Consider the following 278,251-nt stretch of genomic DNA (forward strand, 5'->3'; position numbering starts at 1 on the left):
AGGCAATACTTATAATAACTGTAAATGGAGTATAACCTTTAAAAATTGTGAATCACTATACTGTACACCTTTAAATACAATATTGTACATCAACTATACTTCAATTAAAAATTGTAATACAATTTTCATCCCTTTGAAGAAAGCATTTATATAAGTAATTTGTATTTAAAATAGAAAATACAGAAAAATAAAAAGATAGAAAAAAAGGAATAAATGTAACCTGTAACTCCACTTCCCAAAGATAATGATCAAAAGTTTTGGAGTATATTTTCATTTCTTTCAAGCACACATTCACATAAATATAAAGGTATTTGTAATAAAATTGAAATATGAGATATCTTTATTGCTGAATAAACAAGAGTCTGGTAAATGGACGCAGACGGAACCAAATTGAAGAAAAGTCCAAGGAGAGGCCAACTCAAAAGGCCTAAAGGATTTTAATTTCAAGTCATGGGCTTTGGGGGAAAAAGTAACTAATCAAATCCACCATAAGTCCTATTGCCGAACAAACAGAAATCTTCTTTAGTATAAACAGTCGGGAAAAAAGAAAATCACCAAGCACGTGAAAAGATTCAGTAGTCAAAAAAAGGGTCTATTCTGAAAGAAACATTTCCCAATGAAACAAACATATGACATGGGAGAAAACTTTTAAGCAAAGTTCCTAAGATACATTTTCAGTGGACTTGAGAGGTTACTGCATCTATGAAAAGATCGCATCATGGAAGATTGTGTTTTAATTTGAATTACAATTACAAAGCCCAAATTTAAAAAGGGAATGCCCCCTAATAAACTACTGGATCTGGGAATTGAGATTTCATGGCTGTAAACATCACAAAAGGAGAGACCACATGCTGCCTGATGGAAGGACACACAATCACTTATAAAGTAGCGCTTCCCCCACCCCAGGCAAAGGAATATGTTTGGGGGGAATGCACTCAGCACCTCCTGTAGGAAACTACAGGACAAATGAATTGCTCAACAAAATAAACTTCAAGGAAGGAAGAAAGAAAGAGTGAGAGAGCAAGAGAGATGTATCAATCAATACCAATGGCAACGTGTGGACATTATGTGGATCTTGTCTCTAGCATTTATGAGACAACTGGAAATTTGAACACTGACTAAAAATTTATCATATTAAATAAACACTGCTAATTTTTAAAGATAGTTGTTTGGTTTTTTAAAAACTATCTTTTAGGGACTTCCCTGGTGGTCCAGGGGTTAAGAATCTACCTTCTAATGCAGAGGACGCAGGTTCGATCCCTGGCTGGGGAATTAAGATCCCACATACCGTGGGGCAACTAAGCCTGCGTGCCACGAGAGGGCCCGCGTGCTGCAACTACAGAGCCCATGCGCTCTGGAGCCCACGCGCCACAACTAGAGAGAAGCCTGAGCACTGAAATGAAGAGCCTGCATACCACAACGAAGAACCTGCATGCTGCAACTAAGATCCGATGCAGCCAAAATAAACCAATAAATAAATAGGAAGGAAAAAATTTTAAAAACCTATCTTTTAGGGGTAACTACTGAAATGTTTATAAATGAAGTGAAATGTCTACAATTTGATCAAAACAATGGGGAAGGGAAAGTTGAGGGATGGAGATGAAACAAGAGTGGCCAGCAGTTGATACCCATTAAGCTGGATGATGGGCACATGGGGGGCTACTATGCTATTTTCTCTACTTTTGTGCATGTTTGAAAGTTACTAAAACAAATTGCTCAAAAATCGCGCTAGAAACATGAGCAAGAGGTTGGGTATTCCAGAAAATCAAGTCAGTGACTTAGATCATTGCACAGGAAATTCTCCCAGAACTTAGAGGAAATGGAAAAAGATAGTACGAGTGAAACTACATGAAACTTAAAGAGACGTGGGAGATGCAGTGTGAACATAAAATCAGAATTCCAGAAGAATGCACAAACAGAACCAACAGGGGACAAGCAATAAACTTCATTAAAGAACATGTCCATTATTGGTTTCTTCTCTAACAAGTTATTTAGCAATATTTTATACATCCAAATACACAGAGATTTTAAAATTTATTAACTTCTAACATTGTGTATAGTTATGGAACATGTTCCATATGATTTCTATTTTTGAAAAAATTTTGAGGCTTTAGTGCCTAGAACACGAACAGCTTTTAGAAACATCCTTGAGTGCTTGTGAGAAATGTGTACTCTCTAATTGTTGGATGTAGAATTCTAAACATGCCCTTTGGTCACTTAACCTTGCTTAGCTTTTGTCTGCCTGACTTATCAAAGGGAAGTATTGGAACCTCCCACTGGCACGAGGACTTACCAATTTCTTCCTGTAGTTCTGTCCATTTACACTGCATAAGTTTTGAGGCTATCTGATTAGGTGCATGTGCTTAATATTGACTCCTCTTTGTAAATTGAACCTTCCTATCCTTCCCCCCCACCCCTTTTGGTTATGCTGTGCAGCTTGCAGGATCTTACTTCCCCGACCAGGGCTTGAACCCAGGCACATGGCAGTGAAAGCACTGAGTCCTAACCACCAGGGAACTCCCAGAACCTCCCCCTATCCTTAACAATTTTTTTTTTGTCTTAGGATTTGTCTGAAAATAATATAATAGATGGTTAGTATTTGCCCCATGTGATTTCCCCCCATTCTTTTACTTGCAATTTTGCACATCCTTATGTAAACCAGTCTCGTGTAAACAGTGCTTCTAAACATATCTGTGGTGAAGGAGCAATTGGTTTTTGTTTTTCCCAATCCATTATAGGTTAAAACTTTTGTAAAATATACCAAAAAATAAATTTCTAGAATTAAAGACATGCAAACTACAAGCCAGATATTTTAGTATTGGATTCAACACACATAAAACTATAAAACTTTTATAGTTTCTAAGCCACTATCAACTTCTGAACATAAGTTGCTTCAGCCTTCAACAATCACAGCCACACTTTTGAGCCCAGTGTTGTAAACAGCATATTATCAGGATTTTGTTCTATTATCTGGCCTAACAAACTATCTTTTAATTGTCAAGCTTAGTCCATTTACAGTTAGGCTTGTTATAGTTGGTACATTTGGGCTTGTTTCTCTCATCTCTGTAAGTCTCCTCTCTTCTCCCATCACCAAGTTGATATGGCCTGGAATTATAATTTGAGCACATTATGGGTATTTTTTCTTTCCTTTGGCCTTCACTACATTTTAATGACCAGGTGTTATAGACTGTTTGTGTCCACCCAAATTCATCTGTTGAAACCTAATCCCCAGTGTGTTGGTATTAGGAGGTGGGGCCTTTGGGAGGTGATTAGGTCATGAGGTTGAAGCCCTCTCGAATGGGAGTAGTGCCCTCATAAAAGAGCCTCAAAGAGCTTAATCTTTTGCCCATTCCACCACGTAAAGACAGAGAGAAGATGGCTATCTCCAAATCAGGTCCTCACCAGATACCGAATCTGCCATGCCAATATTTCTAGCCTCCAAAACTGTGAGAAATTTTTTGTTTCTAAGCCACCCAGTCTATGGTTCCCTGAGAGCAGCCAAGACGCAAGTTTACCCAGATCTTTACTGCTCACCTTTCCCTCAGTTATCTCGTACAGTACTTCCTAGGTTTGTTTTTCCTCATATTTAAGTACTTCATCCAAAGTACTTAAATGGGGGCCTTTGAGTGGCTAGACATAAAATTCTAAGTTCAAAGTTCTTTTTCTTCAGTCCTTAAAAATGTAACTCCACAAACAGGGCTGCTGTTGGAAAATCTGGTGTCCATGGGTTCCCAGCTTTAAACGGCTTCGTTTTTGCTCATTCTCTCTGGAAGCTTTCAGAATTATTTTTGCCTGTCACTCTTAAGTTTTACTATCCAGCAGTGAAGATGAATGAACTACATCAGTTATGTACCAACATGAAAGAATCTCACAATGAGTAAAATGTGACAATACATACACCTTTTACATAATGTCCCAAAACACGCAAAACTAAACAGTAAATTTTTAGGGATGCATATATATGGCAAAATTGTGAAGAAAAGCAAGAAAAGGATAAACCCAAATGGGGATGTACCAGGAGAGAGGCCCATGGGGTTGGGGGTGGCAGGGCCTTTAGTACTGAAATGTGCTGTTGTCCCAACTGGGGGTGAGAACATGGGTATTCTTTTTTAAATACCTAACATATATTTTCCGCATGTATATAGTGTAAGGCAAGACATTATCACCTTGTAACTGGATGCCAGCAGTGGCTCATAGGTCAGGATACTGGGAACAGGAAGCAGCAGGTTGAACACCCTATGGGAGTGGCTGTGGTGGTCACTATGGCTGAAACTGCCAGAGACAAACCAGGGATAGAGATGGGGATGGAGGAGTTCTAAGTTTGTTCTAAATTAAGAAACACACCAATTAAACACTTCTGGACTTGTCTTCATACCCCACCAGGAGCCATGCCTCTGATTGAATGAGCTGTCACTCACTGCCCTCAGGCTTGGCTCTGAGCTTTTTCTGGCACCCACACTTCAGCATTTCCTGTCCCAGCCTAAATAGTTGGCCTGAAGGGGCCAAGACTGCTCTGGAGCCTTTGATTCCACTGTGTGGACATGACAGCCTTTCTGGTCCCTAAAAGGTCTCCAACCTCCAGATGTCACTAACTTACTAAGAGACTCATAATTTCACGCCAAAGTCCAGCATGAGTGCATCCTCTAACCAAGGTCTCCCTTCCCCCTTGGGCATCCTCCCAAGGATCCCACCGTGGTTCTCTAGCTGTGGGGGCCAATGATACTTCAACAACTGCTTTCCTCCTTTGAGTCTTAAATGTATCTAACAAAGGTGATTGTTGAACTAAACTTTTTACTAGTCGAGTTTCCTCCCCTAAGTGATGACTTTTAAATAATGACAGGTTTCTTTAAAGATCAGCCAAAGAAGGTATGTGAACAGCAGAACCGTGTCCAGGAGAGCTTTTATTTGTACGGAACAGTTTTAAAAATACAGAATAAAATAGCTTTATCTCTACTATTATTCACAACATCTGGTCCAAATATTACATATTTTTAAAATACTTAAACGTTTAATGAAGCCATGTTAGAAAAACAATATGAAAATTCTTTTTAAAAACTCCATAAAAGAATTAGACATCTCAAAAAACAACCCCACCCCAAATACCCTCAGTATGCAAAATAAAAAACAAACAAAATCCCAGAAAGGTATATAGCCAAAGTCAGTCACAAAAACTTAAGGAAAATATAGGCATCCCCACTGTTTTAAGAACAGTCAGAAATTTATTAACATGTCAAACAAAGGTTGTTACGAACGAACAAAAAGGGTATTAACTTGACTGTCAGTAAGACGGCACCACTGGGAAGGGTGTCCTAAGTGTTGGGAAACACACAGAGCAATTCTAAGGAGGCTGGATGTTACTAGTGTAGAGTGAAGACGAGGCACAGTCAAGAACAGACTAAAAGGACAGGAATGTGTGGAGGCTGCTGAAAAGGGATCCTCTGCGCTAACGTGCTTCACAGGTCCATGGGCAGATGCTGAACGCGGGCAAAAACGGGCAATCTTCTTGCACTACTCCAGTTGTGACTGCGGGAGGGGTGGAGGGTGGGGGAGATCCTATTCTCTGTGTCAAAATCATAAGGGGACAGAGCACAACACGCATGGCATGTGAGGCCCCAGGTGTTTCCCTAAAGCCAACAGTGGCTCCCTGGGCCCTGTGAGAGCTCAGGCTGCCACCGTGTCCAGGGGGCACAGCTGGGTGAGCACACCAGGGGGCAGCAACAGTCATGCCAGGCCTGCTGCCTGCAGCTGAGCATCCACCCCAAGCCGTGGGGGTGAGTGTGCAGGATGCTGCCTTTCTTTGCGCCAGACAGGTTCTGATGAGGCTTCCGCCACAGCTCCTTGTGCGTCTCCTATCTGGCCTGACCACTCTTGTGGCATCGATATTATGGAAGATTATAGTTGCCAACTTCAAGTCTAAGTTGCTAGTACCAATATTTCAGCAGAGACATGAATTAAAGAAATAACAACTTAGCTCATGGTCATAAAATATATGCATGGGTAAATAAAGTATACACACATACGAAAGATTCATCAATGGAGAAATTCTATCATCACATGACATTGTCATGAAAATTATCATTCCCTCCCTGGAAAACTGTGACTATTATCCTGGGTAGAAATGTTATTTTACTATATGGAAATACTGTAATATTCATGCATAAACCAGGTTGTCATCATGAAAGTCAGTATTCTACAGTATGAAGCAAATCCTGTGTGTGAATCTGTTACCATGAAAACGGGAAACCATCAGGACCCATGGTTAAGCCACTTCCCTTGCCTTGATCAATCACAAGAAACTTACTACAATCTAACATTTGAAATCATCTTAAGAAAGATTCTGTATCAATGAATCTATGTTTAATTCCCTAGTGAGAATGAGAACGAAAATCGCCTACAAAGACTGGAGCCACTTCCCATTGTGAACCATTTAGATATTTTATCAAAACCAGTGGTGGGTTCGCCCTTGCCGCCACAGTGATATTGCAGCATCTACTGTCCTATTTATAAGTTTCTACTTTCCACATCAGGATCACCAATGTAAATGTGAAAACGGTGGGTAGGTATTCATGTGGGAATTGGAGGGTGAATGCCCTGCCCAAGGACATTCACATCCAAAAGATCCTAAAACATTCTCTTGGCCAAAGCATAGTGGGTATGTGGCCCCAGAAATGCAAGTGGGAGGTGCACAGGCACAGACCATGCATGGCCACTGTGTCCCCCCAAACCTCCCCTTCAGGTGTGTACTTAAACACAAGAAGCAGATGAATATATTTTTCTTTCAACTACAGACTCATTCTGTAGCATATCTGCTAGCCAGAGGACAGACTTCCTAATCTCCTGTCCCCTTCCCCCACCTTGGACAGAGAATCTAAGTTGGCCCCAATGGAACAAGAAGGGCAAAAACCCTCTTTTTCCAATAGGAGGTGTGGGCACAGGGCTTCTTTGCACATTTGAAGGCTTATGGAAAATATCCCCCCAGACCAGCAGATCTGAAACCTCTCAATAAGCCCAGCCCAGGAGAGTTTTCAGAAGGGAGAGGATTCCTAGACATCTGAAGCACATGCCCTGAGTGTTACCCACTGGGAGGGAAGATTCCTGGGTCAAGTTAAGATGAAAGGAACTTGTTCCTGAATTACCAATGGTTCAGAGGCTTTCATTTGGATATTTGGTCCTTCTGCTCATCTAGAGAGCTGGAATACTGCAATCTCTGAGATATTTTACAATTTTCCCCATTGTTCAGAGGAGAGAAATTGGAGATGCTGAGCAAAATACAAATAGAAGGAACTAAGCAACTAAGGGGACAACTAGGGCTGTCAGCCTCGATGGCTTACCAAGTCAAACGGATGAAAATCATTTAACCAGTGTGCTTCTAAAGTAAATATGCACCAAATACACTTCAAAAAAACATACCATACAAATTTAAATTTAGAATCTAAGTTCTTTACTTAATCTGCAATAAGGTCTTGGCAAAACAATGCAGTGGCTCTGAAGTGTTCTTGCCAGAATAGGCCTTAAAGCCCCAAACTTTACAGGAATCAAGGAGGCTGTAGTGACACAATAATGCTGCCAAAGACATCGCAGTGTGGTGAGCTGAGCCAGTTGCGGGGGCAGGAAGTTCGCCATGTGCTCACTGCCTGGTAAACAACCAGGTAAATACTTAAGAAGCACTACCTCAAGAAACGAGGTCACTCAGGATTTTCCTTTGATTGCAAATTTCAAGCCAAATTCAATAAAAGTCATTTTTGTCAGAAACAATTTAATATTATTAATTAGAATTCAACAGAGGGGGCCTGCCAGCTGCTCTTCTTACTACCTTCAGCAATAACTTAAACAGGAAAGGCAGCATTTGGCCAGGGGATCTAATCTTCCCCTCTGCAAAATCAAAATCCAGTGGACATTCAACATGGCAACTCACAGAAAGTCTCCGTAAGCCTTAACTGCCAGATATGAATGGCAACACAACTGCACTGATTAATTTACCAGGAGGCCACACCATTCAATATGGTGGCTGTTTGTCACCTGCCCCAGCTTCCCTTCTTCACAAAACAAATTCACTATAACTTAACCCATCGTTTCTGGGCTCTGGTCCAGTAGTCAGTTTTGATAAATAGATTAAGCATTATGTATTTACACTTTCATGGTATCAAGCAATACAAAACACAACCTCAATAATGGTTACTGGCCTTTAAGAGCCAGGACAACAAGCTTCCCTGACAGTGTCTACAGCTTTACAAATGCTGGTTCCTTTCTTAATGGGGGATAGGAGGTGAGGGACAAGTAATAGGGATGTAAGGTAAGAGGGTCACATGGAAAAACACTGATTTCAAAAATCTATAGTCAATAACATTAAATAGGAATAAAATCTTGTAATAATAGATACACACAACAATAACTGACATCCACATGTCAGCAGAACCAAGACTCCCATAAACACCTGCTTGGTGCCCTCATGGGCACTCTATACTCGTCACACCAGCCAGGAGTGAGAAATGCCAGCTAGAGTGTCTCAGCTACTAGTAAACAAAAAGAGGCCAATATGAGATGTGCTGGCCCAGCTTGGGCCAGGGTGGCACCAAGAAAGTGTAGTTGAGAATCAGATACTGATTTCAAGGTACCTTCCCTTCCCGTCCAATCCCCCAATTTCCATTCTAATTATATCTGTACAGACTTTACCCATGCACAGATTTGGGGATAGGGTAAGCATGTCACTGTTTTCAACTGGCCAGCAGCCACCTCCTACAGGAGTATCAGGGAACACAGAATCTCATTTGACAATGCAAGGATACTGGTGTTCCTTGACCAGAGGAGGTCTTTGCAGGTGAAGGTCCTGGTGCTTCCAAGTACAGAAAGCCCCTGGACCCTGGAGGTGGCCTGTAAGAAAGCTAGCACAGGGTATTAGAAGGGGACTGAAAACAAGGAATCACTGTGGGCTTCAAGCATCCACTCCCACGGGAGGACAGGAACTTCAAATTCAGTGACCATGGCCAGCAATGGATGCTCTCAAGGGCAAAGGGTCAAGGGCTTAAATAAAAAGATAGGTGAGACACCATATTAGACAGGATCACAACCCACAACAAAAAAGCTACTTGTAATCTGTCTTAGCTCTGGGGTGGACAATGTAAATGCAGATCTACAAACATATATGTTACTGCTTGTTACTCAGCAAGGAACTACAGGTTCATGCCTCACTGCGGCTGGGCCACAGGGCGAGCTACGGCTATACTGTGGCCTGTGAGTCTTCATCTGAACTCCGGCTGTTAGTGCTCTTCCTGAGGCCTTTCCATGTGTAACCTGCAAAGGTTGGGCTGATGGGTAAGTAGCTGAAACATCTGTATTTTTTAATAATGTTCATGCCAAATGGCAAGTCGTAGGATTCCATGCCATCAAGAGACTTGCTCCCTTTGCCCACGCCCTTCTTCCATTTCCTGATTCCCCTTTCCTCTGGAGTACCTGTGGAACACACACACACAACAAAACAAAAACAGAACAATGGAATGTTTAGTTAAATAGTTCTACCAAGAATTGAGATTCTCCACTGCTGCTGTCTCATAGATTGAAAGGAATGGGATGACACAAAGAACACTTGAGGAGTAGCTGATGCCCAATCCAGAAATCTAAGAATCACTAATCCCTCAAAAGAACCACTTCTCTCTAAAACGCCGATCTGATCTTACAAAATGGGGCCCAGAGTCATTATTACATCTCACAATGCCTTCACCACTTGGTCATTGCACACCCACCCACCACTCATCCAGACATATCACTTTTTATACTGTTTTGCTCCATTTCAGTGGGTGGGGGATGCATTTGTCACATATTCCCCACTTGTTGTGCTCCTGTGAGGATGAATTGCCACTGGCATAACAGTCCTGGCAATTCTATACCCTGACAGATGAGTCAGGGAGAAAGATCTGGACCTACAGGGTTCAGCAACTCCTGGACTCCTTTTCAAAAATCTTTCCAGTGCAGAGAGGAGCACTGGCACCTGCTTTTAGCTACATGGGAGCCCTAACAATGTACTTCTCTGCCTGAGCCTGGGTGTTGAGCTTGACTCTATGGTGCAGGGGTTAGGAACCTCTCACATATAAGCTATGCCCTCCCATGGGCATTTCAGTAATAAAATTGACTTTAATTTCCATCTGCCTGACTCCTTTGTCTCTCTCTCACTTAGTGCTGACTTAGGAGAGAAAGAGGATGTTACTGGCCTCCCACAAATCTAACACCTTCCACCTATTCATGTGTGTGATTCCTTCTGCCAGATGTGTTCACCCCTTGCGCCCCTAGTAACCTCTTCTTGATTGAGGCTTTTTGGAGGTAGGTTATGGGCAAAATCTCAATAAAACCTTCAAGCTCCAGAATAAACATCATCCTTGCTTGACAGCGGATGAATCTACCAGTGCGTCCATGGCAGCACTTTACAACGATACAAAGCAGCCTCCTCTAGGAAGCTGGGAAGGCCACAAGGCAGGGCTGACATCACATCCTAGTCCATCACCCAGCACTTGGCATAGAACGCACCAGCTGTGAAACAAGGGCTATGGGTGTTGGAGAGAGAGCTGCCTCCATACATCTCTCAGGCACTGGTCCTGGCAGTGGCCTGCCTCTGCAATGACTAATTTAAAGGACAGGCTCCACAAGGAGAAGTGCTGCCCACTGGTAGCAGCTGGCTCAGGAGTGTGTGAACAAGTCAACGAAAGCCAAACTGCAGAGCTCCAGGCAAGGTTGAGCAGAAGGGCAGGCAGCTGGAGCATGCTTAAGGCATCCCGCTGCCACTTCACCATATGCAAGGAATTCACCTGCTTTTTCTTAAATGTAATTCAGCAAGAAGGAAAAAAAAAAACTAAGTTTATTAGCAAAACAGTGATTCATGAAAGGTGGCTGAAAGTGTCATCTTAACCACTTTAGAAAAGACAGTTTTAACCAGTGATTGCTTTGAACTGATTTACTCTTCCTGCTTCCCATATTTATTTGTCAAAAAAAAGTAAGTCACATATGTAATAAAGCATGTTGTTTGATATATACCACATACCTGGGATGGTGTTATCCAAAATAAAAGCCACACAGCCTCCTACAAACATAGCAGTTGTGAGAAGAACATTCAACACTTGATCGATTCCTGTTATCCCTGAAAATGACATAGCAACTGGTCACTGCCAGCCAGAACAGGCCTGCCCTTGACTTAGAAAGGAACACTGGGGTGGACACTAATTGCCAGTCCGTCAATACAGTGCATAAAAGTGTAAATTTCTGCTATGCATGGGTAGATAAATTTTTGCCAGTAACATGTTAAACTACTATGAATGCTTTCAACAATAATCAAGTTATCTCCATAAGGAAAATTCCTAACAATGGTTCACAGATGATAAATCTAATACAGTGAAGTTCAACCTGTAATGAACTATGAAGACTTTGGGGGTGGAGGGCGGTGTTGTTTGCAGATTAAAAAAAAATCAATATAAAAGATGGCTGTTGTAAGGCTGAAAATTTTACAAAGTGAATAACAAGACAACAAAAATATTTGTGGGGTCAGCAATCAAACGAAGGGCTTCAGAATTCTGGGTTACTAATTAGTGCTTAGCTTCTTTTAATTATTTCTAAAGATGTTATCACATGAATGAGATAAATTAAGACAGAAGTTCACACACTTTCTATATTTAAAAATATAATGATCCTCAACAGAAAAATAACATGTTTGGTGAGAATATGGAGAAATAGAAATCACTGTGTCCCACATACCTGGTGGGAATGTAAAATGGTTCACCTGCTATGGAAAACAGGTGGTTAGGAGTGCAAAGGGCTTCCAGATAAGCTTCAGCCAAGTGGGATTTAAATGAAAAACACAGATGAACATTCATCAAAATGATTCCTGAAGTTCTAAAGTACTCTCTAACTGGTGATGAGCTGTTTGTGAAGTGCTGGCTGTGGTTCCAACTTCCCCACAAGATTCAAGGCCTGTTTTCCCTACCTGTGACGAGAGGGTTCTGTCTGAGGTAACTTGGAAGGACAAGCCCAAAGAAGATTGAAAATCCAAGCACAAAGAGGTTCCGGGAAGAATTTAAATCGATGAACTGCAGGTTAGAGAGTCCAACAGCTGTGATCATTCCTGGAGAGAAAAACATTAGACCACAAGTTCCATTATCTCACCTATGGCATGGATGACAGATACACTGTTGAAGACAGACTCCCTACAATGTCCTTTCTCGGTCCCATCAGAAACAGGTTGGGAGACTGTGTAGTGACAGGACAGGGACGAAAATGTGACCACCTGGGTCTCTGATCCAAATGACCCTCGGCTTAGGCACTATTTGGGCCTAAATAAGGGGCATAAACATCACCCTATGCTTTTTTTAGACCAGACAAAAAACTAAGGACATTGGTTCTCCCTCAAAAACTTGATTCAAACAATTTCAATTACATTGGGAAATGCACCCAAATATCAAGTCCCTGATTACTATAGCTGAATGGCACGGAGATCAAATCGAGTCCCATCGTAAAAATGGTCAGTTTTAAATGGCCCAGAAGGGAAGATATCTGAGTTTAAATCAATTAGAAATGGCAACTAGAGGGAATAAAATTTAATTTGATTTTTCCTAGCTCAATTACTCTACCTTTAACATCAACTCAACTCAGAAAGTGATATATTGTGTTTATATGTTTTTAAGGTATATCCTTTTGTATTTTAAAAAAGAAATTTATCGTTACCTTCAATCTCACTGAAGGGATTCCTTAGCAAATGTGAAGAAAGAAAAGGAGCCTGAGAAGGAAGCCGGCTATCAAGGAAATGGAATTTTACCAAAGAGAGTACAGAAGAGGGCGCCAAGCACAGGATCCGGGAGCGAGGCGAAGAGGGCACTGAACTTTCCAATCATGCCTAACGCCAGCATGAGTGCTGCGCCGTACTGTATCACCCGACGACTGCCAACCTGTGGGACACACAGAGGGCAGAGACAGGCGTTAACCTTGAGGCCCTCCAGCAGCACACACAACTACTCAGGCCCCGCGGGAAAATGTGACAAAACCCACAGACAAAATCTGGATTACTCTTAAAACTTTTAGTTAAGAGGGTTCAGTCTCATTTCACAATGAGGATTGATCTCAGTACTCTAAACACATAAGTATTACTATAAACACAACTAGAGTAAAAAGATTACCACCACCTTTCCTTGTTCCCATCCCATCCGGTTCTTGCCAGAAGCTGACTGTTCTGCTCTCCTTGACTACGGGGATCCTGGGGCTCAGGCTTTGCGTCTCCGAGCCCTGGGCAATGTCACCTCAGTGTGCACCTGCTCCTGCACTCTGGTCCTGGGTTTCTAATGCCCACAGTCACTGGCCAGGATGATCTTCTAGTGTCTCAAATGCAAAAACTACACTTGGCCCCTGCTTCTCTTCTGGGTTCTGGCAAATCAGACAAAACCCCCAAACATTTCTGGAACTACTTTTCCTCCTGGTGTATTACTCATTAGAGGTGGCACAGCCTGGAGACCAAAGAGTGCAGGAGCTGCCTGGCTCCTGTCTCTGCTCCACCTCTAACTATGAGACAGGCATTAGCCTCTCTGGGTGGCAGGATCCTCATCTCTGTAACAATGAACGGTGTGCTTCTGCTTTGAGGATTAAATGAGATGCAATATAAAATAGTCTGAACAGCACCTGGGAAGTATTAGGTTATTTGACAGCCTCCCACCTGAAACTGCTGCCTCTGGCCTTTCCTCTGCCCACACGTCCTCTCCACTATGATGGAGTGACCTCTTTAACATCGTGACTTGGGAGGTCAGTCCCCTGCCTAAGTCTTCGGGTTCTCATCCCCCTTCTGGCCAGTTCTCAGACACATCCTTCAAAATACGACCCCAATGCTACCTCTTCTGTAAAGCCTTCTTTGATTCCAAGGCTTGGCTTCCCCAACTCTGGACTTCTGCAGCACCATGTAAAGCATTTCCCATGTGGTCCCAACTTTATTGGTTAAGCTTGATCTCTGCCTTCTAGAAGCGTTCACCTAGTCCACTGTCACGCAGGTAGCAAGAGATGGAGCTAGCACTGGGCTCAAGAATCCTACACTGTTGGCCCCTACTCTGTGCTGCCTCTCCCAGGAAAACATCCTGAGGACGTAAACTGGATAAAAGAGGTTCCAGAAATGGAATAGTGTCCACAGGGCTTTATGTACGACTTACAGTGAATAGAAGATGGCTACTTAAATTTTAAGTAACTAAAATGAAATGAAATGTATAAGTCAGTCCATCAGTTGTACTAGTCACATTTCAAGTGCTCAGTAGGCAATGTGTGGCTGGGGGCTCCCACAGGGGATAGTGCAGGTACAGAACACTTCCACTATTGCACTGTTCTACTGGATGATGCTGGGCTGGACCTTCCAACAGCTTCTCAATGTGCCCAAAGGTCAATTTCAGAATAAGAATTGAATCTTTTACTGAGCTGTCCAGCTAGAATCAGTCACAGCTGACACTGGAGCCTAGCGTCCATTACTCCAATTTATAGTTCCTCCCATTATACCACCACTGTGTGCAGGGGAGTGGTGAAAAGGTCATGCAAACTGGCAAATGGAGCAAAAGTGACTTACACGTGGCTGTAATACATGATTAGGAAGGCTTTAATTTACAAATAGCTTGTTTTTCAGCATTTTCAAGGACCTACTATGTGACGAGCACTTGGGAAACTGGGATGGAGGGCGGTGGTGGATACAAAGATGAGTAAGTCACAAGCTTATGATAAAATAATTGTACTGTTGCAATTGTTATGTTGTGTGGGAGTCCAGTGGGAAGACAAAACTCTGAAAAGTTGGGGAGGGTTCCCTGGAGATGGTCTTGAGGCATGAGTAAGAGAAAGAGCAACCAGACAGAGGGATCCACCTCCCAGCAAGGTCAGCCCATTTAGGTGTGCAGGGAGGAGGGCTGAGCTGACCCTAGGGATGCCTGAAACAATAAATCTTTTATGAAAACCATGCAAGGAAGGCTGATCTGCCTTAGATGCTGTCCAAAAAAAGCAGCAAGTTAGCCATTCTTCTGTTCAACAAACATTAAGTGAGTGCCTATTACACATTTCTGTTCCAGACACCAGAGACACAGCCCTAAAAATCCCTGCCCTGCTGGTGCTTACATGGAGCCTTCACATCTCCTTTCTCCACTCCCTGGAATCACCTCCCAGACTCCCTTCTGATCTCCTTCCTGAACTGTGGCTTTGCCTAGGGCCACTGAAAAATCGACACTGCATTTCTGACTTTCCAAAGTGTTCAACAGGGTGGTATGCTGCAGAGGAGAAATGACCTCCCTCTGGATACCATCAAAGAGATAGTTCAGCCAGGGAAGATGGTGTTTACTCTTCCTAGAAATAAACTTAGGGCTAAATATCATATAACAGTATCTCTATTTTGCTTATTTAACCCCATGCTAAGTGTTTTACATCAAGTTATTAATTCCAAAACCTTGCGAGTTATCTTTACAGACAAGGGTATAGAAACTCAGAGAGGTGACGTTTCTTGCCCGTGGTCACTTTAGGAGAATGTGATGGAGCCAAGGCTGGATCCAAAGCAGCCACCTCCCTACCATGTCATGCTGCCCTTCTCTGTGGGACAGACACTGGAACACACTCAGCAGAGAAGTCCTGCACATGGAATCCAACCCATTCAACCCTCAGAACTTCAGAACACACAATGGGGTAGGCAGCCTCAACTCTGATCAAATAGTTAGAATGTCCATGTCTGTACATGGAACGCCATAACTGGATAAAGGATAGCAAACAGTGGAGTTGCCAGGAAATGGAGGTAGATTCTCTGGAAGAGCCACATATCACCCTCTTTCTATTTGTTCTGGAAGTCTGATACAATGGTCCAGACAGTGGTGTCTGGAAGAATTTCATACAGTGATGGAAACGTTCTGTATCTGTGCTTTCCTGTGGCCACCAGCCACATGTGGCTACTGACTACCATATTAGATAACACAGATCTAGATCTAGAACTGTCAGATTTCAGATCTGAGTTCTAATCAGAAAATGACTGTCCCAAGTCCTTCAGCTGGAAAAGAGGCAGAATACTGCCTATAACCTTGTGCTTCCTTTTTCCTGGGCAGGAATCTTCCATCAGCCACATGGCTCTGGCCACAGAGAAGTTTCTGGTGCAAGTCCTACTTCCCCACCCCACGGCATCTGTGTAGATGGCTCAATTACACCCCCTTGTGAGTCAGGGCAATGGAAACCAATTCCAGGGCTGATATTGTTCTCAAATGGATAAGGCCTTTGCCTAGGGTAAATGGGTCCAAAGGGATTCCGAGGTAAGATCAATTGGCCCAATTAAAAAATGCGGGCAGGGTGCCTTTTCAGAATAAGCTAGCACTATAGAAATTATAATAAAGATAATTATTCCCCAAACCATCTCAGTCAAGTTTTAGAAGAAACCTTAATGACAGCACTACTTACTCCCTACAGTGACCTTGGTTAAATTAGGTGATGATGTGTTTTTAAAAGGTGCAGAAAGGGAGCTGGCTTGTTAAACTGTTTCCCCAAGAGTCCCTCCATCTATAATAATTTTACTACTCTGTTATTTTGGATTAGTTACATGTCTACAGGCTCATGGCAGCAAACTGGCTAAAGAGTGAGTGGCTTATGCCCCATTTGGTGCCCATTTGACCCTTCCCTTAGCTCTGTATGCTCAGCATCTGCTCTCACCATGGGCAGCAATAGGACCCAGGCATCCTGGAGGAAGTGCCCATCAGACAGCCCTCACATGTCATGTGCCAGGAGCAACAGGCATGGGGCCACCAGCACACCTGAGACTGAGCTCTGTGATGGCCTGGCCAACTTACAGGAAATCAACCAGCATGTCAGGCTTGCACAGTGCATGCCCTGCTCCCTTTCACTTGGATTTGCAGTTACAATTAACCAAACTAAGTATCTGATTTCTTTTCATCTGGTTATATAATCTTGCAGAGGGCTGGAGGAGGATTTCTAATTTTAAAGAGGTCAAACAGTTCTAGAAGGCTCCAGCCCACCTCCAGGTTCTCAAGTTCAGGAGGAAGACCTCTGACTCATGCAGGCCACCCTAGATGGTGAACCAGTTCTAACGGTGTCTAGCTGTGCAACATACAATGGCCAGGGCCGAGCTGCATTCCTCAACACCCTGGGCAAACAGCAAGCTCTGGCCCAAAGCAACTGGGATATAAAATTTATTTGCTAGTAAATTTGAAAGGCCAAGAAGTAGCCTCCTTTTTACTGAGGCTGGATTGTGGTGTCTGTGCTTCGAGTGGGGTGGGGAGGAGAGACAAGTGAGGAGGACTTCAGACCCAGGCACTGCTTCAATCTGAGTGACTCACTGTGGCTTGTGCTGCCACTTAACTCCACAACCGATTTCACCTGAAAGAGAATGATGCTGCTGCAGTTTGAAAACTGTGTTACTGTAAGATTGATTTATTTGTAATGAGTAATATAATTTCTCATCTAGAACTAGTGCCATCTCCTAACTGGTCTCTTGGTTCTACCCTCTCTCCCGCCCACCATGTTCTACTTTCATCATAGCAGCCATAGTGATTCTTAAAAAAAAAAAAAAAAATCAGATGGAGTCACACCCTGCGGCCCCCACTTCCACTCGGCCCCTGGCAGCCTGTAGGCCTGCAGGACCTGGCCCTCAGCTACCCCAAGAACCTTATCTGCTCTTACCAGGCCCACTCCCACTTCCCTCTCTGCTTCCTGCCCCACTAGCCTCCTTGCTGATCTGCAGAGTGCCAGCCTGCTCCTATGATAGGCTTTGCACTGGCGGTTGCCCTGCCGGAATGAATGCCCCTCCCCAGGTACCTGCACAGTTCCCTCCCTCAGCTCCATCAGGTCTTCGTTCAAAGTCATCTTCTCAACGAGGCTTAGCCTGACTACCCGATTTAACACTTACCCTCCTGATCCCCCACCCTGCCCCATATTTCTGTCATACTTATTATGCTTACTATTTATTGCTTGTCTTCCTCTGCTAGAATCTAAACTCCACAGACGATGGGGATATTTCTCTTTTTTATTCACTGATGTATCCCAAGTGCCTAGAACAGTAGCCTGGCAAAGGGTCAGTGCTTAATAAAAATTTGTGGAATGTATGAAGGAATAGCACCAGAGTGCCTGCCTACTCAGGTCAGTCAAGGCGAAAGAGACCTCTATCAGCATTCCATAAACCCATCAATGAAAAAATAAGAGATGGGGAAGAAGATGATCTCGGAATTGGAGGCCATCCTTTTGGAACTCACAGTGGCCAGACCAATCAATGAAATGGATCAACATTTAGAGGCCCAACCATTTAATTAGAAAAATATTTGTACCTTAGTAATTCCCAAAACTCCAATGTTGGGACTGGATGAAGTAGAGCCATTCCCAGTACCAAATATGCCATCGAGAACACAGGAGAGACCCTCCACGAAAATCCCCCTAAAACGTAAAGGAATGGGGGAAAGAAAAACATTCATTCCATGGGAGAAATACTCTGAAATACACTCTAAATGGTTGTGACCCAAAGGCAGGGTCCACAGACCTGAAGCCTCCACACTCCCCAGGAGGGGTTAGCAATGCAGACTCTCAGGCCCCATCCCAGATCTGAAGACCTGCATTTTAACAGTATTCTCCATGCTCATTCAACTTTTGAGAAGTACATCTCTGAACCACACATCAGACACAAATGTTTAAAAATTATTCCAAATTAGAAGATTTTAGCCAGAAATATAAAGTCATTTGTTGGAATCTAAGACAAACATGGGTCATCCATTGATTTGATTCCTTTCCTATTACTATATAGTTTTATCAGAAAGGAAATGCTTTGTAATTTTGTAAACATTAGAACTTTTAAAAGAATCAGTATATAAGTAATTTACTCATATGCAATAACTCCATTAGAGAAAAACAGAAAAACCAGGACTCTAAACCCCAACAGAACCAACGCAAGAGGTGCTAAGACACCAGTCCTTTGGATCTCATCACACACAATCCCTTTTGGGAGGGCGGCAGCTGGCTGGGAAAGGCGGAATGATCTGGGCTATTTTCTCTTCTCTGCAGCTTCCATAGGGCCCAATTTGCCCCCAGCATCCAGAAACTAAAGACCAGATGTGCTGAGAATATAAACCCCACAGCTCATAAACCTCTAGATTCTACAGGCTTCATTTATTCCTGCTCCTGTCTCTCTATATATGAATTGTAACTGTGAATAGAACAGCTGGGAAAACAAGAAATCAAAGGGGACAATACATCCATGACCCAAACCAAGCACAGAACAATGGCAGTATCTGGTACTTGTTTTGGTGAGTTTAAGGTCTGGAGTGATCTCACAGAGAATGTCTTATACAACTGTTACCATGAGGAAGAAAGGTGGGAATTCTGCTCCATATTATGGATGAGGAAAATCAGGGCAAAATGGGGGCAGTGACTTGTCCAAAACAAACAGCCAATAAAGAGCCCTGGTGCTTGGCTACTTCATGTTGAAACTCTTGGTTATCCAAACCAAAGAGCAAAGTATGAGGCGCTGGGCCCAATGAAGAGCTTGTTTTTTCTCAGGAACGCACCTGTTTATTGCATGGATGGGGGGCGGTGGGGCACAGGACAGCCTTGCACAGGCGTAGTAGTCCCCGATAGACTCGATAATACTGGCAACGACCGCACTGAGCATGCCGATGACACCAGCCGCAGAGATGGTGGGCAGTCCCCATTGAACTAAGGAAGGAAAACAAGCATGAAAGCCTCATGAACTTTCTTAGAGAGGCAGGCAAAAGTTTTCAGGACCTTGAGTCCTTCAGTATGTTAGAGGACTCTACAAGATCCACTCAGATTTTTGAAGCTCATGGAAACTATTTATTTTTACACCTAAGTCATCAGTGAACTATATGCCTGGGAATAGTTTCTGAGTTGGATGAAGACAACCATAACCAGGATTGATCTGCTTTATTTAAAAGAAGAAATTGTTTGGCTGGAAGAGGTGGGTGCTTCTCTTCCTGCTTCAAAGCCACACTCCGTGTCTGTTAAATTACAGTTCAACACAGCCTGCTTTGTTGGCATAGGAATTTGTAATGAAGAGGATTTTTAGCCCTGCTGTGCAAGCATGATACAAAATAGTGCTCCTGCCCAGGGGGTGGCGTCAAATGAAAAATCACCAGCTAAATTTAAATCCCAACAGTAAAGCATGGCACAAAGTATAGATAACCCTTCTCTAGTATAATTCCAGCACTTTTTTTTTTTTTTTAAGTAAACCATGTTATGGAAAATTAAAGAGTTTCCTTTAAGAAAGCAAAGCAAAGTCCCCAGGTAGCTTCATTTTGAGTATCCTATCCAGATTTAATTTTTAGAGGGTTTTTTTTCTTTAAAAGTATATCTATTTGGATACCAAAAACCATCGATCTTATTTAATAAAAATAGCATGAGGAACCTTCACTGTTAGAACGAATAGACTTCTTTGTAAAGTACCTAGACCTTCTTTCCCTGAACCATTAGTTATAATAGAGCTACTAAATAGAAAGGACAGTGAAAAAAGAAATGTATAAAATGTTCTCTTGTGCAGGGGCCAACAGTGTATTGAGGGATCAGAACACTAAAAGATCTTGGAACCAGTGCAATGATTAGACTTCAAATGAAGGCAATCCAAACCAGGTCACAATGAGTACCAGTTACGAAGTCAGGAAGTAGCACAGTCCCTATCCAAGAAGGGCCTGGAGAGCAGGAGACAGGTGGAGAGGGCGTTCTGGGTAGGCAGCAGCCTGAGCATCAGTGGATGGATGCAGCTGGGCAAGAATAGGCTAGTGCTCAGCAGAGGAGGGTGTGCAGCATGGGGCAGGTAGGTTTGGAAGGCCTTGACCAGCCCCCTGGAAGGGCTTGGTCTCTGTCTCATAGGTAATGGGAGCAACCACAAGTTTGGGAAGAAAAAGATGACATGTAAAGTAAGATGTGCAGAATATGCCTGGAGTATATGTGTAGACAGAACTTTCCCTGCCTGGAGCTCACTTTACCCTGTGGGAGCTGACCAGGGGGTACAGAGGCAGCCTGTAGTCAGGGGTTCAAGGTGCAGACCCACCAGCAACTGGCTTGGTCAACATCTCGTCTCTGGATTGGTTTGGAATGGATTCTTCTCATGAAGATGATTTCTTTATCAAGCAACATTTTGTGTTTTCTAGATAACATTTTATATGGCTACCTTTGCTGATGTAGCACTGTGGTTTCATTTTAGTATCTTGATTTTGGGGGTTGTATTTTTGTTTCATTTTGCCATTTATTATTTTTCAGAAATTGCCTTTTATTTTCTGTCTTTTTACTTTTTTACTGCTTTCTTATTTTTTTCCCCTTTGCCTGAAGTCCTTATTTTAAAAATATTTATTCCATTTACTTCAACATTTAAAATTTGTTATCTTAATTTTTGATCCCTTTTCCTTCAGATTATTTATTTAAATTTTAAACCTGCTGGCTTCCAGCCTTCTATTTAAGTCTGTTATTTCATCTTTCCTCTTATCTAGAAGCTTTAATTTATTTTGTTACTTTATAGCAGGTTTCTCAACTTGGCACTGTTGACATTTTGGACCAGAAATCTGTATTTTAACAACTAATCCAGGTAATTCTTAGCATATTAAAGACTAAGAACCACTGCTCTAGATATATGAAAACTTGTCTCTGGATTAAGCCAAATCATTAGCGAGTACATAAGACTACATCCTCTGGCTCTGGAAGTAGCTCTTTATCTAGGGAAGCTCTGGCAATAGAGAAGCTGGTGGCAGTCAAGGGCTGTTGTCAAGAGGAGCCAGACAGCACTCTCTGCAGTCATGACATTAAGGTCCTGTCCAACTCAGTTATGCCTCCTTGTGCATGGGCCCCATGGTACCTGAGCAAAATCTCTCTGGTCTTTCAACACACGCACAGCTGCTTCTCCTGGACACCCCACTCTGTGTTTCTATTTGTGCTCATCTTGGGAGCCACATGCACAGGCAGCGAGGACCACCCCGCATGTGCTGTGGGGGCTTCCTCCTACCTGTCCTCCCATGCCTCCCCTGACTCCCTCACCAATCGACTTTTAAACTCACTTTATCTCAGATTACATGTATGTTTATGAACCATGTACTGGGGGGGAATGGGGAGACGAATTTGTGTATACATAAATACATACTTATACCATATAATCTGATGAGAATGTTTTTTAGAAAGACTAAGCTTTTTACAGTGTTTGTAAATGTGTCAAGACCAGAAGGAACAACTGCCAGCATCCTTATCATTTAACATGCTTAGAACAGTTAACTTTTCTTTTTTTTCGGCCATGTCGTGGCATGTGGGATCTTAGTTCCCTGACCAGGAATTGAACCCGTGCCCCCTGCAATGGAAGCACAAGAGCCCCAGCCACTGGACCTCCAGGGAAATCCTTAGAACAGTTATCTCTAACCCAGTCTTAATATCCTTGGCTCTTCCTCCTTGTCATAAAATATGAAAATGTGACTGCTGGACAGGGGCATAAATTGGCACAACCCAACTAAGTTCAGGTTTCCATTCTAATAAAAACCTTAAATGCCAGGAACAGACTCGTCACAATACAACAACAAGCATGCAATCATCACTGGGTTCACACCAATCACTTTTGGGGCTGGGGTCTAGAAAACGCTACACATGAATCCAAGAGATACCTTGGATGGGGATTGTACATCCCTGCCACCTGGCCAAGAGTTACCCAACACTGAAATTATGACGTAAGATCCATCGTCCATCCATTTGTGAATGAATATTAGTTTACCTGACAGCTGTGACCAAATTAAAAAAAAATTATAGCTACCCATTAAAAGATTATACAAACTCCATCATGCTTGAGCCATCTGCTAATCTTCAGGCCCCTCCCACTCAAGTCTGTTCATTTCAGTGGCTTGGGTACTGTGCAGCTCTGTACTTGCCTTTCTAAGCAGCTGCCCTCAAATCCTGGCCACCAGAGATCAAATCTGGCAAGAGACCCCTTTATGTCTGGGATTTTGCCTTAGTGGAACCAAAAGAAACAACCAGTATACCTGAGAAGGGAGCTGGTTAGTCTCTGTGTGTTAATTATGGCCCTCTGGGGACAAAGCCTCCTGCCTCCCTTTTCTGCGGTCTAATCCTCTAAGGGCCAGAATGGTAAGATTTCCAGGGCATGCTCTGGGACAAAGAAGGCCTTTCGTGTTGGAGAGCCTCCTGCCAACTTCCAACTCCTCTAGGTTGGGCCCTTGTGGGCTCCTGACCCCTCTTGGCCACCAGAATACTTACATGGGTATGGGACCTTAAACCACGGGGCTACCAGAAGCACACCCTGCCTGGCATCAGTTCGAGCATAGAAGCCGTACTTCGTGCTATCAGGAGGGAAGACATCTGTTACTGTGAAGATGAAGCAGAGCAGCCAGGACACAAGGATGGCCAGGATGATCTGAAGTGGTCAAAGGAAAAAGCTCTGTCAGGCCAACAGAAGTGGTGGTTGTTGGCAAAAGACGCCTTCCTGCAGTCGGAGTATCATACCCCAGAGCCCATCATCATCAGTACTTCGCAGAAAAAATACATAAGGGATCTGCTTAGAAACTATTCCTTGAATGGAATCACATTTAGAGAGAGCAATTTTATGTAGTAAAGTGATTTAGCCCGAATCTGGCTAGTAAAATAAGAATAACGGACAATGGGCCTGAAAAGGCCACATGGAGTCAGACCTCCCTCAATTCCAAGGACAATCAATGTCCTCTCACATACTGCTAAAAGGACTCCAGCATTGGAAACTTCCACTGCTTTTAAATTTTAGGTCCATGGTGATTTGGGTGGTCATTAGTACCCTGATATCATCACACAGACATGGTCCCCCCAGGATGACCTGCTTAAAACCCCTCTTCTCATATAAACATTTTACATATGAACCAAAGGCAATATTGCCAAAAAAAAAAAAAGGTGACTACTCACAGGGAACATTTTGAAAAGCTGTAACTTGTATGCAGTCCATCCTTTCTTGGATTTGTAAATTGGGAGAGGAAATTTAACATTTCTGGCATATTGAGAAAACAGTAATACTAGGAAAATTGTCCTGAGGAGAGAAAGAAAATGATCTAGGTTAAAGGCTGTTATATCTGTGTTAAAAATAATACTCAAATCTTCAATGGCAAAATTGACCACATGTGTTCAACTCATTTCTCTACAAAGCTGCTCGTCCTCTATCATTTGGGAAATCATATTTTTTGGAAATGATTTTTAGATCTTAACATTTCTAGATATGGAAATGAAATTGTCATGTAAATGCTTTCGCTAAATATTCCTTAATAGAATAAGAAAACCCAAAGAATGTACACACTGATAGGAAAATCTCACACTATGTAAGGGAAAAAAACAAGATGACAGATAACAACATACTGCACAGTATAATTACAACTATAAATTAACTAAAAAGCAGCTACCACACAAGAGTGCATGTACACACACACATGCATGCATGCATGCAAACAGGTAAGAAGGACAGGACCCAAAATGCTCAGAAGGATTGGCTTCAGGTGGCAATGTGATTTGTGACCTTTTTTCCCCCACTTTTCTGTATTTTCTGATTTACTTGTAAGGAACATAAATTACTTTTAAAGAGCAAAAAGTAAAACTTCAATATTTAAGAAAGCTATATACAGTAGAATTCAATATTAATAATAATATTCCTGAGAGGTTTCTGTGTCAGACATTACACATAGGTCTTCCTGCCCATCATCCCAGCCTTCTACAGCGGCTTCTATAACCATCCACTTTACAGAGAAACAAAGCCAGCAGTCCAAGATCATGCAGCTACGTGGGCCAGAGGTCTAGCTCTACAGCCTGGGTTCTGAACTACCTTGCCGCACTGTTTGTGAAGGCAGGGTTGCCTGGGTTGACTCGACAGTTTCTCTCTACCGAGTCCCACACTCTTGACCCAGGTACACTGAATGCTGCAGGAGGCAGGTCGGCTGGTCGCCCCCCTGCAGCAGGACCCAACACAACCTCATCTGTCTGGTGCCCCATGTGTGGCAGGTGTGGGATGGCTTCCCACCGCTGAAATGATGAAGGAGTACAACAATATGTCTCATCACCCATAGGGACTCATTCTTTCCCTTACAACCTGAGGTAGAGTTGGCAGGAAGAGTTGATTCTCAGTCAAAGTTAAGCTTAATTGTTCCTGGGCACAATTCTAATTGCTGAGATGGAATTATCAGTTTCATTAAGAGCTGGTCAACTGCAGCTTCATGGTCACATTCCACCTGAGGTGTTGACTGCAGCCGGCCACCACTCTACCATCTCCCCACCTATGCAGGCACTTTGCTGACCTGGTACTACCACAAAGTCATCAGACCAGTACCAGTTCAAGGATGAAAACATAAATGGTGCCCAAGTTATTCCAACTCCCCCAGGAAGGTGAAGTTTAACAAAAACCAATATGATAATGAGGGATACTAAAACAGGTGTATTTTAAACTTAGACCAACGTAAAATTTTCATGTCTTAAAAAAGTTATTGGTTTCCTTCCAAAGTATATACTAAAATCCAAAAAAGCCTGGTATCTATTATTACTGTTATAATTATTGCAGGCAACATCCCACCTGACAGTTACACCTGCATTATGGTGTTCACTTTTCAAAGCACGTTTAAAAATGGAAAGGAAACACATAACAGAATACAAGGAAGGTCACCCAGATCTCAGGCTCAAATATGGCAACTGAAATTGAGTAAGTGAACTGGGCAGGTGAACACTACTCTTCTATTTTTATCCTCAAATACACTCGTGGGGCAGGTAGCGCAGGCAGCCCCACTGCAGAGAGGCAGAAGCAGAGGCTCAGCAGTGGGTGATGTGTCTGAGTTCATAAGACTTGGCCTAGCACATAAGGGACAGGATCTCAGCCTGGATCCTCAGGCCAGGGTTCTTGTCCACCACATCAGGTGTTTTCCATCTCATGTTACATTTTGCTTGTTTGTCTACCTTTGTTTTTTTTGTTTTTTTGTTTTTTTTAGGTGTGTGTGTGTGTGTGTGTGTGTGTGTGTGTATGTTGTGGTTAGGAGTGTATATGTGTATGTAGGGGTGTGTGTATATGGGTGTGTGTGCTGTGGTTAGGAGTGTGTGTGTGTGTGTGTGTGTAGGGTGTGTGTGTTTGTGTAGGGGTGTGTGTATATGGGTGTGTGTGTTGTGGTTAGGAGTGTGTGTGTGTAGGGATGTGTGTATATGTGTGTGTGTGTGTGTGTGTGTGTAGGCGTGTGTGTTATAGATGTCTGCCTTTGTTTTAACCTTACCTATATTATGCAAGCAATGCATACTAAGATGTAGAAAAATTATAAAAGGCTGATAAGTAAAAAGAGACAAAATCTCGAAGACTACTCATCATCTCACATTGGGCAATAAGCATGCAGCATTCTGGTCTATCAATTCCCAGGGCTTTTTAGAGCAGCGGTCCCCAACCTTTCTGGCACCAGGGACCGGTTTTGTGGAAGACAATTTTTCCACAGATGGGGGTAGGATGGGGGGTAGATGGTTCAGGTGGTCATGTGAGCAATGGGGAGCGGCAGGTGAAGCTTCGCTCACTCACCCGCCACTCACCTCCTGCTGTGCAGCCTGGTACCTAACAGACTGCGGACCCCGCAGCCTGGGAGTTGAGGACCCCTGTTTTAGAGCATGTCATCGGGTCCCAGGCACCGGGATTAGAGAGGGAGACAGGACTATCTGATGTCACCCTTGCCCCTAGAGCACAAACAGGTCATCATTTGGACCAAACTCGAATCATACTTTACATGCTGCTTCCCAACTAGCTTGCAGCCTCAGTTAACACCCTCACCTCAAGAGACGGCAACCTGCATCAGCACCTTAGTGGCTGCTTAGCAATCCATCTACTGGATGTACCACATCTTATTTAAACATGTCCCCTAAGGTACGACATTGGGAGCAACAGAAACAACTGCAATGAATCATCCTTCTCTGGCACCAGTCTGAATGTCTTCTTATGACAAGTTCCTAGGACTAGAACAGATCTGTCAAACAGTGAACACCTTATTAAAAAGTGCTTGAGGGCTTCCCTGGTGGCGCAGTGGTTGAGAGTCCGCCTGCCGATGCAGGGGACACGGGTTCGTGCCCCGGTCTGGGAAGATCCCACATGCCGCAGAGCTGCTGGGCCTGTGAGCCATGGCCGCTGAGCCTGCGCGTCCGGAGCCTGTGCTCCGCAACGGGAGAGGCCACAACAGTGAGAGGCCCGCGTACCGCAAAAAAAAAAAAAAAAAAAAAAAAAAAAAGTGCTTGATACAAACTGCTAAATATATACAGAAAGGTTGGGTGAATTTACAATCCCACAGAGACCAATGTCCATCTGCTAATGTGACCAACAAGGGCTTAATTTCCAAAATATACAAACAGCTCATACAACTCAATAACAAAAAACCAAACAACCCAACTGAAAAATGGGCAGAAGACCTAAATAGACATTTCTCCAAAGAAGACACACAGATGGCCAACAGGCACATGAAAAGATGCTCAACATCACTAATTATTAAAGAAATGCAAATCAAAACTACAATGAGGTATCACCTCACACTGGTCAGAATGGCCATCATTCGCAGTGGTTAAGAATCTGCCTGCCAATGCAGGGGACATGGGTTTGAGTCCTGGTCTGGGAAGATCCCACATGCCATGGAGCAACTAAGCCCATGTGCCACAACTACTGAGCCCATGTGCTGCAACTACTGAAGCCTGAGCGCCTAGACCCCATGCTCCACAACAAGAGAAGCCCCTGCTCACCACAACTAGAGAAAGCCCATGCGTAGCAACGAAGACCCAATGCAGACAAAAATAATTAATTAATTAATCTTTTAAAAAAAGAATGGCCATCATTAAAAAGTCTATACAAAACGAATGCTGGAGAGGGTGTGGAGAAAAGGGAGCCCTCCTGCACTGCTGGTGGGAATGCAAATTGGCGCAGCCACTATGGAGGTTCCTCAGAAAACTAAAAACAGAGTTGCCATATAATCCTGCAATCCCACTCTTGGGGATATATCTGGAGAAAATTCTAATTCAAAAAGATACATGCACCCCAATGTTCACTGCAGCACTATTTACAATAGCCAAGACATGGAAATAACTTAAGTGTCCATAGATAGATGAATGGATAAAGAAGATGTGGTACAGAAACTAACATGATATTGTAAATGAACTATACTTCAATTAAAAAAAAAACACATACACTTAAAAAAAAAAGACGTGGTACATATATGCAATGGAATACTACTTAGCCATAAAAAAGAATGAAATAATGCCATTCGCAGCAACATGGATGGACCTAGAGATTATCATACTAAGTGAAGTAAGTCAGAAGGAGAAAGACAAATACCATATGATATCACTTATATGTGGAATCTAAAATATGACACAAATGAATTTATCTATAAAATAGAACAGACTCACAGACGTAGAAAACAGACTTGTGGTTGCGAAGGGGGAAGGGGGAGGGGAGGGATGGACTGGGAGTTTGGGATTAGCAGATGCAAACTACTGTATATAGAATGGATAAACAAGAAGATCCTGGGACTTCCCTGGTGGTCCAGTGGTTAAGACTCCATGCTTCCACTGCAGGGGGCACGGGTTTGACCCCTGGTCGGGAAACTAAGATTCTGTATGCCGCGTGGCACAGCCAAAAAAACCCCAAAAACAAACAAACAAACAATAAAAAAACAAGGTCCTACTGTATAGCACAGGGAACTATATTCAATACCCTGTGATAAACCATAATGAAAAAGAATGTGTATATAAGAATCACTTTGCTGTACAGCAGAAATTAACACAACATTGTAAATCAACTATACTTCAATAAAATAAATTTTTTAAAAAAAGAGTGTCCATTTGCTACTCACTGCAACACAGGGTCTTATACTTTTAAATCCCTACCAACTTCATCAATTTATAAAACTGTATCATCATTTATTTTAATATTCATTCTTTACACATGAGAATAGGTATTTCAGCATTGTTTGCAACAGCAAATATTTTAAACAACGTGCTTGAGTATCAACTGGGGAATGGTTTAATATAGACTATTTCATACCACTTAACATTGTGCAGTTGTACAAAGAATGAAAAAGACCTAAACACATTGTCTTGGAAATGTGACCCCGACAAATTATTGGGATGAAAAACAAATTATAAAATAATGGTAAAGCTGTATATGTGCACATGTTTGTATTTATGCATCAATAATATAAAATATGGAAGGATAAATACTACATTTTTGTTAGTTATTCATGAGAAGATTTTTTAGAGGGATGGGGGTGTGTGGGAGGGACTATTATTTTACTTTAGATTTCTCTGTTTAATTATTATTAAACCTCAAAATCCTAGAATTTCAATGAATTTGGGGGTACAGACAAAATGAGACTTTTCTTGAGCATTTGGTGATGGTACATGGCAATTTATTACACTATCCTACTTTTGAATAGGTTCTAAGTTATCCACAAGAAAAGTAAACAGAAAATAAATATTCTCAGGAAAAACATGGGACTTATGCATCATGTTAGAAACGGCAGGTACTGGTTCACCACATTTCCTCTTCCCTGACAGTCTGTCTCTAAATGCCACATCTATTGGCTGACTCAGGAGCCCATGTTGACCCACCACCAATACCCCCACTGCTAAAGCATTCCATATGAATATGCAATTTGATAACCAGGGAGGGCAACCCTTTTTAAACACTAATTGGTTTATTTGTATTTCTTTTTTTCTGTTAAGTGGTTGTTCATACAATACCCTTCATTCACTACTCCACCAGGACTCTCTCCTTTAAATTAATTGGTGAAACTCTATGAATTGGGAACATTAGCCTTTCTTGTGGAGTTTGTTATATTTTCCCAGATTCATTTAAAATTTAGTTTCATTGGTTTTTGATATGAGTTTTAAATTCATCAGTAGTAAAATCAATCCTCCTCTTTCCATATCTGCTTTATCTAACCTGTTTTTTTATGATTAAACACTTATGTAGGTTTCCTTGTAGCATTTTCATGGTTTTATTTTCTATATGTAAGTAACTGAAATGTATTTCTGATATAAACCAGAAATCTAGCTTTTTTCCAAATAATTATCTTCCTACACAGTTCTCCCATCCCTCACTGATTTTGAATATGACCTGCCATCATATACTAAATATTAGTTTTTTTATTGGTTATGTTTCTAGCCTTCCTATTCTGCTCTACCAATGTCCACCCTGTCTCAGGTCACAGTGTTGTTATTAAATTCTGGAATGTGTTTTAATTATTGTTAAGGGCAAGTCATCATTTCCTTCTCCCTGACTTTCTCTGTATTGATCCATATTATTTTATTTTCTTGTCTTACGCATTGGCTACACATCCAGAACAACTCTAAATGATACTGATAATAAACATGCTTATCTCAGTTTCTGATTTCAATAGGCAGGCCTAATTTAAGTCTTTCACCATTAATGTATGGGGCATTTAAAAATCTTATTTATCACTGCTAACAGTTTGCAGTAGGGATACAGGTTGAACTTGATCAATTTTTTAAAATTTGTCACCATGATTTTTATTAATAAAACCCACCAGAGACCTATAATGAATTTTATTAATAAATTTTCTAATATTTAATCATCCTTGAGTTCCTGAAATGATAAATACATTGCCCTTTTATTATATTATCTATAGCGGCGTTTTCCCAAACCATGTTCCAAGGAATATTCTTTTCAGATTATGTTTATAGATGTAGCACTTCAAAAATTAAGTATGTGCAGAGCTGTCTACTAAGGCTCTTTTCTGAAAGTTTTCTATACACTTACATCTTAGAGATTGCATGGAGCCTTACAGTAGACAAAAATGCTGAGCTTTAGATGCTACTACCTGAATATATTTGCTCAGGGTTTTACACAACCCCAGGAAGGAAAAAGTTTGTCCAGGATCTCCCTTTTGCATTAGCTCTGTCAGGATTTGCCATTAGGATAGAACTGTGAAGTTTCCCTTCTTTTTCAAAGCTCCAGGAACAGTTTAAACAGTGCAGGAATTCTCTGTTCCTTGAAGATGTAATACACTCACTGTCTAATCAATGGAGCACATCCTTTAGGAATGAAAGTCCTTCCACAACATCTTGACTTTTCTTCCCATGGTCAAGGGTGTGCTCACACCTCCCGACCCTCCCCCTTCACTTATTCACAATGTTCTCACTGAACGCCTGCCCTGGGACAGATGGTGAACCAGGTGCTGTCGGTGCCATGGTGACTAGCATAGAGCTAAGGCCCTGCTCTCATACAGCTGATATCCCAAGCACAAAAGAAGAGCTCTGGAAACTAAAAAACAGGAGAGCAGAAATAAAAACCTCAATGGAAGGAGTCATAAAGCTGAGGAAAATTCCTATGAATAGAGAAAAAAGACGAAGAGATGGAAGACAGGAAAGTTAAGAGGACGACTTTGGGAGGACCAACATTCTAGAAGTTCCAGAAAGAGAGAGACAAGCAGGGATGGAGGGGAGGAGGGCATCTTTGAAGTAATTCAAGATCATTTCCCATGAACACCTGAGATTCCAAAGAGAAGAGGCCAAGAGTGCCAAGCCCGAGATGTAAACAGACCACCAAGGGGCAGCATGTGAGGTTTCAGACATCGTGATGACAAGACCTAAAAGCTTCTAGAATTCCAGCAAAAGGAGGAGACAGAAGAGGAGGCCTTGAAGAGATAATGGCCAAGCATTTTACAGGACTGAGAATGGACAGGAAGGGAACAAAAAAGGAGCTGGAGACCAGTTTGGAAGTGATGGCTGGGAGTGGTGGCAATGACAGTCCAGAGGATAGACTGGGGATTTGTTTGTTCTGGAGGTAGGACAGAATGATGGGCTGTACGTGGGGAATGAGGAAAAGTGAAGAAAGAAGGATGACTGCAGGGCTTCTGGCTTAAGCACCTGGGTGTGTGGCTGTGCCACTGAGAGGACGACAGAAGGAACCGGTTTGGGGGCAAGGAGGGAATGGAAAGTTTGGAGCTTTCTTCCTTTGAAGTTTGAAATGTCTTGTGTAACAGCAAATGGTGAGGGCAAGTCAGGGGTTCGATTTGTAAGTCTGAGTTCAGAGGCCTGGGCTTCAGGTTCCTGTGGAAGCCACCAGCATAATGCATGTCTGTTGATGCCACGAACTGGATGAGATGTCCCAGGGGAAGAGCATGTGGACAGGAGGAGGCCCAGGACCAAGTTCTGAGGAGCCCTAATATCCAGATGTCAGGGGGAGAAGGAGTCAATTTTGATTATTTATCAAATGAAACAGCTGGGAAGCCACCTATTTTATTATTTTTTTTTTTAAGTTTCGGGGCAGGAACACAGATTCAACACATCTTCCCTGGAGCTGCAGTTTTATTCCTCTCTTTGTGCGTGCATTCCTGTCTCGCCCTGCCAGAAGCCTATCTATAGTATATGTTTGCCATTCTCCAAAGAACCACCTTTGGGATGTATCACTTCTATCTGTTTCATGTTTTTTGTATCTTTATTAATTCTTTCCCCTGCTTTCACTGTGTTCATTTTTTATCATGTTTTTCTAGTTTCTGGAGATAAACTCTTCATGTACTTCACTTTTATTTGACTTTTCTTGAGAACAATTGACTGCTCTGTGTGACCAGTGCTGTTATCAACATCATTTGCTAAATTGTCAGCAATTGTGAAGTTTTGAGTTCCTCTCTGAGTTATTTACAATGGTGTTCTTTTGCTTCTAAGTCGTTTGGGGGTTTTGTTCACTCTTTTATTATTGGTTCCTAAAGTTTACTGCGTGATGGTAAATACAATTTCTCCTTTTTGGAACTTACTGCATTTCACTGAGTGAACATTCTTACGTGCCTTATACTCACCCATCCTGGTATGGAAATATTGACAACCTTTGGTGAAATGAGAAAATTAAGAGCAACACTGGATATTTTCCTATACCTTAATTTATAATGATACACGGATTACAATTATGCAAGGATTCACTTTATTTGTAAACCATGTTCTAACACAGAGAGGCAGAATTAAGTGTTATGGGTTAAGTTCTAGTCAGACTATTTGGGTTTTGAAAACCATCGTGGCCACTTACTAGCTGTGTGACCCTAGGCAACTAACTCTGCATCTTTGTCCCTCGATTTCTTTAGCTGTTAAACAGGGATAACACTGGTACCTATCTTAATTTATAATATATACAACCAGTGGTATATAACACTGATGCACAGGCTCAACAAGTACTGCTTGTTATTTAATAATTACAGAACATTTTACAAAGCAAAACAAAAACAATTAGAAATCCTCTTGTATTGTTATTAAATTTTTTAAGCAATTTTACTGATCGGTAAAATTCTAGTCTTGGAACCATTTCCCTATGATATGGTCAACTCTTACATATGCTCTACAGATACACACAGAGAATGTGGGTTCTATCTGTGGTATATAGAATTCTGTGGCTCTAATAATCTTATAAAGTCCTGGATGTCTTTACTGACATTACTTAAAAAGGGGTAAGTGACATCTTTAATTAACTTCAAGTACTGTGCAAAAGGACTAGCACTGACTAGCAGGACTCTGGAAGGAGTAACAGCTTCCTGACAGATGTGCAGAGCTATCTGACCGAGGAGCCAAATCACCTTTGATGCCAACACACCTCCTGCAGCATCTCTGTCTCCTGCCAGTCTGGAAGTATTTTTGAGTCTCATCTAAAGGATTCAGCTTCTTGGTATTCCAGCTCATGTGTATGAGACTTGGCATGACCACAAAAGCCAAGAGTTAATGGTGTCACCATCTTACTCCCATCCCAAAGTTTAAAACCTTACAACCCTCCCTCTACACATCACTGCCAAATCTGTCTTTGGAATACCTTGGCTGCATGTTACTTCAATAATTCCCTGGCATGAAGCAAATAAAGTTTAAACTACCAGACTAATCTTAATTTAAGTGTCTCCTGAAGTTCATATAAATGTTCAAAACATTCAAAGAGGCTGTCCCTCAGTGTTAGGAAGAGGGGAGATTTTTACTGTTCACTTTTGAGTGGTCTTGGAACACTTACAGCATGGCGATGCCCCAGTGCTTCCCTGCTCTCTCTCCTGCCGCCTGGAAACCAGACAGGCCAATGAGGGCCACCGTGGGTGTGATGGTCAGGGGTCCGATGTATTTCAGCAGAGCCCCAGGCAGGCCTAGGAGGCCGATAACCACTTCTATCAATGAGGACATGATGATGGCTCCCTGGATCTGAAGCAAGAGAGGACAGACATAAGAGCAAGCTGCTTATACATCACACACTCTAAATGTCACCTGCAATGACAACTGATAATTCTGTAAGACAACAAGTTATTATATAACAGGCATAACATAGCTGGAAAATTCCTGGCAAACCTCAAAAGAAACCAGTGGGGGTTACTGGGATCTAGCAAACTTAAGTATAACCTGACTAATGTAAGAGTATTACAGAAATGGGCACTGGACACAAAGTCAGCTTGCCTATTCTCACTGATTGAGACAGACATAATTTATAATTCTCATTTAAGACACAACATTCATAATCAGCCTCAGAGGAACAATGCAGTACAAAGATTCTTGACTTTAAAAAGTAAGTCGCTGCAGGACATTCAGAAGATAGTGTTATTGACAAAAATTCTAAAGGAATGTTTCTACTGTGCGGAATGGCCATATCTGTGTTAATTCTGAACTAATCGTGAATGATCTTATAGGTTTTGGAAAATCTGGATAAACTGTCAGCTGTTCTTCACACCTAAGGACTCCTACGCCCTGTTCTATTCAAGTACACTGAAGCAGACAAGTGTCTTTAATTCCTTCCACCAATACAGGCAAACACTGAGGCCAGAATAAATAGTTTTGCAACCTATCGACTCTGTGGCTCCTTCAAAAGGGAGCTGTTATGCCGGAGGGTGTAAGCAGATAGGTCTGTGGGTACACACGAGGAGAGGAGGAGAAAGGAGGATGGAAAAGAGGGTAAGAAACAATACTGTCTGGTCACACAAAGCATTTCTGCATGCTTTATTTTACAGTGATGCCATCTACATTTACTTTAACAACAGAAATGAACATGTCAGTACCTGAAACAGAAAAAGAGCAACTGCAATTTACTGGTCACGACCAACACTGAAAATAAGTAGAAACACAAAGAAGCCATAAGCAGACAATGTTTATCTTTTACCTCGCGTATCCGAGGATACCAGATGTGTTCTGTATGTAACAGCTCCATTGTTCCATTGGCAACCAAAACATCTTAAAAACAAAAACAAAGACAAAATTTTTCTTGGAGTGACACTAATGTTTCACGGGACATATTCATTTCACTCTTTTTAAGAAGAATTTCCTCCCTGTTCTAAGTATATTTGTATAAATACTCATCCCTAAAATTCAAGTTACAACACTATGGCATATCATACTGAAAGGTGGATTCCCCCATTGCTAATTTAACCAAATTTATTCATCAACAAGCGCTCCCAGCTTCTCAAAAGCTGACTGAACTAGTGATATACATTGCTAGTCCCAGCCTAATACAAAGACCAACCTTTGCAAGTAGCTCTTTGACATGCCCAATAGCAAGGTTGCCTGATTGAGGTTTTAAAAACCTAGATAAAACAGAGGCCCTTTTCCTGTTCCTAAATCAAATCAGTGGTCACAAAGCAACTCCTAGGAGCAAGAAAGGAAACGAGGGCTAGAAAACTTTGCTCCTATAACCTAAAAATTTAACAATATTTTGAGAGTACAACAGGTCTATGTGATTTCCTCAAATCCCCTATCTGATCTCTTCCTGACCTTACTGGGTTATTTAAGGATCTTTGCAATCACTATGAGGAGAATGGGAGGGGGAATGAAAGTCATTTGCAGAAAACCAAAGCAGCCAGATCCTTAAAAAGCAGAGATGTTTCAGAGAAGGGATGCTATTGCAGCAAAGAGAGTTGTTTAACTGGTAGTTCAAAAAAATCCACTGAAAGAAAGAGGCAGAAAAATAGCACAAATATTTTTCTATTCTTTCCCCATATTTATCAATTTCATTAGCACAGAGAAATGAGGTCCTTTTCTGGTCCTTACTTGCTTTGGGGTTAGGGATGAACAAGTGGATAGAGAGAGACAGAAACATGATCCACAGATTGGAGCGTTCTAAGCTGTTTGTTGGTTGTGTGTTCTGTGCCTGATTCCAGAAAGGATTTAACACTGCTGGGGGCAGCACGCCCAGGCCTCCCTTCTATCACCTGCATTAAAGGACCCCAATGACATATGTGGAAATAACTGCAATTACCTGTGGTGTTACATTTCCATTTATCTAAAGACAGGATGGCTCGAGCAGGGGCCAGAAATGCAAAAGCACTGGCCTGAAACAGGGGTAACCTAAAAGAAACGAGACCAAAACCATGATCACAGCATCAGGAACTACCGAGGTAGTTCACTATTTGACAGCTTAACAGTCTTTTCCATAGACAAACAGCACATGAGTAAATGCAGGCACACCTGGAAGAAAGAGCCCCAGTCTGCAAAGATGTCCTCGGCCACACAGCCAGGGATGCTGGCTTCTCCGTCCTCCCCTCCTGCTGCTCTCCACACAGATAGCCCCAGGGTGGGCCCTGGGGGAGCTCTGTGGTCAGTGCCAGCACCCCAACACCAGCCCCTGCCATCACCACCTTTCCCCTTGGGGGTGGGGGATGCGGGCATTTGGATGTTTCTGTCCTGCTGAGCTTGTGAGCTCCTTATTAATAAACATCAGTGTACATCTTCTATTTTACCATTCTCCTCCTCTTCTTCCTCCTCCTTTTCAAATTCTTATTGGTTATCATGGAAAAAAATCTATCTCCCCCTATCGTTCCATTTTGTAAGTCAAAAACTGCCCTGAATCACTGAGGGTAAGCATTAAAATCACGTGAGCTATCTATCTATTGAGGAAATGGAAAACTAAGTTACAAATCAACAGTAGATATAATATTCTTCTTAATCATAAAAAATACTCAAAAGTGCTTGAACTCTTATTTTTAAAGGACCCAGAAAGCTTGCAGACTCTGTTAAATTTCCTGCCTCCAATGTCAAACTAAATGCAGAGATCCTCAGATGCTATCATTCAATCACATTTTAGCTACTTCATATTGACTTTATGAGCACTGGTACTACTCAAATTCAAAAGATTTTGTCATTTATTATTAGAGATGTATAATGGGCTAACATGGGAACTCAATCACTATCTTTAACATTACTTTGGGGGTGAAATACGAAACTAGCCTTTGGTTAGCAAGGTTAGGAACTCCTAGATGTCCAGATCATTCTTAAATACTCCTAAGCAGCCTTGAATCAGTGTCCTGGCCAGCAGGATAGGAAGCCAGCATGCTCTCCTCTGAGCTGGGAGCATATTCTGCCCTGAGTGATACGGTAACTGGACTGAGAAACAGTGGCTCTGGCTGAAGGACATGTAGCCGCTTTACAAGTCCAGAGCTGGTATACACTATTCTGAGCTATATGAGGGTTAAGATTCTTTTGTTCTCCTGGCCATTTTAATCCTGCAATGAAATCAATTGAGAGATGCTGGCTTTAAGACACAGAGGCAGGCTGCACAGTACAAACCAGATGCAATGCTAGTGGCCACTCCCATGGGCATGCCCTCCACAACCATCCATTAATAAATTACCTGTTGGAGGGGCCTGGCGCATAGTACCATCAAAAGTGGAAGTGAAGGTCCCCTGAAGTGGGAATGTATAGCAAAAGGAAAACGCTGCTTGATCTACAAAAATTCCTTAAGCACGATTTTTCAGAAATGTACTGAAAGGGTAAAAGGAGGTCAGCATCTAATCAGGAATGGATGCTACTTCAAATGGTCCAAACAGCATCTGTTTTAACATCATTTCATGTTTCAAGCAATGTAATATGGATTGCATTTAGAAATCTCATCCTTAGGACCACTGCAATCAACCCTACATTGGTGACTCACTGGATGTGGGAAAGTGAAGACTGGCTCTGGGCTCCACTCCCGGTGACATGAGTCTCAGTTTGAACCTGCCTGTTGCCTGGGCACCTTTCAGGGAGTGCATTTTATGGCTTTCACCATGATCAAAGGCCTTGAGAGCACTGCTGCAAAGGAGCTCACTCACTTTCACACAACCAGGCCCCTGGGTTCCTTTGAAAGTGGGTGCTAACAGAAAATTCTCACATGTGCTGCCCCAGACAAAGTCTCCCAAGATGACCTGGTAAAAGATGCACATGCCGGCTTATGTGTTCACTCTGCAGCTACGCACACTGCCTGCCACAAGCAGTTCTGGCTGAAAGACAAGCAGCAGGCTTACAGTAAGTATCCCAGCAGTGAAGTGTGGTCTCCATAACTGGCAGCATAAATCAGTGGCTTGACTGAAATATTCTTAGGGAAAGTTGCAGCGAGAGCACACTACTTCATTAAACAAGAGCTCCCCTAAATCAAAATCAACAAAGCCAATTTTCCAAAAAAGAGATTTGAAGATGATAAAGCACTTGATATTCTCATCTGATAAAGTGGCTTTTCAGGCACTTCCCCAGCATGAAGCTGGTCAATTCCTGGGGCTCTTCACTCACACAATCACCTAAACCTCAGATCCCCGGGCTCTGCAAGCAGACAGGACTGTCTGCTATTTTATTCTCTACTGATGACTGGAAAGGAAACAAATTAAACTGTGCTTTTCTTTACATAAGAGGTTAGCAAACTGGACAGTGAAACAAATCTGGCAAACTACTGTTTTCATTGAGTAGAGTTTCACTGGGACACAGCCACCCTCACGCATTCACGAGTTGTCTGTGCCTGCTTTTATGCTTCAATGGTAGAGCTGAATAGTCAAAACAGAGAACACAGAGCCTAAAATATTCACTGCTTATCACTCTATGGAAAAAATTTTGCCGACCTTGACTACAGGGAAAGTGTATCTTAAATGTGTGAAGATACCCCAAAAATGGATTTTTGCAGACGGAAGTTTTTAAAGTTAATAGTGTTGCTGGATGTCATTAAGAAAAAATCCCTGAGCAGACAGTCACCTTTGTAGTGACACATTCCCATGTCAGGCTCTAGCCCCAGGACAGCAAAAGAACCTAACCAGCCCCAGACAAGTTCTTACTGTGTTCAAAACCCTGCTGGAAGTGCCTCATTTCCTCCTCGGTGTCCAGGTGACCTGACCCATTCCCCAGTCTAGTCTCTCACCGGCCACTTTACATGCCTGCACTCCAGGCAAGCGGTCTACTTTCTTGCCTCTGAGACTTTGCTCATCTCTTATGTCATCAATTCATTGCTAATGTTCCATTTCTATTCAACATTGAAGGCACAGAGAAAATACCACTTCCTCTAGGAATTGTTCTCGGCTCCCTTTTTGTCCAATTTTTATCTCCCTCTTTTTTTTGAATATTACATGGATTCATTTTTTATTCAATTTAATAATATACTTCCATGACTATTCCTTTTAATAATTAAATTGTCTCAAACTTGCCCAGAGCAGCACAGTTCCAGAATTATACCAATGTCACTACTAACAAGACTACTAAGTTTAAGACTTCTCTGTATTTTCTTTTTCTTAGAATATATCCCATTCAGAGTGTGCAAAGTGCTATGTTCTAAAGTCTGTGAATTAATTCTTTTCTCCATGTGGTCAGCAATTTGACATAGTTAGGTTCACTTGTTTCTGTTTGTATTCAATTTTAGGGTTTGTGTTTCTTCATCCTTTTAGATTTTATGTTTTGGCTATGTTGAACATTTTACGGTTAAAAAAAAAATCAAACCATATAGAGATATACCAGGAAAATGTCACTCCTATCCCCTCCAACCCCCAAATCTGACTTACTGATCATTAAACATTTTTATTAATTTCTAACTTATTCTTGTTTCTTCAAACATATACACACTCTTTTGCAACTTGTTTTTTCAATATATTCCGGAACTTACTGTATACCACTTCATGGAAATCTTTCTTATTCTTTCTCAGGGTTGCATAGTAATTCATTGTGTGATGTATGGTAGTCTCCTACAGATAGGCATTTAAGTTGTGTTAACTATTTTCCCATTACAAATTACACAGCAATAAAAAAAAAACTTTTTGTATTTATTTTGCATTTGTGGGAGTATATCTCCAGGGTAAATTTCTAGAAGTAGGTTGCTGGATCAAATGATAAATGCATATGTACTCTAGATACCGTAACATTCCTCTTCACAGGGACTGAATTATTTTCACTCCTGACAGCAATATGTAACAATGCCTGTTCTCCCACAGCTTTGCCATCAGAGTGGCTTGTCAAAATCATTTTTGGGGGCTTCCCTGGTGGCGCAGTGGTTGAGGGTCCGCCTGCCGATGCAGGGGACACAGGTTCGTGCCCCGGTCCAGGAAGATCCCACATGCCGCGGAGCGGCTGGGCCGATGAGCCATGGCCACTGGGCCTGCGCGTCCGGAGCCTGTGCTCCGCAAAGGGAGAGGACACAACAGTGAGAGGCCCACATACCGCAAAAAAATAAATAAATAAATAAAATCATTTTTTGTCAATCTGACAAAGGAGACAAATGGTATCTCAGGGTAGCTTTAGTTCGTATTTCTTATTATAAAGTCAATTTGATCCTTTCTTATGGTGAAGGGCCATTATATAGCTTTTTATATAGCTATTCATGTCTTCTGTCCTTTTTTTCTATACCATTTTTGGTAATTTTTAACTTTGATTTTTCAGAGTTCTTTCTATATTAGAGATATTAGAACTTATCTATATTATGAATATTTTCTCCAGTTTGTCATTTTTGTTTGTTTATGCTATATTTTTACAATGCAAAGCTTAAAAATTTTTAAAACATTTAATGGCATCAAATTTATCATCCTTTTATTGTTTCTGGAGTTTGAGTCCTAGTTTAAAAGTCCTTCCCAACTTCTAGTTATAAAGGAATTTGCCCTCGTTTTATTCTAATGGTTATATAGTATCATGTTTCTTACGTTTGGATCTCTAATCCATTTTCAGTTGATTCAAAGAAAACTTTTAACTAAAGGCAAATCTAACATTTATCTTCAAGTCCATGATATTCTGGTCTTATATGTAAATATCAAAATTATATGAACTATCTCAGTCAACACTTCCAATTAGACACACTCCTAGGGAACCTCAGTAGGAAGCAGCCGACTGGCTCCTCTCCCAGCTCCCAGCAGAAGGCTTCGTCCAGACAGAGCACAGAAATTTAGGAGGGTTGGCTGGGTACAATTTTGATAACCTTTTCAAGCATGATAGTATCAACTATTTCAGGTCAAAAGTTTGTTTTATTACTTAAAGATCTAGCCAGTCACAGAGAAGCATAAGGGAATTCTTTGGGGTGTGGCAATGCTCTATCTGTTGGTTGTGGTGGTGATTAAGTGACTGTACACATGGGTAAAAACTCATCTAACTATGCAAATGAAAAAGGGAAAATTTTACTGTATGTCAATTACCCCTCAATAGATATGACTTAAAAAAATTGTCTATAAAGTATCTTTCTGGGAGGAGAAATGGGGCAGGATGGTAACATGGTCCTTAGAATACTAAAGTGAGGTCAAATAGTTACAAAAAACACAAAATTTAAAAAAAAAGAAAAGAGTTTCCCTCTGGGTATTTGACAAGAAGCTCTATCCTCTGCTCCTGTGTAGTGCTGCTCTATCCCTGGTACAGCTTTCGCCAGGCAGTCACCTGCCTGAAAAGGAATGATAAAAGGGAGAATTAGTGGGCCATGAGGAAGAAGATGAGCATTTTAGAACAAGTGGGAACATACGGGGCAAGTGAGATGTGACAGTCAAAGAAAAAAGATTGTGGGGAACTAAATTCATTAACCCCACATATACTAAGAGGACTTAGTCTCCTAGTCTCCTGGAGCATCAGAAATATTAGCAAACAGAGAAACAGCATGTTCACTGAATGGGGAGACCACCCAGAAAAGCTAGAGTTGAAGAAGTCCACCTGTGGCCATGTGGCCAAGGAGCACACCCAACCCCTGCCATGTCATCAAGGACAAGCTGCTCCATTTGGCATACCAGCCTTGCCCACTGCACCCCCATCTGCCTCACCTACACCCACCCTTCCAGAGGGTCCACTAAAATAATGAGCACCAACAGGCAAGTGTGGGCGAGTGCCAGGCATTATCTTATTTGATGCTCACTAACAATTTTATTATCATTTTATGGAGGAGCAAAGGGGACTTTGAGACTAGGTAACTTGCCCAAAGCCACAGAGCTGGTAAACAGTAGAATGGGAGTGACGCCACCTCTGAAGCCAGAGCCCCTCGACACAGCTGGTGAGGGCAAACCTTCCTCCAAGGTCACTACCTCCAGGTTCTCACTGGCCCCCATGTTTTTAATGTACTACCTATAATTCTTTGAGTTAAATAAACAGTAATTTTTTTTTTACATGGGGGCAGGAAAAACCTACGACTTGCTATTAAGAGCCTGCTTAACATCACAGGCTCACTATCATCTACACAGTAATTTCAATGTTCACCCTGAATCAACTATGCCTTTGGCCCCATCTCCCAGTTTACAACAAATAGGGGGATTGTGGAACAAATCAAATACCACCACAAGGACACAATCGGACATATTCAGACCACGGGATGCTCAACGAGACAACTGGCCTGGACTCTTTAAGAAGAGGATGATGTAGAAGAAAAATGTAGGGACTGTTTATTACTAGACCAAAGAAACACAACAAACAAATGCACCACACGAACTTGATTGGATCCTAGTTCAGAGAGGTGGAGAGAATAGCCATAAAAGATATTTTAGGGACAACTAGGGGAATTAAATATAGACTGCATATTAGATGATATAACTCAGCTTTCTCAGGTGTGGTAAATGGTTACACAGGTGACCCTCATTCTTAGGAGAGTATCTGGGGGTGAGCCATCATCATGCTGCCTGAAATTCTCAAGTAATTTAAAAAACTGCACATACACCCCCACACAAACACATATACAGGAAAAGAATGTGGGGGAAAATCCCAGTCTCCCCTACCCCTATCCAAGCACTGCATCTCTCCATTCTTCTAAATTTTATCAACAGTTAAGAGTTCAAAGCCTTATACTTGAGACTTTAAAGTATCCTGGAGCTGCCTCCTATACCGTACAGGTCCCCAGAACCAAAGGAGATGGAAGACAGGGTAGTTCTCTCCTCAGGGCAGACAACTCTGTTAGAGACCAGGCTGCTGCACCAGCTACAATGACTCTCTTAGCCAAAACCCTACCTTTTCTCAGCAAAGGAATATTCTGTGTGTCTACAGCAGGCCTGTTATGGCCAGGAGAGGCTCTCAAGAAATGGGCCACTCCACCTGCAATTTTTTCTTTTGCTGGAGAGCTGAGAGAAAGGCCTCCAAGAGGCACCTGGAACAAAAAGCTGGATGTGGTCCCCAAACACAGCACCTGCACACCTCAGGGAAAGCTGGAGGTCAGCATGGTGTGCAAGGGGGCAGGGTCCGTCCCAGAGGGCCCTCCTTCACCCCCAGCTATGCATAACACCCGAGGACAAGGGCTCTGGGAAGCTCAGAGCTGCTATCAAAGCTTGGTCTCTGATGGAAAAGACAACGGCAGCCTAGGTTATGCATGAACTGAGTCCTCCCCAAAGCCAGGGAGGCATAGCTGCTGCTGGCTGGCTAACATCTGAGTTAGGGGACTCTGAACCCTGCCCCTGCTCTTGGGATTTTAAAGGTTTTTTACTAATTCCTGGAAAGAGCCCAAGGGGTAGGCTGGATTGAAATCAATCAGAATAAGGTTTGATTTCAGCAATCTGAAACCTCACCCAAGGGCACTCGACAGTAAAGACCTCGTTGAAAGCAAACTGCAGGGGATAAAAGTCAAAGGAAAGAAGGAAGAAGGAAAAGGTTGGATGGGAGGAGGGGGATGGAAGAAGCAGCTGTCACAGAAACTGCCCATCCCCAACAGGTGCAAGCCCTGGGAAGCACTAAAGCCACAGAAGTCACACAACTGGGGCAGAGACATATGCCCTCCATTTCAAAACAAGTCATGATCTCTGGAGGAAAGGAAAGCATGTTCATGCCAGGGGAGATGTGTAGTGAAGGAAGGAGGATCTGCAGCACACGCTGCATCAGACACATTTTCTGTGTCCTTAGCCAGCCCAGCCCATGGAAAACATGCCCCCAAAGGAGTATTTACAACACAGCATCTTAAAGTCGGCATTCTGAGCTTGTGTTCAGGTTTGCAAAGGCACCCATCTGTTTCACCCTCACTTTTTCCATATCAATTTTGGTTATTTTTATGGAATGAAACAACTTTCCAGGAACAGCATGCCACTCTTCACCAGAGTGCCCATGTGAAACACGGAGCAGGGATGACCTGGCCACAGCCCAGGGGATGGGAATGCTTATACTTCCTTCCTTGGTTCTAGACCTGCAATCATGGTCTTAGCTTCCTCACAATACAGGCCCCACCCCTCAGAGGCATGGACTATGGCTGGTCTCTAGGTCCCATGTACACACTACATCCAGTGCAAGGGAGTACTGGGTACTCAACAGGTAAACACACGAAGAAACGGACAGAACTCAGACACACATGGCAAACCACTCAGAGTTGGAAAAGTCTGAAAATCTGTCCTAGAAATCATGAAAGCTGAACATGATTTTCCTTCTGCAGCTCTCTGCCTAAGGAAATGAGTGTGAACTGCAAACAAACACCAACAAACACGTACAGGCCATCTGCAATCCTATGGCTGTGATACTGGGAATAAACCCCACTCTTGGCACATCAGCCTTTCTTTCCCACTGTCCCACCTTGATATTCCCTCTGCCCCAACTGCTTTATCTGTTTGATCCTGTTGTGATCAGGAAGTAAATGCACAAGTCTGTTAAGATGATAATTCACAGTCTACGATGAGGGTCTATGTTAGCAAGCAGCAGAATGAAAAGGCTTTTCACATTATTCATACTCTGTAACTTCCCAAATGTATTTTAGGAAGAGCTTATAATAATCTACAAAAACACAGTGATGGCAAGTGTCATCCACAGGACACCTTAGGAAGAGCCTCCTGTCATTTTTACAAAAGGAAACTGGGAGCTGGAGAGGTCTTCTGTCCAGAGTCATAACGCTGCATAGGTCCCTCTAACTTCTCATACTCACTAATTTCACTTCCCCATGTGTGAATGGGGAAGAAACCATCATTTGCCATGTGGCATAAGCTAATGCTTTACTGGAAACTGTAGATTTTGACTGCCTATGGGATTAAAGTTGATCATTACAATATTCAACAACTTGATTTTAACTAACACTGGCAATGTTGCTGCTCTGGCTTTGGTGGGTCCCCTGAAATAGGCCAAGGGATGCTCAGCCCTGCCCCCGTTCTGAGTAAGTACTGGGTGCCAGAGGTGGGTCCCCACTCTACTGAGGTCTGAGTGCCAACTTTGGTCTGCTGGAAATACTAGAGGAGTGGGATATTTGGCCACTCCTGAGATCTCTGCTCTTCTTTTACGAAACCCACAGGAAAACCAGGGGCAAGGGTGTGAGAGGTGATTCAGCTAGTAGGGGTAGCCCTGCCTCTTTGGGCACCGTGGAAGGAAGGGAAGATGGGTAAAGAGGAATTAAGAGTTTTAACAGAAAAGGGTGAAGGACAGGGAGATGCAGAGGATGGAGGAGATGGGACACATGAATAAACAGATACAGCAAACAAACCCCAGAGGTGGTGACCAACCAGGCAGGGAAGGAAATGCCTCTCACCCACCTCATCATCTGGGTTCACCTTCACACAGCAGGCCCTCAAATATATGCTGGATAAAACTAAAAAGAATGTATCAACAACAGCTTGAGGCTTTGTGGAGCTGGAAACCACGGCGCTGAGTGCCTTCTCACTGTTTCCCTACTAGATGGGAGCTGGAGGCAAGGATCCCGGGCAAGAAAAAGGTGCTGTAGCACAAAGAAGGGAGTAGAGCAAAAGTTAACTGACTCCTCTTTCTCCATCTTCCCCTCCTTCCACTGTGCTCCTTCAGGGGGAGGGGAGGGGGTAAACTAAACTGACCCAGGCTGCTCTGTTTAGGTCTCTTGTGCCCCAACGATGGGCAAGAGGGTCCTGAACGGGTGCCCTCCCATAACTGAAAGCACACACCAAAAGTTACCCCAAACTCTCCCTACTATGTCACCATTAGGCAACTGTGCCCAGTACAGCCAGGCTCAACTGTCAGTCAGGGTTAGCCTCCCTGATATGAGACCAAGCCAGAGCTGCACCTGGTACCTGCTGTACCTCAGTAAACACGTCTTTCATTCCCTCTTCAAGTCAACCAACAATTCTCAACTAGAGGCACTGCCAAAATTTACAGATCGTTTGTGCTAAGTTCCCTGATGAGCTAGCTGTTTAGAAAAAGAATATTTCCCCAGAGAACCAGTGTCCTGTATACACTTGAGTCGGTCAATAAAAGCTTTCTAATCCTTTCTGGCTTTGAAATACAGAACCTTGAATGCTGTATCAAAAGAATGAAAGATGCTGCCAGCCAAATTTAACTACCTGGGCTCTAAGAAAATGAATCAAGTCCTCTCTGGAATGCCTGAACACATCTCCTTCCCCTAACAGGTCAATAACACCCTGACTTTCCCTCAGGGGTCCCCTAAGAAGACCCTCCCTTCTGAGGTAAGGGATCTGCTCAGCATGGTAGCTGCAGGCAGTCCTGCAGGGGCTGGGGTTTTGAGAACCCCAAGAGCTAGCCAGCCCTCACAGCCTTCCTTCCATCAGCAGAACTGCTAGGGAGCTGCCGTATCCCTCCTGAGGACATTGCTTATGCCGCCAACCAGGATGCCATAACACTGTTCTTCCCATATTCTCCTGCCCCGCCCCCCCCTCAAGTAAAGGTCACCCTGAGGATTCTGACTCACTGGAATACACTCCATGATTCCCAAGCTGCCTTCTTTTCCCTCTGCCTTTGCTCCCATTTTCCTAGCAGGGAAGGCAGACTGTCTGTAATGGAGTGAGAGACAGAACTCGCACATTTACTCTGCTGTCCTTCCCCTGAGGACAGTCCTGTCCCCACAGGCTCCACCCCTTGAGCAGCACCCTAGGGTAGAGGAAAAGGCTGCATGTGAAGAGGGTGGAAGAAGGGGACAGGAGGGGACAAAGCAAGCCTGCAGGAGGAGGTAAGACAGGACAGTTCTTTTCCTACCTATGCCAGCTCCATACCCATTTAAGCTGGGGACTGGGGATGCAAAGCGCAGTTCTGGCATCAAGGAAGGAAACACGAATCAGCAAGAAAAGACACAAACAAAAAAGGACAAAGTAGAATAAGAGCTACATTAGAAGAACATACACAAGGTGCATGTGTGGGAATTCAGAGAGAAAGGAGGCTTTGGCAAGTCAGGGATGCTTCACAGAGAGGAGAGGGGCAAGCCAGGACTGGAAGGCTGCAGCGAAGCACAAGCTCAGGATGGCAAGACAGCAGGGTGGGCTTGGGGAGGAACTCACCCTGGGTGAGTGCAGGGAAGGGGACTGCAGGGCGCAGGGACATGGCTGGAAGGGTGGTGGGACAGAAAACAAGGGAGAAGTCTACAGGGTGGGCACATCTGTTTTTTTAAACAGGGAGTAGGGCTGTAGCCTGGTAACACCCAGGAAGGTGCAAACACTGAAAGACAGCACTAGAGTGGCACACAGAGCAGGGCAGAGGAGAGTAGCCCTGGAGGCAGGGAAACAACTAGGAACCTAGTAGAACAGTCTCGGCCTGAACTTAAGGAATGGGGGCAGGGAGGGGGTACTGGAGAGAAAACTTGCCCTGCCAACTGGTGGGATGGAAGGAGCTGAGAGTGAGTCTGTTTCCAGCCTGCACAACTAGGTGGGAAGCGGTGCCACCCACCTAGAGAAGAAACACAGTAGCGTTGGGGGAAGGCAGGGCAAATGCCACTAGGACACACCTCCTTATACTCCAGTCAGTCCCTCTAAGCAGCCCTAGGTGAATGGCAGTGCTTAATGCTTCATGGGTGCTTCAGCATCCCCAATTTAGTGCCCCAATCTCACCTGCATCCAAAAGTTGTCTGCAGCAAAGTTGTGATTCCCACACAGAAGAAAATGGTCCCTATGAGCTGGCTGGTGGCCCACTGGTCAAATCCCACACACATGGCATCGGCCAGCAGAAAGGGCACCGCGATGGTGCCGCTGAAGCATGTCAGGTAATGCTACGGGTGACAGGGAGACAGAGGGGAAAAGAATAAACCCTTCTTTGTATTTTTTCTGATTTTACCCTAACTTTGCCCACCCCCCTGTTGTTTTTAAAAAGTTACACACATGAAGAATTTGGTTTTTTAGTTACACACTCTTATCATATGCCAAATCATCTCTGTTTTTTGCATTTCTCCTTTCCATTATATTTTCTTTTCTTATCACTAACTTGTATTATTAATTATTACTTGCATGAATCCAGACCAGCACAAAGGAAGTACTCAACACAAACACTGGTAGTGTTTTATTTATATAATTCTTATTGGGAATATTTGCTTTTTCAAAATGCTTTTCAGCATCAATTGCTAAAACCATAGGTCTTTCTCCTCTAATCTGTTAACATGAACCGTGTAGCACTGAACCATTCTAGTTAGTCATGCTAGATTTTTCTTCTGGGATTTGATATGCCAATATTTTATGTAGAATTTTATATCTATGTTCTTGAGATAATTTGTCCTTTTTTTTTTTTTTAATTCTTTTAGGTCTGGGGATTAAAGTTACAAGCTTCACTGCACAAGGCGTTTTCCATCTTTTTCTATGGTCTAGCATTGTTTAACAGCAATCAGGGAAGGGCTAGGGTCACACAGTAGCTGTGGGAATCCGCCAGAAAGAGCCCATCCCACTCTTCCTTTAGGGCCCCTCCCCCATTCCTTGTGGCCCTGGCAGGACATTCCAGCCCTCACTGCTCACTTCCCTTCCTCCCAGAGGCCTGCCTGTTCAGTTCCTACTTCTGTTCTGCAAACTTCCTACGTTTCTTCCTAATAGTTCCCCATCTCTGGTCATGTTTGCCAAAATGTGCTGCTTGCAGCCCATAAAGCCCAACTGTGTAACACTAATAGGTGTTTGGTGAGGGGAAGAGAACATTCTCATCCAGGACTTCCCAGAGCTGCTCACAAGTTTAAGAGTGCTGTGCACTGTCAAGAAGGGCATGATGCACACAGGGTTTCCCAATCCTATCTGAACAGGGAAGACTACTTCTAGAAACATCTATAATATAAACATTTCAAAAAACGAGTTTCTTGAATCTGATTCCAGATACTCAGCCCTAGGGAAATTATTTGCCAAGACCAGTCAGCTCCTTTGGTTATGTCTTCTTATTAGATGCCTTTCTGTCCAGGTTACCAAGTGCTTTGATACCTACGGGGAGGGGCCTGGAAACTGGACCAAAGCATCAGCTCTCATCAGGTACAGTTCACCTCCAAGTGAATAAACCTCTCTGGATAACGGGACTGATTTTCTCAGCATGAACTGATCATTCAAACGTAAAGAATGGAAAGTGAAACCTCAAAACCAAGGCAAACACAGGCCAGGGGTATGTGTCTGGACAAAGAGCCTTCCATGTCATCCCCTTTCTCTTAAAGCCCCACTTCAATCGTAAGTGGGAAAAGGGAGTGGTGTTGGTGGTGGGGGAAGTGGGTACCAAAGATTCAGGAGTCCTGCATTAGCTTGGGTCACCTCTCGCCCCATCCCCCCACCCCTCCCCTGGCAGCTTCCCTGCTCTGCTCCCACTGGAAATTGCAGCAGACAAAGCAGACACCACCGAGGTGAAGTTTGCCTTCCTTTAAAAATAAGATTGAAGCCTCCACATTTATGCCCTGACCAACACAGAACTTCTCAGTGTCACCCATATTTCATGGCAGAACTGACGGTGACTGTGGTTGGTTAACTAGGAATGAGAGATGAACATTAACCCTTCTTTTCTCTATTCTTCTACCTTTATCTTCCCTCTATTCTCCCCTTTCCACACATCTATGACCTTTTTCCCTTACTTCCATGTCATTTCTCTTGCTTATTCCCTGAACATTTTCCTTCTTTCATTCCATGATTAACCTACTCCTCCTGTTTTCCTCCTTTCACTGTTATGAAGTTCATGTTAACAATTCCCATTCAACATTCTTAAAAGAGCAATTTATATTAACGTTGTCAATAAATAAAAAATAAAAATTGAATTTTAAATAATCCAGACAGACAATTCAAGCATCTGCTGGTGGTTATATTCCAAAGGAATCATCTTACCTGCAACCCCAGAAATATGCACAGGTACCAGGGAGGAACATCTTCTATGGTGTAAATCATGTCTGATCTCTGCGGGTCAAGACTGCCCGTGCTATCCAAGGTCTCAGCAAGAGAGCTCTGTGAACGAGAGGGAGAAAACAAGTTGTTTAATGGAAGCAAGGACTAAAGTCAACTCAGCACAGGCTACTGTTACTGAAAAACAACTTTATAAAGTGTCTGTTGCTCTCCTGTAAAATTAAGCCTTGGTCACCTCTGACACAGTGTCAAGCACACTCACTTGGTGGGACAGTCTGCTCTCAGGATTTGGGGCTTCAGCATTCCTTCCATCTTGGATTCCAAGAGCACCCAACTTGCTCAGAGCTTCTCCTCAAGACTGGGCACCCACTGCATGGAGAGGGAGGCTCCCAAGGTTGAGAGCACAAAGTAATACCTTGGCATGAGCTGCCGTTGGGTGGTAACCCTAATGAAGCAATGTTACAAAATGCTAACCACTTTCCAACAGAGAGCACTAATCTGTCCCTCCTATCCCATTCCATCCCTGCAAGGAAAAAGACTTCTGTACCTAAACACCCTTCTTTTAAAACACTGCTGCTCAGACATAATGGTGAGTGAAGAGAGCAAAGGTATACAGATATGATGATTCAAATTTTCTTTTAAAAAATAGACTAAAAATGTATTTATACTTTAGGGGACTTTTTTTTTTCTTTTCCCCTCACCATTACTAAAGATTTTTTTAAATGTTAAGCCTTGCATCCTTTATAAGCCAGAATCTTTACAAAGACCAGACACTTTAGGTTATAGTCTAGACATTTCCAGTCAGCTTCAGCTTCAGCATCACTTCTGAACTCATCCAGTATCTGAGCCAAACTGAAAACTCGGGGGTTCCCCCATATACCATCAATACTGCTGTAGTTTCTAAAACCCTACAAACAATTTCTTGGAATCCAAGATGTGCATTTTTTTTTTTTTTTAGTTTTTTAATAACATAAAGTGCCTAAGAGGAAATAAAATTAAAAGATGTGCCACAAAAACGATAAAGATGATAACATTCTGATCCTTGGCCACACTAGCCCAATTTGTACCCCCTTTCCAATGGATTTGATCCACATTTGAAAGATGCTGACTCCTTATGTTTATCACTCCATTTTTCATGCACAGGGATTTGGGGGCCAAATACTCTTGAACGAAAGAAGTGACACAATTCAGCCTTACCTTCTAAAGCCTAAAGGTAAATATCCGATGTAAATTGACATTTTATCTAATCCAAATGTGAATTGAATATGACCTTTCGGAAAGAACTTTTTCTTCCATTCAAACAATGGATGCTGGCAGATCTGCATTATTAAATGGGTTTAAACCTATTATAAGTGTCATTTAAAATTTGTTTGTAGCAGTGGTAGAGAAAGTACACATGGTGAGGAACTTGATATGTGGTGATGTACAGTAAAGGATTAACTCAGCAGGTCTGGGTTGTCCAAACCCTGCACATTTCAAAGAGAAGTTTGGCCCTTGCCTGCCACCTGGAAGATAACCTCTGTGCTCTTGGAATATCCTGCCTCTTAAGAGTATACCTGAATGAAGCCTTGAGTTGCCCTTCATAGATTATGCTAACAATGCAACTGATGATGGGGCCTTGGGCCACATGGTATCAGTTTGACTCCAGAGGGTCTGGCAACACTCCTTCAGTGTTGTCACACTTTGTTTCAGGGGAAATTAAGCACTGCTCACATGACTCCACTAGGAAGAGGACAACCGAAAGCTTGTTCTGTGTCTCCTAGACCTTGCCCTACATGTTTTTTTCCATTGATCTTAATCTGACCCTTTCTCTCAAATAGGCTGTAACCAGGAGTGTAATAGCTTTTCTGAATTCTGAGTCCTCCTAGCAAACCACTGAACCTGATTTGGGACTCCCAAATCAGTCCTGGAAATCCCTGAACTAAGTTGACCATTTGCTGACATGATGCAACTATGGTTACTGGACTCACTATACAAAGGACAATTCAACACTATCATATTACCTACAGATGGGGAATTTTACTGCTCACAAAGTAACAAAAAGAAATGTCTGAAAACAAAAAGAAATGTAGTAATTGTAGTAACACTACAATTACTACATTAGTACAATCTGTTACAATAATATTATACGCATTATTATTCTAATGATTCCAAAATGACTAGTTTTAACTATAAAACAGATGAACAGAAATGAAAAGACTGCATCTGTCCTCTTTCAGGCCTGGAAGGCTAAGATTAAGATGTGTACACAAACATATACATACACTGTACACACACAATTTTTCTTAGTAATGAGGGTGGTTCTACAACTCAGAAATGGAACTAATGTAAAATGTCCACAAATGGTATTAAGAAAAAGTAGGGAATTGTGTGATCAAGGGGATCAGTGAACTCTGTCAGAAAAATGCTGCACCACCCTTCCCAGAGACAGAAGGAGTGTGTTTGGTCACTGTGGACCCTGGTACCACATTCTGTTATCACTGCATGAACAATACGAACTCTCTTAAAATTGCAAAACAAAAAGCTCCAACAGCGAGGTTTCTTTAAAAGATGACTACATTAATAATTTGATGAGCGGGAGGCGGAGGGGGGAGTTTCGGGACCGCGGAGTAGTGCACAGCGACGGGTGCGGAGGGCAAAGCGGGGAGATTCCTGCACAGACGATCGGTGCCGACCGGCACTCACCAACCCGAGAGGCTTGCTGCTCACCCACCGGGGCGGGCGGGGCTGCGAGCTGAGGCTCGGGTTTTGGTTTTGGACGGAGCTCAGGGAGAGGACTGGGGTTGGCGGCTTGAACATAGCCTGAAGGGGTTAGTGCACCACGACTAGCCGGGAGGGAGTTCGGGGAAAAGCCTGCACCGGCCGAAGAGGCAAGAGACTTTTTCTTCCCTCTTTGTCTCCTGGTGCGCGAGGAGAGGGGTTTAAGAGCGCTGCTTAAAGGAACTCCAGAGACGGGCGCGAGCCGCGGCTAAAAGCGCGAACCCCAGAGACGGGCGCGAGCCGCGGCTGAGGGCGCGAGCCCCCGAGACGGGCGCGAGCCACGGCTGAAAGCACAAACCCCAGAGACGGGCGCGAGCCGCGGCTAAAACCACGGACCCCAGAGACGGGCGGGAGACGCTAAGGCTGCTGCTGCCGCCACCAAGGGGCCTGTGTGCGAGCACAGGTCACTCTCCACACCCCGCTTCCGCGGAGCCTGTGCAGCCCGCCACTGCCAGGTTCCCGGGATCCAGGGACAACTTCCCCGGGACAGCGCACGGCGGGCCTCAGGCTGGTGCAACGTCACGCCGGCCTCTGCCGCAACGTCACGCTGCCTCTGCCGCCCGCAGGCCGGCCCCGCACGCAGTGCCCCTCCTTCCCCCATCCCCCAACCCCCGGCCTGAGTGAGCCGGAGGCCCCGAATCAGCGGCTCCTTTAATCCCGTCCTGTCTGAGCGAAAAAACAGACGCCCTCCAGCGACCTACACGCAGAGGCAGGCCCAAATCCAAAGCTGAGCTCCTGTGAGCTGTGAAAACAAAGAGAAAGGGAAATCTCTCCCAGCAGCCACAGAAGCAGCGGATTAAAGCTCCACAATCAACTTGATATACCCTGCATCTGTGGAATACCTGAATAGACAAGGAATGATCCCAAATTGAAGAGGGGGAATTTAGGAGCGAAATCTATGATTTTTTTCCCTTTTCCTCTTTTTGTGAAGGTGTACGTGTATGCTCCTGTGTGACATCTAGTCTGTATACTCTAGCTTCCACCATTTGTCCTAGGGCTCTATCCGTCCATGACCTTTTTTTAAAAAATTCTTTTTCTTAATAATTAAGTTTAATTGTAATAACTTTATTATACTTTACCTTCGTTCTTTCTTTCTTTCCTTCCTTCCCTCCCTCCTTTAGACAACGAATCACCCCAAATTGAGGAGGTGGTATCAGGGAGCAGGATTTATGATTTTTCCCCCTTTACCTCTTTTTGTGAAGGTGTATGTGTATGCTTCTGTGTAAGATTTTCTCTGTATAGCTTTGCTTCCAACATTTGTCCTAAGGTTCTATCCGTCCCTTTTTTTTTCTAAATATTTTTTAATTCAATAACTATATTATACTTTATTTTATTTTTACTGTATCATCTTTCTTTCTGTCTTTTTTTCCTTCTTTCCCTCCTTCCTTCCTTCCTCCCTCCCTCCCTCCCTCCCTCCCTCCTTTCTTTCCTTCTTTGCTTCTTTCTTCCTTCCTTCCTTTCCTCCTTTCCTTCTTTCTTTACTCATACTTCTACTAATTCTCTCTACTTTTTCTCCCTTTTATTCTGAGCCGTGTGGATGAAAGGCTCTTGGTGCTCCAGCCAGGAGTCAGGGCTCTGCCTCTGAGGTAGGAGAGCCAACTTCAGGTCACTGGTCAACAAGAGACCTCCCAGCTCCACATAATATTAAACAGCGGAAATCTCCCAGAGACCTCCATCTTAACACCAGCACCCAGCTTCACTCAACGACCAGCAAGCCACAGTGCTGGACAACCTATGCCAAACAACTAGCAAAACAGGAACACAACCCCACCCATTAGCAGAGAGGCTGCCTAAAATCATAATAAGGCCACAGACACCCCAAAACACACCACCAGACGTGAACCTGCCCACTAGAGAGACAAGATCCAGCCTCATCCAGCACAACACAGGCACTAGTCCCCTCCACCAGGAAGCCTACACAACCCACTGAAACAACCTTAGCCACTGGAGACAGACATCAAAAACAACGGGAACTACGAACCTGCAGCCTGCAAAAAGGAGACCCCAAACACAGTAAGATAAGCAAAATGAGAAGACAGAAAAACACACAGCAGATGAAGGAGCAAGATAAAAACCCACTAGACCTAACAAATGAAGAGGAAATAGGCAATCTACCTGAAAAAGAATTCAGAATAATGATAGTAAGGATGATCCGAAATCTTGGAAGTAGAATGGACAAAATGCAAGAAACAGTTAACAAGGACCTACAAGAACTAAAGATGAAACAAGCAACGATGAACAATGCAATAAATGAAATTAAAATCACTCTAGATAGGATCAATAGCAGAATAACTGAGGCAGAAGAACGGATAAGTGACCTGGAAGATAAAGTAGTGGAAATAACTACTGCAGAGCAGAATAAAGAAAAAAGAATGAAAAGAACTGAGGACAGTCTCAGAGACCTCTGGGACAACATGAAACGCACCAACATTCGAATTATAGGGGTTCCAGAAGAAGAAGAAAGAAAGAAAGGGACTGAGAAAATATTTGAAGAGATTATAGTTGAAAACTTCCCTAATATGGGAAAGGAAATAGTTAATCAAGTCCAGGAAGCACAGAGGGTCCCATACAGGATAAATACAAGGAGAAACACGCCAAGACACATATTAATCAAACTGTCAAAAATTAAATACAAAGAAAGCATATTAAAAGCAGCAAGGGAAAAACAACAAATAACACACAAGGGAATCCCCATAAGGTTAACAGCTGATCTCTCAGCAGAAACCCTACAAGCCAGAAGGGAGTGGCAGGACATACTGAAAGTGATGAAGGAGAATAGCCTGAAACCAAGACTACTCTACCCAGCAAGGATCTCATTCACATTTGATGGAGAAATTAAAACCTCTACAGACAAGCAAAAGCTGAGAGAGTTCAGCACCACCAAACCAGCTTTACAACAAATGCTAAAGGAACTTCTCTAGACACGAAACACAAGAGAAGGAAATGACCTATAGTAGCGAACCCAAAACAATATATAAAATGGAAATAGGAACATACATATCAATAATTACCTTAAATGTAAATGGACTAAATGCCCCCACCAAAAGACACAGATTGGCTGAATGGATACAAAAACAAGACCCTTATATATGCTGTCTACAAGAGACCCACTTCAGAACTAGAGACACATACAGACTGAAAGTAAGGGGATGGAAAAAGATATTCCATGCAAATGGAAACCAAAAGAAAGCTGGAGTAGCAATTCTCATATCAGACAAAATAGACTTTAAAATAAGGACTATTAAAAGGGACAAAGAAGGACACTACATAATGATCAAGGGATCGATCCAAGAAGAAGATATAACAATTGTAAATATTTATGCACCCAACATAGGAGCACCTCAATACATAAGGCAAATACTAACAACCATAAAAGGGGAGATCAACAGTAACACATTCATAGTAGGGGACTTTAACACCCCACTTTCACCCATGGACAGATCATCCAAAATGAAAATAAATAAGGAAACACAAGCTTTAAATGATACATTAAACAAGATGGACTTAATTGATATTTATAGGACACTCCATCCAAAAACAACAGAATACACATTTTTCTCAAGTGCTCATGGAACATTCTCCAGGATAGATCATATCTTGGGTCACAAATCAAGCCTTGGTAAATTTAAGAAAACTGAAATTGTATCAAGTATCTTTTCCGACCACAACGCCATGAGACTAGATATCAATTACAGGAAAAGATCTGTAAAAAATACAAACACATGGAGGCTAAACAATACACTACTTAATAATGAAGTGATCACTGAAGAAATCAAAGAGGAAATAAAAAAATACCTAGAAACAAATGACAATGGAGACACAACGACCCAAAACCTATGGGATGCAGCAAAAGCAGTTCTAAGGGGGAAGTTTATAGCAATACAAGCCCACCTTAAGAAGCAGGAAACATCTCGAATAAACAACCTAACCTTGCACCTCAAGCAATTAGAGAAAGAAGAACAAAAAAACCCCAAAGCTAGCAGAAGGAAAGAAATCATAAAAATCAGATCAGAAATAAATGAAAAAGAAATGAAGGAAACAATAGCAAAGATCAATAAAACTAAAAGCTGGTTCTTTGAGAAGATAAACAAAATAGATAAACCACTAGCCAGACTCATCAAGAAAAAAAGGGAGAAGACTCAAATCAATAGAATTAGAAATGAAAAAGGAGAAGTAACAACTGACACTGCAGAAATAAAAAAAATCATGAGAGATTACTACAAGCAACTCTATGCCAATAAAATGGACAATCTGGAAGAAATGGACAAATTCTTAGAAATGCACAACCTGCCAAGACTGAATCAGGAAGAAATAGAAAATATGAACAGACCAATCACAAGCACTGAAATTGAAACTGTGATTAAAAACCTTCCAACAAACAAAAGCCCAGGACCAGATGGCTTCACAGGTGAATTCTATCAAACGTTTAGAGAAGAGCTAACACCTATCCTTCTCAAACTCTTCCAAAATATAGCAGAGGGAGGAACACTCCCAAATTCCTTCTACGAAGCCACCATCACCTTGATACCAAAACCAGACAAGGATGTCACAAAGAAAGAAAACTACAGGCCAATATCACTGATGAACATAGATGCAAAAATCCTCAACAAAATACTAGCAAACAGAATCCAACAGCACATTAAAAGGATCATACACCATGATCAAGTGGGGTTTATTCCAGGAATGCAAGGATTCTTCAATATACGCAAATATATCAATGTGATAAACCATATTAACAAATTGAAGGAGAAAAACCATATGATCATCTCAATAGATGCAGAGAAAGCTTTCGACAAAATTCAACACCCATTTATGATAAAAACCCTCCAGAAAGTAGGCATAGAGGGAACTTTCCTAAACATAATAAAAGCCATATATGACAAGCCCACAGCAAACATCATCCTCAATGGTGAAAAACTGAAAGCATTTCCACTAAGATCAGGAACAAGACAAGGTTGCCCACTCTCACCACTCTTATTCAACATAGTTTTGGAAGTTTTAGCCACAGCAATCAGAGAAGAAAAGGAAATAAAAGGAATCCAAATCGGAAAAGAAGAAGTAAAGCTGTCACTGTTTGCAGATGACATGATACTATACATAGAGAATCCTAAAGATGCTACCAGAAAACTACTAGAGCTAATCAATGAATTTGGTAAAGTAGCAGGATACAAAATTAATGCACAGAAATCTCTGGCATTCCTATATACTAATGATGAAAAATCTGAAAGTGAAATCAAGAAAACACTCCCATTTACCATTGCAACAAAAAGAATAAAATATCTAGGAATAAACCTACCTAAGGATACGAAAGACCTGTATGCAGAAAATTATAAGACACTGATGAAAGAAATTAAAGATGATACAAATAGATGGAGAGATATACCATGTTCTTGGATGGGAAGAATCAACATTGTGAAAATGACTCTACTACCCAAAGCAATCTACAGATTCAATGCAATCCCTATCAAACTACCACTGGCATTTTTCACAGAACTAGAACAAAAAATTTCGCAATTTGTATGGAAACACAAAAGACCCCGAATAGCCAAAGCAATCTTTAGAACGAAAAAAGGAGCTGGAGGAATAAGGCTCCCTGACTTCAGACTATATTACAAAGCAACAGTAATCAAGACAGTATGGTACTGGCACAAAAACAGAAAGATAGATCAGTGGAACAGGATAGAAAGCCCAGAGATAAACCCACGCACATATGGACACCTTATCTTTGATAAAGGAGGCAGGAATGTACAGTGGAGAAAGGACAGCCTCTTCAATAAATGGTGCTGGGAAAGCTGGACAGGTACATGTAAAAGTATGAGATTAGATCACTCCCTAACACCATACACAAAAATAAGCTCAAAATGGATTAAAGACCTAAATGTAAGGCCAGAAACTATCAAACTCTTAGAAGAAAACATAGGAAGAACACTCTATGACATAAATCACAGCAAGATCCTTTCTGACCCACCTCCTAGAGTAATGGAAATAAAAACAAAAATAAACAAATGGGACCTAATGAAACTTCAAAGCTTTTGCACAGCAAAGGAAACCATAACCAAGACCAAAAGACAACCCTCAGAATGGGAGAAAACATTTGCAAATGAAGCAACTGACAAAGGATTAATCTCCTAAATTTACAAGCAGCTCATGCAGCTCAATAACAAAAAAACAAACAACCCCATCCAAAAATGGGCAGAAGACCTAAATAGACATTTCTCCAAAGAAGATATACAGAATGCTAACAAACACATGAAAGAATGCTCAACATCATTAATCATTAGAGAAATGCAAATCAAAACTACAATGAGATATCATCTCACACCAGTCAGAATGGCCATCATCAAAAAATCAAGAAACAATAAATGCTGGAGAGGGTGTGGAGAAAAGGGGACACTCTTGCACTGCTGGTGGGAATGTGAATTGGTTCAGCCACTGTGGAGAACAGTATGGAGGTTCCTTAAAAAACTACAAATAGAATTACCATATGACCCAGCAATCCCACTACTTGGCATATACCCTGAGAAAACCAAAATTCAAAGAGAGTCATGTACCAAAATGTTCATTGCAGCTCTATTTACAATAGCCAGGACATGGAAACAACCTAAGCGCCCATCATCGGATGAATGGATAAAGAAGATGTGGCACATATACACAATGGAATATTACTCAGCCTTAAAAAGAAATGAAATTGAGCTATTTGTAATGAGATGGATAGACCTAGAATCTGTCATACAGAGTGAAGTAAGTCAGAAAGAAAAAGACAAATACCGTATGCTAACACATATATATGGAATTTAAGGGAAAAAAATGTCATGAAGAACCTAGGGGTAAGATAGGAATAAAGACGCAGACCTACTGGAGAACGGACTTAAGGATATGGGGAGGGGGAAGGGTGAGTTTTGACAGGGCGAGAGAGAGTCATGGACATATACACACTAACAAACGTAGTAAGGTAGATAGCTGGGGGGAAGCAGCCGCAAGGCACAGGGATATTAGCTCGGTGCTTTGTGACAGCCTGGAAGGGTGGGATGGGGAGAGTGGGAGGGAGGGAGACGCAAGAGGGAAGACATATGGGAACATATGTATATGTATAGCTGATTCACTTTGTTGTAAAGCAGAAACTAACACACCATTGTAAAGCAATTATACCCCAATAAAGATGTTTAAAAAAAAAAAAATAATAATAATTTGATGATGTCATCTTGAATAGGCTTTTCCATATTATTCTATGGTCTAAGATAATCTAAAGAAAAAGGAAATTACCTGTTCTTCAAAGATTAGTGAACTCAGAATTCAGTTCTCTTGTTGGAGACTTCTTAAAAGATCGTTAATAACCTTTCCAATCTCTCCTATGGTTATTTATCTAGTACAGCACTTTTAAGTCACTTGTAGTCTTTTTCTCTAGGAAATAATTTCCTCTACAGCAGGAGTCAGCAAACTTTCTATAAAGGGTTATGCAGTAAATATTTTAGGCCTTGTGAGCCATATGGTTCTGTCACAAATACTCAACTCTGCTATTATAGTGCAAAAGAACATTAGACAATATGTAAACAAATGAGTTATAGCTGTGTTCCAATAAAACTTTATTTACAGAAACAAGTGTTGGGCCAGATTTGGTTTGCAGGATGTAGCTTGCCAACCCTGCTATAGGGTTCCAAATTGATTATCATAAAGTTGTAGTTAATATTCTCTTATACATGTTTCTTATATTTCCTTTCACATTGCTAATATGCATTAGTGCTTTCTCATCTTTCACCTTAATCAGGTCCACCAAAGATCAATGTCACTGGTCTTTTCAATAACCAGTTTTTGAGTTCTAGTAAAACATGGTTGATTGACCACATCTGTCATTTCCTCTAACTCCTAAAAACACTAAGAATAAATATGACACAAATCTACAAGGACAAAGAAAACAGTAGAAAGAGAAATGAGAATAACATATTTTGGAATATGCAAAGCATTTGTATGAGCTGTGACCTATTTAGGAGAGGGAAGGAACCTAAAACATTGGTGCCTGGAGAGGAAAGGTATAAAGAAGCAAGTTGGTTGACCAACAGAAGCCCAGAAAGGTTCTATGCTTGGAGGCACAAGACAGAGTAGGGATGAAAAGAAGATGGGATTTAACTCTGCGAACCAATCAGACACCCTGTTGCCTACTGCTGTCTTCATCCTAAAAGACACAAAAATGTATTGTTTGAAGAATACAAATCAGAAACACCTCAGACTGAAGAATGCTATGTGGGGTTAAATGCAAGCATGAACAGCGGGATCCCCATCTGCTTCCAAATGCCAGAAGCCAGGTTATATACACACAGGAGGAGACTAGAAGATTTATTTCTAGAGGAATTGATCAGCCTCAGAGACAAGACACTGCCATCTCTAGACCCTACAGTGATAAGACAGCTTTCCCTACTCAGTGGAAAGGCCCATCAGTAGACAAACTTCATCCACACACAATGACCCTACAGTCATATTTTTTATTGCCTCACATTCCTCCAAAACTAAGAGCCAAATAAACAGAGGAAATAGGGTCCATGTAGTAGAAAGAAAACATATTGGGGGTGGAGGGGAAGAAACCTGTGTCTTCACAAAAATAAAAATATTTTGAACCTGGGAGGAGAGCACTGCCCGTTTTAAAAGCTTTAATCAGCAAATAAAAACAAACAAACAAACAAAAAACAGGAAAAGAGATCTTAGAAACTAAAAACAAAATAGGAAAAAAAAATTCAACAAAAGGGTTGAAAGTCAAATATATGTGCTCAAAATAACAAAAAGACAAATACGGGGACTTCCCTGGTGGTCCAGTGGTAAAGAATCTGCCTTCCAATGCAGGGAACGTGGGTTCAATCCCTGGTCAGGGAACTAAGATCCCACAAGCAGCGGGGCAACCAAGCCTGCGTACCACAACTACAGAGTCCACGCACTCTGGAGCCTGCACGCCACAACTACAGAGCCTATGCACTCTGCAGCCTGTGCACCACAACTAGAGAGAGAAAACCCACACACCACAACTGGAGAGAAGCCCGCGCAGTAAAGAGCCCGTGTGCCACAATGAAAGATCCTACATGCTGCAACTAAGACCTGATGCGGTCAAAAGTAAAATAAATAAATAAAAATAAATATTTAGGGGAGGGGGAGGAAAAATGTCATGCCAGCATGACAGAAGCAACCAGCTCGTGATGCCCCATCCCAAATCTTTGAGCATAATAAAAAGGTTGCTTAAAACAAAAGACAAGAAATAATAACAATTTTTATGGAAGAAAACAGAATATAGGAATCAAAGAAATAAGAAAATTTCCAAGAACTAAAGGATATGCCTACAAATTAGAAAGATGCACTAAGTACTCAATAAATTAATGAAAAAGGATTCAGATATTTTGAAAACTCAATAAAACAATCAACTGTATTTAAAAATTTAAGAACAAAGGGAAATAAAATGTGAGTTGAAAGAATCTGGACAGAAGGGGGAAAAATAGAAAGATGAAAGTGGTAGGAGCACAAGAGGGAAGAGACAACATGAAAAAAATGTAAGAGAAAAAAAGATTAGAGAGAAGTGATAAAGAAGGCAGACAAAGGAGATCCAAAATATGCATAATTGGAGCCCCCAAATAAGGAAACCAAAAGAAGAGACTGGAACAAAAAATAAAGATATAATTCAAGACAACATTCATTAGCCTTGAAGCTAAATATTGAAAGTGCCAGGAAAAACTGACCCAGGTCAGCATCAAAACTTATGATATGATTATTATCATATGATAGTCATTAAAGTTACTGATTATCAAAGATAAGTAAAGAATAGGACAGGCAAAAAGATCAAGATACTGACTTAAAGAAAAAACCAGCCTGAGTTCTTCATAGCCACATTCAACACCAGAAAATGGGAAAACAGCAAACTATTATGATTCAATTATTTTCTTAACTTTGTGTTATACAATTTTTCAAACATATACAAAGGTAGAAGGAATATGAAATGCCTGCCCTATATCTATCCCCAACTCCAGCTTCAAAATTTATTAGCCCTATGTTCTGTTTAATCTATTCCCCACACCATTCCAACTTTACTGGGGTAAGGGGATGGATTATTTTAAACTGAATCCTCAAAATACATAAATTTGCCCATAAACACATATGTATGTCTCTTCAGCAGATAAAGACTTTTAAAAAGAAGCAAAATACCATTACATGCTAATAAAATTAACAATTTCTTCATATCACCTAATACCCAATGCTTTTAAAACTTTTTTCATATTGTATCAAAACTTTGTTACAGCTGATTTATTTGAGTCAGGATCCAAACAATGTCCCAAGGATTTTACACCCAGCTGAACTCTCCTTCAAGGCTAAATGCTATAGATAAATTCTCATCCAAAACTATTCCCATGATCCAGCTCTTCTCTTGGAAACTACTACTATAGTGTTACTTCTCTAACTTCAGTGAACATATCAAATCACATAGGAATTGTATGAAAATGCAAATTCTGATTCAGCAGGTCTTGGTTGGGGCAGAAACTCTACGTTTCTAACATGTAGGTAATGGTGTCAATGATGCTGGTGCATGGACTACACTTTGAATATCAAGGGCCTAGAGGGTGAACTTCGGTCAACCCAGAAATTATTAGGGAAACCAGCAGAAGGCTTGTCTCAAATTAACTGTAGAATTAAAACTAAAAATAGGGATTAGATGTATAAAATGGACAACTAATAAGAACCTGCTGTACAAAAAATAAATTAAAAATAAATAAAACTCAAAAATACCAAAATACCAAAACAAATAAATAAAACTAAAAATAGGGATTAGATTGCCAGAATATATAAATGCACCAAAAAGACAGTCATTACAATTAACAAAATGTGAGAGTGAAAAGGAAAAAGGCAAGCCGGTAGAGTAAATTAATTGTCATCTAATATAGCTGGAAGTCAAAGGATGATACTTGAAGCTAACAAATCAATTATAATGATGGGCAAAAGTAATATTTCTGACCAAAATCAGATAGTAGAGGAGAGAAAGAGCAAAAGGAAGGAAGGAAAAACAGGAATTTTGTTACTGTTCATGGTAGGAAACTAGAAGACAATGAAATAAAGGGTTAAGTATATTGCTCTATAGTTATGATTATATAGGTGTCCACTAGAATAAAGTACAGAAGTTTTTAAATATCACAACTACACACACAAATAAATAAAATAGATACTTGTCATTATCACTAAATGTAAACAGGCTAAACTCAACTATTGAAAGAACAAGATTTTAAGACCTTCTCAAAGCAAAACTCAATTCTATGCTGTATATAAGAGATACACCTAAGAATGAGCAAAGCTAAAGAAAAATGCAAATAAAGTCTTAATTATCTTCCAACAAGGTAGTATTCTAGCTAAAGAGCAATAACCAAGACAAATATGAGTATGTTTTAAATGATAAAAGGTACAATTCACCATAAACATGTTATAAGTGTCTATGTACAAATAAGAGTCAATAATTATAAAGCAAAATATCTCAGAAATATGAGAAATCTAAAAAATACCAATAATGGGAAATTAATCTCTCAATTTATGGCAGACCAAATGGCAGGCAAAAGAAAAGATGTAATAACTAATAAAATATAACTTAAATATTTAACTGTTTTCAATTATCTAGAACACAAAAATTCACAAAAAATATTTGCAAAAATTCAACCATAAGGAACACATCAATACATTCCAAAAAATAATACAAGTAACATTTTCTGATCACAATACAGTAAAACTGGAAATTAAAAAAACGGACAATCAAAAACCCTCCTCCCGGGGCTTCCCTGGTGGCGCAGTGGTTGAGAGTCCACCTGCCGATGCAGGGGACACAGGTTCGTGCCCCGGTCCACGGGGATCCCACATGCCGCGGAGCGGCTGGGCCCGTGAGCCATGGCTGCTGAGCCTGTGCGTCCGGAGCCTGTGCTCCGCAACGGGAGAGGCCACAGCGGTGAGAGGCCCGCATACAGCAAAAAACAAAAACAAAACAAAAAAACCCCCCTCCAGGGACTTCCCTGGTGGTCCAGTGGTTAAGAATCAGCCTTGCAATGCAGGGGGTGCCAGTTCAACCCTGGTGCAGGAACTAAGATCCCACATGCCACAGTGCAACTAAGCCCACACGCCACAACTACTGAGCCCATGCGCTCTGGAGCCTGCACGTCACAACTAGAGAGAAGCCTGCGCACCACCATGAGGAGCCCACATGCCACAACAAAAGATCCCATGTGCCGCAACTAAGACCTGACTCAGCCAAAAGAAAAATAAAAACCCTCCTCTATCTGGAAATTTTTAAATGTCCCCTTAAAGGGCAAAGGGGAAGAAATATGATCCAAAATAGAAAACTATTTAGAAAATAGAAAATTTATTAGAATTAACTATGAAAAATCCACTGGATATAGCTAAAGCAGTGCTTAGTGGAAAATTCATAGTCTTTGCACTTAAAACAAAAAGACAAACTAAGCATGTGCCTCAAAAAATAATAGAAAATAACAGGAAAACCAATAAAGGAATAAAAAACGGATACATTAGAAAACAGAAAAGCATTTGCACTAAGTAAATCTAAAATTTAGTTCTTTTAAATTAAAAAAAACCCAACTAGCTAATCCAGGGAAATAAAAATGGAGCAATGTGGAAGGAGAAAGGACAAGCATAAAAAAATCAGAAAAAAAGTGGAAATAATCACAGAATAAAGGAATTAAAAAACATAAAAATCCATTTTGCTCAGTTCTATGTATACAACTTGAAAATTAGAATGAGTCAAAATTTTAGAAAAAAATACTTTACCAAAATTGACTCCAGAATAAAATAAGTCCCAAACTGACTGATTCCCAAAGAGGAAATAGAAATTCTCAAAGGTACGTCAAAAAAAAAAATACTAGACTCAGATGATTTTATAGGGAATGCTAACAAACTTTTAAATACACACACACTCAACATATTACATGTAATATTTATGTTTCATACACAGACACAAATTCCCATGTTTTTTAAGGAAAAGAACACTCCCCCAAATCTTTTTTTTTTTGCCAAGCTGCATGGCATGTGGGATCTTAGTACCCTGACCAGGGATTGAACCCGCACCCCCTGCAGTGGAAGTGCAAAGTGTTAACCACTGGACTGCCAGGGAAGTCCCTCCCCAAAATCTTTTGTGAAGCAAACATAATACCGATATCTAAACCTCCCAAAGATGACACTACCACCCCCCAAAAAAAACTTCAGATCAACCCCACTCATGAATATTAATGCTCAAATCCTAAAGAAATATGTATTAACAAAATCCAGCAATGCATTAAAAATAATAATATATTGTGATCATACACATCAAGAATGCATTGATGGTTCAACACTGACAGCCTCAGTTGTTGCTGATCTATCTCTCAATAGATCATATTGAGAGATATTAGGAGGAAAATCAAATGATCATCTCTATAACACACAGAAAGCATCTGCTCAAAATTCAAAAGTTATACTTGATTTTGAAAGATTCAATAGATTAAGAATAAGGATATTTCCTTCACATAGTGAAATGTATCTATTTAGGCCAAAACCACTATCATAATAGAGAAACTATAACCACCAAAGTCAAGGATGTCCACTAGCACCCCCATTACTTTCACTGAAGGTACTAGCCAATGCTAGATACCTCTAGTAAAGAAAGTTCGTTTTCTTATTCTAGATAAGAAAGTGAAATTACAAGAATAAAAATTAGATAAGGCAAGGTAAACTTATCACTATTTGCAAATGACATGAATGTATACTTGGAAAATCTGAGTAATCAAGTGAAAACAAGATATTCAGTAAAGTAATGGAATATAAAACCAATACATAGTCATCAACAGTTTACAAGGTTTGTAGATATAATGGACAAACAAGTTTGATTACCAATAGACATGAGAAAGATAAACTACCTATCAATAAACTTGTGAAATATGAAAGACATAAATGAAGAAAACTTCAAAACCCCTCCTAAAAGATACAAAAGAAGAACAGAACAAACAGAAAGACTTATCACAGTCTTAAACATGAAGACTAAGCATCATATAGATGCCAATTTTCTCTAAGCGAATTACTAAATCTATGCAATCCCAATAAAAATACCAATAGTATTTTTGGGGTTATTGGGGGATGATGAGGGTGATTAGACAAGCTGATTCTACAGCTCATAAATATGATTAGAAAAATTCTAAAAAAGAGCAACATGGAGAAACTAGCCCTAAAAGATATAAAACACCATTAGTACAACACTCTCGGATATGTGTGCGGGCATGAGTGGAAAAGAATGTGGAATATACACACCAGACTGCCTGCTGCCAATTATGTGGGGTAGACCAAGAATGGAGGCAGCACATTTTAAACTGTTTAATACAACTTTGAACTGTTTATGTTAAACAAGTATGATCAAGAGAACTTTGTTTTTCAAGACCAGCTAGTACCGGGATAAAAGGTAACTTAAAGAGAATCTGCAGGAATCATAAGTCAAAAAAGGTAAAAACTAAAAAACACTTAAAATAAAATACCCTCATTATGAAGTTCAAGTCCTTCAACATCCCTAATCTAAGAGTCCCAATAATACTGAGGTCCATCCTATGGACTCATGATTGATGATTTGAGGCATTATCCTTCTCATCCTTTCAGGAAAAAAAATCCCTTTAAGCAAATTCCAAGATGAGTATCTTATAGCTAATATCATATTAGCCAGCATTTATCATAAGAACTTCAAGAGTTTTAATGGACATCAAAAAAGTCAAGTTTTTAATAAAATAAGTGAATACATTACAATGAATTAAGAAACCTGTGAATATGGGGAACACAAAGGACAGGCTCTCTTGCTCTCAGTTCTCTTGTCTCTTCTTGAATGGTCCATTCTTATTTCACAGTCAGGTGTTCAGATAGCCTTTCAATGCCATCTGAAAAGCAAGATCCCAGAGGGCAGCATCCTCTGGTATGAAGTTTTCTTTACACAAATTTAAAGCAGCAAAGGACCTAAACATTTCATTTTCTTCACCTTTAAAACAGGGATAGTGATAGCACCTTTCTAACAGGTGCTATGAGGACTAAATGTGACAGGTTGCTTAAAGCATTCAGCCAAGGGTCTGGATGCTTAGCACTATTCAACACACGATAACTCTCACTATCTTTGTCATTTCATAATAAAAGGAAAAAAAGACCAGTAAAATACGAAGATACTCTATTTCACTAGTATTCAAGGAAATACACACCTATCAAAGTTTAGATGATGAAAAAAATGTTCACACAAACAATAAATGTCTAGCAGAAATGTGCTAACTTTAGTGTACTAGACATTTTTCCTGCCACCAGATCAGTAAAAGGTACAGCTACAGATGTTTAAAAACCTGAAGAATTAATGCTCCCTATTATTCATTTCAAACAAATGACAATGGAGACACAACGACCCAAAACCTATGGGATACAGCAAAAGCAGTTCTAAGGGGGAAGTTTATAGCAATACAAGCCCACCTTAAGAAGCAGCAAACATCTCGAATAAACAACCTAACCTTGCACCTCAAGCAATTAGAGAAAGAAGAACAAAAAAACCCCTACGCTAACAGAAGGAAAGAAATCATAAAAATCAGATCAGAAATAAATGAAAAAGAAATGAAGGAAACAATAGCAAAGATCAATAACACTAAAAGCTGGCTCTTTGAGAAAAACAAAATAGATAAACCACTAGCCACTCATCAAGAAAAAAAAGGGAGAAGACTCAAATCAATAGAATTAGAAATGAAAAAGGAGAAGTAACAACTGACACTGCAGAAATAAAAAAGATCATGAGAGATTACTACAAGCAACTCTATGCCAATAAAATGGACAACCTGGAAGAAATGGACAAATTCTTAGAAATGCACAACATGCCAAGACTGAATCAGGAAGAAATAGAAAATATGAACAGACCAATCACAAGCACTGAAATTGAAACTGTGATTAAAAATCTTCCAACAAACAAAAGCCCAGGAACAGATGGCTTCACAGGCGAATTCTATCAAATGTTTAGAGAAGAGCTAACACCTATCCTTCTCGAACTCTTCCAAAATAAAGCAGAGGGAGGAACACTCCCAAATTCCTTCTACGAGGCCACCATCACCTTGATACCAAAACCAGACAAGGGTGTCACAAAGAAAGAAAACTACAGGACAACATCACTGATGAACATGGATGCAAAAATCCTCAACAAAATACTAGCAAACAGAATCCAACAGCACATTAAAAGGATCATACACCATGATCAAGTGGGGTTTATTCCAGGAATGCAAGGATTCTTCAATATACACAAATCTATCAATGTGATAAACCATATTAACAAATTGAAGGAGAAAAACCATATGATCATCTCAATAGATGCAGAGAAGGCTTTTGACAAAATTCAACACCCATTTATGATAAAAACCGTGCAGAAAGTAGGCATAGAGGGAACTTTCCTCAACATAATAAAGGCCATATATGACAAACCCACAACATCATCCTCAATGGTGAAAACCTGAAAGCATTTCCACTAAGATCAGGAACAAGACAAGGTTGCCCACTCTCACAACTCTTATTCAACATAGTTTTGGAAGTTTTAGCCATAGCAATCAGAGAAGAAAAGGAAATAAAAGGAATCCAAATCAGAAAAGAAGAAGTAAAGCTGTCACTGTTTGCAGATGACATGATACTATATAGAGAGAATCCTAAAGATGCTACCAGAAAACTACTGGAGATAATCAATGAATTTGGTAAAGTAGCAGGATATAAAATTAATGCACAGAAATCTCTGGCATTCCTATATAAATGATGAAAAATCTGAAAGTGAAATCAAGAAAACACTCCCATTTACCATTGCAACAAAAAGAATAAAATATCTAGGAATAAAGCTACCTAAGGAGAGAAAAGACCTGTATGCAGAAAATTATAGGACACTGATGAAAGAAATTAAAGATGATACAAATAGATGGAGAGATATACCATGTTCTTGGATTGGAAGAATCAACATTGTAAAAATGACTCTACTACCCAAAACAATCTATAGATTCAATGCAATCCCTATCAAACTACCACTGGCATTTTTCACAGAACTAGAACAAAAAATTTCACAATTTGTTTGGAAACACAAAAGACCCCGAATAGCCAAAGCAATCTTGAGAACGAATAAAGGAGCTGGAGGAATCAGGCTCCCTGACTTCAGACTATACTACAAAGCTACAGTAATCAAGACAGTATGGTACTGGCACAAAAACAGAAAGACAGATCAATGGAACAGGACAGAGAGCCCAGAGATAAACCCATGCACATATGGACACCTTATCTTTGATAAAGGTGGCAGGAATGTACAGTGGAGAAAGGACAGCCTCTTCAATAAGTGGTGCTGGGAAAACTGGACAGGTACATGTAAAAGTATGAGATTAGATCACTCCCTAACACCATACACAAAAATAAGCTCAAAATGGATTAAAGACCTAAATGTAAGACCAGAAGCTATCAAACTCTTAGAGGAAAACACAGGCAGAACACTCTATGACATAAATCACAGCAAGATCCTTTCTGACCCACCTCCTAGAGTAATGGAAATAAAAACAAAAATAAACAAATGGGACCTAATGAAACTTCAAAGCTTTTGCACAGCAAAGGAAACCATAAACCAGACCAAAGGACAACCCTCAGAATGGGAGAAAATATTTGCAAATGAAGCAACTGACAAAGGATTAATCTCCTAAATTTATAAGCAGCTCATGCAGCTCAATAACAAAAAAACAAACAACCCAATCCAAAAATGGGCAGGAGACCTAAATAGACATTTCTCCAAAGACGATATACAGACTGCCAACAAACACATGAAAGAATGCTCAACATCATTAATCATTAGAGAAATGCAAATCAAAACTACAATGAGATATCATCTCACACCAGTCAGAATGGCCATCATCAAAAAATCTAGAAACAATAAATGCTGGAGAGGGTGTGGAGAAAAGGGAACACTCTTCCACTGCTGGTGGGAATGTGAATTGGTTCAACCACTATGGAAAACAGTATGGAGGTTCCTTAAAAAACTAAAATAGAACTACCATATGACCCAGCAATCCCAGTACTGGGCATATACCCTGAGAAAACTGTAATTCAAAAAGAGTCATGTACCAAAATGTTCATTGCAGCTCTATTTACAATAGCCCGGAGATGGAAACAACCTAAGTGCCCATCATCGGATGAATGGATAAAGAAGATGTGGCACATATATACAATGGAATATTACTCAGCCATAAAAAGAAATGAAATTGAGCTATTTGTAATGAGTTGGATAGACCTAGAGTCTGTCATACAGAGTGAAGTAAGTCAGAAAGAGAAAGACAAATACCATATGCTAACACATATATATGGAATTTTAGAAAAAAAAATGTCATGAAGAACCTAGGGGTAAGACAGGAATAAAGACGCAGACCTACTGGAGAATGGACTTGAAGATATGGGGAGGGGGAAGGGTGAGTTGTGACAGGGCGAGAGTCAGTCATGGACATATACACACTAACAAACGTAGTAAGGTAGATAGCTAATGGGAAGCAGCCGCATGGCACAGGGATATTGGCTCGGTGCTTTGTGACAGCCTGGAGGGGTGGGATGTGGAGGGTGGAAGGGAGGGAGACGCAAGAGGGAAGACATATGGGAACATATGTATATGTATAACTGATTCACTTTGTTATAAAGCAGAAACTAACACACGATTGTAAAGCAATTATACCCCAATAAAGATGTTAAAAAAAAAAGCCATCACAGTATAAACTACATATATACAAAGGAATATTACTCAGCCATAAAAAGGAATGAAATTGGGTCATTTGTAGAGACACGGACGAACCTAGAGACTGTCATACAGAGTGAAGTAAGTCAGAAAGAGAAAAACAAATATCGTATATTAAAAGACAGCCATCAACTCCTGGATAATGAACATCAAAACTCATGACAGCTTACAGCCTGGAAATTCTGGTGACTCTCTGATTAAGGCCCAAATAACTGAGGATTGGATGCAGCCCAACAAGTCTGTAAAAACAGAAGCACTTTGCTATAAGATGTACCTCTTGGATGTTGAGACCCAAGCCAGACAGGCAGTGGGCCCCTCCCAGATCCTGCCCTGTGGAATGAGTCTCTGCTGCAGACCACAGCCACAACCATGGCTGCTCCAATCTGTGCTCTGAGGAGCAACTTGGAAACCAACACCGCAGGAATTTCAACATCTCAGCATGAATCTAGCTTCCACAAAACTTAGAACAGCTTGACCAAATAACAGTCATATTGGTCAAGACAGCCAAAAATGAAATTTCCATCTCCCAAACTGGAAAAGAAAGAAAAAGAAAAAGGGAGAAAGAGAAAAAGAAAGAAATCACAGACACAAAAATTTGATTATTTAAGAATTTCAATATAATTTCTTTTGTTCTTTATCATTTTCATGATTACACTGTAAACTTACTGCACTAATACCCAAGCTGGGTATTATAATTGTATATATCAACTTCCTAGTGGTCTGTTACTAGAATACACAGTATATATACTGTTTACAGTGCAGTACAGTGGTTCTAGAATATAATGCATCATTATATTGGTTGATGATAGTAAAAATAAAATCTGTTTTAAAAGTCTGTCAAGTGAAACTCAAATGAAATTGAGAAGTCTTAGGGCTGCAATGCAGTCTGGAAATGCCATGTTATCATACTTTTCATATGTGTTAGGCACAGTGGCAGATACAAAGAGAAAAAGAAATCAAGGCATGTGGACCCTCTCCAGGCAGCTCTCTCCTGGCCTCTATGAACATGGTCACACATTCTATGGTCACACAGACTGACCTGTCAAGCAGAGGGGATGAGGTGGAAAAAAAGATTCTCCCACTTCAGTGTGATTTTCAAAGATCTTTGTCCAAGGCACTTTCACAGTCTACATAACCCATCTACTGGTGTGTCCTATTTACTGTACACATGGTATGTACCAGGCACAATGCTAATAACTTTATACATATTATTTTATTTAATACTCACAACAATTTTAAGACAGATGCTATTATTTTTATACCCATTTTAGAGATGAGGCAACTAAGGCCCAGAAAGCTTTAGACCCCCTCAGGGTCTGAGTCATATTAGCACCCAGACCTAGCACTGCCCTCTGGCATCCTGGCTGAGGTTTTAAAAATATCTAGATAAAGACCTCTACATGGTTCTCCCTTTAATGTTGCCATTAAAACAATTAAAAATTAGTAACTTCTATTCCTCATCACTCCTTCTATTTCCATTGTAAAGAGAACCCACACACACACACTCAGGAGGGTAGAGACAAAACTCCAGATGGATATCTGCCTCCTTGTAGGGGATATGGGACAGAGTGGCTGGGGCTGATTCAAGGAGTACCTTTTCTGCGATGCCATTTTCTGTCGTGTATATTGCCATGAGCTCGGTGTCTTCATTGTCCTGTTCACCGCTGGACGTGGCACCTCCATTGATCACCACCTGAAGGGAAACACTTCATTTAGAGGCTTTTTTCACCCTATACAGTCTGTTATATAAAACATTTTGCCCCAAAGAAAAAAACTGCATTTTCACTTATCAGATTAGCCAAGTTTTAAGTTTTCTTAAATGAAACTCCTGACAAGTGCGCTGCACCAGTGATCACACCTGTTTTTGATGGAGAAACGTACCATGTGTCCTACAGAGTGAGGCTGCATGAATGGGGGTCAGCTGAAGGAGACCAGAAATGCAACACCCAAAGGAACTACAAGGAGTAGGACCCTCAACAGCCTCCAGGGACAAGGGAGGCTTGGCTAAGAGGACAAAGCTGCAGTTTCTGAGCGGGTGAGAGGCATTCTGAGCTGCCTTGGTTGAGATCCCTTCCCAGGTAACGCCTGATAACAACTTACTTCTATGTCCCTACAGGGAAGAAATGTGCCAGTTAGAGCAATTCATGCACTGCTGTTACCCTAACTTACTAACTTATATTTCTCACTGCAGTTAAATAAACTAGCCCACTGGTGTGTGCCTTACTTTGTGGCATTGGAGGGATGTGGATGGGCAGGGGCTGTCTACGCCAACAAAATTGAGTTTCTGGGCCCTAAAGGTATGGACTAGAAATTATCCTAAGAATCAAAAGAAAACACCTGGGCACCCAGCAGGTCACGACCCGTCTTCATGTCTACCCTTGGTGAGATAACGCATAGTCTCCTTAGGTCCTGGCTGACTGCAAGAACCTTAAAATATTTTTAGTCTTTAGCCTAATGATTCCATTTTTAAGAATCTATCTTGAAAAAAATAATACTGAATATAATTATATGTATGAATAACAACACATTTTTTAAATACAGAGGAAAAAAAAGAAAAACCACACAAAAAGTTTAAATTCTGGTGTTATAAAATACACTAAGGAGAAGTAAAAGATGAGTGATGGTGTAAGAGAAAACACGGTGCAACACGTAACAATGATTGGTATTAGTAATTCAAAAAGAACACCTGCAAATCCGTAATACAAATAACCCAAAGGATAGGAGTCTATGATCCACAGGGAAAAAAAAAATTAAAATATCCAATGAGACACAAAAAAAGCTGTTCAGCCTTACGTAAAATTATAGAAGTGACAAAATATAATTTCATTTTTTAACATAAATTAGGGGGAAATTTTAAAAGACGAATCTGGTGTTGACCAGGGTGTAGGGAGATTATGTTCTTGGTGGAATGACCTTTGTGGTGGGGAACTTAGCACTGGGATTCGAAAAAGGCATTTTCTTGGAGCCAGCAATTACACTCACGGAAACTTATCCTCCAGAAATATCTATGCAATATCTATGTTCAAGGTCGATGACTGCAGCATTATTTACAATGCTGAACACTTAGAAAACCTTAAATGTTTATCAAAAAGACAGACGTTGTTAAATTATCATATATCCGTTTCAAGAATAATATTCAGTCTTTTTTTTTTTTAAGTTTTTAATTTTTTGGCCCTGCCACATGGCTTGCAGGTTCCCTGACCAGGGATCAAATCTGGACCCACGGCAGTGAAAGTGCCGACTCCTAACCACTGGACCACCAGGGAATTCCCAATATTCAGCCATTTAAAAGAATAAAACTGGGCTTCCCTGTTGGCGCAGTGGTTAAGAATCCTCCTGCCAATGTAGGGGACACGGGTTCAATCCCTCACATGTTGCGGAGCAACTAAGCCCGTGAGCCACAACTACTGAAGCCCGTGCGCCTACAGCCCGTGCTCTGCAACGAGAGAAGTCACCGCAATGAGAAGCCCGGGCACCACAATGAAGAGTAGCCCCCACTCTCCTCAACTAGAGAAAGCCTGCATGCAGCAACGAAGACCCAACACAGCCAAAAAAAATAAATAAATTTTTTAAAAAATGGGCACTTTATGTAGATTGACTCATTTAATGAAAAAAGTTTTTTTAAAAGAATAAAACTGGACTTCCCTGGTGGCACAGTGGTTCAGAGTCCGCCTGCCGATGCAGGGGACACGGGTTCGTGCCCCGGTCCGGGAAGATCCCACATGCCGCGGAGCGGCTGGGCCCGTGAGCCATGGCCGCTGAGCCTGCGCATCCGGAGCCTGTGCTCCACAACGGGAGAGGCCACAACAGTGAGAGGCCCGTGTACCGCAAAAAAATAAAAGAATAAAACTGATGTACTGACAAGGAAACAAGTCCAAGAAATACTGTTTTTTTAAAAAAAGCCACAAAACAGTAAGCCTAGAATTATCCCAATTATGCTAAATAAAATAAAATTTTAATATCCTCTCTATCTGTCCAAATGTTTGGTTAAGGATCCAGAAAAGTCACAAACTACTATGTAGGTTGCCCTAGGTGCAAGGAGTAATGATGGGCAGCTTTCATTTTTCATTACCAACCCTTCTTTAGCATTTGGATCTTTTATAATCAGTATATTCGTGTGTTACTTGATATTGCTTTTTTAAATGGCTAATAAAAAGATGTACACCAGGGACTTCCATGGTGGTCCAATGGGTAAAACTCCGTGCTCCCAATGCAGTGGGTCCGTGTTCGATCCCTGGTCAGGGAACTAGATTCTGCATGCATGTCACAACTAAGAGTTCACATGCCACAACTAAGATCCCGAGTGCTACAACTAAGACTTGGCGCAGGTTAGATAGATTGATATTAAAAAAAAAAAAAAAAAAAAAAAAAGACGTACACCAGTATACCAAAACAGTAACAGTGATTGCCTTTAAGCAGTGGGGCCATTTTCACCCTCTTTTTCCCTTTATATATTTTGATAATTTTCTCTAATGAGGACAATTTATTTTTATAACAGGGAAGAAATTAAAAAGACTAAAGATTCAAGCAGCATGGCTTGGACTAACTAAGGCAGTCCAGCGAGATTTCAATCCACCTATTTTTGCACTTGAGGAAATCAGGCCAGAGAACATTTTAATTTCTTATTCAAGGTCATATAGATTATATAACCCAAGTCTAAGGCTAGTTTTAAAGTATTCCAAAAATCTCAATTAACTAGTACATAATTCTTACAGGATAAAATATTTTTATTTCAAATAAAGAGTTGCTTTTAAAACTCTCTCTAAGTCATGCTATAGCTTTTTACACAGCCGACTAAGTTTGTGGCATTTGTTTGCCTATAAAACTAGCTGCCAGCAGGATACATGCTCCTAGCCAAGTTCAAGTCCGCAACATAAAACTCTAACTCACTATTACAACCATGCTCCAAGTCATATCACAGCAGCACTCAACCCACTTAGAAGCCAAGAGGTACACACACTCAGGATGAACAGTCTTCAAACAACATTTAATTACTTAGTCATCCGAAAAACCCAGGCCTGATTTAAAGTCCTATCCCAGCTAAAACTAACCATCTACATTCATCAATGGTTGCCGCAGAGAGCAAAATTGCTTCATGGGTATGGGGTTTTCTTTTAGGGTGATGAAAATGTTTTGGAACTAGGCAGAGGTGATGGTTGCACAATACTGTGATTGTGTTAAATGTCACTGAATTGTTCCCTTTTAAATTATTAATTTTGTTGTGTGAATTTCACCTCAATATTTTTTTTTTTAATCTGTATATGTGTCACCAAAGAGTAGATTCTGGCAGGAGTAGGCAACTCTCACTCCTCCCCTGACTTACTGCAGTCTCGCACACACACAATTAAATAAATAGGTACTATAAAATGAGATGGTCCCCAGACTAGGAAACGGCTCACATATTCATTCAACAAACACTGTTTGAGAATCTACTCTGCCCAGGCAATGAGGATGCAGTCCTGACACGCCCCAGGAACGGGTGTCAGGTTACAGAATTGTGACTGAACAAAGGATGCAGCAGGGAGTCACGACGTGGTGCCCAGGACAGGTGTGCCATGATCCAGTGTGCCACATCTGGCTTTGGATGACATGCTGACTGCAGCAGGAGAGTGGAAGGGTGGGGTGAAGTAAAGGGGATGATGACGGGGAACAGAGGCAGGCAGACCCTTTATGAGGCAACTGCCAGACAAGAAGGGACAGTGGCCTGAGCCAAGGTTTTAACAGTGCTCTGGGAAAGGTAGTCTGGTTCAAGAGAGAGCTAGAATATGGCCTTAATACTGCCTGGGGACTGCCCAGACAGGAGCCGTAGCACCACAGCACCGCAGCTCTGCAGGGCGAGACACCACCACAGTACAATGGGCAACATCCCAGGCCTGGACTGGATTTTGCGGGCAGAGGGGTAAAGCATCTGGGCTGCTGTCCAGTTCACTCACCCAGGTGGCCGGTGGATGGAGGTGCTGGTCCCAAAGAGATTTGTGTAGGGAGACAGAGTGACAAACTGGTACAACAGAAGTTTGTAAGTCAATTCAAAATATGTCTGATCCACAGAAATCATCCCGTAAAGAAGCTTACGTTCCCAGGCCAGTGTGCAAAGTTTATTCAACTGTAAATATTATTGACCTACGATTTCTAACATATTTCCATAGGTAAAGTGATCCCTGGGGACCTCAGAAGCCCACCTTCCATCCTGGAAGTCTCATGCTCCAGAGCTGAGCCACTGCCTCTCTCCAAGCCATTCTCATCCCTAAGAGAGGAAGACGCCCCTTCTTCCCAGGCCCCTGCTCCATCAGCGCTCCAACTGAGAATGGGAACAAACCTAGAAGGTAGGAGATTCTGGAGCAAATGGGAGATGAAACAGGTTTTCACTCAAGGGAAAGGGGAATTCAGCACCAGGGGGAAGCCAAGGCTATAGAAGAAAGGGACCACTGACCTGCTATGTCTCCTGTGTCTATGTGCAGGGAGTGACTAGACATCACTGAAAGTAAAACACTAGTTGTTTCACTAATATTTTCCCTTTGGCATATTAAATTAGCCACTCTAATGGTCCATTTTCTTAAAAACATGAAATTTAATTTAAAAAAATCAGATCAGTTCTTCAGGAAAGGCATAGAGTTTTGTTTTGTTTTTTTTAAGAGAAAAAGATTAAAATGTTGCTGATACTATGAAAGCTCCATATTTTTGAACCTCTAAATATTATTTCAACTGGGAAATAAAACATGTCTTAGAAAGCTTTTTAAACTTAATAAAAATGGATTTTCTTTTGTGTTATTAATAGCATCACAGATAACAGAGGGAAATCTTTCATCTCAGGGAACTGATCATGTTTTTCTTTAAAATATATATATATCAGCAGATTATTTTAACATTTTTCGGGAACCATGTCCTTTCTCCCCCCAGAACTATTTGAAATCAAACTTGTGGCTTTAAATTTTTTTCGCCTAAGCTAATATTATACAATCACTCAATCAGTTTAGGAAAGCAGGTTCTCTCTGCCTAAATTTTTCCAGTTGGTTTTGTCTCCAACAAAAAAAGGCTATGCTGCCTTTGGTGGGGGTATGTGTCTAGTGCTCAGTAAATATGTCTTTCTTGCTTATGTGTTTTATTTCCACTAAGACAATAACGTTAAAGTATTTGTTTCTGAACAGTAATCCTGAGACGGTCAAATTGTATAGGAAGCAGGAGTGACAGGAGTGATAGCCCAGGAGTCCCACACTGAGCATCATTATGACAGCAATGCCAATTTAAGCTGACAGCTGGATGAGCCTGTGTTACTCATACAGCAGGTAAAGGATGCAGGTACCAGGGAAACCCAGCACCTCTGATCAGAATGTTCAGAGCTCAATTTATTACCTATTGCAGATCTGGTAAAATGTACCCACCACTGACTGTCATGTGTCTGGTAGTCAAGTGAGCCATTTTCTACTAAAACAATCATTTTCAGAGTAGTAATAAAGGTCCCCAAATTAAGTGCTTTCTATTCTTTTAATAAAAAGGTGGGAATTCCCTAGCGGTGCAGTGGTTAAGACTTGACGGTCTCACTGCCTGGGCCTTGGGTTCAATCCCTGGTTGGGAAACTAAGATCCCGCAAGCAATGTGGTATGGAGGTAACACACCTTATTCTTACCCCCCTACACACACCATTATTTCCTCTGATATGTGTATCTATACTACAATTAAAACGTGTTTTAAATAAAGATGATATCAAGACTACTGTTTCACAGCCTTTAACCCATGCCTCCTTTTAATGAACATAAAAATCTCCCACCTACCTTCAAATTATTTGAAACTTCAAGATTAACTGCCATGAAAAATAAATCAAAGTGAGTATAATACAACATATGCTAAACCTCCAGAGCTTGTCAATCTTAGGTTATGACACCCTAAAAGATCTAGCTGGTAGATCGAATTTAATGCTACTGACCCTAAAGTTGGCAGAGGCAGCAAAGCCCCTAATCTTATTTCCACTGCTTCTTCAAATACAGCAGCTCCCTTTGACACACCCAGTGGCTATGTGCAAGCAAAACAATCAGAAGCAACCAATACTGCAGCCAAAAGCCCAGCCAACCCTACAAAGCACAGCCTCCTTCCCTTGCACTGCCCCAGCCCAGCCCAGCCCAGGTCTCAGGGCAGCTCTGAATTTCTTCAGCCTTCTCCAGAAAGCTCCTGGGGCCACAGCAGCCAGAGAATCCCTCAGGGTTCCAGGTGTCTCCCACCTGCCCCCCCAGCATGACTTGTCCTTCAAGAGGAGCAGAAGGTACCTCACCTCTCTCTAAAGCCAGCCCCTACCCCAAAGGGCTGGATGGGTTGATGTGCCATCACTGGCTCGTACTGCGAACATTGTCTGTGCTCCTCCTGCTCCCACACACATCTCACAGCCACAGTGACGGTGAAAGCTAATGTTGCTGGGCACAGATTCATGCCGAGCACTGGGCTGGGCACTTCACCAGATATCTTCCCTTCAAGGCAATGTTTGCAAGAGCTTAACTAGGTATGTACCTTGGACCCACCCCCACCCCCACCCCATCCTCAAACTGACTCCAGTAAAAATCCCAAGGGCACCCAGCAGGTTACAGCACACCACCCAAAAGGGGGCTATTGTCTTCCATTCTTTCCAGGCGCTAACACTTTATAGATAACAAAGCTAAATTCTCTGACATGCAAATATGTAAGGGCTACAAACCAGCAAGAAAAAGGTGAATATTCCAACAGGAAAATAAGGAAATATAAATGGCTCCTGAATATTTGAAAAGATGTTCAACCTCACTCATGAGATGCAAATTAAAACTTAACTTTTCATCTATTAAACTGGCCAAAGGCCCAGTCTGACCCACGTTCCACTGGCAAGCCTGCAGGAAAACAGGCACTCACCCTGCAAATGGAGATGAAATGACCTCAACAGAGGTCACTTAGTTGTACCCCTCAAATTACCAAGGCACACACCCTCTGCCTCAACAATCCCACTCTTAGAAATTTATCCTTCTATTACATCTGAGTGAACTGTCATGTGCATGGTTATTCACTGAAGTGCAAATTGTAATAACAAAATATTAGAAACAATCTAGATTGTCTATCTAGAAATAGTTAAATAAATTACGATACATCCATACCACAGAATGCTCTGGAGTTACCAAAAGAATGAGGATGCGCTTTATATTCTGACGTAGGTACATACAGAACATCATCCATCATATATAAGTGGCTAAAGCAAGAGCAGAGCTATAGACATAGATATTTAGATGCACACACGTGTGTAAAAGGGGATCTGCTTACATATTCACAAAACTATTTCTTGAAAGGTAGTGTGTAGGGAGAATTGGTGCATGCAAGACCAAGCAAGGGGCTTTTCACTCAATACCCTTTGAACTCTTAAATTTTGAATTATATAAATATATTACCTAATGTTTAAAAAATAAATACTAATTTAAAACTAGAACTTCCTTTCAGGACCAATTAAAATTATAGTACATCTTCTAAGATAAATACCATGTTGTTGCTAATGAGGACGAGGCAAATCCATTTGAACATTTTGGGAAAGAGGTCCAGGGCACCTTGTTAATAAACACAGTAAAGCTGGTTACAGACGGTCTGCGAAAGTACCAGCCCATTTGCGCATACACACACGATGACAGAATTACACACCCTGCTTCCCAACCATGTATTAATGTGGAAACTTTTCCTGACCCTCACCACCGGTTCCAACATGAGAGCAGGACTCCTTCCATCTGGACTTCTTTCTTTCCTGGTTTCTATGAATATGGCCACAAGGACGAGCCTTCAAAAGGAGATGGAATGGAGCAAAGAAGATTCTCCCCCATCTTAGTGCGACTTCCAATGTTTTGGTCGAAAAACTCTGTCAAAGTATTTTGACATTTTAGCTAAACTAACCACTAGTTTCTCCTTATTCTCTTATTTATTGCACATTTCACAAATGTCAGGTACCATGTTAATAAGTTTACATATATTTTCTCATTTTATCCCTGTGACAACTCTGAGACAACTCTGAGATGCTATCTGCATTCCCATTTTAGAAAACTGATACCTAGAGAATTTAAGTAATTCCCTCGGGGTCTGAGTCACTTTTGCAATGCAGACCTTACTCCAGACCTCAAGCTCTTTCCTTCAGGATTCTGGCTGAGGCTTTAAATAAAATCTAGATAATCACTCTACAGGTGCCCACCCTCCCTTGGTCCACATACCTGTGCAGGCCTTTGAAGAAGCCTATCAGAGAAGGATTGTTTCCCAAAGCCAGTTAACATTTGTAAAAGAGTCAATGGCTTGAGTCCCCCTTCTGATCCTCCCATCTGCCTGGGTTCTGTGGTTTAAGAGGCACAGCAGAAGTGGAGAAGAGGAGTGGAACAAACATGTATTCACTGCATACTGTGTATATGATCTGATGCTGCTATGTGTAATCTCATTTACTTTTCAAACATCCCAGGTGGCTGTGGCTTCAAGGATGAGTGAACGCACGGTTTCTCACGGGTATCAAGGGGTAAACTGAGACTTACAGTTAAGGCCCCAAAGCCACATCTTTCCACACACCAAGCTGCTCCTCCACAGAAGGAACCAAATGTGATCTCCCCCTCCTACCCTGGGGCTGGCTATTGGTTGACGGCAGGCACAGCTCTGGCCAGCAGTGCTACAGTTTCTCCCTCCAACTGCTATGTGATCCAGGCATTTTCTCTGCAACTGTAACTTCTAATAGCCCTGTGTGCCACTCTGACAGCTGAGCTATTTCCGATCATCACTATAGCTCAACAGAGATAAAAGGGGAGGGGTGAAGAAGAGAGACATTCACAAAAAATATGAATGGCCAGGAACATGGGGGAAAAGTTTTCCACCTCATTAAAATTCAAAACTAAAACAACTAGATTTCACTTATCGACTTGTTGATTTTTAAATCTAACATCTAGCATTGGCCTGTGTGCACAGTGGTGGGGTAGGGGGGTGGGTGGGGTTCTCTCACATAGCTGCTAAAAGTATAAACTGCTACAATAAGGTTAACATACACTAGTCTGTCATTTATAATAGCAAAGAATTAGAAACAACCCAAGGTCCCAATGAAGTTATAAGTAAGGTCCACGATTTGCTATCATGTCACCACAAATTATGAATTTCAATGACACTGATAAGCCAGGATATAATATGAAGTTAAAGGGCTTTATAAAGCAGACTGTATCTGTGTGTTTGTGTGTGTGTGTGTGTGTGTGTGTGTGAGAGAGAGAGAGAGAGAGAGAGAGAGAGAGAGAGAGATAGGGAGGGAGAGAGAATTTTACAGAATACCTAAATATTTGTTTCAAGTCTCTGGAAAGAAAAACACCAAAATATTAGCATGTTGTTTTTCTGGCTGATGGGACTTTAACTGATTTGGTTTCTTCCTCATTACACTGTTTTATGTTTTTGAAATTTTCTGCAGTGAACATATTTCTTTTCTAAATGAGTTAATTTATACAAATAACAAAACTGACAGAAAATAAACATATACAAGCTAGAAAAAAGGTACAGTGAAAGAACACGTTGGTTTTCTTACTACTTCCATTTCATTGTGACAACAAGCCTGGTGAGAAATACAGATACTTTAAAACATGTAAAATGTAAAAGGGGGAGGGGGAATGACCAGGTAATTACTACCATGCAACTTCCCACAGCCTATTTTCCTCCTCAACTACTTTATTAAATCCTAACAGGAAATAAACTTTTTCTCCAACAGAATTTTGGGCTTAGATTGTGGTAAAGAAATCAATCTGAAATATCTTACCTCTAATCATTAAAGCTCAGGAGACTGCCTACCTAGCTTGGGTGAATACAGGTAATGAAGGAATCGAGAATTCAAAGCTGGGGGTGTTCAGCAGGCGTAAACACCTAGAAGAAAAAGAACTCTTAACTAGTCTAGGAAATGCAAAAGACAGGCAGGAATGACAATGACAGGTGGGAAAGGAAACAGACTAGGAGGCAGGGAGGCTGTCCTGGTGATCCTGGCAAGAAATAATGAGGACCCAAAGAAAGCAGTGGCAGCAGGGATGGTGCTGATGGTGGCCTTATAGGATAGGGAAGACAGGAAGCTTAGGCTACTATGTCTGTTGCATTCTCCTCACGTCTGGTATAGCTTGGAGCACAAAGCAAGCATTGAATAAGAGCAGATGGGACAAGATGTCCTTTCAAGGCCCAAATTCTATGGATCTGGCCTCACACAACACAAGTAAGAGATAATCAGCCAAAATGCCAATCAACTTTGTAAACCTGCTCTAGGAGGTGACTAGAGCAACTCTTATTTTAAGATAGTTCATGCCAAACTGTATGTGTCCCAATTAATAGATGGGCATTTTGTATTACTAACATCTCTGATTTCATTTAAAACTACCAAAACTCCATTCAAATGAAAAGCTGCAATATAAGAAACTATCTGAAACTCAAAACCAGAGCAGAAAAATTAATTTTTAAAATATCAAAAACTCTAGAAGGAAGGAAGAGGTAAGGAAAAGAATCTCTTAACATACATAAAACCTTCATTTGCATCCTATCTTTTCAGTATTTTTATTTTAAAGCATATATTGGCATATACCCTTTCTAAAATAAAAAAATTTTCCCACACATACATTTTTAAATAGAAAAGCATGCTCATTTTGGCTGTTAAATTTTGACCTATCAACATTCCCTTCCCTAAATCATGGCCATTATGCAGTAGATTCAAACTCTTATCTTACAGAAAGAGGGGAATTAAACCAATTCTCTGGGCAGGCTCCAGGAAATATATTCTCTCTTCATCCTCTTCTTAGAACGACACAATCTCAATTTCTAATTATTATTACAAAAAAAGAACATTTTCTAAAACAACTATTATTATCATCCAACTAAAAATTTCAATTTTAAGATCTAACAACTCTGAACTCTCTATTTAGGAAATGTACAAGAAGGAAATCCACAGCACCTGGTATTAAAGTCATATGAACAAGGACATGTTCCAGGCTTCCTTATTCACTCTTTTTAAAAGGACTATTTACACCGAAAAAAAATCTTGTGCCTTTTTTTCACTGCTGAGAATGAGCATGTTCAAATCTGCCATTACAGAGTCAGGGGCCCAGGGGAATCAAAGATGAGGTCATCAAGAGGACGTGACCACCAGCTGACCCTAGAGCTGGACCTGGGCAATTGGAGTCTCCCCACCCCCATCCTTGGAATGTACATTCTGCCCACTTCCCAGAGTGCCAGCTGTTCCAAGGACACAGCTTTGAGAGAGCACATCCAACAGGGGCCATCTGGATGGGATACATGACTGAACCCTGTTGAGGCCTCTGTATAAACTTTAAGATTCTGGAGGGGAGGTGTTGAGATCTACTCCTCTTGAGGCCACCCAAGAAAAGCCTTGCATGTAAGTCCCTTGCTTGTTAAACCTGCCACCTACCAATCTGGAGTGTCTGCCTCTTTCTTTGGTCTCTCCCTGTCCTGCATGTTTCTGAACTAACACCATTATATGGTTTCTTCACCCACCCCTCCCCATGTCTGCCAAAGTCACTTCTCTTACAAGAAGAAAAGACAAGAGAAGTGAAGGGAAAGAAAAGGAAGAAAGGAGAGGGAAGGAAAGGCGAGGAAGTAGAGGGACATGACAGGAAAAAGTAAAGGAAGGAGAGGACCATCTGTCTCCCTGGCTTCATCCTTACGTGGGCACAGCTCTGAGCTGCTCACCACCCCCTATAGCACACCCATCCAGCCACTGCCCTGGGGTCTTAGATCTCTTCCGGGAGTACATCTCACCTCTTGTTTATAAAGCTGTTGGCCACCCCTCCCCCACCTTGGTGCCACCCAAACCTCTCCCTCCTGGGTTATTTGTTCTTCATATACTTTCTTATGCCTGGACCAGGCCTCTTTCTCTGACTTCCTTCCAATCTGGCACAAGTGTAAATTTACAGGAAGAAGAAAACCCACCTGTAGTAATACAAAATGGGGGAGGGAGGGGAACCAATTGTTTTCTGATCAATTCCATAACCATCCAATGCAAAAATAACCTTTATCTTCTAAATACTTTACTGTATTTTCTAAACTTCCTAATGTGAGCATGGATTACTTGTATAATCAGAGAAGGGCTTTTTTATGTAAGTCTAATAAAACATATGACTTTTTGAAAAGTTTCTCAAGAGCCAAAAATATTTTCAGCTATTTATATGCTTACATTTGTTTGTAATTAAGCTGACCATATATCAGCCAAACCAGCCAAACAGGGGAACTGAAACAAGAAGTATGGACAACAGGCATAAACCAGGACTGCCCAGCAAACCCAAATGTTATAATGCCTGTGTGTGTGTGTGTGTGTGTGTGTGTGTGTGTGTGAGAGAGAGAGAGAGAGAGATCTCTTTACAATCCTCTTCCTAACTGTGAATCAGAAAGCTGTTTTCTGTGCTAGAAGATGACAATATAAATCATGTTCAGATCTGATTTCAGATGGTCATTCTCAGCAAAAGAAGGAAGACTTTCCTGACTGTAAATGAATACAAAGCATGATGGAAGGATACAGAATTAAAGATTCTGCTCTATCAGTTCATTACTTCCCCAAACCAACTAAAAAACAAACAAAAAAAGTACCCTGTGTTCTGTGTCTCTTTTTTCATGGACGGGTGCCACCATACACCCAGGTGCCCTACCCCAACCCCTTCAGGTCATTCCTGACTTCCTGTTGTACCCACATCCAACCCAGCACCAAATCTGGTCACATCTACCTCTTCAGCACCTCTCAAAGCTGCCTTTTCCTCATCCACCTATCTTTCCTCTTAGATGCCCCCAAGGACCCCAATTCCCAGTTTCTTGACCTCAGCAGGACTGCCAAACCCTTTACCCAAATGCCTTTTCAACATCTTGAGCCCCAGAGCCCCCGCATCAACCTTAATTCCCTCTTCACCCTACCTAGAGACCATGGCACATCACTACAAGCCCTCACTGTCCTCTCTGGTGCTCACCTGGCTAAATCAAGCAATCCATCCTTACTCCTCATCCACCTGGCTTTCACAGTGCTTTCCTCACTGACTGCAAATGCACGCAAGAAGGATGCCATTCTCCTGCTCAAACAATGACCTCTCTTGAGGTCTCTCTCCCACCTCAGCCACCACTCCTTACCTGTCCCTCTTGCTGGCCCTCCTCAGCCTCCACACCTCCAAACACTGCATCTCCTCAGTGCAGGGCCCTCAGACCCCCTTTCTCTCTTAGGGGCATCTACCCCCAGGAGATGCCATCTAATTCCTTGGCTTTAAATACCATCTCCACACTGCTAACCTCCAGTGAATAGCTCCAGCCCACACTGCTTCCCTTACCAGCTTTCTATCCAGTGTCTCCCACGGCCAACACCAAACTCATGACGACTCCCTCCGCCTTGCTCCATGTCAGTACTTGGCCAGTTCCTCTCCAAGATGCTTGGGGGAAACCTGAAACCATCCTTGTCTTCTCTCTCTTGCCCCTACCCTCGTCTAGTCCATCAGCATCCAGGTCAGCTCTCCTCCAGTGCCTGACCACTGGTCACCACCCCCACACCACTGGCACCCTGGCTGGAGCCCTGTCAGCTCACCTGCTCTATGGCAGTCACCTCCTGAATGCTCTTCTGCTCCCCTCCTTCAGTTGGCTTCCCACTCAGCAGCCAGAATGATCCTTTAAAACTAGGCAGAGCACGCCACACCTCTGCTCAAAGGCCACCAACAGCTTTTCATCTAACTCAAGAGAAGCCAAAATCTTTACCAGGGCCAATGAGGCCTACACAGTCTGTTGACCCTGCCCTACCCTCTGTCCAGCAGCACCACCTACTCAGCGTTCCTCAGATATACCAAGTGCTTCTTGCCTCAGTGCCTTTGCACTTGCTGCTCACACTACCATGATGGGCTTCCCTCAACTCCTTCAGGCCTTTACTCAAATGCCATCTTCTAGTGCAGCCTTTCCTGGCCACCTGAAAGGTCAACACACCACCCCTAGCAGTTTCTATCCCTCTTCCTGGTTTTATTTTTTCCTTGGTACTTATCAATATCTAACACCTACACAATTGACTTATTTTTAGTGTACATTACCTGTCTCCCCTGCCAGAAGGAAAGCTCTGTGAGGTCAGGGTTTTTTGCTGTTTAATTCACTGTTGTTTCCTAGACCCCTGAACCTGAGGGAAATACCGAGTGCATTTTTTTAAGGGATATATTAATCAATAGTCTGCAACTCCTGAATCACCCCTATCTGACTTTATATTCTATTCCTCACTATCCCCCTTCCTTGATTTATTTTCTTCACAGAATTTGTCACCAGCCACTACATGATGCTTCTGCTTAGTTGTTTATTTTTTGTCTCCTCTCACCACCACCAGGAGATCAATTTCACGGCAGTAGGAACCTGTGTTCCCAGCGCCTCACATGGAGCGTCTGGGAAGGAAAGAATTCCTTTCCTTCCTACTCTCCCAGATCAGGTCATGATCAGTTCCCACCTGAACTGCTCTAATACCTTAACTCTCCTTCCAATCTCCAGACCCTTCCACTCCCAGTGCCCACAGCAGGAATTCTCTACCCTAAAACTTGAATGCAACTGATTTTGCTACAACCGTTCATGAGCACCTCCATTACCCAACCCAACTCTGCTGTACTGTTTACACTGAACTTGTGCCCAGACTGAACATGGTTCCACTGTTCCCCCAGCCAAAAGGCCCTCGTTCTCCCTCCCCTGGACCTGCTACACCCAGACATTTTCAGGACTCTGATGTGATCTCCTCTGTGGCTGGGCAGGGGTCCCTTGTGGGCACTCTCACAGCACCCTTACTGAATTCAAACCCTAACACTATGGTTTGTTTGTCAACTTGCCATACCTCCTGCTATATTAGAAAAACCCAGTTTGGTCTACCTCCTGCATCTTTCTTTCCTGTGTATCTCCTTTACTACTCACACAGAATATTTTTCATTTTCACTAAGAACTTTATTAAACAATGTATTCAAACTTTTGTTCCACTACCTTCTGCCACTTTACAGGCAACTTCATAATTCCATTCTTCCAAAAACTTTTTATCTTTTTGAGCAAAGAACTGTTCCAGGTGCCTTTTACAGTCTTCCAGGGAATTGAAATTTTCTCCATTAAGAGAATTTTGTAAAGATCTAAATAAATGGAAATCCAAAGGTGCAATGTCTGGTGAATATGGTGGATGAATCAGAACTTTCCAGCCAAGCTGTAATAGTTTTTGCCTGGTTGTCAAAGAAACATGCAGTCTTGCGTTACCCTGATGGAAGATTATGCATTTTCTGTTGAATAATTCTGGACGCTTTTCGTCAAGTGCTGCTTTCAGTTGGTCTAAATGGGAACAGCACTTGTTGGAATTAATTGTTTGGTTTTCTGGAAGGAGCTCATAATAGAAGACTCCCTTCCAATCCCACCATATACACATCACGTTCTTTGGATGAAGTCATAATAGAAGACTCCCTTCCAATCCCACCATATACACATCACGTTCTTTGGATGAAGACTGGCCTCTGGTGTGGTTGGTGGTGGTTCATTTCGCTTGCCCCACGATCTCTTCCATTCCACATTATTGTACAATATCCACTTTTCATCGCCCATCACAATTTGTTTTTAAAACGGAACGTTTTCATTACGTTTCAATAGAGAATTGCATGCAGAAATATGGTCAAGAAGGTTTTTTCCACTTAACTTATGTGGAAGCCACACATCAAAGCGATTCACATAACCAAGCTGGTGCAAATGATTTTCAGCACTTGGTTTGGATATTTTGAGTATGTCGGTTATCTCCTGTGTGGTATATAACATTGACTCTTCTCAATTAATGTCTCGATTTGATCACTATCAACTTCAACTAATCTACCCAACCATGGAGTATCATCTAGCAAGAAATCTCCAGCATGAAACTGCACAAACCACTTTTGACACATTCGAACAGTCACAGCACCTTCTCCATATACTGCAAAAATCCTTTTTTTTTTTTGCATTTCTGTTGCGTTTTTACCTTCCTTGAAATAATAAAGCATAATATGCCAAAAATGTTGTTTTTCTTCCATCTTCAACATTAAAATGGCTACACAAAAATTCACTAATTTTTTTTTTTTTTTTTTTGCAGTACGCGGGCCTCTCACTGTTGTGGCCTCTCCTGCTGCGGAGCACAGGCTCCGGACGCGCAGGCTCAGCGCCATGGCTCATGGGCCCAGCCGCTCCGCGGCACGTGGGATCTTCCCGGACCAGGGCACGAACCTGTGTCCCCTGCATCGGCAGGCGGACTCTCAACCACTGCGCCACCAGGGAAGCCCAAAATTCACTAATTTTGATGTCTTTTTTTAAATGCACGCTGATATGACAGCTGTCACAATACAATCTAACAAAATTGTTTGGAATGAAGTTAAAGACAACTAAGTGCTACTAGAGCCATCTTATGGAAAAAAACGAACGAACCTTTTGGCCAACCCAATACAATTTAACTCAACTCTGATACTGTCTACCTAGATAAGAGTGTCAGAGCCCACAGGTTAAGGGCTCAGTCCCACATGACTACTGCCCCTGCTACTTCTGATACCAATCTCAAGTAGTAACCCCAGCTTTACCCACAACTTCTGTCCAATTTGTCTACAAATTGGAGGTCCCCACGACCCCCTCCCCAGGTTTGATTAATTTGCTAGAGCTCACAGAACTCAGGGAAACACTTATGTTTACCAGTTTATTAAAGGATATGATAAAGGATACAGATGAACAGCCAGATGAAGAGATACAGAGAGTGAGGTCTAGGAGGGGCCCGAGCACAGGAGCTTCTGTCCCTGTGGAGCTGTGGTGCATCACCCTCCTGGTGTGAATGTTTTCACCAACCTAGGAGTTCTCCAAACTCTCTACTACTGGCTTGTATGGAGGCTTCCTCAAGTAGGCATGATCAATCATTAACTCCATTTCTAGCCCCTCTCCCTCTCTAGAGGATGAGATATGAGGCTGAAAATGCCAAGCTTCAAATCACGGCTCTGTCTTTTTGGTGACCAGTCACCATCCAGAAGCCCACACAGAGTCATCTTGTTAGAACATGATGCTCCTAGTGTTCTTTTCACTTAGGAAATTACAAGGAGTTCAGAAATTACACAGGGGTTCTGTGCCAGGAACCAGGGGCAAAGACCAACTTACATATTTTCTATTACTTCACACCTCCAGTGGGCTATAAGTAGCTTATTACCAGGTTTGTGTGGTACCCACAACGTTGGGGGCATTATGGGTTCCTAACATTATATGGCTCTGAAGAAAATACACTAGGGAAATCTGAAACAAATAGCGGATTTGTATGAACACTGATGAGTATTTCTCCCATTCCTTGTTAAAACTGAACCAAATAAAGCTACTCCTCTGTCCATAATATCTCCAGACTGAATGATCCACTCTTGGTACCCAAGAGAGGAGACTCAAATATTCTCACAAAGCCTATCAGAAGGAGAGAAAATAAAAACTTAAGGCACCCTAAGCACTTCACCCAGCCCAGAACTGGGTGGTGGAAACATCAGACTGTATTATAGGTGGGCCTTTGCCAATAGTAAGTTTAAGCTATTTACTTGGTTTTCCCTGGATGCCCTTCCAGGTTCAGAAGATACAGGAGCTACCAACACAGGAGGACTGCAGAGGCAACACATGACTTTGTCCTGGCTGTGCTTCCCCGACCGGTGTCCTTAGGGTATGGCAGTTCTTCGAGACTCTTTTTGTTTTTCTGGTTCCAATTTCTTGCCAGGCTGCATTCACCCCTTACACATTTCCTAGCTGCCTTTAAAAGCACACAAACTTGCCTAACAAGATTCCCATGGGATAAGGAGAAGATCTTTTGTTATCCTTCTATCTAATATCAACACTGATCATATGATCTAATTTCTATCAATCTTGGGGCTTTGCATGTCTCTTGTTCTTAATGTGATCCATTCATTATTCTTCCTCTATTTATGGACTTATTCTTTTTCTCTTTATTTTCATGGGTCTTTCTTTTATTTTGTTTAAAGACATTGTGATTTCCTCCCATAGGAGTTTTTTTTTAAAAATCAGCACTTGTGACATTTGAGGAAGCAGTTATCTAACACAGGATGCCCAAGTGAGACCCTGAACACACACCCCACCAGCAACCCACTCGAGATACCTTCCCCAAACCTGGTTCTGAGGAACAGACAGCTTTGATTCCCACTGCCCCACCTCCCTACACTCCAGCACACCAGTCTCTAAATATCTTAACAGCCAGCCTGAGGCCCAGCTTCAGACTCCAAAGCAAACAAGGAAATAAGAGCCTGCATTTTAGAGTCTAAGAAGGCCCTTACCAGCAAGTTTTTTAAAAAGCTGACTAGTGCAACTGAGGAACTAGATTTTAGATTTTATTTAATTTTAATTAACTTACATTTAAACAGCCAGATGTGGCTAGTAGCTGGTAGCACAAGAGCTAGAGAACCTAGGGGTGGCACAGATCTAGAGAAAAAAAACGAATACAGAGCTGCCCTATTGGTCACTCTTCAATGTTTATGTTTTGGAAAGCCAGGATGAAGTAAGGCCCTAGCAGGCAGTGATGCCCTGGTGCCAATGCTCTGAGACACCCACATGTGGGCATCTCCAGCAGTGAGGTCCTTAACTCTCCTTTCTTCCTATTTCAGCTCTCTCCCTGGCAGCAATATCCGCCTCTTCAGATTCAGCCACCAGCCACCTTAGCCCCAAGTCTTTTTAAAAATTTATTATTATTATTATTATTATTATTATTATTGCACTCCTGCTCTCTCTCTGCTCCAGGTTCCACACCCCCAATTCCTAGAGGATCTAGGAGTTTCATCAGCATTTCAAATCCACAATTGTTCAAATGAAACCCATTATCTTCCATCTTCCCCACCCTTCAAACCTATGATTTTCCCTGGACTCCTTATTTTCTGCAAAGGTACCATTAAACAACCAGTTTCCTTTATATAAATCTTAATATCACCCTTAACTCTCGTTCCTCTCTCTCAGCCCTCAAAATCTCCTTGGCATCTCTTCTGTCAGCCTCACCTCCACTCCTACTGTACTTACCCATGCTTAAGACTTTGGTATCTCTCAGGTCTCCCTGACTCTCCCTGTCCTAACCTGTCTTCACCCCAATGAGTCATCCCAAAAAGAGTCTGGAGGCCTTCCAGTGGGCTCCTGTTACATGCTATAGGAATCCCTACTGCAGTGCTCACTCTACTGTGCAGGAATTGTCTACTCACTGCTCTGGCTCATTCATTACTTGAGGGAAAAGAGTAAGTTGTAAGGTTTTATGCATAGATAAGGGCCACCTCTTATACAGAATGTGTTCAATAAATACTTGCTAAATGATTATTGCAACAGATACCTGTTATGGACTGAACATTTTGTCCCCCCCTCCCCAGATTCATATGTTGAAGCCTTAACTCCCAACGTGATTAGAAGGAAGGGCCAGCTTCCGGGAAGATGGCGGAACAGTAAGACGCGGGGATCACCTTCCTCCCCACAGATACACCAGAAATACATCTACCCGTGGAACAACTCCTACAGAACACCTACAGAACGCTGGCAGAAGACCTCAGACCTCCCAAAAGGCAAGAAACTCCCCATGTACCTGGGCAGGGCAAAAGAATAAACAAAGACAAAAGGATAGGGACGGGACCGGCACCAGTGGGAGGGAGCTGTGAAGGAGGAAAGGTTTCCACACACTAGAAAGCCCCTTCACGGGTGGAGACTGCGTGTGGCAGAGGGGGAAAGCTTCGGAGCCGCGGAAGAGAGCACAGCAACAGGGGTGCGGAGGGCAAAGCGGGGAGAGATTCCCGCACAGAGGATCAGTGCCGACCAGCACTCACCAGCCAGAGAGGCTTGTCTGCTCACTCACCGGGGCGGGCGGGGCTGGGAGCTCAGGCTCCGGCTTCGTCGGAGCGCAGGGAGAGGACTGGGGTTGGCAACATGAACACAGCCTGCAGGGGGTTAGTGCGCCACGGCTAGCTGGGAGGGAGTGCGGGGGAAAAGTCTGGACCTACCAGAGACGCAAGAGACTTTTTCTTCCCTCTTTGTTTCCTGGTGCACGAGGAGAGGGGATTAAGAGCGCTGCTTAAAGGAGCTCCAGAGACGGGCGCGAGCCACAGCTAAAAGCGCGGACCCCAGAGACGGGCATGAGACGCTAAGGCTGCTGCTGCCGGCACCAAGAAGCCTGTGTGCGAGCACAGGTCATTATCCCCACCCCTGTTCCGGGGAGCCTGTGCAGCCAGCCACTGCCAGGGTCCCGGGATCCAGGGACAACTCCCCCGGGAGAACGCACGACACGCCTCAGGCTGGTACAACGTCCCACCGGCCTCTGCCCCTCACTCCGTGCCCCTCCGTCCCCCCTGCCTGAGTGAGCCAGAGCCCCCGAATCAGCGGCTTCTTTAACCCCGTCCTGTCTAATCGAAGAACAGACGCCCTCCCGGGGACCTACACGCAGAGGTGGGGCCAAATCCAAAGCTGAGCCCCTGGGAGCTGTGAGAACAAAGAAGAGAAAGGGAAACCTCTCCCAGCAGCCTCAGAAGCAGCAGATTAAAGCTCCACAATCAACTTGATGTACCCTGCATCTGTGGAATACCTGAATAGACAATGAATCATCCCAAATTGAGAAGGTGGACTTTGAGAGCAAGATTTATTATTTTTTCTCCTTTTCCTCTTTTTGTGAGTGTGTATGTTTATGCTTCTGTGTGAGATTTTGTCTGTATAGCTTTGCTTCCACCATTTGTCCTGGGGTTCTATCTGTCCATTTTGGTTTTTTTTTTAACTTTTTTTCTTAATATTTTTTTGTTTTAATAACTTTATTATATTTTACCTTACTTTATTTTATTTTACTTTATCTTCTTTCTTTCTTTTTTTCCTTCCTTCCTTCCCTCCTTCCTCCATCCTTTCTTTCTTTCTTTCTTTCTACTAATTCTTTCTTTCTACTAAATCTTTCTTTCTACTTCTTCTCCCTTTTATTCTGAGCCGTGTGGATGAAAGGCTCTTGGTGCTGCAGCCAGGAGTCAGTGCTGTGCCTCTGAGGTGACAGAGCCAACTTCAGGACACTGGTCCACAAGAGACCTCCCAGCTCCACATAATATCCAACGGCGAAAATCTCCCAGAGATCTCCGTCTCAACACCAGCACCCAGCTTCACTCAATGACCAGCAAGCTACAGTGCTGGACACCCTAGGCCAAACAACTAGCAAGACAGAAACACAACCCCACCCATTAGCACAGAGGCTGCCTAAAACCATAATAACTCCACAGACATCCCAAAACACACCACCAAACCTGGACCTGCCCACCAGAAAGACAAGATCCAGCCTCACATCCACAAGAACATAGGCACTAGTCCCCTCCACCAGGAAGCCTACACAACCCACTGAACCAACCTTAGCCACTGGGGACAGACACCAAAAACAATGGGAAATACGAACCTGCAGCCCACAAAAAGGAGACCCCAAACACAGTAAGATAAGCAAAATGAGAAGACAGAAAAAAACACATCAGATGAAGGAGCAAGATAAAAACCCACCAGACCTAACAAATGAAGAGGAAATAGGCAGTCTACCTGAAAAAGAATTCAAATAATGAAAGTAAAGATGATCCAAAATCTTGGAAACAGAATAGAGAAAATGCAAGAAACATTTAACAAGGACCTAGAAGAACTAAAGATGAAACAAACAACGATGAACAACACAATAAATTAAATGAAAAATATTCTATAAGGGATCAATAGCAGAATAACTGAGGCAGAAGAACAGATAAGTGACCTGGAAGATAAAATAGTGGAAATAACTACTGCAGAGCAGAATAAAGAAAAAGGAATTAAAAGAACTGAGGAACTGAGGACAGTCTCAGAGACCTCTGGGACAACATTAAACACACCAACATTCGAATTATAGGGGTTCCAGAAGAAGAAGAGAAAAGAAAGGGACTGAGAAAACATTTAAAGAGATTATAGTTGAAAACTTCCCTAACATGAGAAAGGAAATACTTAATCAAGTCCAGGAAGCACAAACAGTCCAATACAGGATAAATCCAAGGAGAAATATGCCAAGACACATATTAATCAAACTGTCAAAAATTAAATACAAAGAAAACATATTAAAAGCAGCAAGGGAAAAACAACAAATAACACACAAGGGAATCCCCATAAGGTTAACAGCTGATCTTTCAGCAGAAACTCTGTAAGCCAGAAAGGACTGGCAGGACATATTTAAAGTGATGAAGGAGAAAAAGCTACAACCAAGATTACTGTACCCAGCAAGGATGTCATTCAGATTTCATGGAGAAATTAAAATCTTTACAGACGAGCAAAAGCTGAGAGAGTTCAGCACCACCAAACCATCTTTACAACAACTGATAAAGGAACTTCTCTAGGCAAGAAACACAAGAGAAGGAAAAGACCTACAATAACGAACCCAAAACAATTAAGAAAATGGGAATAGGAACATACATATCGATAATTACCTTAAATGAAAATGGACTAAATGCTCCCTCCAAAAGACACAGATTAGCTGAATGGATACAAAAACAAGACCCATATATCTGCTGTCTACAAGAGACCCACTTCAGACCTAGACACACATAAAGACTGAAAGTAAGGGGATGGAAAAAGGTATTTCATGCAAATGGAAACCAAAAGAAATCTGGAGTAGCAATTCTCATATCAGACAAAACAGACTTTAAAATAAAGAATATTAGAAGAGACAAAGAAGGACACTACATAATGATCAAGGGATTGATCCAAGAAGAAGATATAACAATTGTAAATATTTACGCACCCAACATAGGAGCACCTCAATACATAAGGCAAATACTAACAGTCATAAAAGGGGATATCGACAGTAACACATTCATAGCAGGGGACTTTAACACCCGACTTTCACCAATGGACAGATCATCCAAAATGAAAATAAATAAGGAAACACAGGCTTTAAATGATACATTAAACAAGATGGACTTAATTGATATTTATAGGACATTCCATCCAAAAACAACAGAATACACATTTTTCTCAAGTGCTCATGGACATTCTCCAGGATAGATCATATCTTGGGTCACAAACCAAGCCTTGGTAAATTTAAGAAAACTGAAATTGTATCAAGTATCTTTTCCGACCACAATGCTATGAGACTAGATATCAATTACAGGAAAAGATCTGTAAAAAATACAAACGCATGGAGGCTAAACAATACACTACTTAATAACGAAGTGATCACTGAAGAAATCAAAGAGGAAATTAAAAAATACCTAGAAACAAATGACAAAGGAGACATGATGACCCAAAACCTATGGGATGCAGCAAAAGCAGTTTAAGAGGGAAGTTTATAGCAATACAATCCTACCTTAAGAAACAGGAAACATCTCGAATTAACAACCTAACCTTGCACCTAAAGCAATTAGAGAAAGAAGAACAAAAACCCCCTAAAGTTAGCAGAAGGAAAGAAATCATAAAGATCAGATCAGAAATAAATGAAAAAGAAATGAAGGAAACGATAGCAAAGATCAATAAAACTAAAAGCTGGTTCTTTGAGAAGATAAACAAAATTGATAAACCATTAGCCAGACTCACCAAGAAAAAAAGGGAGAGGACTCAAATCAATAGAATTAGAAATGAAAAAGAAGTAACAACTGACACTGCAGAAATACAAAAGATCATGAGAGATTACTACAAGGAAGCAACACTATGCAAATAAAATGGACAACCAGGAAGAAATCAACAAATTCTTAGAAATGTACAACCTGCCAGGACTGAATCAGGAAGAAATAGAAAATATGAACAGACCAATCACAAGCACTGAAATTGAAACTGTGATTAAAAATCTTCCAACAAACAAAAGCCCAGGAGCAGATGGCTTCACAGGCGAATTCTATCAAACATTTAGAGAAGAGCTTACACCTATCCTTCTCACACTCTTCCAAAATATAGCAGAGGGAGGAACACTCCCAAACTCATTCTACGAGGCCACCATCACCTTGATACCAAAACCAGACAAGGATGTCACAAAGAAAGAAAACTACAGGCCAATATTACTGATGAACATAGATGCAAAAATCCTCAACAAAATACTAGCAAACAGAATCCAACAGCACGTTAAAAGGATGATACAGGGCTTCCCTGGTGGCGCAGCGGTTGAGAGTCCGCCTGCCGATGCAGGGGACACGGGTTCATGCCCCAGTCTGGGAAAATCCCACATGTCGTTGAGCGGCTGAGCCCGTGAGCCATGGCTGCTGAGCCTGCATGTCCAGAGCCTGTGCTCTGCAACAAGAGAGGCCACAACAAGTGAGAGGCCCGTGTATCGCAAAAAAAAAAAGGATCATACACCATGATCAAGTGGGGTTTATTCCAGGAATGCAAGGATTCTTTAATATAAGCAAATCAATCAATGTGATAAACCATATTAACAAATTGAAGGAGAAAAACCATATGATCATCTCAATAGATGCAGAGAAAGCTTTTGACAAAATTCAACATCCATTTATGATAAAAACCCTGCAGAAAGTAGGCATAGTAAAGGCCATATATGACAAACCCACAGCCAACATCATCCTCAATGGTGAAAAATTGAAAGCATTTCCACTAAGATCAGGAACAAGACAAGGTTGCCCACTCTCACAACTCTTATTCAACATAGTTTTGGAAGTTTTAGCCACAGCAATCACAGAAGAAAAGGAAATAAAAGGAATCCAAATCAGAAAAGAAGAGGTAAAGCTGTCACTCTTTGCAGATGACATAGAGAACCCTAAGGACACTACCAGAAAACTACTAGAGCTAATCAATGAATTTGGTAAAGTAGCAGGATACAAAATTAATGCACAGAAATCTCTGGCATTTCTATACACTAATGATGAAAAATCTTAAAGTGAAATTAAGAAAACATTCCCATTTACCACTGCAACAAAAAGTATAAAATATCTAGGAATAAACCTACCTAAGGAGACAAAAGACCTGTATGCAGAAAATTAGAAGACACTGGTGAAGGAAATTAAAGATGATACAAAGAGATGGAGAGACATACCATGTTCTTGGATTGGAAGAATCAACATTGTGCAGATGATTATACTACCCAAAGCAATCTACAGATTCAATGCAATCCCTATCAAACTACCACTGGTATTTTTCACAGAACTAGAACAAAAATTTTGACAATTTGTATGGAAACAGAAAAAACCCAGAACAGCCAAAGCAATCTTGAGAACGAAAAGTGGAGCTGGAGGAATCAGGCTCCCTGACTTCAGACTATACTACAAAGCTACAGTAATCAAGACAGTATGGTACTGGCACAGAAACAGAAAGATTGATCAATGGAGGAGGATAGAAAGCCCAGAGATAAACCCACGCACATATGGTCACCTTATCTTTGATAAAGGAGGCAGGAATGTACAGTGAAGAAAGGACAGCCTCTTCAATAAGTGATGCTGGGAAAACTGGACAGGTACATGTAAAAGTATGAGATTAGATCACTCCCTAACACCATACACAAAAATAAGCTCAAAGTGGATTAACGACCTAAATGTAAGGCCAGAAACTATCAAACTCTTAGAGGAAAACATAGGCAGAACACTCTATGACATAAATCACAGCAAGATCTTTTTTGACCCACCTCCTAGAGAAATGGAAATAAAACCAAAAATAAACAAATGGGACCTAATGAAACTTCAAAGCTTTTGCACAGCAAAGGAAACCATAAACAAGACCAAAAGACAACCCTCAGAATGGGAGAAAATATTTGCAAATGAAGCAACTGACAAAGGATTAATCTCCAAAATTTATAAGCAGCTCATGCAGCTCAACAACAAGAAAACAAACAACCCAATCCAAAAATGGGCAGAAGACCTAAATAGACATTTCTCCAAAGAAGATATACAGACTGCCAACAAACACATGAAAGAATGCTCAACATCATTAATCATTAGAGAAATGCAAATCAAAACTACAATGAGATATCATCTCACACCAGTCAGAATGGCCATCATCAAAAAATCTAGAAACAATAAATGCTGGAGAGGATGTGGAGAAAAGGGAACCCTCTTGCACTCTTGGTGGGAATATAAATTGATACAGCCACTATGGAGAACAGTATGGAGGTTCCTTAAAAAACTACAAATAGAACTACCATATGACCCAGCAATCCCACTACTGGCCATATACCCTGAGAAAACTGTAATTCAAAAAGAGTCATGTACCAAAATGTTCATTGCAGCTCTATTTACAATAGCCCAGAGATGGAAACAACCTATGTGTCCATCATCGGATGAATGGATAAAGAAGATGTGGCACATATATACAATGGAATATTACTCAGCCATAGAAAGAAACAAAACTGAGCTATTTGTAATGAGATGGATAGACGTAGTGTCTGTCATACAGAGTGAAGTAAGTCAGAAAGAGAAAGACAAATACTGTATGCTAACACATATATATGGAATTTAAGGAAAAAAAATGTCATGAAGAACCTAGGTGTAAGACAGGATTAAAGACACAGACCTACTAGAGAATGGACTTGAGGATATGGGGAGGGGGAAGGGTAAGCTGTGACAAAGCGAGAGAGAGGCATGGATATATATACACTACCAAACGCAGGGTAGATAGCTAGTGGGAAGCAGCCGCATAGCACAGAGAGATCAGCTTGGTGCTTTGTGACCACCTGGAGTGGTGGGATAGGGAGGGTTGGGAGGGAGGGAGACGCAAGACGGAAGAGATTTGGGAACACATGTATATGTATAACTGATTCACTTTGTTATAAAGTAGAAACTAACATATTATTGTAAAGCAATTATACTCCAATAAAGATGTAAAAAAAAAAAAAAAAAAAGAAGGGGCTTTGGAAGGTAATAAGATCATAAGGGTAGAACCCTCATAATAGACTTAGTATTCTTATAAGAGGGAAAAGAGACACCAGAGCTTCTTCTGTGAGCCTTGTCAGGATCCAGTGAGAAGGCAGCTATCTACAAGCCAAGAAGAGAGCCCTCACCAAGAATCAAATCTGCTAATACCTTGATCTTGTTCTTCCCCGACTCCAAAACTGTGAGAAATAAATGTTTGTGGCTTAAGTCACCCTGTCTATTGTAAATTGTTATAGCAGCCAGGTGAGTAAAACAACACTTTTCTTTCTTCGTCTAATCGTGCCCTACTCCAGTTTGTTCTAAAGCACAACCTTTTGGGTTATTCCCCTGGTCAAAACTCTTGGAGAGCTTTTTATTGATAGAGTAGAAACTTCCAAATCCCTTAGCAAATCATTCAGGAACCACCCAGAATCTAGGCTTCCAGCCTAATGGTTCTAACACCATTCCTCCACACCTTTCCTCTTCTACCCCTGACTTGGCTCAGGCTGATCCCTTCCTCTGCACTATCCCAACATGTTCCAACATTGCCTCCTTTCACTTCAAGGTTCATTTCAGCTGCCCTGCGTCCAGGGCCCAACACAGCCAGGGTCCTCTCCCCACCTCAACACCTCCTGCCTCTTACCCACACCTCTCTTTGTCTAATGCAATCATATTTTCCATGGGAGATGTGTTTTAAAGTCAGCCAAAAAATCATCTATATTTGAAACTACCCTAGAGATTCTCTTAGGAGGACTAACCCTATAATCCAAAATACCATTTCTCAAATGCACTGAGTGGCCACATTATAGGGAAAAGAAAACAAAAACACAACCAGAACCATGAAGTCAGTCATATGCTCACACAGACAAGTAGCTGGAGGAAAAAAAACTGAGCCTCATTTTTCACCACTGCTCCCACTGGAGCATCAGCTATAGCAGTTTAATCACCACCACTCCCAACTCTTTATTTCGAAGACCGTTCCCAAGAACATCTGTGAAACTCAGAAGATAAATGCCCTGTACCTGTTGTCAGTGTTGCTAATGTGCAGCTCCTGCCTTGCTCACTGGCTGTGAACTCCTTGGGGACAAGAGCCTATGTGATCCAACTGATATAAACTTTACTTAATTAACACACCATGTGAGCTAGATGCTTTGGGCAAATCCCTACATTTCACCTTCCCAAAGAACCACTTGGAAAGTTCTAAAGCCACTTTCACCTACCTCTAAGGCTATCAGAGTCTATGAAATTAGTGTGTAGACCTGTGGTCCCTGAATGAGGAACAGGGAGAGACAGACACACTTCCTAAGAGCAGAGAGGCAGCGACCAAAATAATCCTACCAGTTGGGCAGCGAAAAGGGACCAGCTCTAACCTAGCCTCCTACCTCTGTCCTATCAACAAGCAAATCATTCAAAATGGTCTTCTATCTTACTGTCTAAGTTTTCTTAGGGTAGCAATTTCACTAGTGATTAAATATGGGCACTACTGTTCCTCTTTTTATTGTATTAGAAAATATTTTCTAACAAAACTTTCTACAACCCCAAATTCCAACAAATGAACTATTTCTTTATAAAAATTTTTGGATAGGCTTTTGTTTTCATCTGTTTTCCTTCTATTATTTCACCTTCCATTTTCTCATAAGCTCGAGGCAGCACATGTTAACACACTTCTTGGCATCCCTGTTCTGAGTCATCCTGATGATTCATGTGCTGACCTTAACAGCTTATCCCCTTGATATTTCGCTCTCCTCCCACTAGCTCAATCCCATGATTCCAACTCTATTACTCCTCTTTTTCTTCTCCCTTTATAATGCCTACTTTTATAGCCCAAGACTAGAGTAAAAATTCCATAACATCCCTATATGAAACTGCTCTAGTGTTAAATTACTTTATATTCACATTATATTTATGTCTAACTACATATTATATCCACATTCCCAGCTCGCATGTACTTGTAATCCTGCTGAAGATGGATCTGGAAATTAATGCTTTGAGGAATACTCCATCCCAACCCCACCCCTAAATAACAATGGAGTTGGGAAAGCCCCAAAATAGGCAAGGCTAAAAACAGACAAGCCTTTTAGAATACAAGAAACATAAAGCAATGAATGGGTGGACACTGGAACCCACGAGACTCTGAGCCTGGAAGACCTCAGTCAGGCAGCTCCCATGGAAAAACAGGGACTTAAGGGTCCCCACACAAGGGGAGGACCAGAACCAGGTTCAGTGCTCAGGGGCCAGCGGGTCTCCTCACTCCTTCATGTTATGGTCTGTACCCACTGGGAGAAGACAGGAAGACCTCCACTGTAAGAACAGGTTCTGGACTGGATCCAGGAAAGGAAAAGGCAAAACTATAGAGAAAAAAGTGGGGAGTGGCAGAGAAGAAAATATCAAAAGAAACAAGGATTTCACACCAGAGGAAAGTAGAACAATTGGAAAAATACTTTAGCACATTAGAGTCCTCAATAATTTAAAAGTACAAACATTTTCAAACAAATACATACATACAAGAAATTAAGAACAAAAATAGGCAGATATAGGGCTTCCCTGGTGGCGCAGTGGTTGAGAGTCTGCCTGCCGATGCAGGGACACAGGTTCGTGCCCCGGTCTGGGAGGATCCCGCATGCCGCAGAGCGGCTGGGCCCATGAGCTGTGGCCGCTGGGCCTGCGCGTCCGGAGCCTGTGCTCCGTGACAGGAGAGGCCATGGCAGTGAGAGGCCCACGTACCACAAAAAAAAAAAAAAAAAAAAAAAGGCAGATATAAACCAAATAGTAATTTTAGAAATAAGAAAATAATCACTGCAATAAAACTTCAACATAAACACATGACTGTACACAAAGAATTAATAAATTGTAAAATAACACTAGGGAATCCAGCCAAAAGGAAGCACTAGAAAAAGATATACAAACCATGAGAAAGCAGTTAAAGAGAAATGGAGACAGAACGGGAGTGTATAATTAATAGAAGTCCATTCAAGAATTGAGAGCAAAATACAATTATTTTCAGATGTGCAAAGACAAAGTCAGCGACCATTCACAGTCCCTTGGTGTAGTTTAAAAGAAAAGTGAACAAAGAGGGAAGGAGAGTGCTACAAGAAACAACAGTGAACATGAAAACTGATAACAGGTTGGTGAATTTAACTGCTAACGGTGCAATATCACAATCAATGCTAAAATAAGCCTAAAACTCTAAGCCAAAATGACAAGGCAAGTGGGTGGCTAAGGTGTACTCAAGTTTTTGTCTCTCAAGTGGAGAAGGGTGAGGGTGAATGGTCTGCTGGGCAAATGCCGCAGGAGAGACAAGTCAATATTCAGGCATGAACTTTCCTCTTCACTTTTCAGAGATGCTCTAATTTAAACTTGGAAACCTGACATCTCTTCCTCTAGATAATCTGTGTCGACCTTAAGTCTTCAGTATAACAGAAAATCTAGTTTCAAAATTTCACTTTACAGAAAGAAGGAAAACAAGTAACACCAGTTGTAAAATCAGTGGAACATCTCTCTGAATTCACAGAGTAAAATTCAAAGTATAACTGTAAATCAGGGCAACCAACGTACTTAAAGATGCCGTGTTCACGTCTTTCTTACCGGGTAATGTTTCAGTGAGGCAAATTCTAGGACCATGTTTTAAGGAATCCTAGAACGGTATTCTTGACATTAACCTCATTTCCTATATTAAGGGAAAAACAGCTGAAGCAAGTTCCCTCTAAAGAGCTTTTTTCTTTCTTAAACCAACACTTTAGGTAACTTTATACACATCAAGTCATAATCCTACATCTGAAAAAATATTAGCATTGAATATAATGAATGTGTGTAATCAACCTTCTCTGACTGATATAACTTGTCCAGGCAAAATACCTCTATCTTTGATGCTACTGCCATAATACAAGTCATGGACAGTTGGGTTCCAAACAATGAATGTCATTCATTCATTCTTCCACCTTGAAATACAAGTATGAAGTTGGGTGACAGGTTATTTCACAAAAACACATTTTTGGAGATAAAATTAAGCCTTCAACATCCTCCAGTACACAGTAAGCACTGGGCCAGTTTCACAATATTCACAGCAAGGCATGCTTCCTTCTTGGAGTTAATCCCATCAGGTGACTCTAGGCAGAGCCAAAACCACTGTCAGCCAACAGGGTTCCCAAAGCCTCTCTCGCGTGAAAAGCATTTGGTTTTCAAATACCTTAACCTTCGCTGAAAACAGGAGTATTAAAGCTAATCCTACACTGAGCTCTGCCTGCCAGAGCAACAGTCAGCTCTACCCACCACTAAGTCCCTCCCATCAGGAAACTTACACAAGCCTCTTAGACCGCCTCATCCACCAGAGGGCAGAGAGCAGAAGCACTACTATCCTGCAGCCTGTGGAACAAAAACCACATTCACAGAAAGACAGACAGGATGAAAAGGCAAAGGGCTATGTACCAGATGAAGGAACAAGATAAAACCCCAGAAAAACAACTAAATGAAGTGGAGATGGGCAATCTTCCAGAAAAAGAATTCAGAATAATGATAGTGAAGATGATCCAGGACCTCGGAAAGAATGGAGGCAAAGATCGAGAAGATGCAAGAAATGTTTAACAAAGATCTAGAAGAATTAAAGAACAAACACACAGAGATGAACAATACAATAACTGAAATGAAAACTACACTAGAAGGAATCAATAGCAGAATAACTGAGGCAGAAGAACGGATAAGTGACCTGGAAGACAGAATGGTGGAATTCACTGCTGCGGAACAGAATAAAGAAAAAAGAATGAAAAGAAATGAAGACAGCCTAAGAGACCTCTGGGACAACATTAAATGCAAACACATTTGCATTGTAGGGGTCCCAGAAGGAGAAGAGAGAGGGAAAGAACCAGAGAAAATATCTGGAGATTATAGAGGAAAATTCCCTAACATGGGAAAGGAAATAGCCACCAGAGTCCAGGAAGTGCAGCGAGTCCCATACAGGATAAACCCAAGGAGAAACACACCGAGACACATAGTAATCAAATTGGCAAAGATTAAAGACAAAGAAAAATTATTAAAAGCAGCAAGGGAAAAACGACAAATAATATACAAGGGAACTCCTATAAGGTTAACAGCTGATTTCTCAGCAGAAACTCTGCAAGACAGAAGGGAGTGGCATGATATACTTAAAGTGATGAGAGGGAAGAACCTACAACCAAGATTACTCTACCCGGCAAGGATCTCATTCAGATTCGATGGAGAAATCAAAAGCTTTACAGACAAGCAAAAGCTAAGAGAATTCAGCACCACCAAACCAGCTCTACAACAAATGTTAAAGGAACTTCTCTAAGTGGGAAACACAAGAGAAGAAAAGGACCTATAAAACCAAACCCAAAACAATTAAGAAAATGGTCATAGGAACATACATATTGATAATTACCTTAAACGTGAATGGATTAAATGCTGCAACCAAAAGAAACAGGCTTGCTGAATGGATACAAAAACAAGACCCATCTATACACTGTCTACAAGAGACCCACTTCAGACCTAGGGACACATAGAGACTGAAAGTGAGGGGATGGAAAAAGATATTCCATGCAAATGGAAATCAAAAGAAAGCTGGAGTAGCAATACTCATATCAGATAAAGCAGACTTTAAAGAATGTTACAAGAGACAAGGAATGACACTATATAATGATCAAGGGATCAATCCAAGAAGAAGATACAACAATTATAAATTTATATGCACCCAACATAGGAGCACCTCAATACATAAGGCAACTGCTAACGGCCATAAAAGAAGAAATCAACAGTAACACAGTAATAGTGGGGAACTTTAACACCTCACTTCCACCAATGGACAGATCATCCAAACAGAAAATTAATAAGGAAACACAAGCTTTAAATGACACAATAGACCAGATAGATTAATTAATATTTATAGGACATTATAATGTCCTATTATATTGAGAAGAAAAGTGCGCATGGAACATTCTCCAGGATACATCACACCTTGGGTCACAAAACAAGCCTCAGTAAATTTAAGAAAATTGAAATAATATCAAGTATCTTTTCTGACCACAAGGCTATGAGATTAGAAATCAATTACAGGGAAAAAAACGTAAAAAACACAAACACATGGAGACTAAACAATACATTATTAAATAACCAAGAGATCACTGAAGAAATCAAAGAGGAAATCAAAAAATACCTAGAAACAAATGACAATAAAAACATGACGATCCAAAACCTATGGGATGCACCAAAAGCAGTTCTAAGAGGGAAGTTTATAGCTATACAAGCCTACCTCAAGAAACAAGAAAAACCTCAAATAAACAATCTTACCTTACACCTAAATGAACTAGAGAAAGAAGAACAAACAAAATCCAAAGTTAGCAGAAGGAAAGAAATCATAAAGATCAGAGTAGAAATAAATGAAATAGAAACAAAAAAAACAATAGCAAAGATCAATAAAACTAAAAGCTGGTTCTTTGAGAAGATCAACAAAATTGATAAACCATTAGCCAGGCTCATCAAGAAAAAGAAGGAGAGGACTCAAATCAATAAAATTAGAAATGAAAAAGGAGAAGTTACAACAGACACCGCAGAAATACAAAGCATCCTAAGAGACGACTACAAGCAACTCTATGACAATAAAATGGACACCCTGGAAAAATGGACAAATTCTTAGAAAGGTATAACCTTCCAAGACTGAACCAGGAAGAAACAGAAAATATGAACAGACCAATCACAAGTAATGAAATTGAAACTGTGATTAAAAATCTTCCAAAAATCAAAAGTCCAGGACCAGATGGCTTCACAGGTGAATTATATCAAACATTTAGAGAAGAGCTAACACCCATCCTTCTCCAACTCTTCCAAAAACTTGCAGAGGAAGGAACACTCCCAAACTCATTCTATGAGGCCACCATCACCCTGATACCAAAATCAGACAAAGATACTACAAGAAAAAAAAATTACAGACCAATATCACTGATGAATATAGAGCAAAAATCCTCAACAAAATACTAGCAAACAGAATTCAACAACACATTAAAAGGATCATACACCATGATCAAGTGGGATTTATCCCAGGAATGCAAGGATTCTTCAATATACGCAAATCTATCAATGTGATACACCATATTAACAAATTGAAGAATAAAAACCATACGATCGGGCTTCCCTGGTGGCGCAGTAGCTGAGAGTCTGCCTGTCGATGCAGAGGACACGGGTTCGTGCTCCGGTCCGGGAAGATCTCACATGTCGCGGAGTGGCTGGGCCCCTGAGCCGTGGCTGCTGAGCCTGCACGTCTGGAGCCTGTGCTCCACAACAGGAGAGGCCACAACAGTGAGAGGCCCACGTACGGAAAAAAAAAAAACAAAAACCATATGATCATCTCAATAGAGGCAGAAAAATCTTTTGACAAAATTCAACATGCATTTATGATAAAAACTCTCCAGAAAGTGGGCATAGAGGGAACCTACCTCAACATAATAAAGGCCATATATGACAAACCCACAGCAAACATCATTCTCAATGGTGAAAAACTGAAAGCATTTCCTCTAAGATCAGGAACGAGACAAGGATGTCTACTCTCACCACTATTATTCAACATAGTTTTGGAAGTCCCAGCCATGGCAATCAGAAAAGTAAAAGAAATAAAAGGAATACAGATTGGAAAAGAAGAAGTAAAACTGTCACTGTTTGCAGATGACATGATACTACATATAGGGAATCCTAAAAATGCCACCAGAAAACTACTAGAGCTAATCAATGAATTTGGTAAAGTTGCAGGATACAAAATTAATGCACAGAAATCCCTTGGATTCCTATACACTAATAATGAAAAATATGAAAGAGAAATTAAGGAAACACTCCCATTTACCATTGCAACAAAAACAATAAAATACCTAGGAATAAACCTACCTAGGGAGACAAAAGACCTGTATGCAGAAAACTATAAGACACTGATGAAAGAAATTAAAGATGATACCAACAGATGGAGAGATATACCATGTTCTTGGATTGGAAGTATCAATATTGTGAAAATGACTATACTACCCAAAGCAATCTACAGATTCAAAGCAATCCCTATCAAATTACCAATGGCATTTTTTACGGAACTAGAACAAATAATCTTAAAATTTGGAGACAAAAAAGACCCTGAAGAGCCAAAGCAGTCCTGAGGGAATAAAACGGAGCTGGAGGAATCAGACTCCCTGACTTCAGACTATACTACAAAGCTACAGTAATCAAGACAATATGGTACTGGCACAAAAACAGAAATATAGATCAATGGAACAAGATAGAAAGCCCAGAGATAAACCCACACACCTACGGTCAACTAATCATGTCAAAGGAGGCAAAGATAAACAATGGAGAAAAGACAGTCTCTTCAATAACTGGTGCTGGGAAAACTGGACAGCTACATGTTAAAGAATGAAATTAGAGCACTCCCTAACACCATACACAAAAATAAACTCAAAATGGATTGAAGACCTAAATGTAAGACCAGACACTATAAAACTCTTAGAGGAAAACATAGGAAGAACACTCTCTGACATAAATCACAGCAAGATCTTTTTTGATCCACCTCCTAGAGAAATGGAAATAAAAATAAAAATAAACAAATGGCACCTAATGAAACTTCAAAGCTTTTGCACAGCAAAGGAAACCATAAACAAGACAAAAAGACAACCCTCAGAATGGGAGAAAATATTTGCAAACGAATCAACAGACAAAGGATTAATCTCCAAAATATATAAACAGCTCATGCAGCTCAATATTAAAGAAACAACCCAATCCCAAAATGGGCAGAAGACATAAATAGACATTTCTCCAAAGAAGACATACTGATGGCCAAGAAGCACATGAAGAGCTGCTCAAGATCACTAATTATTAGAGAAATGCAAATCAAAACTACAATGAGGTATCACCTCACACCAGTTAGAATTGGCATCATCAGAAATTCTGCAAACAACAAACGCTGGAGAGGGTGTGGAGCAAAGGGAACCCTCTTGCACTGTTGGTGGGAATGTAAATTGATACAGCCACTATGGAGAACAGTATGGAGGGTCCTTAAAAAACTACAAATAGAATTAGCCTATGATCCAGCAATCCCACTGCTGGGCATATACCCAGAGAAAACCATAATTCAAAAAGACACATGCACCCCAATGTTCATTGCAGCACTATTTACAATAGCCAGGTCATGAAAGCAACTAAATGCCCATTGACAGATGAACGGATAAAGAAGTTGTGGTACATATATACAACGGAATATTGCTCAGCCATAAAAAGGAACGATATTGAGTCATTTGTTGAGACGTGGATGGATCTAGAGACTGTCATACAGAGTGAAGTAAGTCAGAAAGAGAAAAACAAATATCGTATTAACACATGTATGTGGAACCTAGAAAAATGGTACAGATGAGCCAGTTTGCAGGGCAGAAGTTGAGACACAGATGTAGAGAACAAACGTATGTACACCAAGGGGGGAAAACCACGGTGGGGTGGGGATGGTGGTGTGCTGAATTGGGCGATTGGGATTGACATGTATACACTGATGTGTATAAAACTGATGACTAATAAGAATCTGCTATATAAAACAAAACAAAACAAAAAAGAAAACTAATACTAAACTTTCTTTGGGTTAAAAAGAAAAAAAAAAAAGCTAACCCTAGTCAATGCAGAAACTACTTTAGAGTGACTTAAGAAGAAAAAAGACAGGAAATGCTGTTACCGGAAGAGTAAAGAAAGCCGGGTGCTTCGCTTCATCTTCATATTTGCCTTCAGTTGAACTTCCAGCCTCCATGGATTTGGATGTAGTGTTCTTACCAATACCCATCATTAAGAGAAAACGAGTAACTTGACCTTTGGACTGAAGTGGCTGGAAGTTAAGGCTTGTTCACACAAGGAGCCCAGGATCAGAGTCAGCTCTTCCAGTGCCAATTCTCAGGCAGAGATGAGCCCCACAAGTGCCATCTCTCATCACACCTAGAAAAAGAGAAAGCAGCCGAATTACATCAAGCACTCAAACAGTACAGGACACACAGACACTGTGTTTCCTGCATGGGAAAGTCGAAGTACAAATTATATCCAAACACCAAAAAAACTTATTACACATTTCAAGTCCCCATCCACCTTCATTTATAGTCACTCAGATTCTGAATCACCTTTTGGAGCAGGCGGTGGGTGGGGAACCACCAAAGTGAACCACCAAAAATATTAGAATACTAGGGAGAAAAAATAGCAGAGGGATTTTTTGGACATGCATTATGGTATCTATCTTAGAGCCCAGCACTATCCAATAGAACTTTCTGCAATGATGGAAATGTTCTACATCTGCCTTGTCCAATACAGTCATCACTAGTCACTGGCTACTGAGCACTTGAAATGTGACTAGTGCAATAGAGAAACTGAACCTTTAAACTGTATCAAATTTAAGTTTAAATAGCCACTTGTGGCTGGTGGCAATCATACTAGACAGTTCAGTTATAGCGAATTTACTACAATTGTATGGATATTAAAATAATTCTGAATTTCCTACAGGTGCCCAATTAAAGGCTGGGAAGACACTGAAAAGCACAAAAAAGAGGAGACAAAACCAACCTAGGATTAAATGGCCATACAGAATTCCAGGAAGGTGGCAAGGTGAGCTTAAATGGGCTAGAATGCCATACAAAAAACAGAACCGAAACATTCAATATCAAATCAAATGACAACATAAACCTAAAAAAGTAATCCAACCCCATAAAAGGGGGTTGGCGAAGTAAAGTGGCAAGAGATAAGAAAGGGTCCGAGGAGAATCAAGACCCAACGTGGATCTGACATGCTCGGAGAATCTTAGAGAATCTGGACAACGCTCCAAACTAAGAGAAAATCCAAGTAAAAGTCAAAGGCAGGAAGCTACTGAAACAATCCCATGCAGCAGAAAATATTAAAAACTCAATTTCAAACAACAGAAGTATTACTTGAAAAATAAAAGAGATCCACCAAAAGATTAAAAAGCATTTGGAGAATTTGGCTTAAAAAATGAGAGGGCACAGGGACTTCCCTGGTGATGCAGTGGTTGGGAGTCCGCCTGCCAATGCCGGGGACACAGGTTCAAGCCCTGGTCTGGGAAGATCCCACATGCCACAGAGCAACTAAACCCATGAGCCACAGCTACCCAGCCTGCACTCTGGAGCCCATGAGCCACAACTACTGAAGCCTGCATGCCACAGCTGCTGAGGCCCATGCACCTAGAGCCCGTGCTTCCAACGGGAGAAGCCACCACAATGAGAAGCCTGTGCGCTGCAGCGAGGAGTAGCCCCTGATTGCCGTAGCTGGAGAGAGCCTGCACGAAGCAACAAAGACCCAACACAGCCAAAAATAAATAAATAAATTTATTTATTTAAAAAAAAGAGAGAGGGCACAAGGGATCCCTTCCAGGATTGGCACACGTACAATCAAACATGCCTAGGTGTTTCTACTTTTTTTTGGTGGGGGGCACACAGCACAGCTTGCGGGATCTTAGTTCCCTGACCAGGAATTTAACCTGCACCCTTGGCTGTGAAAGCGCAGAGTCTTAGCCATGGGACTGCCAGGGAATTCCCTAAGATAAAGAAAAAAATACCACAAGCATGTAGGGGTGAGAAGGGACAGAAAACATTCACTGGCACTCAGATGAGAACAATGCGTATAGACCTTAGCACCAATTAATTTCACACAAGGAATGAATAACCCAGACAAGCTGTCCTGCAAATGTGAAGGCAAACCTACAAGAAGTTTGGAAAGACAAGTAGGAAAACTTCTGTTCAAAGAATTCTCTTATGGACACTTCATTCAACAAATACTTTAGATGAGCCAGGGGAAAAACTGAAGTAGAAACAAATAAAAAAAGAGAAAGAATTAACAAAATTTGAAAATTCAATAGTTAGAGGGCAAAAAGGAAAAAATAAAAGAAATAGTTGCCAGAATATCAAGTTGCCTCTATAGAATCGAGCTAGGTGCACACACCAAAATTTTTTGAGGTGGCTCTTTTGGTTTAAATGTTCATGCACATTTTGCATTCTTGTTCACATTATACACATGTCTCTTTAAAGCAGCAGCTCTCAACGATGAGTGATTTTTTTCCTCCAGGGGACATTTGGCAATGTCTGGAGACATTTTTGGTCATCACAACTAGGGGAGAGCTACTAGTATCTAATAAGTGGAGGCCAGGAGTGCTGCTAAACATGCACAGGACAGACAGTAATTTTTTGTTATATTTGATGCAAGTATCTTATCCCAGCTTTTTGTTTGCTCATGAATTTTGTGAATGATCTTTTAGAACTGTTTTTATTTTTATGTAATCAAATCCATCAATCTTCTACATTGTGATTTAGCCAGTGCCATCCATCAGCTTCCCAAGATCTGGAAAAAAAAAAAGATACAGTGTGACAGCAAACATACCTAAATATAAAATCTGCCTGAAGTAGCCCTGACATTTTTACCTTGACCAAGAGCTTATGTTTGCCAGAAGACAGGACAAGCAAAGAGGATGGTGAAATTGTTAGATTTTTACAAGACCACCTGCCTTACAGTCACATTCAGAGGGACCATTAAGTTCTTTGCTCTACATCCAGCCCCACTGCCATTAGGATGCCAGCAGACCCACGTTAACTTTAGGGGAAATGACAGGACTTTAATGTAGAATACATTTATTCTACTAGGTTAATTTTATCTTCATGTTTGTTTCAGATGTGTACATCCACTGCAGCAGCCAACCCTCCCCACTGCTCCCCATCACCAGGAACAGAGGGGGACCAATTCCATCCTGACAAGACCACTTTTCGTCAAGTACTCTGTACTCCATTTCCCTACCAAATGTTTAACCAACCCTCACAAGCTATACTGAGGGGGCCCATCCACTCCCTTTGCCTGTCTCTTACCGAACAGCAGCCTTCAGAGAGTCCTGAAGATATAGACCCAAATGAGCATGAAAGGTTTTGGGGCCAAAGAAAGCACAGGGCAGGAAGCTTTGAGAAAGTCTTTGGGGCAGAGGCTGCAAAGCCTGGGAAGGGTGGACAAATGGAGGGAAGAAGAAGAGGAAGAAAGGGAGAAGATAATGAACACTGAAAACAAAAACGCATCTTTTTAAGTTCCAAAACGACAGAGTATTCAACAGCCAAGTACTCAAGACTGATGAAGACAGCCTGAAGGCCAGAAACCACGCATCAACCTGAGATCAGAGTGTTTTATGCACAGACCTGAACTTTTGTGTGGGGAAATGCCAAGGCCCAAAGGCAAACGCAGCAAAAGATTTAAAAAGGTGGAGTTTAGGGCTTGTGTTAGAATTTGTGGTAAAACAAAAGGCAAAATCTCCCAGGGAACCTGACACCAGGGAAAGTTTGTCCTCCCACAGTGCCCAGTGATGCCACTTCCTACTCCTTGCAAAAGAAAGAGAATAAGCAAAGCCACTGCTATCTTGCCCCTGACCACATGACAAGGGGAAAGGAGATGCTGGGGGATAAAAGATCAGATTCACAAATAACGAAAACAGTAATAATGACAGCAGTTTTCCAGCTAAGCGCCGATGTGTGCCAGACACATGTCTTACATCTCATTATATAAATGGCAATTATTTCTCCCTAGTAAGCATAGTATTACTTGACAGGCACACTAACTCCACAAAAGTGGAAACTGAGCTTCACAGAAGTTAAGTAACTTGCCAAAGGACACACAGCTATAAGCAGTGCAGCAGCAGGATTCAAACTTAAATCAGTATTCCTGTCCTAACAATGTTTGTACAAACAAGACATAAAACTATCCTCAGTTTACAGCCAACCTCCCTGAGCGAATAAGGTCCAGGCCAGCTGGCCTTAAACATTGTCTTCAGGATACTTTCTGTCCTCCTTGTGATTTTTGAGGGAGGTCCAAGGAGCAGAAATGGCCAAGCTCCTTCTCCAGGGCTAAAGCCTGCTCCCCTTAGACCAGGAACCCCCAAATCTGCACACTTCTGGCCACTGTGTGGCACGAGCCATCATCTCAACAGCACAACAGCCTCATCTCATTTTCTTGTTCCATCTTGATAGCTCTACTGCAGCAGGCACGGCCATGCTACAGAAACTACCATACCCTTTGATGGTGTCCTAATTAGCCAGAGAATGATACCCAAATTCCTTAACAAGGCTGCAGGTCCACTGTGAAGCCTATGGTGAAATTTGCCCTCGCTATGCTGTAGTTTCCATCTTTCAGTTCCTTGAAGGTGTTGGGTTCTCCTCTAGCCCTCAGGCCCTTGCACATGCTGTCCCTCCAAAATAGGCACCCTTCATCTCGCCCCTTTCCCTTGGGGTAACTCCCATCAGTGCTGCCTCTGATCACCACACCTCATCATGGCGTCTGGGAACCATAAAGATGGTTATGATACAAGATGATGTCTACCTGCTCAGCCAGACAGGTGCAGAACAAGAGGCATTATCCCCAGTGCCTAACTTGGCACCTGTATTAAAAGCTCCCCAAAATAAGTAGAATGAATAAATGATGCTTAAAAATATAATAATAAAGGTACTTCATATAATGTAACAGTCATTCTTGCTTAATACTCTTTCTTAATCTTGGAAAAGGAAAGTAACAGCCAATATCAAACTTATCTGTGATACAACAGATACATTAATGTCAAGGACAAGCCAGGTTGTCGACATCACTGCTATCATTCAACTGACAGAGAAAGATGAGGGGAAATATTTGAAAGGAAAAGAGTAAATTATAGCCATATTAAGAGATATGAAAATTGTAGAGAATCTTGGCATAGATGGCTAGATACAAACACATGAGCAAGGCTCTTTCAGTGCTGACTGATTCTAACATTTCCCAGTTGCCAGCAATAAGCATCTAAATCAGAAGCTAGCAAACCACTGCCTGGCCTGGTTTGGTGTGGTCCCCAGCTATGAATGATTTTTACATTTTTAAAAGGTTGTAAACAACACCAAGGAAGAAGAACATATGACAGAGGCCATCTGGCCCATGAAACCTAAGATATTTACAGAAAAGTCTGCTGACTCCAAAGGTAAGAGGATGAAGGAATCCTGTTTAGAATGGTAATAAGAGCATTAAATACTTAATAAATTTAACAAAAATGAGCATGACCTTTACAAATAAAGCTATAACCTATTATTAAGGGCCATAAAATAACCAGAAAAACAGACAATATTCTTGGATAAGAGAGCTACTATAAGGGTATACATTCTCCTACAAACATAAAGTATATAAATTTAATAAAAATCAATTAATACCTTAAAGGGGGAGAAAAGGGGGCTTGCTAAAATTCCTGTGGAAGAATAAGCAAAAGTAGCCATAAATATTTGAAAAAAGAATAGGAAGAACATGTTCTATCAGAAAGGGACCCTAAAGTTGTAGTAAACAGAGGAGTTCAACGTAGGTATAAAAAGAGACAAATAGGTCACACAACAGAAAACCCATAAAGTGACAAATATATGATGTGGGAAGCATTTAAATCTTAAAACAAAGTATGGATTTTTCAATACAACATGCCAAGACAACTGGTTCACTATTAATAAAATCCAGAAAAGTAATAAAGCCACTAAATGACTATATAATGTTAGGGTAGGGGACTCCATTTTTAGTATATCATTAAAGATGAAAAAGAGATGGAGGCTGATCGATTTTTACAATATAAATTTTTTTAGATTTCTGTATGGACAAAAATCCAACAAAATCAAAAAACAAAATATAATATAGGTAAGATAATGTGTTGATATCTTTACTATCTGAAGAGTTCTTGCAAACTAATAAACAGAAAACAAAAATCCTTACTATAAAAATGGGCAAGACATGTGAGCTTCTAATCCTTAGTCTCCCACAAAAACAAATAGAAAAATAAATGTTCGATCCTTGTTTAAAATCAAAAGTACATTGAAATGAGGTATACATTTTTTTTAACCTACATCAGTTATTTATAATACCCTTATTGGACAGTGTTAGAGAAATAGACGAACACTCCTAATGAAATACAAATTTGCTAATAAGAAGGTAATTTGGTTATATGTATCAAGAATTATAAATATTCATATTCACTTCTAATATGTCCTGAGGAAATGCTACTTCTAGGAATGTATTTTAAGGTAATAATTAGGACATATAAAGATTTAGCTACAAAATTGTGCGTGTTAACATTGTTAATAAGACCAAAAATCAAGAAAAATCTAATATCCAACACTAGGGAATTGAATGGTAAAACTACGGTATGTTCATACAAAGGAATGCCACTGCAGCCATTAAAAAGATGGCACACGGACTTCCCTGGTGGTGCAGTGATTAAGAATCCGCCTGCCAATGCAGGGGACACAGGTGTGAGCCCTGGTCCGGGAAGGTCCCACATGCCGTGGAGCAACTAAGCCCGTGAGCCACAACTACTGAGCCGGCGCACCCTAGAGCCTGTGCTCCACAACAAGAGAAGCCACCAGAAGGAGAAGCCCATGCACTGTAACAAAGAGTAGCCCCCACTCGCAGCAACAAGAGAAAGCCCACACACAGCAACAAAGACCCGGCGCAGCCCAAAATAAACAAACAAACAAACAAATAAATAATTTTTAAAAAAAGATGGCACAGAAATATTTATTGACATGGGAAAATGTCTGCCCTATGTTATATAAGGAAACAGGGTTTTTTTTTTCTAAAGTATAATATTATACTAAAGGAAATAAGCCAGTCACAGAAGGACAAACATGACATGATTCCACTTATGTGAGGTGTCTGGAACAGTCACACATAGAAGCACAGAGTAGAATGGTGGTTGCCAGGGGCTGGCAGGGAGGGGGAAGTGGGGAGTTGCTTTTCAGCAGGTATAAAGTTTATTAAGCAAGATGAATAAGCTCTAGAGATCTGCTGTACAACATCATGCCTATAGTTAACAATACTGTATTGTTCACTTAAAAGTTTGTTAAGGGCTTCCCTGGTGGCGCAGTGGTTGAGAGTCTGCCTGCTGTTGCAGGGGACACGGGTTCGTGCCCAGCTCCGGGAAGATCTCACATGCCGCAGAGCGGCTGGGCCCGTGAGCCGTGGCCACCGAGCCTGTGCGTCCGGAGCCTATACTCCGCAACGGGAGAGGCCACAACAGTGAGAGGCCCGCGTATCACAAAGAAAAAAAAAAAAAAAGTTTGTTAAGAGGGTAGATCTCAGTAATAATAATAATAATAAAAGATATCAATTTTCTAAAATAATGCAGTGAAAAGAATTAAAGGAAATTTATACAATGAAAAAAGCAGTATGTACAGCAATAACCCACTGTGTATGGATAAGTGTGCCACACGCATATATACACCAAAATGTTAACCAAAATGTTGACTGGTGGGACAGCAAAGGACTTATCTTTTTCCTTTTATTCCTCTATTTTTCCTGAAGTTATTTACTCAACAATGAACGCTATGCTCTCTTTCTCCCCCAAGAGCCACATCAGCACCCATATCAAATCCAGAGAAGTGATCAGTTTCCCTTAACAAGGGGGTACAAAGCCATTCAGTCCTTTCTGTTGAGAGATCAAAACACAACTCTATAATTGCAAAGTGGTGTGGAGTAAAGTTCTTATGTTTAAAGTTGTAATTTTTGTCGTCAGAGAATGGAGAAAAGACAAGGCTTTGTAAATTATACTTAGCAAGGAGGGAACTAACAATGAAAGAGGCCTATCAATAGCCAAGGCTGCCCCAAGAAGTGATCCTCAACTTTGACTCTACGTTGGAACCACCTAAAAACTTTAAAAATACTCTCTACCCACCCAGAAAGTCTACTGAATAGGACTGTATAGCCTGAGCATTTAGATTTTATAAAACTCTCCTGCAGCCAGAGTTAAAAATCCCTACCTTAGAGCAAGCAAGAAATCACTGAAGATTCAAAAAATAATAAATCAACCTCAATAAATGTAAGCCTCATAGGGTGGGAAAATAGCAATTTGGGAAATTCTGCTATGAGCAAATAGAAAAGGAAAATATTTAGATCTTCAACAAATCTTTCAATTCCCTAAAGACTGAGCCACCAGCTCTCTAGCCACCGATAGTCATGCACAAATGCAGAATAACAATTCTTAATCAATGTTTATTTCATCAGCTATTCAGCCAGAGATCATTTCTTTCTTTTTTTTTTTAAATAAATTTATTTATTTATTCATTTATTTAATTTTTGGCTGCACTGGGTCTTCGCTGCTGCATGCGGGTTTTCTCTAGCTGCTAAGAGCAGGGGCTACTCTTTGTTGTGGTGCACAGGCCTCCCATTGTGGTGGCTTCTTCCATTGCAGAGCACGGGCTCCAGGCACACGGGCCTCAGCAGTTGTGGCACACGGGCTTCAGTAGTTGTGGCTCGCGGGCTCCGGAGCGCTGCAGGCTCCGTAGTTGTGGCACACGGGCTTAGTTGCTCTGCGGCATGTGGGATCTTCCCGGACCAGGGATCGAATCCATGTCCCGTGCATTAGCAGGCGGATTCTTAACCACTGCGCCACCAGGGAAGCCCCAGTGATCATTTCTTTTGCACTGAATTTTTTTATCTGACCATTTTTCCCCTGTCAGTGTCAACTTTTTCAACTGTGGCTTACCATGGCCACCTGACTTGAAAGTATGATGGTACTACCCAAACAGCGGATTTAAGGGCCAAACTGCTCCTGGAATATAATACCAACATCTTTTGTGTTTCTTGGAAGCACAATCAAATGCTAAGAAAATGTGTATTCCCAGCATCAGCACCTAGTAGTCCCTAGTACACAACATACAAAACACTCTATGGCTGAATGAATTAATCACTAAGAGTCCTCTGAAGGATAGAATCCCCCTGTGTACACTTCATCTTTATATTCCAGTTCATAAACTAGTACTCAACAAATGTTGATGAGAGCCACATTTACCCCAAATAGATGGCACTGAATGAATACTACATTGAAAACATAACTGCAAAGCAAATCCATCACTTGATCTGGATACAAAAACCTACAGTTCTCCAAAATGATAAAGAATAAGAAAAAAAAGAATAGAGAAGGACTTTCCTGGTGGCACAGTGGTTAAGACTCCACGCTCCCAATGCAGGGGGCCTGGGTTCAATCCCTGGTCAGGGAACTAGATCCCACATGCATGCCACAACAAGGAGCCCATGAGCCACAACTAAGACCCAGCAGAACCAAGTAAATTAAAAAATTTTAAAAGGAATAGAGAGAATAAGAATCAATGGTTCATGTACCTAAGACTTAATTGGGAATCTTATTCAACATGCAGATTTCTTCCACACATATAGTGGCAGAAAAATATTCAAAGTTGTTTTTATTATAACAGTCCCAAACTCAAGACACAGAAATGTCCATCAACAGGCAAATGGATAAACAAAACATGGTGGGTCCATACAAAGGGATACTAAGCAATTAAAAGGAAGCAACTACTGATGCACCTAATAACATGGAGAAATCGCACAGACACAACGTTGAGTGAAAGATGCCAGACACAAGACGTGCTGCCTGAATCCCTATAGACAAAACTAATCTTCGGTGGCAGGAAACAGTTAGTGGTGACCTACAACAGCTAAGATGGGAAGGAGGGACTCCAGAGGCAGAGGAAGGAACCTACGGAGTGACAGAAATGTTCCATAACTTAGCTATGATTCTGGTGGCTCCATTTGTATGTATATCCATTTACTGTATGTAAACTATGGCTCAGTAAAGTTGATTTTAGAAGAAAAAAAAATTTTAACTCTCATAATCCCACCAACTTTAAAAAATGTCCCCTCCCCCAAATTCTGATTCCACAGACCTGCATCGAAACCTGGGACTTACATTTTTAACAAATGCACAAATGTTCTGATGCTAGTGGTCCTCAGATCAACACCTCTGGATGGGCAACCTGGGGTGGGATAAAGCTATTTTCCCCACTTGCAGAAATCTATCTAGACAGGTGAGACTATATGATCATGAAAGAAAACTCTGGGATAAGGAAACTCAAAACCTCAACTTGCCAGGTGGTAATCTGGTCCTTCCCAAGATACAAACAAGAACTTTCAGAGCTGGCCAGGTTCAATGATAAAGCACATTTAAAAAGTCAATTTGTAGCTCTCTGCTTAAATCCGATCATTAGGGGATTATAGTTGAACTGTGGCTACTCCATTAAATTCTGTTAAATGCTAACATTTGACCTAAATGCTTTTAATTCAAGCTAAAAGAAAGATTACTGGAACAAATATCCTCAACTTGTACGTGATCAAACTTCCCTTAAATATGATGACTTAAATCATTGCCTAACATACAGTCTTGCTTTAGGGGGTTTAGAATTCTGACATTGACCCTGGCTAGCTATCATTATTCCATTTAAACAGTAATGAAATGAACCTGTAAGAAGTGGTTATCATTTGACCTTGTGATTACAGTTATGGTGTAACTGGGGGGAAAAAAATCATCCTACAGCCTTTTCCAAAACACTCTAAGAACGCTTGCTCTTATTCTTCAAACTGCAAGTCACCACCCACTAGTGGGCCATGAAACCAACTGGATCTCAACCAGAATTTGCAGAACAATGAAATTTAACAGAATAAAGAAAATTCAGAGCACATCTCACAAGATAAGGGTAACCCAGAGTTTCAAGGTAAAAACTGTGGGTCAGTCAAAAAGAGCCTAAAAGTCACTGATATAAACTAAAGTTCTGCCCAGTGACACAAAAGGCATATTTCAAGTGCCCAATTTAAATCAGGTTATTTGCTGAACTTTAACATACTTACGGAAATAATTTGCTGAAGTGGTACAAGATGATGACACTGATTAACAAAATATCATAACATTCCCTTGCCACAAGGATGGAGAGAGCACCCAGAATCATGGCCTCAGAGTGGCCTTTCTTTAAAATCTATCAGAGCCCTAAACCAAACCACCTCAGTGACTGCAATCAAGACAGGCTCTGTTGCACCCGAATGAGCTGTGTAAGCTTCTGTCACTGTCTTGGTTTGTCAATTTGTTCCCTTAAGAAAAAGAGACTTTTAAAAAGTTAGATAAAACCGGATTTCTGAAGGGGAATCAGGATTGGTTGTCAGGTTTCATCTCAGAAACCACATGCTGAGAACCTCAGGAGCCTCTGGGCCTATGAGGCGCCCATGGCACAATCCTACAGGCAAAGTGGAAGGGAAAGGGCCCCTGGATGAATGCTGCTCAAATACTTAGGAATCACCTAAAAATATAGTCAGGGTCCTCAACAGTGGGCCAGAGAGGATGCAAAGCCACTGGATAGACATGGCAAGTATTCCTGGAACATCCATGGGATGAGGTGAGCAGGGAAGTTCATTCCTAATTGAAAGCAAATATTTTTGGAGCATAAGATGACATGCCTAACTGATAAAATGATGGAAGATGTTAAAGAATATGCTCTGCCTTCAGAAGACACCTTCAGTCTCTTCCAGAGACTTGGCCTGGGAAGCCCTTGGTACAGAATAAGCTCTAGTCCCAAATAGACTCTAAATCCTAAAGAAGCTTACATCCAGCCCAAGACAGGTTGTTTTGCTGATGTCAGTTTACACACAGCCTGAGCTATGAAAATTGGTGGTCGTGCTGTCTAGAAGAGAAAACAATGACTCATTGACTGCTCAATTAGGGGAAAGATGGAGTCAAGTTTACAGTAAAAGGTCAAAGCAGCTGATGTTTTGTTAGTTTGGTGGCTTTAAAATACAAAGTCATCAGTGATCTCTGTTTTTCTGACCTAATGTTGTATGTAGGTCGTAGGTATCAGATGCTGTGGCTAGTATCATACAACAGAAATCTCTTCCCCAAACTTTATTCAAAATTATGACAAGACCTTAACACTCATCATCCTCACTGTGCCTCTCCTGCCCCAGGTACTATCCATATGAACCATGTTGACCTGCAGAGCTCCCAGGTCTTAGCTCAAAAAGTCTCCTCCTGTGCTTCCCTGGTGGCGCAGTGGTTGAGAGTCCATCTGCCGATGCAGGGAACACAGGTTTGTGCCCCGGTCCGGGAGGATCCCACGTGCTTTGGAGCGGCTGGGCCCGTGAGCCATGGCCGCTGGCCCTGCGCGTCCGGAGCCTGTGCTCCGCAGCGGGAGAGGCCGCAGCGGTGAGAGGTCCGTGTACCGCAAAAAAAAGTCTCCTCCTATAGGAAGCATTCTTGGGTTAGGTGTTCCTCTACTTCCATGTTTCAATAGCACACTGCTTCTTGGTCCAGCTTCCCAACCAGGCAGGGATGGGGCAGGGACACAGCGTTCATCACATAAAAGGCATTCAAATATATGAGGAAAAGAGAATTTTTCCATGGGTCAGTTAGCCATACAACCAAAACAAAACCTAATCCCTGCCCTCCAGTTTCACTCAAGGAAACCGTGTGGCTGGGATAAGAGAGAGGGTAAGGGAGAGGTAGTGGAGCAAAAGGTATATAGTCTGTGGGCCAGAATTAAAATATAAACAGATATTTGAGAAAACTCAAGCAGAATCAAGATGGATTTTATTGCATTTATTTCCACTGTGTGATTTAACATATCACTTTTTGTACAAATAATGTATTTTTATGGAAACACTATTTTTAGTGTATTAATACTATTTTTAATGTACAGGGGCCACTGAAAAGCTAATTTTATATGGAATTTTAATGACAAGATAAAACATGTGCAAAACTATTATATCCAAGATACAAACATGATATCACTTAACTGTATAAAAATTTTAGGAGGGGTTGTTATTATCCCCACAGTTTAAAACTGAGGCACAGAGAGGTTGATATACCCTTGGACAAAAGCCAAGGGCAAGTGACAGACAAAGCAATCACTGAGAGCATGAAAACTGCTCCTATTCCCTTACAGACTAACAGAACAAGGCTCTAAAGATGAACAGCCAGAAAAGACCCGAGATGTCATGTCTGAAGGTCATTTTGGAGGAAGCTGAGGAAAGCCCCCAGTTACTGTCAGGGAATAAAAATAAAGACACTTTCTCCTCTTCCACACCTCCAAGTAACCTTTGTCATTTGATGTCTCCCCCCACCTTTCCAGTACAACAACAGACTTGGGTGCTTAAGTAACCTCCAGGGCATGGCTCTGCCCTGCTAACCCTGTGCCCCCTCAGTACCACCTCAGCTCCTGCTTCATCCTCCATTTCTAGCACACAGGTAACTCATCTCTCACCTCTAGCTACTGTTGCCACTGCTACCCCCGCTGGAGAAGAGAAGGCACTGCTCATGTGCTGGGAGAAGCATTTCCATGCCTCAAGCTCAAATGGACTAATCAGCTCTCTCCCTGAATTACCCTTCAGACCACACCATTCCTCTTTGGAATGTTCTCACCTTTCCTGTGCCCCAACTGCCAAAACCAAATTTCCTTCTCTCACCTGCAGAGAGAGGTCAAGCCCCACCTTTCCTTAATTTCCTGACTACCCATTATACCTGCTCTGTTTTGCTGGACTTTGGCACAGTTACTTAGTTCTCTCAACCACCTGCTCTCTTCCTATAGTCTGGAAGAAATCCTATTTGCAAATCTCTTCTGCAATATTTTTTTTCTCCCCTCCAAGCCCTCCTGCCCCCTATTCCAGTCTACTAAGAGTTCTGTCTCCTCCTCCCCACAGACTCTCCCAAGATAAGGAAAGGGGCACTCTGAAACCTCACCTACCCTGATGGATTAACTGATGGCTGAATAGTGGGTTTGACTACACTGCATTGCAATTACCTGGGGCTGGGACACTGTAATTCTTCTCTAGACTAAAACCAAGTACACAGTGATTGAAATAAATTTTCCCTGACCTTCGTTAAATGGGAGCCTTTTTCCTGACCTTTAATAAACATCCCGTGCCTGTGAGTATGTTATATATATATATATTTTTTTTTTTCTGCAGAGGAGCATGTTCCTCCTAAACCATCAAAAAAAAAAAAAAAACCTACATCCATTCAATATAGAGACTACAGTTACTTAGAATCCTATGGCACAGATGTATTGGTTTTTTTGGTGTCAAAACCTGACATTTTTACAACCCCAAAACCTTAAAAGGAGTATAAATAGATATATTCAGCTATAAAAGAGGCTCCAGCTCTCTCTGAGGTTTGCTTAATCTATGTTCCTTGTTGCCTGTGTACTTACTTTTCCTCAAATCCCTAAAATTTTGCATAAAATAAAACAAAAGAGCACAGAGGGCCTTGGAAGTCCCAGGACTGGACCTCACTCAGAAAATAAGGTAAATGAGCACCTGAAAAACACTGAATCTAACATTTTAATTGCTGCAGATCAGGTTTTTATTGTCACTCTCACATATTTAATGAAGGGCATCGCCTTCTAAGGGTTGCATAAATCTTAATGTTATTAATATTCAAATAATGTCTGACAGCACCAAGAAAGACTGTGGAGATTTTCTGTTAACCCAGCTTAGGAAACTTGAGCCTATTCCTCACCCACCTACACAGACATACACACACATAGCCATATATTCGCAGGAAAAAAAAAAAAAACAAGACACACAGTCTCATAGACAGGAGCACACATAGTCACAGGTGCATGTGCATGGAAACAGACACCCATAAACCCAGATGCACAGACATAGGCAGATGCAGACACTAATTCCCCAAAGCAAAGCTCTTGTACCAAGAAATGGTCTTACCGGAAGAGTGAAATCTTACTGTATCCCCCCACAATATTTTGTATTCAGTACCCTACCCACCAATTCTGTGCTGGGATCTGTGTGAGGCTGGGATCCTTCTGATGCTCAGCATAAGACTCTTCAGGTGCTGAAGGAATTTTGGCTTTTATAACCCACACAGGCTCACCAAAATTGTATAACACCACCACCTAGTCAGAAATGCTATCTACTTTGTATTACACAATAGCCACCCTCTGGTTACAAACGGTTACTGCATACCTCTAGTATGGTTTGTTTACCATCAATCTGTAGCAGGTTTCTATGTGGCAGGCTGAATATTCTATTGTGGAAACCAAGCAGCTGCTGAGATACATTTCTCAAACCCACACAAATAAGGAAAATAAAAACCCATCTTTCCAAACCCTTCCGTTCAGATGAATAAGTCCACCCACACTGCTTTCAGCTCAGTGAAAAGGGAGATTAATTTTACTCCCTGGTAATTTTTCATTTCCCCAATCAGGAGCCCAAAGACAACTATTTTCAAAGCTCAAAGACTTTCAGAGATTAAAAATAGATCTGGGGGCTTCCCTGGTGGCGCAGTGGTTGAGAGTCCGCCTGCCGATGCAGGGGACACAGGTTCGTGCCCCAGTCCAGGAGGATCCCATATGCCGCAGAGCAGCTGGGCCCGTGAGCCATGGCCGCTGAACCTGCGTGTCCGGAGCCTGTGCTCCGCAGCGGTAGAGGCCGCAGTGGTGAGACGCCCGCATACCGCAAAAAAAAAAAAAAAAAAAAAAAATAGATCTGAAGGTATGATTTCTTCATTAGATTACAGGCAGAGCCAACAATAACCATAACATTGAGAGCTCTAACTGCTGGAGCCCCGCTGGATGTGGCACCTGGTGTACACTCCCAGCTGCAGAGACCCCACTGGACAGTGAAAGTGCCATGAAGACGTAGAAAAAGGCAGACATACAATGACAATCTGGTACCAGTGAGAAGGAAGAAGCCGCAGCTGCAGTCAGACTTTGTCCCTTCCAGTCCTGACTCCAGGCAAGGGCCTACCAAAACCTAGGCAATGGTCACCTTGCCTCTGCTGTGAGAGGGCAAATACTTGCCCCCATCTCCCCAACACCACTGCACTTCCCAAATCCAGACAGAAAACCATGAAACTCAGATGAGAAACATCTAGGCAGAAGATGCATCTTGGAAGATGGGATCCCTGAGGCAGAAGAAGAACAAGGACAACTCCTGGAGAGAAAAGTAGCTCTAAGTGTTACTTATTCATGAATAATCTTAAGGAAATCAGCAGTGAGCATAAGAGGAAGATGCCACTTGACTAGGGGAGAAGCTATAGCAGAAGCTGGGGAGATGGTTGAAAGGCAAGCACTTCAACTGTTCAGGGGCAAGAGATTCACAACCACAAGTGCCCAGAACACAGGTCACACGTGACACACCCAACCCATCAGGTCAACATACCCAGGTAGTCCCTTGCTCCAAGGTGAGCTAACCCAGTGTGTGGCCTATGGGAAAAATACTCCAGTTTCTGTATCCTGAATACAAGAACTATAATCAGGATGTTCTGTGAAGACTCAAACTTCAAAAAGGTTCTACTGTAGGAACCAAAAGAAAATTTCAATTTGGAAAAAAGGAAAAAAGAATAAAAAACAAAAACAGTTGTGTATCAACAAAGGAAGCAGGATCGGATGATTATATGAAGAAAATGGACTAAGAACAAGAGACAACAACTGGGGTGGGGAAGAACTGAGAGGAAACAAAAAGCACAAAATTAGCTTAGAAGCATTAAAGAGAAGTGAAACTGCAGAAAACAGCAGAAAACTGAAAGGTGGAAGACAAGCTTGAGAAACTCCTAGACAAGGAAAAGTCCAGAAAGGCAACAACAGTTCAGAGATGAGTACCATGGAGGGAAAAAAGCAAAGAGCAAAGCCAAGACATGAATAATCCAGTGCTTATTAAATGGACTTAAAAAACAAAGAAGCCAGTCATGCTGTAGGATTCCATTTTATATGAAATGTCCAGAATAGGCAACTCTATAGAGACAGAAAGATTAGTGGTTGCCTGGGGCTGGGGTAGAAATGGGGGGACAGGAATGGAGAGTGACCGTTAATAGGTTTGGGATTTCTTTATAGGATGAAGAAAATTTCTAAAATTTGATTGTGGTGATGATGGTACAAATACGATTTACTAGAAGCCACTGAACTGTACATTTAAAATGGGAGAACTTTAAGGTATGTGATTTACATCTCAATAAAACTTTTTAAAAAAAGAACAATGAAAGAGACTTAAAGATACAACAGATATAGAAAAAACCACAACTAATTCTGAGATTAAGAAAAATCTGAGTATAGAAATGGGCACACCAGAGTCATTCAAAATTAGAGAAGAAACTTAACTTGAACATATCCTGGCAAAATATTTTAACTACAGGATGAAAAAGTCATAGAAACACCCAGTGAGATGGAGAAAATGTTTGGTTTACTTGAGCAGTAGCAATAATTAAGATTAGCCCTAGGATTTTCCAAGGCAGTATTAAACACCAGAAGTCAACAGAAAATACAGATCTATAGAAAACTGGAGAAAAGGGTTTCCCAAAGAATTTTATAATCAAACAAGTTGCCCTTCATGTGTTAAAGCCCAAAACTGCAATTTCAGATATGCATGGGCTGAGAAAGAAAAAAAGCAAAGCCTGAGGCTATATTCCAGCCACATAAGAGGTAAAATTCAGAGTGGTCACTAATAAACAGGGTTGCTAACAATGTATACCAGCCAAAACCATCAAGATCAGGACATAAACCCAGTTATAAAATTGACTGCATATGGGCTTCCCTGGTGGCGCAGTGGTTGAGTCCACCTGCCGATGCAGGGGACACGGGTTCATGCCCCCATCCGGGAAGATCCCACATGCCGCAGAGCAGCTGTGCCCGTGAGCCATGGCCGCTGAGCCTGCGCGTCCGGAGCCTGTGCTCTGCAACGGGAGAGGCCACAACAGTGAGAGGCCCGCGTACCACAAAAAAAAAAAAAAAAAAAAAATTGACTGCATATATCAAATTATTCTTTAAGAATGTGTTATGTAATGTTAAAAACGTAATTAAAAACAAAGCAGATTGAACAAGAGTACATTAAAGACTGAATGCAGGAAATGAGAAGATGCTGAAAGCCCTTCTCCCAAACAGACAGGAATGGGAAAATACCATTAGATTTTAGCTATGACAACTGAAGAAAGTTGTGTTTTTTTTTTTTTTTTTTAGAGAAACTACTATTAGAATTTGAAACAGACTATAGACTAAAACTAAACCTGTAAATTAGTTAAATTCATTCCATTAAAAATATTCCCAGGGCTTCCCTGGTGGCGCAGTGGTTGAGAGTCCGCCTGCCAATGCAGGGGACACGGGTTCGTGCCCCAGTCAGGGAAGATCCCACATGCCGCAGAGCGGCTGGGCCCGTGCGCCATGGCCGCTGAGCCTGCGCGTCCGGAGCCTGTGCTCCGCAACGGGAGAGGCCACAACAGTGAGAGGCCCGCGTACCAAAAAAAAAAACAACAAAAAAAAAATATTCCCAGGTTTGTCAAAAACTAAATGCCTGGATTTCCTTGGTAGCACAGTGGTTAAGAATCCACCTGCCAATGCAGGGGACACAGGTTCAAGCCCTCGTCCAGGAAGATCTCATATGCCGCAGATCAACTAAACCCGTGTGCCACAACTATGGAAGCCTGTACACCTACAGCCCGTGCTCCGCAACAAGAGAAGCCACTGCAATGAGAAGCCCACGCACCACAACGAAGAGTAGCCCCCCGCTCGCCACAACTAGAGAAAGCCCACACATAGTAACAAAGACCCAACACAGCCAAAAATAAATAAATAAGCTTATTAATAAATAAATAAATGCCTAAGATAGACCTTAAAAATGAAACAAAAATAAAGCAACATTAATGCTGCTTTATCATTATTTTTAAATGTCAGACACAATGGAATTCATGCCAAAAAGTATTAAAAGGGGAAAAAGAGGGTCATTTTACATTGCTATATTATAAAATTCATATGTTAATTTTTATGTTCTGAACATTATTTCATTGAAATAAGATCCATAATGGTTAGCAACACAGAAGAATGACCAACACTATAAACATACCTATCTGCCTCCAAGAAGATAGGGGGCAAGAGGGTGGAGCGGTAATGAGCACAGGCTTGATCTCTATGTTAATTTTATTTTGCATCAATTAGAGAATCTGACCAATATAATGAATCAGGCTAATATAATAAGTATCAAACTTTCCATGACATAGAAAGTAGAGCTTTATTTTCAACAGCTAAAGAGCATTAGTGGAAACTGACCACCATGCCAAATGAAAATTTCAGCCCCCACAAAAAAGGAACACTTCTCAGTGCCCGATCATAATGTCAAAACACATAAAAAATAATTATCAACAAAGAAAGTTTAACAACTTCAAAATTTTTAGCCTTTCTCCCAAATAACCGTTAGGTCAAAGGTGAAATTGAGACTGTTAAAAATACCCTTACAAAAAAAGAATAAGCAACAAAATAAAGAAACTTAAAAAAAAAAATTAAAGAGAGGAAGAGGAAAAAATTACCTAGGAAATAAGCAACAGAACTGATAAATTTGATAAATACATCCAAGAGGGCTCTTAAGGCCAAGGCAGATAGAGACTTTCCATTCAAAAACACACTGGGCCCAGGTGGTTTCCTAGGCAAACGTCTCCAAGCATTAAGGAAGTTACTCCTTAAACTTAGACAGCTCCAAAGCACCGGAAAAGGATGAAAAGCTTGTCAATCATTTTAGAAACCTAAGCATAACCCTGATTCCAAACTTGACAAAGCACAAGAAAAGGAAAAAAGCTAGTATTACAACTCATATCAACAGGCAGAAGGAAGAAAAACCATTAAGATCCAAAAAGAAAACCAGAAACCAAAAAGGCATTTGATAAAACTCAAAATCAATTTTTGAATGAAATTCTTCATGCATTCCAATACAGAAGAAAAATGTCCTCAAAAAGAATCCCTAAAAAAAAAAAAAAAAAAAAAAAAAGAATCCCTATCTCATGCCAAAAGCCAATGAGATACTCTGAAAAACCCAGAAAGGTTATATTAAAGCCAAAAACAGAAGGGAATATGATAGCCTCCATTACAGAAAACTGTTCTGGAAGTTCTAAATAATACAGTAAGAAAAAGATTTTTAAAGTTCAAATAATAGAAAAGGGAAGACAAAAGAATTATTCACAGGTAATGGATCTGTCTACAAAGAAAATGAATTGGTGGGGTGGGGGGGCACTAGAATAAGATACTTCAGAACGGTAGCCATTTACAAATGAACATAGAAAAAAAAACATCCTATGCACTAGCATTAACTCATATGATGACCCTCTTTTAAAGTACTGTATACATGCACGTGCAAGTGTGCTAAGAAAGCAAAAGGTGATGCACCAAGCTGCTTATACCAGTTACCTCTGTAAAGTGGGATTATAATTGTTTTTACTTTGTGGAAAAGTTTTAAGTCTTAATTTTGTCCCTCCCAATGTATTAGAAGGCAAAATTAGCAGTAGTTCAATTCTTGGCACCCATATATGGTTAGTAAATTTAGGACCAAAAATTAGGCAAAACAACCAAAAGGCTAAACTTGGCCAAATACTGAAAGAAATGTTTAATTCTTCAGAAATAATTATGTATTTGAAAATATCTAATTTGATTAATGTAATCTCTGATTTATCTTTTCCCTTTAAGGACAAATTTAAACTATTTTTTTAAAACCTTACACATTTGGTGATTATCTATTTCTGCCTTTCCAAATAAATGTTACATACTGACATTTCAGTGTCCCTACTGTTGTAAAACTGAGTAAAACAACAAAGGAGATTTAGAGTTAGCAACTGGACAAAACTACTCTGATCCTGTAATAAGATAACCTGGGGGGAGGGGGGGAAGGAATTCTGTAAACACTAAAAGCAAATATATTAACAGCACCCTCTAGTGTTACAATATTTAAATGGCACTTCATTAAGATAAGAAATTATAAAATATAAAATTTTTTTAATATTTTGTAAAATTTCACACAGAAAAGTAGACAGAACTGAAATACATTTTAACTTCATATCCAACTTATTTCTATGTATTGTTTTCATTCACATGGCAAATTCTCTACTTAATTGTCAGAGACCACCAGGTGTGAGTCCTCTGTCATTCAATTAATAACTAGACTAATAAAAAGCCTTAAGTTCAGCACACAACCAATTAAATTCAGGCAACATTTCCCAGCCTCCCTTGCAGCTAGATGTGGCCGTGTGACTATGTTTTGGCCAATGGGATGTGAGTTGGAGTAAACATGCTCTCTCCTTTCCCTCTTCCCACTGGCTGATACATCTTGAGCCATGTAAATGAATTAATACTCTAGGGATGATGAAACTATAAGAAAAAAAAGGAGCCAGATTATGTGAAAAAGAAGCTATTTCATATTTGGGTATAATAGAACAGCCAAAACTATTACCCCCCTCCAAAAAAAAAAAAAAAACCCACACATGTAGAAAGAAAATCTGGCAAGACAACACATTTGGAATAAACCCAGTCACTAAATTTTCAACGGGAAATAAATCAGTACATATTTCAAACCTGGCTAAATTCTATTTTCCTTAAGAGGAACCAAATGGAAGGATCACAATAAAGGATACACATTTGTGTGAGGTGAATAAATTCACTGTTCCCCTTGACTATCAAAGACTTATTAAGTTGGCTTCTCCAGCAGACACTTAGAGGCTGGCCTTTCATTCATAATCTCAAAGCACAACTCGGAATATGTGCTGACAGCACATGCCAGAATTCAGCAATAAAAGTAAAAGTAAGTGTATTCAATTCTGAAAGTAAATCCACTGTGAAGACTATATCCTTCAAACTAACGATTCACATTACAGTGTGTTCTGGTCAGTACCTTCAAGTTGAATACAAGGGGTAGTGGGAAAACAGAACTCACTGAGAATCCAGAAGCCCATGGTTGTGCAGACCATGCACCATGGTGTAAGTGCAGGAAAGTCATTATCCAGTGGGCCTCAGATGTCTTGCTCTGTAAAATAAGGGTGTTGGCCCATATCTGTGGTTTTTGCATGTTTGCTTTCAGTAATGAAACAAGCACCCTCAAATTGAATCTTATTCAAAGCTGGGAGGGGGGCAGTCTACATAAGTAGGTGGATGATGTCATTAAAATGGGGACTCAATACTCTTCACTATAAAGTTTTAATACACATTTTCCAGAAATAAAACCAAATTTTTAAAATCCCCAACCAGTAAATCAAAGATTCCATAACCATATGAACTTTGCTGAGAGCTGCAAAAAAAATACATTTACCAAGCTTTCTAGCAGTAGCCTGCAAATGTTAGGTTGCACTATACCATCTCTTTATCATTATTTGGTTACCCTAACACAATGCTGATTTTGAATTAAAGGGGGGAAAAAAGAACATGCAAGACCAAGAAAGGCAAATATCAATTATTTTAAATCATTTAAAAATATAATCTATTTTAAAATTTAATTATTTGGGTTAAAAAAAGACATTCCTATTAGAATGGCTAAAACAAAAAGAAACTGCTAATACCAAATGCTAATAAGGACACAGAGCAAATGGAACTCTCATACACTCGTGATGGGTTTGTTAAAATGGCAAACCACTTTAGAAAACAGTTTGGCCATTTCTTATAAAGTTAAAACACACTTACTCTAAGATCCAGCAATATACTCCTGGGTATCTACCCAGAGAAATGACAACTTTTGCTCAAACAAAAATCTGTACACAAATGTTTACAGTGGTTTACAATAGCCCAAACCTGGAAACAACATTCACCTTTAACTAGTGAATGGATAAACAAACCATGGAATATGCCTATTAAAATGTGGTATCATTTCACACCTACCAGATAATGCAGGAATAAAAGAGTTTAATAATACCAAGTGTTGGAAAGGCTGTGGATAAACAGGAATTTTCCCACTGCTGCCAGAAACGTAAATTGGTTCAAATACTTGGGAGAACAATTTGGTAACATCCAGCAGGTTGAAGATGTGTGTGCCCTATGATTCAGCAATGCCACTTCTCAGCATACTCCACCCCATTTTAACAGTATACAACCAACACATCAATAGGAGAATATAAAAATAAGTTCTGGTATGTTTAAACAGTGGAATAAAACAGAGCAGTTAAAACAAGTGAACTCTAGCCACTTGGATCAACACGGCTTGAAAACATACCTGAATGAGCAAGTAGGCTGCAGAACTCATACCACATGAGATCTTTTATTATGGGTTTTAAATCAGTCAATATTGTATGTGGGCTTATGGATATGGAAACATATAATACAAAAGTAAAACTGTGGACTGCAAAGTTACCTCTAGGAGAGAGAAGATGATATTAGCAAAGGATACAAAAAGGATATTTAAAATGTTTTATTTTCTCATTTAAAAAAAAAACCCTAAAGCAAAGACAATGTGGTTAGACTTATTAGATCTGGGTATCTGACATATGAGGGTTCATTCTTTCAATTTCTTTATATTTGAAATTTCCCAATTAAAAACAAAATTCTAACAAAGAAACTCCAGAAGTACACACAAAACACATGCAAAAACTGGTAAAAGCAGTTGCCTCCAGAGAGGGAAACTGGGAGCAGACAGAAGGGAGACTTACTTTCCATATCTGTCTTCATGTACTTTCTGAATGTTTTTCCATGTATATCCGCTACCTTTTTTATTTTTAATTACAAATAAATCTGATGTACTCTTCACCTCCAATCCGACCCCTCTCCAAGGGAGGAAAAAAACTAAACTATTTTTATTTTGGATAAAGAAAGGCTACTAATGGAGATTCCAGCCCAGACTGTGCCACGAATGAGCTCTGTCACCTTGGGAGGTGATTTAATCCACCCCTCTCCAAGGGCTGTGTCACTTCTAAAATCCTATTTTCTGCGAAAACACAAACATCTCTCCATAAATTGAAGATCTGAAATTCTAAGTATACCAATAAGGAGCAATAAGCAGTTCTCCTGTAATCCTGGGTGGAAAACTTTCAGAATCTGTAACAACAGTTCCACACAGACTGTCTGTAGTGATTGCCTCATGTCCTCTGTGGAATAAAGTGGGTAGAGATGTATAGAGATAGTCACTATTACTCAACACTCAATGAGACAGGAAGTTGAGGGAGCACTTATCTGATGACTTATTTTCTTAACGAACTAAAAAGTGGAGGTCATGGTGGAGAAGAAGGAGGCCAAGGATGAGATATGGGAAAGGAATGAGTAAAATTACTGACAAAGGAAAAAAAAAAGTCAAAGATCTAGCTGAGCCCAAAACTTATAAATATGTAAAGGAGAAAGTCACCTTGTTATCCAATTTCTCTCCAGCAGAGTGTAACTAACAAAAAAAGATAGAAAAATTAAACAAGTAGGACTGTGCCACTGACGAAAGTTGGCAAGTTATGGGGCCAGTTCAGAGAATGAGAAAACCAAGGTGTTGGTGAGATGACAGTAACGAGACTCCCTGGAGTCCACAGCAGGTAAGAAGGGTTGGGAAGGCAAGAGGAAGCCAGAGAACACCAAAGTGCCCAAGGAACAAGGACCGCTGGAGGAGAATAAATGAGCGCTAGGAAGGACAGGATGTGTGCAGAGGGGAGATTCTCCAAGCTCAAGGTTCCCAAAGTATCATCTGGGAGATAACAAGGCCCAAGAAAGCTGACGTGAACTGGATGTAAAACTCCCTGGAAAAGATAATGTAAAGGGAGGGTGAGGTTTGAAGGCTGGATAAGCCAACAACTTAGAGACGATGTTAGCAGACACAGTGGAAAGAAACATAGCAAGCCAGGAGCCAACATCCAAGGCACATAAATGGCCAAGAAGTTGGTAGATGATGGCACAAAGTAAAGAGAGGATGGTATCACAGACTGATGTGAACTTCAAAACTGATAGGCATCAAGGCTGGAGAACACAGCCTGCTATTCTCACTACCTGGAATGCTATAACATCTGGAGAATTCCTATTCATACTTCAGATCTCTGTTTAAATGATCAATTCCTCAGCAAATTCCTTCCAGACCCCTCAAAATCCAAGTCAAACTGCTCACCTTCCTTCACTGTTCCCTCCAAAGCAATGACACAATTCACACCAAGTATCCTTCTTTATCCAAATTTATGCTCTTTTTGAGTTCAAGCAGTGAGGAATCCACATTTTCCTGAATCTATCTGGTTCCTAAGTTTGGACTAACAAAATAAAAGATTTCAGAAGGGTATACCCCAAAATTTATCCAGAGTCACCAGGTCAGGAAGGCAGGTTCTCTGATGAATTGGATTTAGGACACCTTAGCCATATACACTTAAAAGCAGTCCACTTGGCTGTAAGAATTACTAACACATCAAGATTCCTTTTTAATTTTAATGTGATTCTCACTATATTGCTGATGGGAATATAATCATGTGTAAGCTTTCTTCTGAAAAATGTGAGAAATCCAAAAGATCATAAATAAAATGTATTACTTATAATTCACTCAGCAAATCATAAAATTACTAAATAATTTTTAACGTCCCTTAAGCAGGAAAGCACTTTGGATATACTGCTAGTGGGAGTAATTACTGGCTTTAACATTTCTAGATGGCATTTAACAACATTAATCAAAAGCTCTAAAAATACACCTAAACTTTGACCCAACAATCCTATTCTTAAAGAATTTATCATAACAAAATAATCAAAATAGGCTCAAAATTTTCAAAGTGAGAATGTTCACTAAATAGTGCTTAGAATAATCCAAAACTGGAAGGTAAATTATTAATGTCTATAAATAGAAAACTGGTTGGTTAAATCGTGGGTTAATTCTTATAATAATATATTATGGGGATTAAAAAATTGGTAATAACATTTCACTGACATGGAAATGTGTTGACTGTGTCACTGAGTAGAGGAAAAGGCAGGTTACAAAACATACATGACAATCCTATTAAAGTTGTAGCCACACACACTTAAGCACACGCACGCGCACACACACACACAAGGAAAAACAGATGACAGGATTAAAACTGATTTTTTTCCTCTTATTTTTCTAGAATGTATATGTATCACTTTCAAATTTTTTAAACCTTAAATCACTGCATAAGGTCAATACTGAAATAAATATGAAGGCAACACAAACTAGAAAAAAGAAGCTAAGGCACTCAAAACCAGTGCTGAAGAAACACACCCAGCTGATGTAGTCAATGTGCTCGCTCCCCAAACAGCAGGGGACAGATGGGTCTCCCTGTAACGAAATGCCTAAGTTCCTCATTTCTGTGATTTGCTGAGAGCACCTGAGTAACTAAGGGAACCAAAGGTGTGGTTAAGAAGGTAGGCGTTCTTAATGTGCTGCAAACCCACCGGGTTCAGGGGTTCCTGATTTTCCTGTATTTCCTCATATCCTTTTATTCTCTGATTTCAACTCTTCCAAAGCCCATTTTTATCTAACAATAGTACTGTACTTCTTACTTTAAAAAAATTACATATATATATATATATAAATTTTAAATGCTATGTTAAGAATTTTTTTTCTACTTCTCAAGCGAGGGAATAAATGGGTTAACATCTAGAAATACTGCCTATCAATCGATCTAATTGTGAAATTGGTTCAGAAACAATTTTCAGGCAATGGGAAACCTCTCCATTTGACAGGAAAAAAATGAGAAAGGGGTGATAGAAACATCACTCAACTATGAGTATATTTTATTAGGCAGTCCTTAAATTGAAGTGTCTTACATTATGAAATACCCCAGAATCCAAAAGCTTACAACTTGACAACTCAGTAGATAAAGCAATGTGGTCTTGAGCTGTGCCACCCAATGTCACCAGACCCATATGACTACTGAGCACTTGAAATGTGGTCAGTCCAACTGAGATATGTAAAATACACACCAGACTTCAAAGAGTTACCATGAAAAAAAAAGTAAAATCTCATTAATTTTTATATTGATTACATGAATAATGTTTTTTATACATTAGGTTATAAAATGTATTACTAAAATAAATTTTACCTGTTTTTAACTTTATTCACCATAGCTACTAGAAAATTACATGTGACTCCCACTGTAATTGTATTGGACAGCACCAGTCTAAGAAAATGGATATCAGGAAAAAAAAGTAAATGCTATTTCATAGTAGATAACCATGGTAATCAGACTCCATTCAAAGAGTGTGTTCTGACACCTTTTTACAAATACACATATACACAACAAAGGCATGGCCATATATCTTAGTCCAAATATCAAAGCAAACCCTATATCATATCCTACGTAATCAACTTTGCAGCCTGCACTATGATGGAGGTGAACAAGTGCCATAACCTAATTTCTCACTCACAGCACTGGGAGGAGGGAGGGAGTCAGATGTGAAAAAGGCCAAAGCAGAAATCACGTGGTAACAAGCACAAGCTGAAAGGCCAAAAGGGGAGTCAGAGGCTCTTTTTGAGAAGCTCAGAACCAGCATAAGAAATCTAAATGAAACACAGGGTCCATCCAAGGGTAAACACTACTCAAATCCAAAAGGGATTTATAATTACTAAATTGCAGGTTCTGGTTTTACATGGCAAACCTAAAACAAAATACCTGTATTTAAAACAAATTATCATCAGAGGGAATGGGACAAATTTATTGATGAGTTTTTCCATACCAAACAGGAAGTCAGCAAACAACTTAGACAATTTATAGACAGTTGGTCTTAATCCAACACTAACATGTTGATTTTAAAATATATCCAACTTAAAAGGCCAGAGTTGTTCTAACATGCTTCGAATCTCTTTCATATAACCATTACAATCTTCCTTCCTTACCTTCTTATGCAAGCTCTGTAATCATCATCAGTGTTTATATAGTTTTGCAAAACTACCCAATTTCTCTGGTAAATATTTCTCTTGTTGCTACTGATCAAACTATAAACAACACAGCATTTTCATATAACATGTTTAGTAACGAGAAAGTAGGACACTGACGTCAACGGCATGAAGAATCTGTAAACCAAAAACACCAGAACTACCAGACACAGTGAGGCCTCTCAGAAATCAGCCTCCAATAAAATAGAAATTTCCCTTCCCTGCTCAGTTTTTGATCCAGTTTATATCTAAATCCCTCCATATCTGTGGCAGTTCAATCAACTTCTAAAATGAGCCTGAATCAGCACCCAGTCTGTAGGCTCCATGTATTTGGGCAGAGCTGTTGCTCTCAGCTATGAACGCCCAGGCAGTGAACTCTCACCTGTATGCTCTTTTTCTTTTTAATATTTATTTACTTATTTATTTGGCTGCACAGGGTCTTAGTAGCAGCACACAGGATCTTTGTTGTCATGTGTGGCCTCTTCGTTGTCGCGTGTGGGCTCTTTTAGTTGCGGCATACAGGTTCTTGTTGCAGCATACAGGATCTAGTTCCCTGACCACGGATCAAACTCAGGCCCCCTGCACTGGGAGCGTGGAGTCTTATCCACTGGACCACCAGGGAAGTGCCTATATGCTCCTGTTAACAATGATGAAAGGTACTATCAAGTCTTCTCTTTTTCCCAGTTTAGTAAGAGGTCAATATTTTAGCATCTGTACTGACAGTCTCAAAGAAAATGGAATAAACCAACTGTTTGGCTAGCTTCCTGAACTGCCACAACTGTCTAAGCACTGAAATGGAAATGGAAGTACATGTGAAGCAATATACCTAGACAGACTGGAACAACTAGTGAACTAAAGAAACACTGCCTAATTATCAAACAGTGCATGAGAGCTCAGAAAAGCAGGAATTCAACAGGGCTTGAAACTGTCAGAAATGACTTTTGGGAACTGGGACTTGGCACCAGCCTTGAAAGATGGAGAGTCCTGAGCAGGAGGCCACCATGGGGTCAGTCCAGAGGTAGGCATGAAAACAGGCTAACCAGGGCACACTAGATGGAGGAAGAAAACGCCTCACAGGATCTTCGGAGTCTCCAAAGTCCAATGTGAATGCAACACAGCTTTATGACACATGAGCTTCTGGACAGATGATAAGAGTAGCAAGAGTCCACTGCTGGATACTCAAGATAAGAGATCAAGAAGCTACTGCCTTAATCCAACTATACGGATCTTGGCAAGTGGGACGATGGAAACAACAAGGGATGGATAGTGGGAGTGATTTCTAAAAAAAGAAAAATCTAAGACTTGGTGTCAAAGATGACCTCTAGGAGAACAAGAATGTTCCCCCTTCAGTGGGAGAACAAGAATGTTCCCCCTTCAGAAATAAGTAAATGGATTTGACAGGCAAGTAATGAATGAAGTTTGGACGTGTTGAATTTGAGCTGGTGGTGGCATGTACATCTGACAAGTGTCCAACAAAAGACCACCAGAAATTGAGAGAAGCTCTATGAAAGAACACAGCAGAGAAAGAGATTTGTGAATTGAAATACAAAAATGGTAACTGAAACTCTGGGACTGGGAGACCATTTATTTTGCAGATATCCCCAAACACAGCTGCCTTCCCCTCACCTCCCTTATCTTTAGCAATTAATTTTAAGAATGCAAAACATACAATTTAATGATGATGGCTTAAGGAAAAAAAACTACACACAGAAAACAAAAAGAATGAAAGAAATACACAAAAATATTCAGTGATGTCATTAAGTAGAGGATTCAAGGATATTTTCTTCTTCCTAATTTTTGTAATTTCCCAAGTTTTATTTATTTTTTAAAATAGCAAGCATAGCTTCTATTAGAAAATAAAAAATGTTTTAAAAAGGAATGATTCCCTCTAAGCATTTTTGAAAGTTCTTATAACTGTACACCTAGTGAATTTATTTCACTGTATGTAAATTAAAATTAAATAGACAAAAATACCATTGGTGTAGTGTTTGACATTCACCATACTGAATAAATTTCATCTTGACAAGACAAAATGAGAGAATGTTTATCAGTAGGAATATAAATTCTTGCAGCTTCTCAATCCTCAATTTGCCAGTATCTATCAAAATTTTAAAAACTGGAAAATCTTATCACTGTGCCCAACCATTTTACGGCTAGAAATTTACTTATGGGTAGTCTCTCCAAAGTATGTACAAGAAATTTCACTACATTATTATTTATAATAGCAAAAATTTTTAAATAACCAAAACGCCCATCAAGGTTTAGGATGAGGGAGATGGTAGAAGGAAAGGAGAGAAAAAAAGTAATGTTCCTTAGTAATGTATTTGTGCTTAGTCTCACTACTTAAATTGCTGAATACCTGAATAAGAGCGAGGGAACAGGTCTTCAATTTCTTTACCCCCAGGCTTCACACCTGTGACCCTGACCAAGAACCCCAACAGCAACAGGCACTCAAATGTTAGTGGATTAAAAAAAAGTCAAAAGCATGTAAATGAAAATGAAAATATTTACCTCCTACCTTGTAATTAGTATAAGTGGCAAGATCGTGCCTGTTTGTTTTCTAGTTTAAGCTACTTATCTGGAATTTGGCCTTTATTAAAGAAGTATTACCTTATCATTAGCATTAACCTAATAATTATTCCCAGGATTGCATTTAGACCTTTGCTGACATGTGCAAAGGGCAAAGTCAAGCACAAAAGGACCGTCAGTACAACTCTCACAAAATGCAGAACAAGAAAGATCGTGTTTCAGATGCAGACCTGTCCTTATGCTTTCCATTACAAGCTGCTGAGCTACATTTCCTTGTGCTGCCGAAGCCCAAGCTCAAAACAGCATGCGGAGTCCCGGTTAGTGGAGTAAAGACCTAGCCAGAGAAAAACAAATGGTAAATCAAAATAAAAAGTAATAATAAACCTGGCAGGAGGTTTATGCAGTCTACTTTTCAATGGGCCATGCTCAATCCTAGAACTCGTTCTATTACTTCTTCCCTCTAAAGGAATATCTCCAAGGCCCTAATGCATCCCTAGGTAGGATTACAAATTTTTCAGTCCCTTAAAAATTAACTCTCCATTTGCACAAAATATTTTGAAAGACAGTATTTTAGAACACCAGAAGAAGTAAATTTTGTTACCCAGTGGGCTTTCTTGATAATTGTTTTAACTCCATATTCCCTAGCACAGGGCCTCAAATTTTAAAAACTTTTAAAAGATTTTAGTTCTCACTATGTGCCAGGCATTGTACTATATATCCTATGTGTGAAATTCCATCTTCACAACAACCCTTGGGAAAAACTGGGCCCACACTTTATAAGTAAGAAAACCCAGAAGGGATGAGGCCTCCTCGTCAAGGTCCTGGAGCTTATAGGAGACGTGACAAGACAGGGGACAGAGCCCATCAGGACTGTGACAGCAGAACCCTCACCTTTCATTATGACTCTACATTGCCTTCAATGCCACCACTAGAATAAACTGCAGGTACTGTATTTGTGGGAAAACAGAAGACTTAATTACTCAAAAATCACTTTCTTTTAAAGCCTCTTAAAAACGTAACAATACGTTGGGGGGCGGGGTGTGCTTCCAAAAAAGCTGGGTCACGTTCTGTTTTTTTAAGCTTGGTAGGCAGATATTCATCTTACTGTTTATTAAATGAACGTGTTTTATACATGCTTGTACCTATGCATGCATTTCACAATAAAAACCCAGAGCCTGACTCAGGCAGCATCTCTGGAATAGTCAGTGCAACACCAGTTATGAGCCTGACCCTCCATTATAAAGAAAAACGTATGAGATGACTATAGTTTAGCCAGATACCAACAAGTTCTTCACTGGAAAATATTTAGGCTGTGAATCTTTCAACTTCACTGTTTGTTCTAGGGCAACTTAGCATTGCCACTCACAGATGACTCTAGGTAAATAAGCACACAAATGCCATCAGAGTTATACCCGTTCCAGGCTTCAACGAGTGTCCAGTGATCCTGTATTTTTTTTTTTTTTTTAATTTCAGAAACTAAACATTGGTCTTTTGCTGTTTGGGACAAAAAATACTAGTCATTTTATTTTAAATGATTAGAATATGAATAGAGAAATTATGGTTTTTTCCTGCCAAAAAAAAAATGGGGGGGTAATTTACTTCCCAAAATAAAATCTTCATAACCATAAATCAATTTTGTTATGTTTATTAAAAATTTCCAGAGTCAAAAGGGAGGTATCCATCAGTGAAGATTAGTCAAGAAGAGGAATAGTGGAAAGAACATGGAAAAAAGTAACAAGAAAAGCGTTAAAAGAATATCTTATTTTTAGTGAAACAAATTATATACTTTGTACTTTGAAAAATGCAAGTTGCACAACATGTATAGTATAATCTGACTTTTATTAAAAGTATAATTACATAGAACATATTTGTGGACACAGGAATGGGTTGGGATGGCTAAACATCAAGCTGCCTTGAGTGTAGGGGGCATAAGAGTCTGTATGACTTTCAAAATTTGCTTTATCTAATTCTGACAAGTTAGAATTATTTTCCAACATGCATATGCTTCTTTTATAAATCATTTAAAAAGCTAAAAAATATTGTTTTAAAAAAAGGTTCCATGATGGCAAAGTTGCAATTAACAAAATATCATTTAGACAAATCACAGAAAAATTTTGAAAGTGAAATTACTATGACTTTACGAATATTTATTTTTGGAAAGTATTTTTTTAAGCTGATTGGTAAGATGAGTGTTTGGAAGAACTCACTTTCTACGCTACTGAACAACTATCAGAGACCAAAACACAGAATTGGGTCAGAGGTTCTATCAGTAATATTGGGGAAATGCAAACATATTTTTAAGAAAGGAATCTTGAGAAAGGAATTAAGCAGGAGGAGCCACTCAACAAAAACAAGACTGAGTTATCAAGTGAGCATCCTTGAACTTCTGTCAAGTGGCCCTGTAACACCCCTCCCCTTCGTAGGCTCCACTGTACTCTGGAAACATGAAAACCTGCCCTTTGCACACAAGGCTACCCAGCTGACATCATAGGCCAGGCCCTTGAGAGCATTTCAGAGGAAACGTCACGTGGAGGGAGAACAATGACGTGCCACCCGACTTTCCCCCAACAAAGGCCACTCCCCACTCACAGGAAACTGTTCACAGTGCTTCTCTTTTTTTTTTTTTTTTTTTTAATAAATTAATTAATTTATTTATTTTTTGGCTGCATTAGGTCTTCGTTGCTGCAAGTGGCCTTTCTCTAGTTGCGGTGAGCGGGGGCTACTCTTCGTTGCGGTGCACGGGCTTCTCATTGCGGTGGCTTCTTTTGTTGCAGAGCATGGGCTCTAGGCGCATGGGCTTCAGTAGTTGTGGAACGTGGGCTCAGTAGTTGTGGCTCACAGGCTTAGCTGCTCCACGGCATGTGGGATCTTCCCAGACAAGGGCTCGAACCCATGTCCCCTGCATTGGCAGGCAGATTCTTAACCACTGAGCCACCAGGGAAGTCCTCTCTTGTTTCTTAATTGGGGTGTGCAAAAGTGCTACATGCTGGGGTTTCCAGACTTTGATTTCCTAGAGGAAAAAAAAGTCACCAAAAAAATGTGGTAGGAATAATACAGAATTGTCATTTTTGCATTTTACCATTTCCTTAAAAAGGGATGTTAACACTTCAGAAGCAGGAAAGAGATAACCCCAGGGCCAGTACCATTCACAGGTCAGAAACTATGAGCAGCCAAATCATTATATCAATTCAGTAGACGCCAAACAGGCTGACAAAACACCTACATCTGATTTAACAAACAAAAACAAAACCTCTTCAATTAAAATTATAATGATACTTGCTGAATATAACAAAAAATATCTTCTGAAAACAAGGGCAAACACAAAAATACTATATACTCTTCATTTAGTTTGTATATTTTAAAGGACTTATAAAAGAAGCACATGTGTATGTACCTGAAAATCTAGATGAAATGAGCAATTTTTTTAGGAAAACTGTTTTTTGAAATCCTGAATAAGTAACAATAAACAAATAGAGAAAAGTACGAAAGCAAAGAATCATTCACAAGAAAGGTGCCAGGGACTTCCCTGGTGGCGCAGTGGTTGGGAATCCACCTGCCAATTTAGGGGACACGGGTTCAAGCCCTGGTCCGGGAAGATCCCACATACCGCGGAGCAACTAAGACCGTGTGCCACAACTACTGGGCCTGCACTCTAGAGCTCGCGTGCCACAACTACTGAGCCCGCATGCCACAACTACTGCAGCCCGCGTGCCTAAAGCCTGTGCTCGGCAACAAAGAGAAGCCACCGCAATGAGAAGCCCACACACCACTACAAAGAGTAGCCCCCGTTTGCCGCAACTAGAGAAAGCCCGCGCACAGCAATGAAGACCCAACGCAGCCGATAAATAAATAAATTTATTTTTAAAAAGAATAAAGAAAGGTGCCAGACTCAGACAAATTCACTGGCCAGTTATTTCCTAATCTTCCTGGTAAGAAATGGGAAATTGGTAACCTTCCCAATTTCTTCTGGAAAAACTGACAAGCTAACAAAGAAAGCACAAGAGAAGAAAACTGTATGTTAACCTCACTTGCCATTCCTAGATTTTTTTTAACTTTTGCAAATATGACATGCAAAGAATGACATCTGGTTTTAATCCTGATTTCTTTGATCCATATGTCTACAGTTCTCTTATGAACTATAAGTACCTTTTGCCCATTTTTTCAATAGGTTTGTTTTTTTTCTTGTTCATCTGTAAGAGCTCCTTATAAATTAAGCACATTAACTCTTCGTTGGGTTGCAAAATTATCCCCAGAAAGAGCAAAAGACTGCTTTTTCCATTTTGTTTGTACCACCTGAAATGAAGGATTTTTAAAATTAATTTCTCTTAAGTCAAATCTAGTATCTTTTTGCAATTTCTTCTATCACTTTCATGCTTAGAAAGTCCCTCTCCATTCCAAGATCAGAGAAACAGTCACCATTATTTTCAGCCAGATGTTTTTGCTCAAAATCATTTTAATATATGCAACATCCATCTCTAAAAAATGCATATTTAATAAAATCACTGTTCAAGAAAATAACTAGATGAGTATAATTATATTAATTTTAGTTGTAGAACAAGTCTAAGTAAATTATGACAGTAAAGTACTTTATGATAAAATACTACAAAGCCATTCTATAGTACACTATCTGATGACATGGGGAAATAGTCATGAACTGCAACTAAGTGGGGGGAAAAAAGGCAGAATATCATTTTTATATAAAAACTACACTTATTTGAAAAGCCAGGCAGTATAGACACTTACCTAAACATTAACAGTGATCCTCCCTGGGTGTCAGATTCCAAGTGATGTCATTTCTTTATGCTTTTTTGTTTTATACATTACTTATGAATTTGTATTCTATTTGTGATTAGAAAAAAAGTTTAAAATTCATAAATACATATGCAAAAAGAGTCACTAAAAATTTTTGCCCACATGCTTAAGTTGCAACTGTCTTTCAAAAAAAATAAGATGCCTTTCCTTCACTTATTTAATCCCATGTTACAAATGGGATAATAAAAACTTAGTTCAAGAAAAATGGGGGTCTTGCCAATCTACCTAATTACCTAAATCACGCAGTAATGCCTGATTTATATTCTTGGCAAAATGACCAAGTTAATATCACAAGCCAATGGCAAAGATCAGTGGTGATAGTAACTCAAACTCAGCTAACACAAATGGTTCCATTTTCCCTAGTAGACTGTGCCTCAGTGTATGAATGAGCACTGCCCAGCTCAATCAAGCTGAAAAGCCTGTTTTATGTACACTAACACAAAACCTCCTTGGATGCAACTAGAGATTATCATTCTAAGTGAAGTTAAGTCAGAAAGAGAAAGACAAATACCATATGATATCACTTACATGTGGAATCTAAAATATGGCACAAATGAACCTACCTACAAAACAGAAACAGACTCACAGACATAGAGATCAGACTTGTGGTTGTCAAGGGGGAGCGGGAGAGGGAAAGATTGGGAATTTGGGGTTGGTAGATGCAACTATTACATTTAGAACGGATAATTAACAAGGTTCCCTGTATGGCACAGAGAACTATATCCAATCTCCTGGGATAAACCATAGTGGAAAATAAAATTTAAAAACAGAATGTCTGGGCTTCCCTGGTGGCGCAGTGGTTGAGAGTCCGCCTGCCGATGCAGGGGACACGGGTTCGTGCCCCGGTCTGGGAGGATCCTACATGCCGCGGAGCGGCTGGGCCCGTGAGCCATGGCCGCTGAGCCTGCACGTCCGGAGCCTGTCCTCCACAACGGGAGAGGCCACAACAGTGAGAGGCCCGCGTAAAGCATAAAAAAAAAAAAAAAAAAAAAAAACAGAATGTCTATATGGGTAAGTAAAACTGAGTTACTTTGCTGTACAGCAGAGATTGGCACAACACTGTAAATCAACTATACCTCAATGAAAAAAAAAAACAACCTCTAAAACCTTTCCAAAATGTCTAGAAGTGATTACAATTAGATAATGATCAGATTAAAATACTGGGAGTCAAAATTTTGAACTCAAAACTAGAGAAGACCTGGAGATGGTCATGCCAGAGTCCCAGACAGGCTGCTTCTCCCAAACTGTGCCCCAGTGCCCGACCCAGCACTCTGCCCAAAGACGGTGCTCAACAAAGGAGGGTGAGAGAAGGAACACAAAGGGTTTAGAAATCCTGCAGCAGAGACTCACACCCAGTAGAGGCAGCAAGATAACCAGAACCTAGACCAGACTCATTTCTCCTGAGAAACTATGGAGAGGAAAACAGTGCCAGGATGGCAGAGGGCTCTTAGTGCCTACTCCATGCCTCTGCTACACTAAGTTCCCGGCCCACAACCTCGAGGAGTTAGCCCTAAAATGTAGTTAGGATGAGTGTTTCTAGAGACCTGGAATACAAGGGGAAGCCCATTTTTTGAAACAAGCCTAAAGGATATCATCAGAGTCACATAAAAGGCTATTATCAAAGTATGATGCAGAAGTCTCAAATTTTATTTTTTAATAGTACTGGAGCAAAAGTAAGGAATTAAGGCACAAGAGCTCCATCAACTCAAAATAGACATATGTGCCCAAATGGTCAAGCACTAAACACCAAAAGTACCGAAATTTAAAACTTGAGTGGAAAGTTTATAAATGACACCTAGCCTCACTTTCTGGCTGCTTAGAATAAGAGCACCCAACTTTCAGACCATACCACTTAAAGTTCCCATTTACTGGGACCAAGATGTTGAAAACTCCTCAAGTTCAAATTTTATTTTTTATTTCAGCTGATTATCCCAAGCATATTTTAACAGACAAGCAAACTTGAAATCTAAAAAATATTTTAAACAGAATCATGTTCTGATTATTCATCTTTAAGAAAAATATTTCCTTTGAAAAAAGATTAGATTTTTATTTTGAAAACTAAACTCCAAGAAAAATGAACTACAAATAAAAAATGTATGTCTTGAATACATCATAAAATAAAATTATAAGGCAAAATGGGCAAAATATCTGTAACATTGTTTAAAGTGCTAATATCCTGGATATAAAAAGAACTGCTGGGCTTCCCTGGTGGTGCAGTGGTTAAGAATCCACCTGCCAATGCAGGGGACACGGGTTGGAGCCCTGGTCCAGGAAGATCCCACATGCCGCAGAGCAACTAAGCTCATGTGCCACAGCTACTGAGCCTGCACTCTAGAGCTCATGAGCCACAACGACTGAGCCCACGAGCCACAACTACTGAAGCCCATGTGCCTAGAGCCCGTGCTCCGCAACAAGAGAAGCCACCACAATGAGAAGCCTGCACACCGCAACAAAGAGTAGCCCCCACTCGCTGCAACTAGAGAACGCCCGCACACAGCAACGAAGACCCAACACAGCCAAAAATAAATAAGTTTTTTAAAAAAAGAGAACTGCTATAAATCACCAGGAAAAAGATAAACACAAGACTAGAAAAATTGGTGAAAGAACTGAGTAAGCCAAACAAAATACAAATGGCAAAAAAACCTCATTAAAAAGTGTTCAAACTCACTAGTTATCAAAGAAAAGCAAAAGAAACATGGTTCTATCCTTCACCCAAATTGTTTAAAAAAATTTTTTTAAGTTGAAATAATAACAGTAATTCCCTAACCTGGATGCAGAAGTATCTGGCATATATGTTACATATGTATCAAAGCCTTAAAAATGCAAATGATATCCCCTCCAAAAATGTAGTCTGAAGAAAAAAAAACAGAAAGATGCATATAGATTTCTGTACAAGGCTGTTCACCACTGTATTATGTTCACCACAGCAAAAAAAAAAAGGCCCTCTATGATCTCTATTTTGAAACACACACAAATAAACATATATGTATGCATGCATATATACACACATTTTACTTTCAAATAAATCAGAAAAAAAAGGATCATCAATGAGTAAACGAAACTATTTTGTGTATGAGTTTTCACCACAATCCTAATATTCTTTAATATCTCTAAGACAGGATACCAGTCCCACTTCCAGATCTTTTTCCAGTAATTCTTATCTTAATTCTGACCAATTGCTACATATACTTTAAGAGCAATTCTAACCAACAGCTTCTGTGTTCTCCATATCATAATCCCTAAAATCACTGTGAATTTCCTGCATATTCTTCTCAAATCACCCCATTTCCTAGAGCGAAAAGAAAAAGAACACTAAAATTCCTGAGAAATAACAGACACTCTCCAGGGACTCCACTCTATCCTTGCTCTCTGTACAGACTAGGGACAACTACACACACCCGGGAGGAAGTCAAAAGCAAAATCATTTCTTGGGAGAATAACATCAGTGATTATATTAAATTAAGAGAAAGTGCATAGACCTCTCTAATATATTCTTCACCAAAGTGATCTAATGCTCCACACGAGAATCTCACAGTATGTTTAGACAACTATTCAAAGTCTTTAAAAGTGGTAAATATCTGCATTTTAGTTCATTTATAGCAAGGGTTCTCAAAACCTGGCTGCACACCAGAATCACCTGTGAGATTTTTTAAAACCTCTATGCTTATGCTGTATTCTGATCAACTGCACCCTAGTTGATTCCAATTTGCTGTCAAGGTTAAGGACCGCTGACTTGAAGCATGTTTTTCAAACATCAGATAATGACTCACCAGAGTAGAGAAATCAATGCAGCGGGCTGGGGCCAGCAACTTTTTTAATTAAAAAATAAATAAAAGAATGGAACAGACTAGAAGAAAATATCAGAATGTATTGCTCCTAGTGCAGATACATATATTCTCAAGAATTTTTTCAATTAAAAATATATAATTCTTGCTAACACATATATATGGAATCTCAAAAAAAAATGGTCTGAAAAATCTAGGGGCAAGAGGGGAATAAAGACGCAGACCTACTAGAGAATGGACCTGAGGATATGGGGAGGGGGGAGTGTAAGCTGGGACAAAGTGAGAGAGTGGCACAGACATATATACACTACCAAATGTAAAATACACAGCTAGTGGGAACCAGCCGCATAGCACAGGGAGATCAGCTCAGTGCTTTGTGACCACCTAGAGGGGTGGGATAGGGAGGCTGGGAGGGAGGGAGATGCAAGATGGAAGAGATATGGGGATATATGTATATGTATAACTGATTCACTTTGTTATAAAGCAGAAACTAACACACCATTGTAAAGCAATTATACTCCAATAAAGATGTTAAAAAATATATATATAATTCTTGACAATACTACCCAGATTGATCTACAGATTCAGTATAATCACCACCAAAAATTCCATCTGCTTTTTTGGCAAAAATTTGGCAAACTGATCCTAAAATTCAAATGGAAATGCAAAGGACATAGAATAGTCAAAACAATCTTGAAAAAGAACAAAACGGAGGACTCACGCTTTCCAATTTCAAAACTTAATACAAAGCTGTGGTAATTAAGACAGTATAGTACCAGTATACAGATAAACATATAAATCAACAGAATAAAATTGAGAATTCAGAAATAAATCTTAACATTTGTCAGGTGATTTTTGACAAGGGTGCCAGGACAATTCAATGGGGGAAAGAATACCCTTTGCAAAAAATGTTGCTGAGATGACTGGAAATCCACACATAAAGGAATGAAGTTGGACCCCTACCTCACGCCATATACAAACAGGATCAAAGACCCAAATCTATGAGATAAACTATAAAACTCTTCAAAGAAAACACAGGGGTAAATCTTCTTAGATATGACAACAAAAGTACAAGCAACAAAAAAAGAGAAATGGGACTTTAACAAAATTAAAAACCATAAGTTTTTAATTAAAATTTCAGAAAGTTTAATTTAAAACTCAAATTTTCAAAGGACACCAGCAAGAAAGTAAACACAACACATAAGATGGTAAAAGTTATTTGTAAAGTATATATCAGATAAGGGACTCATATGTCAAATATATTAAGAAACCTTACAACTCAACAATAAAAAGACAATCCAATTTAAAAATGGGCAAAGGATTTGATAAACATTTCTCCAAAGAAGACATACAATGGGCCAACAAGCACATGAAAAGATGCTCCACACCATTAGGAAAATGCAAATAAAAACCACAAGACACACTTCACACCCACTGAGATGGCTACACTCAAAGACAGACAATAATGCATGTGGAGAAACTGGAACCATCATAAATTGCTGATGCACCCACTCTGCAAAAGTTTGGCAGTTCCTCAAAATTTTAAACACAGAATTACTATATAATCCAGTAATTCCACTCCTTGATATTTACCAAAGAAAATTAAAAACATGATCACACAAAAACATGTACATGAATGTATACGCATGTACACAGCAGCATTATTCATAATAGCTGAAATCTAGAAACATCCCAAATGTCCATCAACTCATTAATGGATAAACAAAATGTGGCACTGATTCTTGCAACAAGGTGGATGAACCATAAAAGCATTATGCTAAGTAAAAAGCCAATCATAAAAGACCACATATTGCATGATTCCATTTATATGAAATGTCCAGATAAGGCAAATTCACAGAAATAGAGTACATATTAGTGGTTGCCAAGGCCTGGTAGGGGGAGGGAAGAAAGGGGAATGACTGCTAATAGGTATGGGGTTTCTCTTTGGGGTGAAAAAAAAAGTTCTGAAATTAGATAGTGGTGATGGTTACACAAATCTAAAAACAACTGAAGCATACCTTTCAAAGGGTAGACTTTATGGTGTGTGAATTATATCTCAATAATGCTTTTTTTTAAGGCTAGCCGGTCAAGTGCCCCTTCCCTGTCATTCCCACAGAACCTCATATGGTTCCTTTACCATACAATAAAAAGGTTATTTATTCGTAGTAACTCAAAGGCCTTACTTCTGAGCCTTATATTTCATGACCAGATCACAAAATCGCTTTGGGTGACACACTAATTTTTTTAGTTAGTGAAATAGAAATAGAAAATATCAGAATACACAGCATATAATGTTTTTGTCACACTTGTTTTTGAGATACACACACACAGACATATATATGTTGATGAAAAATGAGTCAGTCAAAACAAAGTCTAGAAGATATATTGTAGAAGTTGATTGACACCTATTCAAGAAACAAAACAAGGGACTTCCTTAGCGGTCCAGCGGTTAAGACTGCGCTTCAAATGCAGGCGGGCTCAGGTTCGACACTTGGTCGGCGAACAAGGATCCCACAAGCCGCTTGGTGTGCCAACCCCCCCCCCCCAAAAAAAGAAACAAAACAATAAGTACAAGATCTCAGAGTCAAAAACAAATTGAAAGAAAATTGAAACCACTTAGGAGCATCACCCTAGGCAATGAACTAAACATTAGAAAAAGTGAACTGGGGACTTCCCTGGTGGCATAATGGTTAAGAATCCACCTGCCAATGCAGGGGACACGGGTTCAAGGCCTTGTCCGGGAAGATCCCACATGCTGCGGAGCAACTAAGCCCATGCACCACAACTACTGAGCCTGCACTCTAGAGCCCAAGAGCCACAACTACCAAGCCCACGTGCCACAACTACTGAAGCGTATGCACCTAGAGCCCAGGCTCTGCAACAAGAGAAGCCACCACAATGAGAAGTCCGCGCACCACAACAAAGAGTAGCCCCCGCTCTCCACAACTAGAGAAAGCCTGCGCACAGCAGCAAAGACCTAACGCAGCCAAAATATAAATTAATTTTAAAAAGAAAAAGTGAATTGGACCCCATGTCTGTTTTTATTGATCTAGTGAAGTAATAAAAGATTCCCTACCCCATTTACCTCCCAGGACTTCTGCGTGGGTTCAGAGGAGCCTCCTGCTCCTAGGATGTTCAGGATCCCTGCTGGAAATGCAGGGCCCCAACTTACACTGGGTGTCAAAAAGCAGGTACAAAAAGGAGAACAGAAAAGGGAAAAATTGATATTGCTAGTATATTGTTTATCTTCACAGGGATGAAAAAATAATGAGAAACAAGAACCCACAAAACTTCTCTGAGGGAGAGAACATTTTCAAAGACTGAGGGTCAGAATCCCTGACACAAAAGATGCAAACAGCACAGAATATCTGAACCTGAAGGAAAGATATAACTTGTATAATTCCTTCCAGCAAGAAATTTGAGGTCATCCTTCAATCAGCATGGAAACTGAATTTGGAGAATTACCACAAAAACAGGAACAGACTCTACAAAGAATTTTTTTTATGGTACATAAAATTCCAGGGTCAATGTCAAGGTGACAAACTATGTTCATTCAAAACACTATGTATATTGTAATTTAGTGAAAAAGACGTTGAAAATAGGACACTTTACTATCATTAAAGATTATATACAATAATGCATTCCAATAAATATTGAAAATAAGAAGGACCACTACCACATTTAAACCTGTTCTGTAAGTACTCTGCAGTTTATATTAAGAAAAAGAGGTATTTAAGAAGAAAAAACAAAAACAAATGATGGTCTGCAGCTATTATGACTGCCTATCTAAGAAACTAAAGAGAATCAACTGAAAAGTAAGAATAACAGAGTTTGGTTAGGTAGTACACCAGCACAGTGCTATTTCATTTTCCTTGTTGACACACAAAATGACTCTGTTTCCCAGCTCCCTTGCACCTAGGATAGGGCTAAGAGACTGTGGAAGAAAATACTACTAACTCCAAGCTTGACCCATAAAAAAAAATCTTCCATACACAAAATTTGCCAAAGTCTGGCAAACTTAGAGGCCAGAGTTTGAAGTCAATTGTGTTATAAGATGGAAGGAGTCTAAATCCCCAACTCACCAGTTAGGGGAGAACCACCTAGAAAAATGTGAGCAAGAAATAACTTTTTATTTTGTTAAGTGTACAGATTTTGGCTAGCATTAACTAAGCTGAACAACATTAGAGGTCAGTTAGAAGAGATATAGACTGCATGCAGTATACTTGCTTTATACCAATTAGGAAACAGTATATATGTAAGGGAGAAGGAGGAAAATCACCTTATTCTAAATAGCAAGCATTTTAAAATAAAGAGCAATCAATAAGTGATCTGTAGACCATACATTAGGAAGAATCTAAAAAATGAGACCTATTAAAGATCTGTATGAATCAAAAGATTTGTTTATGGACAGAACAATTCAATATTATAAAGATGAGAAGTCTCCCCAAATTAACATACATTCAATGAAACTGCCCATTAAAAGTTATTTTGAAACCCTAAACTGAAACATACTGGGAAAAAAATTGAGCATAGGCACTAATACATAGTAAAGCCTACTATAAAGTGATTATTATGATGAAAATAGCAAGGTCATGGCTAAGGAATACACAGATAAATGGAATAACAAAATAAGTCCCATGACAGATATAAGGATTCAGCATATGATTATGGTTAATAAGTTAATAAGAATGAATTAATGAATAAATGGTGTTGGAATTAATGTAGAGAAAAAAATCCTTACTTCATGCCATACTCTAATACAAATACTAATAATAGCTGAATATTAAAAAAAGAACTAAGAGAAAATATACATGCATATTTATAAAATCTTGGGATAGAGAAGGCATGGGAAAGATAAACTGACAGATTTGAATTCAAAGCATAGAGCATATATTCACAACTTATGACCAAAAAATGCAAATATTTTTTAATTTATTTTTTTATTGAAGTATAGTTGATTTACAATGTTGTGTTAATTTCTGCTGTACAGCAAAGTGACTCAGTTATACACATTCTTTATATTCTTTTCCATTATGGTTTATCCCAGGATACTGAATATAGTTCCCTGTGCTATACAGTAGAACCTTGTTTTTTATCCATTCTACATGTAATAGTTTGCATTTACTAACCCCAAACTCCCACTCCATTCCTCTTCTACCCCCTCCTCCCCCCGTTGGCAACCATAAGTCTGTTCTCTATGTCTATGAGACTGTTTCTGTCTCATAGATAAGTTCATTTGTGCCATATTTTAGATTCCACATATAAGTGATATCATATGATATTTGTCTTTCTCTTTCTGACTTACTTCACTTAGCATGATAATCTCTAGATGCATCCATGTTGATGCAAATGGCATTATTTTGTTCTTTTTTATGGCTGAGTAGTATTCCATTATATATATATGTACCACATCTTCTTTATCCATTCATCTGTCGATGGACATTTAGGTTGCTTCCATGTCTTTGCTACTGTGAACAGTGCTGCTATGAACATAGGAGTACATGTATCTTTTTTTTTAATTTTTAAAATTATTTACTTATTTGTTTATCCATGTTGGGTCTTAGTTGCAGCACACAGGATCTTCACTGCAGCATGTGGGGTCTTTTGTTGCAGTGCACGGGCTTCTTTCTAGTTGTGGCGCAGGGGCTCCAGAACATGCAGGCTCAGTAGTTGCGGTACACGGGCTCTCTAGTTGTGGCGCACAGGCTCTCTAGTTGTGGCATGTGGGCTCTCTAGTTGTGGCACATGGGCTCCAGAGCACGTGGGCTCAGTAGGTGCGGAGCACAGGCATAGCTGTGGAGTGCGGGCATAGCTGTCCCGCAGCATATGGATCTTAGTTCCCTGACCAGGGATCAAACCCGTGTCCCCTGCATTGGAAGGCAGATTCTTAACCACTGGACAACCAGGGAAGTCCCTGTATCTTTTTGAATTATAGTTTTGTCAAGATATATGCCCAGGAGTGGGATTGCTGGATCGTATAGTAATTCTAGTTTTAGTTTTCTGGAACCTCCATACTGTATTCCATAGTGGCTGCACCAACTTACATTCCCACCAACAGTGTAGGAGGGTTCCCTTTTCTCCACACCCTCTCTAGCATTTTTTTAAAATGCAAATCTTAATAGCATATTTCTCAAACAAAGTGAAAGCAGGATCAAATGTAACACGTCTAGCAGCATCAACTTTACTCAAAGATTAGGGAGGAAAAGTGTTTCATGTTAAACCAAGCACTGATGTTTCTGGAATAGAATATAAACTTTACATTAATTTTAGATAAAAAGACTTGAAAGTGTCATGCTTTTTATACTCTTTAACACTTCAAAATATGCATATATTCCCCCATACCATACTTCTGTGGAATAATTTGTGAAGCAATGTCTTAATATAGAAAGAGCTCCTGAGGGACTTCCCTGGTGGTCCAGTGGGTAAGACTCCACACTCCCAATGCAAGAGGGGCTGGGGTTCGATCCCTGGTCAGGGAACTAGATCCTGCATGCATGCAGCAACTAAGAGTTCGTGTGCCACAACTAAGGAATCTGCATTCCGCAACTAAGGGTCCATGTGCCTCAAGAGCTCACGCAGCCTAAATAAATAATTTTTTTTAAAAAAAAAGAAAGAAAAAGGAAGAGCTCTTGATAATAAAATATGAACTCAAACTTTTTTTGTCTTTTGGCTGCACCACACAGCATGTGGGATCTTAGTTCCCCGACCAGGAATGGAACCCACACCCCCTGTATTGGCAGTGTAAATTCTTAACCACTAGACTGCCAGGGAAGTCCTGAACTCAAACTTTTCAGCACTGACCACATAAGTATTACTATGAAGCAGGGATAAGCAAACTTTCTACAAGAGCCAGATAGCAAATATTTTAGGCTTGCAGGTTATATGGTCTCTTGAATGGGCATGACTATGTCCCAGTGAAACCTGATTTACAAAAACAGGTGCTGGTGGTTCCCCAATCAGCAGCATCCTCATCATCTGGGAACTGGTTAGAAATGCAGACCAGGCCCCATCCCAGACCTTCTGAATGAGAAACTCTCAAGTTTAACATCTATCATGTTAGACAAGGAAGAGGTTGTACCCCCAACCAGGTGATATGTCTTCGGAGACAGCAAAGAATTTAAGCCAGCACTGCAGAGGGGACAAGAAAGCCATACCGAATTGGAGACTGAAATCCCAATACAGCTGAATTGTGAGAAACAGCGTTTCAAGCAGTGCTTCTCATCAGAAGCGGGGGAGAAGACCATCCACAGAGTCATTATACCAAGACCTCTGTAATGAAGCCTTGGTCCAGAATGGAAAAGTTAATGCAGGTTTAATTAACGCTGGGTCATGTATGTCTTCACTTGAACAAAGCGAAGCCACCTCAAAGGAAGCCTGTATAAAGGAAATGTGCATGTGTTGGGGTAGGGGGGTGTGGGAGGATCCTGCAGGAATAAATGAGGGAAAGGAAGGAACAAAGGACCCAAGCTCGGGTGCAGAGAAGAAAACACTGAGCCTGTTATGAACAACAGGATGGATAAGAGGAGGCAGGAGAAAGCGAGGACGATCTGTTCTCCTTCAGCCTCAGCATGTATCCTCCACACTGCCCCAGAGTTTCCTACAACGCACATCTTTACAAGTCACTCCCCTTCTGGGAATTTCTTAGTGGTCTTCCAGACAAAATTCAAGTCCCATAATATAGTATCAAAAGGACCTTTAAGCTCTGTACAGCCTTTCCACCTACCTCATCCTCAGCCTCCCTCCAACCATCCTGACACATTCAGCGCCTCTCACAAGCCTCTCCACTTTTACTCATGCCATTCCCACCTCCCCCTCCCCCACACCCACCCAATGGAGCATGGCAATCAGACCAGCCCTCAGTCAAATTCTGACTCAGCTACTATGACCTTGGGCAAGGAGCTGCCCACCACCAACTTCAGCATCCTCAGATGTAACATGGGAATAGTAATACCTATTACCATAGGGCTGTTGTGATTAAATGCCATTAGTAAACACAGGAAGTGCTAGGCAAAGCACCCGTTGACCAACTGACACTAGTTTCCCTGCCCTCTTCTATGCCAACAGGAGCTAAGAAACACAGACCTTCAGGCAAGACTTGGGAATAGCATTCTATCATTGAGGGTCCCAAGGTTTACTGGCACATTAAGAGCAGAATTCAAGACCCAAGAGTTAAGTTAGAAAAGTTTATCAAGCTCCAGCTCCTTCACTGATAAGATGCAAACCAGAACCATGTTGGCTGCCAGCTGTTGAAACCAACAATAGTGACCTCAAGTGTTCAGCACATAGCCAATAACCATTGGCACCATCATTATTGCACTGGCCCTATCACATGGGGCTCACTGTCTAGTCTTTCCTGGGTCCCCTCTACTGCTTAGAGAGGCTCCTGGCAAGAAGAGTTTTAAACTGCTCTTGAGTTCAACTTAGAAGATGGGAAGATTCAACTCAGTAAGAGTCACATGCACATAAATGAGAGAGAGGTGGCCACCAGGCACTCATTGACATGCCCCAGGGCAACTGACACAAGGAGACTTAAAGATCAGCTGCTTTGGGAAAAACCTGTGGAAAGAACCCGTGAATAAAGAAGGCTTTCTGGACCACAGACCATAAAAAGCCATGGTTTGTGGCAACCAGGCAACATGAGGCCCAGTGCAACCCTGACCCCCTCACTGAAGGAGGAAACTGAAGAACTCATCAAGGCTACAGAGAAACAATGATGAAGGAAGAACTGGAATCAAGACCATGGCCAACAGGAAGAGGCTGAGAGCTGCACCCTTAAGTTGCTGAAAAGTTCACAGGCAGTGAGACTACTTGATTGAAGTCCTAAGTATGATCCTCCATGAGCCTATGCAGTATCCACTACTGTACCCATTACACTTGAATACTTAGATATTTCTGTATATAGTGTATATGCAAATCATGTCTACCACACTTTCTAAGATGTAGGGACTTGTCAGAGGCCATTTTTCATGAATCCAAATTTTTGCTTTTTGTGCTACCTTTAGATTTTAGACCTGCATAACTACAACAACAAAAAAAATATGAAGTAATGTAAGACATGGTTATGAAAAAACGAGTAGATGGAACTTTCCTTCATGGGTAAGGAGGGTCTTAGAGGCCACCTAGACCTGAGGTGAGGGACTTACCTGCCTGAGGTCAGAGGAGAGAATTAAGACAAAGGACAATGAGAAGCTCCCAAGAAGAGTTACATTTCCATGGAAGAAGACCTCCCCCAAAACATCCACCCTCTCCTTACCACTGCATTTAGTTGCATCAGGTTGGCATCATGCGGCATGTGGCTCCTGGGGCAGCCACTTTCTTTCTAGGTGCTTAGGCCAGAAAACCTGCCGTTGCCCTGAACTCCCTCTCTCACCCCCCACAGACGGTCCATCAGCAATCTCCTCAGCCCCACCTGACAATCCGACACTTCTCACCACCACCTTACCAGCACCCACTTCCACTCAATCACCATCTTCAGCCCTGTACTCGCTGCCTGCCCTGCAGCCCTACCCTGCTCACCCTGACTTCATTCTATTCTCACACATCAACAACCAGCATGTCTCTATCCCTCCTCTATTCAAAACTCTCCAATGGCTCCTACCCCACCTCAAAGTAAAATCTACAGGCCTTCCTAGGTGTCAGGCAGCCTTAAATGATTCAACTCCCATTGTCTTTCTGACCTCAGTCATTCTCTTTCTCCTGCCTCAGGGCCTTTGCATCTGCAGTTTCCTCCACAGGAATGTTCTTCCCCCAGATATCCATATGACTCACTTCCTTCACATCTTCACTCAAAGATGACTCAGAGCTTCCCGTTCTACATTTCCTACAATTTCAGCTCCCACGGCAACACTTAATACCCCCAATTCTGCCAGATTCTTCTTCAGAGCACAAAGTCTCATGTCTGCCTCCACACTACAGTGTGAGCTCTGTGTGGGGAAGAAATCTCTATGCAGCAACTGGAGCACCAAGATCGTTACCTGGCACACAGTCGGCAGTCAATACATGTATTAAATGTGGGGAGGCCTGTGAAAAGCATAAGTTGCAAGCAGACCTCAATTCTTAGAGAGACAACAATCTAGAACCGGTGACAAAAAAACAACAGGCCAGAAATAGCAAAGCCAGGGAGAAAATGAAGAGAGTGCCACAAGGAGCACAAAGGACCAGTTTAAACCGCTTAGTAGTAGCTCACAGCTTAACCTGAAGCAGGAATGCTCCCCAGCAAAAGAAAGAAAGCCCAGACTCAGGCCCTCTGAGGAGAGAATAACTGGAAAAACAGCAGGGAATGAAAATGAATTAATGAGGTTACCTGGCACTGGGAACAGACTAGGATGTTGGGAGGTTTTTACGCAAGGCCTGGAAACAGGTCAGGCAAGGACTGCAAAATGTTTAAGTTAGAATAGCATGAGGGACTTCCCTGGTGGCGCAGTGGTTAAGAATCCGCCTGCTAATGCAGGGGACATGGGTTCGAGCCCTGGTCCAGGAAGATCCTACATGCCACGGAGCAACTAAGCCCGTGGGCCACAACTACTGAGCCTGCGCTCGAGAGCCTGTGAGCCACAACTACTGAGCCTACATGCCACAACTACTGAAGCCCGCACACCTAGAGCCTGTGCTCCACAAGAGAAGCCACCCCAACGAGAAGCACGAGCACGGCGACAAAGAGTAGCCCCCGCTCGCCGCCTACGCGCAGGAACTAAGACCCAACACAGCCAAAAATAAATAAATAAATAAAACAGCATAAGAAGATTAAATAAAGTTTTTAAAAAGCTTTCATTTACAAGTACAAAGCACTATATAACTGCAAATTATGACTGCTGACTTTTAATTCCCTTAACCATAATGGGAAAAACCCTTAAGTCACCAGTGATGCCAGAAATGAGTACCCAAATGGATCCCAGGTTTGTCTCTGGAGACATTGAAGATGGTGGCAATAACCAACTCAGGATTTCCAGTATCCAACACACTAGACCTTAGGCTACTTGAAGGCAAAAGATTGGGTTTTAGTCAATAATATTTGGATTAACAGCACTTGTCACCAAATTAGCTGATGTACATCTAACTCATTTCTGCAATGCTATTATAAATCCACTAGCCTTTGCTACACAAACCAGATAGGCAGTGTTGCATGAAACCTAGCAAAACCCTATCCAATATTCTACACAGGTACTTTCATAAGCAGTTTTGAAACATCCTAACAGACATTAAAACTCGGCTTGACTGTGCCACAGTCAGAAAACACAACTGCCACACAACCATCTTTGGGAGCGGGAGGGAACTACTACAAAAAGTTATTTAAATACCTAGTTTCTTTAAAAAAAAAAAAAAAAAATCACTCCTCATTCCAAGCAAAGAAACCAAAAGAGAAATGCCCTGGTATTCAAAGAAAGAAGCTGGTCACCATTTTGGCAACGATATAGTCTAGAAAGCAGATAGCTCATGTTCAGGCTGTCAGGTGAAACAGGTTGTCAGCTGGACACACCTACTCACCCCCTTTTAACTAACAGGTGTGTCATGAGGGCTTACACTGTGCACACCCACTGCTGGGCTTCTAGAAGGCAGGAGACCCAAAGCTATTAAATTTTGGATGAGTGAAAAGAGACCAGTAGTGATAGGTTCACAAGTGACCCTGATAGAGTCAACCATGACCCTGTACAGAATTCAGAATTTCTGAGCCAAAAGGCCCTTTTTATAAATCTCACCAGACTCACCTTCAGGGGTCAAGTGGGCCAAGTCATATGCAAAGGTGAAAAGGCAGGTCTAGACAACTTGGAAGGGCGAGGCCCCAGTCCAACAGCATTCAAATGCAAAAATATGAAAATTAAAATGTTCCAACCATCCGTGATTCTAACCTCTGGCTTCAGAGAGGAAGAAACTGGGTGAGGGAGATCACATGCCAATTAACGACAGCTCAAATCAGACTGTGCACGTCCTCACACTGCCCAGCCTTCACTGCACACAGATGTCCAAATATCAGCAGGGACAGCATCTTCCCCCTCCTCTCTCCCATCACTGCACGACTAAAAGTAGTCAGCAACTGCTAATGCCTCAGACCCAGAAATCCCTTATAAGTGACTTTCTTCCACCCGCAGTTGCCCTCACTTACCCTTTGGATTGACAATCAAGAATTTCCCATCAGTCATGCTTAAAACCCCCAGCCTGTAGGCCGAATCCCTATCAGCTGCCCATCAAAGGGACATCTAGAGTCATAGGAAGGAGAAAATTCTGCGCCCATAAACTAGTCACACTCGAAAATGACAATTTCTCTTTCCAGCAAGGTGGCAACAAGGGGGCCGGCGACCCCCGGGGAACTGGCCAGACAGAAAGGCCCTGGGGTCGGAGCGAGAGCTCCTAAAATTACTCAGCGCAGCCATTGTAGGGGAGAAAAAAGGCAAAAATGTAAAAGGCACCCCCCTCCGCTGCCCCTCTTGATGGCCCTGCATTCCTGGGGGCACGGAGATGCCCGCGCGCACCGCCTGCGGAGGGCCGACCGGAGAGCGACCCCAGGCCGCTTGGGCCGAGGGCCGGGGAGGAGGCGGCGGCGACCGGGTCCTGGGGGGGACCCCACTCGCCTCCCCGCGGCGCGGCCTGAGGGCCCGAGCGCACGGCGGCTCCGGCCGCAGGCAGGGTTGAGCGCCCGGGAACCCGGCGGGGTTGCGGGTCGCCGGGCATCCCGGGGCCCCGCGGTCAGGGTGGCCGGGGGACCCCGGAAACGGGCCAGGGTGTGGGGGCGCAGGCCGCGCCGCTGACAGGGCGCGGGGGCCGTGCCTGGCCTGCCTCGTGGTTGCGGCGGGCCCCTCGCGGCCAGGCCCGGCAGGTGCGGCCCCTGGGCCGGGCGGGGGGCGCGGCGGCCCGGCTCTCACCTGGCTGCAGATCGCCGGGCTCCCGTCTTGCCGCCGCGCCTCGGCTCCCCAGTAACCGCCGCAGCCTACGGTCCCCGCAACAGCCGCCTGCAAAATGGCGCCGCGGAGGGGCGGGCCAGGGGCGGGGAGCCACAGAGCCGCCCGCCCCCGCGCCGGCCCGGACCCACCTCCCTCTCCGCGCCCGACCCCCGCCCTCTGGCCTCCCCCGAGGGAGGGGCTCCCCCTCAGCGCCTGCCAAGCTAAGCGAGCCGCTTGGCCTCCCAGGCGACCCCCCTCGTCGTCCTCTCCGCCCGCCAAGTTCATTTTATTTCCCGCCCCCCTGCGTGGAAAGCGCCCCCCTTCTCCTGCCTTCCAGTCACACCTGCTTCTGGGGACCCACCTGGAATACGGAGTGCTCGCCCGGAGTCTCCGCCTCCTCGTACCCCTTTTTACTCAGCCTGACACCGAGCCCTGTCATTTCTCAGTGAAGATAAGCAATCTGCGGAGCCTTGGGCTCAATGGTTTGGATGTCAAGGTGCTTTCACCGTTTCTCCAGTTAGGCTGTCAGGTTTTTTAACTTACTGGGGAAGAGGTCCTCATTACCTTATACAAACACGGTAATATAGACCGAGACTTCTCAGACTCCCCTGAGGGTCGTGTTTAAGTGCAGGTTTTGATTCCGTGGGTCAGGATGCAGCCCGAGATGCCGCTGGGTAAGGGCGGCTGAGCGGAAAGGCCTCAGGTAAATCCGTGGCCCTCAATCTTTAGCGCGACTTCACCTTAACTGCCTCAAGATGCACGTGGCTGGGCCCCACCCCCAGGGCTTCTGAGGCCAGAGGTGTGGAGTGAGGCTCCAGATTTTGCATTTCTGGAAAATTCCCAGGTGATGATAATGCTGTTCTCTGGGGTTTACCCTTGGCAAGCCACTACTGAAGAGTATCTGAACACATGGCTAAACAAACGAACAAACAAAAACCTAATAATTAGTACTCTCATAGCACCTTCCATCTTGAGGCCGCAGTCTAGTTGCTATTACAACAGAGTAATAACCGACTAGTGCCCCAAGCAACTCGAGAGAGCTAAAGAACCGTGGACGGTGTCTGACCTTACATGGGGAGGAGCAGATTTTATCATCAGAGTTTTCTGCCTGTTTTACACAGTTTGGGGGACTCGATGTTATAGATATCACAGATATCGATGGGGGGGGAGTGACCATCAACTGTGGGAATTTTATAAAATAGAGAGATGTGGTCCAAGTCTTTGAGAATCAATAATGTCATCCTATTTACTTCTCTAATAACTTGTATTTTTAAAATACAAGAGTTGGCTTGTAAAATTCAGTACACCCTGGAAGACCAGGTGTTTTGATCCACATTGAAGATGGAGAAAATAAGGGACAAAAATTCTGTGACCAGTGAGAAAAATTCACACTGCCCTGTCCATCTAACATCTCTACCATCCTCCTATACCAGAGAGAGCCTTTTCCAGCCAACCTTTTTTTTTTGGCGGGGAGGGGGTGGCGGAGGGGTGGGGGTATCGGTGTGGAGCCGCGAAGGAGGTATTAAGTGTTTTATTCAGCCAGGGATGAGAGATCTCAGATAAAAGAAGGGGAGTTAACAGGACTTCCCTGGTGGTGCAGTGGTTAAGAATCCACCTGCCAGTGCAGGGGACACGGGTTGGACCCCTGGTCCGGGAAGATCCCACATGCCAGGGAGCAGCCAAGCCCATGAGCCACAACTGCTGAGTCTGCGCTCTAGAGCCTGCGAGCCGCAACTACAGAAGCCCGCGCGCCTAGAGCCCATGCTCTGCAACAAGAGAAGCCACCGCAGTGAGAAACCTGAGCACCGCAAGGAAGAGTAGACCCTGCTCGCCGCAACTAGAGAAAGCCCAAGTGCAGAAACGGGAGAGCTAACTGTTGCATCCTCAGGGTCTCCCTCTCCCTCACTTACAGATTTTCTCTATCCTAAAAAACTTCCTCTGTCCTGGCCTCTCCCACCTTCCTGCCTGTCTTCCTTCCTATCCTCCCCATCACTCCTCAGGTGCTGTCACTCTCTGCTTTCTTCCATATCACCAGTGACCTTCTAGTTGCCAAATCCAGTTGCCTGTTTGCAGTCCTTTTCTTCCTTGATGGCTCTGTAACATTCCATTGACTTCTCCCTCTTTCTCAAAACTCTTCTCTAGCAATAATACCACTGGGTCTTGCAATTTTTCCTACACCCCCCCCCACTTCCCTCTCAGAGATGTAAAAGTTACCTATGCTCACCTCTAAAAATGTTTGTTTTCCTTAATATCTCCTTTCTCTCCATCTTTTCCCCTGCCCTGTCCTCCAAAGATCAGCCATCTCCTCATGACTCCCAAATCTCTCTCCAGACCAGACAGACATCTTTCTAAACTTCTAGGCACACATTTCCAATTGTCCTCCAGATAACCTCTCCTTGATATTATCCAGGAATTTTTTTTTTAGAATTTTTCTTTTTAATATTTGTTTATTTATTTATTTATTTTGGCTGTGCCGGGTCTTCGTTGAGGCACACGGGATCTTCATTGTGACATGCGGACTTCTTAGTAGCAGCATGCAAACTCTTAGTTGTGGCATGCAGGATCTAGTTCCCCAACCAGGGATCTAACCCGGGCCCTCGGAGTTTTCTCACCAGGGAAGTCCCCAGGAATTTTAAATATGGCACCTCCACTGCTGAACTCTTTATCCTCCTCTCACAAACTTGCTTCTATCTGGGGTTTCTCATTTTGCCACCAGAAACTTTGAAATCAACTTTGACTTTGACTGTCACCTATGGTCAGCTGGAGTGGGGAAGTGTGTCTGGAATTCTCTTCTCTGTGTCCACCATCCCAAACCCTCACTTGTTCTTCCTCAGACTGTTGGAAAAGCTTCTCTCTGGCCTCTTGGCCTCAAGAGTTATCTCCCAAAGCCATCATTGTAATCATCTCAAAGCACAGAACTGACCACCTCACACCCCTCCTAGAAATTCTTCAGGGCCTCCTGGTCTACAGAAAAACTGGGTAAAAAGAAACAGTATAGACAGGACAGCATTCAAGACCCATCTCTGTCGTCTCCAGCTGCTTTTCTTTTTTTTCTGTACAAAGTACTACTTTTTACTGCTGGCAGACTGGAATTGATGTCAGAGGCTGACCCTGACTTCAACATTGCCAGGGCTTTTGTGAGGATTAAAATGCTTATTTAGTGCTTGAATACATCCGTATTTATATATAATTATTTTTATCATCAATTAACTATTGATTCAAAAAATACATGAATATTTTCCTATTAATTTCCTTTTATTTCCTATTCATTTTCCTTTCCTATTAGAGTTGGTACAAGCAGGGTTTTTTCCTCCCCCACTCCATTCTCTAAACTAAATCAACAGAATTTATCAAGAACATCTTGTGTCCTGGATAATTTGATTGAAATTTCTGTCATTTCCAGGCTGTTTTATTTTTGAGAGGTAATTGTAGCTTGGGGCTATCTTTACAATATTTATTTCCAATATCTCTCTGGAGTCTGGAACTGAGGTTGGCAAACCGAGAATACCAGCATCCAGGTGGTGAGCAGGCAGGAAAGAGCTAGCCTGAGGCCTGGAGGGACATGTGCTTAGTGGTTGATCACTACAGAACACAACCCAGTCCCCCTCTGAGGACTGGGGCCTCTATTCCCCAAAAAGGAACAAAAATTTAGTCATCATTACATCATTTTCCACCTATCAGATTGGCAAAGATTAATAACATCCAAGGTTGGTTATGGCAAAGGGAAATGAATCCTCTCAAAATCTGTGGGAGGAAGTCTAAATTGGTCTGCCCTTTCTGGAATAGGATTTAGAGATATCTGTCTGTTTAAATGCACATATATCTGTTAAAATATCTGTTTAAATGCATGCACCCTTAACCCAGAATACAAGTTCAGGGAATTTACCTGACACAAACACACACTAGAGAGCACAGGGATTTATGACTGAGAATGCTCAAGGAGACATGTCCCCTGCCTCTTCAGCCTCCTCCATGTCCGCATTTGCTCAGCAGCCCCTCCTGACCTCAGATCCCTCCCTCCTTAGCCCCTCTCACCCCCACACCCAGCGCAGCTGAAGCCCAGCCCTGTCAGCCACAAAGACGCTGGTATTCTCTCCACCAAGCCCAGCCCTCCTGCCGAGGCAGCCTTAGCCTCTTATCTGCTGACTCCTTGCAGATTTCTCACCTGCACTCCCAGCCTCTCCTTGTACCTTGAGGACACTGTTACCTGACTGCTGGTACCCACAGCTGTCTCTCTTGGTGGTCAGCCTGGTGGTGAAGATGTCATCTTATGGTATATCTATACATAGAATATTTTTTGACCTTAAAAAGGAATGAAATTCTGATATGTGCTACAACCAGGATGATTCTTGAAGACATTAGGCTAAGTGAAAGAAGTCAGATACAAAAGGACAAAGACCACCCTTTATAAGTCCCTCACAGGTGAACTTTCTTACCCATCCCCATCAACCTCAAATTCCCTATCTGTCCATACTCCCTACTTGCTTCCTGCTCCCAGGAGACCATTCATGAGCGGTGTGTTCCCTCTTCCCAGCCTCTGGACTAAAGAGCCCTCTGAGGCCTCCCTCCCTCAGCTGTCCTCCTGCCCTGCATTCCGGCGCTGACCACTCCTTTCTAAAACCTGCCTCCTTCCCAGTTCATGTATCTCTCTCTCCTTCTCAGCTCAGCTTCTGGAAAGAGCTGCCTCCAGTCCCTGTCTCCTCATCCTGACATCCCTCCTCTCTTCACCTTCTGGCAATCTGGTTCTGTCCCTATTTTCCTCTGAAACTGCCCAGGTAGTTTAGCCATTTCCTCCAAACTGCACAATCCAAGGGATCTTTTCTGTACGCATGTTACTAGAACTTTCTGGAGGCATTTGGCATAGCTAGTGCTATATTCCCTCAGGAAAAGCTCTCTTTCCTTGGCTTTGTGGCTGCATTTCCTTCTGGTTCTTCTACATCTCTGACCATTTTTTTTCTGTCTCCTTCTCAGATCCCTTTTCCTCCTGCTTGCTTCAAACACTAGGGGTGGGGGTGGGGGGAGTGTGATTGTGTCTGTTTCTGTTTTCCCCTCAAAAGCCCTTCAGGGGCTTAGCTGTTTCTTCTGCTTGGACATCTTACTCTTTCTTCTGGATCATTCTTGCTCATCCTTTAAGTCTCACCTTGGCCTCTCCTGGAAACCTGTCTTGAGCCCCTCAGCTGGTGTAAGTGTAGCCTGGGGTACTTCCTAGTATTTAGAATGGACTTATATTGAAATGATTTGTTTTTCTGTCTCACTTCCCTCCCTCACTAACTGTCAGTTCCTTCAGGACAGAGATCTTGATCTATATAACTCTGCATGCAGCTAAAATTGTGCCTGCCACACAGTAGATTCTCAGTAAGTACTTAATGATCTCAGAGGTTGGACTGAACCAATGGGGTCTGGCCACTGATGGAAGGTGAGATGTGAAGAGAGAGAAAGACTCAGGATTAACTTCCAGGTTCCTGGAGAACTGGAAGCTAAGAGAGAAACACAAATTAGAGGTAAAACACAAAAGGCCTCAAATGCAGGGTAAAAATAAAATAAAACTTTATTCAATAAGGGAGTCATTTGAACCTAGACCCTCATGGAGACACTTAGTCTTTGGGGAAAAAATGGAAAAAGAATAAAAATCCATCAGTAATTATATAAAGTAGAAAAGAAGCAGAACTAATCCAAGCTGTTGGAATTCAGGATGCCCTGTCGGGGGATAATGATTAAAGAGAAGACCATAGGGTCTTCTGAGGAGCTGGCCACGTTCTTTGCTTTGATCTGGGTGTTATAGGCACACGAGCATATTCACTTTGTGAGATTTCATTAAGCCACACACTTGTGATATGTGCATTTTTCTGTATGTGTACTACAAAAAGTCTTTATTAAGTAAATGCAACAACTAGACTTAGAAAAAAATCCAGTTAACAGATTTATATCCAATAAATTGGGTATTCCCCATTTTAAATAACATGGTCCATCTCCAAAAGAAAGTGGCAATGAAGCCCCAGTCTCGAGTGGGTTCTGGGGCAAAAGGTCAGGCCCAAGAAGGTGAACTGATACAAGTTATTGTCTCCAGGAATGTGCACTTTAGGAAACAGGGATGTGTGTATATATACTGTAGGATGTGAAGGTTTAATTTGGAATATTCTTTAGTGCTAGGATAAATGTGACATACTATTCCTGCAGCCTTAGAGAAAAGGCACAGGGTCCCTGCCCCATCTCTGCCTTGCTGAGTGACCTTGGGGCAACCATTTAACCAAGCTACACGTAGGTATCCTATTATGCAAACTCAAGACAATTCTGTCTACTCTATCTACCACCTAGGTGGGTATAAGGATTAAATGATATAATTACTGTGAACATGTTTTCTGCAAATGTTTTTCATAGCCCTTTACAAATACAAAATACCTATTAGTATAAGAGTCCTAATCTAGCTGTAGAACTGAGCCCACAATTTGTTTTGAGTCGTAATATCACACACTCATTCTTTCCATGGGCTATGTTTACACTCCATCCATATTAAATTTCATTCTCTTTTTTTTCGATAACATCTCCAGTTATATAAGGTCACTTGGAATTCAGGTCCTTTGTGCCCAGATTGTTGGCTGCAACACTTACATCTGATATAAGTTAGTATAGCCACTCTTCACTGGTCACATGTTACCTGGAAGGCACTGGGCTAGACATCATTGACAAAACTCACCTCACCTGCCCCAGTGAGCCTACATACTGGTAAGTATGGGAGGTCAGAAGAGAAATAATTGTATACCCAATGTCTGGCTGGGTTTCTGGTACCCAGTAGACTTGTGTTCTAAGACATGAAATGGCAACCAGCAAGTAAATAATATTTGTGTCTGTGGTAAGTGCTAAAAAGGAACAATAAAAGGGGCTGACTGTCATCCAGGTTGGGGGGCCATCTTAGGTAAAGTGGTAAAGAAGGACTAAAGAGGGGACATTATTGCCAAGACTCAAGGAAGCCAGTTATGCAGAGTTGCGAAAAGACCATTCTAGAAAGAGGAATAGCAAGGATAAATGTCCTGAGACAGGAAAGAGCATGTCATGTTTGAGAAATTGAAAAGCAGTTGGTGTGAGTAGGACATGGAAGGTAGGAGGGAGAATGTGATGAAATGAGATTGAGGAAGAGGTCATGAGGGGCCCAGATGGAACAGGGTTTCTAAGTATAATAGGAAGTCATTAGAGGGTACGAGCAGGGGAATAACATGATCTCATTTCTGTTTTAAGATGATCACTCTGTTGCCATGTGGATAATGTATTGGAGGAGTCAAGGATAAAGCAAACAGAACAGAGAGGAGTTACAGTAGTTCAGATGGAAGATGGTGGCTTGGCCTGGAGTGAGAGCAGTAGAAACGGAGATAAGGAGGCCAATTCAAAATATCCTTGGAAGATAAAATGACAGGGATTGCTAACAGGCTGTATATGGAGAATAAAGGAAAGGGAGAAATCAAGGAAGGCTTTTGGGTTTGGAGCTTGGGAAGCCAGGTAGGTGAGGGGCCACTTCATAGATGGGAAGAATGGAGGAGGGTTGGGATGGAGGACAGTCTGGGAGACTTCTATTTGTGACATCTCAAGAGGGAACAATTGGATAGCTTCATCCAGATTCATGTACATGGGCTCAGGGAGGAGGACTGGGCTGGAGTTACACACTTGGGAGTCATCAGTGCTATGTAATATTTAAAGCCAATGGAGGGACTTCACTGGTGGTGCAGTGGTTAAGACTCTGTGCTCCCAATGTAGGGGGCCTGGGTTCGATCCCTGGTCAGGGAACTAGATACGACCTACATGCTGCAAGTAAGAGATCACATGCCACAGCTAAGGAGCCGGCAAGCCTCAACTAAGGAGCCCGCCTGCCATAACTAAGAGCATGCCAGCCACAACTAAGACCTGGCACAACCAAATAAAATAAATAAATTAAATAAATATTTAAAAAAATAAATAAAGCCAATGGATCCAATAGGATCGTCTAGGAGGAGAGAGTGCAGTTGGAGAGGAGTGAAGCCCCAGAGATGAGCCTGAGGGGGCTCCTCCAGCACAGGAGACTGTATAATACCCAGTGTTGGTGAAGATATGAGGAAATGAAAACTTTCCCACACTCCTGGTGGGAGTTAAATTGGTACAACCTTTCTAGAAACCTTAGTAATATATATTGTAAGACTTCAAAAAGTGCTTACCTTTTAATCTCACAAGTCTACCCATAGAAGTTTATCCTATGAAAATAGTTATGAATGTGTGCAAAGACTTACAGACATGGATGTCTATCATAGCATGATTTGCAATAGTAAAAATGGGAAATGTAAATATTTAATAAGAGGGATTTTGTTTTTTTTTTTTTTTTGCTGAGCCACACAGCATGAGGGATCTTAGTTCCCCTACCAGGGATCAAACCCGTGCCTGCAGTGGAAAAGTGGAGTCCTAACCACTGGACCACCAGGGAATTCTCAAGAGGGATTGTTAAATACATTTCAACACAAGTGTTATGCAACCATTTTTTTTGATGATGTAGAAAAATATCAAATGACAGGAAAAAGTGTTCATGAAATCTAAGCCAAAAGCAGTTTGAAATGCGTATAAATTAGATTACCTTTGCCTGAAAATAGCAAAGAATGCGGAGCCCTATTTATGTGTAAGGAGTAAAGAATATAAGTGCGTAAGGAAAATGTATTCTCTCTGCTAACAAGAAGCCCAGAGGTAAGGATGGGTTTAGGTTTAATTAGTAGCTTAATGACATCTTCGAGGACCCAAATTCTTTTCATCTTTCCATCCCATCTCTTTAACATATCAGCTTAATTCTCCTCATGGTTGCAACATGGTTCCAGGTGTAGCATGCATTCACAGTAATGCCCAACTGAAGAAGAGGGACTATTTTGCCTATGCAGCTTTTTAAGAGCAAGGAACTCTTTTCCAGTGGCCATCATTAGAACTTCACGTCTCAGCTCAGCTGATCAGAAAGGTGTCTATGTGCCCACCTTGAAGCAATCACTGACAAGGTATGCTTGTGCTTTGAGTGGTTTACACGTAGGTCAAGATATTGGTCTCCAAAGCCCTCAGGTAGGTTGAGTGGACCTGAAGCCTGTCACCTCCTAAGCAGCAACATTAGTTTATCTAGATGGGGCAGGGTGTGAAAAAGGTTAGGAAACAGTGACTTAGAGATGGTTCTCAAAGGGTAATACTTAAGCCACCAGCATCAACTGGGAATTTTTTTAAAAGACAATTCCTTGGGTTCCAACCCAGACTTTCTAACTCATAAACTCTGGAGGTGCGGCCCAGCAATCGATGTTTTAACAAACCTTCCATGTAATTATAATGTTTGAAAACCACTGACTTAGATAGACTATTCAGGATTTACCTTTGAATTGGGAATACCTGAAAATGTGACTTTGGCACATGACTAGGGAGAGGCTGATGGACAGTCATGGTTGATAATGGGATTGGTTTTCCAACATATTTTCCTGTACTGAGAAGGCTAAAACTCCCACCTATCAAAACTTCTACCCATCAAAATGCTCATGTGAGCTTATGGATGAAAGCTGAATCATATGAAGGAGAGGTAACGCTCAGAGAAGTCTGACTTGCTGGTGTGAACATGGCACAGGGGTTAGGATTCTGGATGTGGCAGCAGCTTCCTCACTTGCAACATCCTGACTGTGGCATGGGCAGTAGGGTTTTTGGCATTCCAGTTCTCAGTGTTTTGGGGAGTCATTCTGTGACTACTTTTTCAAACTGTGGTAAAAAATAATACCGTCTTTATCATTTTTAAGTGTACAGTTCAGCAGTGTTAAGTATATTTACATATACAACAGATCTCTAGGACCTTTTCTTCTTGCAAAACTGAAACTCTACCCATTAAACACGAATTCCCGCCCCCATCTCCCAGCCCTTGGCAACCAACTTTTTACCTGTTTCTATGACTTTTATAATTTAGAAACTTCATATTAGTGGAATCATACAGTATTTGTCCTTTTGTAGCTGACTTAGTTCACTTAAAATAATGTCCTCAAGGTTCATTGCCATTGTAGCATGTGACAGGATTTCCTTCTTTTTTAAGGCTGTGTGATATTCCATTGTATGTATGTACCACATTTTCTTGTTTTTTTTTTTATTTGTTTGTTTCTTTGTTTTTGTTTGTTTAGTTTTTTTTGGCCGCGCCATGTGGCATGTGAGATCTTAGTTCCCTGACCAGGGATCACCCCCTGCACTGGAAGTGTGGAGTCTTAACCACTAGACTGCCTGAGAAGTCCCATTTTCTTGATCCATTTATATGTCAGTGGGCATTTAGGTTGCTTCCATCTCTTGGCTATTGTGAGTAGAGCTGCAATGAACATGGGTGTGCAAATATTTCTTTGAGATCCTGCCTTGAATTCTTTTGGATATATATACCCACAAGTGGTATTGCTGAATCATATGGTATTTCTATTTTTAATTTTTTGAGGAACCTCCATACTATTTTCTATAATAGCTCCACCATTCTGACTTTTTCTTAAAAGGCCAAGTAGTAAAATATTTTAAGCTTTGTGGGTTATATGGTCTCTGTCACAACTACTCAACTCTGCATTGTAGTGTGAAAGCAACTAGAGACAATATGTAAACAAATGAGTGTGACTGTGTTCTAGTAAAACTTTATTTATAAAAATTGGCAGCAAGCCTGCTGGCCATAATGTACCTACCTCTAACATAGACCATGTTTCTTCAGCCCTGCCAATGATTCTTTGAGCAACACATATCACTTTCTGCTAGAGAAGATTATGTTGTCTGCTACTAAGAATCCTTAAAAATAAAACCTTAATGAGTTGGTGCTCCATTAACAAGAAAGAAAAAGGGAATGGCAGTTGGGTGAGCAACCTGTATTATTTCCTACAAAAGATAGTGTGTACAGTAAAAAAGAGATAAATAGAAGATGAGAGAGATGAGTTGAGGGGGATTGTGATAGCCAGCCTCCAAAATGACCCCCTAGTGACCCTTGCCCCCTATTATTCACACACTTGTGAATGTTTTATGGGTAGGTGAATGGTTTACAGGGTAGTTCCCTCCAACAATGAATAGGGCTGACCTGTGTAATCAAAGAATATAGCAGAAAGAACAGTGTGTGACTTCTGAGGCTAGGTTATAAAAAACATTGTGTCTTTCATCTCGCTCTCTCTTGGATCACTTGCTTTAGGGGAAGCTAGCAGCCATGTCATGAGGATGCTCAAGCAGCCCTTGGGAGAGGTTCATATGACAAGAAACTGAGGCCCCCTGCCAAAGGCCTTGTGAGCATGTCATCTTGGAAGAGGATTCTCCAGTCTCAGTCAGACCTTCAGCTGACTGCAGGCCCAGCTGATATCTTAAACTAAAACCTCCCAAGACCCTAAGCCTGAACCCCAGCTGAGCTGGTCCTGAATTCCTGACCGCAGAAGTGAGATAATAAATGTTTACTTTTGTTTTAGGCCTCTACATTTGAGGATAATTTATTGTACAGCAATAGGTAACTAACAGGGATACAATAAAATATCAATATCAATAGTAATTATCCATGGGTGGTAGGATTACAAGTGACTCTCAGGGGACTTCCCTGGTAGTACAGTGATTAAGACGCCACACTCCCAATGCAGGGGGCCCGGGTTCGATCTCTGGTCAGGGAACTAGATCCCCCATGCATCTCGCAACTAAGAGTTCACATGCACAACTAAGGAGCTGGCAAGCCTCAACTAAGGAGCCAGCGAGCCGCAACTAAGGAGCCTGCCTGCTGCAACTAAGACCCAAAGCAACCAAATAAATAAAATATTTTAAAGAACAAAACAAAAACAAGTGACTATCAGTTTCTTTGTTGTATTTGAAGTTCTGAAGTTTCTGCAATAAATGTGTACTAGAATCTGCATATTACCTTTCTCTCTCTAGTCACTGATTCTTCCCACCTGCTTTTCCACAGTACTCAGGTTAGTCTCCTACACCATGTCATGAGTTTCTTGGCAGGCCTACACTGTGATGCCTCACCTAAGAGTCAAATTCTCTCTTCTCCAGGTGATCCACAAGATAAATACTACATAGTTCATTCACAGAGGTCAAGCACTACAAAACTAAAGACAGAGGCCAGGCCAAATTTCTGAGAGCTTTGTTATATCATCCTAAGACCCAATGTCTTTGATCAGATTTTCCAGAAGCAGACTTCAGATAAGGGTTTGTTTGCAAGTGATTTATGAAGGAAAGACTGCCAGGAGAAATTGGTAAGACAGTGGGGAAAACAGAACAGGAAAAGAGCAGAAGCTAAGACAGGCAATTTTAGGTAAGGTCTCAGCCTCATCCTGATCTCATAGGGTAGTTCTGGAGCATAAATTATATCTCAAGGCAAGGGAGCTGGCTGCTCATACCCCAGCACTTTTCAGTCAGCACTCTTCAGTCATAAGCTCCTGTCCTCTCTGTGCTTTTAGGCAGAGCAGTTCCAGTAGCCCAATACAGATATAAGACAGTCTTCTAAAGAGAATATAGATGTAGGCCACTGGAAGCAAAAGCACAGAGAAACCAGGTGAGTGACATAAGGAAATTGTCAATGGAACCCTGGGTAAGTTGAGCATCTGGGCGGAGCACTGAAAGCATATAGGCATTTGAGATGTTTCTTAAACTCTCTGCACTAAGTGTGGAAAATGGAGAGTAAGCAAAGAGATGGCTGGAGAGAAGACTACTTAAAAGGTGATGAAAAAGTCTAGATGAGAAGTGCTAATTAATGCTTTGGCAGTAGGGATAGACATGAAGAACCAGACTGGAAAAACCCATCTATGTGAGCTTGGAAGAGTTACTTAACCTACCTGGGCATCACCTGCAAAATGGGTCACTTATAATAATAGTGAAAAAATAATATTAGTGGCAATAATGTTTACTGAGCACTTTGCTACAATCAAGATACTGATTGTTCCAAAAACTTTACCACTGTTATCCTTAGTGTAACCCTCACAACCACCCTATGAGGTACACAATTCTTGTCTCCACACAACAGACAAAGACACTGAGGCTCAGAGAGGTTAACTTGCCTAAGGTCCCATGGCTAGTACCTTTCTCAAAATATTGTTGAAACAATTAAATGGCAGCCATAAAAATAATAATTATCATTATTTTTATTGTTGTTATTAGGAATGACAGGATTTGAACGACAGAGGATTTGGAGAGAAAGACCAAAGATGAAAATCATCTAAGAGCCCAATTTTGTGGATGGTTAGATGTCAACTTCACAGATGACACTGTGTTATTGGGAACACAGGATTGTGAGTAGAGAGTCGAGAGGCTGGAAACCAAAGGGGAAAAAGGACTTTGTGTTTGGAGCTTGTTAAGGTTTGTATATTTGTGGGACACCAAACTAGAGATGTCTGATGATATTTAGAAACATGAGTCAGGAGCTTGGGAGACAGCTTAGGGCTGGAGATAAAGACTTGGCCCTCATCTTCATGAATCTACCCAGTGGAAATTGGTGGTCACAGAGCAGCAGGGATACCTCATTCTGGAGAGACAGAACAGGGGAGAGTCAGCCAAGGCCTGGCCTGGGCTTATGGGCCTCAAAACTTTCTGATTCTTGTTTCTGTTGGAACGAAACTATTTTCCCTGAGTTTTTATATCTTCCATCAGCCCCTATCTCCATCATCACCAGCCAATCTCCAATTTCACTGACTTTTTTGTCATTCTCACCAACCTTGGACTTCCCCACTATTCGCCACCCCTCAGCCTCCTCTAAGCTCTCTCTCAAAACCACCTTTTTCCTCTTTGATTCAGTAATAGCTCCAGCTTCATAACAGCTACTATTCACTGATGCCATAAATATCTGTAGAGGACTTACTCTGAGCAGGGCACTGCACTAAGCCTGCAGTTATTGCAGCACACAGGACAGACATGGTCTTTGCTCTTTTGGAGTTTACAATTAAAATGGAGTCAAGGACAAATCAACAGATACCAGGGGATCATTCCAGATCACGACTTATGATTCAAATGGAGCAAGATGAGAGTGAGTAAGGGGTGGGTGCCATGTTGATACAGCATCCAGGACGGCCTCTCTGAAGAGGCATGTTGGCCCTGGGGCCAAAAAGAGGAGACAGGTGTGCAAAGACCTCAAAAAGGAGCAGAAGGAAGCATGAGATCAAAAGTACAAGGTTCCTAGCCCAGTGCCAGGTGCTTCACACACAACTTTTCATTCTAGCAAATTCCTTCCTTTCTGAGTCAAAACTCCATATAAATCTTGACTCTCTTTTTCCCCCTGGTAGGGCACTGCTGAGTAGCTGCCTTGAGCCACCCACCACCACTGTCAGCCCCACCCACAAGCCAGGGTCAGCCCTAGCCCTGCTCAAAAAGCAGAATACTCATCTTCTTTTAGTGTTGCTATGACTAAAGGTACAGCATGAGTGGAGGGGGTGTGGGGGGTGTTGCCGGGGTGCTGAACCAAACAAGAATAAGTTGCCTGCTGGTCAAAGCCAAGGAACAACTTTAACATTTTTGCCTGAGGTATAATTTATATGGAGTAACATGTGCAGATCTTCTTAAGTGGACATCTGGATGACTACCTACCCTTGTATACGTCCACGTAACCACCATCCACTTCAAGATTCAGAATGTCTTCATCACTCTAGGAATTCCCCCCATGCCTTTTCCCAGTTAGTAACCTCCCAAGAGGTAACCATTTTCTGACTTTTCTCACCGTCGATTAGTTTTGCCACATAAATGAAATCACACAGTATATATACTTTTTTTGTGTCTGGTTTCTTTCACTCAGCATGATGTTTTTGAGGTTTATCCTTACTGTTGCATATAGCAATCATTCATTCCTTCTTATTGCTGAGAGGTGTTTCATTCCATTGTACTGAAACCATGCACCCCAGATTGGGACTTGAACCCACGTGGATGGAACTCCAACCTGGCCAAAACTCAGACTGGGACTCGAACCCATGCAGCCAGGATTCAAACCCGGCCAAAATCCTGATTGGGACTCAAACCCACGCAGCCAGGACTTGAACCCAGCCAAAACCCACAGTCTTCCAACTGAGATCACACACCTGGTTTCAGGACTTAATGAAGCTCAGGTTCTTGATATCTCATTGCAGAAAGAATTCAGTGAGAAACAAAGTGATAGGTAACAAGTGGATTTATTTAGAGAGAAACACACTCCATAGACAGAGCGTGGACCATCTCAAAAGGCAAGAGTGGCCCCAGGGTATGGGGTTGTCAGTTTTTATAGGGGTGGGTAATTTCATAGGCTAATGAGTGGGAGGAGTATTCCAACTATTTCGAGAAGGGGTGGGGATTTCTGGGAATTGGGCCACCGCCATCTTTTTGATCCTTATGGTTGGCCTTGAAACTGTCATGGCACCTGTGAGTGTGTCATTTAGCTTGCTGATGTGCTACGATAAGCATATACTGAGGCTCTAGGTCTAGTGGAAGTTGACTTGTCTGCCATCTTGGACCTATTTTGTTCTACTCAGTCTATGTCATGTCCTTGGGCTATGTCATTCTTTCAGAGGTTGTGCCCTGCCTTCTTCCCTCCTGTTTCAGTATGAAGATACTGTTACTGGATATTTGGAATTATTTTTCTAATTTTTGGCTCTTATGACTAAGACTACTATGAACACTCGTGTACAAGCCGTTTTACAGATAAATATATCTTCCATTCATGTGGATAAATACCAAGAGTGGAATTGCTGGTTATGGGGTAGATGTACGTTTTACTATACTAGAAACTGCCAGTCAGATTTCTAAAGTGATTGCACCATTTTACACTCCTGCCAGCAGTGTATGAGGGTTTCAGTTGCTGCACGTACCCTCTAATAGTAGGTATTGTCAATTTAAAAAATTTTAACTATTCTGGTATGTGTAAAGAGGTATCTTGAGGTAATTTTAACTTATGTTTTCTTGATGACAGTGATAAACAGAATATTGTCATGTGCTTATTGGCCATTGTAATATATTCTTTTGGGAAATGTTCAAGACTTTTGCCCATTTTTAAAAATTATTTGTCTTTTATTACTAATTCCTGAGTTCTTCCACAATATTTAGGAACGTTGTAAACATGCTAAGTGAAAGAAGCAAGTCACAAAAGACCACATATTGTATGATACCATTTATACAAAATGTCCAAAATAAGCAAATCCATAAATACAGAAGTAGATTAGTGGTAGCCTAGGGCTGGGGGAATTGGAGCAAAATGGAGAATGGTTGCTAATGGGAGTGATGAAAATGATCAAAACTTGATTGTGCTCATGAATGCACACACTCTGTAAAATACACTCAATTTTAAATTGCACACTCAATATTTTTTTAATATAAAATGACCAACAGGAGGGGGGACCTTCAAGATGGCGAGTGTAAGATGTGGAGAAGAGATCACCTTCCTCTCCACAAATACATCAAAAATACATCTACTTGTGGAACAACTCTTACAGAACACCTACTGAACGCTGGCAGAAGACCTCAGACTTCCCAAAAGGCAAGAAAACCCTCACGTACTTGGGTAGGGCAAAAGAAAAAACAGAGACAAAAGAATAGGGACAGGACATGCACCTCTGGGAGGGAGCTGTGAAGAAGGAAAAGTTTCCACGCACTAGGAAGCCCCCTCACTGGTGGAGACGGGGGCTGGGCGGGGGTGTGGGGGTGGGGGCGAGGAAGGTTTGGAGCCTCAGAGGAGAGCGCAGCAACAGGGCTGCAGAGGGCACAGTGGAGAGATTCCTGCACAGAGGATCGGTGCTGACCAGCACTCACCAGCCTGAGAGGTTTGTCTGCTCACCCGCCAGGGTGGGTGGGGGCTGGGAGCTGAGGCTTAATGCTAAGGCTACTGCTTCAGCCACCAAGAAGCCTGTGTGCAAGCACAGGTCACTATCCACACCTCCCCTCCTGGACACCTGTGCAGCCCATCACTGCCAGGGTCCCATGATGCAGGAACAACTTCCCCAGGAGAACACACTGTGCGCCTCAGGCTGTTGCAACGTCATGCTAGCCTCTGCCACCACAGGCGACCCTGCATTCTGTACCCCTCCCTCCCCCTGGCCTGAGTGAGCCAAAGCCCCCTAATCAGCCGCTGCTTTAACCCTGTCCTGTCTGGGCTAGAACAGAAGCCTGAGGGCAATCTACACGCAGAGGTGGGGCCAAAACCAAAGCTGAACCTCAGGAAGTGTGCGAACAAAGAAGAGAAAGGGAAATTTCTCCCGGCAGCCTCACAATCAACTTGAGGTACGCTGCATCTCTGGCATACCTGAATAGACAATGAATCAACCCTGCCCACCAGAAAGACAAGATCCAGCCTCACCCAGCAGAACACAGGCACCAGTCCCCTCCACCAGGAAGCCTACACAACCCACTGAGCCAACCTTACCCACTGGGGCAAACACTAAAAACAACAGGAACTATGAACCTGCAGCCTGTGAAAAGTAGACCCCAAACACAGTAAGTTAAGCAAATTGAGAAGACACAGAAATATGCAGCTGAAGAAGGAGCCAGGTAAAAACCCACTCTAGACCAAACAAATACAGAGGAAATAGGCAGTCTACCTGAAAAAGAATTCAGAGTAATGATAGGGAAGACGATCCAAAAGCTCAGAAATAGAATGGAGAAAATATAAGAAATGTTTAAAAAGGACCTAGAAGAACTAAAGAGCAAACAAACAATGATGAACAACACAATAAATGAAATGAAAAATTCTCTAGAAGGAATCCATAGAAGAATAACTGAGGCAGAAGAACGAATAACTGACCTGGAAGATAAAATAGTGGAAATAACTACCATAGAGCAGAAGAAAGAAGAAAGAATGAAAAGAATTGAGGACAGTCTCAGAGACCTCTGGGACAACATTAAACACACCAACATTCAAATTATAGGGGTCCCAGAAGAAGAAGAAAGTGATTGAGAAAATATTTGAAGAGATTATACTTGAAAACTTCCCTAACATGGGAAAGGAAATAGTCAATCAAGTCCAGGAAGTGCAGAGTCCCATAGGGTATAAATCCAAGGAGAAACACCAAGACAAATATTAATCAAACTATCAAAAATTAAATACAAAGAAAAAGAATTAAAAGCAGCAAGGGAAAAGCAACAAATAACATACAAGGGAATCCCCATAATGTTAATAGTGATCTTTCAGCAGAAACTCTGCAAACCAAAAGGGACTGGCAGGACATATTTAAAGTGATGAAAAGGAAAAACCTACAACCAAGATTACTCTACCCAGCAAGGATCTCATTCAGATTCGATGGAGAAATTAAAACCTTTACAGACAAGCAAAAGCTAAGAGAATTCAGCACCACCAAACCACCTTTACAACAAATGCTAAAGGAACTTCTCAAAGCAGGAAACACAAAAGAAGGAAAAGACCTACAAAAACAAACCCAAAACAATTAAGAAAATGGTAGTAGGAACATACATATCAATAATTACCTTAAATGTAAATGGAATAAATGCTCCCACCAAAAGACATAGACTGGCTGAATGGATACAAAAACAAGACCTGTATATATGCTGTTTACAAGAGACCCACTACAGACTGAAAGTGAGGGGATGGAAAAAGATATTCCATGCAAATGGAAATCAAAAGAAAGCTGGAGCAGCAATTCTCAAATCAGACAAAATAGACTTTAAAATAAAGATCATTGCAAGAGACAAAGAAGGATGCTACATAATGATCCCTTGATCTTGAAGAAGATATAACAATTGTAAATATTTATTCACCCAACATAGGAGAACCTCAATACATAAGGCAAATGCTAGCAGCCATAAAAGGGGAAATCGACAGTAACACAGTAATAGTAGGAGGGGACTTCCCTGGTGGCACAGTGGTTAAGAATCAGCTTGCCAATGCAGGGGACATGGGTTCGAGCCCTGGTCTGGGAAGATCCCACATACCGTGGAGCAACTAAGCCCATGTGCCACAACTACTGAGCCTGCGCTCTAGAGCCCATGAGCCACAACTACTGAGCCCACGTGCCACACTACTGAAACCCACATGCCTAGAACCCATGCTCCACAACAAAGAAAAGCCACAATGAGAAACCTGTACACCTCAACAAAGAGTAGTCCCTGCTCGCGGCAACTAGAGAAAGCTCGCATGCAGCAACGGAGACCCGATGCAGACAAAAATAAATAAATAAACTAATAATTTTTTTAATTAAAAAAAATAATAGTAGGGGACTTTAACACCCCACTTTCACGAATGGACAGATCATCCAAAATGAAAATAAATAAGGAAACACAAGCTTTAAATGGCACAATAGACCACATAATTTAATTGATATTTATACAACATTCCATCCAAAACAACAAAATACAATTTGTCTCAAGTGCTCATGGAACATTCTCCAGGATAGATCATATCTTGGGTCACAAATCAAGCCTTGGTAAATTTAAGAAAATTGAAATCATATCAGTATCTTTTCCAACCACAACACTATGAGACTAGATATCAATTACAGGAAAAAAACTGTAAAAAATACAAACACGTGGAGGGTCAACAATACACTACTAAATAACCAAGCGATCACTGAGGAAATCAAAGAGGAAATTTAAAAATACCTAGAAACAAATAACAATGAAAACACGAGGACCCAAAACCTATGGGATGCAGAAAAAGCACTTCTAAGAGGGAAGTTTACAGCAATAAAATCCTACCTCAAAAAACCAGAAAAATCTCAGAAAAACAACCTAACTTTACACCTAAAGCAATTAGAGAAAGAAGAACAAAAAAAGCCCCAAAGCTAGCAGAAGGAAAGAAATCAAAGAGATCAGATGAGAAATAAATGAAAAAGAAATGAAAGAAACAATAGCAAAGATCAATAAAACTAGAAGGTGGTTCTTTGAGAAGATAAACAAAATCAATAAACCACTAGCCAGACTCATCAAGAAAGAAAGAGAGAAGACTCACCTCAACAGAATTAGAAAAGAAAAAGGAGAAGTAGGGCTTCCCTGGTGGCCCAGTGGTTGAGAGTCCGCCTGCCAATGCAGGGGACACGGGTTCGTGCCCCGGTCCGGGAAGATCCCACATGCCACAGAGCGGCTGGGCCTGTGAGCTATGGCTGCTGAGCCTGTGCATCCGGAGCCTGTGCTCCACAATGGGAGAGGCCACAGCAGTGAGAGGCCTGTGTACCACAAAAAAAAAAAAAAGAAGTAACAACTGACCCTGCAGAAATGCAAAGACTCATGAGGGATTACTGCAAGCAACTATATGCCAATAAAGTGGACAATCTGGAAGAAATGGACAAATTCTTACAAAAGCACAACCTTCCAAGGCTGAACCAGGAAGAAATAGAAAATATAAACAGACCAATCACAAGCACTGAAATTGAAACTGTGATTAAAAAATCTTCCAACAGGGACTTCCCTGGTAGTGCAGTGGTTAAGAACCTGCCTGCTAATGCAGGGGATACGGGTTTCATCCCTGGTCTGGGAGGATGCCATATGCCATGGAGCAACTAAGCCCATGTGTCACAACTACTGAGCCTGTGCTCTAGAGCCTGCGAGCCACAACTACTGAGCCCACGAGCCACAACTGCTGAAGGCTGTGCACCTACAGCCTGTGCTATGCAACAAGTGAAGCCACCACAATGAGAAGCCCATGCACTGCAATGCAGAGTAGCCCCCACTAGCCGCAACTAGAGAAAACCCACGAACAGCAAGAAGGCACAATACAGCCAAAAAAAAGAAACAAAAAATTTCCAACAAACAAAAGCCCAGGACCAGATGGCTTCACAGGTGAATTCTATCAAACATTTAGAGAAGAGTTAACACATATCCTTCTCAAACTCGCCCAGAATATAGCAGAGGGAGGAACACTCCCAAACTCATTCTATGAAGCCACCATCACCCTGATACCAAAACAAGACAAAGATGTCACAAAAAAAGAAAATTACAGACCAATATCACTGATGAACATAGATGCAAAAATCCTCAACAAAATACTAGCAAACAGAATCCAACAGCACATTAAAAAAGGATCATACACCATGATCAAGTGGGGTTTATTACATGAATGCAAGGACTCTTCAATATACGCAAATCAATCAATGTGATACACCATATTAACAAACTGAAGGATAAAAAACGTATGATCATCTCAATAGATGAAGAAAAAGCTTTCAACAAAATTCAAGACCATTTATGATAAAAACTCTCCAGAAAGCAGGCATAGAGGGAACTTACCTTAACATAATAAAGGCCATATATGACAAACCCACAGCCAACATCATCCTCAATGGTGAAAAACTGAAACCATTTCCTCTAAAATCAGGAACAAGACAAGAATGCCCACTCTCACTACTGTTATTCAACATAGTTTTGGAAGTTTTAGCCACAGCAATCAGAGAAGAAAAAGAAATAAAAGGAATCCAAATCAGAAAAGAGGTAAAGCAGTCACTGTATGCAGATGACATGATAATATACATAGAGAATCCTAAAGATGCTGCCAGAAAACTATTAGAGCTAATCAATGAATTTGGTAAAGTAGCAGGATACAAAATTAATGCACAGAAATCTCTTGCATTCCTATACACTAATGATGAAAAATCTGAAAGAGAAATTGAAGGAACACTCACATTTACCACTGCAACAATAAGAATAAAATACCTAGCAATAAACCTACCTAAGCAGACAAATGACCTGTATGCAGACAACTATAAGACAATGATGAAAGAAATTAAAGATGATACAAACAGATGGAGAGATATACCATGTTCTTGGACTGGAAGCATCAACATTGTGAAAATGACTCTACTACCCAAAGCAATCTACAGATTCAATGCAATCCCTGTCAAACTACCAATGGCATTTTTCACAGAACTAGAATGAAAAATTGCACAATTTGTATGGAAACACAAAATACCCTAATAGCCAAAGCAATCTTGAGAACAAAAAACGGAGGTGGAAGAATCAGATGCCCTGACTTCAGACTATACTACAAAGCTACAGTAATCAAGACAGTATGATACTGGCACAAAAACAGAAATATAGATCAATGGAACAGGATAGAAAGCCCAGAGATAAATGCACACACATATGGTCACCTTACCTTAGATAAAGGAGGCAAGAATATACAATGGAGAAAAGACAGCCTCTTCAATAAGTGGTGCTGGGAAAACTGAACAGCTACATGTAAAAGAATGAAATTAGAACACTTCCTGACACCATACACAAAAATGAACTCAAAATTAATTAAAGACCTAAATGTAAGGCCAGACACTATAAAACTCTTAGAGGAAAACATAGGAAGAACACTCTTTGACTTAAATCACAGCAAGATTCTTTTTGACCCACCTCCTAGAGAAATGGAAATAAAAATAAACAAATGGGACCTAATGAAACTTAAAAGCTTTTGCAAAGCAAAGGAAACTACAAACAAGATGAAAATACAACTCAGAATGGGAAAAAATATTTGCAAACGAATCAACGGACAAAGATTAATCTCCAAAATATTATAAACAGCTCATACAGCACAATATTAAATAAACAAACAGGGACTTCCCTGATGGCCCAATGGTTAAGAATTCACCTGCCAATGTAGGGGGCACGGGTTCTAGCCATGTTCCAGGAAGATCCCACATGCCATGGAGCAACTAAGCAACTAAGACCATGGGCCACAACCACTGAGTCCACGTGCCGCAACTACTGAAGCCCATGCACCTAGAGCCCATGTTCCACAACAAGAGAAGCCACCACAGTGAGAAGCCTGCGACCTCAACAAAGAGTAGCTCCTGCTCGCCATAACTAGAGAAAGCCTGCGTGCAGCAACAAAGACCCAAAGCAGCCAAAAATAAATAAATAAATTTATTTATTTAAATAAAATAAAAATTAAAAAATAAATAAACAACCCAATCCATAAATAGGCAGAAGATCTAAATAGACATTTCTCCAAAGAAGATGTACAGATTGCCAACAAATACATGAAAGGATGCTCAACATCACTAATCATTAGAGAAATGCAAATCAAAACTACAATGAGGTATCACCTCACACCAGTCAGAATGGCCATCATCAAAAATCTACAAACAATAAATGCTGGAGAGGGTGTGGAGAAAATGGGAACCCTCTTGCACTGTTGGTGGGAATGTAAATTGATACAGCCATTATGGAGAACAGTATGGAAGTTCCTTAAAAAACTAAATTAGAACTACCATATGACCAGCAATCCCACTACTGGGCATATACCCTGAGAAAACCATAATTCAAAAAGAGTCATGCACCACAATGTTCATTGCAGCACTATTTACCATAGCCAGGACATGGAAGCTGCCTAAATGTTCACTGACAGATGAATGGATAAAGAAGATGTGGTACATATACACAATGGAATATTACTCAGGCATAAAAAGAAATGAAATTGAGTTATTTGTAGTGAGGTGGATAGACCTAGAGTCTGTCATACAGAGTGAACAAAAAGAAAAAAACAAATACTGTGTGCTAACACATATATATGGAATCTGAAAAATAAAAAAGAAATGGTACTGATGAACCTAGTGGCAGGGCAGGAATAAAGACATAGGTATAGAGAATGGACTTGAGGTCATGGCAGGCAGGGGTAAGCTGGGACGAAGTGAGAGAGTAGCACTGACATATATATACTACCAAGTGTAAAATAGACAGCTAGCAGGAAGCAGCCGCATAGCACAGGGAGGTCAGCTAGGTGCTTTGTGACCACCTAGAGGGTGGGATAGGGAGGGTGGGAGGGAGACACAAGACGGAGGGTAGAAGGGAGACACAAGAAAGAGGGGATATGGGGATATATGTATTAATATAGCTGATTCACTTTGTTACACAGCAGAAACTAACACAATATTGTAAAGCAATTATACTCCAATAAAGATGTTAAATAAAATGACCAACTGGTAACTTAAGATATGGAAATTTGTGCTTTGTGCCTATAGACAATTAGTAAGAGGTTTTAAGTGGTAATAAATAGCATTTCATCATGGTTTAAAAAAAAGTTCTTCATACATTCTGGACACTGGTTATCTGAGTTTTTCACATACATGTACATGTATTTCAAGAGCTGGCCTCAGGCAAAATTGTGAAACTGAAGTTCACATTGACATTTTTTTCCTATATGTAAGACAAAAGGTCTTACATATTTATTACCAAGCCAAAGCACTAGTGCAGAAACACTGACACAAAGAGAAAAATCATTTTCCCAATAAAATACATCCAGCTGTTCAGATAGTGATGTTCTCAGGGTGATATGGTAAGAAGTAAGTGACTTTGACACAGCATAAATATGTTTGCCTCCTCATGTGTGGGGCTGCTTATAGACCCCGCTTGGTTCTGCTCCAATGTCTTCTCTCCGAATTTTACCTGTTCTATTATCAGTTTTCATTCTAATACGCTAGGGAATGGGACAGTACTGCTTTTGTTTCTTGGCCAGGAATCACTTGATCCTGCAAGTCTCGTTACAAGACATGGCGAGGAGCAAATTCAACCGCACATAAGATGGTGGAGAAGAGAAGAGAGTGCCACATTAATATTTATGTGTATCTACCAGGTACCACGTGCTCCTTGCACCATATTTTTCTCACCCTCACACTGCAGGGAGGCATTATTTTCTCTATTTTCATTCTGAGATACCAGAGCCCAGAAAGGTTCAGCAACTTGCTCAATGCTGCACAGTGTTTAAGGTGAAGAGCTAGGATTCAAAGAAATCTGTGTGAATTCTGTCCCTTGAAGAAAGCACACTTAAACTGATGCCTCCCACTTCTCTTTCTCTTTTTTTTTTTTTTTTTGCAGTACGCGGGCCTCTCACTGTTGTGGCCTCTCCCTTTGCAGAGCACAGGCTCCGGACGCGCAGGCTCAGCGGCCATGGCTCACAGACCCAGCCGCTCCGCGGCATGTGGGATCTTCCCGGACCGGGGCACGAACCTGCGTCCCCCGCAACGGCAGGCGGACTCCCAACCACTGCGCCACCAGGGAAGCCCTCTCTTCATTTTTAAAAAAAATTAATTAATTTATTTATTTTTGGCTATGTTGTGTCTTTGTTACTGTGTGCAGGCTTTCTCTAGTTGCGGTGAGCGAGGGCTACTCTTTGTTGCGGTGCGCAGGCTTCTCATTGCTTGCCTTCTCCTGTTGCGGAGCACGGGCTCTAGGCACGCGAGCTTCAGTAGTTGTGGCTCACGGGCTCTAGAACACAGGCTCTGTAGTTGTGGCGCACAGGCTTAGTTGCTCCTCGACATGTGGGATCTTCCTGGACCAGGGCTCAAACCTGTGTCTCCTGCACTGACAGGAGGATTCTTAACCACTGCGCCACCAGAGAAGCCCTCTCTTCATTTTTTTTTTTTTTTTTTGCGGTACGCGGGCCTCTCACCGCCGCAGCCTCTCCCATTGTGGAGCACAGGCTCTGGACGTGCAGCCCCAGCGGCCATGGCCCACGGGCCCAGCCGCTCCGCGGCATGTGGGATCCTCCCGGACCGGGGCACGAACCCGCGTCCCCCGCAACGGCAGGCAGACTCTCAACCACTGCACCACCAGGGAAGCCCCCTCTCTTCATTTTTAACACCTTCATCTCCTGTAACCCTCAGCTAGCTTGTCTTACTCCCCAACTTGCCGGTTACTTTCCCCTGGGGAGCCTTTTCCGCTGCCCAAATCACCAGCTCAGGTTATGGGGCCTTTCCAACTCACTTGTCACACCATTTCCCCATCTGTCCTCAAGACTGGACTCTGGGCTCTGTGAGGTAGAGGGACCACATCAGTCTTGTCCGTTTTTATACCCCAGTAGTAGATGCTCAGCACCTACTTGTTTAATGAATTAATATGAGTTTATTGGGAGAGTAAGGTAATGTCTCTCTTGTTAGGCACTGCAATAGGGGTGGCAGAGATGTTTTTGAGCAGGGAAGCCCAGCCAAGCATCAGGACTGGAAATCATACATTTGTACCTCTTTCCTTGACTCTGCATCCTTGCCCATCGCTCCAAGGGCACAGCCCAACTCAGCGCCCCATCTTTGGCTTCTGACTCACTACCTACTGACTCCACCGCAGCAGCAGATAAATCTGGCTTTTCTGTTCACCTCTACTAGAAAACCCAGAGGTGAGGTATCTGCCCTCCTTGAGCCCACATCTGGGCACATTTGTAAATCCACAGTAGTTTGCACTTACGGGCACAGTTCCTTTTTAACCCCAAATTTTGTTTTTATTTTGTTTTTAATCCACGAATTTGTATTTTGAAAATTTCAAACCCTCAGGAAAAGTCCCAAGAAAGATATAATAAACACTCATAAATCGTTCAGTTAGATTCTCCAATTGTACCTACTTCTCTCTCATTTTTTCCCCTGGCTGAAACATTTGGGAGTTACTGCAGACATCATGGCATTTCACCTTTAAACACTTCACCATAAATTTCCTACAAACAAAAACATTCTACACAACCACAATATCACTCTCAGGAAATTTAACATTGTTATTGTACTGATCTCTAATATTCAGTCTATATTAAAATTTCCCTAATTGTCCCAATAATGTCCTTTGTATATATTTTTCTTTTTGATCCTAAATCCAATTAAGGATCCCATGTTGCATTTAGCTGTCATGCCTCTTTAATCTTTTAATCTGCAGGAGTTTATTTGCTTTTATTTATTTATTTGTTTGTTTTTTTATTTTTTTGGCTGTGCTGGGTCTTCGTTGCTGTGTGTGGGCTTTCTCTAGTTGCGGCGAGCAGGGGCTACTCTTCATTCCGGTGCGTGGGCTTCTCATTGCAGTGGTGTCTCTTGCAGAGCACACGCTCTAGGTGCATGGGCTTCAGTAGTTGCAGCACATGGGCTTCAGTAGTTGCGGCGCGTTGGCTTAGTAGTTGCGTCACACGGGCTTAGTTGCTCTGCGGCATGTGGGATCTTCCAGACCAGGGATCAAATAAATCCATGTCCTTTGCATTGGTAGGCAGAGTCTTAATCACTGTAGCACCAGGGAAGTTCCTCTTTGCTTTTTTTTTTTTCTGTCTTTCATGATGTAGATGTGTTTGAAGAGTTTGGGTCACTTATCTTGCAGAATGTTCCTTAATTTGGATTTGCTGATGTTCCCTCGTGATTAGATTTGGGTTAAACATTTTTGGCAAGAATCAAAAATGTGATGTTGTATCCTTCTCAGTGCATGACATCTGGAAGCATTGTTGTTTTGTCCCATTATTGATGATGTAGGGAAATCTTTTCTTTTCTTTTTTTTTGATAAAACATCATTTTGTCCATGATGTCCATCAACAGACACCTTGGGTTACTTCCATTTTTTGGCTATTGTGAATAACGCCACTATAAACACCAATTTCATAAAGATTTTCCTTGTGCTTTCTTCTAAGTGTTTTATAGTTTTAGCTCTCATGTTTAGGTCTTTGAGCCACCCTGAGTAATTTTTTTGTATATGGTTGTAAGGTAGGGGTCCAACTTTTATTCTTTTGCATGTGGAAATCCAGTTTTCTCAACACCATTTGTTGAAAACACTGTCCTTTCTCCATTAAATTGTCTTGAGATCTGTGACAAAAATCAATTGACCATAGACTTAAGGATTTATTTCTGGGGTTTCTATTCTGTTCTGTTGATCTATATATCTATTTTTATGCCAGTATCACACTGTTTAGATTACTGTAGCTTTGTAGTAATTTTTGAAATCAGGAAGTATAAGTCCTTCAACTTTGTTCTTTTTCAACATTGTGTTGGCTATTTATGGAGGGCAGTTACTTTTTAAACAGGACTCCTGGAGACTCCATTTGATATTAAGGAAGAGATGATTGGGATTTTCCTGGCAGTCCAGTGGTAAGGACTCAGCTCTTTCACTGCTGGGCCCAGGTTCAATCCCTAGTCAGGGAACTAAGATCCTGCAAGCCAGGCTGTGTGGCCAAAAAAAAAAAAAGGAAGAGATGATCCATAACAGTCAACGTTTACACACTTTAGGAAGAATGTTGGTGACTGTGTTTGGCTGCCTTCAAAACCCATCTCATGGTTTGGTGACCCTAATGTTTGTACCAAGAAGTAGAATGCATGGCCTGGTAAAGATAAAAGTATTAAATCCCATTTAGTTAAGTGCTACACAAAATTTAATATACTAAAATATATAAAGTAGCATGGAATCAGATATCTGAGCTGCCTAGTCACTGTACACACTCATCACTTCAGCCCATCTGAACACCTGTCTTTCCTTTAAGTGTGCTCTACTTCTCCTCACCCACCACCTACCTCCTTTTTCCTGAATTCAGATGTCACATGCAAGTCATTTTGTAATCTATTTTTATTCTTTTCTCTTCTTGTAGGACACTTTTAAAACTCTATGCTTTAATTGTACTGATTAAAAATAAGTAATACATTCACCAGTTTCAAAATTCAAAAGGTAAATTGATCCATGATGAAAGCCTCCCTGACATCCCTGTCCCTTCTCTCCAATTATCCTCCCCAGCAGCAGCCATTCTTATTGTTTTCTGGTATTTTCATATCCATAAACATTTGGGCCACAGGTAAGTAAAAAGAACTTCCTCACGCAAACAACTGCATAGCAGTTGCTGTCAGTACTCTGCTGTATCCTTTGGACCTTCTCTTTTCAGTGTGCTCCTACAGACTCACTTACTAAGAGTGTAGTTTTGTGTCTGAAGACTTGACGGAAGCTGGGAAGACTATTTTAAGCACTAACAGCAGGCCATGTGTAGGGGGGAATTACTCCTACCCAGGAACAGCTCCATCCAAGAAGCTCAGGAAGTGGTATCTTAACATGCCAACTCGCCACCTATCCTTCTGGTGGGATAACTGGGAGTGCAAGTTCTATGCTGGTTCCAAGAGCTTCTCAGCAGCATTGGGCTCCAGTTTCCCATAGCAGTAATTTGTTGAATAAGCCACTCATTATAGGCTTTCCCTTCCTTCACTTCTTCACTCCCCTCAAGCTCACTTCCCAAATGAACTACTTGCACTCAAATTCTGGTCTCAGAGTTTACCTTGGGAGAAACCCAAACCAAGACACATAGTATACCATATACACTGTTTCATACCCTGCTTGGTTTGCCACCCCCCAACCCTGGGTTAAAAGAAAACAAGTTTGTTTTATTATTCTCTTTTCAGTTTTTTTTCTCAAAATTAGGAACAATTTAAAAAATTGGCTGTCAAGATTAAAAAGTCAGGAGATTAAACATTGGAATCTGGATTTCATGCTTCTCTTGAAAAATCAAAATTCCTAGCAATACCTCTGTTCTGGTATGACCACCATCTTCAAGGCTGGATCTGAGGGTCCTTCCCCCCCGGGGGTGAGGAGTGGGGTCTCTTTGCCATTCATGAGTCTCGCACAGTGGGCTCCTCCTTCATTTATTGGACCTCCCTGGTCCTGAAACAGAGGGAAGGGGGCAGGGCACAAGCTTTAAAAGAATGACATAGACCAAGGACATGACATAAACTGAGTAGAACCAAATAAGTCCAAGATGGCAGACAAGTTGACTTCCACTACACCTGGAGGCTCAGTATATGTTCACTGTAACACATCACCAAGCTAAATGATATACCCACAGGTACCATGACAGTTCCAAGGCCAACCATAAAGGTCAAAAAGTGGGTGGTGCCTCAATTCCTGGAAATCCTCGCCCCTTCCTGAAATAGCTGGAATACCCCTCCCACTCATTAGCCTATGAAATTACTCACCCCTATAAAAACTGATAACCCCATACCCTGGAACTGCCTTGCCTTCTCAGATGGCCCACACTCTTTCTGTGGAGTGTGTTTCTCCCAAGACCTTTCACTTTCTGAGATGGCCCACACTCTGTGGAATGTGTTTCTCTCTAAATAAATCCACTTCTTACCTATCACCTTATCTCTCACTGAATTCTTTCTGTGACATCAAGAATCTGAGCTTCATTAAGTCCTGAAAGCAGGTGTGTGATCTCAGTTAAAAGGCCATGGGTTCAAGTCCCAATGTGGGTTTTCGCTGGGTTCGAGTCCTGGCATGTGGGTTCAAGTCCCAATCTGAGTTACACGGTTTCAGTCCTAACAGGTCACTAAAAATGAAGCCCCTGGTTTGGGCCCTCATTAACAGAGGCTTGAAGTATTTCTAAATCATCTAAAGTCAATGTAAATTCTGATTCAGTTGTTCTGAGTCAGGGCGCAAGATCCTGCCTTTCTTACAAGCTTTCAGGTGATGCTGATGTTCCTGGTCCACAGACCACTCCTTGAGAACCAAGATTCTAATTTCTCCCTCCTCTAATCCATTTTGCATATCATTGTGCATTTACTTTTCTAGAACGCTATGTTTCATCATTTTAAAAATCCCAGTGGTTGTTGAATATCCATGGCAGTTTCTCTTTACTATTTTAATTTTTAAACCACAGAATCTTTTGTTTTCCCAAACAACACTATTGCTCTGAGCCCCGGTGCACAAATGAGGTAGAATATGGGTGCTACTAAGGTTGAAGACGGGGCCTTGGGAAATATGCCCCAAAGTTTCCACCCACCCCACTGATCCTCAGATCCCTGTGGCAAAGCCACATGAATTTAAAATTGCATGGAACTCAGTTGAAAGTCAGAGACCTTATTCTGGTATTCCAAGGCTTTGGGAGTTAAGTAACTTACCCGAGGTCACACAGCTGCAAAGCACTGGATTTCCCAAACCCCTTGTGCATTCTTGTCCCAAGGCTACATTCACACCCTTTCCTCCCAACACCCAGGTCAAATTCTCCCACTTGATTACAGGCTTTTCCCACCCTGGTCACACCTAAGACTTAGCTGCTCTAGGGGCACTACCTCTACTGATCCAGCCTCTCCCTTATCTCTTTATCCTTATCTCCCTTTCCCCACCAAGTTATGTTAAAATAGGGCTTAAAAGTACTAAGAAGGACCTCTTGACTGCAACTCTACAGAAACACATATGTAAGGCTTCCCTGGTGGCACAGTGGTTAAGAATCTACCTGCTGGGCTTCCCTGGTGACGCAGTGGTTGGGAGTCCGCCTGCAAACGCAGGGAACATGGGTTTGTGCCCCGGTCCGGGAGGATCCTGGATGCCATGGAGCGACTGGGCCCGTGGGCCGGGGCCGCTGGGCCTGCGCATCCAGAGCCAGTGCTCCGCGGCGGGAGGGGGCTGCAGCGGTGAGAGGCCCGCGTACCACAAAAAAAAAAAAAAGAATCCACCTGCTAATGCAGGGGACGCAGGTTCGATCCCTCGTCGGGGAAGATCCCACATGCCACAGAGCAACTGGGCCCATGCACCACGACTACTGAGCCTGAGCTCTAGAGCCCACGTGCTGCAAACACTGAAGCCCGCATGCCTGGACCCTGTGCTCCGCAACAGGAGAGGCCACCGCAATGAGAGGCCCTTGCACTGCAACGAAGAGTAACCCCTGCTTGCCACAACTAGAGAAAGCCCATGTGCAGCAATGAAGACCCAATGCAGCCAAAAAAAAAAAGTACTAAGAATAAGTCTGTGTCTTTCACCCCTCTCTTACCCTGCAGTTCTCTCCAAAATGGTGTATTTGGCAAAAGGTGGGGAACCAGGTAACTATGGGATAAAGTTCTACCTCCTTGATTTGGCCTCTAGGTCTCCATCATGTGGCTGTGGCCTCTGTGCCAAGTAAGCATCTTGCCTTATCATCCTGCCAAGAAAACCTCTTCTCTGCCCAGTTGGTGCTCACCTTCACCTAAAGTCACCTTTGGTGCCTCTGCCTAGCCTATGGGCCCTTGTTCACCCTATCCCCTACACACTCAGAATGTGTTAGTGAATTTTTAAAAAATTACAATGAAAAGTCTTTAACGAATATAACTAGGAGTGTCTGAGAAATTAACAGCTCCTCCTCCATGTCTTTTTGAGGCTTATCTCAGAGATGAACAAAAATATCTTTTTTCTTTGCCACCTTTCTGTGTCTGCCCAGCCCTGCAAGGGAGGAGAGATGAGCAGCTCTCCTAAAACTCTGAGCTCTGTATGTTAAACTATGCATTTGAAAAATGAGATATAGTGGACAATTACCTGGAAAAATATCACTTACCAAAATTATTCAAGAAATAGAAAACTTGAATAGATTTATACATTAAAGAAATTGAATCCAAATAAAAATTCTAGGCACAAAAATACTTCACCAAGCCTAGATGTCCTCATAGGCATTTTTGTCACCTTCAAGGAACAGAAAACCTCCATCTTACCCAAACTCAGAAGCAAGATTGAACAATTTGTATGAGGCTAGTCACTGACCACTGCTAGTGTAACCTTGACACCAAATCAGAAAGGAGAGTGAAATTTACAGTTCAGTTTCACTTTACACATATAACAATTATAAATAAACCACTAGCTATCCAAATGCAGCAATGTAGGAAATATCCCAGGAAGAAAAGGATTTCATTTAGCCAGTAGAGAATAGCAATATAATTTACCCAGCTACAGATCAAGAAACAAAAGTCATCTCAATAGATTCAGAAAAAAAAAAAAAACCCAGATGATAAATTCAACAATCATTTTATGAAATCAGTCTTCTTTTGGGTTCCCCAGAAGCAGACCCTTACAATGATCCCACCAGAGGGGTGAGGGAGCTAGGGGATTTGAAGTCCAATTCCTAAGAGAAAGTCATTGCTTGAGTACTCCTCCTGGATCTGTGATTCCACAGCAAGTCTAGGCTTGTCTTCACTGGGGCAGAGCAGCCTTCCTAAGTTTTGGGGGGGATCAGTGGAAGCCTCAGGCTGAGAGAGGCTGATTCTGGAATTTGAATGTGGGCCTAGGTACCCTGAAGCTCTAAGATATGGAAGGGGCCACACTCAGCACATTAGAAACAGAAGAGAATTACTTAATTACTTTAACCTGTCTTTTGTTGTTAAGAATTTTACTGAAAAAAACAAAAACAGAAACAAAACAAACAAAAAAACTAAAACAAAACACCTCATTCTCAGTGGTGAAATGTTAGAAGTATTACCTCTAAAGATAGAAACAAGGATGGCCTCTGTCAGTACATTTGTTCACAATAAAGAAAGATTGAAAAAGAAAAAGATGAAAAGTGAAAGTATTGGAAAGAAAACAAATAACAAACAAAAAAACCCCTGTCATTATCTGCAGATAATATAATTGTCTTTAGGGAAAATCCTGAAGAATTTCACATATATGGAATTGGTATGTGTATCAGTTAAGTAATGTGGTATAACAAGTTATCCCATATTTTAGCAGCTTAAAACAACAAACATTTATTACCACACACTTTCTGAGGATTAGGAGTCCAAGAGTGGCACAGTAGTTCTGGCTCAGGGTCTCTCATGTGGTTGTAGGCAAGTTTTTGGCCAGAGTTGGTTTTATGAAGGGAAGAAAACCCACTTCCAAGCTCATTAACACAAGAGGCTCCTCTTCTTCACTATATGGGTCAATCCATAGAGAGGGCTTCTCACACAACATGGCAGTTGACTTCCCCCAGAATGAGTGGAGAAAGAAAACTCAAGATGGAAGCCACACCTTATAATAATCTAATCTCATAAGTGACATACCCTCACTGATGTGTTTTCCATTTTTTCAAAGTGAGTCACTATGTCCAGCTCACACTCAAGGGGAGAAGACTACATAAGAACCTGAGTACTGAGAGGCAGGATCATATTAGGGTTTACCCACCATAGTACATAAGAGTGGTGTAGTTACAAATGTGCAGGGAAAGGAGTGGACTTTTCAATAAATGTGACTGGGACAATTGGTTATGCAGATAGAAAAAAGCACCAACCTGATCCCTAGCTTATTCCACACTCAAAATAAATTCCAAGTGGGTTAAAGGCTTAAATATTAAATTTAATTATTTAATTAATTAAAATTAAATATTAAAAGTAAAACTTTCAGAAGAATATATTGGAAGAGTATATTTATGCCTTCTGGATAGGGAAGAATTTTTTTTTTTTTAATTTATTTTTATTTTTGGCTGCATTGGGTCTTCGTTGCTGCGCGCAGGCTTTCTCTACTTGTGGCGAGTGAGGGCTACTCTTTGTTGCGGTGTGCGGGCTTCTCATTGCAGTGGCTTCTCTTGTTGAGGAGCACAGGCTCTAGGTGTGCGGGCTTCAATAGTTGTGGCACGCGGGTTCAGTAGTTGTGGTGCCGGGGCTTAGTTGCTCTGTGGCATGTGGGATCTTCCCAGACCAGAGCTCGAACCCGTGTCCCCTGCACTAGCAGGTGGATTCTTAACCACTGTGTCACTGGGGAAGTCCTTTTTTTTTTTTTTTTTAATCTATTTATTTATTTGTCTGAGCCAGGTCTGAGCTGTAGCATGCAGGATCTTCATTGCGGCCTGTGAGGTTGTGGCATACAGGATCTTTAGTTGCAGCACGTGAGATCTTTTAGTTGCGGCAAGTGGGATCTATTTCCCTGAGCAGGGATCGAACCCGGGCCCCCTACATTGGGAGCACGGAGTCTTAGCCACTGGACCACCAGGGAAGTCCCAAGAATTCTTAATAAGATTCAATACTGTCAAATTACACTACATTGAAATTTAAGACTTTTTTACAGACACATGTCATGGAAAGCCATAAACAAAGTAAAAAAGAAAAGCTACAATGATGGATGCTAGCTGAGCTTATTGTGATAATCATTTCACAATATATGTAAATCAAGCCATCATGCTGTACCCTTTAAACTTATACAGTGATGAATGTCAATTATTTCTCAATAAAACTGGGGGAAATAAAAGAAAAACTACAGATTGGAAGATGATATATGTAATGCATATAATTGAGAAAGGATTGGTATCCAAAGTATTTTTTTAACCTACAATTAATGAGGAAAGGACAAACAACCCAAAAGGAAAATGGGCAAATGATGATTTCTATGACCAATAAACACATGAAACATATAGAAAGAAGCTCAACTTCTTCCATAAGCAGGGAAATGCATCTTAAAACATGATGAGATGCTATTTACATCCTTCAGACTGGCAAAAATTAGCAAGCCTGGCTATATTTATTAGGAATGCATTAGGCTGCAAATAAAAGAAGACCTAAGGACACTTGGCTGCAGATGGAATGGTTGGTTGAATCTGAGAATGCAGAACCAGCTGATGCAGAGGGCCGTGAGCACCACACCACTATAGACAAGGGACTTGAAATCCGCAGATTTTGTTATCCAGGGGATCTTGGAACCAATTCCTCCTGCAGATACGGAAGGAGACTGTAGCAGTGACTGACAAATGGGAGATTCTTTTTCTCACATAACAAGAAGTCTGGAGGTAAGCAACTGTGGACATCAGTTCAGTAGCTCAGCTACCTGATTTCAAGGTAGCTGGTGTGCCTTCAGGGATTTCACCCAGTTTTAAAGACAGAATCAGGGAAGAGAGAGCAAAGCTAATGAACCCATCCTCTTTGTCAGAAAAGGAAAAACTTTTAAATTCTTCACACATCAGAAAAAAACAGGGAATGATATAACTCAAGACTTCTGTACCTACAATCAATTCTTAACAAATGTTGATATTTTGCAAATTTTACTTCTTATTTTTTTCTTTAATAAAACATGAGAGATACAGTGTCCTGAACTATGTTTCATGGCCTCCCCAGAGGAAAGGGAGAAGGGAATATATTTAGTTTTCCAATATCTATAACAGAGGTATGCCAGGCAAAAAGGATTAGACCAGGGTATTTGGTTAGCCAGCCCACAGTGTCGAAAACACGAAGACAATAAAGTGAGGGTGAGGGTTTGAACGTAGAAAAACTTGCACTTGGTTGGCAGGAGTAAGTTGGCTCAATCACTTTGGAAAGCAATTTGGCAATATCCAGTAAATATAAAGATATAAATACGGGGCAACCCAGAAAACCCTCTTCTAGGTGTTTGCATCTGTGAAACTCTCACGTGTGCACATAGATATGCAAATGTTCATTTCAGCATTTCTTTTCTGTTTTTTTTTTGTAATAGCAAAAAATTGGAAACAGCCCAACTGTTACTCAAGAGAACTAATAAATACATTTCACAATATTAAACCAAAGGAATACTATACAGCTATTAAAATGAGTGAACTCAGCCTCTATATGTTAACACAAACAAACATTTAAGACTCAATGCTGGGGCTTCCCTGGTGGCGCAGTGGTTGAGAGTCTGCCTGCCAATGCAGGGGACACGGGTTCAAGCCCTGGTCTGGGAAGATCCCACGTGCCACGGAGCAGCTGGGCCCGTGAGCTACAAATACTGAGCTCTGCGCGTCTGGAGCCTGTGCTCCGCAGCAAGAGAGGCCGCGACAGTGAGAGGCCCGCGCACCGCGATGAAGAGTGGCCCCCGCTTGCCACAACTAGAGAAAGCCCTCGCACAGAAACGAAGACCCAACACAGCCAAAAATAAATAAATGAATAAATAAATTTATAAAAAAAAAAAAAAAAAAGACTCAATGCTGGACTTCCCTGGTGGTCCAGTGGTTAAGAGTCTGTGCTTCCGCAGTAGGGGGTATGGGTAAAAAAACAAAAAGACTCAGCGCTGAGTTAAAGAGGCAAGTTGCAGAAAGGTACTTAGGGTATGATAATATTTATGTAAATTGAAATGCACACAAAATTTTGTGTTTATTCTATCATTTACAATAAAGGTGTAAATAAACTTCAGGAAAGGAAACATACCAACTTCATATTAGCAGCTATCTCAAGGGAAGGAAAGAGAACTGAGGGGAGAGAGGGAGTGGATGTGGGAAGAAACTATACCTCTAATTTTTAAAAAATATTTTTTATTGTGGTAAAGGTCACATAATATAAAACATACTATTTTAACTATATTTAACTGTACTGTTCAGTGGCACTAAGTACATTCACATTGTTGTGCAACTCTAACCATCATCCATCTCCCAAATTTTTCACCTTCCTAAGCTGAAACTCTGTCCCCTTTAAGCACTAACTCCCTGTTCCACCTCCCCACTCCCCCCACTGCACCCTTTTGGCCCGTGGCATCTACCAATGTACTTTCTGACTCTATGAATTTGACTATTCTAGGTACCTCCTATAAGTGGAATCAAACAGTATTTGTCTGCACCTAATGTATTGATATATTGGAATGCATTTTTAAGGTTAACTTAAATCCTGCAAACAGACTGTACCCTCTTTTTTTTGTTCCCTGTGCTATACAGTTGGCACTCACCAGCCATCTACTTCATACATAGTAGTATACATATGTCAATCCCAATCTCCCAATCCACCCCATACCCCCCTTGGTGTCCATACATTTGTTCTCTACGTCTGTGTCTCTCTTTCTGCTTTGCCAACCCTCTGAGTGGGAGAAAATATTTGAAAATGAAGCAACTGACAAGGGATTAATCTCCAAAATATACAAACAGCTCACACAGCTCAATATCAAAAAACCAAACAACCCAATCCAAAAATGGGCAGAAGACCGAAATAGACTTTTCTCCAAAGAAGACATACAGATGGCCAAGAGGCACACAAAAAGATGCTCAACATCACTAATTATTAGAGAAATGCAGATCAAAGCTACAGTGAGGTACCACCTCACACTGGTCAAAATGGCCATCATCAAAAAATCTACAAACAATAAATACTGGAGAGGGTGTAGAGAAAAGGGAACCTTCTTACACTGTTGGTGGGAATGTAAATTGATACAGCCACTATGGAGAACAGTATGGAGGTTCCTTAAAAAACTAAAAATAGGGCTTCCCTGGAGGCTCAGTGGTTGAGAGTTTGCCTGCCGATGCAGGGGACACGGGTTCGTGCCCCGGTCTGGGAAGATCCCACATGCCGCGGAACGGCTGGGCCCGTGAGCCATGGCCACCGAGCCTGTGTGTCCGGAGCCTGTGCTCTGCAACGGGAGAGGCCACAACCGTGAGAGGCCTGCGAACCACAAAAATAAAAAAACACTAAAAGTAGAACTACCATATGACCCAGCAATCCCAATCCTGGGCATATACCCGGAGGAAACCATAATTCCAAAAGATACATGCACCCCAATGTCCATTGCAGCACTATTTACAATAGCCAGGACATAGAAGTAACCTAAATGTCCATCAACAGAGGAATGGATATCTCTAATATTTTATTAAGGAAAAAAGGTAGATCTGAAGCAAATATGTTAAAATGTTAACTTTTGCTGTATCTCAGTTGTAAATTGCTGAGTCAGTGGGCATAAGACTCTGCATTCCAATCAAGCTCTGGCGATGAGATATTGCTGGTTCAAAGACCCCACTTTGAGAAGTAGTGTTCTAGAAAACTCTGCCCTAGGCCTCCTGAGGTGGCAGTGAGGGGCCCAGCCTAGTGGACTGCGAGCCACAGAGAGGGAGGCTGCAGATGCAGAGGGTGCTTGAGGCTTTCCTGTCTGTTTTCAGACAGGGGAGGAGCTTCAAGTGTCCTAAAAACCCTATTCCAGCCTCTTAGCTGCCTCAAGCAAGATGTTCCTACCCTCTACTATATCCTTTTTAACCTTCTCACTGATTATCCTTTTATGCATGTGTTTTGTTTCAGTTTTTTTGATAGCTTTGTAAACCTTTTTTCCATATGTTTCAGCTTTGTGCTTCTCCCTTGATTGTTCTTTCCAAAACTCTTAATCTTTCTTTGCATAATTTTAAGCTATAGTCTTATTCTGCTTTTTCTTCTTGCCTTCTATAGCTTCCATTTTGAACCATCACCATTTTACTGATCTACTTTCTCCCTTTCTTTTCACTGGTTTTCTCTCCCGAGCCCCTGCTTTTTTCCCCCCTGCTCTATTTTTGTTTCCCTTATCTTCTTTCTCACCCTCTTGATGTAATCCTCATTGTTTTACTGCTCACCAATTCAGTGCCCACTGAGGCAGTGGTGTATCCTGTGTGACAGGAGTACTCTGGCACCAGGTCATCTGAGTTCAAGTTCTGCCTCCATCCCTGCTAGCTGTGGAGTCTTGGGCCATTAACTGAACTTCTCTGTGCCTCAGTTTTCTCATATGTAAAATAACAATATTTACCTAATAGGGCTATAGGGAGAATTAAATGTATTAATGCATTAGGACAGTGCCTTGCTCAAAATAAGCACTACCGTCATGTTAGCTCATATTTTTATCTATGTGGTATGGTATTCAGTCTCCAAGGTGGTCCCCAGTGATCCCCACCTCCAGCCCCTGTGCAATCCCCTCCCACCTTGAACGGAGTTGTGGGGCTGCAGTGGTGACCTGTGTAATGAATAGGACATTGCAGAAATGATGGCGGATGGCTTCTTCATCTTGGCTGTGTCACCTTGGATCATTCGCCCTGGAGGAAGTCAGCTGCAATGTCTGAGGAAACTGAGGTCTTGTGCCAATAGCCACCCATATATGGTCAAGTGATTTTTGACAAGGGTGCCAAGACTGTTCAATGGGGGAAATGAGAATCTTTTCAGTAAGTGGTTGTTGGGAAACCTGGATATCCAAATGCAAAAAAAAAATGAAGTTGGACCCTTACCTAACCCCTGAGAAGTGGAATATTTCCTGATGTATCAGTAAACAAAGGATGTCACGGTCATCAGTAGTTGCAGCCCTCCAAAGTGAGCCCTGAGGAAACTCAGGATGTGAAAACTCAGGATACTGGTCCCAGATAGCTGAGGTGCATATCAAAAGAATGAGTTCAGTGAGCCCAGACTCTTGTTTTTTTTTAAAAAAGACAATTAAATTTTATTTTTATTTATTTATTTTTTTAACATCTTTATTGGAGCATAATTGCTTTACAATGGTCTGCTAGTTTCTGCTTTATAACAAAGTGAATCAGTTATACATATACATATGTTCCCATATCTCTTCCCTCTTGCGTCTCCCTCACTCCCACCCTCCCTATCCCACCCTTCTAGGTGGTCACAAACCACGGAGCTGATCTCCCTGTGCTATGCGGCTGCTTCCCACTAGCTATCTATTTTACGTTTGGTAGTGTATATATATCCATGCTACTCTCTCTCTATGTCACAGTTTACCTTCCCCCTCCGCATATCCTCAAGTCCATTCTCTAGTAGGGCTGTGTCTTTATTCCCGTCTTACCCCTAGGTTCTTCATGACCTTTTTTTTTTTTCTTCGATTCCATATATATATATATTAGCATATGGTATTTGTTTTTCTCTTTCTGACTTACTTCACTGTGTATGACAGACTCTAGGTCCATCCACCTCACTACAAATATCTCAATTTCGTTTCTTTTTATGGCTGAGTAATATTCCATTGTATATGTGTGCCACATCTTCTTTATCCGTTCATCCGATGATGGACACTTAGGTTGCTTCCATGTCCTGGCTATTGTAAATAGAGCTGCAATGAACATTTTGGTACATGACTCTTTTTGAATTATGGTTTTCTCAGGGTATATGCCCAGTAGTGGGATTGCTGGGTCATATGGTAGCTCTATTTGTAGGTTTTTAAGGAACCTCCATACTGTTCTCCATAGTGGCTGTATCAATTTACATTCCCACCAACAGTGCAAGAGTGTTCCCTTTTCTCCACACCCTCTCCAGCAGTTATTGTTTCTAGATTTTTTGATGATGGCCATTCTGACTGGTGTGAGATGATATCTCATTGTAGTTTTGATTTGCATTTCTCTAATGACTAATGATGTTGAGCATTCTTTCATGTGTTTGTTGGCAGTCTGTATATCTTCTTTGGAGAAATGTCTATTAGGTTTTCTGCCCATTTTTGGATTGGGTTGTTTGTTTTTTTGTTATTGAGTGTCATGAGCTGCTTGTAAATCTTGGAGATTAATCCTTTGTCAGTTGCTTCATTTGCAAATATTTTCTCCATTCTGAGGGTTGTCTTTTGGTCTTGTTTATGGTTTCCTTTGCTGTGCAAAAGCTTTGAAGTTTCATTAGGTCCCATTTGTTTATTTTTGTTTTTATTTCCATTTCTCTAGGAGGTGGGTCAAAAAGGATCTTGCTGTGATTTATGTCGTAGAGTATATTCCCATACATAGAAAAGAGCTAAATTCCTTAACTTGGGATATCTGGTTTTCTTTAATTAACAATAATCTTTTGATGTTCCTGACTACTTGCCCTTTGTTGCAAAACATCTATATAACCTGGCTCCCTCCCAGCCTCCTCAGAGTATTTTTCTCAGGGTTACTTGAGATGCTGCCTCCCAGGCTTGAAGTCCTAAAAATTCCCACTGAATTAAGCAAAACTCTCAACTTTTAGGTTGTGAATAATTTTGTAAGTCCACACACCATATACAAAAATCAGCTCAAAATGGATGAAAGACCTAAATGTAAGAGCTAAAACTATAAAACGCTTCATAGAAAACATAGGGGAAAAGCTTCATGACATTGGATTCAGCAATGATTTCTTGGATATGACACCAAAGGCACAGGCAACACAAGAAAAAATAGAAAAATTTGGACTCCATCAAAGTTAAACATTTTTGTGCATCAAAGGACACAATCAACAGAAGGAAAAGGCAACCCACAGAATGGGAAAAATGTTTGCAAATCACATATCTGATAAGGATTAATATCCAGAATATATAGGGAGCTCATACAACTCAACAACAAAAAATCCTGTTTGAAAATGGGCAAAGGACTTGAATAGACATTTCTCCAAACAGCTATTAAAGCACATGAAAAGATGCTTAACGTCACTAGTCATTACGGAAATGAAAATCAAAACATGATAAGGTACTACTTCACATCTGTTAGGATGGCTATAATTTAAACAAAAAAACAGATAATAACAAGTGTTGGTGAGGATGTGGAGAAATTTGAACCCTTGTGCATTGCTGGTGGAAATGTAAAATGGTGCAGCCACAATGAAAAATATTATGGCAGTTCCCCTCAAAAATTAGAAATAGAATTACCATGGGATCCAGCAATTCCACTTCTGGGTATATAACCAAAAGAATTGAAAGCAGGATCTTGAAGAGATATTACACCCATGTTCAAGGCAGCATTATTTTTTTGATTTGTTTTTTTTTGTTTTTTGGGGTTTTTTTTTTGCTGCACTGAGTGGCTTGTAGGATCTTAGTTCGCCAACCAGGGATAGAACCGAGGCCCACAGCAGTGAAAGCATGGAGTCTTAACCACTGGACTGCCAGGGAATTCCCATGGCAGCATTGTTTGTAATCGCCAAAATGTAGTGTCCATGGATGGATGAATGAATAAGAAAAATATGTTATATACATACAATGGAATATTATTCAGCCTTAAAAAGCAAGATAATTCTGGCCCATGCTACACCATACATAAATCTTGAGGATATTATGCTAAGTGAAGTAATCCAATCACAAAAAGGCAGATACCATATATTTACACTTATTTGAGATACCTACAGTCATCAAATTCATCAACAGAAAAAGTAGAATGCTGGTTGCCAGGGATGGAGGGGAGGAGGGAATGGGGACATGTTGTTAAATGAGTATAGGTTTTCCAAAATGAAAGAGTCTTGGAGATTAGATACACAAAAATGTGAATGTATTTAGTACTAATAAACTATACACTTTAAAATGGTAAAGATGGTTAATTTTATATTATGTGTATTTTTCCACAATTAAAAATTTTCGTTAAAAAAGCTGAAAAAATCAGCCTTAGAGAAAGCATATAATATACTGTAAATTGATTTTTGGTAAATTATGTGAAAGAAGAAATTAAGTATCTTCCTTCCCAATTACTAATCAGTTATCCTAATATGATTTATTGAATGATCCCTCCCTGTTCTTTTGTGTGATTTGTTGAACATGCTATTCCCATCAAACTTTTCTTAATTCTTCTCTCAATCTGTGAATTCTTTTCTAATTCCCCAAAGTTCTTTAAACCCTTTAATCTCTAAAATCTTGGATATGATCACTCCTAATGATACACTTGCTAGACACTTGTCCATTGTATCAATCTTTCCAAATAATTTGTTTTTTAAGTTTGTTGGACTTCCCTAGTGGCACAGTGGTTAAGAATCTGCCTGCCAATGCAGGTGACATGGGTTCGATCCCTGGTCCAGGAAGATCCCACTTGTCGCGGAGCAACTAAGCCCGTACGCCACAACTACTGAGCCCACGTGCCACAACTACTGAAGCCCATGTGCCTAGAGCCCATGCTCCGCAAGAGAAGCTACAGCAATGAGAAGCCGGAGCACCACATTGAAGAGTAGCCCTCGCTCGCTGCAGCTAGAGAAAGCCTGCGTGCAGCAATGAAGACCCAATACAGCCCTAAATAAATAAACAAGTAAATAATTTTTTTTAAAGTTCGCTTAATAAATGTTCATGATTTATTAATTTTTTTAATAAAAAGTTTCTATGGCTTCAACAAAGTCACAAGTATGACAATCAGATAATCTAGGTGAGTTTGTGTTGTATCATTCCTGACAGAATCCCTGAAAAGTTATGATACTGTCATGATAAATATTATTCAATAGTGGCAAAGTTTGATCTTTCTTTAAAAATTAATATAAGTAAAAATTAAACGTATATTTAGTATCCTAATTTATTAGTTGATACCTTTAACTGATTGATTTATTTTATTTATGTTCCCTAGTTTTACCTCATTGCTATTTTCTCAACTTCTTGAGTTATATTAGTTAATGTATTTTCATTATGTCTTACTAACTTTGAAAACTTTAAAAGACATGAAGTTTCCTCTGAATACAGTTTTGGTACTATTGCACAAATTTTGATGTATACTTTTATTTTCTAAACAGTTGTGGTTTGATTTTTCTTTCTTCTTTCCCTTAAATGTTATTTAGGAGGGTGATTTAAAATTTTTTTCCAAGTAGCTAATTTTTATTTTTTTAATTTAAACTTTTATTTTCGCCTATAGCTTTTACTGCAATATGCTCAGAGAAAGTGGCCTGGATGTTTTCTGCTTCTGCAAACATACTGTGGGTTGTTTTTTTTTTTAATTTATTTATGTTACTTTATTTTATTTATTTATTTTTTGGCTGCGTTGGGTCTTCGTTGATGCACGTGGGCTTTCTCTAGTTGTGGCAAGCAGGGAGCTGCTCTTCGTTGTGGTGCATGGACTTCTCATTGTGGTGGCTTCTCTTGTTGTAGAGCACAGGCTCTAGATGCACAGGCTTCAGTAGTTGTGGCGTGTGGGCTCAGTAGTTGTGGTGCACGGGCTTATTGCTCCGCGGCATGTGGGATCTTCTGGACCAGGGCTCGAACCCATGTTCCCTGCATTGGCAGATGGATTCTTAACCACTGAGCCACCAGGGAAGCCCCATACTGTGGTTTTTTTGGGTTTTGATTTTGTTTTTTAGTCTAGTAAATAGTGTATATTTCCAGTATCCCTTGGATGCTGATTATAATCGCATATTCTATGCTTCTAAAGGATAGGTGTTGATTTTTAATTCATAAATCATTTTTATTAAGTATGGTATTCAGATCCTCTAGAGTGTTATTTATTGCTAATCCTTCTTGATAGGTTAATACTGAGAGTGAGGTAAATCTCTATAATGATTACCTTTTATTTACTTCCTCTTAAGATTGCAAACAATTTTTATTTCAAATATTTTAATGCATAATAGTAAAATTGTGAATTTTATCAATGTAACAAGACCACATTGAATCTTACCTGTTGATGTCAATTTACTACCTTGTTTTCCTTTTTGGTATTTCCCTGATAGAATTTGTTTTTGAATTTTATTTAATTTATTTTTTTATACAGTAGGTTCTTATTAGTTATCCATTTTATACTTATTAGTGTATATATGTCAATCCCAATCTCCCAATTCATCACACCACCCCCTTGCCCCTGCCGCTTTCCCCCCTTGTTGTCCATACGTTTGTTCGCCACATCTGTGTCTCAATTTCTGCCCTGCAAACTGGTTCGTCTGTACCATTTTTCTAGGCTCCACATATGTGCATTAATATACGATATTTGTTTTTCTCTTTCTGACAAACTTCACTCTGTATAACAGTCTCTAGATTCATCCACGTCTCTACAAATGACCCAATTTCATTCCTTTTTAAGGCTGAGTAATATTCCATTGAATATATGTACCACATCTTCTTTATCTATTCATCTATCAATGGGTATTTAGGTGGCATCCATGACCTAGCTATTTTAAATAGTGCTGCAATGAACATTGGGGTGCATGTGTCTTTTTGAATTATGGTTTTCTCTTGCTATATGCCCAGTAGTGGGATTGCTGGGTTTTATGGTAATTCTATTTTTAGTTTTTTAAGGAACTTCCATACTGTTCTCCATAGTGGCTGTATCAATTTACATTCCCACCAACAGTACAAGAGTGTTCCCTTGTCTCCACACTCTCTCCAGCATTTGTTGTTTGTAGATTTTGTAGATGATGGCCGTTCTGACTGGTGTGAGGTGACACCTCATTGTAGTTTTGATTTGCATTTCTCTAAAAATTAGTGATGTTGAGCAGCTTTTCATGTGCTTCTTGGCCATCTGTATGTCTTCTTTGGAGAAATGTCTATTTAGGTCTTCTGCCCATTTTTTCATTGGCTTGTTGGTTTTTTTAATATTGAGCTGCATGAGCTGTTTATATATTTTGGAGTTTAATCCTTTGTCTGTTGATTCGTTTGCAAATATATTCTCCCATTCTGAAGGTTGTCTTTTTGTCCTGTGTGTAGTTTCCTTTGCTTTGCAAAAGCTTTTAAGTTTCATTAGGTCACACTTGTTTATTTTTGTTTTTATTCCCATTATTCTAGGAGGTGGATCAAAAAAGATCTTTCTGTGATTTATGTCAAAGAGTGTTCTTCCTATGTTTTCCTCTAAGAGTTTTATAGTGTCCAGTCTTACATTTAGGCCTCTAATCCATTTTGTTTTTGTGTATGGTGTTAGAGAGTGTGCTAATTTCATTCTTTTACATGTAGCTGTCTAAGTTTTCCCAGAATCACTTATTGAAGAGGTTGTCTTTTCTCCACTGTATATCCTTGCTTCCTTTGACATAGATTAGTTGACCATAGGTGTGAGAGTTTGTCTCTTGGCTTTCTATCCTGTTCCATTGATCTCTATTTCTGTTTTTGTGCCAGTACCATACTGTCTTGATTACTGTAGCTTTATAGTATAGTCTGAAGTCAGGGAGTCTGATTCCTTCAGCTCCGTTTTTTCCCTCAAGACTGCTTTGGCTATTCGGGGTCTTTTCTGACTCCATACAAGTTTTAAGATTTTTTGTTCTAGTTCTGTAAAAAATGCCATTGATAATTTCATAGGGAAAGCAATCCATAGACTTCTTTGGGTAGTATAGTCATTTTCACAATATTGATTCATCCAATCCAAGAACATGGTATATCTCTACATCTCTTGGTATCATCTTTAATTTCTTTCATCAGTCTTACAGTTTTCTGCATACAGGTCTTTTGTCTCCCTAGGTAGGTTTATTCCTAGGTTTTTGGGGGGGGTTTTTGTTTGTTTTGTTTTTTGTGGTACGCGGGCCTCTCACTGTTGTGGCCTCTCCCGTTGTGGAGCACAGGCTCTGGACGCACAGGCTCAGCGGCCATGGCTTAGGGCCCAGCTGCTCCACGGCATGTGGGATCTTCTGGACAAGGGCATGAACGCATGTCCCCTGCATCAGCAGGCGGACTCTCAACCACTGCACCACCAGGGAAGCTCTATTCCTAGGTATTTATTCTTTTCATTGCAGTAGTAAATGGGAGTGTTTCCGTCATTTCTTTTTCACATTTTTCATCACTACTGTATAGGAATGCAAGAAATTTCTGTGCATTCATTTTGTATCCTGCAACCTTACCAAATTCATTGATTAGCTCTAGTAGTTTTCTGGTGGCATCTTTAGGATTCTCTATGTATAGTATCATATCATCTGCAAACAGTGACAGTTTTACTTCTTCTTTTCCAATTTATATTCCCTTTATTTCCTTTTCTTCTCTGATTGCCGTGGCTAGGACTTCCCAAACTATGTTGAAGAATAATGGTGAGAGTGGACGTACTTGTCTTTTTCCTGATCTTAGAGGAAATGCTTTCAGTTTTTCACCTTTGAGAATGATGTTTGTTGTGGGTTTGTCATATATGGCCTTTATTATATTGAGGTAAGTTCCCTCTATACCCATTTTCTGGAGAGTTTTTATCAAAAATGGGTGTTGAATTTTGTCAAAACCTTGTCTGCATCTATTGTGATGATTGTATGGTTTTTCTTCTCTAGTTTGTTAATATGGTGTATCACATTGATTGATTTGTGTATATTGAAGAATCCTTGCATCCCTGGGGTAAATCCCACTTGATCATGGTTATGATCCTTTTAATGTGTTGTTGGATTCTGTTTGCTAGTATTTTGTTGAGGATTTTTGCATCTATGTTCATCAGTGATATTGGCTTGTAATTTTCTTTTTTTGTAGTATCTCTGTCTGCTTTATCAGGGTGGTGGTGGCCTTGTAGAATGAATTTGGAAGTGTTCCTTCCTCTGCAAGTTTTTGGAAGAGTTTTAGAAGGATGGGTGTTAGCTCTTCTATAAATGTTTGATAGACTTCACCTGTGAAGCCATCTGGTCCTGGACTTTTGTTTGTTGGAAGATTTTTAATCACAGTTTCAATTTCATTACTCGTAATTGGTCTGCTCATATTTTCTATGTCTTCCTGGTTCAGTCTTGGAAGGTTATACCTTTCTAAGAATTTGTCCATTTCTTCCAGGTTGTCCATTTTATTGGCATAGACTTGCTTGTAGTAGTCTCTTAGGATACTTTGTATTTCTGTGGTGTCTGTTGTAACTTCTCCTTTTTCATTTCTAATTTTATTAATTTCAGTCCTCTCTTTTTCTCGATGAGTCTGCTTAATGGTTTATCATTTCATTTATCTTCTCAAAGAACCCGGTTTTAGTTTTATTGATCTTTGCTATTGTTTTCTTTGTTTCTATTTCATTTATTTCTGCTCTGATCTTTATGATTTCTTTCCTTCTACTAACTTTCGGCTGTGTTTGTTCTTCTTTCTCTAGTTTCTTTAGGTGTAATGTTACATTGCTTATTTGAGATTTTTCTTGTTTCTTGAGGTAGGCTTGTATTGCTATAAAATTCCCTCTTAGAACTGCTTTTGGTGCATCCCATAGGTATTGGATTGTCGTGCTTTTGTTGTAATTTCTTTCTAGGTATTTTTTGATTTCCTCTTTGATTTCCTCAGTGACCTCTTGGCTATTTAGTAACGTATTGCTTAGCCTCCATGTGTTTGTTTTTTACATTTTTTTCCTGTAATTGATTTCTAATCTCATAGCATTGTAGTGAGAAAAGATGCCTGATATGATTTCATTTTTCATAAATTTACTGAGGCTTGATTTGTGACCCAAGATGTGATCTAACCTGTAGAATGTTCTATGTGCACTTGAGAAGAAAGTGCAATCTGCTGTTTTTGGATGGAATGTCCTCTAAATATCAATTAAATCTTTCTGGTCTATTTTGTCATTTAAAGCTTGTGTTTCCTTAATTTTCTGTTTGCATGATCTGTCCATTGGTGTAAGTGAGGTGTTAAAGTCCCGCACTATTACTGTGTTACTGATGATTTCCCCATTTATAGCTGTTAGCAGTTGCCTTATGTATTGAGGTGCTCCTATGTTGGGTGCATATATATTTATAATTGTTATATCCTCTTTTTGGATTGATCCCTTGATCATTATGTTCTGTCATTCCTTGTCTCTTGTAACATTCTTTATTTTAAAGTCTATTTTATGTGATATGAGTATTCCTACTCCAGCTTTCTTTTGATTTCCATTTGCATGGAATATCTTTTTCCATCCCCTCACTTTCAGTCTCTATGTGTCCCCAGGTCTGAAGTGGGTCTCTTGTAGACAGCATATAGATGGGCCTGTTTTTGTATTAATTCAGCAAGCCTGTTTCTTTTGGTTGGAGCATTTAATCCATTCATGTTTAAGGTAATTATTGATATGTATGTTCCTATTACCATTTTCTTAATTGTTATGGTTTTGTTTTTTGTAGGTCCTTTTCTTCTCTTGCATTTCCCACTTAGAGGAGTTCCTTTAGCATTTGTTGTAGAGTTGGTTTGGTGGTGCTGAATTCTCTTAGCTTTTGCTTGTCTGTAAACTTTTGATTTCTCCATTGAATCTGAATGAGATCCTTGCTGGGTAGTGTAATCTTGTTTGTAGGTTCTTCCCTTTTGTCACTTTAAATATATGGTGCCACTCCCTTCTGGCTTGTAGAGTTTCAGTTGAGAAATCAGCTGTTAACCTTATGGGAGTTCCCTTGTATGTTATTTTTTGTTTTTCCCTTGTTGCTTTCAATAGTTTTTCTTTGTCTTTAATTTTTGTCAATTTGATTACTATGTGTCCCAGCTGTTTCTCCTTGGGTTTATCTTGCCTGGGACTCTCTGTGCTTCCTGGACTTGGATGGTTATTTCCTTTCCCATGTTAGAGATTTTTTCGACTATAATCTCTTCAAATATTTCCTTGGGTCCTTTCTCTCTCTCTTCTCCTTCTATAATGCAAATGTTGTTGCATTTACTGTTGTCCCAGAGATCTCTTAGGCTGTCTTCATTTCTTTTCATTCTTTTTTCTTTATTCTGTTCCGCAGGAGTGAATTCCACCATTCTGTCTTCCAGGTCACTTATCCGTTCTTCTGCCTCAGTTATTCTGCTATTGATTCCTTCTAGTGTATTTTTCATTTCAGTTATTGTATTGTTTATCTCTCTTTGTTTATTCTTTAATTTTTCTAGGTGTTTGTTCTTTAACTCTTCTAGGTTTTTGTTAAAAATTTCTTGCATCCTCTCAATCTTTGCCTCCATTCTTTTTCCAAGGTCCTGGATCATCTTCACTAACATTATTCTGAATTGTTTTTCTGGAAGGTTGCCTATCTCCACATTTAGTTGTTATTCTGGGGTTTTATCTTGTTCCTTTATCTGGTACAAAGTCCTCTGCCTTTTCATTTTGTGTATCTTTCTGTGAACGTGGTTTTCCTTCCACAGCAGCAGAATTGTAGTTCTTCTTGCCTCTGCTGTCTGCCCTCTGGTAGATGAAGATATCTAAGAGGTTTGTGCAAGTTTCCTGATGGGAGGGACTGGTGGTTGGTAGAGCTGTGTGTTGCTCTGGTGGGCAGAGCTCAGTAAAACTTTAATCCACTTGTCTGCTGATGGTTGTTTGGCCTGAAGTGACCCAACACTGGAGCCTACCTGGCTCTTTGGTGGGGCTAATGGTGGGCTCTGGGAGGGCTCATGCCAAGGAGTACTTCACAGAACTTCTGCTTCCACTGTCCTTGTCCCCATGGTGAGCCACATCCACCCCCCGCCTCTGCAGGAGACCCTCCAACACTAGCAGGTAGTTCTGGTCCAGTCTCCTATGGGGTCACTGCTCCTCCCCCTGGGTCCTGATGCACACACTACTTTGTGTGTGCCATCCAAGAGTGGAGTCTCTGTTTCCTCCAGTCCTGTCAAAGTCCTACAATCAAATCCCTCTAGCCTTCAAAGTCTGATTCTCTAGGAATTCCTCCTCCAATTGCTGGTCCCCCAGGTTGGGAAACCTGACATGGGGCTCAGAACCTTCATTCCAGTGGGTGGACTTCTGTGGTATAAGTGTTCTCCATTGTGTGAGTTACCCACCCAGCAGTTATGGGATTTGAGTTTTTTGTGATTGCGCCCCGCGTACAATCTCATCATGGCTTCTCCTTTGTCTTTGGATGTGGGGTATATTTTTTGGTGAGCTCCTGTGTCTTCCTGTCAATGATTGTTCAGCAGTTAGGTGTGATTCCAGTGCTCTCACAAGAGGGAGTGAATGCATGTCCTTTTACACTGCCATCTTCCCTCCTCCCTGATAGAATTTTTACTTGTCTTCCATTTTATACTTTTTTGGTTACTTCATTATAGATGTGGCTTGTAAACCAGCATATGGTTATGATTTTGTGTCCCAATCTGCAAATCATTGTTTTTAATAATATAACTTGGGACTCCCCTGGTGGCATAGCAGTTAAGAATCTGCCTGCCAATGCAGGAGACACGGATTTGAGCCCTGGTCTGGGAAGATTGCACATGCTGAGGAGCAACAAAGCCCCTGTGCCACAACTACTGCGCATGCACTCTAGAGCCCACAAGCCACAACTACTGAAGCCCGCATGCCTAGAGCCCGTGCTCTGCAACAAGGGAAGCCACCACAAGGAGAAGCCTTTGCACCACAACAAAGAGTAGCCCCGCTCGCCACAACTAGAGAAAGCCTGTGCATAGCAAAGAAGAGCCAATGCAACCAAAAAAAAAAAAGTAAAATAAAATAAAGGATGTATGGCTTAAAATTTATAGATAATAAAATATACAATACTGTTTATTGCAAATTCCACTTAGCCAATTAATTCTAACAGAAAACTTTCATTGATTTTTGCTGAACCCTTGTATCCGTAGCAAAATTATAGTTGCAGTTGATGAGTGAGTATAGCTCCAACATGAATGTTTACGAACAGGAATTTTTATTTATGTTACCAAGGAAGGCAAAAGTAAAACAACAAAAACATATTTCAAAACTTTACAAACGGGGGCTTCCCTGGTGGCACAGTAGTTGAGAGTCTGCCTGCCAATGCAGGGGACACGGGTTCTTGCCTTGGTCTGGGAATATCCCACATGCCATGGAGCAGCTAGGCCCGTGAGCCATGGCCGCTAAGCCTGCGCGTCCAGAGCCTGTGCTCCGCAACGGGAGAGGCCACAACAATGAGAGCTCCACGTACCGCAAAAAAAAAAAAAAAAAAAAAAAAAAACTTTACAAAAAAACTTTATATGTTTATCAGTGACATGAGGACTTCTTTGCTGAACAATATGATGGTTTTTGAACACTGTAAGAATATTTCCTCGAATTTTTGTGCTATTCCCAATGCGAAGCCTACATATATAAAAAAGGTAAATTGTATACTATTTTGGAGTTCAAAATACACTATTTTAAGTTTAATTTTTTTTAATTTTTATTTATTTATTTTTTGGCTGCATCAGGTCTTAGTTGCAGCATGCAGGATCTTTTGTTGCAGCACACATGCTCTTTGTTGTGGTGTGTGGGCTTCACTCTAGTTGTGGCATGCAGGTTCCAGAGCACGTGGGCTCTGTAGTTGTGGCATGTGGGCTTAGTTGCCCAGCAGCATGTGGAATCTTAGTTCCTCGACCAGGGATCAAACTTATGTGCCTTGCATTGCAAGACAGATGGACCACTGGACCACCACGGAAGTCCCATTAAGTTTAATTTTTGAATGGGTAATACTTTCACATGGTCTACTCTGCATTATTAACATTTTACTATTACTTTCTTAAGTTTTGACAATCAACAAAACAATGAATCAAGTCTTGATGATAATTTTTGCCAGTTTCTGTGGTGTAAATATTCCTATCATGGCCAATTTCAAGCTACAGACATGAAGATAAACCAAATACAGACTTGGAAATAGATGCACAATGCTATACCATTATATCATATTTCCAACATACAGATAAAATAGATACAAATAGCCTCCAGAGCATAGACAATAGAAAATGTAGTAAAATACATAATTAGCAATTGATGGCTTTCAAGTATTTATTACTTTCAGTTTTAATAAAATGTATATATATATTTTGTTTGTTTGTTTGTTTGTGGTACTTGGGCCTTTCACTGTTGTGGCCTCTCCCGTTGCGGAGCACAGGCTCCGGACACGCAGGCTCAGCGGCCATGGCTCACGGGCCCAGCTGCTCCGCATTATGTGGGATCTTCCCGGACAGGGGCACGAACCCGAGTGCCCTGCATTGGCAGGCGGACTCTCAACCACTGCACCACCAGGGAAGCCCAAATGTATGTATTTTTAATTTGTATAATTTAATTTTTAAAATTTAATTATTTTGGCTGCACTGGGTCTTTGTTGCTGTGTGTGGGCTTTCTCTAGTTGCAGCGAGTGGGAGCTTCTCTTTGTTGTGGTGCACGGGCTTCTCATTGTGGTGGCTTCTCTGATTGGGGAGCACGGGCTCTAACTGCACAGTCTTCAGTAGTTGTGGTACACGAGCTCAGTAGTTGTGGCTCGCAGGCTCTAGAGTGCAGGCTCAGTAGTTCTGGTGCATGGGCTTAGTTGCTCTGCAGCATGTGGGATCTTCCTGGACCAGGGCTCCAACCGTGTCCCCTGCATTGGCAGGTGGATTCTTTTATTTTTTTTTTTAACATCTTTATTGGAGTATAATTGCTTTACAATGGTGTGTTAGTTTCTGCTTTATAACAAAGTGAATCAGCTACACATATACATATATCCCCATATCTCCTCCCTCTTGCGTCTCCCTCCCACCCTCCCTTCCCACCCCTCTAGGTGGTCACAAAGAACAGAGCTGATCTCCCTGTGCTATGTGGCTGCTTCCCACTAGCTATATATTTTATATTTAGTAGTATATATAAGGCCATATATATATATACTCTCATGGAGAGAGTCCATACCACTCTCTCACTTTGTGCCAGCTTACTTTTCACCCTCCCTGTGTCCTCAAGTCCATTCTCTACGTCTGTGTCTTTATTCCTGTCCTACCCCTAGGTTCTTCATAACCGTTTTTTGTTTGTGTTTGCTTTTTAGATTCCATATATGTTAGCATACGGTATTTGTTTTTCTCTTTCTGACTTACTTCACTCTGTGTGACAGACTTTATGTCCATCCACTTCACTACAAATAACTCAATTTCGTTTCTTTTTATGGCTGAGTAATATTCCATTGTATATATGTGCCACAACTTCTTTATCCTTTCATCTGTTAATGGACACTTAGGTTATTTCCATGTCCTGGCTATTGTAAATACAGCTGCAATGAACATTGTGGTGCATGACTCTTTTTGAATTATGGTTTTCTCAGGGTATATGCCCAGGAGTGGGATTGCTGCGTTGTATGGTAGTTCTATTTTTAGTTTTTTAAGAAACCTCCATACTGTTCTCCATAGTGGCTGTATCAATTTACATTCCCACCAACAGTGCAAGAGGGTTCCCTTTGCTCCACACCCTCTCCAATATTTATTGTTTGTAGATTTTTTGATGATGGCCATTATGACTGGTGTGAGGTGATACCCCATTGTAGTTTTCATTTACATTTCTCTAATAATTAGCGATGTTGAGCATTCTTTCATGTGTTTATTGGAAATCTGTCTATCTTCTTTGGAGAAATGTCTATTTAGGTCTTCTGCCCATTTTTGGATTGGGTTGTTTGTTTTTCCTGATATTGAGCTGCATGAGCTGCTTGTAAATTTTGGAGATTAATCCTTTGTCAGTTGCTTCATTTACAAATATTTTCTCCCATTCTGAGGGTTGTCTTTTGGTTTTGTTTATGGTTTCCTTTGCTGTACAAAAGCTTTGAAGTTTCATTAGGTCCCATTTGTTTATTTTTGCTTTTTTTCCATTTGTCTAGGAGGTGGGTCAACAAGGATCTTGCTGTGATTTATATCATAGAGTGTTCTGCCTATGTTTTCCTCTAAGAGTTTGATAGTGTCTGGCCTTACCTTTAGGTCTTTAACCCATTTTGAGTTTATCTTTGTGTATGGTGTTAGGGAGTGTTCTAGTTTCATTCTTTTACATGTAGCTGTCCAGTTTTCCCAGCACCACTTATTGAAGAGGCCGTCTTTTCTTCATTGAATATTCTTGCCTCCTTTATCAAAAATAAGGTGACCATATGTGTGTGGGTTTATCTCTGGGCTTTCTATCCTGTTCCATTGGTCTATATTTCTGTTTTTGTTCCAGTATCATATTGTCTTGATTACTGTAGCTTTGCAGTATAGTCTGAAGTCAGGCAGCCTGATTACTCCAGCTCTGTATTTCTTTCTCAATATTGCTTTGGCTATTCAGGGTCTTTTGTGTTTCCATACAAATTGTCAAAATTTTCATTCTAGTTCTGTGAAAAATGCCATTGGTAACTTAATAGGGATTGCATTGACTCTGTAGATTGCTTTGGGTAGTATAGTCATTTTCACAATATTGATTCTTCCAATCCAAGAACGTGGTATATCTCTCCATCTGTTTGTATCATCTTTAATTTCTTTCATCAGTGTCTTATAGTTTTCTGCATATAGGTCTTTTATTTCCTTAGGTAGGTTTATTCCTAGGTATTTTATTCTTTTTGTTGCAATGGAAAATGGCAGTGTTTCCTTAATTTCTCTTTCTGATTGTTCATCATTAGTATATAGGAATGCAAGAGATTTCTGTGCATTAATTTTGTATCCTGCTACTTTACCAAATTCATTGATTAGCTCTAGTAGTTTTCTGGTAGTGTCCTTAGGGTTCTCTATGTCATCTGCAAACAGTGACAGCTTTACCTCTTCTTTTCTGATTTGGATTCCTGTTATTTCTTTTTCTTCTCTGATTGCTGTGGCTAAAACTTCCAAAACTATGTTGAATAATAGTGGTGAGAGTGGGCAACCTTGTCTTGTTCCTGATCTTAGTGGAAATCGTTTCAGTTTTTCACCATGGAGAATGATGTTGGCTGTGGGTTTGTCATATATGGCCTTTATTATGTTGAGGTAAGTTCCCTCTGCCTACTTTCTGAAGGGTTTTTTTCATAAATGGGTGTTGAATTTTGTTGAAAGCTTTTTCTGCATCTATTAAGATGACCATATGGCTTTTATCCTTCAATTTGTTAATATGGTGTATCACATTGATTGATTTGTGTATATTGAAGAATCCTTGGCTGATGGATTTTTAACCACTGCACCACCGGGGTAGTCCCTATATAATTTAATTTTTTTAATATGCATTTAGTTTATTTATTTATTTTTGGCTGCAGTGGGCCTTTGTTGCTGCGTGCTGGGTTTTCTCTAGTTGTGGAGAGCGGGGTTACTCTTCATTGTGGTGCGCGGGCTTTTCATTGTGGTGGCTTCTCTTGTTGCGGAGCATGGGCTCTATGCACATGGGCTTCAGTAGTTGTGGCACGTGGGCTTCAGTAGTTGTGGCTTGTGGGCTCTAGAGCGCAGACTCAGTAGTTGTAGCGCACAGGCTTTGTTGCTCTGCAGCATGTGGGATCTTCCCGCACCAGAGCTCGAACCCATGTCCCCTGCATGGGCAAGTGGATTCTTACCCACTGTGCCACCAGGGAAGCCCTATAATTTAATTTTTAATAATGGGTGTGTTTAAGAGCTAGACTACAAAATTCCTAAAAATAACAATCTTCTTTCAAGAGTCTGTTAAGAGCTAGTTCCAGCATACCACTGTAGCCATCAGCAGTAAGGCCTAGGAAGCAGAGAAAGCCAATCTGCAGAGAAGAGAAAGAGAGAAGAAAGAGGGGGAGGAGGAGGAAGAGAAGGAAGACAAAGTAAAAGAGAATGAGAAGAACAAGAATGCAAAGAAAGGTAAAGGTAAGAGAGGTTAGGGGTACTATGGCCTGGATTCCTGACTTGTTCAACTTCTTAGTTCCAGTCCCTCTGCAGCCTAGTGCATTTCTGTATTGTAAAGATGTACCTCATATCCTTATAATAAATGCTTCCTTTAAAAAAAAAATTTACACTTTACTAGGAACAATTTGCTGAACCCAAACCAGCTTAAGATTAATAATTAATACTTGGTGTTCATGCGCTCAAATGTATGTCACATTTTTATTAGAATGCAGTGACAAAGATAATATATTTATATCATTAATATAGAGAGTTATAGCCACCCAAGGTGCAAATATTCCTAAACATGTTTGACCCAAAGTGCTATACAGTATGTGTAGTGCTTGTTTATAACAGCAAAATTTACTGTTCATATGTCTTGTTGATATTAATCTATAAATTTTTTAAACTTAGCTTTTGAATAAATTTTTCTCTTTATTAATTCTTCTTTTTAAAAATTAATTAATTAATCTTATTTTTGGCTGTGTTGGGTCTTCATTGCTGCTCAAGTGCTTTCTCTAGTTGCGGCGAGCTGGGGCTACTCTTCGTTACAGTGCATGGGCTTCTCATTGCAGTGGCTTCTCTTGTTCCGGAGCATGGGCTCTAGGTGTGCAGGATTCAGTAGTTGTGTCACGCAGCCTCAGTAGTTATGCCTCCGGGCTCTAGAGTGCAGGCTCAGTAGTTGTGGCACATGGGCTTAGTTGCTCTGGGGCATGTGGGATCTTCCTGGACCAGGGCTTGTACCTGTGTCCCCTGCTTTGGTAGGGGGATTCTTAACCATTGGGCCACCAGGGGAGTCCCTATTAATTCTTCTTGGCTTCAATTAAAGTACAGAAGTGTATGGTGCCTTTTTGTAAAACTATTAGGATTGACTTTGGTCCAGCTTGAAACCTTTTAATACTCACCCAGATTGCTCCTAATACCATCCTGCATCACTTACCCTTCTTTGCTTTCAGGAGACAGTCCATATTCCTTAGCATGGCTTTCAAGGCCCTTCCCAGACTGGCTCCTTCTCAACCTTCCAGTCCCCTGGACTCATCAGATAGTTGTTAATTCACATTGCCTGCCCTCTCTGCCTAGAATGAATGCTTGTTTCCTCCCCTTGCATTCCCACTTCATCTGGGAAGAGATTGCTTTTTCTCAAGACCTCACCACCTGTGTGCCCCCATTCTGGTCCAAGCCCTCCAGCCCCATTATCACAGCATGGCAGGAACTGCTGTTTCACTACCCACTTATTAGTTGTATGCGAGGCTGTCTTTTCAGCTAAAATGTGGACTTTTGGAGGAAAAGCAGTATGACTTGTTCTTGGACCCCCAGAATCTCGCACAGGACCTGCCACATAGCAGGTGTTCACTAAATTTCTCATGAATTGAAGTAAACATGTTTTAGGGGCAGAAAGAGCCTGATTTCCCCCACACATATGGTAGGAAGTCCTGGGATTTAGCCAGAAAAGCTTCTGGGAGAATTTTTTTGGTAAGTCTGGTAAGCAGGGCTTGTCCCTAACCTAACTTTCCACCTGTTTGCTACACTATCCCCTGCCAAATCTTCAACCTTAAGGATATTGATTAATGCCATGAGCTCAAGGACTTGTACATTAGTTACTATCACTGTGTAACAAATACTCTAAATTTAGTGGCTGAAGTGATAAATTTCATCTCCCATGGTTTCTGCCATGCAGGGATTTGGGAGTTGTTTGGCTTAGTATTCCTGACTCAGGATCTCTTTTGAGGTCACAGATGTCGGCCAGGACTGCAGTGACCTGGAGGCTTGGCCAGGGCTCTCTCATGGCTGGCAAGTTGGTTCCTCTCCTTATGGGTTTCTCCATGAAGTTGCTGAATGGTCTTGTGGCATGGAGGCTGGCTTCTCCCAGAGCAAGCAATGTAAGAGGCCAAGGCAGAAGCTGTGTTGCCTTTTCTGATCTGGCTTTGGAAGACACCCACCATCACTTCTGTCATATTCTATTGATCACACAGGCCAGCCTTGCTTCAAGATGGGAGGAGACTACACAAGGGCAAGAATACCATGAGGTGATTATCATGAGGACCCTCCTGAAAGCTGATGACTACAACTAGACTGAAAGATAAGATGTATCTTATTATATAACTACATGATAAAAGAAATAAAGAACACAATGTACCAAGTGATTAGTAGACCTTATGTGATACATTCCAAATGTTGTTCCTAAAATCCTGAGGGCTGGAAAAAATTGTATGCATGCCCAGAAGGAAGAGAGAATTTCAGACACGTCACCAGCAGTAATTATAGCTTAATCAATACTCTCATTTATCTGACAATACTTCAAGATGCTCATGGATCTCAAAGATAAAATCCCATAGCCTTACATAGTATCCCCTGCTACAAGCCAAATCCCAATACTTCCCGATACTTTTGTATGGCAATATGCTATCTGAATTTGAGATACCTTTGTGCACATAATCAAGAAATTGTGTGGATCCTTTGTTAAAGGAGTCTTACCTTAGTACTCTTTAAAAGTGCCCCATGGAAGCCTGTACTGTCCTTGTCTGTTTAACGTATTAATCAGTGGTTTGGAATGAAAAAATGTTTATCAAATTGTAAATGACTCAAGCTTGAAGGAATAGTTACTACATGAGATGATAATACCAGGTTTTAGGGCAATTCCCATGGGCTAGAATGATGGACTGAACAAGTAAAAGCAAACTTAACAGGGATATATGAAGAGGCTGATATTCAGATCCACTTAGTTATTTAAGTCTTCTAAGTCCTCAACTCACATGTCCCTTCCATTAGAGAGCACGCATGGCCCATTCACTCTTGGGAAATGCCCCCTCTTCCCTATTTCTGACACCCCATTCTGACAAGTAGACCCTCCTCCAGGTTCTGCATCCTTTCTCCAGGGCCAGACTAAGAGGGTCTTCAGGGTTATGGGGAAATAAATGCAGAGGAACTGGGTTAGAAAAATCCCTTCATGACTGAGTAGGCCTCATCAGCATCCTTTGTCCCTCTTCTAACCTCCATTCTTCTCCTCCCCATAAGGAACCACACTATCCCTCACCTGAGTCTACCTATGTGGAAATGTGTAAGACAGTCCTTTCCATAGATGACCATCCTTTTGGATTTTTCTTTAAACTTCACAGGATCTGACTTTCATCTTTTGGACATCTAAAGAAACCACCATGATCACTCATGGTCATTAATCTTTTCCTAGAGGGAATAGGTTAAAAGATGGATGTTTGAGTATGGTCATCAAAGGGAAAATAAGTACTTAGAGCTCAAGCCTTCATGAAACTGTGTGCTTGGAAAAATGAGGGCTCTGTTTTAGTCAGTATAGGTTAGGTAAAGCTGCAGTATCAAACAACAATCTAAGTGGTTCAAAACTAGAGTTTATTTTTCACTCACATTACATGTACATTGCAATTCAGGAAACAAGTTAACAGGGCTGCCCCATCTGAAACATCACTGGTCACCACCACAGAGAGAAAGGAAGATGGAGGACACGTACTGATTGTTAGTTGCTTTTTCCTAGATGTGGCACATGTTACTTTTGTCCTTATTTCATTAGCAAGAGCAAGTTGATGGTCATACCTAACTTTAAGGGGACAGGGAATTGGAATCCTCCCCTATGTCCAGATATGAGGGAGATTAGAGATTGGCAAATGGAATAATGTCAGTCACAGGCTCTATGTACAAGTAGAATGGTGCTATTTTTTAATTTGTGGAGCTGGGGGAGAGGTAGGCAATGGGAGATACTGGTTTCTAATTAACTATTTTTAATAGAAAGAATCCCTCAATCTGAACTAAAGAAATAAAATGAAAAGTCAACCTGTCACTTGGATACTCCAACCCCCAGTTCTCCTCTACAGGGCAATCATGATTACCAGTTTTCTGTGTCTCCTTCCCTCCAAATTATCTACAAATAATCACACATGTTTATAAAAATATGAGTTTGTTATATATAGCATGTGTTGTATATAGCATAAAGAAAAATGCAAAACAAGAAACAAAAAAACTTGCATGTAGAGTTTAACAACAAAAAAAAAACTCATTGGGGCTTCCCTGGTGGCGCAGTGGTTGAGAGTCTGCCTGCCGTTGCAGGGGACACTGCCCCGGTCCGGGAGGATCCCACATGCCGCAGAGCGGCTGGGCCCGTGAGCCATGGCCGCTGAGCCTGCGCGTCCGGTGCCTGTGCTGCGCAAAGGGAGAGGCCACAACAGAGGCCCGCGTACCACAAAAAAAAAAAAAAAAAAAAAAAAAACAACTCATCAACACCCAGGTGAAGGAATAGAAATGAGAAGTTCCCTTCCCAAAGCTCCCTGTGTGCCCCTCCCTGGTCATAACTGACTCATCCTTTTAGGTGCCCATGATTCTGACTTATGTGATAGTTATTTCCTTGCCTTAAAAAAAAAAATTTAGCACCTTCATATATATCCCTAAGTGATATAATTTAATTTTTCCTGTTTTCAAAATTTACAAAATGGAGTCTGTATAATCCTTTGAGTCTTGCCTTGTATTTTGAGTCTTGTTTCTTTCAATCAACATTTTGTTTGTGATATTCATCCTCACATAGCTGTAGTTTTGTCATTTTTATTACCATGTAGTATTTCGTTAGAAATTTACCACAAAACAAAACAATAAAACAACAAAAAAGAAACATCACAATTTCTCCATTTAAAAATTTTCTAATTTTTCCATATTAATGTCCTCTTGATAGACATTTGAGTTGTCTGCAGTTGGGGCTGTTAAATGCAATGCTGCTGTGAACATCCTTGTCTATGGGTCTTGGTGCATAGGTGCATGAATTTCTCTCATGTGTGTACCCAGAAGGGAAATTACCGGGTTATAGAGTACAAACGCCTTCAACTTTAATAATAATGCCAGCTAGTTCTCCAAAGTGGTTATACCTGCTTATATTCTCGCTAGCAGTATAAGAAATTTCTATAGCTTTATCAACTCTTGGTACTGTCAGAATATATTATTATTTTACACAAATAGGAAAGTAATGTAAAGTTCATTCTCCAACCTTGTCTTTTTTTTTTTTTTTTTTTTTGGTAATATAGCAGCATCATTTTATTTTGAATTCTTTGATTGGATAGTAACAGTTGATAAAAATCCCTATGATAAAACCTAATGACTGACTTCAGAAAAGATAGAGATGGGCCTTCCTAGCAAATATGGCAGAGAAAAGTCCAACTTTGCCTTTTTAAAAATATAAAAATACATCTTGGAATGTATGCCATCTAGAATATATAGACATCCATTTTCATGCTTGCTTAACGTTCTTAGTTATGACTTTTATTTTCTCTACTATCTTAAATAATAAATCATTTTCAACATAGAGAGAGAGCTGTAGGACAAAGATGGCATGTATTCACAACTCATTCCTGTTCATGGCACACATTACTAATTGATCATGGCACTCTTTCCCACTGAGCACAAATGTAGCCTTAGAATCCTTCTCAATTCAGTGCTCTAATACCTTACTACTCAAAATGTAGTCCCAGGGCTTGCAGCATTAGCATCACCTGGGGGCTTGTTGGCAATGCAGAATCTCAGACCCTACTCCAAACTTACTGAATCAGAGTCTGCATTTAAGAAATATTCCCAGGTAATTCACCTGCATAAAGAAGTATAAGAAGTGCTGGCTTAGGCAGCATCTACAAAATACCAGTGAAATGTGTGTGTCCTCCCTATTCCAGAGGCACACTGCAAGCCTCTGTCCTTGGTCCTGTTCTTCCAAAGCGTTTATCTGTGCATTTCATGAGAACATAGGTGGCAAGCTGATCTGATGTGCCTACAGTAAGAATTCTAGAGGGGTAGCAGAAACACTGGATTGCAGAATCATGATAAAAGCACACCGAGAGGGTGGAGTGAAGTACAGGCTCTAACCATTGAGCTAAATAAAATTTGACCAAGACAAGCAAAAGACTTCATAGGAGCATATCTGAAAATAGCAGTGGCATATAAACATACATGTATGGGACTTCCCTGGTGGCACAGTGGTTGAGAGTCCACCTGCCGATGCAGGGGACACGGGTTCGTGCCCCAGTCCGGGAAGCTCCCACATGCTGTGGAGTGGCTAGGCCCGTGAGCCATGGCCCATGGGCCTGCGCGTCCGGAGCCTGTGCTCCACAACGAGAGAGGCCACAACAGTGAGAGGCCCGCGTACCGCAAACACACACACACATACACACACACACACACACAAAACACATGTATGTATAATAATCATTTTGCTGTACACTTGAAACTAACACAACACTGTAAGTTAACTGTGCTTAAATTTTTAAAAGTAAAAATAAACATCTAATAACAACAACAAAAAAGAGAATAGCAGTGGCATGCAGTGTCTGTTATGAAACATTACCCTTGATGTCACACAGAAAGGCTGGGTTCCAGATTAGGTTGGGACACAAAACCATGCTCTCCCCTGCTTATATTAAGTCAATTAATGCACTAGAAAATACAGAGGCTCTGAGGAACCCATTGTAGTCAGTTCTCTTTGTTTAATTCAGCAGTCCCCAAACAGAACCCTTTCTGTATATCACCTATTAATATCTACAGGACTGATGCTATGGAACACAGTGTGGGAAACACTGGCTTGGGGTTTTAGTTTACGGTCTGGGCCATGAAAAAGACATAGCTAGGAAGAGGGGAAAGATGGCGGAAGAGTAACACGCGGAGATCACCTTCCTCCCCACAGATACATCAGAAATACATCTACACATGGAACAACTCCTACAGAACATCTACTGAACGCTGGCGGAAGACCTCAGACCTCCCAAAAGGCAAGAAACTCCCCACGTACCTGGGTAGGGCAAAAGAAAAAAGAATAAACAGAGACAAAATAATAGGGACGGGACCTGCACCAGCGGTAGGGAGCCGTGAAGGAAGAAAGTTTGCACACACTAGAAGCCCCTTCGCGGGCAGAGACTGCAGGTAGCTGAGGGGGGAGCTTCGGAGCCGCGGAGGAGAACGCAGCAACCGGGGTGTGGAGGCCAAAAAGGAGAGATTCCCGCACAGAGGATCGGTGCCGACCAGCACTCACCAGCCAGAGAGGCTTGTCTGCTCACCCACCGGGGCGGGCGGGGCTGCGAGCTGAGGCTTGGGCCTCGGTCGAAGCGCAGGGAGAGGACTGGCGGCGTGAACACAGCCTGAAGGGGTTAGTGCACGGCTAGCAGGGAGGGAGTCCGGGGGAAAGTCCGGACCTGCCGAAGAGGCAAGAGACTTTTTCTTCCCTCTTTGTTTCCTGGTGCGCGAGGAGAGGGGATTAAGAGCGCTGCTTAAAGGAGCTCCAGAGACGAGCGCGAGCCGCGGCTAAAAGCGCGGATCCCAGAGACGGGCATAGAACGCTAAGGCTGCTGCTGCCGGCACCAAGAAGCCTGTGTGCGAGCACAGGCCACTATCCCCACCCCCGTTCCGGGGAGCCTGTGCAGCCCGCCACTGCCAGGGTCCCGGGATCCAGGGACAACTTCCCCGGTAGAACGCACGGCGCGCCTCAGGCTGGTGTAACGTCATGTTGGCCTCTGCTGCCGCAGGCTCGCCCCGCGCTCCGTACCCCTCACTCCCCCGGCCTGAGTGAGCGAGAGTCCCCGAATCAGCGGCTCCTTTAACCCCGTCCTGTCTGAGCGAAGAACAGACACCCTCCGGCGACCTACACGCAGAGGCGGGGCCAAATCCAAAGGTGAAACCCGGGAGCTGTGCGAACAAAGAAGACAAAGGAAATCTCTCCCAGCAGCCTCAGGAACACCGGATTAAATCTCCACAATCAACTTGATGTACCCTGCATCTGTGGAATACCTGAATAGACAACGAATCATCCCAAATTGAGGAGGTGGACGTTGAGAGCAAGATTTATTATTTTCTCCCCTTCTCCTCTTTTTGTGAGTGTGTATGTGTATGCTTCTGTGGGAGATTTTGTCTGTATAGCTTTGCTTTCACCATTTGTCCTAGGGTTCTATCCATCCGTTTTTTTACTTAAAAATTTTTTTTCTTAATTATTTTTTATTTTAATAAATTTATTTTACCTTACTTTATTTTATCCTCTTTCTTTCTACTTTTTCTCCCTTTTATTCTGAGCTGTGTGGATGAAAACCTCTTCGTGCTGCAGCCAGGAGTCAGTGCTGTGCCTCTGAGGTGGGAGAGCCAACTTCAGGACACTGGTCCACAAGAGACCTCCCAGCTCCATGTAAAGTCAAACAGCGAAAATCTCCCAGAGATCTAGATCTCAACACCAACACCCAGCTTCACTCAACGACCAGCAAGCTACAGTGCAGGACACCCTATGCCAAACAACTAGAAAGACAGGAACACAACCCCACCCATTAGCAGAGAGGCTGCATAAAATCATAATAAGTCCACAGACACTCCAAAACACAGCACCAGACGTGGACCTGCCCACCAGAAAGACAAGATCCAGCCTCATCCACCAGAACACAGGCACTAGTCCCCTCTACCAGGAAGACTACACAACCCACTAAACCAACTTTAGCCACTGGGAACAGACACCCAAAACAACGGGAACTACGAACCTGCAGCCTGCAAAAAGGAGACCCCAAACACAGTAAGATAAGCAAAATGAGAAGACAAAAAACACACAGCAGAAGAAGGAGCAAGTTAAAAACCCTCCAGACCTAACAAATGAAGAGGAAATAGGCAGTCTACCTGAAAAAGAATTCAGAGTAATGATAGCAAAGATGATACAAAAGCTCAGAAATAGAATAGAGAAAATGCAAGAAACATTTAACTAGGACCTAGAAGAACTAAAGATAAAACAAGCATATGATGAAAAACACAATAAATGAAATTAAAAATACTCTAGAAGGGATCAATAGCAGAATAACTGAGGCAGAAGAACATATAAGTGACCTAGAAGATAAAATAGTGGAAATAACTACTGCAGAGAAGAATAAAGAAAAAAGAATGAAAAGAACTGAGAACAGTCTCAGAGACCTCTGGGACAACATTAAATGCACCAACATTCGAATTATAGGGGTTCCAGAAGAAGAAGAGAAAAAGAAAGGGACTGAGAAAATATTTGAAGAGATTATAGTTGAAAACTTCCCTAATATGGGAAAAGAAATAGTTAATCAAGTCCAGGAAGCACAGAGAGTCCCATACAGGATAAATCTGAGGAGAAACACACCAAGACATATATTAATCAAACTGTCATAAATTAAATACAAAGAAAACATATTAAAACAGCAAGGGAAAAAAAACAAATAACACACAAGGGAATCCCCATAAAGTTAACAGCTGATCTTTCAGCAGAAACTCTGCAAGCAGAAGGGACTGGCAGGACATATTTAAAGTGATGAAGGAGAAAAAGCTACAACAAAAATTACTCTACCCAGCAAGGATCTCATTCAGATTTGATGGAGAAATGAAATCCTTTACAGACAAGCAAAAGCTGAGAGAGTTCAGCACCACCAAACTAGCTTTACAACAAATGCTAAAGGATCTTCTCTAGGCAAGAAACACAAGAGAAGGAAAAGACCTACAATAACAAACCCAAAACAATTTAGAAACTGGGAACAGCAACATACATATCAATAATTACCTTAAATGTAAATGGATTAAATGCTCCCAACAAAAGACACAGACTGGCTGAATGAATGCAAAAACAAGACCCATATATATGCTGTCTACCAGAGACCCACTTCAGACCTAGAGACACATACAGACTGAAAGTGAGGAGATGGAAAAAATATTCCATGTAAACGGAAACCAAAAGAAAGCTGGAGTAGCAATTCTCATATCAGACAAAATAGACTTTAAAATAAAGACTATTAGAAGAGACAAAGAAGGACACTACATCATGATGAAGGGATTGATCCAAGAAGAAGATATAACAATTCTAAATATTTATGCACCCAACATAGGGGCACCTCAATACATAAGGCAAATACTAACAGCCATAAAAGGGGAAATCGACAGTAACACATTCATAGTAGAGGACTTTAACACCCCACTTTCACCAATGGATAGATTATCCAAAATGAAAATAAATAAGGAAACACAAGCTTTAAATGTTATATGAAACAAGATGGACTTAATTGATGTTTATAGGACATTCCATCCAAAAACAACAGAATACACATTTTTCTCAAGTGCTCATGGAACATTCTCCAGGATAGATCATATAACGGGTCACAAATCAAGCTTTGGTAAATTTAAGAAAATTGAATTTGTATCAAGTATCCTTTCCGACAACAACGCTATGAGACTAGATATCAATTACAGGAAAAGATCTGTAAAAAATACAAACACAGGGAAGCTAAACAATTCACTACTTAATAATGAAGTAATCACTGAAGAAATCAAAGAGGAAATCAACATATACCTAGAAACAAATGACAAAGGAGACACGATGACCCAAAACCTATGGGATGCAGAAAAATCAATTCTAAGAGGGAAGTTTATAGCAATACAATCCTACCTTAAGAAACAGGAAACATCTTGAATAAACAACCTAACCTTGCACCTAAAGCAACTAGAGAAAGAAGAACAAAAAAACCCAAAGTTAGCAGAAAGAGAGAAATCATAAAGATCAGATCAGAAACAAATGAAAAAGAAATGAAGGAAACAAGAGCAAAGATCAATAAAACTAAAAGCTGGTTCTTTGAGAAGATAAACAAAATTGATAAACCATTAGCCAGACTCATCAAGAAAAAAAGGGAGAAGACTCAAATCAATAGAATTAAAAATGAAAAAGGAGAAGTAACAACTGACACTGCAGAAATACAAAAGATCATGAGAGATTACTACAAGCAACTCTATGCCAATAAAATGGACAACCTGGAAGAAATGGACAAACTCTTAGAAATGCACAACTTGACAAGACTGAATCAGGAAGAAATAGAAAATATAAACAGACCGATCACAAGCACTGAAATTGAAACTGTGATTAAAAGTCTTCCAAAAAACAAAAGCCCAGGACCAGCAGGCTTCACAGTCGAATTCTATCAAACATTTAGAGAAGAGCTAACACTTATCCTTCTCAAACTCTTCCAAAATTTAGCAGAGGGAGGAACACTCCCAAACTCATTCTACTCATTCTACAAAACCAGACAAAGATGTCACAAAGAAAGAAAACTACAGGCCAATATCACTGATGAACATAGATGCAAAAATTCTCAATAAAATACTAGCAAACAGAATCCAACAGCACATTAAAAGGATCATACACCATGATCAAGTGGGGTTTATTACATGAACGCAAGGATTCTTCAATATATGCAAATCAATCAGTGTGATACACCATATTAACAAATTGAAGGAGAACAACCATATGATCATCTGAATAGATGCAGAGAAAGCTTTCAACAAAATTCAACGCCCATTTATGATAAAAACCCTCCAGAAAGTAGGCATAGAGGGAACTTTCCTCAACATAATAAAGGCCATATATGACAAACCCACAGCCAATATAATCCTCAATGGTGAAAAACTGAAAGCATTTCCACTAAGATCAGGAATAAGACAAGGTTGCCCACTCTCACCACTCTTATTCAACATAGTTTTGGAAGTTTTAGCCACAGCAATCACGGAAGAAAAGGAAATAAAAGGAATCCAAATCAGAAAAGAAGAAGTAAAGCTGTCACTGTTTACAGATGACATGATACTATACGTAGAGTATCCTAAAGATGCTACCAGAAAACTCAGAGCTAATCAATGAATTTGGTAAAGTAGCAGGATACAAAGTTAATGCACAGAAATCTCTGGCATTCCTATACACTAATGATGAAAAATCTGAAAGTAAAATCAAGAAAACACTCCCGTTTACCATTGCAACAAAAAGAATAAAATATCTAGGAATAAACCTACCTAAGGAGACAAAAGACCTGTATGCAGAAAACTATAAGACGCTGATGAAAGAAATTAAAGATGATACAAACAGATGGAGAGATATACCATGTTCTTGGATTGGAAGAATCAACATTGTGAAAATGACTCTACTACCCAAAGCAATCTACAGATTCAATGCAATCCCTATCAAACGACCACTGACATTTTTCACAGAACTAGAACAAATGTTTTCACAATATGCGTGGAAACACAAAAGATCCAGAATAGCCAAAGCAATCTTGAGAACGAAAAACGGAGCTGGAGGAATCAGGCTCCCTGACTACAGACTATACTATAAATCTACAGTAATCAAGACAGTATGGTACTGGCACAAAAACAGAAAGATAGATCAATGGAACAGGATAGAAAGCCCAGAGATAAACCCACACACATACGGTCACCTTATCTTTGATAAAAGTGGCAGGAATGTACAGTGTAGAAAGGACAGCCTCTTCAATAAGTGGTGCTGGGAAAACTGGGCAGGTACATGTAAAAGTATGAGATTAAAAAAAAAAAGTATGAGATTAGATCACTCCCTAACACCATACACAAAAATAAGCTCAAAATGGATTAAAGACCTAAATGTAAGACCAGAAGCTATCAAACTCTCAGAGGAAAACATAGGCAGAACACTGTATGACATAAATCACAGCAAGATCCTTTTTAACCCACCTCCTAGAGAAATGTAAATAAAAACAAAAATAAACAAATGGGACCTAATGAAACTTCAAAGCTTTTGCACAGCCAAGGAAACCATAAACAAGACCAAAAGACAACCCTCAGAATGGGAGAAAATATTTGCAAATGAAGCAACTGACAAAGGACTAATCTCCTAAATTTATAAGCAGCTCATGCAGCTCAATAACAAAAAATCAAACAACCCAATCCAAAAATGGGCAGAAGACCTAAATAGACATTTCTCCAAAGAAGATATTCAGACTGCCAACAAACACATGAAAGAATGCTCAACATCGTTAGTCATTAGAGAAATGCAAATCAAAACTACAATGAAATATCATCTACAATGAAATATCATCTCACAGTCAGAATGGCCATCATCAAAAAATCTAGAAACAATAAATGCTGGAGAGGGTGTGGAGAAAAGGGAGCACTGCTGGTGGAAATGTGAATTGGTACAGCCACTATGGAGAACAGTATGGAGGTTCCTTAAAAAAAACTACAAATAGAACTACCATAGGACCCAGCAATCCCACTACTGGTCATATACCCTGAGAAAACCATAATTCAAAAAGAGTCATGTACCAAAATGTTCATTGCAGCTCTATTTACAATAGCCAGGAGATGGAAACAACCTAAGTGCCCATCATCAGATGAATGGATAAAGAAGATGTGGCACATATATACTATGGAATATTACTCAGCCATAAAAAGAAATGAAATTGAGCTATTTGTAATGAGGTGGATAGACCTAGAGTCTCTCATGCAAAGTGAAGTAAGTGAGAAAGAGAAAGACAAATGCCGTATGCTAACACATATATATGGAATTTAAGGGAAAAAAATGTCATGAAGAACCTAGGGGTAAGACAGGAATAAAGACACAGACCTACTAAAGAACGGACTTGAGGATATGGGGAGGGGGAAGGGTAAGCTGTGACAAAGCGAGAGAGAGGCATGGACATATATACACCACCAAACGTAAGGTAGATAGCTAGTGGGAAGCAGCCGCATAGCACAGGGAGATCAGCTCGGTGCTTTGTGACCACCTGGAGGGGTGGGATAGGGAGGGTGGGAGGGAGGGAGACACAAGAGGGACTAGATATGGGAACATATGTATATGTATAACTTTGATTCACTTTGTTATAAAGCAGAAACTAACACACCATTGTAAAGCAATTATACCCCAATAAAGATGTTAAAAATAATAAAATAAAATAAAGCCCCCCCCCAAGAAAAAGAGTAGCTCCCATTCACTGCAAGTAGAGAAATCCCACACACAGCAACAAAGACCCAACACAGCCAAAAATTTAAGAAAAAAAAGAAAACTGTAAACACAGCAGGGAAAAAAAAGATGTTTTTAAAAAGCAGAAATGAATACAATGAAGACAAATGAAACCCCTAAATAAAACTAAATACTAATTGTTTGGAAGAAAAACAATAAAATAGACATGTTTGAAAAGTATTATCCAAGAAAAAAGGAAAAAACAAAAATAACATTTGAAAAATGTTAATTAAGAACAAATTATTGGGACTTCCCTGGCAGTCCAGTGGTTAAGACTTGGCGCTGTGCTCCCTCTGCAGGGGGCATGGGTTCAATCCCTGGTCGGGTATGAATAGATAAAAAAAAAATAATAAAAAAATAAATTAAAAAAAAATTGGCACAACTTTATAGCAATAACTTTAAAAATTTGAACAAAAGTTATGATATTTTGTGAATGAAATACAAATATACAATAAACATATGAAATGATGGAAAATATAGGAAAGCAGGTTTGGCTTCATTGTAAGGAATAACTTCTTAACAAAGTGGAATTATTCATGAATGGCATGACCTATGTTGCTAAAGAAAGGAACATCTCAGGCTCAGATGCCTGAGAGGTGGACCAGACATTGCTCCTGACAAGGAGAAATGAGGCTGATGCTTCGTGTTGGTGGAGACTGGAAGAGAGAATTCTCTGTTTCTTTGATGTCCCTGATCCACCTCCCTTAGCAGTGTGTTGTTTTTACCAACAGCCCTTATTGTTACGGGCAGCAAAGTTGCTCTGATGATCTCCTAGAGACTAGCAGGCTGGGGACAGGCAGTTGGTATGGCCTGTTTGACTGGGCCTAGAGGAGGCCAGGTGGCCAGAGCAGAGACCCCTTACTGCCACCAGCTTCTCAGGCTCCCTGGACTCACACGGGGATACTTTTGGAATAACTGGGTTAAAACCAGGGCGTAATAACTGAACTCTGGGGCAGGGCTCCAGAATGTAGGACAGGAAGTGACCAGCCCACAGACTGGACCACATAGGCTGTGACTCACTGGTTGTTCAGGTGCAGGTATGCCGACACTACAACTGTAGGTCAGCTTGGAGTTGCACTGGGGATAGGCAATACCATGATGGAGGCTGGGCTGCACTGGAAACCCCATCCCTGTGAGGATCAGAGAAGCAAGAGCAAAACTGAGTAAGGGTAGCAAGAGGCCGCCATGTTGTAGCCCACAAAATTTCCCAGGTTTGGCATTCTGCCCAGGCCTCTGCCCTCACCCCTTGCTCTTTTCTGCCTACACACCCACACTGGCCCAGACAGGGAAACTTCACAGCTTTGCTAAGTCATGGTCAGGCTAGTTATGGCCAGTAAACCAAGTAGGTGACACATCATTGCCAACGTGGCAGGCCTCCTTATGGACTGGGCTGGGACTGCCCTTGGGTCACTATGCTGACCAGTCAGGGTGGAGTCATTCTTCCTTGGAGGATGCTGCCTTTCCTGATGGAGGATGTGAAATGCTGCTCTGTCCTTCTAGAGTTCTGGAGCATTCCAGAAAAGGCAGGACTGGGAAGCAGAGGAAAAGAGCATGTGTTCAAAAACAAATATGTCAAAACCCCAAACATAACCAAAGAACCTCCTTCCAGAGTTACACACACCTGTGATTCATGAAATTTACACCTTGAGTGTTTCTGGGATCAGACAGAACATCACTGACTTGGGTTGGCTTTCGTCACCCCTCTCGGACACGAGCGTCCTCATCTCCTGACTGACCTCTTTGTTTACCATCTCCTGATTGCTAGGGTCCCCAGCTGCCAACTCACACATATCTGAGCCCCTGTTTAAAGCTTCTAGGTGCTCCCATTGACCTCCAGCCAGTCTTAGTTTGAGTTCCTACAAAAGTAGGTTCTGGGTATGTGTAGTTTGTCTGGAAGTGATTCCAGGAAGAAGTGGGGAAGTGATACAGGGAAAGAAGGAAATCTAAGGAAGAGAACCCTGAAGAAGTTGTCTTGATTACCCAGGCATCTGACTGGCGAGAAAGCACAGCCCAGCACCTACTCTGCCATACCCCTGTTCCAGGTGCCCTAGCGCTAAGGGCTGTGGCAGGTGACAGGTGGTACACTTCCACCACATTGGCTCCATTCATACAGGTAGAAGTGGAAAGCAGTATTTAATTATTGAGTGGGAGAAGACTTAACAAATATTTGCATAAAAGGATTTTACTCCTCTTGGGCAAATACCTGGCAGGTTTTGTTTGTTTGTTACTATTGTTGCTGGTTGCTCTGGAGCAAGTGTGGCAGAGGAAAAGAAATAGACTTCTCAGAAGATGTATGGGATTTTTTGTTTGTTTTTTTGTTCTTTCTTATTTGTTAGGAGCTGACAATGTCTTGTTTCCAGGTGAATGGCAATGGAGTGGTTGTCAGGAGGTACTCAAAAATCAGAAGATCATTTCTGTAGATGCCCGGTAAAACTTGGATGGTAAAATTTGGAAGTGGGAATATATTTGACTCCAGTCATTAGGGAATGTCTCAGCTCAGGAAGTATGGATCACTAGACTATGTGTGGGTTAATGCAGGGCAGGAGCAAGTCAAGAACACACAAGTACACAGACAGATGCAGAAATTGGTGTGGAGATGGGGAGCTGGAGAAAGACTGGGACCTGAATATACATGTAAGAATGTATAGATTCATAATTATAGCAATTATATATATATGTGTGTATATATATATATATATATACATATATATCAAGATGAATATAGATACCAATATGTGCATATAGAGAGAGAGATACACAGAAAAGTATTAAGAAGTGTTATATATATGAGAGTTTATTTCCCTACATATGGTGAAATTGCAGGTAAATGTTTTTCCCTTTTGCTCATCTAATATATTCTGTTTTTTGTAAAATGAACTTGCATCATTTATCCAAAAAGAAAGTTTTTTTTTAAGAAAAGACTAAAGATACAGAAAAAGTATAAAACACTTTGTAGGAAAGTCTTCCGACTAGCAGACACATTTAGTTATCTCCCATCTAGTTAAGGTGTCGAGGCAAATAGAGGGCTTCCAGCATCAGGAAAAAGGGGAAATTTTTAAAGCTATGTCCTAATTATGTAAGCTAATAATGTACCTAGTTATGTTTTATTTCTGTGAAATTTTTCTACTGAAAAATGACTGTCTATGATAAATATCCAGTTTTCAACCAAGCTGTTTCAGGAGTATAGTAGTGATTCTTTGTGGGTATTCCTGATCCAAAAAGGCTTTTTTTACATATACATTGCTTTCAGAATCTGTGGCACATAGTTTAATTAATGATAACACACAAATAGGTCCATGATAAAATGGATTCACCTTATTGTAAACAATTCTCATCCTTTGCAGAAGGATTTGAAATATGAAGCATCAAAAATTATTACTAACCATATATGAGAACTAAGATGGTTGAGAAGAGGCATTGTGTTAGTTGCCTGTTGCTGCATAAAAATTACCATAAACTTAACAGCTTAAAACAACACCTCTTTATTATCTTACACTTCTCTATAGATCAGGCATCTGGGCAGATTTGGCTGGTTCTTCAGCTCAGGGTCTCACAAGGTTGAAATTGAAGTGTGGGCAGGTCTACATTCCTCTCTGGAGGTTCTACTGGGGCAGAATCTACTTCCAAGCTCCTTTGGGTGTGGGCACAATTCAATTTCTTGTTGTTAGAGGGTTGAGGACTTGTTCCTCACTAGCTGCTGACTCTCAGTTCTTTAATGTCACTCACATTTTTCTCATGTGGTCCCCACAGTCTTCAAACCAGGAATGACATGTAAAGTCATTCTTATGAGAAGAATCTTTTTTTCTTCTGCCTTCTTCTGCTGCTTTTTAAAGGGCCTGTGGGATTTGATCAGGCCTACCCAGACAACCTCTGTATTTTAACGGTTCTCCAGATTGGGAACTGGAAACAAGACTGGGATAGAAGGTTAAGAGGGCTGGTAATTTTAAAAGTATTTCTAAAAGTTTTTTTTTTCTTTTTACTGTTGTTAGGTTATCTTTTCAAGCAACCTGAAAATTAATTAATGCTAAGTTTAAAAAATGGTACAGAATAGCATGTGTGCTATGAATACAATTATGTACAAAAATATGTTCCAGTGACAAAAACTGGAATCAAATACGAAACATGTGGGATTGTGTTAAGGGAAAGGGCTGAGGGTAATTTTTCTTTTTTTTTTTTCAGCTGCACTGTGCGGCTTGCAGAATCTTAGTTTCCCAACCAGGGATTGAACCTGAGCCCTTGGCAGTGAAAGCACTGAGTCCTAATCACTGGACTGCCGGGGAATTCCCTGGGGGTAATTATTTTTATGCATAATTTTTTAATGTTACATTATTCTTCAATAACAATTTAAAAGCAAAAGGGAAAAATAAGAAAGAAAATTAAACATTGAAATTTAAAAATCTGGCTCACCTAAGAAGGAGCCGTGGCCTGCCTTGATGCTGCGTCTTATGTGTCTCAAGACCCAGGATTCACTAAGTTTGGCCTCTAAGTTCACTGGAGCAACTTTAGCATGGTGATGGGCAGACTCTGGCCACATGAAGGTTTTCTGAGTCCTTCTGGAGGAAACCATGCCAAAAAGTAAACACAAGAAAGCTTTGACTCATTCATGCTCTTGTTCCCCCATTTTAGGGGGTTTGACTGGCCTACATTTGGGCTGCACAAAGCCAGCAGACCTTGGCCTTCTGTGGTCTGTGTTGGGACCATCTACATGCCCAGAATAGCCCTTGGACACCCATCCTTGTGGACCTTTGTGATACTCTCAAGGGCAGCTTAACCTCTCCCAGGGCCCAGGAATCAGGGTCAGGGATGTCAATAATAGGGATGTCCACAGAGACAGAGCTGTGAATGGAGCTGAGGCTAAGAAACAGTGGGAGAAACAGTACCTAGACGTGCCGAACTGCAGACCTGGGGTCACCTTAACTCCAGAAGATAGAAGCTTATCATCTGAGGACATTCTTAAGGGACTGTGGCTCTACCCGCTGAATTGCACTGCCCTGTCTTCAAGGTCCCTCCTAACCTGCCAAATCTGCTAGAGGGTACAGAGAAACATTTGGGCCTGGTACCATGTGAACTTGGTTGGCTACAAAAGTGACTTTCATTTACTTTGTACATCCTCTTTCCATCTCCAGTTTGTCACACCTACTACCATGAAATAATCTTGCTAAAATACAAATATACTTATACCACTTCCCTGATCAAAAACCTTCAAGGACTCCTCAGTGCCTGCTGGATAGTCTAATTATTTTCCTAGTCTGTCATCATCTGACACTAACCAACTCTGCATGTACTTGACTTCAGTCAAATCAATCTGGTCAGCACCCCATTGAGGTAGATGCTCTTTCCTCCCTACCTTTGGGACTGTGTGCACAGATCTCTCCACCTCTCCAAAGCTGACCCAGTTTGGGGCCTACACAAAAGTTTTAGTAGAAACAAACTGAAAAATGACCATACGTATAGTAGTTATCTTTGTTAATGTAGGAGTTACAATGGAAAAATATCAATTAGAGAGCCGGAGAAAAAGATGACCCTTTTTGAAGATAATATTTTCCAACTGGTTTCCTGAAAACACTCCTCCTGGAGATGTCAGTAAGTGTGAATGCAATCTGTGTCCTCCCGGGTGTGTCATAGTGTCCATGAGGGCATCACAGAAGTCATGTGATTAAAACAACAACAAAAACCCCTAGCATTTAGCCCAGCATTTCCCAAATGAATTTGATCATGGAACTCTGATTCCCTGTCACACCTATTAGCATGCCTTAGAAGAAGCATTTTGTAAGATGTGACTGAGAAATATTACTTTAAGTTGGTCCTTTTTCACTGTGGCCTATCAACCAATTTTTTTGAATCCCAGTAGTCTTTTCCCTAAATGCCCATAAATATAATATTTGGAAATAGTCTTGGAGACGAGTTGTCTCCCAATATTTCTTCCAGAATAACAATTTTTAGTTGGGCACATGGCTGCCAAGAATAAAGTCAGCTCTGCCCAACTTCCTTTGCAGCTAGATGTGGCCATGGGTCTCAGTGCTGGATTGTGCTCATAAAGAGGAGTATACTCTCCTCCTCTTCTTTCCCCCTTCCTCCACTATAGTGATGGAATGCAGAGGGCTGGGGAGCCATATTGAATCATGTGGTCAAAAGCAACACAGAGCAGGAAGGGCAGAGCAAGAAGTGAGAAGGAGCCAGAGCTTCTGGCAACATGATAAAGCTGAGATGTTATACCATCTTGGACCTTTTTATGAGAGAAAAAAAAACATTTCTATCTGTTTAAGGTGGTATTATTTTTGGTCTGTCACTTGCAGCCAAGCCTATATTCTCACAGGTGCAGTTACCATTTATTGTTTTGTCTGGCCAGAGCAGCTCCACTGTCATTTTGGAAATGCTTCCCTACTTTCTAACTATGTAGTTCTTGGGGAGTTTGCAAAACCCCATTTTCCTGTCCATGGTGATGGCTGCAGGGATGGAGACATGATCCACACTGGCCAAGCAGAACACTCTCTGGGATTTTTCTACCTGAAGCTGGCAGGGAAGAGCCTTTTACTTTGCTGGTCATGAGGCTGTAAGAGCATGAGCTGGAGCTTCCTAAAGATCTAGTTCTGAAACAGGAGCGAAGAGGTCAGGGAACAACCTTTAAAAGAATGACATAGCCTTGGGACATGACATAAATGGTTAGAACCAACTAGGTCCAAGATGGCGGACGAGACTTCCACTAGAACTTAAGCCTCAGTAAACACTCTTTGTAACACATCAGCATGCTAAATGACACACCCACAGGCGCCATGACTGTTCCAAGGCCGACCATAAAATGTCAACAAATGGGCGGTGGCCCAATTTCTGGAAATCCCCATCCCTTCCCCAAAATAGCTGGAATACTCCTCCCACTCATTAGCCTATGAAATTACCCACCGCTATAAAAACTGACAACCCATACCCTAGTGCCTCTCTCACTTTCTGAGATGGCCCACACTCTATGGAGTGTGTGTCTCTCTAAATAAATCCACTTCTTACCTATCATTTTGTCTCTCACTGAATTCTTTCTGCAACTAGACATCAAGAACCTGAGCTTCATTAAGTCCTGAGACCAGGTGTGTGGTCTCAATCAAAAGACCATGGGTTCAAGCCCCAATCTGAGTTGCACATTTCCAGCCTCCTTGTGGGGTTGATGCACCAAGGTGAGGGAAACTGGAAAAGGGCTCCCTCGTCCCCCTTGCTCTTGACTGTCCCTCTCGACACCACATTTTGCTCTTCTCCGTTCCACAACTACATTCTTTTTTTAAAATATTTATTTATTTATTTTGGGCTGAGTTGGGTCTTCCTGGCTGCGCGGACTTTCTCTAGTTGCGGTGAGCAGGGGCTGCTCTTCGTTGCAGTGCGTGGGCTTCTCATTGCGGTGGCTTCTCTTGTTGCAGAGCGTGGGCTCTAGGCACACGGGCTTCAGAAGTTGTGGCACATGGGCTCAGTAGTTGTGGCTCCCGGGCTCTAGAGCACAGGCTCAGTAGTTGTGGTGCCCAGGCTTAGTTGCTCCACAGCATGTGGGATCTTCCCGGACCAGGGATCAAACCCGTGCCCCCTGCAGTGGCAGGCGGATTCTTAACCATTGTGCCACCAGGGAAGTCCCCAGGTCCTTGGAATTTTTAATTTCAAATGTCTACCAGATTTAGGAAAGCATATGTGGAGGTGACCAAGACTTTGTATCACGTTACTCAATGTGGCCTCTGGACCATGGCTGGTCCATGAGTTGTTTGTCACTGGCCCATGATGAGTTAAGTGCAGATATCAAGAGCAAGCATTTATAACCCTTTACAGCAATTTGTTGCTGCCACAACATCCAAATGCATGATTGGCAGACTCATTGAACAGTGGTATAAACCAAAATTATTAACTCACGACAATTGGAAGTTAAACTAAAGGTTATTCACTACAAATTATTTGATGTTTAGATGAATGTGCTTTAGTTTAGTGTTTCTTTAGATTAAATAAAAGGCTCTGGATTCAGAGAAAAGAGGAGAGTTAGAGGGAAGCAACTGGGTTCAAAACTTCAATGTGTCCCTGCATCCAACCTGTCCCCCTCCCCCAGAAGCCCAAGCATTGACATAAATGGAGGGTGGGCGGTGGAAGGGAAGAGCTGCCAGCAGGAGAACAAGAGGTATCCTTGATAGACTGGGAAATTGGAATCAGAAGGGATCCATGCCCTTTCTCTAGGTAGAGCCTGGAAAGCAGCATATCTGTATCATTTCTTTGAGAAATGAAAAGGCTATGGGCAGAGCTGGACAACTGGACTGGAGAAAGCCCACACAATTCCCATGCACCCCAGCATGGGGGTGGGAGCAGCAGAATAATTTGATGTGTGTCCAGAAGGAGCCCAAAGGCAGTGACGAACCTGGGACACTCCCACAATGTAGGCACAAGGGTCACCTACCGTTCTCAGGTGCCCAAATGGGGTGCAGAAGGAGCTGAGAGACAGAACTTAAGAAACTGTGCAGCTGAGAACAAGCAACAACACCACAGCTACATGTATGGACCAACATCTGAGGTTTAGACAAGACAAAGTACATCACAGCAAATGCCACTGTGGATACACATGGGCCAGATGCTTCCCTTCCCTGGTATTGGATACATCCCCACTCCAACTGAGATGGCAAATCTGACAGGAAGGGGAACTCTCATAATGACCAAGAGTAAATTTCGATCATCTGGTATATATAACAGTGACTCATGATTGAAATTCAATGAAATTATTTAAAAAGCAGAAAAAAATAAAACTGGAACACCTAACTTCTTGCAAACTTGAGTCTATGAGCTGAGATTTATGCCTGCTTTTGCTTTAACCAGAATAACAGGTGTTAGTGAGCACCTTGACCTTATTTCTGATTTTAATTAGAATGCACCTGGTATTTTACTCTACAGCATTTGCTGTTGATTCTTCATATTCTTTATGATGCTAAGGTCTATCTCTTTGAAGCTGAGCAGAGAGTTTTAATTCCTTTTGTTACTAAATCAGGAATACATGTTGAATTTTACCTAATGCCTTTTGGCATCTATCAACAGGGTTATATGATTTTTTTCCTTTAGTGTAATGAAGTACATCATAGATTTTTTAAAACATCTTTATTAGAGTATAACTGCTTTAAAATAGTGTGTTAGTTTCTGCTTTATAACAAAGTGAATCAGTTATACATATACATATGTTCCCATATCTCTTCCCTCTTGCGTCTCCCTCTCTCCCACCCTATTTATCCCACCCCTCTAGGTGGTCACAAACCACCCAGCTAATCTCCCTGTGCTATGCGGCTGCTTCCCACTAGCTATTTTACATTTGCTAGTGTATATATGTCCTCGCTACTCTCTCACTTTGTCAGAGCTTACCCTTTCCCCTCCCCATATGAAGTCCCTTCCCTAGTAGGTCTGTGTCTTTATTCCTGGCTTGCCACTAGGTTCTTCATGAACTTTATTTTTTTTCTTAGATTCCATATATATGTGTTAGCATGCGGTATTTGTTTTTCTCTTTCTGACTTAATTCACTCTGTATGACAGATTCTAGGTCCATCCACCTCACTGCAAAAAACTCAATTTTGCTTCTTTTTATGGCTGAGTAATAGTCTATTGTATATATGTGCCACATCTTCTTTATCCATTCATCTGTCGATGGACACTCAGGTTGCTTCCATCTCCTGGCTATTGTAAATAGAGCTGCAATGAACATTTTGGAACATAACTCTTTTTGAATTATGGTTTTCTCAGGGTATATGCCCAGAAGTGGGATTGCTGGGTCATACGGCAGTTCTATTTGTAGTTTTTTAAGGAAACTCCATACTGTTCTCCATAGTGGCTGTATCAATTTACATTCCCACCAACAGTGCAAGAGTGTTCCCTTTTCACCACACACTCTCCAGTAGTTATTGTTTCTAGATTTTTTGATGATGGCCATTCTGACCAGTGTGAGATGATACCTCATTGTAGTTTTGATTTGCATTTCTCTAATGATTAATGATGCTGAGCATTTTTTCATGTGTTTGTTGGAAATCTGTATATCTTCTTTGGAGAAATGTCTATTTAGGTCTTCTGTCCAGTTTTGAATTGGGTTGTTTGTTTTTCCTGATACTGAGCTGCATGAGTTGCTTGTATATTTTGGAGATCAATCTTTTGTCAGTTGTTTCATTAGCAAATATTTTCTCCCATTCTGAGGGTTGTCTTTTGGTCTTGTTTATGGTTTCCTTTGCTGTGCAAAAGCTTTGAAGTTTCATTAGGTCCCATTTGTTTATTTTTGTTTTTATTTCCATTTCTCTAGGAGGTGGGCCAAAAAGGATCTTGCTGTGATTTATGTCATACAGTGTTCTGTCTATGTTTTCCTCTAAGAGTTTGATAGTGTCTGGCCTTACATTTAGGTCTTTAATCCATTTTGAGCTTATTTTTGTGTATGGTGTTAGGGAGTGATCTAATCTCATACTTTTACATGTACCTGTCCAGTTTTCCCAGAACCACTTACTAAAGAGGCTGTCTTTTCTCCACTGTATATTCTTGCCTCCTTTATCAAAGGTAAGGTGACCAGATGTGCATGGGTTTATCTCTGGGCTTTCTATCCTGTTCCATTGAGCTATCTTCTGTTTTTGTGCCAGTACCATACTGACTTGATTACTGTAGCTTTGTAGTATAGTCTGAAGTCAGGGAGCCTGATTCCTCCAGCTCCATTTTTCTTTCTCAAGATTGCTTTGGCTATTTGGGGTCTTTTGTGTTTCTATACAAATTGTGAAATTATTTTGTTCTACTTCTGTGAAAAATGCCAGTGGTAGTTTGATAGGGATTGCATTAAATCTGTAGATTGCTTTGGGTACTAGAGTCATTTTCACAGTGTTGATTCTTCCAATCCAAGAACATGGTATATCTCTCCATCTATTTGTATCATCTTTAATTTTTTCATCAGTCTTTTATAATTTTCTGCATACAGGTCTTTTGTCTCCTTAGGTAGGTTTATTCCTAGATATTTTATTCTTCTTGTTGCAGTGGTAAATGGGAGTGTTTTTTAATTTCACTTTCAGATTTTTCATCACTAGTGTATAGGAATGCAAGAGATTTCTCTGCATTAATTTTGTATCCTGCTACTATACCAAATTCATTGATTAGCTCTAATAGTTTTCTGGTAGCATCTTTAGGATTCTCTATGTATAGTATCATGTCATCTGCAAACAGTGACAGGTTTATTTCTTCTTTTGCAATTTGGATTCCTTTTATTTCTTTTTCCTCTCTGATTGCTGTGGCTAAAACTTCCAAAACTATGTTGAATAATAATGATGAGAGTGGGCAACCTTGTCTTGTTCCTGATCTTAGTGGAAATGCTTTAAATTTTTCATCATTGAGAACAATGTTGACTGTGGGTTTGTCATATATGGCCTTTATTATGTTGAGGAAAGTTCCCTCTATGCCTACTTTCTGGAGGGTTTTTATCATAAATGGATGTTGAATTTTATTGAAAGCTTTCTCTGCATCTATTCAGATGATCATATGGTTGTTTTCCTTCAATTTGTTTATATGGTGTATCACATTGATTGATTTGCATATACTGAAGACTCCTTGCATTCATGTAATAAACTCCACATGATCATGGTGTATGATCATTTTAATGTGCTGTTGGATTCTGTTTGCTCTGGGGTTTTATTGTTCTTCTTTCTCTAATTGCTTTAGGTGCAAGTTTAGGTTGCTTATTCGAGATGTTTCCTGTTTCTTAACGTAGTATTGTGTTGCTATAAACTTTCCTCTTAGAACTGCTTATGGTGCATTCCATAGGTTTTGGGTCGTTGTGTCTCCATTGTCATTTGTTTCTAGGTATTTGTTGATTTCCGCTTTGATTTCTTCAGTGATCACTTCGTTATTAAGTAGTGTATTGTTTAGCCTACATGTGTTTGTATTTTTTACAGATCTTTTCCTGTAATTGATATCTAGTCTCATAGCGTTGTGGTCAGAAAAGATACTTGATACAATTTCAGTTTTCTTAAATTTACCAAGGCTTCATTTGTGACCCAAGATATGATCTATCCTGGAGAATGTTCCATGAGTATTTGAGAAGAATGTGTATTCTGTTGTTTTTGGATGGAATGTCCTATAAATATCAATTAACTCCATCTTGTTGAATGTATCATTTAAAGCTTTTGTTTCCTTATTTATTTTCATTTTGGATAATCTGTCCATTGGTGAAAGTGGGGTGTTAAAGTCCCCTACTATGATTGTGGTACTCTCGATTTCCCCTTTTATGGCTGTTAGTATTTGCCTTATGTAGTGAGGTGCTCCTCTGTGTTGGGTCCATAAATATTTACAATTGTTGTATCTTCTTCTTGGATCGATCCCTTGATCATTATGTAGTGTCCTTCTTTGTCCCTTGTAATAGTCTTTATTTTAAAGTCTATTTTGTCTGATATGAGAATTGCTACTCCAGCTTTCTTCTGATTTCCATTTGCATGAAATATCTTTTTCCACCCCCTCACTTTCGGTCTGTATGTGTCCCTAGGTCTGAAGTGAGTCTCTTGAAGACAGCATATATATGGGTCTTGTTTTTGTATCCATTCAGTGAGTCTGTGTCTTTTGGTGTGAGTATTTAATCCCTTTACATTTAAGGTAATTATTCATATGTATGTTCCTATTCCCATTTTCTTAATTGTTTTGGGTTTGTTATTGTAGGTCTTTTCCTTATCTTGTGTTTCTTACCTAGAGAAGATCCTTTACCATTTGTTGTAAAGCTGGTTTGGTGGTGCTGAACTCTCTCAGCTTTTGCTTGTCTGTAAAGGTTTTAATTTCTCCATTAAATGAGATCCTTGCTGGGTAGAGTAATCTTTGTTGTAGTTTTTTCTCCTTCATCACTTTAAATATGTCCTGCCAGTCCCTTTTTGCTTGCAGAGTTTCTGCTGAAAGATCAGCTGTTAACCTTATGGGGATTCACTTGTGTGTTATTTGTTGTTTTTCCCTTGCTGTTTTAATATTTTTTCTTTGTATTTAATATTTGATAGTTTGATTAATATGTGTCTTGGTGTGTTTCTCTTTGGATTTACCCTGTATGGGACTGTTTGTGCTTCTGGACTTGATTAACTATTTCCTTTCCCATATTAGGGAAGTTTTCAACTATAATCTCTTCAAATATTTTCTCAGTCCCTTTCTTTTTCTCTTCTTCTTCTGGGACCCCTATAATTCGAATGCTGGTGTGTTTAATGTTGTCCCAGAGGTCTCTGAGACTGTCCTCAGTTCTTTTCATTCTTTTTTCTTTATTCTGTTCTATAGTAGTTATTTCCACTATTTTATCTTCCAGGTCACTTATCCGTTCTTGTGCCTCAGTTATTCTGCTATTGATCCCTTCTATAGAATTTTTAATTTCATTTGTTTTGTTGTTCATCATTGTTTGTTTGCTCTTTAGTTCTTCTAGATCACTGTTCAACTTTTCCTGTATTTTCTCTATTCTATTTCCAAGATTTGGGATCATCTTTACTATCATTATTCTGAATTCTTTTTCAGGTAGACTGACTATTTCCTCTTCATTTATTAGGTCTTGTGGGTTTTTACCTTGCTCCTTCATCTGCTCTGTGTTTTTCTGTCTTTCATTTTGCTTAACTCACTGTTTGGGGTCTCCGTTTCGCAGGCTGCAGGGTCGCAGTTCCCATTGTTTTTGGTGTCTGTCCCCAGTGTCTAAGGTTGGTTCAGTGGGTTGTGTAGGCTTGCTGGTGGAGGGGACTATTGCCTGTGTTCTGGTGGATGAGCCTGAATCTTGTCCTTCTGTTGGGCAGGTCCATGTCTGGTTGTGTGTTATTGTGTGTCTGTGGCCTTATTACTGCTTTAGGCAGCCTCTGTGCTAATGGATGGGGTTATGTTCCTGTCTTGCTAGTTGTTTGGCATACGGTGTCCTGCACTGTAGCTTGCTGGTCATTGAGTGGAGCTGGGTCTGGGCATTGAGATGGAGATCTCTGGGCGATTTTCACCATTTGTTATGACGTGGAGTTGGGAGGTCTCTTGTGGACCAGTGTTCTGAACTTGGCTCTCCCACCTCAGTGGCACAGCCCTGACGCCTGGCTAGAGCACCAAGAGCCTGTCCTCCATATGGCTCAGAATAAAAGGGAGGAAAAAACAGAAAGAAGAAGGTAAAATAAAATAATGTAAAGTAAAGTAAAATAGTTATTAAAATTATTAAGAAAAAAAAAATTTAAGTAATAAAAAAAACCGGACAGATAGAACCCTAGGATAAATGGTAAAAGCAAAGCTATACAGACAAAATCACACACAGAAGCATACACATACACACTCACAAAAAGAGAAAAAAATATATATATCTTTGCTCCCAAAGTTCACCTCCTCGATTTGGGATGATTTGTTATCTATTCAGGTATTCCAAAGATGCAGGGTACATCAAGTTGATTGTGGAGATTTAATCCACTGCTCCTGAGGCTGCTGGGAGAAATTTCCCTTTCTCTTCTTTATTCGCACAGCTTCCGGGGTTCAGCTTTGGATTTGGACCTGCCTCTGCATGTAGGTCGCCTGAGGGCCTCTGTTCTTCACTCAGATAGGACGGGTTTAAAGGAGTAGCTGATTTGGGGGCTCTGGCTCACTCAAGCCATGGGGAGAGAGGGGTACGGAAACAGGGTGAGCCTGCGGCTGCAGAGGCCGGCATGACGTTGCATCAGCCTGAAGAGCACCATGCGTTCTCCTGGGAAAGTTGTCCCTGGATCACTGGACCCTTGCAGTGGCGAGCTGCACAGGCTCCCGGGAGGGGAGATGTGGATAGTGACCTGTGCTTGCATATAGGCTTATTGGTGGCGGCAGCAGCAGCCTTAGCGTCTCATGCCTGTCTCTGGGGTCCACGCTGATAGCTGCGGCTTGTGCCTGTCTCTGGAGCTCCTTCAAGCAGCGCTCTTAATACCCTCTCCTCAGGCACCAGGAAACAAAGAGGGAAGAAAAAGTCCCTTGCCTCTTCGGCAGTTCCAGACCTTTTCCCGGACTCCCTCCCAGCTAGCTGTGGCGCACTAGCCCCCTTCAGACTGTGTTCACGCTGCCAACCCCAGTCCTCTCCCTGGGATCCGACCGAAGCCGGAGCCTCAGCTCCCAGCCCCCCTCTGCCCTGGCGGGTGAGCAGACAAGCCTCTCGGGCTGGTGAGTTCTGGTCGGCACCGGTCCTCTGTGCGGGAATCTCACCGCTTTGCCCTCCGCACCCATGTTGCTGCGCTCTCCTCCGTGGCTCTGCAGCTCCCCTCTCCGCCACCCACAGTCTCTGCCCATGAAGGGGCTTCCTAGTGTGTGGAAACCTTTCCTCCTTCACAGCTCCCTCCCACTGGTGCAGGTCCCGTCCCTATTCTTTGTCTCTGTTTTTTCATTTTACTTTTGCCCTACCCAGGTACGTGGGGAGCTTCTTGCCTTTTGGGAGGTCTGAGGTCTTCTGCCAGCGTTCAGTGGGTGTTCTATGGGAGCATTTTCCACATGTAGATGTATTTCTGATGTATCTGTGGGGAGGAAGGTGATCTCCGCGTCTTACTCTTCCGCCATCTTGAAGCTGCCCCTTGGATTTTGTTAATATAAATTTGACTTTGCTTATTTGTTTTAATCCACAGCTGGATTTGGTCTTATAATTTATTTACAATTTAAAAATCAATATTCATAAGTGAGATTGATATATACTTTTTAAAAATATTCATTTGGGGCTTCCCTGGTGGCACAGTGGTTGAGAGTCTGCCTGCCGATGCAGGGGACACGGGTTCGTGCCCTGGTCTGGGAAGATCCCACGTGCCGTGGAGCGGCTAGGCCCGTGAGCCATGGCTGCTGAGCCTGCGAGTCCGGAGCCTGTGCTCTGCAATGGGAGAGGCCACAACAGTGAGAGGCCCACGTACTACCAAAAAAAAAAAAATTCATTTGGACAAGCTTTGATATTGGAGTTATACTAGGGTTATAAAATGAATAGTGATGCTTCCAAATTTTTCTCATGCTGTAGATTCTATAACGTAAAATTTATCTTTCTTGAGTGGATAGAGAAGATGCAGTACATGTATACAATGGAATACTACTCAGCCATAAAAAAGAATGAAATAACGCCATTTGTAGCAACATGGGTGGACCTAGAGATTATCATATCTAGTGAAGTAAGTCAGAGAGACAAATACCATATGATACCACTTATATGTGGAATCTAAAATATGACACAAGTGAACCTGTCCATGAAAGAGAAACAGACTCATAGACATAGAGAACAGATTTGTGGTTGCCAAGGGGGAGTGGGGTGGGGGAAGGGATGGAGTGGGAGTTTGGGGTTTGCCGATGCAAACTAGTATATATAGAATGAGTAAACAATAAGGTCCTACTGATTAGCACAGGGAACTATATTCAGTATCCTGTGATAAACCATAATGAAAAAGAATATGAAAAAGAATGTATATATGTGTATAACTGAATCACTTTGCTGTACAGCAGAAATTAACACAACCTTGTAAATCAACTATATTTCAATAAAATAAATTTTAAAAAAAGAATGAGGGGGACTTCCCTGGTGGTCCAGTGATTAGGACTCTGCGCTTCCACTGCAGGGGCCATGGGTTCAATCCCTGGTCAGGGAACTAAGATCCCTCATGCCACATGGGGTGGCCAAAAAAAAAAAGAAGGAACAAGAAATCACTTTCATGATAAAAATTGTAACTAAAAGGGAAAAATAATAAAATATGCCTGGGGAAAAAATTTTTTTAATTACCTTTCTTGAAGATTTTGCCAAAAATTTTCCATACTATTGTCCAACCTGAAAATTTGGGCAGCTAAAACCTTGAGGACCCTTTTCCTATCTTCTAGAGTTAGTGGGTCTATTCAGATTTTCTATTTCTTCCTGAGTCAATTTTAGTAATTTATATTTTTAATAATACATTTCATTTCCATTTATAAACTCTCACATAAAATCGTACCTAATATTCTCTTCTCTGAGTGTCTACCTCTGAATCCTGAGTTTCACCTGAAAGTACAATTATGAATCTTCCTTTTGTACAAGTTTCCCCTGTTACTGGAAGCCTCTCTCCTCCACTTCTGATCCATTTTCTTTTGTGTTCCTGAATCTTTTCATGAGCCAAGTGCCTCTTCTCATCTTTTACCCAAAGGAGTCTGTTTTTGTCCAGTGTCAGAGGAGTTTGATGAGCTTGATCAAAAAATGAGGTTTCCTGTTCTAATCTTCTAGTCTCAGACACAGAAGAAAAGTCATACTTTCTCTAGGTTTATTTACCAGATTTAGAGGATGACCTGAGAGTGAAGAGAAGGGCTGGATCCCCAGCTGGGATAGGGGACAGTAGGCTAGACTCTCTCCCATGGCACAGAGAGCTCTCCAAGATCTCACCTGCCTGAATCCTCTCCCAAGGCCTCTCCTACTACAACCTACCAGCCATAAGGAAGCCTGGTAGTTCTCAGGCCATGACTGCTTTGTTGCTTCTTACCATGCTGCCTGTGCTGCTCCATCTGTCTCGGATGCCCATGTCGTGCTTCTTGACCTGGAAGGTACTTCCTTGAGTTTTCACTTTTATGATAAAAATTTAAGCCATACATTTATGTTTTGTGCACTTTTCTTTTTTAAAATTTAATTTAATTATCATTATTTTTTAACATCTTTATTGGAGTATAATTGCTTTACAGTGTTGTGTTAAGTTTCTGCTGTATAACAAAGTTAATCAGATATACATACACATATATCCCCATATGGCTTCCCTCTTGCATCTCTCTCCCACCCCACTTTTCTGTATATGTATTATATTTCACAATGAAAAGAGTTTAAAAAGTATCTGTATATAGTTTTATATTTGAATTTTTTTGGGAAGAATACAAGGGCATACTGTCTATAAAGGAGGTCTTTACTCTTTTATTTAATATAATTCCACATTTAAATAAATTAAGTTATTAATTTTCGAAGCCTGAAAATTGGCCAGGTAGTAGGAAAACCCTGGGCTGAACCCTGGTGACCAGAAATACTACCACAGTCTTGGCTGTGTCCAGAGAGATTTTAACATGGAGCTGGTTCCTTCAAGACTTTGCTCAAATTGCATATTCTCAGTAAGACCTTCCCTGGCCTCTCTGTTTAATACTGCAGCCTACTCACATTTCCATTACATCCATCCCTAGCATCAGCATTCCCCGTCTCCCTTCTGCTCAACTCTTCTTCTGTAGCAATTGTCACTTTCTAACTCACTGTTACTTTTTTCTGCATTCTAGGCAGAAGGAACAGCTAAAGCCAAGGCTCTAAGTTGGGAGCAGGCTCAGAGAAGTCAAGGAGCACTGAGAAGGCTGGTGTGGCTGAAGCAGAGTGAACAAGAGGTAGAGCAGCTGATGACAGGGAGGTGAGGGGGAGACTGTGTTGGGCCCCATCGCATTGCAGGGATGCAGGCTTTTCCTGTGAGTCAGATGTGGAGCTGCTGTGGGATTTTAAGAGAAATGACATGATGTGACATATTTTAAAAGGGTCACTCTGACTACTGTGCTGATAAGTGAAGACTTTATGTTGATAGGAGAACATATTGAGATAAGAAAAGATGTTACAGCCACAAAATAAAAATTGCTTGCTACAAAAATAACACCCAGAATGTAAAAGAGTCCTTAGACCTCAAAACCATGATAGCAAAAAAATAAAGTATAGCAGATGAGCTGGAACATAAAGCTGAGGAAATCTTCCATAAAGGAGATCAAAAAGATAAAATATGGAAAAAAGACAAAAATATGGAAAATAGGAGAGAAAAAATAAAGACTAACATTTAAGGAAACAATTCCAGAAATAGGAAACAGAGACATCTGAGTGAATGAAATTATAGAACGAATTGATTTCAGAAAACTCCTTTACACTGAAAGACAGGAGATCCTAGACTGAAAGTATCTGGAACACCTGGTGTAATGGATAATGGGTGCTGGATAAAAAATGGACCAACAATAAGACACATCATCGTGAGATTTCAGTACAGTGAAAACAATCCTATAAGCATCTAGAAAGAAAAATAATAGCAAAATAAAGAACCTAGAATCAGAGCGTTACCAAACATCTCCACATATGTCACACAGGATGCCCAAAGGAACTGCAGTCACATCCTCACCTGTGAAGTAGCATGAGCAGGTGGAGAACAGGGCAGCAGGCTCTGGACAGAGCTCTTCAAGATGAAATAGACGAAATACTAGGAGATATATACAAATGGCAACAATTTGAATTAGTGATAGATACATCGAAAATTATGCAAACAAACAAAGCAAGATTGTTAATTCCAGGAAAAACTAAAGTTGTGTCAGAAAGGAGAAGTAAGTCATAAGTATCTGTCCTGGCTTAGCTGCAAATAAGGTCTATGTATTCTTGGTAATGTCAACATTTAATATTGATCCAACCAAAATGACACAATTATATGGAGAAAATGGAGGGCCTGGAAGTATGTATCATGGGAGACGATGAGGGAACAGAGTAAAATCTCCACCTCCCACTGGATAAAATCAATTGATTAGGCCTAATACTGAAATATTGTTAAGGGGTAATATATTTCATGTGGAGATAGTGAAGTCAATACAAAAAGTTTCAGCTGGAAGAATTGAAGGTGATTATTTCTTGGGGAGCAAGGGAAGAGGGGTTGCAGAGGACTACTGATTTTCATGACAAGCCTGGTGGAATCATTTGACTTTTTAAAGTATGTCCATTGATAATTTTGAGAAAAATAAAACGAAATTTAAAAAGAAAGCTATCAAAGTTCCTCATTCCTTAGATGGTCACAACCTAGTTCTGTGTCACTCTGGCAACCTTAATCCCCAGCTCTCCCAATGCCCAGCCTGGGCACCCAGACCACAGTACCCATTACCAGTTTGGGACCAGGCCAAGTTTCCCTCCCACCTGCCTGTGGTCTAGCTTGAGCTTTGTCTCAGCCAGATGCTTTTCAGAGCCTGCTAAGCCTCCTTTCCTCTCCAATCCACTTAGCAGAGAAAAAACTTTCTAAATTACTCATTTATTAATATTACTTACTGCATTTGTTTAGCTAGTTCACGTATGGACCTCTTTCTCTCTAAGTATGTTGCGAACTTCTGGAGGAAGTGGACATTCCTTTTTGAGGCCTAGCAAATGTTCATAGTGGGTGCCCCCAATATTCCATGGATAAACTTAAAAGTAGAATTCAAGGTGAATTAATAGGTAAATTTAAATCAAAGTCTGGAGATAAAACAAAGGTTAAAGCTGTGACCAATAAGACACATAGAAGATCTAACTGTATCAAGATAGACTTGGGAATACCCTGGCGGTCCAGTGGTTAGGCCATGGCACTTTCACTGCTGTGGCCCAGGCTCAATCCCTGGTTGGGGAACTAAGATCCTACAAGCCGCATGGTACAACCAAAAACAAACAAACAAACAAAAAGATAGACTTGTTTTCAAAGCTTGTGGTCTACTTTTTTGGTTAATGTTTGAGATGTTTTAATAAAGAGATATTTTGCCCCCAAAGTCCTCTCAAGGTTCAAGTTTTGGTGACCTGAGGCTTGGTAGGTAAATGTAGATCCACTCTGCCAACACTGCATGTGACTTCATAGACTTTGTGCCTACCTTGCTTTTCTAGACTGCAAAATCTGAATCTCTGCAACTTGAGAAGTTAACTTCTTTTACTTCCATTAATATGAGATGAGACTGGAGGAGAGAGAAGACTCCCTGGCTCCTTGCTGGAGGCAGGATGCAAACAGCTGAGAGAGCAACACAATGGAATACCACCTTGAGTCAATGCTCAAAATGAGCAGGAGTCCTTGATCTGGGGCCAGCATCATTCCATGGCTCTTTTGGTCTCACTGTGGTTTCAGGCTCCATTAAATGGGGAAAAAACTTGGCAATTTCTGACATCCCCAAGAAGCAGAAACTTAGAGCTCTCAGCAAGTCTCCTGTCAGTAACCTCTTAAGTTAAAATGTTCAGATCACAGTCCAGGGGCAGGAGCCGGGAGCTATGTCCAGAGATCTGACTTTCCCCAGCTCCTCAAGGTCATTCCTCCCACCTGCGACAAGTCATCTTCTCAACTCTGCCAGGCCACAAACCCTCCGAGGCTGTGTTGGTGATTCTGCTGCTGCCATCTTTTCAGTTGTAGGGGGATAGTGGTCCTGTGGGTGGTGATCTCAGAGCAAACTCGGCGGCCATCAATCCGAGAGAAAACCCTTTCAAAGGATTAGCATCTTGGCCAAGAACATTTATCTCCCAGACTGGAGCATTTTCTAGTGGCTCTTCCCAAGTTAGTGAGAGGAATGAAATACTGGAGGCATTAGAGACCCATGGAGACAGGGAGGAAAGCCAGCACTTCAGTGTTCAGGGTAAATTCCTGAGCCACCAGGTCTGCCTCCCCCAGAAACCGAGACAAAACATCCTGTCTCTCATTGGGTCATAAAGTATACTTTATCCCTTCCCCTGGCCTTCAGAGCACCAAAGCATGCTTCCACTCCTGCCACAGACCTTCCCCATCTGTGGGACTTCTCTTTTGATTTCTCATTGCTCACAAAAATGGATCTTCACAAAGCTTTCCTGCATTGTTTCTGTGCCATTTCTATGAAGCTTCCCCAAGACACTGGGGGTTACTGTTTTAGCTGGAGAATAATGGTGGATGGAGGAGGAGGGACTAACCTTCTAGGTGCCCCTACTCCTAGCCATTGGCACTATCAGAGGAGGTCCAGTCCTAAAGGGAGGGAATGGACTGAGGCACGGGATACCCCAGATCAGTGCTTCTCAGACACTGACAGGTAATGTTCCCCCAGAGGTTTTGTTGGAATGCAGGTTCTGGTTTAGCAGTCTGGGGCAGGCCCAAGATTCTGCCTACCCAACGAGCTCCAGGATGCTGTTGATGCTGCTGGTCCGCAGACCACACTTTGAATAGCAAGGGGCAAGACTGAGAAGGGGAAGTGCAGGAAGAGAAGAGGTGCAAACAGGGTCCATGGGAGAAAGGGGAGGGAAGAACAAGCTCCAGGGAGAGGTGGTCTGACCATACTCCAGCTGCATCATCTCATCTGCAGAGCCTTCCCTGCAGGGCCTCCGGTGGCCCACGTGTTGGCTACAGTGGGATGCTTTGGTCCTCCCCTTCCTCTCTTGTTCAACCAGAGAAGGACTGGAGAAGCTGCACGCTGGAGAAGGGCAGGGTCTGGAGACCTCCTCACCCCCTCCCACAGGCAGTTGTCAGGGAAGGGAGCCCTGCCTTGGTGGGACTGACTGCTGTGCTGGCTCTGGCCCCTGGCTCTGGGGTCGCTCCGCCATGGAACAGCAGGTTCTTCAGGTTGGCATCAGGGATAACAGATGGGCTCTCTCCTCCCCTCCTCAGCTTCACCCCAGGCACTACTCCCTGAAGCCAAAGGAGTGAACTTCTTCACTCTCAAACAGCAGCTTCCACTTACTGAGTGCTAGGCTCTGTGCGAAGCACCTTCCCACGTTGTTTTATTTACTCCTCACAATTACCCTACGGGTAGGAACTGGTTTATCCCCACATTACAAGGTAACTGAGGCTCCAGAAGTAATTTGTGCAATACCTTGTGACAAATAAGACTCAGTCTATGCCCTTCCTACCCTGGCACTAAGCCATAACTGACCATACATGTGAGGCCAGGAGCCTCGGGATGGGAAATTAGATGACAGAGCAAGGCAAATAAGGTGAGTTGATTTGGTTTATTGCCCTTTGAAGCTCAGCAGAAAATCAAGGCTGTTCTTGTCCCTTTACCAGCTTCCCTCACTGCACCAGTAACGGATGTTCCTCTGTGCCAGCCAGCAGGGACACTGCATGACCCTGGAGGAGGGGACTTGCAGGTGGTTGTGAACTGGGCTCAATGGCCTGAGCAGAGGGTGCCACGAAGAGAGTTGTCTCGCCAGGGAGCACCAAATCTGTCTACAGAGTAGCTGCCCTCCCAGGCAGCTGACAGAGGGTCATTTAGGAAAGTCTGAATCAAATGGTACCAGCCCATCTGTCGGTACCTCAAAGGAACACTGTGTCCTGGGACAGAAACACACTCTTGACTTTGATCCTTCATTCAATAAACCTAAATCCCCACAAGCACTGTGCTAGACTTTGTGGGAATGTAAGACCCACTCTTTGCCCTTAATGAAGAAAACTAGAAGGTCTGGTACAAAAGTAACCAAGCAGTGGTGGGGCCTGCAGTGAACTAGAGAACTCTGCTCAAAGCTGCTTCACTACTACTTTGCTCCAGTTGGTTGCCTCTCAGTAAGAAAAATCTATTGATTTTCCAGAAAAAGCCCCAAATCAAGATCAGGTGAACTTTACCATTTTTAAAACAATTCTGGCCAATATCTGTGGCCACTAGTTTGCAACCTCTGCTCCTCACCGACCAAGTCTTATCCTTTCCTATTGTACCCTCAGCACCTAAAATTCTGGGCAGAAAGGAAGCAATCAATATGCTTCTGGCACACTGACCAGGTGAAGCTTATCCAGAAGAAATGGGTCTGAAACTGCCATCATATGTAGAATAGCTGATGCAACTGGGGAGGACTTAGCTTTGGAAATGACTAATGAGAGACATAATTATTGTTGCAAATAAGAAAATCCTTATATTGGACTTCCCTGGTGGCACAGTGATTAAGAATCAATGCAGGGGACATGGGTTTGAGCCTTGGTCCAGGAAGATCCCACATGCTGCAGAGCAACTGAACCCATACGCCACAACTACTGAGTCTGTGCTCTAGAGCCCGCGAGCCACAACTGCTGAGCCCCCGTGCCACAACTACTGAAGCCCGTGTGCCTAGAGCCCATGCTCTGCAATGAAGAGAAGCTGCCACAATGAGAAGTCCATGCACCGCAATGAAGAGTAGCCCCTGCTCGACATAACTAAAGAAAGCCCGTGCACAGCAACGAAGACCCAGTGCAGCCAATAAATAAATAAATAAATAAATAGAAAATCTTTATAAAGCTAGGGCACATGGTTTGGCCAACGCTTTAGAAGGAGCAGGAAGGCTGCTTTTAGATAAAATATACATTTGACAATTGACCTTGGTTCCCGTTGATCCTACCCATCCCTCTGCCCTCCATTCCTTTACTTGTCCAGCCCCTAAAGGCATCTGGCTTTCATACTCGGTAAGGGAAATTCAGGCTTTGCTTAAATATGAGTCCCAAATATCAACTTATTACCTAAGAATCTTACCCAACTCAGGGTTTTTCCAAGTATTAAAATGAAATAGAGGAGAGCTTCCCTGGTGGTGCAGTGGTTGAGAGTCCACCTGCTGATGCAGGGGACACGGGTTCGTGCCCCGGTCCGGGAGGATCCTATGTGCCGCGGAGCGGCTGGGCCTGTGAGCCTTGGCTGCAGAGGCTGCGCGTCCGGAGCCTGGGCTCTGTAACGTGAGAGGCCACAACAGTGAGGGACCCGCGTACCGCAAAAAAAAAAAAAAAAAAAAAAAAAAAAAGAAAAGGACCAAATAATTTAGTTTGGCCAAAACCTTCTGGTCTTAGCTTTGCTTTGCAAACACTGTCCAGGATAAAGTTTTATATATTTCCTCACATCTACACTGTCAAGGCCCAAGAACTTTAATTAGACTACTGGACTCCCCAGCCAACCCTCCCATTACCAAATGTACCTATCCTTGAAGGCTGCTTCCGATCACCCTCTCTTTGTCTCTCACTTCCTGAGTCCTAGCCTAGCTTTTTTTCCCATTTGTACTCACTCCGTGCGTAATCTCATCCAGCCCCACAGCCCTTAGATATTGCCCCAACACTGACTCCCAAATTTCTAACTATAGCATAGACTCCCTTCCTGAACTCCAAACTGCACATTGCAATCACCTACTCAACATCTCCACTTGGATGTTAAGTAGACATCTAAATTTAATACATCCAAAGTTGAAGTCATCTTCCCCAATAACAATGCTCTACCCACGGCCCTCCAAATCTCAGCTAATGGCACTTGCAGGCTTCTAATCATCCAAGTCCATAACTTCAGAGTAAAAGAATGACTGGAAAACAGTCTAATGCACAATGCCAGTTATCTAAAAATGAAGGTAGTCCTAGGTATTGGGATCAAAGATATCATATAATCACTAAAATGTTTTCTAAAATAGGTTTAAAGTTATCTTTTAAGTCTAGGATTTAGATTTTGACATTTTAATTTCTTTTGAATACAAGCCACTTTTTGCAAGTTAGGAAACAGAATCAAACTAAGGCAGTCTTGTCCTCTACAGATCCAGGCCAGTTCTTACAATCTTCAGCAGAATGACATCATAATACGAGGTGCTAACAACAGGGTTAAAAACTATAAATAATAACCACTTATCTACATTTTTTCCTTAGGAAACAGCCAAAAGTCTCGTCCTTAAAGGTATGATATACAGAACATCTAGATTTACAAAGGACAGAATGATCCAAATCATATGCTGGCCAACCTGTCAGTGAACCAGATCAGAGCTGGCCAAGGACTGGTGAACAGAGAAGGTGTTTACAGTTTGAAAATTTGCTGAGGTTTAAAAAATTCCTAGTTGCTGTTAATAAGAAAGCAAGTAAAAAATATTAGAGGTGCACCACACTGATATTTGATTTTACCACGGTTTTCCACTAGAACACAAAGTTAGAGTATAGGGATAAGATACTTACATATTTTCAAAATAAATTACTTAGTAATAAGAAATCTGACATACTGCGTTCTTCCATTTGCCACAAGAACATATTAACAATGAGGACTATTTAAAAGAATGCTCAACTCTAAAAAGGGTGGTGGCAGCAACACATTCCAGTACAGAATAACCTCCCACTTTCCCATACAATTAACATTGCTACTTTTCATGATACATATTCATGTGGAAAAACTTGTCAGGAGCTTTTGCCAGGGCCGGGAGATGAAAAATAGAGACTGTCCTGATGACATGGATAGCTGTAAGCTCAGTTAACATCTTTAGGATGGACCCATAAAATCTGGCCACTGTTTTGTTAAACATCTGCAAATTGGAGAACTCCTTAGCCCTTAGCCATAGTATCTGCTCAGTGTCTTAAAGCTGGGCTCAGTCCCATCTATCACTCTTTTCTTCAGGGCTGAGGTGTGTGCTAGTCATCAAAGTCTGGAATGTCATCGTAGGAGTATCCCCGGTAGCCTTTGGATGCGTAGTAGGCGATGCGCAGGTGGTAAAATCCTGGCAGGAACACCAGGATGCCAATGATCAGGACGGGAACGGCCCGGTCTGCCCCCTGGTGGCAGAAGGAGGCAAACACATCAGTACCATGCAAGTTATAAATTTTAAAATAAAATAAAGCCATGGGTCCAATCCATGGATCAGTTATCATATACTTTTCAGAGCACTTTATTTTGGTAATACACTACCAAGGCAAAAGATTTACATCTCTTTGCCTCCTTATCAATTGCAGAAAAACTACAAAGTACTAAAAATTATAAAGAAATTATCCATGTTCAACCATAGATATCTACTTCCCATAAAGAAACCAGAGCTCCTTAGAGAAATTGCTGTTTACGAGTTGAGGGGGCAGGGAATGTACAGATGGGCCTGGGATAACTTGCTGAGCCAGAAAACAATAAAGCTATCAAAGGCTAACCTAGGTCAGCTTTAAAAGACAGGAGTAGGGGGCTTCCCTGGTGGCAGAGTGGTTAACACTCCACGATCCTAATGCAGGGGACCTGGGTTTGATCCCTGGTCAGGGAACTAGATCCCACATGCATGATGCAACGAACTGCCACAACTAAGGAGCCCACCTGCCACAACTAAGACCCAGCACAACCAAATAAAGAAAGAAAGATTTTTTTAAAAAAAAGAAAAAAAGACAGGAGTAACCTGCAGAGGCTCCTATTGACCAAATATGGGACAATTTATATGTTAAAAAGAATATAGACTACAGTTGACTGAAGCACAAATATGTAAAACGATGATAGGCTTACAGTGATACTAACAATTCTTTGGTTACCTTTTGAGGTTGCTAGGTGTATTTTTATAAAAATTTGATAATTAAAGAGAAATAATCAAACATTTTTCCTACCTTCACTATACACATTGTATTTCAGGGTAACCAAATAATGGTTTTGAGAAAGTTCCAGAAGAATTTTCGCTGATAAACGTGGAAAATGATAGAGCTGGATTCCTTAGTGAAAAGGGTAATTCATTTTATAATAAATGAATTAGGCTGAAGACACTTGAACCCAGTAATCAATCTTAATATCAACTAAAAATTAGGACAACCATTTTGTGCCTCCTAATGTAATGCTATAGCAATGGTTCTCAAAATGTGGTCCATGGAACACCAGCATTGCCGGGGAACTTATTAGAAATGCAAATTCTCACGCCTCACCCTAGACCTACAAAACTGGAATCTCTGGGAGCAGGGTCAAGGAACCTGTGTGTTAACAAGTCTGCCAAGTGATTCTGATAGATGCTGAAGTTTGAGAACCCATGTGCAATAGCAAATACACAGCACCCCTATGAAATATTCTTTCTAAAACAAAGCTAAAGTACAACTAAATCTAAGCAAGTCCCTAAATCTAACAGTATGCAAGAAATATGAGGAATAGAAAAACAGGTAAATGGTATCAAGACAACACTCCTAGATTAATGTAAAAACTGTTAGAGATGCACACTTACAGATTTACCAGCAAATGTAAATCTGGTATTTGCTTTAGTATACAGGAAAAAAATTTGGGGATAGATGAAACAAAACATTCATAAATGTTGATGCCTAGTTGTGGTGGGGGTTCATATTATTCCATCTACTTCTGTTTTGCTTGAAATGTCTGCAATAATAGTGAAAAAAACCCCAAACTAAAAACCAAAACAATCTATAGGTAATTTTCTTAATTAACACCTTTATCCTTATTTATAAAGTAGTCTTTTACAAACCACACAAGGTGAAGTGATATTTGTTGCATGTGGATCTCACCTCCACTCTAAATTTTCACATCATTAATAGAATCTTGACTATACCCCTGGGATTAACAATGCATGCTGCAATGAAAGTTAACTGAAGGCACAGTCCTGAAGTTAGATGTTCAAATTTAGATGGCACCAAGTATGCCTCTGGTGGCCACATAATAGTTTAGGACCTGAGGCAACTTGGAGACAGGTCTCAAAAGCCAAACGTAGCCATTTTATTGTGACAGTGTTTAATATTCCCAGTTCCAAGGATAATGCCCACAGTTTTAGCTCTTGGCTTTGTTCCTTCTGTAGACCAATGTGACCATCATCCCCTGGCCTGGTGTGTGTTGAAGAACAGATGTGAACTATTGTCAGTATTACTTTAGAACAATTTAGACGCTGTGTATAAGCATCTGTATACAATCCAAACGAAAGAACAACCAAAAAGTACTTTAGGTTACTAAGGTATCACACTGAAGCTCAATAGGAACTCCAACCAAATCTAATTTAAGAAAGATCTGATCCATGAGCCAAAAGTCCTGGCTTGGTCAGTGGCCCCAGACCTATATAAGCCTCGCTGCTTCTCCCCAAACACTAAGTACAGCAGTATAACTGCAAAGTTATAATAACAGCATTCTACTCCAGTTATAGCCTTTATCAGTCAGAAATCCTCAACGCTAGGCTCAGTTTTGCTGTTCCAAACTAAGATGGTGGGAAAACTGCCCAACATCTCAGAGGGAAAATTTGCCTACCTGCTACACTCACCTCATAGGAACTGTGGGAGAAGTTTGTTGAAGCTCAAAGGAAGAAATATGTCTTGTTATCTGAGAACAAAATCTAAAAAAAGAAACCCTTTTCTCCTTTCTGCTGGAATATACTGAATATAAAAATGTGAGTCCTGGCTCACATTTTAAACATCTCATGGCAATCCCACAAGCCCCTCAGCTTACCCCTTTGCTGATATAGCCTGCCAGCAGGAGGGAGCCTATGATAATGAGGAAGGCGCCAATCAAAAACAGCACCGTAGCAAGCGCAATGGCCTTATATGGAATCTTAGGAGGGCTTTTCTTAAACTGAAAGAGAAACAAAAAAAGACAAGGAAGAGCATTATGAATACACCAGGGCTCAGACACTTTAAAGCAGAGAGGATAAGAGGAAACAATCTTGGTGTGTCTTGACATAAGTCCTACTACCCAATGCAGCTCTGGGAGAGAAAGGAAAAAGGACTGGCAGGAGACGAAGGTCTAGTTATTGCTCTAACAATAACTTGAGGGAGGGAGTCCCAGAATGTTATTCTTTCTCGTTTTAGTCTCATTCCACAGACCATTCACTGTACCGTAAAAAAATTATTTTCTTACAAAAACAAAAGATACTTTATGGTCATTCATTGATTAGACATGTTTTTAATAAACATGTCTTGGCACATGGAAGGCTGTACTAATCTACAGGGATTAAGAGTGTACATCATGCTCTGGAAAATAAGAAAGAAAGTAAGTGATTTCTGGCATTCAAAGTTAAGCTGGCATATAGTCAAAGGTTTTAAAAAAAAACTTTTTCGGGCTTCCCTGGTGGTGCAGTGGTTGAGAGTCCGCCTGCCAATGCAGGGGACATGGGTTCATGCCCCTGTCCGGTAAGATCCCACATGCCGCAGAGCGGCTGGGCCTGTGAGCCATGGCCGCTGAGCCTGCGTGTCCAGAGCCTGTGCTCCGCAAGAGGAGAGGCCACAACAGTGAGAGGCCCGCGTACTGCAAAAAATTAAAAAAAAAACAACAAAAACTTTTCCTAAAGCATTAGTTGCCTGCCCCACAAGGCAAATAACCTGCCTTATTAACAAGTTCAATTCAAGGTTAAGATTCAGAAACAAATTCCTAAGGTTTGGCTCATGGTTGTGTCTGACCTAACTGACTGGAAGCTTTCCAGACGCACTTAAAAACAAAATGAAAAAACCCCCAAAACTCTCTCCTTCAAGTGTGGGTCCAAAAAGTACAGAGAATAATTGATTTGTTTATATTTAAAAGGATGGGTTCCTGCCACTTCCTCTTCGGTCCTGGTTCCACCTAAAATATTCTATTCTAAAGGGAAGTGGGTAAAAGGAGATGCTACACCATTAACTATTTTATAAACGATGATCTGGGTAGGACACAAACTTAATAAATATTCTCTGTTTTACTTATTGTTTGTTACAAAGAATACCTTTAATAAATTGGATCTCATGACATCAGGAAAGAAGGAAGATTCCCACAATCTGTTGGCTTTAGCAGTTAGTTTCTCCCTTAAAAGATGAACTGGTCTTGACTGAAGTGTAAACAAACTGATGACACAGTCTTTAAAAAATTCTACTTAACAAAAGACAATCTGATTATTTCCAGATTAACTAAATAGAATTTGCAACTACTGAACTCTGGCATTACAACTAAAATTTCTTAGACAATATTTATATTGGTTCGAAACTGCTCTGCCAAGGTCCTTCCTTCTGCAGGCTATGGCTGAAAATCTCAGAGCAGAGTTTCTTTCCTGCTGCTCCCTCTAATATCTAGGGACAGTGAGCAAAACCTCTACCTGGAAGGTTTCCCTGCTAACTCAGCAGAAACAGAGCCAGCCAATCTCATCAGGTCCCTTCTGCATTTACCTGAAGGTCAATGTAGCCATCGTCTGTACTGGAGAGCCTTGAGTATTTCACTTTACTACTGGGGATTCCAGTAGCCAGGTTGGTACGAGATGGCATCATAACACGCTGACACAGCTACAGTCTGAAAACAAAGAAAAGCATTATTGTCTGCAGGCTACAACAATGTGTTTGTTATACGTATTGGAGTTCTGGGCTGCAATGTCATACTAGCAACTGGCAATTTAGGCTCCATTGCTCTTAGAACCTGATATTCCTTTGACAAGTGAAAGCATTCTCATTATGCATCTACTCTGGTTTGTCCTGGTAAAATAAGAATCAAGACATTTGCCAAGAACCAGATCTCATGTTTATGTTGCCACCAATGTTTCTCTGCTTCCTAATTTTTCCAAAGTCACATGGCGAGTAGGTTAAAGGGTGGTGACTTAAATCCAAGTCCATTTGATATTTCAACCATTCTGCTATAGTATAGTATTGCCTGTCCCCCGTCCCTGCTTCCAGAAAAAGCAACAGGAGCATATACTCAAGTGATTCTCTTATTTGTCAGGGAGAGAGGAGAGACGGTGGGAAATGGAATACATTCACATCAGCATTTTGCCTATTTCCCTCTGATAGATATCATCCTTTTAATACAAAAGATCTGTAAAACTTCTTGTTGTAAATTTGGATAAGCTACTGGCTACCAGTGTTGTACCAGTGTCCTCTGATTTGCCTGCCTCTCTGCTCCACCCCAAGCACTGAAAGCAGCGATTGCACTTTCCAGGTTACTTCTACAGCTACATTAAAAACAAATAAACAAAAAACCCTGAATAAATACCTGGTTTTTGTTCAAAATAGTCAAAGCTGACTATAGTAATGAGATCACAGTTATTATGCCACCAGTTTAAACACAGTAGATAAGATTTAAAAACAATGACATTTAAATTGAAAAAACATTTGTAATTTGTGTACTTTTCCTCCAGAAAATCATAAAGTTATGCGAATGAAACAAGTAAATCTATTTTAATCATGAAGATATTTGATTTCTAAAAGTGAAACATATCTTTAAAAAAAGAAAATTAAGTATTTCAATAAGGGCAACGTAAAAAAAAAACATAAAGACTGGCCTTCCTCTGGTATGACATTTTGCAAATAATCATCATCATTATAATGGCAGTTAACCATTACCTAGTATTAAGTGACGGGTACTGTTTTAAGTGCTTTATATATACTTAATACTGAATATTAATGAGCTGTTTTAAGTGGCCCACTGTCAACCTAAACTAACTAGCATTATAAAGGAATTGGTGCTAAATGTTCATGTCCCTTTTTAGTAATTATATACTGGAGCAGAAATCAAGTATTAAAAAAATAAGAGTATGCTTACTTACATGCTTTTCTAAAAGGGTTAGATCAAATTCCGTCAAATACTATGTTTTCAGGTGTTGCGATCCCGACTACACGATAATCTAAATTTAATTCTATAAAACTTAAAGTCCAAACTACCAATAAGTGGGTGGTTTGAGAGCATTTAATCACCTCTGATTTGTATTAGTCTTAAAAAAATAGTTTACATACTCTGACATTAACTTCATACACCGCATCAAAATATAAAAAAGCGCACGGCGTGAAGGAGAGGGGAGACGAATGCTTATTGGTAGCAAAGAGTAATAATTCTGAAAGAGGGGAAAGGAAAAACGTAAATCAATGTTTTCCGGGTACCAGCCCAAGTTCCCAACAGGCTTTTTTTACCAGCCTCACCGCAACCCCAAAATATCCTCAGCACTTGAATGTTGCAATAATTTTGAAAGCATCAGCAAAGCACTTAGCACAGTGCCTTGCACTACGAGCCTCTACACACTACTTCCCTGCCCGCCTCCAGAGCGAGACAACAAGAGAAATAAGGACCAACATGATTTTAGAAGGAAAACAAAATCCAGTTTCTGGAAAAGGGCCAGCCGTGCCCCGGGAGGACGAACGCTCCACACCGAGGACTCGGGGCTTGATTTCGGCAGGGAGCGCAGTCTGGGCCGCGCCGCGAACCTGAGTCGAGCTCTTCCGCTCCCGCCCCGCCGCACGAACGCCTTACCGGAGCCCGGGCCCGGCAGCCCGCGCGCAGAAAGCTAGCTCACGGTTCGCAGCAGGTGAGCCGGAGACCTCACAGTACGCCCCCAGACCACTGCGTCCCCGCCCCAGACCAGCTGGGAGCCGGAAATGGCGTGTCGCAAGGCAGCGCGCCGGACGTGGCGTCACCGGGGGCGACGCCTCCTCGTTCCACTCTCCGTCCGGTTTCGGGCGTGTGCCCGGTGTGCTAGGGACCCGTGGGGTTTCGGGAGGCGCCGTGGGCTAGGCTGGCTGCCGACCACCTCCGCCGCGGCGGGCGAGTGCCTAGCTAACCGGGCCGCGTGGGTCACAGGTCCAGGGCTAGCCGGCTACGTGTTTCTTTCCGGCCCTTAGGGTAGTGTAGGGAGCTCAGTGGCGCCTCGAGAGGCGGAAGCCGAGCCGGCGAAGCTCCCTGAAGGCCGGGGCTGTCAGGTCTCCCTATGCCCAGGGAAGGCTGCCTTCCCGGGCCGCGCCGCAGTCTCTGCCACCCTATACCCTACCCGCAACTCTCGAGTAGCCCCACATTCTTGCGCTTCAGTTTCCCCGCTCCTCGTCTTCAGGCCTTACCCCGGCAAGAGGTCTGGCCACAAGGGACATTTTGCAACACGTGAAACTTTTTAAAATGTCGAGCTTTATTAAGTATAATTTACATATGATAAAGTACAAATGGATTAGTTTTGACAGATACATATAGTCTTGGAGCCATCATCACAACGTAGATAAAATATTTTCATCACTCCAGAAATTTCCATCAGGCCCCTTTGCAGCCAATATCCTTCCCCAACCCCAGGCACAGAAAGGTAATGAATAGTTACCTACTGGATACAGTGAGTTCTACCGTCACTGCAAGTACAAAAGAAATCTGTCATTTAATCCACCAAACACAAAATACACCGGAAAAAGAGGACTACAATAAAGGAATTCTCAATATGCAGCACGCCAACTTGTGACCGTGTAGCACAATTACTGCTGGGCCTTTTTCACTTTCTTGGTTGAATCCAACATCCATGGAATTAAGCCACCTTCATCCTTTAAGGGAATAAGTCCCCACAAAAGGCTACTTATGCTAGAGAAATTATTTTTGCACAAACATACTCCTTGGGACCTATGAGATCTACTAAAACTTCCAAGACTCCTGTACAAGGCTCCCTAGGCTAATGAAACACTGGCCTGTAACAATGCTAGTCTTATAAAGCTGACAGAACTTTGGGTACATTAAGCTTCTGTAAAGTGTTAGTTTCTGCAAGCAAAAATGACAAAATACTATATATTTGTTCTACTCTCCCCTTTTCATTTCTTGAGCTGAAGTCAGAATACCAAGTTTGGCAAATAAATCCCCCTATACTTTGTCACCTGCTGTATCTGGAATACTTTTTATCACTGTATCTAATGTCATATCAACCTGCTCTAGACTGAAACAATAAGCTCATTTACATGAGCTGCTTGAATTGTGAATTCTCTAGGATACTTGCAACCATCGTGGTCCAAATGAAGGCACTGTCCTGTGATGTTTGAAATTCAAATGACTTTTATTTAAATTGAAAACAATACTTAAAACTGCATTTAGAGTCAAAACCCTTTTGTTTATAAAAATTATAAGGAGTATTCCTAGGTAAGGCAAAGTTATTACTCAGTTAACAAGACCAGATTTGACTTTGGACTTTACTTTTTGAACAAACTGTAGAGAATGGGGAAAAAAAGTTATTTACAGAAAACAATATCTACATATGTACTCAGAGGTACAAAGACAAAACAGACTTAAGTATGTGCTAGCATCTCAGAAGCAGTTCTCAAAGAGCTTAGTTTTATTTCCTTGAATTTTAAGAATGTCTAAGATCCTTCTTCATCCTCGATCTTGGGAGCCAAATAGTACTTTAAATGTCCCATATCAGCAATTTTATACTCTACGACTGAAAGAAAACAGGAATATAATTAATTACTGAGAAGTACCACATACACTACCTACAAAACAAGATTCAACAAGTTTATTATCTTACCAAGGGGTACATCTGCAGACATACTGAGTGTTACTGTAGGAGAGAGTGGAGTGGCTTTTGTAAAGAAGTTCAGGTACCTCAGTGCAAAAGTTAGCTGAACTGGTTCATTCATGTCTATGGTAACCTTAGGGAGAAAACAAAAGATTCATCATACTGAAAAACATCAAGAAAGCTGCAACCCATTCATTTCTAATATACATTGACAAATGACTTAGTTTCTTCGACAAATAAAATTGTAATAGAGGGAAAATGAAATTGAAGAGAGAACCAATGGACTAAAAGAAATTTAAGGAGTGTATCTCAATGAACTGTAATGTACGGACCTTATTAAAATCTTGATTCAAACAAACTGAAATAACCAAGGAAGTAGAAACACTGAAAAATTCCTTAATATAATTTTCTTAGATGTCATAAAATGTTTACACTACGAATAAATTAAAATATTTATGAGTGATTTTTTTCTTTTTTTAAAAATTTCTAGCTGCACGGCTTTAGGGATGTTAGTTCCCTGATGAGGGATCGAACCCACGCCCTTGTCAGTGAAAGTGCGGAGTCCTAACCACTGGACCGCCAGAGAATTCCCTATGGGTTAAGTAACATTTGAGAGAAGAACAAAAATCAAGATTGGCAGAAGAGTGAAATGTAATTTAGGAGAAAAGAATCAGCCCCTGGAGTTTTGTTACTAATATATATTTGTTACTAATATATGTATTTTTAAACTCTTTATTTAAAAGTTAATATAAGGATTACACAACAGCTAGATTTTACCCCCAACTAGATCCTACTGGGTTGCTCAATTATTTGGTAAAAACATAGTACCTCCAGAAAGCTAAAGCTAAAGCTAGGCTAAAGCCAAGCCTATCCTTAAGAGTACGTGTGGGTTTGATACACAAACCCATTGTTCTACAGTTTATAAAGGTTGCACTAAATTTGCATTCCCTTCTCACAAATTTAAGTTAGATGGCATCTATAAGATCACTTGCTGATTTCAGAAGTTTCAATTCTCACATATTAGTTACTTGGAAATGCAAATTCTGTCTGTTTTTCTTTAGAGCTTTCTTTAATTTTAGCAATTACCTTGCTAAAGACTGAAAGTTTGTGGCCCCCCCACCACCCCAATTCACGTTAAAACCAAATTCACAATATGGTGGTATCGGAGGTGGGGCCTTTGGGAGGTGCTTAGTGTTAGGAAGGCAGAGCCCTCATGAATGGGATTAATGCCCTTAAAAAAGAGACCCCAGGGAACTCCCTTGCCCCTTCCACCAGGTAAGAAGGCTGCTGTCTGTGAACCAAGAAGCAGGCCCTCGTCAGACACCAAACCTGCCAGCTTCCGAGTCTCCAAAACTGTGAATAATAAACTTTCGTTGTTTAGAAGCCACTCAGTCTATGGTATTTTGTTATAGAAGCCTTAGCAGACTAAGATATAACCTAATATTCTTCTTCAAGGTATTTTGTTTACTTAAAAACTACTTACAGCCTCCTCTTCTTTATCAACATTACTCGTTTGTGACAACTTAATATTTCCATTTCCAAGTTCTCCACTTGCAGAAAATTTCACTCCATCTTTTGCACAGGAAATTACAACAGCATCTCCAATATGACTGAGATCTCGGCATATACGTGCAAATTCACCAGAAGGCATCTTTACTACACAGCTGTACTCTTGTTCCTGTAAAACAAAGAATTTTTTTTTTTTTTTGTGGTACGCGGGCCTCTCACTGCTGTGGCCTCTCCCGCTGCGGAGCACAGGCTCCAGATGTGCAGGCTCAGCGGCTGTGGCTCACAGGCCCAGCCGCTCCGCGGCACGCAGGATCCTCCTGGACCGGGGCACGCAGGATCCTCCTGGACCGGGGCACGAACCCACGTCCCCTGCATCGGCAGGCGGACTCTAAACCACTGCGCCACCAGGGAAGCCCCAAAACAAAGAAATTTAAATGTCATAGAAATAAAAGATTTGGCACCCTCACTTTCTGAAGATTCAGCATCTAAACAAGAACTCAGAATTCAAGATTTTCTGATTACTTTGAAATATCACTCATTGTGTAATTTCTTAACACTCTAACCACTCAAAAAATAAATGCAGATATAAAACAAGTATGCTGTAAGAATAACCACACTAAGAAAACAAATTAGAGCTTAAACTTTTAACAGTAAATGCACTATCCCGGGAACAAGAGCCTCCACCTAATCACCCTACAGTAGGGCTAAATCAAGAGGCCATTAGGGTATGGCATTCAGTGATGATGGCGCAAACAGGTCTGCTTTCCAAAACAAGAGAATATGATGTTAGGCATTTTAAACATCAGAACACCTCTTCTCACTTTTGATGTTGATAAACCTAACCATAATGAATTTCTGCTAAAATGGCTTTAAGATTGTCTCTCAATAAATATCAAGCACTCGGGTTTCCCTGGTGGCGCAGTGGTTAAGATCTGCCTGCCAATGCAGGGGACACAGGTTCAAGCCCTGGTCCGGGAAGATCCCACATGCCGTGGAGCAACTAAGCCCGTGTGCCACAACTACTGAGCCTGCACTCTAGAGCCCATGAGCCACAACTACTGACGCCTGCACACCTAGAGCCCATGCTCCACAAGAGAAGCCGCCTCAATGAGAAGCCTGCGCACCGCAATGAAGAGTAGCACCCCCCTCCCCAGCTAGAGAAAAGCCCACATGCAGCAATGAAGACCCAACACAGCCAAAAATAAATTAAAAAAATAAAGATCTACAGAAAACCAAAAAAAAAGCACTCTAGGAATAATAATTAAAAAAAAGATGCAGAGGTTAATGTAAATATTCACTCAGCAGAAATAAATTCAAACCAATGAGCCACTGTAGAACACCATAACTTAATAAAATGACAAATATGTCAGTGTTAAACACCCCACTCTGGAACATGCATGAGCAGATATACAGAAAAAGTTCTGTTAGGAAATAGGCTTTAAATTATTATATTAATATATCTTATGTAACTTTCAAGACTGTACAGTATGCTCAATCAGAAACTTGGATACTCACTGGAATTCCAAGTTGTTCAACATCTAAATCCATTAACTTCATTTCATAGTCTGAAACCTTTTCTTGATCTACCAAAAGAAACCAAATGTTGAAGAAGAACATGTAAGTTTACAAATGTCAGGTATATTTTACAGCCATCACAAACATTATCTTAAATTTCTCTCAGCCTTGGGAAATACTGACACTACATTTTAATTTCTTCTAGCATAAGTCAGTAGAAGGGTGAGACTTACTTGGAGCTTCAAATACAAGTGCCAAGGTGTCCGCATTATCTTCAGCCCTTAGTGTAATGATGTCTTCATTGCCAGCACATTTCAGTATTTTGGACATGCTAGAACACAGAAGAACAAAGCGTTTAAAATCAACAAATTAAAACCAGGAGGTACCACTTTTAACCATTAGACCATCTGCCGAATTGGTGAGTTAGGATGTGTAAGCCGGTCCAGCCATTTGGAATGCAATCTGGTAGTATTTATACTTAAACTAAACAGCCCCCCCACCAAGAGCAATTTCACTTCTGGATATAAATAAAACAGCAGTATTTTATGAACTGCAAATCTCTTTGGTGGGTGAAGTTAATTATTGGGACAACGATCTTTAAAAACGATTTAATAAACCAGTTAAAACACACTGCATGTAGTAGGGGTAAATATTTCTCACAAGTCTTAAGATTTAAACATGTGTATGTACTAGACAGGTAGTGGTCAAAAGTTGAAAGCACTGCCCTGGGATATATTTTCCTCAAACCGGGATCTTGGGGTGCTCAGCGCAACTCTGTAGTAAAAGAAATACTCTTGTCTCTTGTCGCTCGTTAGGGCGAATGAACTAGGACACATTATAAAGCAGTTAAAGTCAATCAGGACCAAGGTTTCTCATCCGAGGCCGCCTGCCCTTAATGACCAAAGATCTCTGCAACAGTCTTTTCCTGGCACCGCAAAGAAGTCCGTCATTTTCCCGCCACCACCCGCTTTGTGACTTTGGCGCGGAAAGAGCCGGTTCGCGCTGCAGCTAGCGCGGGCTTTCCGAACCGCGCGTTCCGCTGGGTCCCGCCCCACTAGTGCCGCAAGCCAATGAGAAGGCGCAGATGGCCCACTCCAGCCAATGAGGGCCCGGCCCGGAGGCGCTCCCGCCAAGAGCCAGAGGAGGTGGATCAGGGCCCGGCTATCCGCTGCTTAGGGGCTCACCTGGTGAGGTTCACGCCCATGGCCAAGTTGCGGTCGCAGCGGTACGTGTCGAAGCCCTCGGAGCGCAGGGTGAGCTGCACCAAAGAGACATGGGACGAGTCCATGCTCTGCAGGTTCACGCCGCTCGAGCTGATGTCCCAGCAGGCCTCGTTGATGAGGTCCTTAAGCGCCTCAAGCACCTTCTTCAAGATGGAGCCCTGGACCAGGCGCGCCTCGAACATGGTGGCGGAGTCGCAACGACACGGCTGCTGGCGGAAGGAAGGAGGAAGGTATAGCCGGCTTAGGCTTCAGAAGATGAGAGCGAACGACGGAACTAACGAACGGTTGAGACGGAGGAAGCCCACAACGAGCCCGCCGCGCCTGCAGCAGTTTAATACTGCCGCGTCTGCGAGCGCGCGCTACGACCCCGCGCCCCTCGCGGAGACGTCACCACGCTGCCCCGCCTGCTGCCTGGGCGGAGAGACTGCAGAGCCAATCGTGTACCCGCTCCGCACGAAGTCCGCCCCACCCCTAACATCTATTGGAGGGTGCGGACTGGGGACGGGGCGTGAGCGCTGCGCCTTCTGAGGGCCGGCTGATAGGCGACCGGCGGGAATCCCCGCCTTTTTGTCACGTTCCGGAACCGGACGTTAGAAAAGTCCGGCCGAGTGTGAAGGTCAGGCCTATAGTGGGGGTGGGGGTGGGGTCGTTGAACTGCGTCTTCTTGGTGCTTCATCTTCCTTTTGAGGGGTAGGGAATTTCCGGCCTCGAAAGTGAAACGCAAATCCAGCCTGCTAGGAGAAAGAGCCGCCTTGTTGCCTAAAGAGTTGTCTTGACCACCAGCTCTTAAACCTCCTCCGCCACATACACACCAAACTCGTATCATTTACCGTAGGCAACTTTCTAAGCTTTTTTATTTTCTCTACAAATATACTTTTTTTAAAAAAACAAATGAATTTATACCGTAGACCCTTCTGCAAAGTACTTAATAAAGCATGTGTAATTTTATGCCAGGTACATGTTTTCTATATCAGCACCTCTTAAAAAGATGGCATAATATCCTACGTATGTAACCAACTTAAAAAGTGCTTGTAATTTGGGCAACTCCTTGAATTATTGCTGGATCGAAGAGCATACACATTAAAATTTTGATTGATGTTACTAAATTGACTTCTAAAAGATTGCAATTTACATTTCAGCCAAAACTACGAGCATGCTCATTTCGCCTAATTTTTCTTTCTATAGATATTAGCAATCTCGTTTTTAAATCTGTGCTCATGTGGAAATTTCAGTTTGTGTATTAAAAGATTGGTGCAAGTTGGATATCGTTCATATAGTTCTTGACCACTGTCTTATTGATTAAAAGGAGCACTTCATATATTAATAATCTTATTATTATAAATATCCCTCCTTTGTTTCTTTTTTGCTTTGTTTACAGCATTTCTCTTTAGTTGCTTCTAATATTTTACCTTGGTCTGTAGAATTCTTTAGTTTTTCTACCGTGTATCTTGGTGTGGATTTAGTTTTATTTTTCCTGTTCAGAAAATTTTGTATTCCTCAATCAGAAGATTCATGTATTTCATCAAGTCTAGAATACTGTCGACCATTATGGCTTCAAAAATTGCCTTTCTCTACTCTATTCTCTCCCTCTAGCACTTTTTTTTTTTTTGCAGTACGCGGGCTTCTCACCGTTGTGGCCTCTCCCTTTGCAAAACACAGGCTCTGGGCGCGCAGGCCCAGCAGCCATGGCTCACGGGCCTAGCCGCTCCACAGCATGTGCGATCTTCGCGGACCGGGGCACGAACCCGTGTCCCCTGCATCGGCAGGCGGACTCTCAACCAGTGCGCCACCAGGGAAGCCCCTCCCTCTATCACTTTTATTAGGTGTATATATGCACTGAATTTAAGGTACCTTCAATTGTAAGATGCCCCATATTATGTAGCACAAGAAAATAAAATGTCAAACTATCATATGATTTATCATTTAGAATGTCTATTTTGTAATTATCAAAAGAACTTTTAGACTTTTAAAAACATTTGTATCATATATCACTCATGTGCATAATATGTACACACTATATATATTGGTTAAAGCACTTGTAATATATCTTCACATTCAGTTTCTCACTCAGTTACTGATACTGCTGTTTTTCCATATATCATACTCTGTCGTCAAGGGTGTGGATGATGCAGCATTCTTAAGAGTGCTCCTCTATTGTCTCTGGAATTTCTTCCAAGTCTCTGCCACCCATTCGTAAATTTTGATACTAGCACTTCCTTTATGTATAATCAACTATCCTTTTGCATACATCTTTATATCAAAACACAACGGTTTCATCTATTTGTAGGTATTTTCCTTTCCAGGTCCTTTTATTTATATATTTTTTAAAATATTTATTTATTCATTTATTTATGGCTGCGTTGGGTCTTCGTTGCCGCTCACGGGCTTTCTCTAGTTGTGGTGAGCTGGGCTACTCTTCATTGCGGTGCTCAGGCTTCTCATTGCAGTGGCTTCTCTTGTTGCAGAGCATGGGCTCTAGGCATGCGGGCTTCAGTAGTTGTGACGCACAGGCTCAGTAGTTGTGGCACACGGGCTTAGCTGCTCTGCAGCATGTGGGATCATCCCAGACCAGGGGTCGAACCCATGTCCCCTGCATTGGCAGGCAGATTCTTAACCACTGCACCACCAGGGAAGTCCCTCCAGGTCCTTTTAGTGTCTCAGTTCCTTTGCAAAATGTGGAATGTATTCATTCCTCCAGTGAGAAACATTTGCTTCACTAATAACGAATGAATATTCTACTACTCTGTTTCTGTGCTTTCTGCCTACATAATAACATTTTGGTTTAATGCCAAATCGAAGTGTTGATTTGAAGGTATTTTAAATGGCAATTAAACTCCACCCATGACTTAAGAATGGCTATGACCTGTGGTCAGGGAAGGCCTTCTGCGGAGGTAGCAGGTTACCAGAGAAACTAGCTGTTTGGAGAGTGGGAGAAAGTATTCTAGGCTGAAAGAATAACATGTTTAAAAAGGACAGCATGCTTAGAAAGTGTTCAGATAGTAGTTTGTTTTAAAATTCAAAGCTTTTTTTATAAGTATTTTCCCCCAGTTTTATTGAGATGTAATTGACATACAATAGGACTCAAAGATTGATGTGTCCGGAACACACTGAACAATGGGGAGAGTGGTGCAAGGTGAGGTTGCAAAGAGAGTCAGGGCTGAGATCTTATAGCCCTTTACAAGCCCTCTATAAGTGAAAAGGAAAGTTATCAAAAGGCCTTTGGCATGAGACAATTTCTGTTTTGTTTTTTTAAAAATTAATTAATTAATGGCTGTGTTGGGTCTTTGTTGCTGCTCACGGACTTTCTCTAGTTGCGGAGAGGGGGGCTACTCTTCATTGCCGTGCGTGGCCTTCTCATCACAGTGGCTTCTCTTGTTGCGGAGCACGGGCTCTAGGCAAGCAGGCTTCATTAGTTGTGGCATGCAGGCTCAGTAGTTGTGGCGCGCGGGCTTAGTTGCTCCGCGGCATGTGGGATCTTCCCCCGCCAGAGATCGAACCCGTGTCCCCTGCATTGGCAGGTGGATTCTTAACCACTGCGCCACCAGGGAAGTCCCCAATTTCTGTTTTAAGAGGATTACTCTAACAACTAGTAAAGGTGCTATTTCAATCAGTGAGAAAAAGAATTAATTAAATTATGACCAAACAATTCGTTAAACTTCTAGGAAAAAGTAAAGCTATAGACTCTTCCTAATAACTGTTTACTGAAATAATTTCCAGATAGATTAAATAATTAAAATTCAAATAAATATAAACCCAATAAGAAATGGAAAAATATTTTGGTAAATATTTAAGAGATCTTGCTGTGGGCTTCTAAACATAAAAGGAAAAAAAAACCCATAAAACATAGGAATGACTACATAAGTTTTAAAACTTCAGTGTGCCTAAAAACTTGTGTTGGTTAATATACTTTGTTCCCACAACAGAGAACCCAATTCAAACTGAATAAAAGGGCACTTTATGTATCTAAACAAAATCCAGAGGTCCCTGGCTTCTAGTGCCTAAGGTCCAGTCTTAGTAAATGTATGAAAAATGGTTAGCATATTAATAAGCAAAGAAACATAAATTAAAGGGAGATAAAATTTTAATCTACCAAATTAATAAAAATTGTGTTAACACCCATTTCTTAGGAAGGATATAAGGAAGTGAGTACTTTCATGACTTGAAGATGAAAGTATAAATTGGTATAAGTTTTCCAGTGGGAATTTGGAAATATATATGAAAATCCTTGGAATTTTTTATTTAGTCTTTGACACAGAAATTCAATCTATAGGATTTTTTTTTCCCAAAGAAGTAATCAGAGTTACTTACCACGATGAGGCATGTTTAAGAATGTTTCTTATAGAATTATTAACAATTCCCCAGAAATTGGAAATAATCTTGAGGTCTAACAATATGGTCTTTGTTAGGTAAATTATGGTAAATCTGTAAGATGGAATACTATAAAGCCTTTCAAGTACCATTCTCGGGCTTCCCTGGTGGCACAGTGGTTGAGACTCCGCCTGCTGATGCAGGGGACACGGGTGTCCTGGTCCGGGAAGATCCCACATGCCGCAGAGCGGCTAGACCCGTGAGCGATGGGCGCTGAGCCTGCGCGTCCAGAGCCTGTGCTCCACAACGGGAGAGGCCAGAACAGTGAGAGGCCCGCGTACCGAAAAAAAAAAAAATTACCATTCTCAAAAGGCATTTGATGTTAAAACGTCGAGTTATGAAACAGTATAAACAATAGTATCCCAACTTTCTAAAATTATTATATCTGAGTGTAAGTGCACAGAAAATAGAATAAAAAGGCAATAATATGGATGTTAACAGTAATTATCTATGGCTGATGCTACCACAAATGATCTTAATATTTTTCGTTATGCTTTTCTGCATTTCCCACAATTTCTTCATCAAACATGTATTGTTGGTCTGAAAATGTTAATGCATGCTGGGAGAGAAAAATGCTGTGAACTATTTAATATAATTTCTGGCAAATTTCTTTACAAGGTGATATCACATATTAAACTGAGTCTCATTCCTGGCTGCACATTAGACTCATCTGGAGAGCTTAACAAAATGAAAGAAACAAGCCTATTTCCTCTAGGTTCCATCTCTAGAGATTCTTATTTAGTTGGTCTAGGATGGGCCATCCATTGGCAGTTTTAGAAGCTCCCCAGGTAATTCTAATAAATAATTAGGACCGAAAAGTACTGTTTCAGCATGTGTGATCAATTGATGAATATTTATGCTTAAAGCCACCTGCACCTCCATATAGACTGTTGGTTTGAAAAAGTAAGACCTATGCTTTGTCAGAGAGAATACTGAAATTATAGTTTAGATGGACTGTCTAATAATCTAATAGGCCTACAAGTTTGTGGGAATGCAGGATTTGTATTTTTGAAACTTTAAGATGTTATACAGTTCTGCCTAGCCCATTCTCAATTCCATTTTGCATGTCATCTCATTAAACTGAATAAGAAGTTTTAGCTTTCTGAGAACACTTGTCAAGATAAGATCTAGAAAGGCAATATGAAGGACAAGAAAAAGAGCAGATCAAGTCTGTTTTTGTTTATGGACAATTTTTTTTTAAATGTATTGTTTAAATAATTCATTTATTGACAGTTCTTCCCCTCTAAGAGAGGAAAAACACTATTCGGGGAGCTGAAGAATTTTCTTGTCACTTGTACCAATGCAGTTTTCAAATTATCAAGAAGGTGGGAAGTGTTTTTATTATAGAATGATAATAATTATAGCAATACCTGCCCACTTATGCTGAGCTTGCAGTCAGCCTACACACTCTGGGGGACTAAAAATCTCATGCTAGTTACCTATACTAATCCTATACATATACTAAGTATATGTATAGGAGTGCAATAGAAGGAGTGCAATGAAAAGAATCACCATATACAAGATATGTCACAAGCCTGGAAGAAATGACCCTAGAGGAAAGAGCTATTATGACGTATTCTATTATTATGAGGTATTTTTATTGAAGGGCAAAATCAGGGGTAGAGGAGGAGGTGTAACGTAATGTAAAAGAACAAAATTCTTCTTTGGGCTGGAGGTGAGAGAAATTTTTTACTTTTAATTTCTTCCTACAGTTGAGGGAGAGGCTCTAAAGCTTGCCTAAATACCTGTTAACATGACTTCCAGAGGTCTGAATATCTGATCCCTGTTTACCACAGTACCAACTTCAGAATTGTACCTGGTCTGAGCTCCATTAGCTTGGGAGGGCTGAGTATGACAGATAAGAAGTTTGTTCGGGCCAAACTGTAGGGAGTTATCTACCCTAGTAATTATACTGTGCGTTCTGAAACTCTGATCTACGTGCACTGGTTCTCCAGTTAGGCTGTGTTTCAAAGCAAACAGCTGAGGTTCCAGGAGGACTGATGTGATGCTTACTTGGATGTGACCTTTCACAATTATGTTCCATAAAGGTGAGAATCTGGTTACTAACACTTCCACCTGTCTTAAAGGTGTTGACATCCTTCTAGATCCTTTAGATAATAAACCTTGCTTAATTTACCCAAGAAGTGTCTGGTCTTTATTTCAAGAAGTGATCACTGACATTAGTCAAAATGGTGGTCACACAGTCTCCAACAGATTAAAAGAGTTTTAAAATTACCATTAGCATGTTATTTACTTTTTAAAAATAAGTTATTTTTTCTTTTAAAAAATATTTATTTATTTATTTTGGCTGTGTTGCGGCACGTGGGGTCTTCATTGTGGCATGCAGGCTCATAGTTGCGGCGTGTGGACTTCTTAGTTGCGGCATACATGCGGGATCTAGTTCCCCACTAGGGATGGAACCCAGGTCCCCTGCATTGGGAGCTGGAGTCTTAACCACTGGACCACCAGGGAAGTCCCATGTTATTTACTTTTATAAATATGATTAAAACAAAAGACAAATAAAACAAAAGAGCACAACTTTCTCTAAATAAATTATGGCCTGAAGGGAGTGGTCTGTTTCTCTAAAAAAAACAAGTATTTGTGCGTTAATAGGGAACAAAGCATACCCTGAGTTCAGTGTTCCTCTATACCTATTTTACTGTCACTTTGAAGGAGTGTTATAGGCACTTGGGAATATACTTTTATAGAAATCAAGAAAATATAACACCCTTTTCAGAATTCTCACTACTTTCCCCAAACCTTACAGTTCAGGTCAAAATTGCTAACACAAAATTGCAACTCCTATGTGTGCAAATTTCTCTCCTTGTTAAATTACAATATGCTTAAGAGAAGGGGCCCTGTTTTATACTTGTTTTACATCACTTAAAGGCAGTGAACAGGAACTGTTGAAGGCAATGCTGAACAACACAGATATTAACAATGAATTTAGGAAGGCCAGGAGTATGTTAAAGAGTGCGTTGGTAACAGATCTGTGTTCATATTCTTAGTGGGCACTTTCTAGCCGTGAGACCTTGGTTAAATCATTTTCTTTCAGGAGAAACTTTAAATCTATTAAATAGGTACTTGGGATGCATCAGGTACATAGGAGATTGGGCTGTGAACAAAGCAGGCAGCATTCCTGTCCAAAAATATCCTTCAATAGTCCAGAAGAGAGAAAAGAAAGCTGAATAACTGTGGAAGACCCTAGCTGCAAAATGAAAATCATATCCACTTCCAAGCGTTGTACAGATTAAATGAGATGCATTAAAGAGAGTACATAGTTCAGTGCCCAGCACATAATTAACGCTCACCAAATAGAAGATAACTTGGCAAAGCAACGCAGACTTAAGTTTGGCTTTCACTTCCTTATCACGTAAGCTCCTCCTTTTACACAGGTGCGTTCCCCAGGCCTTTCCGCTCAGGGCCTAACAAGCGTCTACTTATCAGTGAGAGGGAAGAGCCCTGGCTATTAAAGACAAAAAGCCGAAGGCAGCAAGCACTAGGCCGGCTGGAGGCTCGGGGCTGCAGCCCATGGCCCCCAGCAACCTGTTA

General features: G+C 41.2%; 3 protein-coding genes and 1 pseudogene across 6 annotated transcripts; all 4 read right to left on the reverse strand.

The window, feature by feature from the left end:
- Positions 1-4,871: 4,871 nt before the first annotated feature.
- On the reverse strand, positions 4,872-161,900 carry SLC23A2 (solute carrier family 23 member 2). Its single transcript, XM_032605805.1, has 16 exons — positions 161,812-161,900; positions 110,131-110,384; positions 73,250-73,348; positions 50,094-50,210; positions 47,877-48,034; positions 36,194-36,282; positions 35,102-35,172; positions 33,974-34,155; positions 23,893-24,013; positions 23,218-23,374; positions 19,527-19,674; positions 18,297-18,402; positions 12,794-12,923; positions 11,966-12,103; positions 11,030-11,125; positions 4,872-9,450 (listed from the first exon to the last, which is right to left on the reverse strand). The coding sequence occupies exons 2-16, from the start codon at positions 110,236-110,238 to the stop codon at positions 9,218-9,220; spliced, it is 1,953 nt and encodes a 650-aa protein (XP_032461696.1). The 5' UTR covers positions 110,239-110,384; positions 161,812-161,900; the 3' UTR covers positions 4,872-9,217.
- A 24,156-nt stretch (positions 161,901-186,056) lies between these two features.
- LOC116739457 lies at positions 186,057-186,211 on the reverse strand (annotated as a pseudogene).
- Positions 186,212-256,628: 70,417 nt separating this feature from the next.
- TMEM230 (transmembrane protein 230) lies at positions 256,629-264,224 on the reverse strand. Of its 4 annotated transcripts, XM_032607000.1 has the most exons (5): positions 264,083-264,203; positions 263,572-263,669; positions 262,018-262,138; positions 260,339-260,461; positions 256,629-257,718 (listed from the first exon to the last, which is right to left on the reverse strand). In XM_032607000.1, exons 3-5 carry the CDS (start codon positions 262,114-262,116, stop codon positions 257,578-257,580), a joined length of 363 nt encoding a protein of 120 aa, XP_032462891.1. In that variant the 5' UTR covers positions 262,117-262,138; positions 263,572-263,669; positions 264,083-264,203; the 3' UTR covers positions 256,629-257,577. The 4 variants fall into 4 exon arrangements, with proteins under 4 accessions (XP_032462891.1, XP_032462892.1, XP_032462889.1 ...); XM_032607001.1 differs by lacking the exon at positions 263,572-263,669 and having other exon boundaries at positions 263,906-264,224; XM_032606998.1 differs by lacking the exon at positions 263,572-263,669 and having other exon boundaries at positions 264,083-264,213.
- A 482-nt stretch (positions 264,225-264,706) lies between these two features.
- On the reverse strand, positions 264,707-270,721 carry PCNA (proliferating cell nuclear antigen). Its single transcript, XM_032606848.1, has 6 exons — positions 270,293-270,721; positions 269,342-269,439; positions 269,109-269,176; positions 267,568-267,762; positions 266,094-266,217; positions 264,707-266,006 (listed from the first exon to the last, which is right to left on the reverse strand). The coding sequence occupies exons 1-6, from the start codon at positions 270,511-270,513 to the stop codon at positions 265,927-265,929; spliced, it is 786 nt and encodes a 261-aa protein (XP_032462739.1). The 5' UTR covers positions 270,514-270,721; the 3' UTR covers positions 264,707-265,926.
- Between the last annotated feature and the right edge of the window lie 7,530 nt (positions 270,722-278,251).

This window comes from Phocoena sinus, chromosome 15 (assembly GCF_008692025.1).
Source record: "Phocoena sinus isolate mPhoSin1 chromosome 15, mPhoSin1.pri, whole genome shotgun sequence".
NCBI lineage: Eukaryota > Metazoa > Chordata > Mammalia > Artiodactyla > Phocoenidae > Phocoena > Phocoena sinus.

Coding starts and splice junctions, on each gene's coding strand:
- PCNA (XM_032606848.1), bottom strand. CDS start 270,513: ATGTTCGAGGCGCGCCTGGTCCAGGGCTCCATCTTGAAGAAGGTGCTT. Junction 266,218..267,567: donor TTGATAAAGAAGAGGAGGCT/GTAAGTAGTTTT, acceptor TTTCTCCCTAAG/GTTACCATAGACATGAATGA. Junction 266,007..266,093: donor GTCTGCAGATGTACCCCTTG/GTAAGATAATAA, acceptor GTTTTCTTTCAG/TCGTAGAGTATAAAATTGCT.
- SLC23A2 (XM_032605805.1), bottom strand. CDS start 110,238: ATGATGGGTATTGGTAAGAACACTACATCCAAATCCATGGAGGCTGGA. Junction 50,211..73,249: donor AAAATGGCATCGCAGAAAAG/GTACTCCTTGAA, acceptor TCTCGTTCACAG/AGCTCTCTTGCTGAGACCTT. Junction 36,283..47,876: donor CAGACAACTTTTGGATGCAG/GTGAGATTGGGG, acceptor CGTTTCTTTTAG/GTTACCCCTGTTTCAGGCCA.
- TMEM230 (XM_032607001.1), bottom strand. CDS start 262,116: ATGATGCCATCTCGTACCAACCTGGCTACTGGAATCCCCAGTAGTAAA. Junction 260,462..262,017: donor ATGGCTACATTGACCTTCAG/GTAAATGCAGAA, acceptor TTTCTCTTTCAG/TTTAAGAAAAGCCCTCCTAA. Junction 257,719..260,338: donor CAGGCTATATCAGCAAAGGG/GTAAGCTGAGGG, acceptor TTCTGCCACCAG/GGGGCAGACCGGGCCGTTCC.